Below are 288,358 nucleotides of genomic sequence, written 5' to 3'. Positions count from 1 at the left end.
ATGCTAATGGTCATTGTATTTTACATGGTTGGAAAGCCTGTTTATTTACCTTCACAATGATGTTCAACTTGTAAGGATCATGCATTTGTGGGATGAGCAGCACAGCTGATTATGTGGGTAGCGCCCAAGAAAAATTTGCCAAAATGCTCTGCCAATGGTAAACAGTGTATTCTCATAAGGCTGCCAAGAAGCCTGCAATGACTGCCCTTCACCGTCAGGCCCGTTTGCGCTGGTGTCGACAACACAGACAATGGAACCTGAACATGTGGGGGAATATCATGTTCAGTGATGAGTCCAGGTTCTGTCTGCGAAAGTTGGATGGCAGGGTCAAAGTATGGAGACGACGTGGAGAACGCTATGCTGATTGTTGCACCGATGGAGTAAGAGCTTTTGGTGGGGGCAGTGTCATGGTGTGGGGCGGCATCTCCCTCACTGGCAAAACAAGGCTTGTCATCATTGAAGGCCATCTCAATGCAGTGAAATATCGGGATGAGATTCTGCAGCCAGTGGCGATCCCATATCTCCACAATCTGGGACCTACCTTCATCCTCCAAGATGACAACGCTCGCCCCCACAGAGCCAGGGTTATCACAAACTACCTCCACAATGTGGGAGTAGAGAGAATGGAACGGCATGCCAAGAGTCCACACCTCAACCCAATTCAACACTTGTGGGATCAGCTTGGGCGTGCTGTACGTGTTAGAGTGACCAACACAACCACGCTGGCTGACCTGCAACGAATCCTGGTTGAGGAGTGGAACGTCATCCCACAGCAACGTGTGACCAGGTTGGTGACCAGCATGAGGAGGAGGTGCCAGGCTGTTGTGGCTGCGTATGGATCTTCTACCTCTACTGAGGTTCCTGACGGTGGATTAAATGAATAAAGTATAAAATTTTCAATATGTCTTGTTTGTTCCTTGTTACTGATAGAGAGTTCAATCATCCAATCCACCAAACAACTCAAAACAAGAATCAACACCAACAGGAGAATACACTGTTTACCATTGGCAGAGCATTTTGGCAAATTTTTCTTGGGCGCTACCCACATAATCAGCTGTGCTGCTCATCCCACAAATTCATGATCCTTACAAGTTGGACATTATTGTGAAGGTAAATAAACAGGCTTTCCAACGATGTAAAATACAATGACCATTAGCATTGGAACAACAGAGAAATAATCGACCAAACACAAGTTTCCGAACTTTGTTTTTCCAGTTTATGTGTTTGTCTTGCAGGATGAGAGCATCAGGCAGTTCTTGGAGGAGGGCACAGTCTAGTCTCACGATTAAAGACGACAGTGGCAGCTGCAGTGTGGACCAGACGAGAGGAGGAGCTGATGTATATGACTCCCATAATCTATTTGGTGTGTAAGAAAATAAGATATTATGTTGTGCGATACTGTATAAATTCTCCAAAACACTGTATTGATATTTAATTACCCTCTGACGGCCCGCCGTCGGGCCTATGTCATACTAGCTTGTCGGCGGAGGAGGCTACACAACACTCCAAAGTTGCCCTAAATTTTGGCGAAGAAAAACTGGCATGCCGATTTTCACAGGGGTCCCTTGGCCTCTCACCTCAAGATATGTGAATGAAAATGGGTTCTACAAGTACCCACGAGTCTCCCCTTTACAGACATGCCCACTTTATGCTAATCACATGCAGTTTGGGGCAGAAATTAGGCCGTTTTTTTGCATGCAGTATAAATGTGTTGTTTTTTACCTATTCTAAAATGGTTTCTTTCTGGTGTGTTCTTTATACTATAACAGTTTTCCTAAAATTGAATTAAAAAAAAATAATTGTATCGCCACATTCTTGCCAATACACAGCCCTATAATCTGTTGAATACAGAATAAAGGTGAAATGACCAAGGCCCAGCAGATGGAACTGGACCTTGAGGAGACAGCTGGTGACCGTGATGCAGCTCATCTGATGAAGACAGTACAGCTGCAGTAGCAACGCTGGTAAAACTATAGACATCCTGTTTTTTTCCCCACCTCATTTCGAGAAAAAAAATTACCTTGTTTACATCTACCCTGATAGTCTTATTTTTTTTTTTCATTCGCAGAGGAGGCCAAAGCTCTCTTGAGTTACATTTATTTCCCGTTCTAAAATATAAATATAAATATATAAAATAGAGAAAATATAAATAAGAAACATATATAACAGCAGTGCAAATAAAAATGCTGAAAAATAGGATCTATGCAAATGATATAACTGCAGGCATTTATAAAAATGCAAGAATAGTGTAAAATCAGAATATTAGTTTAAATGTTCTCTATAAATAAATGCAGTGTTAATGCCGGAGTAAACCAGATTATTGCACAGCTGAATGAATGCACACAATTATTGCACTGTTGAGTCAGTATTGCACAGTTGAAGATATAATTAATTATGCGGTTATAGCTCCTGATAGGGGTAAAAACTAAACAATATATGTTGTATGTATATATTTACTGTAGACTGGACAAGGGTATATTTGATCCTAAATGCAATCTATTTACTTTATGTCGGTGGCATCTGTATGACAATGAAGTAGAATAAATTAAATGTCAGTTTGAGTAGATTACAGGTAAATGTTTGTAGTCGCGCGGAACTGACATCGGATCGTGTTCCATAACGAACACAAAATGGTGTTGCACGGCGTCAGTGAGGGCGGCTGGTTGAGTCTGCATCGATGCCGGCTCGCTGTTGGAGGGTTTTATAACCCACATCCACTCCCCAGTGATTGGTTTGGAATGGCACTTAACATGGCGGACCCTCCACGCGAATGCACAAACGGAGTGGAAGTGGGTAGGGAGAGGGTGTATGGGGTGGTTTGGAATTGGGCCGTAGTCATAGTAAGCCACTGAGTGCACATGCACATACATTATGTGCAACACGCGAGTGCTGCAGTACAAAATGACTCAGAGTTCAGTCACCCAGTTTAGCACCAATTGCTAAACGGTTGCCACAACAGTGTCAGCGAGGCTCACGTTTGGTCTTTAGTGCACAGCAGTCAAGACATCTAAAACAGTCAGCTGGTCAGTTTGCAACTCTGTGGCGGCGTCATGGAGTAGTCCTGTGATGATGCACTTTGGTTGACCAGCCTCAAAAGTATGCAAGTAAATAAAGTAAAACAACTGAAGAACTGAGTAAACACCGAACAAAGTCAACTACTGTTCGGTCTGCAAGTCAATATTGGAGAGCAGTATCGGTAATCGATCGGTTACTTTGTGTGTTATTGTGTGACTTTGGTGTTTTAAAGGGTTAGTTCGGATTCCATAAGGTCTCACATACACACAAACACACACACACACACACACACACACACACACACACACACATATCCGGAACACTGCGGTGTAGAGACTTACTTTAACTTGCAGCTGCTTCGTCACCATCGTAGCTTTCTAATGAGGCATCGCACGGGTGCGATCGTATTCCTTTCAGACAGTTTGTAATCCAGCTTGGAACAATAGTGTTTTTTCCAAGAGACTTCATAAAAGTAATAATTCCAACAATGAAAGTCTTCTGTGAGTATTTATTCATTTATCTGTGTTAAAAGGAGTTGTGGTTGTTGTTAGCCGTTAGCTAAGATTTTAGCCCGTGATCCAGTAGGTCGGGTCTGCTGAGGAAACAGAGGCCGTGCTGCTGTGTGAGTAACAGCGTCAGAACTCAGAGGCAGTGCGCAGTGGAATAAAACGCCATTCACTTCATCCTAGTGTCAGTAGATCCATGCTGTTTTAGTAGCAACTGAAATAACCAGTGGAACATCGTGAGTGTAATAATAACTAGAATGGCACTCGGAGAGCGCAGACCTCCGCCAAGGCGCGTGACTTTAAAAACAGATCACAGCTCTCAGCTGGTGGTACCGTGAGGTGGTCGGCTAGTTATTAACCCGCTGCGTTTCCGTGTAACGTATCTGCGGATGCCTCTCATTCAGCAGCCTTGTTATGTCTGTATAATGTTACACTACGTTGTCTCTCATCCCGTCATCTACCGTTTTTTTGTTTGTCACTGTGGACGGACAGCAGCTCCCGCACCTCAATGTCTCACCACACATCCACACATGTATCTCTCTGCTTTCAGAAGGAGGAAGGAGGTGGGGTCACGCGTCATCAGTTACACTGCGCATGTGTTATACCCTGTGGTCTTAATGCTCAGGCTGATCGGAATCCGTAAAAAAAATTCCTGAATCTGGATCATGATCCAGATCGCCACCAAAATCGAATGGATTGTTCATTGTGCCACACCCCACCCCTCCAAAAAATGTCATTCAAATCCAACATGAACTTTTGGACTAATCCTGCTAACAGACAGACAGACAAACCAACGCCGGTGACCTCCTTTTATTACCTCCTTCCAAGGCCAAAGGCCAATGAATAATGCTCAAATAATGTCTAGATTATCATTTGTGCACTTGGATATGTAAGGCAAGGCAGGGCGCACTGTGCGATCCATGGATACATGACGTTTTTACACACTTATTTATCTGCTTGACATGCAAAGGAACAGGAAGAGCGAAGGAAAAAAGAAAAAAAAAAAGACCGCTGTGCAGTGGACGGCACAGGGAGAGACACTTTGGAGAGGTGACCGCTGCTGCTGCACGCACGGGAACAGCTGTTGATTTTGAGACTTTTTTTATTTTATTTTTGCTTCTTTAAAAACGGACATCAAGGCGTGGATACAGCACACAAGAAGCCCTGCACTTATTCTGGAAAGTGAAGACGTAGGAGAATCTGGAGAAGAAGAAGAAGAAGAAGAGGTGGCTTATCAAGAGGGAATTGATCCAGCCGATAATTTGGAAGCGGCTTCCATTTATGTTCAGTATATTTTAAATCAAAATCAAAATCTATACATGTATATTATATATATTTGTACATTTGGTCTTCATTTGGGCAGAGAGAGTGTTTTATGGTTTTATTCAAGGTATCGGATAATATTCTAAAACACTGTGGCTATCAAGCAATCTCATATGTCCTCATATACTGTGTGAGATGTGAACCACTCATTCCGACCAGTCTAGACATATTTGAGTAACTTGTCGGAAAATTGAGAAACGAGCTCTTTCTGAATCAATTAGTGTCCAGTCGTATCCGATGGTTTAAAGTTATATGTGAAGTGTCAAGGGATGAAAACATGTTAATCTCTTGGGCAACACAGCAGGAAGCTGGCAGATTGGACCTGTCGAGCACCGAGAGCGTTTCTAATAACTACTGAAATCCACATTGGATATTTGTGAATTGGTTGACATTAGGGATGCTCATTTTGAACATTTTTCTTAACTGATAACTGACCTTCGTTAACCGATTATTAACTAATAACTGACAAGATTTGTGCCTCGCATGCAGCGGTGTACCAGCTGGGACGGGAGTCCCCAGTTCACCGTCCGGGAGCGTTAACTTATCAGCTACGATGCTGCGTGTAGTGTCGCGGACATGCAGCCACTTTCCCAGTAAAAGTCTCCACCGCACATTTAGTTTAGTTTAGCAGGTTGTCAGCTGTGTGTCTGCCCGGCGTAACTTTAGCGAGTGTCCAACAAACAGTGTGTGCATTTGTGCTACGTTAGCAGCTCTAGCATTGCCGGAGGCTTCGTGCTCGCCGCCGCACACGTAGTCTGAGTAACTTTAGCGAGTTTCCATCAGACCGTGTGTGTGTGTTGGCGGTGAGTGTGAGGTTGTTGGTGGCTGTTAAAGTGGACCAGCTTTTCTCCTTAAAGAGACGTGCCGCTCCTCTGAGCCGCTCAGCTTCTGAATGAATTATTAACAATTCTTTTAACCGTTTTAACCGATAGCGGTAATCGGTTAAAATGCTTAATGTCGGTTGATGGGTTAAATTTGGACATCCCCAGTAGACATTACGAAACAGGGAGTGGGATTCCCAAACCTCCGAAGAGAAGCTTGACACTTATACTCAAGAGGTCTGTACATACTGTGTGTGTGTGTAAGTGTGTTTAAGTATGCATGGTACTGTATAAAGTCTAGGTGTATCACGCAGATGAAGCAGAACCCCAGAACTAAATGGATGTGTCTGCTTGAAGAGGGCTCACTTATTTACTGGGTGGATTTCAAGGTGTCAGCCTTCAGGCTAGCTGAGTAAGAGTCTTAGGGAGATCAGGCACTCAAACGCAAACACACACACACGCACACACACACACAGCCCCGTATTATAAGTGGTCTCTGCTGGCAGAGACACTGAGCTTCTGTTTGTAACACAGCAGAGCCCTTTGATGTGCAGTGCCATTTTGAATGCTGCTATTCTTTTCCCTGTTCTCTCTTTCTCTGCACACACACACGGAGAGCCAGTTGAGGGAGACGTCCAAGTTATCTAATGTGTTCAGTGCATGTTGGGCTGCCAGACGCCATCTGGACAGAGTCCGTTCCTAACCAAAGACCAGCCAGGATGCAACATCAAACGGCATGTAAAACCCTCTTACTGGATGCCCAGCTTAATTTGTGTGTGTGTGTGTGTGTGTGCGTGTGTGCGTGTGTGTAGAAAACATATGTGCTGAGATTTGCCAGTCACACTCGGTAGTTCATTCAGAATGACAGAAAAATGTGTTGGAAGTTAAAAAATAAGTCGACCTAGTGGCAGGTATACCTGGGTCGAGCCATGCAACACTTTTCACAGTAAAAGCAGGATTTCTGTCCATTTGTGATGTCACAAATATACAATATTTAGACCCTTTACGCAGTTTTAAACATAAACATTCTAAATGTGTCCCAGTTTATTCCTGGTTGCAGTGTATGTGAATGTCATCAGTTGACAGGAAGTACACATGGATCCAAGCTGTTGCCTAGCAACACAATCCTGTTGCAATTCCGTTAAAATGCACTAAAACGGAGCGTTTAAGACAGCGGGTAAATATAGGCATATTCAGGCCGACAGTATGACGCAAATAAAGGATTTTTTTTAACATTACAGCATGTAAACATGTTCTAGTAGAAACACAAAATACAAGTATGAACCTGAAAATGAGTACGATATGGGACCTTTAAAAAAAATTAAATACTATCAAACAATATTTACGCCACCACTGCAGACTTTATGTCCAGATTAAAATGTGCACTTGACAACACATACACATCAAGTCAATTTTTGCAAAGAGCTTTCATCAACCACCTATTCCAAAGCCCGTCATGTCCAAAAACACATCCAGCTACTCATAGTTCCATTCCCGGTTCCTGATGTGCATTTTTCCATTCTTTCCATGTTGAAGCTCTTACTTAGAGTGATTGAGGGTACTGTGCAATTTTTATTGGGCTCCAATGGCCCCCTCATGCCAAACAACCTGCATGGGAATGAGGAATGCACCAAAAGCTGCACCTGAGCATCCGGCAATTCTGGGGTGAGATAGAGCCACTTTTACAAGATGAAACAGGCGGAGGTTTCATAATGCACTATTTTTTTTTTCCCAGCCTCCTTTTCTCAGGAAGACTAATGTTCCCTTTCAAACGCATTAGCATTTTGATAAGCCCAGCTGAAGACCTCTCTCCCTCTCCCTTCTCCCTCTCCTGCCAGAGCGATAAGGAGGTGCAGTCCGGCTTTATGACAGCATGGAGTAATTGGAACGCAGCATGGGAGAAGTCAGCGTTTAGAGAGGAGGGAGGGAGGGAGGGAGGGAGGGAGGGAAAGAGAAAAAAGCTCTTTCAGGTGGATAAAGTTTGCTGATTCAGTAAGTAAGGAAATGAAGAGTGAATGAAAGAGTGACACAGACTATGTATGACACTGTGGCGAAAGAGTGGCAGAGTGAGAGAGAGGGATGTATATAAAAAGGGCAGCTGATTCAGTCACTTGCTGATATAAGGAGTTCACTGGCGGTGGCTGTCAAGCGCCTCAGGCTCAGTTCGCCTGCGGAGAGCTTTCTGCCCATTGAAGGTAGCTCTGCACTAATTATGTAAAGATGCGTGAAAGGCGAGCATCAGCGCTAGCTTTTTTTTCCTCTGGTGTCAGGTCTTGATGCGTATAATCCCGACAGCACGACCTATGTTACTTCCTTTTGCTAAGCTTTTCTGCATGCACTGCAAGTGGTCATGGGAGCACAGACTGACACCTGGCCCGGCAGCACAGGTCAGTAACCTTTGTACAACTGGAACGTCAGGACGTTCCCATCCATCGGATGGAAGTACTGATCATCATCATGTTGATTACTGTTTAATGAGTTATTCACCTCTGTTCCTAGTAAACTCACAAGCTATAGGTTGGCCAAAGGCCTAAGGTCAAAGGCCTAGCAAGGAGGTTATGTTTTCACCGGCATTGGTTTGTTTGTTTGTTTGTTTGTCCGTTAGCAGGATTACTTCAAAAGTTTGCGATAGATTTGAATGAAATTTTGGAGGGGTGGGGTGTGCCACAATAAACAATCCATTAGATTTTGGTGGCGATCCGGATCATGATCCGGATTCAGGAATTTTTTTAAGGATTCCGATCAGCCAGAACATTAAAGGTCCCATATCATGCTTATTTTCAGGTTCATACTTGTATTTTGTGTTTCTACTAGAACATGTTTACATGCTGTAATGTTAAAAAAAAACTTTATTTTTCTCATACTGTCTGCCTGAATACACCTGTATTTACCCTCTGTCTGAAACGCTCCATTTTAGTGCATTTCAACGGAATTGCATGGAATTGCGTTGCTAGGCAACAGTTTGGGTTCATGTTTACGTCCTGTCAGCTTATGTTATTTACATACACTGCAACAGGAAATAAACCAGGGCACATTTAGAATATTCACAATCCAAACGGCTGGTTTCAAACGCACAACTTCTGAATATGGGCTGTGTGTATTTCTCCATATATTGAGCGTTTTGATAGTTAAACAGTATTTATATAGCACTTAAGCCTGCTTTATAATATAAAAGACATGAATTTTTACAATATGGGACCTTTAAGACCTCTGGGTATAACACAGGCACAGTGTAACTGATGACGCGTTGATGACGCATGACCCCACCTCTTTCCTTCAGAGAGAGGGACAGAGAGAGAGCGGGGGTGGGGGGGGGGGTGAAATTACATTTGAGTTAGACCAAAGCACACTTGGTGATTATTGGAAAGAGTAACGACGACAGTTTAGGTGAGTTTTATTTTGTTTCAATCGTACTCGGGCACCTTGGCGGAGGTCTGCGCTCTCCGAGTGCCATTCTAGTTGGTTATTGTAATCATTCCTCCGCTTCGTGCGTCCCTTCCTAATGTGAATACGATGGACTGCATACATACTCTACCAATGCTTTCTAGCGTGTCCTGGTGGCGTGGAGGTTTAAGGCGTCAATCACAAAAACAAATCACATAATATTTATATATTTGCAGTATTATTATTATCATGTCATGGGTGTCTGTGGTGACATTCCTGGAAAATTACAGTTTTTCTCCACATTATACAAACTAAAAAAAATGTAATTATGCACACAATTCTGAAAACTTGAAGAGTACAGAACAAGATGTTTTTTAAAAACATTTAAGGAGAGAAATAGGCATTACAGTTACAGAATCTTGAGTAAGTTTTGATCAGCGCTGACTAGTTGACAGTTTGATCGGGGTTTGCGAGTTTCGCGAGCAGTTGAAAGCTGCTCAGAGACTCCATCAACACTCAACATAACGTCATCTAGGCATGAATACGGCAGCGACGTTGTTGTAAACGGATCAAAATTGTGCTGAAATAACTACATAATGATGCTGATTAGTAAAAAGTCGGAATTCGTGCTTTGTCCGCAAGACGACAAGCAAACAACTTTTAAAATGCTTGTTTTCTGAATGGAGTTCGGATCGATCAGTGCCAGGCTATGCTAACATCCTAGCTGCTCCATTAACACTCCATATAGGAATAAATACGGCAGCGGGAATATCTCAACGTTGATAAACTTTCGCGACGTATGTATATATTGAACACCACTTATATGATGAATGCTTTGATACACATGCTTTAATAAAAACCTGAAATACTTTTAACCTTGCATACTGTATGTCATGCTAATACCTTTTCACCTTGTATACAATGTATAATATACTGACTAGTAAATGATACCATTTACTATTAATGAATGTAGTTTGCTTCATTATAAGTTGTCTTTCAATCAAATATTAAGATATAAGTGGAAAAAACTGTTTACAAATCATAATAGACACGACCTCTGTCTATTTGTGTAACAATTTAGCCACAAATTCACATACTGACCATATACGGTCCAGCCTTATACTGAAATATGTCAGGGAGGAAGATCTCCTCAATGTTGAGACCAATCGAAGCTAGAAAACTGACTGCACGTGATAAAGCTTTATGTAAGTATACTTATTTGAGAGTTGTAAAAACTTTGTGTGCATGTGTGGAAAAATAAAAACACTACATCCTCACTACCTGTGAGATAATCTGAATTGTACATTTTTAGTTTTTTTGCAAAATATGGATTGAAAAAGCTTTGTAATGTCAAAACATGATAGCAGGCCTAATTGCTATTTTGTGTCTTAAATCCAGCTGAAAATGATACCAGCGGGATTCCTGACCCGCCTCCCTGAGCTGAGCCTGAAAGCCCTACAGCCACACACAGAAGAATGATGAAAAGTGTAATGCCATGCAGAGACCATTCATCCTCAAGTATTTGTGAGAAAATGTCTTGGATGAATTTGGAAAAATGTTATATTTTCTAATCATTACTCCCCTCAAACCCCACTTTTGATATTTATGAGGGGAGATCAGTGCTTCAGTTCAACATGGGGCCCTTTGATAAATACAACTGTGGGGTGCCGGTGATATATTGTGGTCAGGGGTCAGGCTCTTTTTTGTGTGCTACTAACTAGGGGTGGGCGATACATCGAATATAGTCGATGTATCGCGGCTTGTCCCACGCGCGTTGTATAAAATGACTATATCGCCAACATCGACTACAAATTGTCATGTGATGTATTTAAGCCATCCACGCCGGCATGAGACTCGCTTTGGCATTTCAAACTAGTTGGTTAAAGTGAATACTGTTGGATACTGTTTGGTTAAATTTAACTTGTGATTAAAATTGTTCCAACAGAAACCACTAATGAATATAAGCAAGAAAGTTTTAATGCAGACATTTACTGCAGGGACTACAAGAATCATCATATTGGTGTGATTGAATGCATCAAAAGGTGAAATCGAGCATTTATGAAATGCTTAGAGGATATTTGAAAATATTATATATTATTTTTTGGCCATATCGCCCAGCCCTACTAAGTCAGTAAGAAAGTACTGCTTCCCCAACTATTAAAAACCTATCTTGGTAGCAGGTAGATCCTTGCTTTTACTTTGAATTCCTCTGAAATATTTCCACTCTACCCATAAGCCAGGTGTATGCATCAAACCAGTCGCACAATAAACCGTTTAAAGCAATGCTAGCCAACTGAGACCTGCCAGCGATGGTGAACCGGTCGGCTGGCATTGGCTTTGGCTGGCTGGGTCGTTCGTTATCACTGGCGGGCCCCGGCTGGCTGACACCACCCGGCTCCAACCGGCCGAGCCACCCGCCACAACCCGGGCACCCGCCAGCTGACGTAGTCACCCAGAGCCATTCCGAATGACTCGGAGTGACCATGTTGGCCGGCCGGCTGGAGCTGGGCGGTGTTGGCTAGCTCGGACCCCACCGGTGATAGTGAATGACTATGTTAGCTAGCTAGCTAATTTATGTGCTAATTAAAGTTGGCTAACTTAATTGAGGTCTGTTCAACAAGACAGTGACAGCTTGTACTTTTCTTGTGGTCGTCAGGCAGCAGCATCCAAGAAACATGAGAAATCAGGCGTATTTATTATTATCGTTTATTATATATTTGTTTATTCAGTTAAGACACACTCACTGCCGTGTAAAATACACCATTATACGTTGTTTTGGAAAGAAAACAAACAAACGTTGCACCAAATAAAGTTAAAGATTGATTGCGTAATTTTTTTTAATGATATCGCGATAATATTATCATGATATTTTTTGCCATGATAATCGGATTGGGGAAAAATTTATATCGTGACAGCCCTAATCAGATGCTGATCTTCCCGGATGTCTGATGCTGCCTTTGAACCATTTCAAGATGTTCCTGATGGTTGATGAAACGTGTCTGCCATCTGAGGTTGAGGTTGATCAACTTCCAAGCGCACCATGTATCGTTGCGTGTGATATGAGTCTTATTTATTTTTTTAATGACATTTTTGAGTTTTTAAATTTGTCTGATCATTTTGGCTGTGTGGATGCATATGGCATACATTTTGGCACGAGTGTGAGGGTTTTTTAAATTTTTGTTTATATGTTTGCAACCTTCTACTGCCTGAACATCAGCTATCCAGCAGAACTGGGAGCAACTCTTGAGTTCTTGCACAGGTAAGACTTAAAGTGTAATTATTCTAAGTCATTCCATCTTCAAACAAAGAGTGGTGGTTTGGACAGACGTCCATTTCAATCTGCTCTGTCCACAGTCGTGCACTCCACACTGCAGAAGAGTTAGTTTAGCTCTGAGAATATCTAGTGAATGTACAGTGGACGTTTGTGCAGAAATAACTGCTGCAGCTCCTCCAGACCAACAGAGGTTTCCCATGTCTTGTGAAGTGACGAGGCTCCGCAGAGAGTAACGTTATCGTCTCCGACCAAAACTCCGGTGTCTCCACTGTTCCCTCCGGCCGCGGTCGGGAGGCTGAAGCAGGAAAACACAGTATTAGCATTGATTCATGGAGAGACCTTCGTCTGGTCAGCTAACATTACTGCCAAGCAGGTGAAATATAGAGTGATATTGTGGTTTTAGCTGACGTGTGTCGCCTCACTGTTTTGACCGATGCTCGTTCATGTTTATGTAGAGTGAGCAAAGCGCGAGCCCGACTCTGAATTTCGTTGACTTAACGGCCACAGGTGTTGCTGTTAACAAGCATCTCTGATTCTCAGTCCCTTTAACTACTTTTTTTTTACACTTTTTTTTTTACAGTGTATCTCATTCTTAGAATGTAGATCCCTTCACCTTACTGTGTAAGGGAGCTGACAAACCATAAGAAGTTTTATAAAACAAGTAATAACCTGCCAGTATAGTATAGTATACACCGGCAGTTCGCCAAGCATGCACTGACCCATTTGCAGTGAGTTAGCTGAATATTTCCCGTTTACATCTGAAGATGACACAACATGACTGATGTGACCTTTGGTCCGGGGCTGTGATGTGTCATCTCCCCAGCTCATGGCTTCATCACCGTGAGTGGATTAAGGTCAGCTCAGCTCTGCTGTCAGCTGAAGTTTGCCACAGTGTGAGGAGGGAGCATGCTCGTCACATGTTAACTCCCCTCACCAGATCAATTGTTCTGTCGAAACACCTTGACAGATTACCAGGATGTTACTCTGATAGACTTGCAAAGTCCATGAAGTGTGATTTTTCTCATTTAATGGGATATGCAGATTGAAAATGTGCCACCTCTGTGCTTCAGAGTAAAGCAAAGCTCCTTTGAGTTCACACACACAGGTTAACCAAGGCCTGGATGTGACCTTGCATAAGTCGATCCACAAACAGTTAAGACAGTGGTGGATCGCTCCAAGTGTATTAGTGCCATGAGAGCATGACGGCAGCATCCGGTCTCTGCCGGGGCCGGAGCGGTCAGGTTCCGTGTGAATGAGAGGGTGGAGCTTAGCATGCTGGCTAAATACCAGCACCTGGGTTTTTCTTCTACGGTGCTGAAGTGCTGCGAGAAACGTCTGAGTTAGATTTCTAAGGTGAGGTAACACACTTAAAGATTTCTCATGCAGCCAGAAGACAGGTAAGATTACCTGTATTTCCTTCAATTGTCAGGGGAATTTTAAGCAAACTTTTGAAATGTCGCAAAAAATAAATGCAAATTAGGCCTGTTTCCATCAACTTTTGTTGTTTGGAGTGAATAAACTAGGCTACGGTGTACTTAGGCTACGCATGGCTGTAATCTAAACAGTTGTTACATGTGTTTTTTGGGGTTGTTACGGCCGTATTTATGTGTATTTATGTTGTTAGTAAACTGTATAGGTTAAATGGTGCGGCTAAAGTAATGGAGAGTAAGAGCTCTCGGTTTTTCTGAGGATCTACGTTAATATTTGCTGTTTCCATTGGCTGGCCTTCGATGACGGCACCGCTGCAGATTGGCTGAGAACGGCAGGTTGGCCTATTTAGCTTCCGGGAAAACACAGCTGATTCGAGGTCGATGGTTGTCGGGTGTTTTTGCTTCGATCTTCCTCGTAAAACCAATCTTTTCATCAGCATTTGTAGCATGTACTTGTGAACTGTGTGTAGGAAGTAGTAGAGTGGTAACCACGTGTAGTGTTGTGTATTGTGCTGTAGCTCTCGTGCTAGCCATAGTCTTTTTCCTGTGTGGGCTTTGTGTAAACATTTGTAGCTTTGGTTTAAGTAGTATCTTTGTAAATAAATTTATATCGGACTTTAACATCTTGTTGTATTGACCTCGGCGTCTAACACAAGTTGTCTACATTATCTTTGTAAATATATCGGACTTTGATCTTGAAGCTGTAGGGGTGAACCGCCAGTTGATTTAATTTGTTTTCTCCTGTTTTAAGTTAAGGAGTTTAGGGTTAAGTCCATGTAATTTTGTTTGTCTCTTTTGTTACAGGGCTTAGTTAGAACTTGTTTGATAAGTGGTTTTGTTTGTTATTTTAGCCTTTGATTCACAGCGCTTCCTTTGCTTTGTATTTGTAAATAGATATTTAATTATGGTGTGCAACAATGAACATGAATTGTTGCAATTCATTCGCCGTTTCACCTTGTATTTAAGTTGCGCTTCCACACCCCTAGACTGGGGCTTAACAGGTGTGACGAGACAAGACGGGTTTCCACCAGCCAGTGTATTGGTTATCTGGTCTGTGTCTGACTTTTTTTACGAGAAAGTTTCCACATGTTGTGCCCTCTCAAAGCAAAACAGCTGTTCGCTCCGCATCGGCTCCCACCAAGACCCCAGGAAGAGTGCCAGGCTTTGAACTACATTTAACATAGTGGCCAAACGGCGGTACTACAACTTCCGTGTCCGTCACGTAATGCCATTGGGCCCAAAAAGTATTTTTCCCATAGACTTACATTGGGAAAGAAACGTCTGTAACTCAAACTTTTTTTTTTAGATAAACAAACTAAAAATAGTCCTTATTTAAATCATTAGTTCTTAAAAGTTGTAAAATGCACTAATAGCTGAATCCAGAGTTATATCCCTTCCTCCGTTCATTTGAATGAGACCCAAACCGAGGCTAGAGCGAGGGCTTGGAGGCGGAAACTCTACTGCGCCTGCTCTATGACACTCTAGGATGTCTTGCTGACACCTGCCACCTCAGTTTGTATAAGCACGTCACCACTGCAGTGAATCAAAACAAGACCGTCCAGGTAAGCATGGAACACTAATCACAGTTCATCATGTTCAAGATGAAAATGGCTGAGCCAATCAGATTTCAACAAAAACGGGGATCAGTGCGCTCTGTCCTGTCTGCGGCTGCGAGGACCAGGCTAGCCCATGCCGGGGTTGTACATTTAAACTTAATAAAGATCTTTATTAAAAAAAAGACTGGCCATCGGGAACCTTGGGAATTTTTCCAATGGGCCGGTCTTGTGAGGGCCACTCTTTTTTTTGTCTGCCCTGCTTTCTGTACTCAAACTCAACAAACTCTGACATCACCGGCACTCCTCTCTCCATATTCACTCACGTTTCCACCGTTGTCTTCTGGCGACACGTCACATGACACAATAACAAACAGGGCGACAGAATTTATCTACAGCTGCAAATTATACATATTTTTCCATTACATTGTGTGAACAATTACCTCATCGTTATATGGTAAGTTTCTTCTGCTTCTCCAAGGCCTCTAGTTTTGTGTTCTGCTAGTGTCCTTGTCACTACTTGTAGCATGAGGCGGTACCTGCAGCCCAATCAGGTTGCACAGGTAGTCCAGCTGTGTCTCCCAGCACAGTCTCAAGAGCACGGAGGAGATACCGGGAGACCGTCCGTTACACGAGGAGGGCTGGACGGGGCCGTAGAAGGGCTTCAACCCAGCAGCAGGACCGGTATCTGCTCCTTTGTTCGAGGAAGACTGCCAGAGCCCTACAAAATGACCTCCAGCAGGCTACTGGTTTGCATGTTTCTTGCCAGGTCTGCCAGGTTCTGAGGGCCCAACGTCCTCTAGTGGGACCTGCGCTCACAGTCAAGCACCGTGCAGCTCGACTGGCATTCGCCAGAGAACACCAGAATTGGCAGGTCCGCCATTCGCGCCCCGTTCACTTTACGGATAAGAGCTGGTTCACACTGAGCACATGTGACATATAAACTGGAAAAACAAATTTGGAAACTTGTGTTTGGTGGATTATTTCTCTGTTGTTACAATGCTAATGGTCATTGTATTTTACATCGTTGGAAAGCCTGTTTATTTACCTTCGCAATGATGTCCAACTTGTAAGGATCATGCATTTGTGGGATGAGCAGCACAGCTGATTATGTGGGTAGCGCCCAAGAAAAATTTGCCAAAATGCTCTAAACAGTGTATTCTCATAAGGCTACCAGGAAGCCTGCAATGACTACCCTTCACCGTCAGGCCCGTTTGCGCTGGTGTCGACAACACAGACAATGGAACCTGAACATGTGGGGGAATGTCATGTTCAGTGATGAGTCCAGGTTCTGTCTGCGGAAGTTGGACGGCAGGGTCAAAGTATGGAGACGACGTGGAGAACGCTATGCTGATTTTAGCACCAATGGAGTAACAGCTTTTGGTGGGGGCTGTGTCATGGTGTGGGGCGGCATCTTCCTCACTGGCAAAACAAGGCTTGTCATCATTGAAGGCCATCTCAATGCAGTGAGATATCAGGACGAGATTCTGCAGCCAGTGGCGATCCCATATCTCCACAATCTGGCACCTAACTTCATCCTCCAAGATGACAACGCTCGTCCCCACAGAGCCAGAGTTATCACAGACTACCTCCACAATGTGGGAGTAGAGAGAATGGAACGGCCTGCCAAGAGTCCAGACCTCAACCCAATTCAACACTTGTGGGATCAGGTTGGGTGTGCTGTACGTGTTAGAGTGACTAACACAACCTCGTTGGCTGACCTGCAACGAATCCTGGTTGAGGAATGGAACGCCATCCCACAGCAACGTGTGACCAGGTTGGTGACCAGCATGAGGAGGAGGTGCCAGGCTGTTGTGGCTGCGTATGGATCTTCCACCGCTACGGAGGCTCCTGACGGTGTATTAAATGAATAAAGTGTAAAATAGCCAATATGTCTTGTTTGTTCCTTGTTACTGATAGAGAGTTCAATCATCCAATCCACCAAACAACTCAAAACAAGAGTCAACAGGAGAATACACTGTTTACCATTGACGGAGCATTTTGGCAAATTTTTCTTGGGCGCTACCCACATAATCAGCTGTGCTGCTCATCCCACAAATGCATGATCCTTACAAGTTGGACATCATTGCGAAGGTAAATAAACAGGCTTTCCAATGATGTAAAATACAATGCCAATTAGCATCGTAACAACAGAGAAATAATCGAACAAACACAAGTTTCCAAACTTTGTTTTTCCAGTATAAATACTATGTATACATATATAAATAATGAATTAAAAAAAACAAAGCATTTGAATACTGATTTCTGAGCATTCGGGTCAGCACTATGGAATTGTTTCACCGTTTTCTGACATTTTACAATAAAAGTGTAAAATGTGCAGTCCTATAGTGCAGACTTTTCCCAATCATTCAATATACATTATACATTTATGTAGCTTCTTGATGTGGCTTGACAAGATTTATTGACTCTGCAGCTTTAACAACTACAGTGATGCATTCGTGCCTCGACAAGAACAAAAGTAAAATAACAACTGCCTCATGAATATTTACACGCGCTAAGAAAATGACCCCAAAATGACAGAAAATCACTGTCAGATGTGCAGATAGACTATGATGATGGCTGCTGTTAGATGCTGCTTTTTCAGCACCGTGAAGCCCATGACGATTAGTCTAATGCCTGTTTATCACTGCAAACCGTGTCTGGATTCAAAAGCTCAGATCTGAGAGCAAATCCATCATCGCATGAAAGGCTGCTCCACCTCTGCTGGAGATGCTGATACCAACACACAGCTCGCTCGCTCTCACTCTCACAAACACACACACATTCTTGTTAGCATTCTCTTCTGTATCCCACCTACTGACATTGCTATTGATTACAGTCGGGGACCTTAATGAACCTGCACAATAAGCAACCACCATAAATGCACAATTCTTCCCCAACCCCAGGGTAGAGACTGTCTGGCCCTGTGGGACAATGTCAGAGCCTTATCAGGCTGGAGAATGACATTATACAAGGTTTGGCACATTATACAAGTGTTGCATATGCCAACATAGGAACAATACAAGACCATCAGGTCTGTGCGGAAAGATAAATACAAAGACATACGCCCTGCAGCAAACATGGTAAAGGCTATTTGTCACAAAGTCTAAAACCAATTTATCCCATTGTTTCCCCCGCCCATGTCAATTAAGCCCTGCTCAGGTAAATTAAACCCTGCCCAGGCCGATTAAGACCCGTCCAGGCAGATTAAGACACGCCGGGGTAGATTAAGACCCGCCCAGGTAGATTAAGACCCGCCGGGGTAGATTAAGACCTGCCCATGTAGATTAAGACCGGCCCAGGTAGATTAAGACCTGCCCAGGTAGATTAAGACCCGCCCGGATAGATTAAGACCCACCCAGGTAGATTAAGACCTGCCCGGGTAGATTAACACCCGCCCAGGTAGATTAAGACCTGACCGGGTAGATTAAGACCCGCCCGGATAGATTAAGACCTGCCCGGGTAGATTAAGACCCGCCCAGGTAGATTAAGACCCGCCCATGTAGATTAAGACCGGCCCAAGTAGATTAAGACCCGCCCATGTAGATTAAGACCCGCCCAGGTAGATTAATACCCACCCAGGCTGATTAAGACCTGCCCAGTAAGATTAAGACCGGCCCAGGCCGATTAAGACCCGTCCAGGCAGATTAAGACACGCCGGGGTAGATTAAGACCCGCCCAGGTAGATTAAGACCCACCCGGATAGATTAAGACCCACCCGGATAGATTAAGACCCGCCCGGGTAGATTAAGACCCGCCCGGATAGATTAAGACCTGCCCGGGTAGATTAAGACCCGCCCAGGTAGATTAAGATCCTCCCGAGTAGATTAAGACCGGCCCAGGTAGATTAAGACCCGCCCAGGCAGATTAAGACCCGCCCGGATAGATTAAGACCCACCCGGATAGATTAAGACCCGCCCGGGTAGATTAAGACCCGCCCGGATAGATTAAGACCTGCCCGGGTAGATTAAGACCCGCCCAGGTAGATTAAGATCCTCCCGAGTAGATTAAGACCCGCCAAGGCAGATTAAGACCTGCCCAGGCAGATTAAGACATGCCCAGTTAGATTAAGACCGGCCCATGTAGATTAAGACCCGTCCATGTAGATTAAGACCGGCCTAGGTAGATTAAGACCCGCCTAGGTAGATTAAGACCTGCCCAGGCAGATTAAGACCCGCCCATGGAAGATTAAGACTGGCCCATGTAGATTAAGACCTACCCAGGTAGAGTAAGACCCGCCCAGGCAGAGTAAGACCCTCCCAGGTAGATTAAGATCCGCACAGGCAGATTAAGACCCTCCTGGTTAGATTAAGACCCGCCTAGGTAGATTAAGACCCGCCCAGGTAGATTAAGACCCATCCAGATGGATTAAAACCCTCCCGGTTAGATTAAGACCCACCTATATAGATTAAGACCCACCTAGGTAGATTAAGACCCTCCCAGGTAGATTAAGACCCTCCCGGGTAGTTTAAGACCCTCCCAGGTAGATTAAGACCCGCCCAGGTATATTAAGACCCGCCTAGGTAGATTAAGACCTGCCCAGTTAGATTAAGACCCTCCCAGGTAGATTAAGACCCACCCAGGTAGATTAAGACCCTCCCAGGTAGATTAAGACCTGCTCGGTTAGATTAAGACCCACCTGGGTAGATTAAGACCCGTCCAGGCAGATTAAGACCCGCCCGGGTAGATTAAGAACGGCCCAGGTAGATTAAGACCCACCCGGGTAGATTAAGACCAGCCCGGTTAGATTAGTGACCGTTTTATAAAAATAACTTTTTTTAATCATATTTGTTCCAATCTCGCCTTCTTCAGCTTTAAGACCCAGGTGAACCAGAATTCCCCTGCCCTACTTTGCAAGTAAAAAGTTAGTTAAATTAAGATAGGGGGGGTTGACTATTCTCCATATGCTTCAGTGGTCGTCAGTAGAAGATTTTGAGACAACTCACTGGTGTGCTTTGTAGAAAAGGGGAATGCCAGGTGTGGTGTCAGTACTACATGGTTACCTAGAGTTTGTTTTTTGTCTGCGTTCAGCTGAACAGCATGTAACAAAGGTCTTCATCTTCTGGGCTCAGCTGCTGATGTTTCTGCCCGTGTGTTCCTCTGTGGCAGCAGCAGGCACATTTTAATCACTTGCTGGCAGACAAAAAAAAAGGGGATTGGAAAATATCTGCAGCTTCCTGAGAGATGGAGGAAGGGGGAGAAGCCAAATTTGGGCTGAAAGGAGGGAGAGACTGTGTGTTCTTGTTGACTCTGCAGCAACAGATATTAATAATGAGAGATGAAACACATCATTCACCTTGTAGAGTGAGGAGTGGGCATTTAATTTATTGCCTCTGCCAAACACAATGGCATGTGAGAAAAGGCTTCCTGTAGAGGTAACACCTTTGACACAACATTGTAAGGGCTGGTGGAGATTAGAGTACAAACAACAGAATGGGACCAGATCTGGGTAGAATCAGACCATAATATATCCTAATGATAATAATAATGATCAGAATACATTCTCATTACTGACTTTTTTTTTTTTGGTAACTAGAATTGCCTTCACCAACCGGTCAAGTAGCAGTTTACATCCATGTCTTTCCAAAATGTCATCACTTCATCATTTTATCCTGTTAGAAATTGTCATAATTAGCATATGAAATAGGGGCGCTAATTTTGAAATTTTTTCTTAACCAATAATCGACCCTAACCGATTATTAACCGTTAACTGACAAGATTTTTGCGTACCAGCTGCAGTGTATGAGCACAACAGACAACTGAGTCTCCAGTTCACCCGTCCGAGTGCGTTAACTTAGCAGCCATGGTGCTGCGTTCACTGTCTCCAGTTCACCCGTCCGGGAGCGTTAACGTAGTAGCCACGGTGCTGCATTCACTGTCTCCAGTTCACCCGTCCGGGAGCGTTAATCAGTTAAAATGCTTACTGTCAGTTAACGGTTAAACAGTTAATTATTAACATCCCTAATATGAATTCTTGAGTTATGGTCAGAAATGTGCTTTGTGAGGTCCACAAAATCCACCAAAGACCACCAAATTCTAATCAGTTCATCCTTGAATCCAAGTGGATGTTTGTGCCAAATTTGAAGAAATTCCCTCCAGGCGTTCCTGAGATATTGTGTTCACGAGAATGGGACGGACCTGAGGTCACAGTGACCTTTGACCACCAATCCCTCTGTCCTTGAGTCTAAGTGGACATTTGTGCCAAATTTGAAGAAATTCCCTCCAGGCGTTCCTGAGATATCACGTTCAAATCTAGCACGCACAGCAATGTAAGCTTGTGTGGTCACTGAAATATGGCTAAAAGGGTGTTTTTGGTGGGATCATATTTAGGTGATTTTAAAATTCTTTCTCTGAATGCGGAGAAGACATTTGACTGCCTGGAGTGGCACTTGCTGTGTATTGCGCCGGAAATAATTTCTTAGCAATGGTTCAACTATTGCATACCGACTAGTGCTGACCGATAAAACGTATTTTCATCATCATCGCGATATGAACATGCACGATAAATACATCGCAAGCGACTGCCTGAGCTGCGATGAATAAGAAAAATCATTTTATTTAGCGATGAGTAAGGGATAATGTACAGCGAGCCGGTCATTCTTGTGAAAAAAATCCCCGGCAAGGCGATGCTGCAACGCAACGGAAGGGTCTCTCATCGCCTTGAAAGGGATTCTTTCACAACAATGACCCGCTAACTGTACATTATCCTGTTTATTACACGGCTACTTACTGAAGAAATCAATATTTTGACAGAAAAACGGCCCGCCAGAGTCTGACATCAGAGCTGCGCCCATAGCAACGGTCTGTTATACATAGCAACGGCCTGTTAAAGAGAAATTACAGACCGCAAAACACCGTGATTGACCAATCGGAATCGAGTATTCAACGCAGCCATCTAATGAAACCCGGTATTAAACGGGCCGCGGGGCTAAAAACTGTAGTATTTATTATCAGAAAGAAGCCTCTCCCTGCTCTGTGTCAAACCTGTGGAGGAGCTCTCAACACACACACACACACAAACACACACACATTCACGCAGCGAACAGCTGATCAGATTCAGTATGTTGTCATATGATTTATTTTATTAGCATTTCAGATTGTTTCCAGTGAGATATTAATGAGTTCATATGGTGACTTTGCTGTTGTAAACATTACTGTTGCTGCTCTAGAAAACAACTTTTAGCCCAGTTATATTTGAAATATTCAATTATAATCAGGTTCTGAATTTAAAGACAACCAGGCTGACATAAGTAAAGCTAATATGCACAATTGTTTACTTATCGCAAGTCATATCGTCATTGCAATATTGAATGATATCACACGTCACAGATTTGCCTCATATCGTGCAGGGCTAATACCAACCCAACAGCTACGGTGTTAACATTTGAACATTTTCAAACCTGTGGCCCAGGCCGTCCGGCAATCGGCCAATCATGACCCTATTATTGTGGGGGGGGGGGACAAACATAGACCAAAATGTGAAGGTGGACTGGGACACCCAAACTTCCAATGGTACTATTGCACATTCGTGCTGCATCCTCTTTCCAAAAGGTTGGATTCCACCTCCTCTGTATGCTGTCGCTCTATAGATTGTTCTCCGTCATAGACTACGAGACCTAATCTATTCCAACATTCCTCCTAAACATTCTAAAACTAAATTTGGCTCCATCATTACGGAATTTCTTTCTTTTTTTTTAAACTCACAAATGTATCTTGCAAAAATACACCCGAATGGTACTAGGGATGGGTTAAGATTTTCGAATATTCAAATAGTCGTTAATTAATAAATAATCTAAAAATGTATGCGACTATCGTCTATATTTAGGCCTATATATATTCCTTTGTTTTTTTGCCGGCACCGGTGAAACATGTGAGTGGCACATTCAGTTCTGCCTTCTCCCGCATGAGGGCAGTATAGCGCTGTGAGATGGGCTGGATGCATAAAAAAAAACAACAACAAAAAAAGCATAAAGACGTGGAAAATAAACAACATGCAGAGACTAATACAGCCGTCGAAAAATTCTGTGTGGAACTACTTCAACAAAATAAACAGAAATTAGGTACAGTGCAAACTCGACTATGCACAGTTATTTAAGAGCGAGGCGCCCGGCGGAAGGAGCGGACCCAGGCCCGTCGACAAATCAACAATCCATGGGTGGCTTTATCACCGAACGAAGCAAGTTCGATGCTAGCAGACGTGCAGAGCTAACAACGGCCCCTCATCTCAAAGATGATAGCTAAAGACATGCTTCCAAGCAGCTTTGTCGAAGGCGAGGGTTTTCGAGGTTTGTAATTACTTGGTGAATGCGCGTGGTTGATGGCATCACCGGGAGACTATCTTGAATGCTCTTTGTGGCTTCAACGTTACACTAACTGATGTAGAACAGTTTTACTGAGGTCTGTGCATCTGCCAATGTGCTGAAGAAGAGCTCAGCATTGGGGATGTCTTTCCCGTGGCTGAGGAGCCTGTCCGTAGTCCTTTTGAGGAGGCCTCCAATTCCATCTGGAGCACCCTTGCCGTGGCTCGCCTCAAATAAAAGTTCCAGGTGCAGTTTTGTAGTCTTGTAGTTTTTTTGAAAAATCTACATGAATTAAGCATTCATGATCTGTCATGCTCCTCCTTAGTTCCCTGTAGTAGGTGAATTGCCGTTTTATGTTAAAAAGGTGTCTTTTGAAGATATATTGTGATATATATATATGTTCAGATCAGTTAAGTTTTTTTTTTATTTATTGTTCACTGAGAGAACAAGAACGCCCTGATCACAGTCACACAGTTACACATTCACACCTGGAAGGCCACTGAGCATCTCCACTGGAGCGGTTGGGGTTAGGTGCCTTGCTCAAGGACACCTCAGTGTGGATAATGAAGGAGGGGCAAGCGCTGGTTTTCCCTTTCCCCACCCAGATTTTTCCTGCCGGTCCAGGGGATTGAACCGGAGACCTCCCGGTCTCAAGCTCGCTTCTCTAACCTGTAGGCCACCACTGCCAAATTAATCCCTTCTCATGCAAATCATTTTTTTAGGCAATTCCTATGTAATTACTAAGTAATTTGGCACTTGTTATGTAATTACTATGCCATTTCTGTGTAATAACAATAGTCCACGAATGGCTTTTTTTTTTTATCAACAACACTCAATATAAGCATAAACTATGACAATAAACTGCCAACATTGTCAACCGTGTTAACCCCTGTCAACTGTGTTACAGTTGATGGGTAACCCAGTTGACATTTCGGCCATTTTAGGGCCTTGTGCTAACTGCAGACTGTGGACCTGTCACCACATGACCTCGATCAACTCGTGTTTTTATACACTTTCTCTGCATATTTGTTAATATAACATCTAAAGCAAGTTCACAAGAACATGTTGATAACACAGTTGATGATCACTTAACCCACTCAATGTGCACATAATAATATTGATGAAATATTGAAGGAGGAGGAGTAGAAACTTACCACACTGTCTTCAAATCTCCCTCTCTGAAGGAAGCGACATCACGTGATGTTGGACATGTGACTTTTGGAGCAAACCATTGCTGATTTATAGGGGCTTTTTCAACGGGTAACACAGTTGACAGAGATTTCTCGGACACACACAAAGTGGATGATTTAATGTACATGAATGAGCCAAATAGTTTTTAAAACACCTTTCTCGTATTTTAATGATTATTTTGAACAAATAATTATGAAAATTATATTCAAAAACATGTATTTTAGTGTTAATCTGAAGAGCAAAACCTGACATTTAGCAAATCAGACAGCACACAAACAGCAAATCCCAGTGAAGAATATGCATTTTCTGCAAAATAAATGATGGGACCTGTTGACTTTTTTGTATTAAATGAAAGATAAAAATGTGCCCCAATATAAAATTGATCATTGCTTGAAATGAATATTTAGTACAATTGATAAATACAGCCCATGGACATGACATGTACCCCGAATTATAGAATGACTCAGCTGACAACCTCCTAAACTAAACTAAATTACTGGGAAAGTGGCTACATGTCCGCGACACTACACGCAGCACCGTGGCTGCTAAGTTAACGCTCCCGGACGGGTGAACTGGGGACGCAGTCGTCTGTTGTGCTCATACACTGCAGCTGGCGTACCGCTGCATGAAATTAGCATCCATGGTCACGATTCAATTTCATTTTCAATTGAAACATTTTTTTTTTTTTCAGCACCGACGGCTATGCCATTGTTAGTTATGGGGTGGCTGCGTGCACAAGAACGTGATGTTTCCGTACGAATACAAAGATTGTTACAGCCTACCTCCTACCTTAAAAAGACCGACATGTATATTTTAATTATTGTATATAATTAAAAGTAAATGTGACCCGCTCTTTCAAAATGAATCGGAAGTCGCGGTAGCACGTTCTTGGGAAAACACGTTTTTACATGAAAAAGTGGATTTTGGTCTGTTTTCGTTTTGTATTCGTTTCTAAATAAATAAACTCTCAGCTTTAATAAAATGTAAAAAAAATCAATGTAAAATTGAGATTATAAGTATACGGGACTCAGTTCTTTGTTGACAAGGAAGATAGCTAGCTTGCCAAAATGAATTCACAAGAGGAAAACCTCGCCAAACTTTTAAATTCAATTCCCATTAGAGTTTTTAAGTCTGACCCGACGGAGACACACACGTGTCTGATTATAGTCCATTTGAATGAGGACAGCGCTAAAGAGTTTGAGATCGCCCGAGAGTACAAGTGTAGCTGCAAACTTTACAAGAGCGCCGCTAGCAACTAAAGCTTTACACCGGAGGAGATGGTTAGAAGACGCGACCAAATCAATGAAATTACTAATGGTAAATTCTAATAGTTATTGTTTTTTTCTGTTTGTTTTAAAGACATTTAAAAATCACTAGTACAGGTTAAGATGCATTATTAGCAGCTAATAACGATTGTGTGTAGTCTAGCTAGGTGTCTCTGTCTGTCTCAGGTGTCTGTCTCCTAGAAATTATTATTATTTAAATAGCAAAACAAATAGCTGAACATATAGTTAAATTATAGGTTGTAAATTCATCTGATATCACATGATGAATAGGCTATGTTTCTGAATATAGGGCTGTATTGATGTGGAAATGATCAGACTTCGGTCAACAATGATTCGACATGATTTAGCCGGCCTAAAATCTTTGAGACAACTTGTTTTTTCACTTTATGCTTTATGTCCTTTTGTAGATGATCAGCTCCCCACATGACCGATGTCAAAAGATACAGTGAGCTCCAGGAGAAGCCAGCAAAAAGAGCCCAAGCACCAGAGGACGGCCTACTTCCTCGATGGACAGCAAATATGCCGGGAAACCTTCCAAGTTTTCTGCATGCGTGAGTTAACTAAAATATACTCTACAACAGGCCGATTCAAATGGCGGCTCCGCGAGCCACATGCGGTCCAGAGAAAAAAAGGAGAAAAACATATTTCACGAGCCTACAGAAAGTCCTACAGTAGTACAGATCGTGAATGCAACACAATGAAGAACTGCTGTTAAGTTGTTAAGTTGCTTCTTATGATCTATTTATATTCCATATGGATTATGTAGTTGTATTTATTATTGTAATGTATTTTTATTTACCTGACATTACACATTTTTCTATATTTTTCCCATGATATCTCAGGACATTCTTTGATTTTATTTTTCGCTGATATTTTCCTATGATATATATTGGTATATTTCTTGTTGACATTTTTCTATGATAGCTTATTTTTCCACATATCTATTTTTCTACGTATCTTTCTTGTTACCTTAACACATTTTTCTACTATATTTCCTATGATATCATTATACATTTTTTATGATTTTTATGAAGTATTTAAACTGGCATTACGTCTTGTTGGATCACGCTGATGACGGCTTATAGGTGAAATGCGTTCTTTTACGTTTGATTGCCCGGAATAAAACAAAAAAGACTCTTTTCAAAAAAGAATCTGTGAGTGCCGGTGATTTGTTTCTTCAGTATTCTACAATCTAACATGTCTTTCTCAACCCAGAAATGTAAAATTGACAATGAAAACTGTCTGTTTAACCTTGCCAAATTTTAACGCCAAACCGATGTGTTTAATTTGCAGCGAGTGCGTTGCAGTACAAAAAGATAACAATGTGCGGAGACACCACATTGAGACACACCAGACTTTCCGCACAAACTTTCCCGAAGGGATCTCAGGAGAGGGCTGCAAAAGTACAGAGTTTGATTGCATCTTACAACCGGAGCTGTGCTACTATGGTGCGGTCATACACAGCCCAAGAGAGAGAGCTACAGCAGCTTCCCTTCGTGTTTCCTGAATCTTGGCAAAGAAGAAAAGGCCATTTACAGACTCTGAAACCGTGGAAGACTGCATGCTGGACGTCGTGAATGAGGTTATAAATATCGACAAAATAAAAACGAGTGTGACCTCTGCTATTAAAAACGTACCAGTCTCAGACACTCAAACATTTGCAGGGTTGAAATTCTTGGTCCACATGTGTTTGAAACGCTGTTAGAAGACCAGAAGAAAGCTGATGTCATGTCTATAGTGCTAGATTAGTCTACAGATAAAACTGATACCACACAATTGTGCATATACAGTATATCCGTTTTTTGACGGCAAATGCTTCCGAGAGGAACTGCTCGTCTTGCTGCCGTTAGAACACACAACTGGCGAGATAGTCTTTGAAAAATGTCTGCTTTTTTCAAAGACAATGGTCTGGATATGAAGCGTGTGTGCATGCTTGTGACAGATGGGGTTCCATCAACGGCAGGAAAAGTGAGTGGTTTGGCAGCACGTTGGTCCGCTGTTGCACATCAGATACACTGCATGGTGCATCAGACGGTGTTGTGCACAAAACTAAGCGGAGAGCTCAAAACGACAATGGACTACAAATAATTTTATTCGCTCCACATCAAGCCTCCAATACCGCATGCTGCTGTCAGAAATGTCTGCTGAGCACCACGATCTGCTTTTGCCGATGACAATAACTTGTTTTTTATGCACTTTGAGTTGTGCCCAGGTCAGATATGACCAAAAATGTTTTGTTTTTTTTATTTCAAAAGTGCAATAAAGTATTGCTACTACCTCAGATTCTGTTAAGTTCAGTTAGCTTTTTTGATTTTTGATTTTTTAACACACTTTTTGATGTGCCTGTGTCAGATGTGAACAATTTTTTAAGGGAAACACTGATTAAACATTACTTGTTTTTCAATACATTCATTTGTGTCTGGCCCAGCTAAATTTCTTGGTTTGAAAATCTGGCCCAACTGAATTTGTAATAGAGTAGCCCTGCTCTACACTAGGGATGCACCGATACCAGTATCGGGTATCGGGTCCGATACTGTGCTCATGTACTCGTACTCACAAAACGGCTCCGATACAACGGCACCACCACCTGGCTGTTAACGAGGGTCTTTTGGCACAGAGAAGCACTCGTATCGGTACTCGGTATCGACGAGTACCCAAATGTAAGTACTTGTACTCGGTCTGAAAAAAGGGGCATCTCTACTCTACACTTAGCACTTTTTTAAAACTGTATGCATATGATATACTTAATCTAATTAGCATAATGTTTATTTGTTCCAGAATATCTCAAAACAAGTTCACAAACCTTCTAAAATTGTACAACATGGATTGGCACCAGGGGTGAAAAGGTCTGGTGGACGTGTTTTGAGCAGAAGGATGCTGACTGTTCAGGACCTCCCAACGAGTCAAGCAGTTCATCACAAACTTTGCTGATGTCCACGCCATGCCACTCCCTGGTGCGCATCCCTGGTTTCAAAAGGTCTCACATCCAGGTGCTCCCCACAACAGAGACCATGACATCAGTGTGGCGGAGATACAAAAGTCAGATGTGTGACCAAGGTATGTATTGTATTTCTTTCACATTAGAATATCTAATGTTTTTAATCAATTCAAGATGAAAAGTACTCTATTCTAGTATTCCTCTCCCACCTTAAACATTGGTGTAGGCCTACGTGCTGCTGGCAAAAGCTGTGAAGGCAGTTGACCCCTTAACATTGTCATTGGGAAACCCATGACAGACTTCTGCTGGGTCTACCAGAAAAATAACAACGCCATCTACCGCAGCTCCAACCTTCCGTACTGTGTGAAAGTCTGCAAAGTTAAGGAAGCAGGAACAACACCTTTACGTTGTCAGCATGGAGCGTCAGGCATACCAGGACATTAGGTTACCAGCTGCAAAGCAACAGCTGGTATGCTGGGTGTCAAGCTTGGGCCAAATCCAACCCGGCTAATGACACCAGAAGCAGAGGTGGACACCTATATGAGAGAAAATCCCCCCCTTGTTGGATACTAATCCTCTTGAATGGTGGAAAGGAAATCAGACGCGCTTTCCGAGGCTGGCGACTTTAGCGAAGCGCTATCTCTGCGTTCCCGGAACATCGTTAGCATCTGAGCGGGTATTCTCAGCCGCGGGTTACACAGTCAACAGACTGCGCTCCAGACTAACTCCACAGCATGTCGACACATTGCTCTTTCTGACTAAAAACCAGTAGAAAAGCTCTGCTGAGGACTGAGGTAGGCCTGGCCTGTTTGCACAGACTGAGTTTTTGTAAAAACCTGTCGGCTTATTATTATTTGGGCTATTTATTACTTAGCCTACTTATTGTGTCATTATATTTATTATTACTACTAGGCCTATTTGCTATTTTTTTTAATAAGTTTTACAATATTTCCTCACACGGGACCGGAGAATAAGGCGCTGTTCTGCGCAAAAGATTATATAACGGTCTCTGCGCTGGATGTGTGTTTTCGTTTTTGTTTTTGTCTGACTGGCTACCATTTGCTGTTTAGCCTACTTAAACATTTATTTAAGTTATATGTTTTGCGTGTAAGCCTGTTGTCGATTTTATTGAGTTCACAGCGCTGCAGGGTAGACATGCTCACATTCTATTGTTGTTGTTTATGCTGCTTTTGTACGTTAAAATAAACACTTTAAAAAAAAACAACATTTGTTTTATTGATATTTTTTAATGGGTCACAGACATTCATCGAATTGGCGGACATCTCCAGATCACCAGGGTCTCCGTGGATTGTTATCGGCTCCGAGAAGCGACGTAGAGAGAGGAAGCAGAAACGGGAGAATGTTCCAACACAAGCAACGGCGACGAGGGCTGTGACTTGGCTCGTCTCCAAGATATGAATCGGGAAGGACTCAGCCGGATATTTCTCCGTTCTTGGCTGAGATGGACGGCATAGCGCTGCAACACGTGTCTTTCATTCTACAGTAGTGTTGTTTGAATTGCTATTTATTATTGAATAAGAAGCATTTTCCAAAAGGTTTGGTGTGTTTTACGTGTGTTTGTAATCCTGGAAAGTAAAAAAAAAAAAAACAACAATGAATATCCGAAAACCGAATATTTACCCGACGAACAAATATCCGAATAGTGAAATATTCGGGTCCAACTCTACTGATTAGTAGAAATGGATCAAGCATACCAGTGTCAGCAGGCGCACATGTTTTGCCTCAGCTCATCCAATATTAACACAAACCTTGTAAACAGTTCCAGTAGCTTGTAAACCCTCTCCCCAGGACTCACTGTGTGCTGCTCAATTATAGCCTGCACAGTCTGTCAGCATGTGATAGTTCTTTCGACAGCAATAGAGTTTCATGAGGCAATCAATATATGGTCCCTGCCTAAATGACAGCCAGCTTGTTGCAAGCCAAACAGCAGATGCTTCTCTCCCTCGTTTTGCATATTCACCACATGAAAGGTCGCTGCGAGGCAAGAGAGCTTTCTCTCAACAAGGCTCAAGTACACTTACATTATTTTGATGCAATTTATTATGCCTCATATTTTTTGTCTCAATGAAATTCTGGAATATTTCCTCCACACGATCATAATAATAATAAACGTAAGCCCATGCGAATGAAACATGTCCAACACTTTGGTCCACTTTGGACTATATGAATCAAGGTCCCCAGAGGATGATTCCTCATTTAGGTGATTACCTGACCTTTTTGTGGAGCACCACAATCAGGCCAAAATTACCACACTGTACCTTCAAGAAATATCGAGCCAGAATGTAAAATGTGCATTCAGTTATATCTTGACATTTTCGTTACTGCATCTTGCACGGTTGTGAATAGGGATGCTCATTTGGGAAAATGTTCTTAACCGACAACCGACCTTACTTAAGCGATCATTAACCGTTAACCGAAAAGATTTGTGCGTCTCGCCAGCTACAGTGCAGGAGCACAACAGACAACTGAGTCCCCCGTTCACCCGTCCGGGAGCGTTAACATAGCAGCCACGATGCTGCGTGTAGTGTCACAGACATGCAGCCACTTTCCCAGTAAAAGTCTCCACCACCACAATTAGTTTAGTTTAGCAGGTTGTCAGCTGTGTGTCTGCCCGGCATAACTTTAGCGAGTGGCCAACAAACAGTGTGTATTTGTGCTACGTTAGCAGCTCTAGCATTGCCGGAGGCTTCGTGCTCGCCGCCGCACACGTAGTCTGCGTAACTTCAGTGAGTTTCCAACAGGCCGTGTGTGTGTGTTGGTGGGTAGTGTGAGGTTGTTGGTGGTGTTCTAACTGTGAATGTAGGTGTAGCAGTGTGTGTACAGTTTATTTATCGGTGAATAAATGCTACGAAACTACAACTCCTTCGCTCCGCTCAAGCGAGCCAGAGACCAGAGCCAACCTCCTGCAACTCCGGCTTCGCCTCTTAAGGTGGGCTGTTAAGGTGGACCAGCTTTTCTCCTTAAAGTGACGAGCCGCTCTTCTGAGCCGCTCAGCTTTTGAGTTAATTATTAAAAAATGTTTAACCGTTTTAACCGATAGCGTTAATCGGTTAAAATGCTTAATATCGGTTAACGGTTAAACGGTTAATTATGGACATCCCTAGTTTTGCCCTTTAGGAACTAATGGAGTTAGTCTATTGAGCACAATGTAGCTTATCAAGTCCAGGGTAGCACTGGACTTCTAACCCCCCAAAAGGCACAACTAGACCACACTGTGAACCATCATAGCAAATTTTAGGTTCCTAAGTTAAAGGTACTGTTTGTAACTTCTTACACGGATAAATCGGGTCGGTGTCCCATGCGAGCTTACGCGTGGCTACGCTGTTCCAACACAAACTACACGGAAGCACCAAAACCTAAAAGTTATATCTAGTGAAGCCCATCTTGCAAAGCAGTGTCAACTCTTCCTGCTTCGGCCCCCCTGACCACGGCCAGAAGACACAGGGGAGCTTTGGTCTCCAGGGCCGGAGGCGACGCTGCTCTGCTCCTCTGCTTACCTTCACTCACACACCGCGCTCGTTCTCACTCGCTCCACCTTTCGCGCACACTACACACTGCAGAAGACGGGAGTCTGAAGCAGGACAACACAGTATTAGCGTCGATTCATGGAGAGACCTTCGTCTGGTCAGCTAACATTACTGCCAAGCAGGTGAAATATAGAGTGATATTGTGGTTTTAGCTGACGTGTGTCGCCTCACTAGTTTTGAGCAATGCTCGTTCATGTCTATGTAGAGCGAGCACGAGCGTGAGCAACAGGATGCTGACTTTCATTGACTTGACGGCCACAGGTGTCGCTGTTAACAAGCAATTTCTGATTCTTACATAGAGTCCCTTTAACCAGTTTCCGAGTTCTGCTCCGGAAACGAGGAAGGACTGATACGCGGAGCGCTATATGTCCTGCTACAGTAGGTGTCTCCAGCACCACATTTTGTCATGATAACACACGAACAGACTGAAAAGGTGAAAACAATACCAGCCACATTCTGTCACTGTATTTTACATGAAAGCACCCTGTGCAACCGCTGAGTAATTATGAGCAGGTGTATTAATAGAAGAATAGTCCTATCTGAGCATGAGAATGTAGCTAAACTGGCAACATAGTTATAACAAAGTACAGGTTTGTGAATCTATTCATCCGTCACATAGAACTACAAGTTGGCCAAGGCAATACTTTACAAAAATCTCTAACCAACGCAAAGGCTGTGGGTGTAGTTCACGACATGAAACCACATCATCCTTTACGTTAATGTCACTAACAGAAACACGTCATTGAGAAATCCTCATTTATGCCAGAAGGCCTTAAAGGCTATTTGATGCTTTTTCAATGTCAACAAATCCCATGGAAAGACCAAACCCAACGATGTGTTAGTCCATCGATTAATACTTTGATTTCCCTACCCCTGTCTAAGCCCATTGGATCCTACAGAAGACATACAGACATGGACAAAATTGTTGGTACCCTTCCGTTAAAGAAAGAAAAACCAACAATGGTCACTGAAATAACTTGAAACTGAAAATTTACTGAAAATGAACTAATGAAAATCAGACATTGCTTTTGAATTGTGGTTCAACAGAATCATTTTAAAAAACAATCTAATGAAACTAGCCTGGACAAAAATGATGGTACCCTTAACTTAATATTTTGTTGCACAACCTTTTGAGGTACTCACTGCAATCAAGTGATTTCTGTAACTCTCAATGAGACTTCTGCACCTGTCGACAGGTATTTTGGCCCACTCCTTGTGAGCAAACTGCTCCAGCTGTCTCAGGTTTGAAGGGTGCCTTCTCCAGACAGTATGTTTCAGCTCCTTCCACAGATGTTCAATAGGATTTAGATCAGGGCTCATAGAAGGCCACTTCAGAATAGTCCAGTGTTTTGTTCTTAGCCATTCTTGGGTGTTTTTAGCTGTGTTTTGGGTCATTATCCTGTTTGAGGACCCATGACCTGCGACTGAGACCAAGCTTTCTGACATTGGGCAGCACATTTCGCTCCAGAATGCCTTGATAGTCTTCAGATTTCATTGCACCCTGCACAGATTCAAGACACCCTGTGCCAGATGCAGCAAAGCAGCCCCATAACATAACCGAGCCTCCTCCATGTTTCACTGTAGGTACAGTGTTCTTTTCTTTGTATGCTTCATTTTTGCGTCTGTGAACATAGAGCTGATGTGACTTGCCAAAAAGCTCCAGTTTTGTCTCATCTGTCCAAAGGACATTCTCCCAGAAGCTTTGTGGCTTGTCAATATGCATTTTGGCAAATTCCAGTCTTGTTTTTTTATGATTTGGTGTCCTCCTTGGTCGTCTTCCATTAAGTCCACTTTGGCTCAAACAGCGACGGATGGTGCGATCTGACACTGATGTACCTTGACCTTGGAGTTCACCTCTAATCTCTTTGGAAGTTGTTCTGGGCTCTTTGGTTACCATTCGTGTTATCCGTCTCTTCAATTTGTCATCAATTTTCCTCTTGCGGCCACGTCCAGGGAGGTTGGCTACAGTCCCGTGGACCTTAAACTTCTGAATAATATGTGCAACTGTAGTCACAGGAACATCAAGCTGCTTGGAGATGGTCTTATAGCCTTTACCTTTAACATGCTTGTCTATAATTTTCTTTCTAATCTCCTGAGAAAACTCCTCAGCTTTCTGTGGTCCATGTTCAGTGTGGTACACACCATGATACCAAACAGCACAGTGACTACTTTTCACCCTTTAAATAGGCAGACTGACTGATTCCAAGTTTGAAGATACCTGTGATGCTAATTACAGGACACACCTTAGTTTAATATGTCCCTATGGTCAAATTATTTTCAATCTTTTCTACGGGTACCATCATTTTTGTCCAGGACAGTTTCATATGTTTGTTTTTTAAAATGATTCTGTTGAACCACAATTCAAAAACAATAGCTGATTTTCATTAGTTAATTTTCAGTAAATTTGTATTTATTATTACTTTTGTCAGTTTCAAGTTATTTCAGTGACCATTGTTGGTTTTTCTTTCTTTAACGGAAGGGTACCAACAATTTTGTCCACGTCTGTACGTCTTTAAAAGCAGCTCACAAATATTTAATTCAATTTTTGTTTTTTGTAGTTTTTACCAAATGTAACTCTAACAGGAAATAGTGCATTTGATGGGGACTATTTTCAGCGGCGTATGAATCCACATCTGGTGCTCAGTGAGTATTTAAGGCAGTAGGACGGTTTTGAAATTAAAATGCATTGTGAGTGTTCATGGTGACGAAGGAACGTTCTCACTGATGATTTTTAAAGGTCCCATATTGTAAAAAGTGAGATTTTCATCTCTTTTATATTATAAAGCAGGTTTAAGTGATATATAAATACTGTTAAACTATCAAAACGCTCAATATACGGCGAAATAAACACAGCCCGTATTCAGAAATTCTGCGTTTGAAACAAGCCGTTTGGATTTCTGTCCATTTGTGATGTCACAAATATACAATATTTAGACCATTACACGGTTTTAAACATAAACATTCTAAATGTGTCCCAGTTCATTTCCTGTTGCAGTTTATATTAATAACATCAGCTGACAGGAAGTAAATATGGACCCAAGCTGTTGCCTTGCAACGCAATTCCGTTGCAATTCCGTTGAACTGCACTAAAACAGAGTGTTTCAGACAGAGGGTGAATACAGGTGTATTCAGGCAGAAACTATGAGGAAAATAAAGATTTTTTTTAACATTACAGCATGTTAACATGTTCTAGTAGAAACACAAAATACAAGTATGAACCTGAAAATGAGCATCATATGGGACCTTTAATAGTTTTTGGACAACAATGGAGCTCTATGGCACAGAGGAAGAAGATAAAACAAATATGAAAACTTGTGTTTGGTTGATTATTTCTCTGTTGTTAAAATACTAATTGGCATTGTATTTTACATGGTTGGAAAGCCTGTTTATTTACCTTCACAATGATGTCCAACTTGTAAGGATCATGCATTTGTGGGATGAGCAGCACAGCTGATTATGTAGGTAGTGCCCAAGAAAAACTTGCCAAAATGCTCTGCCAATGGTAAACAGTGTATTCTCATAAGGCTGCCAGGAAGCCTGCAATGACTGCCCTTCACCGTCAGGCCCGTTTGCGCTGGTGTCAACAACACAGACAATGGAACCTGAACATGTGAGGGAATGTCATGTTCAGTGATGAGTTCTGTCTGCGGAAGTTGGATGGCAGGGTCAAAGTATGGAGACCACGTGGAGAACGCTATGCTGATTGTTGCACCGATGGAGTAACAGATTTTGGTGGGGGCAGTGTCATGGTGTGGGGCGGCATCTCCCTCACTGGCAAAACAAGGCTTGTCATCATTGAAGGTCATCTTAATGCAGTGAGATATCGGGATGAGATTCTGCAGCCAGTGGCGATCCCATATCTCCACAATCTGGGACCTAACTTCATCCTCCAAGATGACAACGCTCGCCCCCACAGAGCCAGGGTTATCACAGACTACCTCCACAATGTGGGAGTAGAGAGAATGGAACGGCCTGCCAAGAGGCCAGACCTCAACCCAATTCAACACTTGTGGGATCAGCTTGGGCGTGCTGTACGTGTTAGAGTGACCAACACAACCTCGTTGGCTGACCTGCAACGAATCCTGGTTGAGGAATGGAACGCCATCCCACAGCAACATGTGACCAGGTTGGTGACCAGCATGAGGAGGAGGTGCCAGGCTGTTGTGGCTGCGTATGGATCTTCCACCGCTACTGAGGCTCCTGACGGTGTATTAAATGAATAAAGTATAAAATAGCCAATATGTCTTGTTTGTTCCTTGTTACTGATAGAGAGTTCAATCATCCAATCCACCAAACAACTCAAAACAAGAGTCAACAGGAGAATACACTGTTTACCATTGACGGAGCATTTTGGCAATTTTTTCTTGGACGCTACCCACATAATCAGCTGTGCTGCTCATCCCACAAATGCATGATCCTTACAAGTTGGACATCCTTGTGAAGGTAAATAAACAGGCTTTCCAACCATGTAAAATGCAATGCCAATTAGCATTGTAACAACAAAGAAATAATCCACCAAACACAAGTTTCCAAACTTTTTTTTCCCTGTTTATATCGGGTTTTGATGCAAACACAATGCTTCTTAATAGATATATTGAAAAGTCCAAAATCGACAATGAAATATACTTTACATTACCAAGATAATGGATCCAAACACAATCACACTGGTAACACAGTCGTGACCTTGTGATAACTGTTTTCATCTGAAGGAGACACATCAGAAGTCCACGAGCTCCACATTCAGAGTTAAAAGCAACCAAATCTATACTTAACAAGAAATGCACACATGTGGAGATTGGGTTGGATTAGGGGCCACCAGATACCAATCACTGTAAATATACTCCAGCACACTGACATCTGTCACATCTTCAGCACTTCAAAAAGAGGGAAATCTGTCTCCAGAGAGACGGACAGCCTAACAGATGTCTCCACACAGATATCATTTAGGTGGGTTATTAAGAAAACACTGGAGAGTTTAAGTCAGTTCCTCTCATGACAGGCTGTAGCGCAGGTTTCACCGGAACGTGATGCAATAAAAACTACTTCATTTCAAATCCAACTGCACGTGAAGCCCTGCTTGATCACCATCATCATCATCATCACCATCATCATCATCACCACCCAGCAGCCCTCCCTGAACCAGAACTCTCGTCAACTTCAGTTCAAACACACCGGATCAGTGAGGAGGTTGAGCAGAGCAGAGCAGTGGATGGACTGGATAGCAGCAGAACCAGAACCAGAACCAGAACCAGAACCAGAACCAGAACCAGAACCAGGAAACACCGCAGCTATTCTCCCCGGGCTTTTGACTCACCTGCCGGCTGGTGCTGCTGGACACTTGACGGTGAAGAGACACTGACAGCTGTTGAGACCCTCTCTCTCTCTCTCTCTCTCTCTCTCTGTCTCTCTCTCTCTCTGTCTGTGTGTGTCTCTCTCTCTATCTCTCTCTCTCTCTGTCCCTCTCTCTCTCTCTCTCTCTCTCTGTATCTCTCTCTCTCTGTCTCTCTCTCCCTCTCTCTCTCTCTCTCTCTCTCTCTCTCTCTCTCTCTCTCTGTCTCTATCGCTCTCTGTCTCTCTCTCCCTCTCTCTCTGTCTCTCTTTCCCTCTCTCTCTCTGTCTCTCTCGCTCTCTCTCTTTCTCTCTCTCGCTCTCTCTCTCAGCTGTGAAAGTAAAGCTCCAAGTTCCAAACACCGGAAATGGAGCGAAGCATTTTCAAAATAAAAGCGGGGTTTTGAAGATTAGTTTCTATAGGTCCCTAATAATTGCTTAGTGTAGACCAGGGGTCAGTAACCTTTACTATCAAAAGAGCCATTTTAGGCAACAAAAAAAGCCGCAAAACATTTGAGCATTGTGATGAAGGTAACACAGTTTATGGTCTAAGTATATAGTATATAAGTCTAATGCAGTGAGGGCCAGAGTGCAAATGTACGACGGAGTATTAGGACCATATTGAGGGGAAAAAAATCGGAGATTTACAGAATAAAGTCATAATATTGTGAGAAAAAGTAGTAATATTACGAGAATAAAATCATAACTTAACGAGAAAAAAAGTCGTTAATATTACAAGAATAAAGTCGTTATATTACGTGAATAAAGTCATAACTTAACGAGAAAAAAAAGTCGTAATATTACGAGAATAAAGTCATAACTTAACGAGAAAAAAAAGTCTCAACATTACGAGAATAAATTCATAACTAATACTCCATCATACCATAGACCTACAGCAAAGATAAATAAAAATGAAAATGTAAACAAAAAACGTCATTCATTTCCACTTTAAAAAATCCACAGGGAGCCACTGGAGAGGAGCTGCAGGTTGCTGATCGCTGGTTTAGGCTAATGTGTTGAACAATGCAGGGACTATTTTACTTTTCCGTTGTTTGCGCACCTGAGAGCATACTTACCAACCTTGAGACCTTAAAAATTAGTGGAGCGGATAGTGGAAAAATCATGCAAGTAGTGATACAAGCACCAAATTTGGCATGATGATTCCCGAGAGGACGCTTAGAAAATATGAACGATTGGCCACTTGATAATCTATTTGGTGGCCATTTTTCAAGATGGCGGCCAAATTGACTTGTCGATAATGGTTTCTCTCATAGAAATTCATCTACTTTGTCGAGTAGGGGATCATTAGTCCAAAGTTTCCTTCCCTGAAAGACCGGATGAGCAGGAATATGAGAAGCTCCATATCCAACACCAGGTGCTAGAACTGGAACTGTGGACTCTCAAGCCGCAAAAACCACAAAACAAAGACTCAGCGGACAGCCAGAAAGTAAGAAAAAACGTATTGTAGGATGTCAAGCAGCTTCCCGGCGTCGCCAAACAGATAGAGCCAGAGCAACACGACCTCCTCTCCACGCCTAAACAGATAGAGACAGAGCAACACAACCTCCTCTCCATACCAAATAGATAGAGCCATAGCAACACAACCTCCTCTCCATGCCAAACAGATAGAGCCAGATCAACACAACCTCCTCTCCATGCCAAACAGATAGAGCCAGAGCAACTTGACCTCCTCTCCATGCCAAATAGATAGAGCCAGAGCAACACAACCTCCTCTCCATGCCAAACAGATAGAGCCAGAGCAACACGACCTCCTCTCCATGCCAAATAGATAGAGCCAGAGCAACACAACCTCATCTCCATGCCTAACAAATAGAGCCAGAGCAACATAACCTCCTCTCCACGCCTAAACAGATAGAGCCAGAGCAACACAACCTCCTCTCCACGCCAAACAAATAGAGCCAGAGCACCATGACCTACTCTCCATGTCAAATAGATAGGGCCAGAGCAACAGCACCTCCACTCCACGCCAAACAAATAGAGCCAGAGCAACACAACCTCCTCTCCACGCCTAAACAGATAGAGCCAGAGTGTTTGTTGTTATTGGTAATCTTTTACTCCTCTTCCATTGTGGATCAATGAATTTGATTCCCATAATCTATAAGGGGTGTAAGAAAATATAGATATGTTGTGCGATACCGTATCGATTCCCCAAAACACTGTATCAATTTTTAATTAACCTCTAAAAAACCTGACGGTCCGCCGTCGGGCCTATGTCATACTAGCTTGTCGGAGGAGGAGGCTTCATAACACTCCAAAGTTGCGCTAAATTTTGGCGAGGAAAAACCAGCATGCCGATTTTCACAGGGGTCCCTTGACCTCTCACCTCAAGATATGTGAATGAAAATGGGTTCTACGGGTACCCACGAGTCTCCTCTTTACAGACATGCCCACTTTATGCTAATCACATGCAGTTTGGGGCAAAAATCAGGCAGCTTTTTTCCATGCAGTATAAATGTGTTGTTTTTTACCTATTCTAAAATGATTTCTTTCTGGTGTGTTCTTTATACTATAGCAGTTTTCCTCAAATTAAATTTAAAAAAAATCATAATATATTGAATCGTTACCCCTGTATCATAATGCGTATTGTATCGCCACATTCTTGCCAATACACAGCCCTATGATGTATTGAATACAGAATAAAGGTGAAATGACCCAGGCCTAGCAGATGGAACTGGACCTTGAGGAGACAGCTGGTGACCGTGATGCAGCTCATCTGATGAAGACAGTACAGCTGCAGTAGCAATGCTGGTAAAACTATATACAGACATCCTGTTTTTTTCCCACCTCATTTCCAGAAGAAAATTAACTTGTTTGCATCTACCCCGAAAGAGTCTTATTTTTTTATTTATTCGTTCGCAAAAGCATCCAAAGCTCAAGAAAGCATTCAAGATAACATATAAATCCATACATCACACATTCAAATTGACCAAGTACATGCATTTCCTTAAGAAAAACATTCTCCGCGAGTAAATTTGACAGCCATCTTGAAAAATGGCCGCCATATTGCAGTTAAACATTGTTAAAACTATCAAAATTAGATCCAGCATGCCAGGAAACATATAATTTGACACCAAGATCACTCAAATCGATCATGTGGATGAATTTCTATGAGGGAAATCATTATCCTTTATTAAACTGATCCTTCTGTTGTTCTTGTTCAGTCTGTTTATTTATAAGTTAGTCTAATTTACATCAGTAATCGTTTTGGGTCCTGTTTTATATATTTTTTTTATTTTTTAGCTTACATATATTGATGTTGTTATTTTTTCTGTACAAGCTGCTTCAAACTAATTGCCCCTAGAGGGATTATTAAGTTGTTTGAATTTAATTGAATTGAATCAGCAGGTCAATTTGGCGGCCATCTTGAAAAATGGCTGCTATCTTAGATTTTCAAGTGGCCAATCATTCATATTTGCTTAGTGACCCCTCGGCAATCATCACGCCAAATTTGGTGTTGTATCACTATTTGATTGAAAAATGGATGTTATTTCGCTCCACTAAATAGAGGATTAAAAAACTAAAAGGGCCTGGGGGTCCTCCCCTAGAAAAAATAGAGTTTCAGAGACTTTTTTTTCTGCATTCTGGTGACCATTAAAGAATGAAAATAATAAGTACACTGCAACAGCATTTTTTTGTTAAATAGGCGTACTTTTAATTTTACTTTTAATTCTGAGGAAAGAAAACTGAATGATTCGCCCCTCTGGCCCCGGTAAACCAGGCTAATATTCATCAGTCTTCATTCATCCATTCATTTTTTTTGGTATTTCTTTCTCTTGGCTCTCTCCATGTCTGTCTCTCACTCACTGTACACTGTAATACAAGAGCAATGCTGTTTCTTTATTTCCATGTCTTCTAGCATCAGCTGGTGTGGATGTTAACAGGCTCGCCAGCTACAGCTCATCTGTCGTCTTTTCAGCCAGCAAAATCGATAATTAGTGACTATAAATGAAAACCTGCTTTTGTCTACTACTGTCTGAAATCAAGGACCATGTGTTTGAAAAAAAAAAAAAATACTTTTAATTTCAAGTGGTGAATCTACCATTGAAAAACTGCGTACAGTATGTGCTGTGCAAGAAGGAAAAGCTTGACAACAGTAATTAAGGGGGCCGGGGGGCTTAGTGAACAGTCAATTACTTCCCATCCTGACAGTACTGAGCTTTGAGGGAGTAAAGAGAAGCTTAGAGTCCAAAAAAAGAGGAGTAAGCTGTCATAGTAGCCGTGTTGCTCCATACAACAGAACATGACTCTGCCACAAAGCTGATGGAGCTTTCCCCTTTCTATCCATTTTTCCACACAAAAAAGTAGCCGATACACGCCCAGCAAGTAGTCACCTCCAAAAGCTTTCAACACCACCTGTTTTGTGTAGTTTAGTTTAGTGTAGTCTAGTTTCCTGAGGATGTGGAATGCACTTGCATTTATATAGCTCCTTTCTAGTCTTCTGACCACTCAAAACTCTTTACACTACATGGCGGCATTCACCCATTCACACACACACATTCATACATTGATGGCAGAGGCTGTCATGGGAGGAGCCAACCTGCCCGTCGGGATCTAATCTAAATACTCATTCTCACACCGATGGCTCAGCCTTCAGGAGCAGTTCGGGGTTCAGTATCTTGCTCAAGGACAATTCGACATGTGGACTGGAGGAGCCGGGGATCGAACCACCGATCTTCCGATTGGTGGGTTATGCAAGTCCAATTTTGACCTGGTCACCAGGTCGGTTTGTCACAGTCAAGAAGCCATGTTTGACAAGCATGTTGATTTTACCTGGGCAGTAGGCAAGGGCGTAGGTTTTTATATGGACGGTAGGGACATATTAAGACAATATTTTGGGAGGAGAGAATCGTCCTTACCAATATTTGAGGAAACCCATTCGCATTATCTTTGGAGTGAACACACACACACACTGAGAGAAAGAGAGAGAGAGAGAGAGAGAGAGCGAGAGAGAGAGAGGAGCAGAATGTTTGTTGACCGGCATGGAGAAATGAGCTTCTAGTGTGAACAGCTGCATATTGTGACGCTTCCAATCCTGTCTGAACCTGGTCCCTTTCCTCTATTGCCTTCACTGCAGCACACCAGTCTGAAGAGGATACCATCATATCAGCAGAGCAATAATGTAATGCACAACAGACTATAGGGCATTCTTATTTCTTATAATATTGTTACGGACTGGATGACATGTGGTGTTAACTGTAATGTTGTTCTGTGACTGTTAAAGTTCCCATATTGTAAAAAGTGAGATTTTCATGTCTTTTATGTCATAAAGCAGGTTTAAGTGCTATATAAATACCGGTAAACTATCAAAACCCTCAATATACGGAGAAATACACACAGCTCATATTCAGAAATTGTGCGTTTGAAACAAGCCGTTAGGATTTCTGTCCATTTGTGATGTCACAAATATACAATATTTAGACCATTACACGGTTTTAAACGAAAACATTCTAAATGTGTCCCAGTTTATTTCCTGTTGCAGTCTATGTGTAGCGCTTTCTGCACCTTTTTATAAAGGTAGCGCCCTGTGTCGTAAAACTTAATTCCCAGGTTGGCTTTAGTTAAACCCTTATTCCTGTTGTTGCTTTATTTTAATAACCCATAATTATTTCCTCCCTATTTCTTATATGTGACTGCACTGTGGTTATGTTTATACCTAATAAAAATCACATAACAAATGTAGTGGCATTCCTTCTGAATCCCAAAAATAAGCCACAAACGAGCTGTAGGCACAGTAACTTCAGTCTGACGCGAATGACAGTAGATGTGATTAAAACGTTTACTGAAAAAAGTTAAATATTACATAGTGTCACACGGTAGAAAAACTATGTGCTCCCGTGCCTAACGCAGCTCTCTGCCTCCTAACTCTAACGCACACTCACTCTCTCACTATATTAAAGGGAGTCTAAATCATCAAATTTCAATATACATGCATTTGTCTCTTTAGACAGTCAGCTACAATAACTAGAAATTATGAATTTTAACTTATATTCACACATTGTGGCTCTTCCAACAAATATGTCTCCAACAATTTACTCAATGTATTAACTAAAAGGGAATGATATAAAAAATATGTAAAATAAAAAAGGTTCACAATACTCTAAATAATAGTATACCAAGAAAATAGTATTTTGACCTTTCACAGAGATAAACAAGTCAGTATTAACCCAAGTCAATCTTCTATGTTCCTTTAACCTTCTGGGGTCACTAGCATATATGTCACCCTTTAATGTACTTAGTCTAGCCCAAAATAGCATAAAGCAGTACCAAAGGATATGCAATGAACTCTTATGGTTTCTTTTACTTTCACCAAAAATAACCTGGTGGGCACACACACACACTCACACACACAAACACACAAAAGCCAGCAAACAGTAAAGGACTATTAATGAAAACAAACCCGTTGCAGGCCTGGTCGATGCTTGGGTGGTGGCCAAAAACAGTTGAGACCGTTTCGCTCTAACAGAGCCAAATAAAAGCTGAGTACTCACGTTAGCGTAGCAGAGTTAGTATCACAGAGTCCTAATGTTGCACCTCCAAGAGTAGTGCAAAAACCTAGAAAGGCTGATAGCTGACCGTGGCAGTCCGATGGGTGAAACCTTCTTTCTCCCGCGTTGCCAGAGGAGCTACCAGGCTTTTATCCAGGTCACCTGGAGGCTATCTGGGCAGTCCAGAGTGTCCTTCAGCGGTAGTTAGCTTGACTAGTTAGCTGGAAAGGCTAACGGCGCAATATCAGCTACTGCGTTGATAGCACTTAACTACTCGCAACGTATACATTCGGCGTTTCACTGGCTTGCAGTCCCAGGCTCTAGTTTTTACAGCACTATAACTTACAAACACACTTTAAACCATAAATCTCTAATTACTACATCTCTTTTCGTTTCTCTCCAACCTCTCTGTTGCACCGCTCCCTCACTTCTCTTGCTGGACCAACCGCTCCTAGCTAGTCCTGCCCAACAGCCAATCACAACCAGGTAAAGAGACATGACACATAAACAACCAATTACATGTAATACAATTAAACAACATAGGTTGTACTCAAAGTAAACCACATGCTCACCAAGTACACTGCAACCAACCTATTTAAGTGACAACATACTTTATGTGTATATTGAACTGAACATGTAAATATTAACCAAAACATATTTATTCTGAGCAGAACCACCAGGAAACTGGTAGTAGACCAGGAAACCAGCCACAATGGCCCTCAGGGGCAGAACAAATTGCCCTGGGGCTACATATGTAAATAACATCAGCTGACAGGAAATAAACATGGACCACACTGTTGCCTAGCAAGGCAATTCCATTGAAATGCACTAAAACAGAGCATTTCAGGCAGAGGTTAAATACAGGTATATTCAGGCAGACAGTATGAGGAAAATAAAAGTTTTTTTCAACATAACAGCGTATAAACACGTTCTAGTAGAAACACAAAATACAAGTATGAACTGGAAAATGAGCATGATATGGGACCTTCAAGACTGTGTTATGTGCAGCTAAAGTCAAAAGGTATGTTATTGCTGTTAGTGAGTTGTCCATGATGTCAGTGAAAGTAGCATTGCCTGTGAATTTGTGTGTTCTCAGAGGCTGTGCAGCCTGTCACTCATATCAGTTACCTATAACAGTGATTTGTGTGAGATAGCCACCTGTGATTGGCAGAGGCTTTAGGGATGAGGGTTGTTGTTGTTGTTCCTAGTAGTTCGCAAGGCCTATTGAGGGAGGCTGGGTCACGCGTCATCAACAAGTCATATCTTTGGGGTACAGCCAAGCCTCCAGGAAGTGCGCCGGTCGTCGATCCCGACTTTTGTAGTGGCCAAATGGCGGTACTGCAACTTCTGTTTCAGTCACGTGATGCATTGGGCCCAAAAACACTTTTTCCAATACACTGACATTGGGAAAGAGACGTCTATAACTCAGCGGATAATTTGTTTTGAGGTGAAACAACTCCCCAGTACGAACACTCTATTAGCCCTTATTTAAAAAATTTAGTTTTTAAAGTTGTAATACGCACTAATTGCCAAATCCAGAGTTATTTCCCTTCCTCCGTTCATGTGAGTGAGACCCAGACCGAGGCTGGAGCGCAAGCCGTGACGACGGCGTGACGTTGGGACCCCATGACCAAGTCATGCGACAGAGCGGACACTACTCCGCCCAATCATCTCGGAAGCTACTCTGCCAAGATCCAGGTACTTTTCCAGACGGAAGTCGAGCCATTTAGGCTTCTTGCGCCAATGAGCAACTCTCATAGGAATGACCGGGGCTCCGCCTCCAGCGCTGTATCCAGTTCTTTTAATACATCCATGGGTACAACACATGCGCAGTAAAATTTGGTCAGCACTCGCCGTAATTGAGCCAATGGCAACGCACAACCGCAGCTTAAGTTACACTGCGTTATACCTCATACCCCAAGACCAGTGTCCGCCCGTGACCCAGCCTCCTTTCCATGGGCCTTGGTAGTTTGCGGTTGTGTGTGTGTGTGTGTGTGTGTGTGTGTGTGTGTGAGACGAGGAGCAGGAGATGTGATAAGTGAGTTGCTAATGTAGATAGCACCTTGTAAAGTAGACAGGTTTGTTGTTTTGGTTTTGGCTACGGCTCACAGTAGCCTGAGGAATAAAGTACCAGCGAAATGGGTCCATGCCTCGTAGCTACGTTAATAAGGGACCCTACAATGTTATGACCTCTTAAAATATTATGACTTCATTCTTACGTTACGTTAGTCTTAAGTTACGACTTTATTCTAATGAAAATATTACTTTTTTTCTCAAAATAGTACGACTTCTCCAGGAACACAGATATGTGGGACATGTTTTGAATGTGCAGAAAGTTTTGAACATGAGCAGAAATCTTGCTAAAACACATGAGCGATTATTAAAGTTAGAAATGAATTCAAATGACTGAATGTATCATACAGGTGAATAGGTGCCACATACACATTTCAAGAGGTTACTTCCCCAAACAAAAGACACTTAAAGAGGAAGGAAGAGGAAATCACGCCTACATGTGTGTTGACTCAGCAGAGATGAGACAAGTTGATCTCCAGAGGAATACATATTTGAAAGAGACACAGAATGATTTAGAGCCTCACTGCATTATATTTCATTATACTTTCACATTGTCCCCTGCTGCCTGAATTTGGGGGTTTCCTTTACATAAATGAATACATTTCGACCATGAATTGATGCATAACTATTCATCAGAATGAAAAAAAAATTCCAGGGGTCCTCCCCCAGACCTCCCGCTCACTATGTGAGATATCATGATGTATACTATTCATCCACCATAATGGCAACAGAAGCCACGTATGGTACAGGTGCTTTGCGTCATCCATTTATGGCTGAATGTGGGCGTGTAGAGGGCGGGATATGAGGCTGATTCACGTGCGCACATTTCCAGGTGGACTGTGATTTATAAAGGGCACGCCATTTTCGGCTTTTGTGCATACGTACATTTTTAGTACGGATCCTACGCGCTGTTTTATAAACGACACCAAAGCTACCAAACGTGAATTGAGTCGAGCGAAGCCGTACCATGCAGTGGAAACACAGCTAAAGAGAGAGTGGATATTGAGTGGCTATTTTGTTTTTACATTAGCTTTTTTTTCATGTGGATATAATGTGAGCAATATCTAGTGATTGTGGACGAGTTGAGAATTCAGCACACAAATAGAGCATTGTGCATAATAAGGGTCAGTGGAGGCTGGTTTATTTTTGAGAGGCAAGAGGGAGATCGAAATATAAAAAAAGAGTAAAACTGGTTGAAATAAAGCATTACCAAATCTCAGTATCATTTATATACTGTATATATAAATAAATAAAAAATCTCTCTTCTTTGGAAAAAAATCCCCAAACCTTTTCTCACCCTATTTCAAAAGATGTTGTCTCTATTCCAGATGTCATGGCACATTGGAATCGGTTTGTAAATGATATATAGGCTATTGGAAGAAGGTCTTGATGCTTCCTCATAAATAAATAGTAAATAGTGAATAAGGTTAAGGATGCGTCCCTCAAAATTATTCATAAATATGACCTTGTCAATCACCACATGCAGAAATTAAAAAAGACATAAAGGCCTTTGCAGATTTTAGTTAAGTTTGAATGTTTTAAAAAGATATCTATTTATTTTTTTAATTTAGCTAAACATTCTTTTTTTATATAGTGCACTCAGGAGACTATCCATTAAAACTGGTGTTGGTTTGGCTTTTATTTGTTTTTGCAAATTAACTCTTTATATGCACAGTGATAGCATGCAGTCACAGTGGAATGTTTAGTTCTCGTATGTTTACGTTTTTTTTTTTTCTCACAGCAGACTTCCAGTAATTTGGGATATTATTCTAAAAAGGGAAAGAGTGGAAGAAACAGTCAGAGTTCCCCGTTGTCCACTGGAGGGCAGCACAGCTTCACTGTTCATTCAGTCTGTACTGTGTAACCAACCCAGAGAATGGAGATACTTACTGTATACACAGTAATATGCAGTCCTCATAATTAATATTTTCTAAGCAAATTTTTTTGTACGTTTTACAAATGTATGGGGAAAACTTGTAAATATTACCTAACACTTGCGAGGTAATATTTAGACCATACTGAAAACATTTTTTTGTTTTTCACTCTTTTTTAATTTGATCATCACTCACAATTGAATATTTGTTTCACTAGATCATTTTTTTCTTAATTTTAAATGTTAATTTACTATTTGTGGCATTTGGAGATTCATTATTTCTGATTTTTGAAATAGTAGTTAATATAATATCACTTAACCATTCATCATCCTAACAACATTCATCTTCCTTGTCTCCCAGTTTGGTTTGGTTGTCTACTTCAGATGCTGGTAGACAGTCAGGCGAATGATAAGGGGCCCCCTGCTGCTGGGAACTTTTCAGGTTAAACACCATGTCCAATTCCATTATCTCTGGGAGGGAAAAGTTGCATAATATACAGTAAATTTGACATTATTGTTCATTCGATGACATGTATGCTCAAAACGTTCCCAAAAGTAATCAGAACATTACAACTTTTGATGATACTGGAAAAAAAAAAATCATATAACCCACATGAACATTTGGCATATGTTTTTAGATTGATGCAAACATGAAATAAGTGGAAATTAAACAGGGAGTTGCATCTCATCTTCTCAGACAAGTTTCGATTAATAGAAATCCTAAACCTGAGTGCAGAATTGACTTACTTTCATTTGTTTTCTTTTTCAAAATCACTGCAAGTACTTCTTGATGCTGAGCTTGTGTGTGTGTTTGTGCAAGACAGATGTCAGTGTGAGGCACTACGAACACATCAACCAGCTACCCAAATATCCTGACTACACCATACCACAACAGTAAAGCTCAGTGAATGCATTCATCAAATCAATACATGTACAGTAGCAAAGTGAACAGTCCTGTGGTTGACCGTGTACCATTATCAGGGGCGGCTGGCCAATAAAGGGCACTAGGGCACCGCCCTCCCTGAGCCAGACAGCCACACACAAACTATTTTATGTAGTATTAAAGTGGCAGTAGGCAGTATATTTTTGGCATCATTGGGGACAAATTCCATAATTACCTTTCAGCATATTGTAATTCAAGTGTTCTGAGAGATAACTAGACTTTTGCACCTCCTCATGGCTCTGTTTTAAGGCTTTAGAAAATCTAGCCCGTGAAGGGAGACTTTGACCAATCACAGGTCATTTCATTGAGAGAGAGCGTTCCTATTGGCAGTGTTCCGGTCATGTGACCGGCACTTGGCGTTCCTTCACCAGATTTCACAATGGCGGCGGCGTCGTCACAAACTTTCTCATTTTACAGCTAGAGAAATAGGCATTAACGTAACATAATATTGATTCATATTTGATCAGCGCTGCCTCGTTTGACCATTTGGTCGGAGTTCGCGAGTGATTGACAGCCGGCTCTCATAGACAGCAGCTGGACAGCAGACCTCAGATCAGCTCTGACTGCTTGTTTTCCTCCAGTCTGTGAAATCCTGCAGATGCCGTTAGGAGCACCGGAGGACACAGAGGCACATGACTTTTTTCAGGTTACCCATTTCATGTACTACTGTCATGATATAGCGACCGTTGTATAAATATTACCTTTTCTACACCTCAGAGCACTAGAGTCCCATGTTTATGTACATTCAGGTGTCTGAATAGCTTCAGGATGTAACAGCAGTATTCCTAATTAGACTTCATGTTTACTTAACCTGATCTTTACCTCACTATTGGTTTCCCAAACAAAGCAAGGTTAACAGGGATGTAGTGGAGTACAAGTAGAAAGTAGCAGAACATGGAAATACTCATGTAAAGTACAAATACCTCAAAAGTACAATACTTGAGTAAATGTACTTAGTTACTTTCCAACACTGAGTATATGTTATACTGTTGTGTTTTTCTAAGCATTCTTTACTGCTCCTGTTGGAATAAAATAATTGTTTTATTATTTAACTGCAGAGTAGTAATGTGTTTTTGATACCTTCACTTTTTGGCTTTAAATCATACCGGGATGTTTGGTGAAATTGATTGGATGTGGCACAGCCCTACCTAGAAAGATTTCCACCAGCCGCCACTGGTTATTCGTTAGCTACATTACCTGTCAACTAACTACACTTACGAAGATAACTAGGTTTAGCTCATTGTTAGCTACATTACCTGTCAGCTAACTACACTTACGAAGATAATATATAAGATATACCCAGCACCCTTCCCCAGGAGGCAGCAGCAGCTTGCCCCCCCCCCCCCCCCCCCCATACCTACCCTCAGGATCACAGCCCCAGCATGTCCTTTACACCTGGAGACATCGCAACACCCACCCTGATCATCACAACCAGCCTGGTGAGGGCCAGACAACATCAACCCCAGGGTGCTCAAGGCGTGCGCTGGGGAGCTGGCAGCAGCATTCCAGCACCTCTTCAGCCTCTCCCTGAGGCTGAAGAAGGTTCCCCAGCTCTGGAAGACCTCCTGCATCGTCCCGGTGGCCAAGAAGGGACACCCCAGCACCCCCCAATGACTACAGGCCAGTTGCTCTGACGTCACACGTCATGAAGATCTTTGAGAGACTGGTTCTGCAGCACCTCAAGGCCCGGTGTGGATGATGCCATCATCTACATGCTCCACAGAGCCTACACACACCTGGAGAGGCCGAACAGCACCGTCAGAATCATGTTCTTCGACTTCTCCAGCGCCTTCAACACCATCCGGCCACTCCGGCTAGCTGAGAAGCTCTCAGCGATGCAGGTAGATCATGGCCTGGTGGCCTGGATTACGGACTACCTCACCAGCAGACCACAGTATGTCAGACTGCAGGGCAGCCTGTCAGATGTGCTGGTGAGCAACACCGGCGCCCCCAAAGGAACTGTGCTGTCACCCTTCCTGTTCACCACCTACACCTCCGACTTCTGCTTCAACTCGGGTACATGCCACCTACAGAAGTTCTCCGATGATTCCTCCATCGTCAGCTGCATCACGGATGACAACGAGGAGGAGTACAGAGCCCTGGTGGAGAACTTCATAGGGTGGTGTGATAACAATCACCTCCAGCTCAACATTGGAAAGACCAAGGAGCTGTTGGTGGACTTCCGGCGGAGCACGAGGCCCCCAACTCCCATCACCATCCGAGGGGAGGAGGTGGAGGTGGTGGACACCTACAAGTTCCTGGGAGTACATACAGTATGAACAGTAGACTGGATTCGACTGACAACACCGAGGCCCTCTACAGGAAGGGACGGAGCAAACTGTTAAGTTTGCAACATAACCTGTCAGCTAACTGCACTTACAAAGATAACTAGGTTTAGCTAATTGTTAGCAACATTACCTGTCAGCTAACTACACTTACGAAGATAACAAAGTCTACTCACTTGTTAGCAACATTACCTGTCAGCTAACTACACTTACTAGGAGTGTGTTCCAATCCACGTACTTCCACTGTGTGCACTCTGTACTTACTTGAGTAGTGCGTAAATTTCAACGGGGCAGGGTTGTCTCAAATCGAACACTCTGCGGCGCACTGGCCGGAAATGACGCCAAAATATCTTCTTCTTCTTTGGCGTTTTACGGCAGCTGGCATCTTTTGTGTTGCGTTGCTGCCTCCTTCAGGTTTTACCCGTCAACTACCCGCCAAAATATCTGCCTGCTTTGTTGAAGAAAAAAATTAAAGCAGAGTGGAAATTACGTTTCCGTCGTCGTCTACGATGTTTCCTCCTGTTGGCTGAAAATGCACCGGCATATTTACGTATTGTATTGTTTTATTCTGTTATCTACGTATGTTTGAATAGTGGTCGTGGTCCCGCCCCTTCCGCTACGTAGCCAAGATGGCGACAATTGAGTGTGGAAAGTGTCCAGCGTTGCACACTCAACGATTTGACCGTTTTGAGTACAACATCCAGGTACTTTGAGTGCACTGCATTTTGCTGTACTTCCCAGTGTGAACGCACTTATGCACTCAAAATAGTGAGTGTAAGTACAGAAGTACGCGGATTGGAACACACTCTAAGATAACTAGGTTTAGTTAGTTGTTAGCTACATTAGCTACATTAGCTAACAACTGCTATACTGACATTGAACCTATAATATACTGTGTACCAGGGGTGCACACACTTTTTCAGCATGCGAGCTACTTATAAAATGACCAAGTCAAAATGATCTACCTACTATAAAAATACAAAACATATATTTATTTATAAATATATTGAGTATTCTTTATATGTACAATATATGTTGGTGTACCTTGCATAACTGCATGAACCCATATTGTACAATATAACTCTGTACATTTTTTGTCATTACCTTACTCTGATGACTTGCACTGAATGGAATCAGCCAGGGATGCATAGTCCGGACAGTAGCTGCTGATAGCCAGCCTCAAGCACACTTCCAAATGATCATCAGTCAAGGTGGAACGGTATTTGGACTTAATAATCTTCATGTGGGAAAAGGCTGGCTCGCATAAATAAGTGGAGCCGAATAATGCAGTCAAGGAGGTAGCACATTTCCTCATGTTGGGGTACTTTTCCTCTGTGAGTAAGTTCTAGAACTGTCCATGAGCCCTGGACTTAAGCTGAATGTCAGCTTGTAGTGTCAAAATCTCATCCTCCACTCCAGATGAGTTCAGGTGAAACAGTGTTGCAATTTTTGATGCGAGTGAATCAGCCTCAGCATCTTCCCGAAAAGGGTAGCACATGAATGTAGCGACTGGCTCCAGTAAAACAAAGTCTTGAAAGCGTCTGTCAAACTCTGACAGACAGTTCTCAATCTGCTCTGATAGGCTGACGTCTATTTTTTTTTTTTTTTTTTTTTTTAATGCCGTGCGATCTACCCACACTACCTTTGCGATCGACCGGTAGATCGCGATCGACGTATTGGGCACCCCTGCTGTATACTAATTGAAACCCAATTGCAATGCCAAAATATGAGTTCTGTAGAAAGTTCAAGGAAAAGATTCCAAAAGATATAGTTAATTGAATTAACAATTACGAAATACTGTTTACTATTCAAAAATAGTTGTCCCTGACATAATTACTTTTTGAATGAGATATAAACATTTAAACTTTATACTGCATGATCATCTTCTCAGTCAGGCTAGTCATTATCTGTGAGACTGTGTCTTTAGTCAATCTGACACTTGATAGTGTGACACGTAAATAAAAATACATTTTTGTTAAACTATAGTATTAATGATAAGCTTCCACTAATTCTGAAATACTGACATGTGAAATTCAATCAACACGTCTTTAAGAAATAAGTAACTAGTAACTTAAACTTGTGATGAGTAGAGAATTTGGGATTATATTTCCAAATCCAGGTTGCTGGAAATGATTCATGTCTTCTCTCTTTTTGTAAAAATAAAAAAAGATGAACATTTACACATTATTTTTCATGGAAACATGAAATACTGGAAGAAACATACAAATATTACTAATAAGATAATAATATAATACATTTCAAAGTGTAGGTTCTTGTTGTACCAATTGAGCAAGAAAGATGTGTCATTTCTGGCTAACATCTATGTTTAGATTATGAAATTATTTTTTTTTTTTATCGTGCAACAGAAAGAATATAATTCTGGAAAAAAAAAAAATATATATAACAGCACATTCAACCAACTTGATTTATTGACATGATTTAAACATACAAATTAGATAACATTTGACCAAAACTCATTTTAATTCAACCTGTTCAAGCCAAAAGAGATTCTCATAAACACACTATGTTAAAAAGCTGATCTGTGTGAGCTACACACACGCGCCCTCATAGATAAACTCAAAGGTCAAAGATTTCCTGTAAATGGAGAGGGGAGGAGCCACACTGGCCAAGTGATGCAAGTACATGAGAACAGGAAGGGAACACTAAAAGTGAAACTGTTCAGTTAGTCCAATGACTCCATTTTGAGTGAACAGAGCAGAAAGATGAAGACGGAAGGCTGAAGCAGGGTGAGTGTTAATGCAACATTTTATTACTTTACTGTCAAAGTGTCTGAGTCAGTTTTCTCCCTGTGGACTGTAGAGGAGAGAAATGTTAGAATGAACTCAACAGTTTGATTCTTCTGTGAACACAAAGTCATGACTGGCTGAATAATCCTCATTAAACCTGCTGTAACCCAAGAAAACAAGCAGATATTTAAAGAGCATTGACCAGGTGAATGCTGGATGGTTTTATTATACTGTATACTCTGCGTGTGTGTGTGTGTGTGTGTGTGTGTGTGTGTGTGTGTGTGTGCGTGTGTGTGCGTGTGTTTGTGTGTGTGTGTGTGTGTGTGTGTTACTTCCTGTTCTCTCAGTCCTGTGACTCTTGCACAAACTTGTTTCCGTTAAATGTTCTGAGCTCACAGTCAGTGTTCCTGTTTCACCTCTCAGACTGACTTCAGATCAGAAGATGAGTGATTGTGTGGAGGAAGAGGCGGACAGAGCAGAGACTCTAGACTCTGGCTGTCTGTCTATGAAGAGTCATCAATCTAAAGATTTTATTCTGAACTTCAGTAATGAACCTGGACTCTCAGACACAAAGTAAGTGAACTGCTGCTAACTCATTTATAGGACTCCTTTTTAGTTACCTCTCACAATACCATGTTTTCTGTTGATTTTGTGTTTGTATATATTCAAATTTCTACACAAGTGTATTTGCCAACTAAAATTTAACAGACTTCATCAAATATACTCTTCCTCTTGGTATCTGTGACAGCTGTCAGTCACCTAGAAAAGATGTAATCTAATCTAAGAAAACGGCTACAAACTTTTAACCCTCCTTATTGTCGACAGTAGCAGTAGTTTGTGTGTTTAGAGCTACCTTAATGACCTAAAAAAGAGAATTCATCAAGGATTCAAGCAATATGAATAAAATCATCTTGGTGTTTGCAGAGTTCAGTACAGACGGAGAGCAGAGTCTCCAGCACCCAGCTGTCTGTCTATGAAGAGTGGCCGGTCCATAGGTAGACCTCCAGACTTCAGTAATGAACCTGGACCCTCAGACACAAAGTAAGAGACTGTTTTTACTGTAAGCTGACCTGAGGCCTGTACTACGAAGCCAGTTCAACATGTCCAGGGTATCTTCTTGTTATCTGGCTTCACTAACCCTAGCAAACGAAATCTGTGGTCCTACGAAGGTGGTTATCAACTCAGTAAATCAACCCAGAGTTTCTCCATCTGGCTGTGTGCGCGTTCACATGAACGTGGCGGTGTTTGCAGTTTATGACCAATCACAGACATGGAAAGGTCCACAGGCTTGCAGACAGACAGGAAGAGCGGCACATTTTACAAAGGAAGAGTAAACTATATTAGACACATACGAAGAACACATAATCCAGACTAAATGTAACACAGTTGAATCTGCCAAATGCAGGAAGGACAGCTGGCAAAAGAAAAAGACTCCCGATGTGTGAATGCGTAAATTAAAGGGACTGTTTGTAAGAATCAGAAATTGCTTGTTAACAGCGACACCTGTGGCCGTTAAGTCAACGAAAGTCAGCGTCTGGCTCGCGCTTGTGCTCGCTCTAAATGGACATGAACGAGCATCGCTCAAAACAGTGAGACGACACACGTCAGCTGAAACCACAATATCACTCTATATTTCACCTGCTTGGCAGTAATGTTAGCTGACCAGACGAAGGTCTCTCCATCAATCAATGCTGATCCTAGTGCTGGCTGTTCCTGCCTCAGCCTCCCGACCGCGGTCGGAGGGAGACACCGGCACCCGGTCGGAGACGATAATGTTTCTCTCTGCGGAGCCCCGTCACTTCACAAGACACGGAAAACCTCTGTTGGTCTGGAGGAACTGCAGCAGTTATTTGTGCACAAACGTCCACTTTACATTCCCTAGATATTCTCAGAACTACGAAGTCTTCTGCAGTGTGTAGTGTGCGCGCATGCACTTGAGGTGGAGCGAGCTGAATGAAGGCAGGCAGAGGAGCAGAGGAGCAGAGTACAGCAGAGACTCCGGCCCTGGAAACCAAAGCTACGGTCTCCCCCGCGTACTACGACCGTGGCCAACACTGTTTTGCAAGACGGGCTTCACTAGATAGAACTTTGCGGTTTTGATGCGTCCCTGCGACCCATATTATGCGAGCGTGCATATGCGAGCACGCATGGGACACCGACCCGGTGATTTATACGTGTAAGAAGTTACAAACAGTCCCTATAAGTGTACACTATATCTAGAATATTTTCTCTGCTTTACCATACCATCAGACAGCCCTTTCTGTGGGGAATTTAAGCCGTTTTATCACTGTCTTCAAAGTCACCAGACTCCATTCACAAAAACAGTAATTTTACCTCTCAGAACACAGGAGTAGCTGGTCTACCGTTGCATCGATCGGTTAGTTTGTTTGTGTTATTGTGTGACTTTCTGATCTGAACTAATGTGGCATCCACAGCAGTACATCGCTTAGCTTCCTGCCGGTATTCCTGTCTGCTTCTCATAACTGAGAGCACACCGGTTGCTGAAAGATGCCACTCGTTGGCTTCTTGCTTATCCACTTGATATTTTGTTTGTACGCCTCCTGGCGTTTCGGAGCATACTGCAACGAACAACACGCTGATCATAAACAATCTCTGTGTATACTTGTAGTGTGAGCGCCATCTACGGAGGCCTGCGCCACGGTGTCTCGCGCGAGTATAAACAAAGCTTAATGCAGTGAGCAACCAAATGAGACGCAGGACACTGAAGAAATGTCTAAGGAGATTTGGCTGGAAGCTCCTGCTGGCTTTTCAGCAAATGCAATGTGCTTTTTTTTAAATGTCTTTCAGTTACTTTTTTTTGTTGTTTGCTAATTTCTCGCCACAGATCAAGCACACCGGTAAGCCAGCAGCGTTGGCGGTGAAAGCAAATATTAATGTGACATTAATACACTGACTATAAGGATGTATTCAATCAGGAGAGAGTCCATATCGAATGAACAATAATGTATTACATGGTGCATGATAAGTTGAAGAGTGAAAAGTCATGGTGATTAGACTCCATCATGACGTAGTATATCAGAGGAGGTAGTGATGCTGTGTCATACCCAAAACTGCATGTGATTATCATAAAGCGGGCATTTCTGTAAAGGCGAGACTCGTGGGTTAACAACACTTTAACTGTTCCCTGTGACCATCTGAGCTTTGAGACAGTGTCGGCCAATCAACAAATCATTTTAGTTACAAAGACATGTCTTCACAGGAAGAGGAGTGGTGTTTCTGTGGAGGAGCTGCTGTCCTGCTGTGCTTTGTGTCAGGACGTCCTGAAGGATCCAGTCTCTACCAGCTGTACCAGCTGTGGACACAGTTTCTGCAGACAGTGCATCACCTCATACTGGGACCAGTCTGCTTCATCAGGAGACTCCTCCTGTCCCCATTGTGGAAAAAGATCCAGAACAAGAGCTGGACTGCAGACAGCCAGTCAGACCAGCTCTGTACAAAGTGAGTATCTGTCTGATGACGTCTCCATGTCTGAAAACACTATTTGTTGTTTTAATACAGTGACGTGTGTTGTGTCATACAGCACGACCATTAATCATTATAAATATCATTACATTTTATTTCTACCTGAAATTGAACTGCATGTTTTTTTCTGCTCCAGCATTCATATGTGCTCTGTATCACCTGTCCTGTGCTCTCCTTTGAGAGAAAATCTGAACCCTTTGGTTTTATGATAGCACCCCTTGTCTTGGCATTAAAGCTGCAGTAGGCGAGATTGGACCAAATATGAATAAAAAAAGTTATTTTTATAAAACGGTTGCTATATCGTGACAGTAGTACATGAAATAGGTAACCTGAAAAAAATCATGCTCCTCTGGCATCTGCATGATTTGACAGACCGGAAGAAAACAAGCAGTAAGAGCTGATCTGAGGTCTGCTGTCCAGCTGCTGTCTATGAGAGCCAGCTGTCAATCACTCGGGAACTCCGACCAAACGGTCAAACTAGGCAGCGCTGATCAAATATGAATCAATATTATGTTACGTTAATGCCTATTTCTCTCCTCAGATGTTCTCAGAATCATCTTGTAGTGCACTGTTAAGCTGTAAAATGAGAAAGTTTGTGACGCTGCCGCCATTGTGAAATCTGATGAAGGAACGGCAAATTCTGGTCACATGACCGGAGCACAGCCAATAGGAACGCTCTCTCAATGAAATTACCTGTGATTGGTCATAGTCTCCCATCACAGGCTAAATTTTCTGAAGCCTGAAAACAGAATCATGAGGAGGAGCAGAAGTCTAGTTACCTCTCGGATCTCTTGAATTACAATATGCTGAAAGGCTATTATGGAATTTTTTCCCAATGATGCCAAAAATATACTGCCCACTGCCACTTTAACCCAGGGTTCAGTAACCTTAGCTATCAAAAGAGACATTTTTGGCGCAAAAAAAAAAATCTCTCTGGAGCCGCAAAACCTGGCCAAGCAGCTTCGCCTATGCAGACATCTCCACAGCTGTTTATTGAGAGACCACAGGGACAGTCACATGTCATTAAATATTTGGGAAGAAATAGGCAACACACTGGGCAATGACGCGTTTTTGCCGCAGGCTGTGAAAGAATATGAGAGATTGTTTTGTTAAAGCTAAAAAAAGGTCTCATGGAAAGAGACGACCCGAGGGGAAGTACCGAGACAGAAAGTAATTTTGACTTGGAGGTAAACGACAGTAATAATTACAGTACACAAATTCAATGTTTGGGGGTACGTACGTTGGTGTTTACTACTGTTGGCAGGCAACCTACTTTCCTTTCCGGTGCCACTCGTTGGCTTCTTGCTTATCCACTTGATATTTTGTTTGTACGCCTCCCGGCGTTTCGGAGCATACTGCAACGAACAACACGCTGATCATAAACAATTTCTGTGTATACTTGTACTGTGAGCGCCATCTATGGAGGCCCATGCCACGGTGCCTCGCGCGAGTATAAATAAAGCTTAATGCAGTGAGCAACCAAATGAGACGCATGATGCTGAAGAAATGTCTAAGGAGATTTGGCTGGAAGCTCCTGCTGGCTTTTTTTGTTGTTTGCTAATTTCTCGCCGCAGAACAAGCACACCGGTAAGCCAGCAGCGTTGGCGGTGAAAGCAAACAAATCTGTCTACGCACTATTAAAGGGGACCTATTATGCTTTTGTGCTTTTTCTCTTTCCTTCAGTGTGTTATATAGTTTTTGTGCATGTAAACGGCAAAGTTACAAAGCCCAAAGTCCACACCAAAAGGAGTTACTCTCCCCGACAGAAACACTGCTCCTGAAACACCTTGCTTAAAGTCCTTGAAGCATTTTCTTCCTTAATGTGGTGATGTCACCAAGTAACACATTTGCATAACGGCAGGCCCTCAAACTAAGCTAGTTAGAGTGGAGCTGGAGCGTAGTTCAAAGAGTTTAGTTCAGTTGACCAAACACAACAGTGGACCGCCTGACCAAAAATAAGCATAACAGGTCCTCTAAATTCTCTTTTTGGGATTTTGAAATCCATAGCTAGCTTAGCTAGGGAAACTCAAGACTAGCCACCACTATTGAGGTTGGCAAAATTAGAGGATAAGGCGTCGGGCCGTAGACGTACGTAGGCTATGACGCATACTTTAGTTGACTTAAGTGTTATTCTTTTTTTTTATTCAGGTTGCGGACCCCTTCATTAACCAATCAGCATGCTGTTTGCTCTCAATCTGCATAGATGGAGACAGAGAACTATTAAACTGTGTAAAGCAGTAACATCACTGTTCTATCATAGACAGACAGTCACATTAGCCCCTATCACACAGCCTGTTCAAGGCAGGACTATTGCACCATTATTCCCCTTCCTTGTTCTGTATGAAAGGTATGGAGACGGAATGGGGAGACAGAGTTGCTCCGCCGCTACGCCGGCAGCGGAGGTAGTGTTTGTGTTTGTGACCCGACCGCCATGTTGAGATCAGTTGAGGAAATACCAAGCACCGCCCACCAGCCGGAGCAATCATCTCATTTGACAGCTAAACATTACACTACAAGATGTTTCTGAATACATCTGAGGAGAGAAATAGGCATTACAGTAACAGAATATTAATTCATATTTGATCAGCGCTGCCTAGTTTGATCGGAGTTCACGAGTGATTGATAGTTGCCTCCGTTGAATGAACAGCCAATAGGAACGCTCTCTCTCTGAAATGACCTGTGATTGCTCAAAGTCTCACGTCACGGTCTAGATTTTCTAAAGCCCGAAAACAGAGCCACGAGGAGGTGCAGAAGTCTAGTTATCTCTCAGATCTCTTGAATTACAATATGTTGAAAAGTTATATATACTGGGAAAAGAAAGTTCGGAAACTTGTGTTTGGTGGATTATTTCTCTGTTGTTACAATGCTAATGGTCATTGTATTTTACATGGTTGGAAAGCCTGTTTATTTACCTTCACAATGATGTCCAACTTGTAAGGATCATGCATTTGTGGGATGAGCTGCACAGCTGATTATGGGGGTAGCGCCCAATTTTTTTTTTGCCAAAATGCCCTGCCAATGGTAAACAGTGTATTCTCATAAGGCTACCAGGAAGCCTGTAATGACTGCCCTTCACCATCAGGCCCGTTTGCACTGGTGTCGACAACATAGACGATGCAACCTGAACATGTGGGGGAATGTCATGTTCAGTGACGAGTCCGGGTTCTGTCTGCGAAAGTTGAATGGCAGGGTCAAAGTATCGAGACGACGCAGAGAACGCTATGCTGATTATTGCACCAATGGAGTAACAGCTTTTGGTGGGGGCAGTGTCATGGTGTGGGGCGGCATCTCCCTCACTGGCAAATCAAGGCTTGTCATCATTGAAGGCCATCTCAATGCAGGGAGATATCGGGATGAGATTCTGCAGCCAGTGGCGATCCCATATCTCCACAATCTGGGATCTAACTTCATCCTCCAAGATAACAACGCTCGCCCCCATAGAGCCAGGGTTATCACAGACTACCTCCACAATGTGGGAGTAGAGAGAATGGAACGGCCACGAATGCCAATTAGCATTGTAACAACAGAGAAATAATCCACCAAACACAAGTTTCCGAACTTTTTTTTCCAGTTTATATATACTGCCTGCTGCAGGTTTAAAGGTCCAGTGTGTAGGATCTGGTGGTATCTAGCGTTGAGGTGAGGAAATTGCAACCAACTGAAGCCTCTCCCCTGTTAGGGTTAGGGTACTTCTGTAGCTTCTAACTGAATCTCTGTGGTTTGGAGTTTACTTTCCCTCCTGTGCTCCTTTTTGTATTTTCCGCTTTATTAGGGCGAGCGGTAACGTTAGGAGAGGGAGATAGCACGGCGGTGCTGTGAATGAGTGAAAGAAAAGTTATTTTCTGATTGTTTCACAGCGGTTACAATGTAAAGCACAAATAAATAACCATCAAACATTCAACAGATGATCTACTGTGGAGACGGACACTCTTAGTTTCAGTCTCCTCGTCTGCATTTCATTCACCGTTGCTGTTTGGTCAAACATACTGCTTCAACTGTATCGCTTCATTAGGACCATTTCAGAATGAGGGGAGGTCATTTCGGCTCTACTGTCGGCCTCTCGACTCATTTTAAACAAGACTCAAAAACGAGTATATGTCTGGACCGTGTATGTGAATTTGTGGCTAAATTGTTCTACAAATAGTCAGGGGTCATGTCTATAATGTTAAATCCAGTGGTACATGTCCACCAGGTCCTGCAAGGACACTAGGGGACGTGCAGTTCCACTCAACTGGCCATTCAAGCCATAGATATACAGTATATACATACGCCAAAGTTGACGTACGATCCAGAGGTCAATGCGGCGTCTATGTATATATGACATGTCTATTGGTTAAGTGGTGATGTGGAATGCACCTGATTGGTTCCTGGTTTTCTACTTGCCGTTTTAAACAGGAAACAAGATGGCAGCCTCATAAACTTTTTGTTATTCCGTCTAAACAATCCACCAAAATCTACTTCTGAAAACATTTTAAGCGAGGTATAGGCTATGCCTCTGCTGAATCTCATTTTATTTTAGAACTAGATCACCTAGTTTGACAGCTTGACAGTTTTGTGAGCCGACGCGTCACGCTGGACGCTTCCATGTGCATAAAGGACTGTTCCCGCCTTTTCCTTATGAAAGAACAACGGCCAATGAGGAAACTCCGACACTCGGCCGACCAATCGTGTAACTTCATCACTCACTCAATGACAGACTTTTGCGGTTATTGGTGCTGTTTAATAAAAACAGGTCTGCAAAACGAGATATGAACATATTCTGCATTATTATTATTATACCCCCACGACAATATAGTCGGGGGTATATATCGCTCTGCGTGTCTGTCCGACCCTCATTCCGTCCGTTCGCGTGTCACACTTTCGTTCCCAGAGCAGAACTCGGAAACCATTTAACTTAGGAACTTCAAATTTGGTGTGATGGTTGACAATGTGGTGTAATTGTGCCTTTTGGGGGTTAGAAGTCCAGGGTGCCTAAAACAATTTCAACTTACACTGCACATTGGGCATTGGACTACTCATATATAACTTTATATTGATCACTTTCATATTGGCAATGAAAATAATAAGGAGATTGTCAAATTTTCTTTATTTTGTCTCAAACTTTTTTCCTTCTCTTTCAGCAGACAGGGTTCTGCAGGAGGTTTTAGATGAACATAAGATCAGTCTGAGGAAGAGATGTGAATGTGTGACTGAAGGAATTGATGAAACAGGAAGTGGAACCCTCCTCAACAGGATCTACACTGAGCTCTACATCACAGAGGGTCAGAGTGAAGAGGTTAATACCCAACATGAGGTGATGCAGCTTGAGACAGCTTCCAAGATAAAGACCCTCCATGACACCCCAATCAAGTGCCACGACATCTTTAAAGCCTTACCTGACCAACGGGGACACATCAGAGTCGTTCTGACGAACGGCGTCTCTGGCGTTGGAAAAACCTTCTCAGTGCAGAAGTTCACTCTGGACTGGGCAGAGGGCTTGGAAAACCAAGATGTCAGTCTGGTGGTTCTGTTTTCGTTCAGGGAGCTGAACTTGATCAGAGATGAGCAGTACAGTCTTCTCATGCTGCTCCATGTTTTCCATCCAACATTACAGAAGGTCAAAGCAGAGAAGCTCGCTGTCTGTAAAGTTCTGTTCATCTTGGACGGCCTGGATCAAAGCAGACTTTCACTGGATTTCAAGAACAAGAAGGTTGTGTCTGATGTCACCCAGAAGTCATCAGTCAACGTGCTGTTGACAAACCTCATCAAGGGGAATCTGCTTCCCTCAGCTCTCGTCTGGATAACTTTCCGACCTGCAGCAGCCAATCAAATCCCTCCTGCATGTGTTGACAGGGTAACAGAACTACGAGGCTTCACTGACGCCCAGAAGGAGGAGTACTTCAGGAGGAGATTCAGTGATGAAAAGCTGTCCAGCAGAATCATCTCACACATCAAGACATCCAGGAGCCTCCACATCATGTGTCTAATCCCAGTCTTCTGCTGGATCACTGCTAAAGTTCTGGGCCACATGTTGACTACAGACCAGAGAGGAGAGCTGCCCAAGACCCTAACTGACCTGTACTCACACTTCCTGGTGGTTCAGACAAAGAGGAAGAAGCAGAAGTATGGTGAAGGACATGAGACGAGTCCACAGGAGCTGACGGACACTGAAAGGGAAGTTCTTCTGAAGCTGGGGAGGCTGGCGTTTGAACATCTGGAGAAAGGAAACATCATATTCTACCAAGAAGACCTGGAGCGGTGTGGTCTGGATGTCACAGAGGCCTCGGTGTACTCAGGAGTTTGTACAGAGATTTTCAAAAGAGAGTGTGTGATCTTCCAGAAAACAGTCTACTGCTTTGTTCACCCGAGCATTCAGGAGTTTCTGGCTGCAGTCTACATGTTCTACTGTTCCACAAACAGTAACACAGAGGTACTGGAGGCCTTCCTGGGAAAAACATATCTTCAATCACTCCTGGAGAGAGCCATGGAGAAATCCCTTGAAAGTAAAAATGGCCACCTGGACCTGTTTGTTCGCTTCCTTCATGGCCTCTCTCTGAAGTCCAACAACAAACTCTTAGGAGGCCTGCTGGGTCAGACAGACAACAGTCCAGAAATCATCCAGAGAATCATCAACAACCTGAAGGCGATGAACAGAAATTATGTCTCTCCTGACAGAAGTATCAACATCTTCCACTGTCTGACGGAGATGAACGACCAGTCGGTACATCAGGAGATCCAAGAGTTCCTGAAGTCAGAGAACAGATCAGAGAGGAAACTCTCTGAGATCCACTGCTCAGCTCTGGCCTATATGCTGCTGATGTCAGAGCAGGTTCTGGATGAGTTGGACCTGAAGAAGTACAACACAACAGACGCGGGACGACGGAGACTGATTCCAGCTGTGAGGAACTGCAGAAAAGCTCTGTAAGTCCAGATGTGATTAACTTTATAGATCAGTGTAGATTAGTAGTTTAGTTCCTCAAATATACACACTATAAAATTATTCTTAAAATATAATATTCTTATAAGTGTTCCACGTGTTTATTACATAAATATGTCAGTTGTAATTTGTCAGAGAGGTTCTTGAGCTGTTTCAAATGTTGAGTGCAAAAAATGTTTCAGTAGGTTGTGTTTCTAGCTGTCAAGTTAATGAACACATTTATTCTATATAAACTGGAAAAACAAAGTTCGGAAACTTGTGTTTGGTGGATTATTTCTCTGTTGTTACAATGCTAATGGTCATTGTATTTTACATCGTTGGAAAGCCTGTTTATTTACCTTCGCAATGATGTCCAACTTGTAAGGATCATGCATTTGTGGGATGAGCAGCACAGCTGATTATGTGGGTAGCGCCCAAGAAAAATTTGCCAAAATGCTCTAAACAGTATATTCTCATAAGGCTACCAGGAAGCCTGCAATGACTGCCCTTCACCATCAGGCCCGTTTGCGCTGGTGTCGACAACACAGACAATGGAACCTGAACATGTGGGGGAATGTCATGTTCAGTGATGAGTCCAGGTTCTGTCTGCCAAAGTTGGACGGCAGGTCAAAGTATGGAGACGACGCGGAGAACGCTGTGCTGATTGTTGCACTGATGGAGTAACAGCTTTTGGTGGAGGCTGTGTCATGGTGTGGGGCGGCATCTCCCTCACTGGCAAAACAAGGCTTGTCATCATTGAAGGCAATCTCAATGCAGTGAGATATCGGGATGAGATTCTGCAGCCAGTGGCGATCCCATATCTCCACAATCTGGCACCTAACTTCATCCTCCAAGATGACAACGCCTGCCCCACAGAGCCAAGGTTATCACAGACTACCTCCACAATGTAGGAGTAGAGAGAATGGAACGGCCTGCCAAGAGTCCACACCTCAAACCAATTCAACATGTGGGATCAGGTTGGGCGTGCTGTACGTGTTAGAGTGACCAACACAACCTCGTTGGCTGACCTGCAACGAATCCTGGTTGAGGAATGGAACGCCATCCCACAGCAACGTGTGACCAGCATGAGGAGGAGGTGCCAGGCTGTTGTGGCTGCGTATGGATCTTCCACCGCTACTGAGACTCCTGACGGTGTATTAAATTAATAAAGTGTAAAATAGCCAATATGTCATGTTTGTTCCCTGTTACTGATAGAGAGTTCAATCATCCAATCTACCAAACAACTCAAAACAAGTCAACACCAACAGGAGAATACACTGTTTACCATTGACGGAGCATTTTGGCAAATTTTTCTTGGGCGCTACCCACATAATCAGCTGTGCTGCTCATCCCACAAATGCATGATCCTTACAAGTGGGACATCATTGCGAAGGTAAATAAACAGGCTTTCCAACGATGTAAAATACAATGCCAATTAGCATTGTAACAACAGAGAAATAATCCACCAAACACTTTGTTTTTCCAGTATATTTACACAGGTCACAGCTTACTCACGATCACACCAGTGAAATACAATAGAAGAGTTTGGTTGTAAAGTGAACTGCAGTCAATGAGCCGCGGTCCGAATTTTACCACTAGGTGTCACACTTGACTCAGCAGCCAGATAGAGCCCATGAATGAGAGTGGAGCGACTCCAGTCTACTTGGTGTCAGTAATGCACCTCTAAGCTAGTTTGCCAACTTCCAATAAACACTAAAGAAGAAGAAGCGGCACCACATTACACGTTACCTCCTGTGTTTTTGGGCTTATCTCTTTCGTTGGCTTCAAATCCAAAATGTTACCATATTGCCGCAGTTTTAGTTTTCTTTGAGACGAGCTCTACCATGTCTCGTCTCGTCACCCCCAAAAAAACACATGAACATCCTAGTCAACAAACGTCTTCCCCCTCCCTCCTCTACTAAAGTTTGATCTCCTTCTGTTGCTGGCCTCGGCTCACGGCCTGTCGGACACTAGTGGCTCCGTTAGTCTGTTTATGAACTAACATAGTATCATAATATTACGTTAATCACGTTGTCATATTGCTTATTAGTAATGCAATACAGCCTGGATTTAGCACTGGCATAGGTTGTTGTTGTAATCTACTTTTTAATTTTCCAGAACGTGTCATAATGACAAATTTTAATTTAAGCTTGTACACCGGACCAGACCGGCAAAACCGAAAAATCGACCCATCTCTAGCATTAGCCATCGTAAACTACTGGTTATACGAGACAAAGATTGCCGTTGTAAAACTCCTGAGTGTGTTGAATCGAGCAATGGTGCATTTTATTGCTAATGAATTCAAGTTGTGTTCCATAATCTTGATTTTAAGTCTTTCCTCTTATTCTGTTACTAACAGAAAGAAACTCAGGTGTTTCTCTCTCTTGTTGGTGTAGAGAAGAGTAGTAGCAGGAACTACACAGCTTCCACTAATAACAGCGGTCTGATGAATATATAACAGCAGAATGCTAGAATTCTGACTATTTAAGAGATCTTATACACACCAAAGATCAATGTTATGTTTTTAATGCTGATACACTGATAACATCTTTCTGATGACATTATGTTGAAAATAATGCAACCTTATTGGTTCGTTAATTGTGTTTGTGAGCTGAATACGTTTGATGGTCAGCAATGAGTGTTAATGACAAAACGCCATGCAGTCATCAAAATATCTAGTTATATGAATGTTTAATTATGAACAGGTTTAATATTATTACGTGTATTTGTTTAATTTCTCTACTGTTAAGCAGCAGTCACTGAATTTTCCCATTTATGGACGTGAAACTGACAGCAGCAGGTAGCTAGCAAAGAGAGGTTAACTTCCTCAACTGTATTATTATTACATATTCACTGAGTTTTGAAAATGCTTTTCTAATCAAGAAGGCCTCATGCTAACTTTGTGGAGACAGACCTGGGATCAGATCACACTTACAGATTGGACATTAGGGAAGCCTCAATGTAACTACATTTTCTCTCTCTCTATCTGCAAGATTAAAGAAAAACAAATATTAAAAGTCTGCAGGTTAGAGAGACAGTGATGAGAATTATTGTTTCATGTCAAACAGTGAGATAAGATTAAATGAACCACTGATGTGAGGAGCAAATGTTAATCAAAGAAGTATATATCAAACTGTTTAGTCATCAAATGCATTAAGTAAATATAAACTGTCCTCTTTCATCATAACATATTTTGCAATTTGTGTGTCATGACAGACTTTCTGAATGTGAACTCTCAGATACTCACTGTGAAGTTGTGGCCTCAGCTCTGAAGTCCAACCCCTCCCATCTGAGAGAGCTGGACCTGAGTCACAACCACAACATGCAGGATTCAGGAGTGAAGCTGCTGTTTGCTGGACTAAAGAGTCCAAACTGTAGACTGGAGAGACTGAGGTCAGTTCACTGACTGTAACTTATGTAGTTTGTACACACACTCTCTCTGCACTGGCTCTGCTCCAGATGGCTCTAGAGAGGGAATTCTTGTTTTTGCGTCAGCCATCGTAGCTCTCCAACACGCTTGGCACACGGGAGAGGCTTCAGTTGGTTGCAATCTCCTTACGTCACCGCTAGATACCGCCAGATCCTACACACTAGACTTTTAACCACAGACCTTATTTCAGGCATCTAACTAAAAACCCATTCAAAAAACCCACTGACTTCCAGACGAGGGAACAGGAAGTGCTAAAATGCTGACTCATTTCTGGGTTTTAGGACTATTCCCGTAGCACTCTATTTGAACATGTCTAAAGGTGCAACACTGTTCAACAAACACGTATTGCACCAACTTAAAGGGACTATTTGTAAATTTCAGAAATGCTTGTTAACAGCGACACCTGTGGCCGTTAAGACAACGAAAGTCAGCGTCGGGCTTGCTCTTGCTTGCTCTAAATAGACATGAACGAGCATCGCTCAAAACAGTGAGGCAACACACGTCAGCTAAAACCACAATATCACTCTATATTTCACCCGCTTGGCAGTAATGTTAGCTGACCAGACGAAGGTCTCTCCATGAATCAATGCTGATCCTAGTGTTGGCTTTTCGAAAGAAGAAACGTTAAGGAAGAGAAACGTTACCGTCTCCGACCGGGTGCCGGTGATAACGTTTCTCGCTGCTGAGCCCCATCACTTCACAAGACACGGGAAACCGCTGGTGGTCTGGAGGAGCTGCAGCAGTTATTTCCGCACAAACGTCCACTGTACATTCACTAGATATTCTCAGAGCTAAACTAACTCTTCTGCAGTGTGTAGTGTGCGCGCATGAACGTGAGGTGGAGCGAGAACGCGCGCGTTGTGTTAGTGCAGGCAGGCAGAGGAGCAGTCTGAACAGCGTAGCCACACGCGAGCGCGCATATGCGCATGGGATCCCGACCCGGTAGATTTATACCTGTAAGAAGTTACAAACAGTCCCTTTAAAGGCACATAAAGGATGATTATGAACGACACCATCAAATTAGAGGTTTCTCTGGTTCTAAGTTATTCCCACATTATTTTTGACAGTAGATCTAACTGTGCTCTGTTTTCATGTCAGTATTGTCTAATTATTTGAAGCCGCAGACATTTAGATTGCAACAACCAAATAAATATTCTGCATCAGACACCTCTTTGCAGGTTCATATTTTTTTTCAAGTCTATTTGAAGACGATACTCACATGTTCATATGTACATTCAAAGAGTTATTGATGTATGTCATCATTCCTTCTGTCTGTGAAGCAATCCCCATATAACCTGTGTGTTACGAGATGAGGACAAAATCCACAGTCTTTTTCGGTGTAAAATGACCTGGAAAGTTGATCTTAAACTAATCAGAGGCTTTAGCAGTCTGAGTTAGATGTATTAGGGCAGGGTGACTTGGACAAAGTCAAATATCACAATATTGTTTACCAAATACTTCGATATCGATATTGTAGGATTGACCATTGGTGCTTTCACAAAATATTTACACAAGGAGATTTTTGATAAATAATCATCAGTATGGTGGATCTCATGACAAAGTGTAAATGACAAATAATAGAACAGCTAGAACAGTCTGGTAAGTTCAGAATATTACATCACTTTACTGTAATTTAGCCTTTAAAGCCAGGAAAAGACAACACTTATGCCATATCACGATATTACGATATCAAAAATCTAAGATGATATCTCGTCTCATATCACAATATCAACATAATATAGATATATTGCCCAGCCTTAGTATGTATCCATTAAGTATGTTGTGTTTGACAGTTTCCTTGTTGAGCTGCAGGAGGAATAGTAACACAAAGAGGGAATTTGGTACTAAACAGTCTGTAACTTTGTTACAGTTACATAGTGTTTTACTTGTTAAACACTAAGGGTGGGAAAAAAAATTGATTCACCTATGTATTGCAATATTTTTTTAAGATTTTTAATTAGATTTTTTAATACCAGAATGGATATATTTACTCCATTTGAGTCTATGCGGAGGTAGAACGAAGTTACCGCTTTTATTGTTGTAGTATGAGTGACGTGACGTTATATCCGTTCTGACCAAAACAAACAAGCCGGCAGCCGCAAGCTGAAACGAGAAAGTAGGAAACGGCAGAGGGTCTGCGTGGATACGACCTGCACCCTCACATTTTAAATCCAAAGTGGTAAACACTACACATCCAGTAAAGTATGGAAACACTTTGGGTTCCACACATTGCAGGAAAAGCAGAGCTAGACATCACGGCTAAAGCTGCATGCTAACTCTGTCATGGACAGGAAACGTTATCGTATTGCGGTAACATGCGGTCGAGCCGGCCGTCACTCTCATCTCCGTGGTCAAATGGGCCGACGCTACAACTGTAGAGCACCCATATACTGACATTTATGTTAAATGCATTCAAACGGCCCCGGTAGAGCTGACCATGGATGTATAAAGAGAACGGAGCTGACGGGAGAGCTAGATACCACCTTGGAGAAGTTAGAGGAAGTAAACATGTGTGACTACGTCCAGGTTTTCAAAATACAACAAACAGAATTGTATATACAAAATACATATATGGAAATAAGATTGATTGATTAGATTCACCAGAAGTATAAAACATTACATGTAAAAAGAAAATACCACTAATTTGTGAGGGAAATATCTTTATTCTTTGATTTTTGGGTTGCTGAAAAAACATGAATAGGTGTATGAATGTTGTGGTGACATTTGGATGATGTCTGTAGAAGGCTGACATTATGATGATCCACAATAACACAATGACAAATTCACTATACTCATTTTAGGGAAAAGATCATTGATTAGGACATAGTAATGTTGAGCTACACATTTAAAAGCTGAACACATCTGATTGAATTATGAAATGATTTTTATTTTCATCATTTATTCTTTATTCAGATTGAGGAGCTGCAGTTTGTCAGAGATCAGCTGTGCCTCTCTGGTCTCAACTCTGAAGTCCAACCCCTCCCATCTGAGAGTCCTGGATCTGAGTGTAAATGAGCTGCAGGATTCAGGACTGAAGCTACTGTCTCGTTTTCTGGAGAGTCCACACTGTAGACTGGGCGCTCTGGGGTCAGACACCATTTTTTTACTTCTGTACTGAGATTAATATGATGTGAAAGTTGTGGTGACACTAAACTGCAGACATAAGGCTGATATTATAATGATCCACACTGAGTATCCTAATGCTAAAGTACATTTTCTTCTTTAGTGGTTTAGTTCATTGACTGTGGCAGAACAATGTTGAGCTACACATTTAAAACCTTAATATATCACAACACCTGACTTTCATCATGTTTTTATAAAGAAATCATATATACTGGAAAAACAAAGTTTGGAAACTTGTGTTTGGTCGATTATTTCTCTGTTGTTACAATGCTAATTGGCATTGTATTTTACATCGTTGGAAAGCCTGTTTATTTACCTTCGCAATGATGTCCAACTTGTAAGGATCATGCATTTGTGGGATGAACAGCACAGCTGATTATGTGGGTAGCGCCCAAGAAAAATTTGCCAAAATGCTCTGCCAATGGTAAACAGTGTATTCTCATAAGGCTACCAGGAAGCCTGCAATGACTGCCCTTCACCGTCTGGCCCGTTTGCGCTGGTGTCGACAACACAGACAATGGAACCTGAACATGTGGGGGATTGTCATGTTCAGTGATGAGTCCAGGTTCTGTCTGCGAAAGTTGGATGGCAGGGTCAAAGTATGGAGACGACGCGGAGAACGCTATGCTGATTGTTGCACCGATGGAGTAACAGCTTTTGGTGGGGGCAGTGTCATGGTGTGGGGCGGCATCTCCCTCACTGGCAAAACAAGGCTTGTCATCATTGAAGGCCATCTCAATGCAGGGAGATATCGGGATGAGAGTCTGCAGCCAGTGGCGATCATATCTCCACAATCTGGGACCTAACTTCATCCTCCAAGATGACAACGCTCGCCCCCACAGAGCCAGGGTTATCACAGACTACCTCCACAATGTGGGAGTAGAGAGAATGGAACGGCCTGCCAAGAGTCCAGACCTCAACCCAATTCAACACTTGTGGGATCAGCTTGTACGTGTTAGAGTGACCAACACAACCTCGTTGGCTGACCTGAAATGAATCTTGGTTGAGGAATGGAACGCCATCCCACAGCAACGTGTGACCAGGTTGGTGACCAGCATGAGGAGGAGGTGCCAGGCTGTTGTGGCTGCGTATGGATCTTCCACCGCTACGGAGGCTCCTGACGGTGGATTCAATGAATAAAGTGTAAAATCGCCAATATGTCTTGTTTGTTCCTTGTTACTGATAGAGAGTTCAATCATCCACCAAACAACTCAAAACAAGAGTCAATACCAACAGGAGAATACACTGTTTTCCATTGGCGCAGCATTTTGGCAAATTTTTCTTGGACGCTACCCACATAATCAGCTGTGCTGCTCATCCCACAAATGCTAGATCCTTACAAGTTGGACATCATTGCAAAGGTAAATAAACAGGCTTTCCAACAATGTAAAATACAGAGAAATAATCCACCAAACACAAGTTTCCAAACTTTGTTTTTCCAGTTTATATAAAAAAATACATAAATATAAAGAATGAATAAATAATTTCTTTTCAGTTATCAGACAATAATAAATATGTTCAGTATACTGACTGAAAAGGTTAAACTGAAGATGCTTTGATTTTATGACTCCACAATTCCTAAAATATATATTGTAGATGTCTTATCTTATATATCTTTTGTTCACATTTCCTCCAAAATCCTTCCTGACATATTTGACACATTTGGAAACCTTGAGATCTTGAGTCGAGTCTTGAATCAATTTCTGTGGTTTTTTATTCGTGTTTGGCTGCACAACATGAGTTTGTATAGATGGATCAACTGGTGGAGCTGTCAGAGTTTAAGAGGTGAAGTCACTACGTCTTTATTGAAGTAGCAGCACGTTGTCATTCATATTAATGAGAGCTCTGTTTCATTTTTTGTATTTTACAGTTTTTAACCTGCATCCTGCTGGCTTCAGGTGTTTGGAGTTTACATTTTCTAAACTTCTACGTTCTAAACCTTCTTCCACTCTGAACAGATTATTAAACATTGAATGATTCCAAGCAGGAACGTTGTCTTCTAAACTTACATCATTTATTCTTTATTCAGATTGTGGGACTGCAGGTTGTCAGAGATCAGCTGTGCTTCTCTGGTCTCAGCTCTGAAGTCCAACCCCTCCCATCTGAGAGAGCTGCACCTGGGTGGTAACAACCTGCAGGATTCAGGAGTGGAGCTCCTGTGTGGTTTTCTGGAGAGTCCACACTGTAGACTGGAGACTCTGGGGTCAGTTCACTGACTCTCTGTTACTATTATAGAGCTTATAGGTTTAATTAACAAGTGAATAATTTATGTACTAACATAACTCACATCCATAAAGTTGTTAATGTCCTTTTCTTCATATTTTCATCTTTCTTGAACTAAATTTTGTCTGCATCCACAAAAGACTTTCTTAAAGAAACTGTAGAAAATGTCCACTGTTAGTTGTTAAAGTAAATTAATGTTTATCATTTTAGTAAATGATCACATCTGGATACAGAAGATCATCTGAACTAATATTGGTTTTATATTGATCAAGTTTACTTCATGAAGTAGAAATATTTCTCAGATTTCTGTTAAGTTCAATGTGTTTTGTCAAATAATTGATCATTCTGAACACACACATACACACACACACACACACGCAAACACACACACACACACACACACACACACACACACACACACACACACCAAATGCAGCTGTTTAAAGGATCACTATAGTATTGATCCTCTAATTCCAGACTTGACTGAGATCAGCAGCATATTATTGATGTGTGTTGACATGAATAGGTGTATGAATGTTGTGGTGACATTTGGATGATGTCTGTAGAAAGCTGACATTATGATGAACCACAATAACACAGTAACAAAGTCACTCTACTCATTTTGGGGAAAAGCTGATTGATTAGGACATAGTAATGTTGAGCTACACATTTAAAACCTGAACACATCTGATTGGATTATAAAGTGATTTTTATCTTCATCATTTATTCTTTATAAAGATTGTGGAGCTGCAGGTTGTCAGAGATCAGCTGTGCTGCTCTGGTCTCAGCTCTGAAGTCCAACCCCTCCCATCTGAGAGAACTGGAGCTGAGTGGAAATGACCTGCAGGATTCAGGACTGAAGCTCCTGTGTGGTTTTCTGGAGAGTCCACACTGTAGACTGGAGGCGCTGGGGTCAGACACCATTTTTTACTTCTGTACTGAGATTAATATGATGTGAAAGTTGTGGTGACACTAAACTGCAGACATAAGGCTGATATTATACTGATCCACACTGAGTATCTTAATGCTAAAGTACATCTCTTCTTCAGTGGTTTAGTCCATTGACTGTGGCAGAGCAATGTTGAGCTACACATTTAAAACCTTCATATATCACAACACCTGAATTTCATCATGTTTTTTTAAGGACATTATTTATTTAAAAAAATACATAAATATAAAGAATAAATAAATAATCTCTATTTCAGTTTTTAGACAATAACAAATATATTCAGTATTGTTTTTATGTAAATTGCATGAAGCTATATGATGATTATGACTGAATAGTTTAAACTGAAGATGCTTTGATTTTATGACTCCACTATTCCTAAAATATATATTGTAGATGTCTTATCTTATATATCATTTGTTCACATTTCCCCCAAAATCCATCCTGACATATTTGACACATTTGGAAACTTTGAGATCTTGAGTTGAATCTTGAATCAGTTCCTGTGGGTTTTTATTTGTGTTTGGCTGCACAACATGAGTTTGTATAGATGGATCCACTGGTGGAGCTGTCAGAGTTTAAGAGGTGAAGTCACTACGTCTTTATTGAAGTAGCAGCACGTTGTCATTAATATTAATAAGAGCACTGTTTCACTTTTTGTATTTTACAGTGTTTAACCTGCATCCTGTTGGCTTCAGGTGTTTGGAGTTTACATTTTCTAAACTTCTACATTCTAAACCTTTTTCCACTCTGAACAGATTATTAAACATTGAATGATTTCAATCAGGAACATTGTCTTCTAAACTTATATCATTTATTCTTTATTCAGATTGAGGAGCTGCAGTTTTTCAGAGATCAGCTGCGCTTCTCTGGCCTCAGCTCTGAAGTCCAACCCCTCCCATCTGAGAGTGCTGCATCTGAGTGGAAACGACCTGCAGGATTCAGATGTGAAGCTCCTGTGTGGTTTTCTGGAGAGTCCACACTGTAGACTGGAGACTCTGAGGTCAGTAGAGGGTCGGAGTCGGTCCATGCTGGTTTCGGCAGTATTGTTGTAATGTGTTTCCTCAGTTAAGCTGTGAGAGGAGAACGGTGACACACAGAGAGAGAGAACAGTCAGCCAATCAGATCAGCCAGAAGCTTGTTGTAATCATGTGTTAGAGTTGATGTGAAGAAGATGTTGTTGTTGTGTTCATGTCTCCAGGAAATAAAGCTGGATTACAGCTGACAGCATCACAACATGTATAGAGACAGTGGTCCTCATCCATCAAACTGTCGTACCATCAGATCTGATCAGAAAGTGTTTGTTCTCTCAATGATCAGTTCATCTTTGTCACAGCTCTGAGATCAGTCTGACTGAAGCCTCAAATCACTGGCTCTTATTTCATAGAACCATCGTTACATTCAGTAACCATGACGTGGTCTTTATACAGACCAGAACCTCTGCTGAAGTCCAGTAATCATTTGTAATTCAAATGTCACTGAGACCCTGTTTTCTAATACCTTTGAACCCTAACAGCAGTAAATCCATCATTAAAGTGAGCAGTGAATATCTCTCTGATTCTGCAGTAATGGTGCATTCAGGACTCTCAGCAGTTTATTTCCTCTGTGTACTTCAGTGAAATCTACAGACTTGATGCCCAAAGTCTCTGCAGGTCTGTGAGTGCTGAGCTCTCTGAGTGTGTTCACTCCAATGCGTTAACATGAGAGCTAAAAGGAAGCTGGCTACGCTACACAGACTGAAGTCCCTGCTGCTCTTTATATCTATTTTTATTTTACCTTTATTTAACTAGATAAATCAATTTAGAACCAATTCTCATTTACAATGACGACCTGGTTCAGGAGGCAGCGACAGAAGGCAAGGCCATACAAGATATTAAATCATAGAACATAAGTACGATAAATGCAATAAAACATTAGACAAAATTAAAACATCACAATATATACAGTATATACAACAATAGATATAGATATATATATGTGCTGTGTTCCAGAGAGGTAAATTCAGAAGCAGGTGCAGTGATCAGAAACTATCTCTTGTAATGAGTTATTAAAGGAGGGTAACTGGATGAGGGTGTGGAGTTTTAGTGTCTTTTGTAACTCGTTCCAGTCACTAGGAGCAGCAAACTGGAATGAGTGAGGACCAAAGGAGGTGCAGACATTAGGAACGACCATACTAATGAATTTGCTAGAGCATAAATTGCAGTTACTGTTGGAGATATTGAGTAGTGAGCGGAGATATGGAGGTTGGTTCTGCCAATGATAGGTTTATAAATGAACTGTGTGCTGCATCACTGACTGACAGCTGATGAACGGAGTCTCTGTAAACACTGATTCATGACTTCTGTTCTCTTCTTCTCTCATCAGCTGGAAGGAGTGATCTCTGTCAGAGAGAGTGATCAGATAAGTGGATGTGTTGAGAGGATCAGCTGTGTCCTGATGATCCACAGAGGCTCACCACTTGGACCTGTATCTTATTTTGTCATTCATATATTCTGAACCCCAAAAGCCTCTGCAGAATAGTTCACTTTATGACAACATAACTGTAGATTAACACATTTAAATAGATCTTTCTGCTTTGCTTTGTGTTGCAGCTCCACTCTGTGGAACGATGTAGTTTTGCTGTTTATTTCCACATATTTCTAAATAACAGTGGAAGTTAATAAAGTTACCCTATTAAAACCAAGCCCTCAGGAAGAGCGCCGAGCCTTGATGCCCATTTTCGTAGTGGCCAAACGGCGGTACTACAACTTCTGTGACCGTCACGTGGGCCAAAAAATACTTCAGTATGAACACTTGAATAGCCCTTATTTAAATCATTAGGTCCTAAAAGTTGTAAAATGCACTAATAGCTGAATCCAGAGTTATTTCCTTCCTCTGTTCATGTGAATGAGACCCGGATCCGGGTACTTTATCACTCGGCAGTTGAGCCGGCTGAGCAACTCTCATAGGAATGAACGGGAGCCTCCGACGCTGTATCCAGTTCTCTTTATACATCCATGATTAAAACCAATACCAGCCATTTCTCATATTATAGAAGATAAATATTTGCTTGTAACAAACAGAAAGAATGAGCTAAAATCTGAATTCAGTCGAGGCTTCACTTAAGTTTCTCAACTGACTACAAACAGATTAAGTCTGGATTGTGTTGGAAAGTCGGCACCTTCATATTTTATATAATGTTTGATGTCAAATAAACAAACAGAACTGATTAACATGCATACTCTAGATTTTATATTCACTAATCATGTACGTACAGGAAAATTCCAGTTGTATGTGTGACTCTGCTAGTTTTCACGTAACATGACTGAACACAGACACATAAAGTCTCCCGTGGAGCTTCTTCCCCTCAGAAATCAGTGTTGAAGCGGTCGATATCACCACCGTTCATGTTCTGTTGTTCCTGCACAAGCAAAACGTTCAAACCTTTTGTATGGTATTTGAATTGTATATTGAAAGAAACATCAATGTAAACAAATGTAACTCATATGACAATATAATACATTTTAAAATTGTGCTTCACATTGTACAAATTGAGCAATAAAATGTGTCATTTCTGGCTACCATCTATGTTTGGATTATGAAAAAGAGTTGCGCAGCTGCAACGCAGGAAAATGGCTTGAATTATTTTGTATTGTGCAACAGGCAGAATCATTTTTCATCCAGATATTCAGAAGAATTTTATTTGTATAACTCTGTAAAAGAAAACAGAACAGAAAAAAATACTTACATTTTATACTAAATAGATTTACTGTATTAACTATTAATTATTGTGCATTTATAAGTTTTTAGTCTGCAAAAGAAAACAGAACAGAAAAAAATAGTTCAGTTTTATACTAAATAGATTTATTAACATGATTGAAACATAAAGCTGAGATCTCTCCATTCCTGCACCACCATGTTCTTGTTTGGTTGGCTTCGGCTATGTTACTAGATTAGGTTTTACACCCTTCATTCACCACACAACCACTCATCCATCTGCTGACAAACTGATAACACTGACTCACACATCTCATCACCTCACTGTGGTTTTTTGGTTATTGTATGTTTAGTAATAAATCTGTACACCTTTCAGTTTAAATCTGTGTCTCTGCCGTCTCTTGTCATGGCTCATGAGCCGGGTCATGACACTCATAAACACATCAAGTTAAAAAGCTGATCTGTGTGTGTAATTTCTTTACACATTAAACTGTATTGTATGTTGTATGTTAATTGTAACTTCCTTTTTCATTTACAGTATCTAAACTCAGTCCAACTGAAATTTGAATTCTTTCTCTTTGTGAGAAAATAAAAATTCTACCATATAAACCAGGGGTTCTCAGCCTTTTGTAACTTGAGGCCCACGTCCGATTGTTAAAATAATTCCGAGGACCACTTTCCCAAATAAATGACAAAGTTGGCTATAAATATGTGTTATGCCACCGTCAGGTGTAATGACCCACATAAATATTCAGTTTACCCTAACCCATCACTGCCTGCCATTATGAATCCAAACTATTCAGGGTCATATTTCCTCATCACACGCTTTGGAGCTTTTACTGGTGCAGGGTTGTCTCCAACATCACTTTGCGTTTTAAAAAATGTTCCATTTTGTGACACTGCATCCGAGACATATACGTCTGTGAAGGGGAGGCTCGTGGGTACCTATAGAACCCATTTTCATTCACATATCTTGAGGTCAGAGGTCAAGGGAGCTCTTTGAAAATCACCATGACAGTTTTTCCTTGCCAAAATTTAGTGTAACTTTGAAGTGTTATTTAGCCTCCTTCCCGAAAAGCTAGCATGACATGGGTTGGACCAATGGATTCCTTAAGGTTTTTAGTTTCATATCATTCCAGTATCCTTCCTCTAGCTTTAAAACCCGCCCTCTACAACCTCTGAAAAACAGAATAGAGGCCGTCGGATTTTGAAGAGGTTAATCAGTACCTCCGCGGCCCACTAGGTGGTGCTCTGAGGCCCACCAGTGGGCTCCGGCCCAGTGGTTGAGAATACCTGGTTTAATCTATTCCTAACCATATTTCTCTGTTTTTGGTTTTAGTAAGGTGATTTAAAAAATACACCACACCACTTTCCCATCATGACCTGCCGCAGATGCTTGGCTCACATGATCGTAACGTGATAGGCCAGAGGTCGGATCAGTTCCACTGAGGGTCCGTCTTTGGTATCCCGGACTTCAGGTGTGAATCTGAATCTGACCAAGCCAGTTTGAGCAACCAGATTTATTTGTTTTACTTGACTTGAATTTTTAGATCTGAATTAAACTGATTGAATTTAATAAATTTGATTATAGTTTTTGAATATATATAATACCAGGAACACTGACCATAAATAGTTCCAAATATATATTCACCAAAACTGATAGCGTACTTTTGAGAGTAAACTCTGTGTTAACTGTCACAGCCCCTGTGAGCTGTATATCAGGCTTCTGCTAATGCAGGACACACAGAGACCTCTAGTGTCTGTTTCATGTTGTTACACCCAAATGAGCCAGGAACATTATTATTCCCAGATATATACACACACACACGCACAAACATACGCACACACACACACACACACACACATATATATATATATAGGAGGACAAAGAGTCTCCCACTAATTTCACTTTCCTTCTCTTCACAAACATGTCCTGTTATTAAAACTGTTCTTAAACATGTTAACTCAGCATAACATATCAATTAAAGTAGAAATTAATTTGCATTAAAAATCAGTTTTCTTAAGTTTATTCACAATTAGGTTTTATGCCTCACATCATATTTAATTGGCGTCGCATTAAAATGCTGGCTCCGAGGCAAAGGATTTCTCATTTGTTAAACGCCTGTTGCCTCGACTCCTTCTCTCCTCACATCTCTTCCTCGATTCCTCCGCTCGCATCTCCCGCGGGCAGGACTAAGACGCGAGGAGAGGAGCCGAGGAAAGGAATCAAGGATGTACAAACTGCGAAATGAGAAAGGCTTTCTAACTTTGTCTACTTTATAACATTACTCATCCAATTTGTTAGCTTCGCTCGCCATCACACGAGAACATCTCCTCTCCGTCACTCCATACACCCGATCACACAGGAGTATCATGATCTTTCAATCAAGTTCAGCTAGAGGCGGGACTTGACCCCCCTGATCCCTCTTTACTTGGTAAAATAGAGCGCTGAAGGGAGGACATATTTTTAGAGGGCCAACCCAGAAGTTAGCATCGCCCAGGTTAAGCTTGTGTTAACCACAAACCTAATTTCATTAATCTAACCTTTGAGACGAGGAAACCGGAAGCGCTCAAATGCTCATCTCCAGGTTTTAGGACTCATTCCTACAGCACTCTATAAGGACTGTAACATTATATCTACCTCCGCCAAGGCCGAAGGCATAGGAAGGAGGTTATGTTTTCACCGGCGTTTGTTTGTTGGTTTGTTTGTTGGTTTGTTTGTTGGTTTGTCCGTTAGCAGGATTACTCCAAAAGTCCGCAATGGATTTGAATTACATTTTTTGGAGGGGTGGGCTGTGGCACAATGAACAATCCATTACATTTTATCATGATTTTGATCATGATCCGGCTTCGGGAATTTTTTTTTAATAACTCCGCTCAGCCTGTGCATTAAAACCACAGGGTATAACACATGCGCAGTGTAACTGATGACGCATTCATGACGCATCACCCAACCTCTTTCCTTCTGCCAGCAGAGAGGGGGACAACTGTAGATTGGCCGTTTTTTCACATTAAACTCTCTGAAATTACAGTTGAGTTGGACCAAAGCACGCTTGGTGATTGTTGGAAAGAGTAACGACGACGGTTTAGGTGAGTTTTATTTTGTTTCTGTCCAGTTTGAATGAAGTGTTTTACGATGCTCCGCTACGTACAGCTGATCTCAACATAAACAAAAATACACGTGGATGATGGTGCAAGCTGAACGGAGAGGGGGGGTGGAGGTCTGCGCTCTCCGAGTGCCATTCTAGTATTGATACCTATTTTAACCCTTTATTGTCACAGGAACAATGACATGGTAACCATTACTATTGGTTGAGTTCACCTCTTCACACAGTCAGCACAACAGCGGATCACTTTTCAATGCTTTGACACCAAATACATTCAATGACCACATCTTTCAAAGTTCTTGAAATTATTTTTAATTCACTTACTTCAAGACTTTGACCAGTATTACACCACAGTCTTACATTAGAATTGATGATGTGCTATTTTCAGTAGAACCAGTGGTAGCAACACATTTTAACAAACAAGTCTGAATACAATAATTAGTAAATGAATTTGACGATTGTCCAGCGATCAATCAAGAATGTATCGTCATGTGATTCCAGCAGCAGATTCGTCTCTCACATCCTGGAGGTGAATTCCACTCTCCTGACCAGCGACCTGCTCACCTCAGATACAGAACGACAACCTGCACACACACGCACGCACGCACGCACGCACGCACGCACTCACACACACACACACACACACACACACACACACACACACACGCACACACACGCACACACACACACACACAGAATGGAGAAAAATAGTTGATAGGTGGGAAATACATGCCCTGTGTGTGTGTGTGTGTGTGTGTGTGTGTGTGTGTGCGTGTGTTACCTGACAGGGCCATAGCCAGCCGCAGCTCCTCTTTCAGAAGTTCCAGGATCTCTTTGACTCCCTGTTCCCCCTGGACACACACACACACACACACACACACACACACACATAACAAGTTGTGTGTCACATTATAGAGTGTAGTTTTGTAAATTGCATTTAAATAGTCTGAGGTTTTTAATAATTAGTCCAAAAACACACATATTCACCGGTCAGCCATAACATCAGGACAGCATGGGCACCCTGACCGGTCTGCGGCTACGCAGCCCCATACACAACAAACTGCTCCTCACTGTGTGTTCTGACACCTTTCTATCAGTACCAGCATTAACTTTTTCAGCAGTTTGAGCTCCAGTAGCTCTTCTATTGGATCGGACAACACGGGCCAGCCTTCGCTCCCCACGTGCATCAATGAGCCTCGGGTCTGACCCTGTCGCTGGTTCACTGGTTTTCCTTCCTTGGACCTCTTTTGGCAGGTCCTGACCACTGCAGACCGGGAACATCCCACAAGAGCTGCAGTTCTGGAGATGCTCTGACCCAGTCGTCTAGCCAGCACTATTTGGCCCTTGTCAAAGTCACTCACATCCTTACGCTGGCCCATTTGTTCTGCTTCCAACACAAAGTTCAAAGTTCAAAATGTTCACTTTCTGTCTAATATATTCCCCCCCTCACTGCCAGGTGCCATTGTAACGATATAGTCAATGTTATTCACTTCACCTGTCAGTGGTCTTAATGTCATGGCTGATTGGTGTGTATTCAGTGTGTAGGTGAATTTCAAAAAAGCAAATGTAAATTCAATTTACATTTTCAAAAATCGGAAGCGTTCAGTTTAAGTTCTGCACACACAAACAATTCAAATAGTTTGGGATTATGGTAGCCAGGCGGCAACCTGAAAAGTGAAGCCAATGCTGAAGTGCCTTAAACCTGCATTCTCTCTAACAGCCAGCAGGGGGCGACTCCTCTGGTTGCTAAAATAAGGCAGATGTGTAGAAGTCTGTGAGAAAGTGAGCCTACTTCTCTCTTGATTTATTACCTCAGTAAACATTGTAAACATGAGTTTATGGTCTGAATCACTAGTTTCAAGTCTTCTTCAACACAGCATGATGTTCATTTAGTAAATTATGGTCCCATTTAGAGTCAAACAGACCATAAAGCAGGGGATAGATTGGTCCAGGAATGACTTATTTTTGTAGGCCAACCAGGAAGTTAGCATCGCCCTGGTTCCCTCGACAAAAAGCCAATGGGATTGTTCCATCGGATTTTAGATTATTACAGAAAACAAACGTTTATGGTACGTTTTGTTCCATAAAATTATCTTTACAAATGAACACCACTAGTGTTAAAAAGCTAACGTTAGGCTATAAACGAACTACAACACGGTAGCATGAGCGCAAATATACACAACGAGTCGGCGTAATGATGTTCAGTAGCCTCATTTAGCCACTTGTTAGCAACCGCCTTTTTTAAGACACGTAAAAGCTTCAAAATTCACGAGTGGGATATCTACTGATGTATTTTATGTCGTAGAACAAAACATTAAAATCTCTTCAGCTTGTGTTAACCACAGACCTTATTTCAGGCATGTAACTAAAAAAGATTAAAAAAGAACTCCTTCTAGACGAGGGAACCGCAAGTGCTAAAATGCTAACTCATTTTCAGGTTTAGGACTCAGTCCTGCACCAATCTATACTTTAGGGCGTGGCTACGTTGTGATTGACAGGTCGCTACCATGGCGTTGTAGTAGATTGTAGCATTTCTCTACAGATATGGCATCAGAATGATTGGAGTTGGGACTCTCAGCCCCCCCCCTGCCTCCTGATTAAACGCCCAATGAGACTGTAGATGAGAGTGGTGCTTCACCTGACAGGCGAGGCCCCACAGCACTGGTCGGCCGACGAAGACGGCCTTTGCTCCCAGAGCTAAGGCCTTTAGGACGTCCGTCCCTCGCCGCACTCCTCCGTCCATGTAGACATCACAGCGACCCTGCACTGCCCTCACCACCTCCTCCAACACATCGAGCTACACACACAAACACACACACACTTACTTTACTTCATATTTATACCGTCACATCAAGTACATTTAAAGGGTGTCTGGTGATATTCTATGTTGATCTTATAATCAACAAACCCCATGAAAAAAAAAAAAACACTAACAAGTAGGGTCTTATATATCATATTCCTCTGTGACATAGAGCTCTTGCCTCAGACATCAGACATATCAGAGAAGGATGACACTGTCTAGTACCTGGTATTTCATACAAGTGTGTGTGTGTGTGTGTGTGTGTGTGTGTGTGTGTGTGTGTGTACCATTAAGTACTCCTTTCACAATCACAGGTAGGTGTGTGTGTTTTTTTAGCCACGTGATGTCGTCTCAACAGAGAGTGGGGTCTATTGCTTTTGCAACATAAACAGCCAAACCACTATCATTGCCATAGTTCCCCTCAGAGAAAGCCAGCGAGGCTGATGAGAAGTTAGACATGCTGGACACACACACACACACACACACACACACGGAGAGAGAGAGAGAGTGAAGAGTTAGAGTCGGATACACACTGAAAATGTGGGAAGTGATTACATGTTCCTCTGCTGTTGCTGTTTGGTTCCTACCTCAGGTGTTGGGGCAGTTTAAACTTCATTCAGTTCATTCCTTTCTATGTTATACTATACTCTTGTTCCTTTCTATGTTATACTACACTCTCAAGTTCAATTCTGTGTGATACACAGAAGGCACTGCCTACCCTAGTCTATTAGCAAAAATTAAATTATTCAGTTAATGTTAAGTTTATTTTTCGATTTTAAATACCTTACTATTTTTGAAGGTGTAAAGGTTTGAATGTGGCAGCATTTGGTGCTTTTCATAGCCTAATAATAATGACTCAACAACATCACCATCTTCTGGCCAGGCAGAGGCTGCACAAGCTATTCAGCCTTGCGTTGTATGCTAGCCCTGCAGTAATGTAGCCGTAGCCCTGCTGTGCCTTTCCCTGCCTGTCATATTATCGTAAGAGTGTGGTTTGCTCATGCGCAGTCAGTTCCCATATAGTTTGATATGTACGTAAAAAGGCAGATCGCTATGCTGCCTTTGAATGCAACTGTACTATGCCAGTGCTGTACTTCTACGTTCATGATGCTTTTGTGAATTGACACACACCCTCCCGGCCGCTTCTTCTTACGTACAGCAAGTTAAAGCGCGGGCTCACCGACATCGACAAGATGACACAGCTATCGCAGCTAAAGCAGTTTTCACGGCTTTCTTTTGAAGAAAAGCGTCAACTTTTAAGTGTCGGGAGACCAACGCCTGACCTAGTGGATCTTACCAAAGGAAGGGACAGAAAATTGTTCGCACTTTTCAAATTGAATGGTACAAAAGGAAGGATTGGATCTGTGGGTGTGCTACACTGAACAGGCTGTTCTGTTTTCCATGTTTGCTGTTTGGCGGTACCACCGACAATGTCTGGACCAATGCAGGATTTTGTGACTTGAACAACTTCCCCTGTGCGATAGCCAAGCACGAAAAGTCGGTGGTCCACATTCAGAGCCAGATTGCGCTGAAAACATTTGGACTCAACAGAATCGACCATGCTTTGGATGAACAACGGCGGCTGAGCGTTAACATCCACAATGAGAAGTTAACAAAAACTAGAGAAATCCTAACAACTCTCATAGATGCTGTTTCCTTGGTAAACAGGAACTAGCTTTCTGTGGGAACAATGAGAGTGCAAGTTCCTCAAACCGGGGGAATTCCATTGAACTGTTGCACCTGGTAGCCAGCAAGGATGCTAATTTAGTCTCCCAGTTGGCATCATCAACAGTGTTTTCCAGCATGTCAAACAGAATCCATCCACCTCACGGCGATTACCTCATTAACGTTATGGTTCCCTTATAGCATTGGGATTAAACGTGAAATATTGCCAAATAGGTGCGTTTGCTTTTCGCTTCGACAATAAATCCTCTGCCTCCTGCTCCTACTACTCTGAGCTGATGGACCAGATGCGTTCACGGTCAGTATGTAGCGTCCGTCGTCTGACTAGCGATTGATAACATGCCGCTGATACGCCAAAATGAACAAAATGGGTCAATTCATTTTATTTATTACTTTAAGGCTACATGCCTCTGTTTTTTGTAATGTTCAAATGTTTTTAATAAAAGAGTACGTGTTGAATTACAGTACAGGGGATTTATTGTTTTTGTTTTGTTTGTTTTTTACCGTGGTATCGAATTGGTATAGAGATTTCTGGTATCATGACATCCCTACTAGTGAGTATTTAAGGCAGTAGGATGGTGTGTGTGGGATCGAGTCAACATAAACTACATTGTGAGTGTTCACGGTGATGAAGGAACGTTCTCACTAATGTGTTTTAGTAGATTTGGACCACAATAGAGCTCAATGGCACAGAGGAAGAAGATATATCAGGCTTTGATACACACACAATGCTTCTTAATAGAATGAAAACTATAAAATATTACAAAATGTATACTTTACATTTCCAAGATAATGGATCCAAACACAATCACTCTGGTAACACAGCCGTGAGCTTGTGACAACTGTTTTCATCTGAAGGAGACACATCAGAAGTCCACGAGCTCCACATTCAGAGTTAAAAGCAACCAAATCTATACTTAACAAGAAATGCACACATGTGGAGATTGGGTTGGATTAGGGGCCACCAGATACCAATCACTGTAAATATACTCCAGCACACTGACATCTGTCACATCTTCAGCACTTCAAAAAGAGGGAAATCTGTCTCCAGAGAGACGGACAGCCTAACAGATGTCTCCACACAGATATCATCTATGTGGGTTATTAAGAAAACACTGGAGAGTTGAAGTCAGTTCCTCTCATGACGGGCTGTAGCGCAGGCTTCACCGGAACGTGATGCAATAAAAACTACTTCATCTCAAATCCAACTGCACGTGAAGCCCTGCTTGATCATCATCATTATCACCATCATCACCATCATCATCATCACCACCCAGCAGCCCTCCCTGAACCAGAACTCTGTCAACTTCAGTTCAAACACACCGGATCAGTGAGGAAGGTGACACAGTTTATGGTCTAAGTATATAGTATATAAGTCTAATGCAGTGAGGGCCAGAGTGCAAATGTACGACGGAGTATTTGGACCATATTGAGGGAAAAAAAATCAGAGACTTACAGAATAAAGTCATAATATTGTGAGAAAAAGTAGTAATATTACAAGAATAAAATCATAACTTAACGAGAAAGAAACGTCGTTAATATTACGAGAATAAAGTCGTTATATTACGTGAATAAAGTCATAACTTAACGAGAAAAAAACGTTAATATTACGAGAATAGAGTCATAACTTAACGAGAAAAAAAAGTCATATTACGAGAATAAAGTCATAACTTAACGGGAAAAAAAGTCATAATATTACGAGAATAAAGTCATAACTTAACTTTTTTTTCTCGTAAACTTATGACTTTATTCTCGTAATATTATGACTTCATTCTCGAAATCTTAGATTTATTTTTTATCCTCAATGTGGCCCTAATACTCCGTCATACCATAGACCTACAGCAAAGATAAATGAAAATGTAAACAAAAAACGTCATTCATTTCCATTTTCAAAAATCCACAGGGAGCCACTGGAGAGGAGCTAAAGAGCCGCATGTGGCTCCGGAGCCGCAGGTTGCTGATCCCTGGTGTAGGCTAATGTATTGAACAATGCGAGGGACTATTTTACTTTTCCGTTGTTTGCGCACCTGAGAGCATACTTACCAACCTTGAGACCTTAGAAATTAGTGGAGCGGATAGTGGAAAAATCATGCAAGTAGTGATACAAGCACCAAATTTGGCATGATGATTCCCGAGAGGACGCTTAGAAAATATGAACAATTGGCCACTTGATAATCTGTTTGGTGGCCATTTTTCAAAGATGGCGGCCAAATTGACTTGTCGATAATGGTTTCTCTCATAGAAATTCATCTACTTGGTCGAGTAGTGGATCAGTAGTCCAAAGTTTCCTTCCCTGAAAGACCGGATGAGCAGGAATATGAGAAGCTCCATATCCAACACCAGGTTCTAGAACTGGAACTGTGGACTCTCGAGCCGCAAAAACCACAAAGCAAAGACTCAGCGGACAGCCAGAAAGTAAGAAAAAACTTATTGTAAGATGTCAAGCAGCTTCCCGGCGTCGCCAAACAGATAGAGCCAGAGCAACACGACCTCCTCTCCACGCCTAAACAGATAGAGACAGAGCAACACAACCTCCTCTCCATGCCAAATAGATGGAGCCAGAGCAACACAACTTCCTCTCCATGCCAAACAGATAGAGCCAGAGCAACACAACCTCCTGTCCACGCCTAAACAGATAGAGACAGAGCAGCACAACCTCCTCTCCATGCCAAATAGATAGAGCCATAGCAACACAACCTCCTCTCCATGCCGAATAGATAGTCAGAGCAACACAACCTCCTCTCCATAGCAAATAGATAGAGCCATAGCAACACAACCTCCTCTCCATGCCAAATAGATAGAGCCAGAGCAACACAACCTCCTCTCCATGCCAAACAGATAGAGCCAGAGCAACACAAACTCCTGTCCATGCCTAAACAGATAGAGACAGAGCAACACAACCTCCTCTCCATGCCAAATAGATAGAGCCATAGAAACACAACCTCCTCTCCATGCCAAATAGATAGAGCCATAGAAACACAACCTCCTCTCCATGCCAAACAGATAGAGCCAGAGCAACACGACCTCCTCTCCATGCCAAATAGATAGAGCCAGAGCAACACGACCTCATCTCCACGCCTAACAAATAGAGCCAGAGCAACATAACCTCCTCTCCACGCCTAAACAGATAGAGACAGAGCAACACAACCTCCTCTCCACACCAAACAAATAGAGCCAGAGCAACACGACCTCATCTCCATGCCAAAAATATAGAGCCAGAGCAACACGACCTCCTCTCTATGCCAAATAGATAGAGCCAGAGCAACACCACCTCCTCTCCACACCTAAACAGATAGAGCCAGAGCACCATGACCTACTCTCTATGTCAAATAGATAGGGCCAGAGTAACACCACCTCCTCTCCATGCCAAACAAATAGAGCCAGAGCAACACAACCTCCTCTCCACGCCTAAACAGATAGAGCCAGAGCAACACGACAGCTGGTGACCGTGATGCAGCTCATCTGATGAAGACAGTACAGCTGCAGTAGCAACGCTGGTAAAACTATATACAGACATCCTGTTTTTTCACCCACCTCATTTCCAGAAGAAAATGAACTTGTTTGCATCTCCCCCGAAAGAGTCTTATTTTTTTATTTTTTCGTTCGCAAAAGCATCCAAAGCTCAAGAAAGCATTCAAGATAACATATAAATCCATACATCACACATTCAAATTGACCAAGTACATGCATTTCCTTAAGAAAAACATTCCCCGCTGGTAAATTTGACAGCCATCTTGAAAAATGGCCGCCATATTGCAGTTAAACATTGTTAAAACTATCAAAATTAGATCCAGCATGCCAGAAAACATATAATTTGACACCAAGATCACTCAAATCGATCAAGTGGATGAATTTCTATGAGGGAAATCATTATCCTTTATTAGACTGATCCTTCTGTTGTTCTTGTTCAGTCTGTTTATTTATAAGTTAGTCTAATTTACATCAGTAATCGTTTTGGGTCCTGTTTTATATATTTTTTTTATTTTTTAGCTTACATATATTGATGTTGTTTTTTATGTACAAGCTGCTCCAAACCAATTGCCCCTAGAGGGATTAATAAAGTTGTTTGAATTGAATTGAATCAGCAGGTCAATTTGGCGGCCATCTTGAAAAATGGCTGCTATCTTGGATCAAGTGGCCAATCATTCATATTTGCTTAGTGACCCCTCAGCAATCATCATGCCAAATTTGGTGTTGTATCACTATTTGATTGAAAAATGGATGTTATTTCGCTCCACTAAATAGAGGATTAAAAAACTAAAGGGGTCTGGGGGTCCTCCCCTAGAAAAAATAGAGTTTCAGAGACTTTGTTTTCTGCATTCTGGTGACCATTAAAGAATGAAAATAATAAGTACACTGCAACAGCATTTCTTTGTTAAATAGGCGTACTTTTAATTTTACTTTTAATTCTGAGGAAAGAAAACTGAATAATTCGCCCCTCTGGCCCCGGTAAACCAGGCTAATATTCATCAGTTTTCATTCATCCATTCATTTTATTTGGGGTATTTATTTCTCTTGGCTCTCTCCATGTCTGTCTCTCACTCACTGTACACTGTAATACAAGAGCAATGCTGTTTCTTTATTTCCATGTCTTCTAGCATCAGCTGGTGTGGATGTTAACAGGCTCGCCAGCTACAGCTCATCTGTCGTCTTTTCAGCCAGCAAAATCGATAATGAGTGACTATAAATGAAAACCTGCTTTTGTCTACTACTGTCTGAAATCAAGGACCATGTGTTTGAAAAAAAAAAAAATACTTTTAATTTCAAGTGGTGAATCTACCATTGAAAAACTGCGTACAGTATGTGCTGTGCAAGAAGGAAAAGCTTGACAACAGTAATTAAGGGGGCCGGGGGGCTTAGTGAACAGTCAATTACTTCCCATCCTGACAGTACTGAGCTTTGAGGGAGTAAAGAGAAGCTTAGAGTCCAAAAAAAGAGGAGTAAGCTGTCATAGTAGCCGTGTTGCTCCATACAACAGAACATGACTCTGCCACAAAGCTGATGGAGCTTTCCCCTTTCTATCCATTTTTCCACAAAACAAAGTAGCCGATACACGCCCAGCAAGTAGTCACCTCCAAAAGCTTTCAACACCACCTGTTTTGTGTAGTTTAGTTTAGTGTAGTCTAGTTTCCTGAGGATGTGGAATGCACTTGCATTTATATAGCTCCTTTCTAGTCTTCTGACCACTCAAAACTCTTTACACTACACGGCGGCATTCACCCGTTCACACACACACACATTCATACACTGATGGCAGAGGCTGTCATGCGAGGAGCCAACCTGCCTGTCGGGATCTAATGTAAATACTCATTCTCACACCGATGGCTCAGCCTTCAGGAGCAGTTCGGGGTTCAGTATCTTGCTCAAGGACACTTCGACATGTGGACTGGAGGAGCCGGGAATCAAACCACCGATCTTCCGATTGGTGGGTTATGCAAGTCCAATTTTGACCTGGTCACCAGGTCGGTTTGTCACAGTCAAGAAGCCATGTTTGACAAGCATGTTGATTTTACCTGACGAAGGTTTTTATATGGACGGTAGGGACATATTAAGACAATATTTTGGGAGGAGAGAATCGTCCTTACCAATATTTGAGGAAACCCATTCGCATGATCTTTGGAGGGAACACACACACAGAGACAGAGAGAGAGAGAGAGAGAGAGAGAGAGAGAGAGAGAGAGTGGATGACATGTGGTGTTAACTGTAATGTTGTTCTCCATCCATCCATCCATCTGCAACCGCTTATCCCGTTAGGGGTCGCGGGGGGGCTGGAGCCGATCCCAGCCGACATTGGGCGAAGGCAGGGTACACCCTGGACAGGTCGCCAGTCCATCGCAGGGCTGACACATATAGACAGACAACCATTCACGCTCACATTCACACCTACGGGCAATTTAGAGTCCACAATTAACCTAACCTGCATGTCTTTGGACTGTGGGAGGAAACCGGAGTACCCGGAGAAAACCCACGCTAACACGGGGAGAACATGCAAACTCCACACAGAAGGGTCCCAAGCCGGATTCGAACCTGCAACCCGCTAGCTGTGAGGCGCCAGTGCTAACCACTGCACCACCGTGCAGCCCCTTGTAATGTTGTTCTGTGACTGTTAAAGGTCCCATATTGTAAAAAGTGAGATTTTTATGTCATAAAGCAGGTTTAAGTGCTATATAAATACCGGTAAACTATCAAAACGCTCAATATACGGAGAAATACACACAGCTCATATTCAGAAATTGTGCGTTTGAAACAAGCCGTTAGGATTTCTGTCCATTTGTGATGTCACAAATATACAATATTTAGACCATTACACGGTTTTAAACGAAAACATTCTAAATGTGTCCCAGTTTATTTCCTGTTGCAGTCTATGTGTAGCGCTTTCTGCACCTTTTTATAAAGGTAGCGCCCTGTGTTCGTAAAACTTAATTCCCAGGTTGGCTTTAGTTAAACCCTTATTCCTGTTGTTGCTTTATTTTAATAACCCATAATTATTTCCTCCCTATTTCTTATATGTGACTGCACTGTGGTTATGTTTATACCTAATAAAAATCACATAACAAATATGTCCCCAACAATTTACTCAATTTATTAACTAAAAGGGAATGATATTAAAAATATGTAAAATAAAAAAGATTCACAATACTCTCAATAATAGTATACCAAGAAAATAGTACTTTGACCTTTCACAGAGATAAACAAGTCAGTATTAACCCAAGTCAATCTTCTATGTTCCTTTAACCTTCTGGCGTCACTAGCATATATGTCACATTTTAATGTACTTGGTGTAGCCCAAAATGACATAAAGCAGTACCAAAGGATATGCAATGAACTCTTATGATTTCTTTTACTTTCACCAAAAATAACCTGGTGGGCACACACACACACTCACACACACAAACACACAAAAGCCAGCAAACAGTAAAGGACTATTAATGAAAACAAACCCGTTGCAGGCCTGGTCGATGCTTGGGTGGTGGCCAAAAACAGTTGAGACCGTTTCGCTCTAACAGAGCCAAATAAAAGCTGAGTACTCACGTTAGCGTAGCAGAGTTAGTATCACAGAGTCCTAATGTTGCACCTCCAAGAGTAGTGCAAAAACCTAGAAAGGCTGATAGCTGACCGTGGCAGTCCGATGGGTGAAACCTTCTTTCTCCCGCCTTGCCAGAGGAGCTACCAGGCTTTTATCCAGGTCACCTGGAGGCTATCTGGGCAGTCCAGAGTGTCCTTCAGCGCTAGTTAGCTTGGCTAGTTAGCTGTAAAGGCTAATGGCGCAATATCAGCTACTGCGTTGATAGCACTTAACTACTGGCAAGCATACATTCGGCGTTTCACTAGCTTGCAGTCCTAGGCTCTAGTTTCTACAGCACTATAACTTACAAACATACTTTAAACCATAAATCTCTAATTACTACATCTCTTTTCGTTCCACTAGTTTCTCTCCAACCTCTCTGTTGCACCGCTCCCTCACTTCTCTTGTTCGACCAACCGCTCCTAGCTAGTCCTGCCCCACAGCCAATCACAACCAGGTAAAGAGACATGACACATAAACAACCAATTACATGTAATAAAATTAAACACATAGGTTGTACTCAAAGTAAACCACATGCTCACCAAGTACACTGCAACCAACCTATTTAAGTGACAACATACTTTATGTGTATATTGAACTGAACATGTAAATATTAACCAAAACATATTTATTCTGAGCAGAACCACCAGGAAACTGGTAGTAGACCAGGAAACCAGCCACAATGGCCCTCAGGGGCAGAACAAATTGCCCTGGGGCTACATATGTAAATAACATCAGCTGACAGGAAATAAACATGGACCACACTGTTGCCTAGCAAGGCAATTCCGTTGAAATGCACTGAAACAGAGCATTTCAGGCAGAGGTTAATTACAGGTATATTCAGGCAGACAGTTTGAGGAAAATAAAAGTTTTTTTCAACATAACAGCGTATAAACACGTTCTAGTAGAAACACAAAATACAAGTATGAACTGGAAAATGAGCATGATATGGGACCTTTAAGACTGTGTTATGTGCAGCTAAAGTCAAAAGGTATGTTATTGCTGTTAGTGAGTTGTCCATGATGTCAGTGAAAGTAGCATTGCCTGTGAATTTGTGTGTTCTCAGAGGCTGTGCAGCCTGTCACTCATATCAGTTACCTATGACAGTGATTTGTGTGAGATAGCCACCTGTGATTGGCAGAGGCTTTAGGAGGGAGAGTTGTTGTTGTTGTTCCTAGTAGTTCGCAAGGCCTATTGAGGGAGGCTGGGTCACGCGTCATCAACAAGTCATATCTTTGGGGTACAACCAAGCCTCAAGGAAGTGCGCCGGTCGTCGATCCCGACTTTTGTAGTGGCCAAACGGCGGTACTGCAACTTCTGTTTCAGTCACGTGATGCATTGGGCCCAAAAACACTTTTTCCCATACACTGACATTGGGAAAGAGACGTCTATAACTCAGCGGATAATTTGTTTTGAGGTGAAACAACTCCCCAGTACGAACACTCTATTAGCCCTTATTTAAAAAATGTAGTTTTTAAAGTTGTAATACGCACTAATTGCCGAATCCAGAGTTATTTCCCTTCCTCCGGTCATGTGAGTGAGACCCAGACCGAGGCTGGAGCGCAAGCCGTGACGACGGCGTGACGTTGGGACCCCGTGACCAAGTCATGCGACAGAGCGGACACTACTCTGCCCAATCATCTCGGAAGCTACTCCGCCAAGATCCGGGTACTTTTCCAGACGGAAGTCGAGCCATTTAGGCTTCTTGCGCCAATGAGCAACTCTCATAGGAATGACCGGGCTCCGCCTCCAACGCTGTATCCAGTTCTTTTAATACATCCATGGGTACAACACATGCGCAGTAAAATTTGGTCAGCACTCGACGTAATTGAGCCAATGGCAACGCACAACTGCAGCTTGAGTTACACTGCGTTATACCCCATACCCCAAGACCAGTGTCCGCCCGTGACCCAGCCTCCTTTCCATGGGCCTTGGTAGTTTGCGGTTGTGTGTGTGTGTGTGTGTGTGTGTGTGTGTGTGTGTGTGTGTGTGTGTGTGTGTGTGTGAGACGAGGAGCAGGAGATGTGATAAGTGAGTTGCTAATGTAGATAGCACCCCGTAAAGTAAACGAGTTTGTTGTTTTGGTTTTGGCTACGGCTCACAGTAGCCTGAGGAATAAAGTAACAGCGAAATGAGTTCATGACTCGTAGCTACGTTAATAAGGGACCCTACAATGTTATGACCTCTTAAAATATTATGACTTCATTCTCACTAAGTTACGACTTTATTCTAATGAAAATATTACTTTTTTTCTCAAAATAGTACGACTTCTCCAGGAACACAGATATGTGGGACATGTTTTGAATGTGCAGTATGTTTTGAACATGAGCAGAAATCTTGCTGAAACACATGAGCGATTATTAAAGTTAGAAATGAATTCTAATGACGGAATGTATAATACAGGTGAATAGGTGCCACATACACATTTAAAGAGGTTACTTCCCCAAACAAAAGACACTTAAAGAGGAAGGAAGAGGAAATCACGCCTACATGTGTGTTGACTCAGCAGAGATGAGACAAGTTGATCTCCAGGAGAATACATATTTGAAAGTGACACAGAATGATTTAGAGCCTCACTGCATTATATTTCATTATATTTTCACATTGTCCCCTGCTGCCTGAATTTGGGGGTTTCCTTTACATAAATGAATACGTTTCGACCATGAATTGATGCATAACTATTCATCAGAATGAAAAAAAATTCCAGGGGTCCTCCCCCAGACCTCCCGCTCACTATGTGAGGTATCATGATGTATACTATTCATCCACCATAATGGTAACAAAAGCCACGTGTGGTACAGGTGCTTTGCATCATCCATTTATGGCTGAATGTGGGCTTGTAGAGGGCGGGATATGAGGCTGATCCACGAGCGCACATTTCCAGGTGGACTGTGATTTATAAAGGGCACGCCATTTTCGGCTTTTGTGCATACGTTCATTTTTAGTACGGATCCTACACGCTGTTTTATAAACGAGACCCCAGCTACCAAAAGTGAGTCGAGTCGAGCGGAGCCGTACCATGCAGTGGAAAAACAGCTAAAGAGATTGGTTCAGACAGAGTGAGAGATACAGAGGAATCAGACTACCGAAATCACTTGACAACAATGAGAATACTGCAGTAAATTAAAGCTTCAGTAGGCAGTATATTTTTGGCATCATTGGGCAAAAATTCCATAATAACCTTTCAGCATATTGTAATTCAAGTGTTCTGAGAGATAACTAGACTTCTGCTCCTCCTCATGGCTCTGTTTTCAGGCTTTAGAAAATCTAGCCCGTGACGGAAGACTTTGACCAACCACAGGTCATTTCATTGAGAGAGAGCGTTCCTATTGGCTGTGCTCCGGTCATGTGACCAGAACTTATCGTTCCTTCACCAGATTTCACAATGGCGGCCCCGTCACAAACTTTCTCATTTTACAGCTAAACAGTACACTACAAGATGATTCTGAGAACATCTGAGGAGAGAAATAGACATTAACGTAACATAATATTGATTCATATTTGATCAGCGCTGCCTAGTTTGACCGTTTGGTCAGAGTTTGCGAGTGATTCACAGCCGGCTGTCATAGACAGCAGCTGGACAGCAGACCTCAGATCAGCTCTTACTGCTTGTTTTCCTCCGGTCTGTGAAATCTTGCAGATGACGTTAGGAGCACCGAAGGACACAGAGGAACATGATTTTTTTTCAGGTTAACCGTTTCATGTACTACTGTCACGATATAGCGACCGTTTTATAAAAATAACTTTTTTTAATCATATTCGCTCCAATCTCGTCTACTTCAGCTTTAAAAGATGCATGTCAGGTGCACTTTACCATTCAGCTGCATCAAACCACAATACAAGCCAGAAGACAAGCAGTGTGCAATAACGAAGCTATAAAATAAAGATATTGTTGCATAATGAGCTTCTTATAAAACAAGAGTAAACATGGTTGAAATAAACAATTACCAAATCTCAGTATCATATATATATATATATATATATATATATATATATATATATATAACCTTTTCTCACCCTATTTCAAAAGATGTTGTCTCTACTCCAGATGTCATGGCACATTGGAATCGGTTTGTAAATGATATATAGGCTATTGGAAGAAGGTCTGGATGCTTCCTCATAAATAAATAGTAAATAGTGAATAAGGTTAAGGATGCGTCCCTCAAAATTATTCATAAATATTACCTTGTCAATCACCACATGCAGAAATTAAAAAAGACATAAAGGCCTTTGCAGATTTGTTATTGATCATATCTTTAAAGACATTATTATGGGAAAATGTGGTGTTTGGTTCCCTCTTCTTCTTAAAAAAGACAATATTCTTATCATAAATTTGATATGTTGGCAAAGTCTTTTTTCTCATAAATATAAATTTAACAATACCATATTATGTTATTTTCTTCGAGACACTTAATATCTGTATGTTTTAAAATAGTTTTGTCTAGTTTGATATACCCCTGGCTCTTTTGTTATTGTTCTATTTGGCTATCACCCCCTGTATACTGAATCTGAATTATGTTCTTTTATTCAATAAAGAAAGAAAGTAGAGATAAGTAACCAACTAGTGTAAAATAACATGACGCCGTGGGTTGCTTTTCCTCCTGTCCTCCCCAGTTTTTTGAGTCACCAGCCGCCACTGATAAGGGTTCATCTTTTATTTATTTTTTAAATTTTTCAGTCATTTTTGTCTAACTGCTGTTTGAATGTTTTAATAAGATATCTATTTTTTTTTTTTTTAATTTAGCTAAATATTCTTTTTTTTTTTAAATGCACTCAGGAGACTATCCATCAAACTGGTGTTGGTTTGGCTTTTATCTGTTCTCTTTATATGCACAGTGATAGAATGCAGTCACAGTGGAATGTTAAGTTCTCGTATGCTTACGTTTTTTTTTTTTTCTCACAGCAGACTTCCAGTAATTTGGGATATTATTCTAAAAAAGGGAAAGAGTGAAAGAAACAGTCAGAGTTCCCTGTTGTCCACTGGAGGGCAGCACAGCTTCACTGTTCATTCAGTCTGTACTGTGTAACCAACCCAGAGAATGGAGATACTTACTGTATACACAGTAATATGCAGTCCTCATAATTAGTATTATCTAAGCAAATATTTATATATTTATGGGGGAAACATGTAAATATTACATAACACTTGCGAGGTAATATTATACAATATAATATAATACTAAAACATTTTTTTATTTTTCACTCTTTTTTAATTTGACCATCACTCACAATTGAATATTTGTTTTACTGGATCATTTTTTTCTTAATTTTTAAATGTTAATTTATTATTTGTGGCATTTGGAGATTCATTATTATTGATCTTGGAAATAGTAGTTAATATAATATCACCTAATCATTCATCATCCTATCAACATTCATCTTCCTTGTCTCCCAGTTTGCTTTGATTTTCTTGCTCAGATGCTGATAGACAGTCAGGCCATCAGTCAGACAGACAATGGAATGACAAGGGGGCAACAGCTCCAGCAGGGGACCCCAAACTTCCCTTTCCCGTTCCACATTAACCAGCTCTGACTGGGGGCACCCAAGGCGTTCCCAGGCCAGTGTGGAGATATAATTTCTCTACCTAGTCTTGGGTCTTCCCCGTGGCCTCCTCCCAGCTGGTCGTACCTGGAACACCTCCGCTTGTACCCGCGAGCTAGTTCTTCTTCTCTACGGGCGCCATTTTAACTATTCCAATGGTGAGCGCGATAACTACAACAAGACCAAACCCTAACTCGGTAAAATCTCTCCTCCTGGAGCTGTTTGAGAGAAGAACTTTGGCGGATAAACTAGAGGTGAAGGAGCTGGGCCCAGATCAACCCGACCTTGTGATTAAACAGCAGGCTGGTGAAAAAAGGAAGAAGTATATACGAGGCTTCTGTCACAGCTGGTACACCAGAAAGACCTGGCTAGCTGGATGCGGTCATGCTAATGCCTTATTTTGCTTTCTGTGCTTGCTCTTTAAAACGACGGGGACGGATCCAGCATGGACAACGACGGGAGTGAGGGACATGAAGCACCTGACGGAAACAGTAAGGAAACAAAAGAACACCAACAGTGTGTTCCAATCCGCGTACTTCCGTACTTACACTTACTATTTTGAGTGCATAAGTGCGTTCACACTGACAAGTATGGCAAAATGCAGTGCATTCGAAGTAACCGGATGTTGTACTCAAAACGGTCAAATCGTTGAGTGTGGAACGCTGGACACTTTTCACACTCAATTGTCGCCATCTTGGCTACGTAGCGGAAGGGGCGGGACCACGACCACTATTCAAACATGTGAAAATGGCGGCAGACGATGCAGGGGTTTTTGCGGTGCTGAACAACGTACCTTATAGATGTCTATGGGTTACATAGATAACAGAATAAAACAAAACAGTACGTAAACATAACAGTGCATTTTCAGCCAACAGGAGGACACATCGTAGGCGTAGGCATCAACGTTGGAAACCTAATTTCCACTTTGATTTCGTTTTCTGTTTATTCTTGATCAACAAAGCAGGCAGATATTTGGGCGGGTAGTTGATGGGTAAAACCTGAAGGAGGCAGCAGTGCAACACAAAGGATGTGAGCTGCCATAAAACCCCGAAGAAGAAGAAGACATTTTGGCGGGTAGCAAGCCGCGGTGAAATGTTGCGAACGTCATTTCTGGTAAGTGCGGCGCAGAGTATTCGATTTGAGTACTCAAGTAAGTACAGAGTGCACACAGTGCACTACATTGAAATGTACTTCCAGAAGTACGAGGATTGGAACACACTGCAGGACACACATGGAAAACTCTGTCAAGCTAGCCATGCTAGGCCAAGTGAACACCGCTACGCAGCTGGATGACGACCACAGGATTGCGGTCAAGAAACACAATGAGGAGGTGGATAAAAACCGGCACATTTTATCCCAAATAATCGATTGTGTGAAGTTTTGTGGTGCTTTTGAGTTGGCCTCGCGTGGGCATGACGAGACCGATTCCTCGGTCAACCCTGGCGCTTTCAGGCGACACTGTGATGGAGGAGCACCAGCGAGCCCAGCGTTAAGAGCCATGTCTATGAAGATGCGCACTACGACCACTGATATGCGCATCAGCTGAACCTCATCATGCAGCAGGCAACATCACACATCCCCCGGATCGTCACTTTTATTTGGACCTTGGTGGATTTTCTGCCTTCTCCTCCAGGTCAATGAAGTGAACCACCGTGCTGGACCAAGTGGTTGCGCATAAACTCTCCAGAGCCTCAACAACACGATGGAACTTCCACAGTCACGCTGTGAACACTGTGTACGAGCACAAGGATAACCTCCTAAAGTGTTTCCAGACCATCAGAGACTCGGGGAACTTTGATCCTGCAACTGTCAGAGAGGCTGGGGTTCTTTGTGAGGATGCTTGAAGACAAGGCCTTCTGTTTTTTCCTGACATTGTTCCATAAGATCATGCCACACGTGGACATGCTTTTCAACCGGCTGCAGAAGAGGAACACCGACCCTGTCTTCATCAGACCACTGGTCCAGAGGTTCACAGACAGCATGCTAACCATCAGGTAAATAACTTCCAGATATTTACTATTTGCTGATAAAGCTGTTGTTAGAAAGATGAGTTGCTCACTTCCAACAGTCTGTAAAAGCCTAAATGTGGCTTGTCATCAAAGTGAATGAATATCATAGAGCACATCACAATTATATCTGTTTAGAATTGTAAAAAGGAAAGAGAAGAGACAATCAGATTTGGATTGTTGAGGGTCCTGAAATGTAATCTTCTCCCTCTGAGGTTTGCCACTCAGAAGGATGGAAGAGCAAAATTCTTCTACAAATAGGCTGTCAAAAACATGCAGGCTTTCTCACCACATTGACTTTTCTTGTACATAGTTGTCCTCGGTCTCATTTGCTTAAATTGGTCATGGAGGCATCACAATTTAATTGAGACCGGTAAATTTGTTGTATTGTTCTTGTTAACTGTATTTTATGTAGTATTAATATCTGTGGATGTGTTGTGGTTGTGCCTTTTGAATAAGGTGAGAGTTTTGAAGCAGACGTTGTGCTGGAGTTTACTATCTCTACACCTCAGAGCACTTGAGTCCCATGTTTCTGTACATTCAGGTGTCTGATATAGCTTCAGGATCTTTACTTCCCCTGATCTTTACCTCACTATTGGTTTCCCAAACAAAGCAAGGTCAACAGGGGCATCACATTATGTAAACATTTCTATTACATGTTATATTGTTATATTACATAAGTATTGTATTACATGTTTATTATTATATTATAGTACATGCAGTGGTGGAAGAAGTACTCAGATATTTTACTTCAGTAAAAGTAGCAATACTACCATGTAGAAATACTCTGTTACAAGTAAGGGTCTTGCATTCAAAATCCTACTTCAGTAAAAATGCAAAAATATTAGCATATGAATATACTTAAAGTACCAAACATAAGAGTACACATTATGCAGAATAATGTATGTTATTGGATTATATTGTACTTATTGATGCATTAATGTGTTCATCACTTTGATGTTGCAGCTGGTAAAGGTGGAGCTCATTTTAATGACTTTATATACTGCTGGGTAGTTTCATCTATAATAATACATCATCATTAATTCGTTGATTATATTTTGTATTAATAATCTGAATCTGTAAAGTAACTAAAGTTATTAAATCAATGTAATGGAGTAAAAAGTACAATATTTCCTTCTAAGAGAAAGTAGCAGAACATGGAAATATTCAAGTAAAGTACAAGTACCTCAAAATTGTTACCTCAAAATTGTACTTAAGTACAGTACTTGAGTAAATGTACTTAGTTACTTTCCACCACTAAGTACATGTTATAGCCTACTGTTGTGTTTTTCTAAGCATTCTTTACTGCTCCAGTTGGAATAAAATAATTGTTGATTATTTAACTGCAAAGTAGTAATGTGTTTTTGATACCTTCACTTTTTTTTTGCATTAAATCATACCGGGATGTTTGCTGAAATTGATTGGATGTGGCACAGCCCTACCAAGAAAGATTTCCACCAGCCGCCACTGGTTAGTCGTTAGCTACATTACATGTCAACTAACTACACTTACGAAGATAACTAGGTTTAGCTAATTGTTAGCTACATTACCTGTCGGCTAACTACACTTACTAAGATAACTAGGTTTAGCTAATTGTAATATTACCTGTCAGCTAACTACACTTACTAGGAGTGTGTTCCAATCCAAGTACTTCCACTTCTTGCATTTTGTACTTACTTGAGTAGTGCGTAAATGTCAATGGGGTAGGGTTGTCTCAAATCGAACACTCTGCGGCGCACTGGCCGGAAATGACGATCGCAACATTTCACCGCGGCTCGCTACCCACCAAAATATCGTCTTCTTCTTCGGCGTTTTACGGCAGCTGGCATCCTTCGTGTTGCGTTGCTGCCTCCTTCAGGTTTTACCCGTCAACTACCCGCCAAAATATCTGCCTGCTTTGTTGAAGAACAAAATGAAAGCAGAGTGGAATTTACGTTTCCGTCATCGTCTACGATGTTTCCTCCTGTTGGCTGAAAAATGCATGTTTACGTATTGTATTGTTTTATTCTGTTATCTACGTATGTTTGAATAGTGGTCGTGGCCCCGCCCCTTCCACTACGTAGCCAAGATGGCGACAATTGAGTGTGGAAAGTGTCCAGCGTTCCACACTCAACGATCTGACCGTTTTGAGTACAACATCCAGGTACTTTGAGTGCACTGCATTTTGCCGTGCTTCCCAGTGTGAACGCACTTATGCACTCAAAATAGTGAGTGTAAGTACAGAAGTACGCGGATTGGAACACATTCTAAGATAACTAGGTTTAGTTAGTTGTTAGCTACATTAGCTAACAACTGCTATACTGACATTGAACCTATAATATATACTAATTGAAACCCAATTGCAATGCCAAAATATGAGTTCTGTAGAAAGTTCAAGGAAAAGATTCCAAAAAATATAGTTAATTGAATTAACAATTACGAAATACTGTTTACTATTTAAAAATAGTTGTCCCTGACATAATTACTTTTTGAATGAGATATAAACATTTAAACTTTATACTGCATGATCATCTTCTCAGTCAGGCCAGTCATTATCTGTTGAGACTGTGTCTTTAGTCAATCTGACACTTGATAGTGTGACACGTAAATAAAAATACATTTTTGTTAAACTATAGTATTAATGGTAAGCTTCCACTAATTCTAACACATACTAACACATTATTTTTCATGGAAACATGAAATACTGGAAGAAACATACAAATATTACTAATAAGATAATAATATAATACATTTCAAAGTGTAGGTTCTTCTTGTACCAATTGAGCAAGAAAGATGTGTCATTTCTGGCTAACATCTATGTTTAGATTATGAAGTTTTTGTTTTTTTATCGTGCAACAGAAAGAATAATTTTTCTTTCAGATGTTCAGAAAAATCTTAGTCATATAATTCTGGAAAAAAAACAAAACTAGAAAAGCACATTAGTATTCAACCAACCTGATTTATTGACATGATTTAAACAAACAAATTAGATAACATTTGACCAAAACTCATTTTAATTCAACCTGTTCAAGCCAAAAGAGATTCTCATAAACACATGTTAAAAAGCTGATTTGTGTGAGCTATACACACGCGCCCTCATAGATAAACTCAAAGGTCAAAGATTTCCTGTAAATGGAGAGGGGAGGAGCCACACTGGCCATGTGATGCAAGTACATGAGAACAGGAAGGGAACACTAAAAGTAAAACTGTTCAGTTAGTCCAAGGACTCCATTTTGAGTGAACAGAGCAGAACAATGAAGATGGAAGTCTGAAGCAGGGTGAGTGTTAATCCAACATTTTATTACTTTACTGTCAATGTCTCTGAGTCAGTTTCCTCCCTGTGGACTGTAGAGGAGAGAAATGTTAGAATGAACTCAACAGTTTGATTCTTCTGTGAACACAAAGTTATGACTGGCTGAATAATCCTCATTAAACCTGCTGTAACCCAAGAAAACAAGCAGAGATTTAAAGAGCATTGACCAGGTGAATGCTGGATGGTTTTATTATACTGTATGCTGTGTGTGTGTGTGTGTGTGTGTGTGTGTGTGTGTGCATGTGCGTGTGTGTGTGTGTGTGTGTGTGTGTGTGTGTGTGTGTGTGTTACTTCCTGTTCTCTCAGTCTTGCCTGTGACTCTTGCACAAAGTCAGTGTTCCCGTTTCACCTCTCAGACTGACTTCAGATCAGAAGATGAGTGATGGTGTGGAGGAAGAGGAGGACAGAACAGAGTCTCTAGTCTCTGGCTGTCTGTCTATGAAGAGTGACCGGTCCAAAGATCAACCTCCAAACGTCAGTAATGAACCTGGACCCTCAGACACAAAGTAAGAGAACTGCTGCTAACTCATTTATAGGACTCTTTTTAGTTACCTCTCACAATACCATGTTTTCTGTTGATTTTGTGTTTGTATATTCAAATTTCTACATAAATGCATTTGCCAACTAAAATTTAACAAACTTCATCGAATAAACTCTTGTAATCTAATCTAACAGAATGACTACAAACTTTTAACCCTCGTTATCCACAGTAGCAGCAGTTTGTGTGTTTAGAGCTACCTTAATGACTTTGTCATCAGATAACGTATCAAGGATTCATGTGATAAGAATAAAATCATCTCGGTGTTTGCAGAGTTCAGTACAGACAGAGAGCAGAGTCTCCAGTACCCAGCTGTCTGTCTATGAAGAGTGACTGGTCCAAAGGTAAACCTCCAGACTTCAGTAATGAACCTGGACCCTCAGACACAAAGTAAGAGAGCTGCTATATTCGACTTTCTACACAAATGTATTTGCCAATTAAAATTTAACAGACTTCGTCAAATAAACTCTTCCTGTTAGTTTCTGTGACAGCTGTCAGTCACCTAGAAAAGATGTAATCTGATCTAATAATAGTGTCTAATAGTCTAATAGTCTGGTGGCTTTGAAGAGAGCGATATAACGGCTTCAGTTCCCCGTCAGAAAGGGCTGTCTGACAGCGAGGTAAAGCAGCTGTGGACGGGAGCAGCAGAAAAATGTATTTTAGCCACCTAAAAATATATATATATAAATATATATATATTTGTTTAAGTGTACGCTATATTTAGAGTATTTTCTCTGCTTTACCTCGCCATCAGACAGCCCTTTCTGTGGGGAACTTAGGCCATTTTATCACTGTCTTCAAAGCCACCAGACTCCATTCACATAAACAGTAATTTGACCTCTCAGAACACAGGAGTTGCTGGTCTACCGCTGCATCCATCGGTTAGTTTGTTTGTGTTATTGTGTGACTTTCTGATCTGAACTAACGTGGCGTCCACAGCAGTACATCGCTTAGCTTCCTGCCGGGACTCCTGTCTGCTTCTCCAAACTGGGAGCACGCCAACCGCCATCTAAGTTACTGTGTGTAGCGTTAATACACTGACTATAAGGATGTATATATACTGTACATGTGGCAGCGTCATCACGCAGAAACCTACGTCAGGTCACGATATGGGAAAACGTTTTTAGAAGAGCTTGAAGGGAAAACAGCATTTTGACGCTAAAACATACGTACGTAGTGTTCAGATTTGAATACATAAGGAACACTGCTGGGAAGATACAGAATGATATAAAAACAAAATGATGCCATGCCAATGCACTGATTTTGTTGATTGTGTGTTTGTATATTACATTTCTACTAAAATGTATTTACTAACTGAAGTTTAACACACTTTTTGTGACAGAGAGAGAATTAATTCGTGCATTCTTCCTCTTCGTATCTGTGACAGCTGTCAGTCACCCACAAAAGCTGTAATCTAAGAGGACTAATACAAACTTTTAAACCAGATTATTGACAGTAGCAGTAGTTTGTGTATGCAAAGCTACTGAAATGACTTTGTCATCAGAGAATTTATCAAGGATTCATGTAATAAAAATAAAATCATGTTGGTGTTTGCAGAGTTCAGTACAGACAGAGAGCAGAGTCTCCAGTATCCAGCTGTCTGTCTATGAAGAGTGACTGGTCCAAAGGTAAACGTCCAGACTTCAGTAATGAACCTGGACCCTCAGACACAAAGTAAGAGAGCTGCTACTAACTCATTTACATGACTCATTTTTCAGCTATCTTCGCCAATGTTTTCTGTTGATTTAGTTTTTATGTTGAAGTTTTTACTGAAGTATATTTGCAAACAAAAATGTACACTTTTTGTAAGACAGACAAAGCTAAATCATTTGTTCCATCTTCCTCTTAGTATCTGTGACAGCTGTCAGTCACCTAGAAAAGATGTAATCTAATCTAACAGAATGGCTACAACCTTTTAACCCTCCTTATTGTCGGCAGTAGCAGTAGTTTGTGTGTTTAGAGCTACCTTAATGACCTAAAAAAGAGAATTTATCAAGGATTCAAACAATATGAATAAAATCCTCTTGGTGTTTGCAGAGTTCAGTACAGACAGAGAGCAGAGTCTCCAGCACCCAGCTGTCATTTTTTTCATTCAGATCCACTGCAACAGGAAATAAACTGGGACACATCTGGAATGTTTACGTTAACAACTGTGAAATGGTCTAAAGATCTGCAACTAATCAAAATCTGGAAGAATGTGCTTCAAATGTGTAATTCATTTTCTCAAGTTTGTCCTCAAAATATTTAGTTGGTTTGACTTCTCCTAAAATCAGCTGTTAGGACCTACTGGGTGTCATCTTGAATCAGTGCACATCATAATTGTGCAACATGTGGTGAACAAGCATCTGTAGAAAATATTTGCTCACCTTGATTATATGTGTTGATGGTTTGAGTTTGTTCTTTCACTACATATGTAAAATATGGTGAAGGAAAACTCTGCTCAAAGGTCCACTTACTAATGATTCAGAGCTTTCAGTTGAAAGCTTTGGATCATTATTATGTGGACCTTTGAGCTTAGATTCTCTGCACCACATCTTGTTTCTGAAGGTGAAAAACAAACATCTCTGGTGTAAAAGTATCTGCTGACAAAAAATGGCATGAAATGGTCAAATGTAGATTTGTACCACTTCTGTTTTTTAGAATATTTGAATTCATGCCTTCATTTGATAGTTGACAGTAGACAGTGGCAGAAAACATATTGACATTAAAAAAAGGAACACCAATGACACCAGTGTTACATGCTGTGTGTCTCAGACCGCTGGTCTACCTCAATATTTAGACCACTTCTAACCTCAGTTCAATCACCTCATTGGTGATATGAATGGAGTACAGAATTTATATATAAATAAACATGCTGTTACTTTCTGAATCTATTTCATGTGTTAACAATAAACACTTATAAAACAGGGAAACTGTGTCAGACCTTTCTGACTTCTTTCATCTTCCAGTAGTTATAGTTTATGCGTTATATAAGTTCTGTCCACTGAAACGGAGAAATCAATGACAGGATTTCAGCGCACGTTGTGAAGGTCATCCTGCGGCTAGCGACCATGCTAGCAACATAGCATATTGGTAGCTATAACTAGTTAGATAGTAAAATAATGTTAGCTATAGATGGAAATAATCCGAGATACCTTACTGGTGTGATGTTCATCACCGTGGAAACTACAAGCTAGCTGCTGCCCAAATCCTGTCATGGATTTCTCTGATCCAGTGGACAGAACTTACATAAACTATAACTACTGGAAAACTAAAGACGTCAGAAAAGTAAGAGACAGTTTCCCTTTTTTTCTTAGTGTTTATTGTAAACACATAGAATAGATTCAAAAAGTGACAGCATGTTTATTTATATTGCAAATGTTGAAATTCTATACTCCATTCATATCACCACTGGCAGGCAGTTAATGTTTACCGTGATGACGCTGCCACTTTGTGGTTTCCCGGGACGCCCTCGCAATATGTTCGTACCTGCAGCAGCCAATCAGAGTTTATCTGACTGTGTGTGTGTGTGTGTGTGTGTGTGTGTGTGTGTGCGTGTTACTTCCTGTTCTCTCAGTCTTGCCTGTGACTCTTGCACAAACTTGTTTCCGGTAAATGTTCTGTTCTCAAAGTCAGTGTTCCTCTTTCATCTCTCAGACTGACTTCAGATCAGAAGATGAGTGATGGTGTGGAGGAAGAGGAGGACAGAGCAGAGTCTCTAGTCTCTGGCTGTCTGTCTATGAAGAATGATCAGTCTAAAGATGATTTTCTGAACTTCAGTAATGAACCTGGACTCTCAGACAAAAAGTAAGAGAACTGCTGCTAACTCATTTATATGACTCCTTTTTAGTTACCTCTGACAATACCATGTTTTCTGTTGATTTTGTGTTTGTATATTCAAATTTCTACATAAATGCATTTGCCAACTAAAATTTAACAAACTTCATTGAATAAACTCTTCCTCTTAGTATCAGTGACAGCTGTCAGTCACCTAGAATAGTTTTAATTAGTTTGACCTCTCAGAACACAGGAGTAGCTGGTCTACCGCTGCATCGATCGGTTAGTTTGTTTGTGTTATTGTGTGACTCTCTGATCTGAACTAACGTGGCGTCCACAGCAGTACATTGCTCAGCTTCCTGCTGGTATTCCTGTCTGCTTCTCCAAACTGGGAGCACGCCGACCGCCACCTAAGTTACTGTAACGTTAATACACTGACTATAAGGATGTATGTAATTCGATCAGGAGAGACTCCATATTGAATGAACAATAATGTATTACATGGTGCATGATAAGTTGAATAGTGCAAAGTCTTTGGTGATTAGACTCCATCGTGACGTAGTATATCAGAGGAGGTAGTGATGCTGTGTCATACCCAAAACGGCATGTGATTATCATAAAGTGGGCATCTCTGTAAAGGGGAGACTCGTGGGCACCAATAGAACCCATTTTCATTCACATATCTTCAGGTCAGAGCGTTCTTCCAGACAAGCTAGCATGACATGGTTGATAACAATGGATTCTTTAGGTTTTTTCTAGTTTCATATGTTACCAGTATCTTGGAAACTGAGCCTGCTACAGCCTCTGAAATACAGAATAGTGGCCGTCAGATTGTTAAGAGGTTAATAAGACAGCCAGATAGGAAATTCAGCTAATTAGTGTTTATGAAAGAACTTTAACTGTTCCCTGTGACCATCTGAGCTTTGAGACAGTGTCGGCCAATCAACAAATCATTTTAGTTATAAAGACATGTCTTCACAGGAAGAGGAAGAGGAGTGATGTTTCTGTGGAGGAGCAGCTGTCCTGCTGTGCTTTGTGTCAGGGCGTCCTGAAGAATCCAGTCTCTACCAGCTGTACCAGCTGTGGACACAGTTTCTGCAGACAGTGCATCACCTCATACTGGGACCAGTCTGCTTCATCAGGAGACTCCTCCTGTCCCCAGTGTGGAAAAAGATCCAGAACAAGAGCTGGACTGCAGACAGCCAGTCAGACCAGCTCTGTACAAAGTAAGTATCTGTCTGATGACGTCTCCATGTCTGAAAACACTATTTGATGTTTTAATACACTGACATGTGTTGTGTCATACAGCATGACCATTAATCATTATAAATATCATTACATTTTATTTCTACCTGAAATTTAACTGCATGTTTTTTTCTGCTCCAGCATTCATATGTGCTCTGTATCACCTGTCCTGTGCTCTCCTTTGAGAGAAAATCTGAACCCTTCGTTTTTGGTTTCTCAATCAAAAAACAAAAAACAAATCAAACCCGGGCGTGTTTTGGTTTTTGCTAATTCCTTTTATCATTATTCATTTTTGATTGAAGAACGGGAGTCACGTGTTTTTTTGGTTTTTGGTTTTAAACCAAAAACGAAAAACTAAATCACGTGGTGTTTACAATAATTTGGTAACATGAAGTGGGGACCTCTGCTGGAAAGAACCACAAAGGTGATTTCCACATATAATTAATTAGGCTTTCAATTCACGCTGCAAAACTAAATAGTACATCACAAAAAATAATTAAAAAAATACAATACATTATCTTAATCAGAATTTACCATTGCCCATGCCTGGAGAAATACAAAAAGGATTGTGTACCTTTGTGTCTTTTGAGAGCTAGATCATAGAGCATTGTGAACATATTCACTGCTTAATAACTGTGAAATAATCTTATTCAAATAAGCTACAGTAGCCTTCTATCATCCTTTCTATGCATCTGGCTCGAAGTTGTCTGAATCTGAATCTGAATCTAAATCTGAATCTGAATCTGGACTCCTGTTTGGAGCGTGGGAGCATGAAATAGGCTACTGATCCTATGGTACACTCTACTGGGTGAAAACAGAACTACAACTACCAGGCTACAGCCTACCTAGAGCAGTGCAAGTGATCAGGTGGAAGTGTCAGGTGTGTTGAAAGGAGTAGCCAGATAGTGCTTCGTACCTGCCGACATAAAGAAACAGCCCATAGTGAGGGTGTGAGAGAGAAAAGTGTCAATCAAGTGAGAGTTCTGTAAAACATCTGCAGAGACCCTCCTTGTAATTTATCACACACTTTTTGGATAAAAGATATTCATTTGTTAATGAAAAAAACAAAACAAAAAAAGATCTATTTATGTAGCTATGTATGTATTTATTTAGCCTATTTATCTTCTACCATTATCCCGATCCTGTGCTTAAATAATGTTACACTTTTATAGAGTGACCCGGTGACCTAAAACCAAAAAAACACGTGACTTCTGACTTTGGTTCGTTCTTCAATCAAAAATGAATAATGATATAAGGAATTAGCAAAAAACAAAAACGGACCATTTTTTATTTGTTTTTCGTTTTTTGATTCAGAAATCAAAAACCAAAAACAAATGGTTGAAGTTGTAGTGTACTGTTTAGCTGTAAAATTAGAAAGTTTGTGACCCGGCTGCCATGTTGAGATTAGTTGAGGAAATACCAAGCACCGCCCACCAGCCGGAGCAAACTTTCTCATTTTACAGCTAAACAGTACATACAAGATGTTTGTGAAAACATTTGAGGAGAGAAATAGACATTACAGTAACAGAATATTAATTCATATTTGATCAGAGCTGCCTAATTTCACCGGAGTTCACAAGTGATTGATAGTTACCTCCGTTGAATGAACAGCCAATAGGAACGCTCTCTCTCTCAAATGACCTGTGATTGGCCAAAGTTTCACGTAACGGGCAAAGAAAATTTAAAGCCTGAAAACAGAATCATGAGGAGGAGCAGAAGTCTAGTTATCTCTCAGAACACTTGAATTACAATATGCTGAAAGGTCATTATGGAATTATTGCCCAATGATGACAAAACATTCTGCCTACTGCAGGTTTAAAGGTCCAGTGTGTAGGATCTGGTGGTATCTAGCGTTGAGGTGAGGAGATTGCAACCAACTGAAGCCTCTCCCCTGTTAGGGTTAGGGCACTTTTGTAGCTTCTAACTGAATCTCTGTGGTTTGGAATTTACTTTCCCTCCTGGTGCTCCTTTTTGGATATTTTACTGTTTACTGCTTTATTCATATCAGAGCTGTGTTAACTTACTGATGATGTAAACAAACATTTCCTGTTGTTGCTGCTTCACATAACAGTTTACCACCGGCAAACCTGTGGGATGCTTTTATTGGGAAGCAGCTATAGGAAATGCAGTGTATTTGTCAGCGAGATTTGCAGTTCTTTAGCCACGTTTCGACCGCAGGAACTTCCCCCAGAACTAAGAACCTTTTAACAGGCTCCATGTCCAGGTCCTGCGAGGACACTAGGGGATGTGCTGCTTCACTCAACTGGCTGTTTAAGCCATAGACATACATTATATACTATATGTCACAAAAGTGTGAGGTTCTTATTTAGATACAAGCAATGAAAGGTGTTTCCACTGTTAAGAAGGACACAAAGCAACATAAACAGTTTAAAGATTTATTTAAACTGCTAAAACTATCACAATAAAACAGATAAATAAGATCAGATAAAACAGTAGCAAGAGATAAAACTACAATAAATGTCCTTAAAATGGGGGTGTTAAAGTCCAATGGCACAGCGGGTAATAGACAGTTCAAAGAAAGGGGAGTGTTTAAGTCTCTGGGGCAAGCGGTGACGTGGAATGCACCTGACTGGTTCCTGGTTTTCTGCTTGCCGTTTCAAACAGGAAACAAGATGGCGGCCTGCTCATAAACTTTCTGTTATTCTGTCTAAACAATCCACCAAGATCTACTTCTGACAACATTTTAAGAGAGGTATAGGGACTCTGCAGGCTGCAGAGTGTGTTTGCCGCTGCAACCACCAACAACCCTCGTCACGTCATGTTGCTTTTTCATACGTCAGCAGACTAATTTGCTGAATCTTCACAGGTCTTTAGACAGTAGCGGAAACACAGACAACAGTGGGCTGAAGGAACCTTTTAGTTCCTTAAACGTAGTAGGACTAAAAAGTTCCAGGAAATTTTGGTGGAAACTCGGCTTTTGTTATTAAAACAGGTCTACAAAACGAGACATGAACATATTCTGCATTAATATTATTATACCCTCGTGACAACGTAGTCGGGGGTATATAGCGCTCCGCCTGTCCGTCCGGCCCTCCTTCCGTCCGTTTGTGCAGAAATAACTGCTGCAGCTCCTCCAGACCAACAGAGGTTTCCCGTGTCTTGTGAAGTGACGGAGCTTCGCAGAGAGAAACGTTATCGTCTCTGACCGGGTGCCTGTGTCTTCCCTGTTCCCTCTGGCCGCGGTCGGGAGGCTGAAGCAGGAAAAGCCAACACTAGTATCAGCATTGATTCATGGAGAGACCTTCGTCTGGTCAGCTAACATTACTGCCAAGCAGCTGAAATATAGAGTGATATTGTGGTTTTAGCTGACGTGTGTCGCCTCACTGTTTTGAGCGATGCTCGTTCATGTCCATTTAGAGCGAGCACAAGCGCAAGCCCGACGCTGACTTTCGTTGACTTAACGGCCACAGGCTGTTAACAAGCATTTCTGATTCTTACAAACAGTCCCTTTAACTTAGGAACTTCAAATTCAGTATGATGGTTGACAGTGTGGTCTAGTTGTGCCTTTTGGGGGTTAGAAGTCCAGGTGCCCAAAATTTATGAAATTTTGTCCAAAAATTTTGTTTTTTTTCGACTTACAGCTGCACATTGAGCATTTGACTAATCAAAATGCTTTATATATAACTTTATATTGATCACTTTCATATTGGCAATGAAAATAATAAGCAGATTGTCAAATTTTCTTTATTTTGTCTCAAAGTTTTTTCCTTCTCTTTCAGTAGATAGGGTTCTGCAGGAGGTTTTAGATGAACATAAGATCAGTCTGATGAAGAGATGTGAATGTGTGACTGAAGGAACTGATGAAACAGGAAGTGGAACCCTCCTCAACAGCATCTACACTGAGCTCTACATCACAGAGGGACAGAGTGAAGAGGTTAATACCCAACATGAGGTGATGCAGCTTGAGACAGCTTCCAAGATGAAGACCCTCCATGACACTCCAATCAAGTGCTACAACATCTTTAAAGCCTTACCTGACCAACGGGGACACATCAGAGTCGTTCTGACGAACGGCGTCTCTGGCGTTGGAAAAACCTTCTCAGTGCAGAAGTTCACTCTGGACTGGGCAGAGGGCTGGGAAAACCAAGATGTCAGTCTGGTGGTTCTGCTTTCGTTCAGGGAGCTGAACTTGATCAGAGATGAGCAGTACAGTCTTCTAATGCTGCTCCATGTTTTCCATCCAACATTACAGAAGGTCACAGCAGAGAAGCTCGCTGTCTGTAAAGTTCTGTTCATCTTTGACGGCCTGGATGAAAGCAGACTTTCACTGGATTTCCACAACAATGAGGTTGTGTCTGATGTCACCAAGAAATCATCAGTCAACGTGCTGTTGACAAACCTCATCCAGGGGAATCTGCTTCCCTCAGCTCTCGTCTGGATAACTTCCCGACCTGCAGCAGCCAATCAGATCCCTCCTGCATGTGTTGACAGGGTAACAGAAGTACGAGGCTTCACTGACGCCCAGAAGGAGGAGTACTTCAGGAGGAGATTCAGTGATGAACAGCTGTCCAGCAGAATCATCTCACACATCAAGACATCCAGGAGCCTCCACATCATGTGTCTAATCCCAGTCTTCTGCTGGATCACTGCTACAGTTCTGGGCCACATGTTGACTACAGACCAGAGAGGAGAGCTGCCCAAGACCCTGACTGACATGTACTCACACTTCCTGGTGGTTCAGACAAAGAGGAAGAAGCAGAAGTATGGTGAGGGACATGAGACGAGTCCACAGGAGCTGACGGAGGCTGACAGGGAAGTTCTTCTGAAGCTGGGGAGGCTGGCGTTTGAACATCTGATGAAAGGAAACGTCATGTTCTACCAAGAAGACCTGGAGCGGTGTGGTCTGGATGTCACAGAGGCCTTGGTGTACTCAGGAGTTTGTACAGAGATCTTCAAAAGAGAGTGTGTGATCTTCCAGAAAACAGTCTACTGCTTTGTTCACCTGAGCATTCAGGAGTTTCTGGCTGCAGTCTACAAGTTCCACTGTTCCACAAACAGGCAACACAGAGGTACTGGAAGGCCTTCCTGGGAGAAAACATATCTTCAATTCACTCCTGAAGAGAGCCATGGAGAAATCCCTTGAAAGTAAAAATGGCCACCTGGACCTGTTTGTTCGCTTCCTTCATGGCCTCTCTCTGAAGTCCAACCAGAGGCTCTTAGGAGGTCTGCTGGGTCAGACAGAAAACAGTCCAGAAACCATCCAGAGAATCATCAACAACCTGAAGGCGATGAACAGAGATAATGTCTCTCCTGACAGAAGTATCAACATCTTCCACTGTCTGACGGAGATGAACGACCAGTCGGTACATCAGGAGATCCAAGAGTTCCTGAAGTCAGAGAACAGATCAGAGAGGAAACTCTCTGAGATCCACTGCTCAGCTCTGGCCTACATGCTGCAGATGTCAGAGGAGGTTCTGGGTGAGTTGGACCTGAAGAAGTACAACACAACAGACGCGGGACGACAGAGACTGATTCCAGCTGTGAGGAACTGCAGAAAAGCTCAGTAAGTCCAGATGTGATTAACTTTATAGATCAGTGTAGATTAGTAGTTTAGTTCTTCAAATATACACACTATAAAATTATTCTTAAAATATAATATTCTTATAAGTGTTCCACGTGTTTATTACATAAATATGTCAGTTGTAATTTGTCAGAGATGTTCTTGAGCTGTTTCAAATGTTGAGTGAAAAAAATGTTTCAGTAGGTTGTGATTCTAGCTGTCAAGTTAATGAACATTTATTCTATTTCTAATACTTGTTACATTTTACATTTTTTTCTTATTTATCTTTTTGGGTGATTGAGGCGACATGTGAACCTGGTAAAACAAATTTTAAAAAACAAAAGATCAGCTGGCTGATGGAGCGCTGGGTCTAACTCTGTGTAACGGCAGCAACAGAACGTTTGCTGGTCCGGAGGGGAGTTGGGGCGGTCCTGGGATCAGAGCCCTGGTGCTGGGGTTTGCACTGGCTGAATTTGAGCTAACTGCTAACTGGGGGTACGTCTTCTGGAGCTGCAGTACACTCTACTCCCGGCGGCATGGAGGACAAGGCAGGGAGGACGAGGCGGGGGTGCGAGTCAATTTCTCGTTTCTGCTTCTTCTAATTCAATCCAGACAGTGCAGTGTCCGTTCAGAGCATGTCTGTTCAGAACGGGCCGAATGCTTGGCTTGTGGTGTTGCTGCTTGCAGCTTTCTTGAGGACCGCCCGTACAAATAACTTAACACTCGACATTGTGCTACCAGCAATACACCCACCAAGTGTGAAGTCGACTGGATGAGCGGTTCTCAAGATATGCGAAGGACAAACAGACAGACAGCTTTATAGTTAGATAAACAAAAACTATCAAAACACACACAGACCCTGGATGTATTATTCTGCAAAAGTGATTTGGTAGCACAAGTGGAGATATCAAGTCAGTGAACTGATTCAGTAACGTCAGTTGCACAACAACATCAATCTAAAGTTTTAACATTAGCATTAGCTTGGGTTGAGCCAGGGTCAAATATTTCAAACCGGTTTGATATTAAGCCAACTTGAATTTCCCTTGGGATCAATAAGGTTACTATCTATCTATCTATCTATCTATCTATCTATCTATCTGTCTATCTATCTATCTATCTATCTATCTATCTATCTAAACACCGGACCAGACTGGTGTACAGAATTTTACCACTAGGTGTCACACTTGACTCAGCAGCCGGAGAGAGCCCATGAATGAGAGTGGAGCGACTCCAGTCTACATGATGACAGTAATGCACCTCTAAGCTGGTTTGCCAACCGCCAATAAACACTACAGAAGAAGAGGTGGCACAACATTACACGTTACCTACTGTGTTTTTGGGCTCATCTCTTTCGTTGGCTTCAAATCCAAAATGTTGCCATATTGTCGCAGTTTTAGTTTTCTTTGAGACCAGCTCTGCCATGTCTCGTCTCGTCCCCCCAAAAAAGCACATGAACTTCCTAGTCAACAAACCTCTTCCCCCTCCCTCCTCTACTAAAGTTTGATCTCCTTCATGTTGCCGGCCTCGGCTCACGGCCTGTCGGACACTAGTGGCTCCGTTAGTCTGTTTATGAACTAACATAGAATCATAATATTACTTTAATCATGTCGTCATATTGCTTATTAGTAATGCAATACAGCCTGGATTTAGCACTGGCATAGGTTGTTGATGTAATCTACTTTTTAATTTGCCAGAACATGTCATAATGACAAATTTTAATTTAAGCTTGTACACCGGACCAGACCGGCAAAACCGAAAATCTACCCAACTCTTTCATCAGCCACCGTAAACTACTGGTTATACGAGACAAAGATTGCCGTTGTAAAACTCCTGAGTGTGTTGAATCGGGCAATGGTGCATTTTATTGCTAATGAATTCAAGTTGTGTTCCATCATCTTGATTTTAAGTCTTTCCTTTTATTCTGTTACTCACAGAAAGAAACTCAGGTGTTTCTCTCTCTTGTTGGTGTAGAGAAGAGTAGTAGCAGGAAATACACAGCTTCCACCAATAACAGCGGTCTGATGAATATATAACAGCAGAATGCTAGAATTCAGACTATTTAAGAGATCTTATACACATCAAAGATCAATGTTATGTTTTTAATGCTGATACACTGATAACATCTTTCTGATGACATTATGTTGAAAATAATGAAACCTTATTGGTTCGTTAATTGTGTTTGTGAGCTGAATACGTTTGATGCTCAGAAATGAGTGTAAATGACAAAACGCCATGCAGTCATCAAAATATCTAGTTATATGAATGTTTAATTATGAACAGGTCTAATATTATTACGTGATTTGTTTAATCTCTCTACTGTTTAGCAGCAGTCACTGAATTTTCCCATTTATGGACGTGAACCTGAAAGCAGCAGGTAGCTAGCAAAGAGAGGTCAACTTCCTCAACTGTATTATTATTACATATTCACTGAGTTTTGAAAATGCTTTTTGTCAAACAGTGAGATAAGATTAAATGAACCACTGATGTGAGGAGCAAATGTTAATCAAAGAAGTATATATCAAACTGTTTAGTCATCAAATGCATGAAGTAAATATAAACTGTCCTCTTTCATAATAACATATTTTTTAATTTGTGTGTCATGACAGACTTTCTAAATGTGAACTCTCAGATACTCACTGTGAAGTTGTGGCCTCAGCTCTGAAGTCCAACCCCTCCCATCTGAGATATCTGGACCTGAGTTACAACCCCAACATGCAGGATTCAGGAGTGAAGCTGCTTTCTGCTGGACTTGAGAGTCCAAACTGTAGACTGGAGAATCTGAGGTCAGTTCACTGACTGTAACTTATGTAGTTTGTACACACACTCTCTCTGCACTGGCTCTGCTCCAGATGGCGCTAGAGAGGGACATTCTTGTCTTTGTGTCAGCGACTGTAGCTCTCCAACACGCTTGGCACACAGGAGAGGCTTCAGTTGGTTGCAATCTCCTTACGTCATCGCTAGATACCTGCCAGATCCTACACACTGGACCTTTAACCACAGACCTTATTTCAGGCATCTAACTAAAGACCCATTCAAAAAACCCACTGACTTCCAGACGAGGGAACAGGAAGTGCTTAAATGCTGACTCATTTCTGGGTTTTAGGACAAATTCCTGTAGCACTCTATTTGAACATGTCTAAAGGTGCAGCACTCTTCAACAAACACGTATTGCACCAACTTAAAGGGACTATTTGTAACTTTCATAAATGCTTGTTAACAGTGACACCTATGGCCGTTAAGACAACGAAAGTCAGCGTCGGGCTCGCGCTTGCTCGCTCTAAATAGACATGAACGAGCATCGTTCAAAACAGTGAGGCGACACACGTCAGCTACAACCACAATATCACTCTATATTTCAGCTGCTTGGCAGTAATGTTAGCTGACCAGACGAAGGTCTCTCCATGAATCAATGCTGATCCTGGTGTTGGCTTTTCCTGCTTCAGCCTCCAGTGTCTCCCTCTCCGGAAGAGACACTGGAGACCAACGTTATCGTCTCCCGACTCCGCCCGCAAGGAGACACCGGCACCTGGTCGGAGACGATAGCGTTTCTCTCTGCGGCGCCCCGTCACTTCACAAGACGCAGAAACCGCTGGTGGTCTGGAGGAGCTGCAGCAGTTATTTCTGCACAAACATCCACTGTACATTCACTAGATATTCTCAGAGCTAAACTAACTCTTCTGCAGTGTGTAGTGTGCACGCATGAACGTGAGGTGGAGCAAGAACCGAGCGTTGTGTTAGTGCAGGCAGGCAGAGGAGCAGTCTGAACAGCGTAGCCACACGCGAGCGCGCATATGCGCATGGGATCCCGACCCGGTAGATTTATACCTGTAAGAAGTTACAAACAGTCCCTTTAAAGGCACATAAAGGATGATTATGAACGACACCATCAAATCAGATGTTTCTCTGGTTCTAAGTTATTCCCACATTCTTTTTGACAGCAGATCTAACTGTGCTCTGTTTTCATGTCAGCATTGTCTAATTATTTGAAGCCGCAGACATTTAGATTGCAACAACAACCAAATAAATATTCTGCATCAGACACCTCTTTGCAGGTTCATATTTTTTCAAGTCTATCTGAATACAATACTCACATGTTCATATGTACATTCAAAGAGTTATTGATGTATGTCATCATTCCTTCTGTCTGTGAAGCAATCCAGGAAAAGACAACACTTATGCCATATCACGATATTACGATATCAAAAATCTAAGATGATATCTTGTCTCATATCACAATATCAACATAATATAGATATATTGCCCAGCCTTAGTATGTATCCATTAAGTATGTTGTGTTTGAAAATGTCCTTGTTGAGCTGCAGGAGGAATAGTAACACAAAGAGGGAATTTGGTACTAAACAGTCTGTAACTTTGGGCAACATTGATTTTTTAATGCCAGAATGGATATATTTACTCCATTTGAGTCTATTCGGAGGTAGAAGGAAGTTACCGCTTTTATTGTTGTAGTCTGAGTGACGTGACGTCATATCCGTTCCAACCAAAACAAACAAGCCGGCCACCGAGAGCTGAGACGAGAAAGTAGGAAACGGCGGAGGGTCCACAATAACACAATGACAAAGTCACTCTACTCATTTTACAGAAAAGCTCATTGATTAGGACATAGTAATATTGAGCTACGCATTTAAAACCTGAACACATCTGATTGGATTATGAAATGATTTGTATTTACTTTTTTCATCTTATTCAGATTTGTGGGACTGCAGGTTGTCAGAGATCAGCTGTGCTTCTCTGGTCTCAGCTCTGAAGTCCAACCGCTCCCATCTGAGAGAGCTGGGTCTGAGTGAAAACGAGCTGCAGGATTCAGGAGTGAAGCTCCTGTGTGGTTTTCTGGAGAGTCCACTCTGTAGACTGAAGACTCTGGGGTCAGACACCATTCTTTACTTCTGTACTGAGATTAATATGATGTGAAAGTTGTGGTGACACTAATCTGCAGACATAAGGCTGATATTATACTGATCCACACTGAGTATCTTAATGCTAAAGTCCATTTTCTTCTTCAGTGGTTTAGTCCATTGACCGGCAGAGCAATGTTAAGCTACACAATTAAAACCTTAATATATCACAACACCTGACTCTCATCATGTTTTTATAAAGAAATCATATATATAAAAAAATACATAAATATAAAGAATGAATAAATAATCTCTATTTCAGTTATCAGACAATAACAAATATACTCAGTATTGTTTTTTATGTAAATTGTATGAAGCTATATGATGCTTATACTGACTGAAAAGGTTAAACTGAAGATGCTTTGATTTTATGACTCCACTATTCCTAAAATATATATTGTTGATGTCTTATTTTATATATTTTTTGTTCACATTTCCCCCAAAATCCTTCCAGACATATTTGACATATTTGGAAACTTTGAGATCTTGAGTTGAATCTTGAATCAGTTCCTGTGGGTTTTTATTTGTGTTTGGCTGCACAACATGAGTTAGTATAGATGGATCCACTGGTGGAGCTGTCAGAGTTTAAGAGGTGAAGTCACTACGTCTTTATTGAAGTAGCAGCACGTTGTCATTCATATTAATGAGAGCTCTGTTTCACTTTTTGTATTTTACAGTTTTTAACCTGCATCCTGTTGGCTTCAGGTGTTTTGAGTTTACATTTTCTAAACTTCTATATTCTAAACCTTCTTCAGCTCTGAACAGATTATTAAACATTGAATGATTTCAAGCAGGAACGTTGTCTTCTAAACTTATATCATTTATTCTTTATTCAGATTGAGTCTCTGCAGGTTGTCAGAGATCAGCTGTGCTTCTCTGGCCTCAGCTCTGAAGTCCAACCGCTCCCATCTGAGAGAGCTGGATCTGAGTAAAAACGAGCTGCAGGATTCAGGAGTGAAGCTTCTGTGTGGTTTTCTGGAGAATCCACACTGTAGACTGAAGACTCTGGGGTCAGACACCATTCTTTACTTCTGTACTGAGATTAATATGATGTGAAAGTTGTGGTGACACTAATCTGCAGACATAAGGCTGATATTATACTGATCCACACTGAGTATCTTAATGCTAAAGTCCATTTTCTTCTTCAGTGGTTTAGTCCATTGACCGGCAGAGCAATGTTAAGCTACACAATTAAAACCTTAATATATCACAACACCTGACTCTCATCATGTTTTTATAAAGAAATCATATATATAAAAAAATACATAAATATAAAGAATGAATAAATAATCTCTATTTCAGTTATCAGACAATAACAAATATACTCAGTATTGTTTTTTATGTAAATTGTATGAAGCCATATGATGCTTATACTGACTGAAAAGGTTAAACTGAAGATGCTTTGATTTTATGACTCCACTATTCCTAAAATATATATTGTTGATGTCTTATTTTATATATTTTTTGTTCACATTTCCCTAAAATCCTTCCAGACATATTTGACATATTTGGAAACTTTGAGATCTTGAGTTGAATCTTGAATCAGTTCCTGTGGGTTTTTATTTGTGTTTGGCTGCACAACATGAGTTAGTATAGATGGATCCACTGGTGGAGCTGTCAGAGTTTAAGAGGTGAAGTCACTACGTCTTTATTGAAGTAGCAGCACGTTGTCATTCATATTAATGAGAGCTCTGTTTCACTTTTTGTATTTTACAGTTTTTAACCTGCATCCTGTTGGCTTCAGGTGTTTGGAGTTTACATTTTCTAAACTTCTATATTCTAAACCTTCTTCAGCTCTGAACAGATTATTAAACATTGAATGATTTCAAGCAGGAACGTTGTCTTCTAAACTTATATCATTTATTCTTTATTCAGATTGAGTCTCTGCAGGTTGTCAGAGATCAGCTGTGCTTCTCTGGTCTCAGCTCTGAAGTCCAACCCCTCCCATCTGAGACACCTGTACCTGAGTGAAAACAAGCTGCAGGATTCAGGAGTGAAGTTTCTGTGTGGTTTTCTGGAGAATCCAAACTGTAGACTGAAGGCTCTGGGGTCAGTTCACTGACTCTCTGTTACTATTATAGATCTGATAGATTTAATTAACAATTGAACCTAATTTATGTACAAACATAACTTACATCCATAAAGTTGTTAATGTCTTTTTCTTCATATTTTCATGTTTCTTGAACTAAATTTAGTCTGCAGTCACAAAAGACTTGTGTTTCTTAAAGAAACTGTAGAAAATGTCCACTGTTAGTTGTTAAAGTAAATTAATGTTTATCATTTTTGGTAAATGGTCACATCTGGATACAGAAGATCATCTGAACTAATATTGGTTTTACATTCATCAAGTTTACTTCATGAAGTGATTTTTGGTTTCTGTTAATTTCAACATATTCCACAAATAATGTCTGATCATTGATATTTTTCCTTCTGAACACACACATAGATGAACAGAGATCAGCAGCATGTTATTGATGTGTGTTGACATGAATAGGTGTATGAATGTTGTGGTGACATTTGGATGATGTCTGTAGAAGGCTGACATTATGATGATCCACAATAACACAATGACAAAGTCACTCTACTCATTTTAGGGAAAAGATCATTGATTAGGACATAGTACTGTTGAGCTACACATTTAAAACCTGAACACATCTGATTGGATTATAAAGTGATTTTTATTTTCATCATTTATTCTTTATTCAGATTGAGGGGCTGCAGGTTGTCAGAGATCAGCTGTGCTTCTCTGGCCTCAGCTCTGAAGTCCAACCCCTCCCATCTGAGATACCTGAATCTGGATGACAACAAGCTGCAGGATTCAGGAGTGAAACTGCTCTCTGATCTTGTGAAGAGTCCAAACTGTAGACTGAAGACTCTGAGGTCAGTAGAGGGTCGGAGTTGGTCCATGCTGGTTTCAGCAGTATTGTTGTGATGTGTTTCCTCAGTTAAGCTGTGAGAGGAGAACAGTGACACAGAGAGAGAAAGAACAGTCAGCCAATCAGATCAGCCAGAAGCTTGTTGTGATCATGTGTTAGAGTTGATGTGAAGAAGATGTTGTTGTTGTGTTCATGTCTCCAAGAAATAAAACTGGATTACAGCTGACAGCATCACAACATGTATAGAGACAGTGGTTCCCATCCATCAAACTGTCATACCATCAAATCTGATCAGAAAGTGTTTGTTCTCTCAATGATCAGTTCATCTTTGTCACAGCTCTGAGATCAGTCTGACTGAAGCCTCAAATCTCTGGCTCTTATTTCATAGAACCATCGTTACATTTAGTAACCATGACGTGGTCTTTATACAGACCAGAACCTCTGCTGAAGTCCAGTATTCATTTGTAATTCAAATGTCACTGAGACCTTGTTTTCTAACACCTTTGAACCCTAACAGCAGTAAATCCATCATTAAGGTGAGCAGTGAATATCTCTCTGATTCTGCAGTAATGATGCGTTCAGGACTCTCAGCAGTTTATTTCCACTGTGTACTTCAGTGAAATCTACAGACTTGATGCCCAAAGTCTCTGCAGGTCTGTGAGTGCTGAGCTCAGTGTGTTCACTCCAATACGTTAACATGAGAGCTGAAAGGAAGCCGGCTACGCTACACAGACTGAAGTCCCTGCTGCTCTTTATACTGGATGATTTATTTCTATTTTTATTTTATCTTTATTTAACTAGATAACTCAATTTAGAACCAATTCTCATTTACAATGACGACCTGGTTCAAGAGGCAGCGACAGAAGGCAAGGCCATACAAGATATTAGATCATAAAACATAAGCACGATTAGTGCTATAAAACATTAGACAAAATTAAAACATCACAATATATACAGTATATACAACAATAGATATATATATATGTGTGATGTGCTGTGTTCCAGAGAGGCAAATTCAGAAGCAGGTGCAGTGATCAGAAACTATCTCTTGTAATGAGTTATTAAAGGAGGGTAACAGGATGAGGGTGTGGAGTTTTAGTGTCTTTTGTAACTCGTTCCAGTCACTAGGAGCAGCAAACTGGAATGAGTGACGACCAAAGGAGGTGCAGACTTTAGGAACGACCATACTGATGAATTTGCTAGAGCATGAATTGCAGTTACTGTCGGAGATACTGAGTAGTGAGCGGAGATATGGAGGTTGGTTCTGCCAATGATAGTTTTATAAATGAACTGTGTGCTGCATCACTGACTGACAGCTGATGAAGGGATTCTCTGTAAACACTGATTCATGACTTCTGTTCTCTTCTTCTCTCATCAGCCAGAAGGAGTGGCCTGTGTGAATGCGTTGAGAGGATCAGCCGTGTCCTGATGATCCACAGAGGTTCACCACCTGGACCTGGATCTTATTAACTCTTTTTTATTCATTCATATATTCTGAACCCAAAATGCCTCTGCAGAATAGTTCAGTTTATGACAACATAACTGTAGATTAACATATTTAAATAGATCTTTCTGCTTTGCGTTGTGTTGCAGCTCCACTCTGTGGAACGATGGAGTTTTGCTGTTTATTTCCACATATTTCTAAATAACAGTGGAAGTTAATAAAGTTACCCTATTAAAACCAAGCCCCTCAGGAAGAGCGCCGGGCCTTGATGCCCATTTTCGTAGCGGCCAAACGGCGGTACTACAACTTCTGTGACCGTCACGTGATGCCATTGGGCCAAAAAAGACTTTTTCCCATAGACTTACATTGGGAAAGAGACGTCTGTAACTCAGCGGATAGTTTATTTTTGAGGAGAATCAACTTCCCAGTATGAACACTTGAATAGCCCTTATTTAAATCATTAGGTCCTAAAAGTTGTAAAATGCACTAATAGATGAATCCAGAGTTATTTCCTTCCTCCGTTCATGTGAATGAGACACAGATACAGGTACTTTATCACTCGGCAGTCGAGCCGGCTGAGCAACTCTCAGAGGAATGAACGGGAGCCTCCGACGCTGTATCCAGTTCTCTTTATACATCCATGATTAAAACCAATACCAGCCATTTCTCATATTATAGAAGATAAATATTTGCTTGTAACAAACAGAAAGAATGAGATGAAATCTGAATTCAGTCGAGGCTTCACTTTAGTTTCTCAACTGACTACAAACAGATTAAGTCTGGATTGTGTTGGAAAGTCGGCACCTTCATATTTTATATAATGTTTGATGTCAAATAAACAAACAGAACTGATTAACATGCATACTCTAGATGTTATATTCACTAATCATGTACGTACAGGAAAATTCCAGTTCTATGAGATACTCTGCTAGTTTTCACGTAACATGACTGAACACAGACACATAAAGTCGCCCGTGGAGCTTCTTCCACTCAGAAATCAGTGTTGAAGCGGTCGATATCACCACCGTTCATGTTCTGTTGTTCCTGCACAAGCAAAACGTTCACACCTTTTGTATGATATTGGAATTGTATATTGAAAGAAACATCAACAACAAATGTAACTCATATGATAATATAATACATTTAAAAATAGTGCTTCACGGCGCCTGGGTTAGCTCAGTTGGTAGAGCGGGCGTCCATGTATTAAGGCTTGGTCCTGACTGCGGCGGCCCGGGTTCAAATCCGGCCTGTGGCCCTTTCCGCATCCACTCTCTCTCTCCCCCCTTTCAAGACTCTATCCACTGTCCTGTCAATAAAAATGGAAAATGCCCCCAAAAAAATAATAAAAAAAAAAAAAATTGTGCTTCACATTGAGCAATAAAATGTGTCATTTCTGGCTACCATCTGTGTTTGGATTATGAAAAAGAGTTGCACAGTTGCAACGCAGGAAAATGGCTTGAATTATTTTGTATTATGCAACAGACAGAATAATTTTTCATCAAGATAATCAGAAGAGTTGTGCATTTGTATAAGTCTGCAAAAGAAAACAACAGAACAAAATGTTAAGTTTAATACTAAATAGATTTATTAACATGATTTAAACATAAAGCTGAGATCTCTCCATTCCTACACCACCATGTTCTTGTTTGGTTGGCTTCGGCTATGTTACTAGATTAGGTTTAACACCCTTCATTCACCACACAACCACTCATCCATCTGCTGACAAACTGATAACACTGACTCACACACTTCATCACCTCACTGTGTTTTTTTGGTTATTGTATGTTTAGTAATAAACTTCAACACCTTTCAGTTTAAATCCGTGTCTCTGCCGTCTCTTGTCATGACTCATGACACTCATAAACACATCAAGTTAAAAAGCTGATCTGTGTGTGTAATTTCTTTACACATTAAACTGTATTGTATGTTGTATGTTAATTGTAACTTCCTTTTTCATTTACAGTATCTAAACTCAGTCAAACTGAAATTTGAATTATTTCTCTTCTTTGTGAGAAAATACAAATTCGACCATATAAACCAGGGGTTCTCAGCCTTTTGTAACTCGAGGCCCATGTCTGATTGGTAAAATAATTCCGAGGACCACTTTCCCAAATAAATGACAAACCTGGCTATAAATATGTGTTATGCCACCGTCATAAATATTCAGCTTACCCTCACCCATCACTGCCTGCCATTATGAATCCAAACTATTCAGGGTCATATTTCCACACCACACGCTTTGGAGCTTTTACTGGTGCAGGATTGTCTCCAACATCACTTTGCGTTTCAAAAAATGCTCCATTTAGTGTCACTGCATCCCAGACATATATGTCTGTAAAGGGGAGGCTCGTGGGTCCCCATAGAACCCATTTACATTCACATATCTTGCGGTCAGAGGTCAAGGGATCTCTTTGAAAATCAACATGACAGTTTTTCCTTGCCAAAATTTAGCGTAACTTTGAAGTGTTATTTAGCCTCCTTCCCGAAAACTAGCATGGCATAGTTGGGACCAACGCATTCCTTAGGGTTTTTAGTTTCAGTTTTTTAGTGTCCTTTAGCTATAAACCCGCCCGCTACAACCTCTGACAAACAGAATAGCGTCCGTCGGATTTTGAAGAGGTTAATCAGTACCTCCGCGGCCCACTAGGTGGTGCTCTGAGGCCCACCAGTGGGCCCCGACCAAGTGGTTGAGAATACCTGGTTTAATCTATTCCTTACTATATTTATCTGTTTTTGGTTTTAGTAAGGTGATTAAAAAAAACACATCACACCACTTTCCCATCATGACCTGCCGCAGATGCTTGGCTCACATGATCGTAACGTGATAGGCCAGAGGTCGGATCAGTTCCACTGAGGCTCCGTCTTTGGCATCCCGGACTTCAGGTGTGAATCTGAATCTGACCAAGCCAGTTTGAGCAACCAGATTTTTTTTTTTTACTTGACTTGAATTTTTAGATCTGAATTGAACTGATTGAATTTAAGGAATTCAATTATAGTTTTTGAATATATATATTCACAAAAACTCACAGTGTACTTTTGAGAGTAAACTCTCTGTTAACTGTCAAAGCCCCTGTGATCTGTATATCAGGCTTCTGCTAATGCAGGACATATAGAGACCTCTAGTGTCTGTTTCATGTTGTTACACCCAAATGAGCCAGGAACATTATTATTTCCAGATATCCACACACACACACACACATATATATATATATATATATATATATATATACATACATATATAGGAGGACAAAGAGTCTCCCACTAATTTCACTTTCCTTCTTGTCACAAACATGTCCTGTTATTAAAACATGTTAACTCAACATAACATATCAATTAAAGTAGACATTAATTTGCATTAAAAATCAGTTTTCTTAAGTTTATTCACAATTAGGTTTTTTCTATTGTGTCTGAGTCTGCATCTCAGGAACGTGGATAGTTGTAAAATAGGGAGGATGGGTTCATAAACCCTTATCTTATCAATCTGTATCTTAATTTTGTTTTCTCCAGTTTCTGCTTGCCAGTTTCAAAATGTACAAAGAAACTTCAGTTCCTTTTATGGTTAGTTAAATATTGGATATTAATTAATGTACATTTTAATGGCAGAATTAGTTTCATTCTGATTCTCGTCATCAGTTCATAGTGTCTTACTGGTTGGACTGTTGTCACCATTCAATAAACTGAGTTTATCCAGGCCAGTGATAAATTGTGAGTCTCACCACTTAGTGACTTGCGGTCACTAACAGTTTCTGGAAGAAGTTTTAAGAATTTAGAAAATAAAGTCATCATCATTTTCACGTTTCCATATTTTTTATCATCGGGTCGTCAGGCTACACAACGGACAGCTGATGCAGTTGTGCCTCACATCATATTTAATTGGCGTCGCATTAAAATGCTGGCTCCGAGGCAAAGGATGTCTCATTTGTTAAACGCCTGTTGCCTTGACTCCTTCTCTCCTCACATCTCTTCCTCGATTCCTCGGCTCGCATCTCCCGCGGGCGGGACTAAGATACGAGGAGAAGAGCCGAGGAAAGGAATCGAGGATGTACAAACTGGGAAATGAGAAAGGCTTTTTAACTTTGTCTATCTTATAACATTACTCATCCAATTTATTTGCTTCGGTCGCCATCACACGAGCACGTCTCCTCTCCGTCACTACATACACCCGATCACACAGGTGTATCATGATCTGTCGATCAAGTTCAGCTAGAGGCGGGACTTGACCCCTCTGATCCCTCTTTACTTGGTAAAATAGAGCGCTGAAGGGGTGACATATTTTTAGAGGGCCAACCTAGAAGTTAGCATTGCCCAGGTTAAGCTTGTGTTAACCACAGACCTAATTTCATTAATCTAACCTTTGAGACGAGGGAAACGGAAGCGCTAAAATGCTCATCCCCAGGTTTTAGGACTCATTCCTACAGCACTCTATAAGGACAGTAACATTATATTTACCTCCGCCAAGGCTGAAGGCCTAGGAAGGAGGTTATCATTTCACCGGCGTTGGTTTGTTGGTTTGTTGGTTGTTTTTCCGTTAGCAGGATTACTCCAAAAGTCCGCGATGGATTTGATTGACATTTTTTGGAGGGGTGGGGTGTGGCACAATGAACAATCCAGTACATTTTGTCATCGATCCGTATCATGATCCTGCTTCGGGATTTGTTTTTATAACTCTGCTCAGCCTGTGCATTTACACCACAGGGTATAACACATGCGCAGTGTAACTGATGATGCGTTCATGACGCGTCACCCAGCCTCTTTCATGACGCGTCACCCAGCCTCTTTCCTTCTGCCAGCATAGAGAGGGACAGAGAGAGAGCGGGGGGTGGAGTTGAGTTGGACCAAAGCACACTTGGTGATTGTTGGAAAGAGTAACGACGACGGTTTAGGTGAGTTTTATTTTGTTTCTGTCCAGTTTGAATGAAGTGTTTTACGATGCTCCGCTACGTACAGCTGATCTCAACGTAAAGAAAAATACACGTGGATGATGGTGCAAGCTGAACGGAGAGGGGGGGGGGGGGTGGAGGTCTGCGCTCTCCGAGTGCCATTCTAGTATTGATACCTATTTTAACCCTTTATTGTCACAGGAACAATGGCATGGTAACCATTACCATTGGTTGAGTTCACCTCTTCACACAGTCAGCACAGCAGTGGATCACTTTTCAATACTTTGACACCAAATACATTCAATGACCACATCTTTCAAAATTCTTGAAATTAATTTTAATTCACTTACTTCAAGACATTGAGCAGTATTACACCACAGTCTTACATTAGATTTGATGATATGCTATTTTCAGTAGAACCAGTGGTAGCAACACATTTTAACAAACAAGTCTGAATACAATAATTAGTAAATGAATTTGACGAATGTCCAGTGATCAATCAAGAATGTATCGTCGTGTGATTCCAGCAGCAGATTCTTCTCTCACATCCTGGAGGTGAACTCCACTCTCCTGACCAGCGACCTGCTCACCTCAGATACAGAACGACAACCTGCACACACACACACACACACAGAATGGAGAAAAATAGTTGATAGATGGGAAATACATGCCCTGTGTGTGTATGTGTGTGTGTGTGTGTGTGTATGTGTGTGTGTGTGCGCGTGAGTTACCTGACAGGGCCATAGCCAGCCGCAGCTCCTCTTTCAGAAGTTCCAGGATCTCTGTGACTCCCTGTTCCCCCTGGACACACACACACACACGCACACACACGCACACACACACACACACATAACAAGTTGTGTGTCACATTATAGAGTGTAGTTTTGTAAATTGCATTTCAATAGTCTGAGGTTTTTAATAATAACCATATATATTTTTTTTTACATGTTAATGAGTCCAAAAACACACATACACACCGGTATACCATAACATCAGGACAGCATAGGCAGCCTGACCGGTCTGCGGCTATGCAGCCCCATACACAACAAACTGCTCCTCACTGTGTGTTCTGACACCTTTCTATCAGAACCAGCATTAACTTTTTCAGCAGTTTGAGCTCCAGTAGCTCTTCTATTGGATCGGACAACACGGGCCAGCCTTCGCTCCCCACGTGCATCAATGAGCCTCGGGTCTGACCCTGTCGCTGGTTCACTGGTTTTCCTTCCTTGGACCACTGCAGACCGGGAACATCCCACAAGAGCTGCAGTTCTGGAGATGCTCTGACCCAGTCGTCTAGCCAGCACTATTTGGCCCTTGTCAAAGTCACTCACATCCTTACGCTGGTCCATTTGTTCTGCTTCTAACACAAAGTTCAAAGTTCAAAATGTTCACTTTCTGTCTAATATATCCCCCACTGTCAGGTGCCATTGTAACGATATAGTCAATGTTATTCACTTCACCTGTCAGTGGTCTTAATGTTATGGCTGATTGGTGTGTATTCAGTGTGTAGGTGAATTTCAAAAAAAGCAAATGTAAATTAAATTTTTCAAAAATCGGAAGCGTTCAGTTTCAGTTCTGCACACACAAACAATTCAAATAGTTTGGGCTTGTGGTAGCCAGGCGGCAACCTGAAAAGTGAAGCCAATGCTGAAGTGCCTTAAACCTAACAGCCAGCAGGAGGCGACTCCTCTGGTTGCTAAAATAAGGCAGATGTGTAGAAGTCTATGAGAAAATGAGCCTACTTCTCTCTTGATTTATTACCACAGACCTTATTTCAGGCATGTAACTAAAAAAGATTAAAAAATAACTCATTGACTTCCAGACGAGGGAACCGGAAGTGCTAAAATGCTAACTCATTTTCGGGTTTAGGACTCAGTCCTGCACCACTCTATACTTTAGGGCGTGGCTACGTTGTGATTGACAGGTCGCTACCATGGCGTTGTAGCAGATTGTAGCATTTCTCTACAGATATGGCATCAGAATGATTGGAGTTAGGACTCTCAGCCCCCCCTCCTGATTAAACGCCCAATGAGACTGTAGATGAGAGTGGTGCTTCACCTGACAGGCGAGGCCCCACAGCACTGGTCGGCCGACAAAGACGGCCTTTGCTCCCAGAGCTAAGGCCTTTAGGACGTCCGTCCCTCGCCGCACTCCTCCGTCCATGTAGACATCACAGCGACCCTGCACTGCCCTCACCACCTCCTCCAACACATCGAGCTACACACACAAACACACACACACACACACTTACTTTACTTCATATTTATACCGTCACATCAAATACATTTAAAGGGTGTCTGGTGATATTCTATGTTGATCTTATAATCAACAAACCCCATGAAAAAAATTAAACCACTAACAAGTAGGGTCTCATATATCATATTCCTCTGTGCCATAGAGCTCTTGCCTCAGACATCAGACATATCAGAGAAGGATGACACTGTCTAGTACCTGGTATTTCATACAAGAACAACCCCCTGTCCCCCCCACACACACACACACAGACCGTGGCAGGAACCCCATCCAGTTGTCGAGCTCCATGATTGGACACCAGGATGCCATCAACACCATAGTTCACAGCCTGGGCAGCATCCTCACCTGACCACACACACACACACAATCACTGCTGAACAAGTTCATCTTGATCCAGACAAACAAACATATATATATATATATATATATAATCAAAAGGTGTGTGTGTGTGTGTGTGTGTGTGTGTGTGTGTGTGTGTACCATTAAGTACTCCTTTCACAATCACAGGTAGGTGTGTGTGTTTTTTTAGCCACGTGATGTCGTCCCAACAGAGAGTGGGGTCTATTGCTTTTGCAACATAAACAGCCAAACCACTGTCATTGCCATAGTTCCCCTCAGAGAAAGCCAGGGAGGCTGATGAGAAGTTAGACATGCTGGACACACACACCCACACATACACACACACACACACAGAGAGAGAGGAGAGTGAAGAGTTAGAGTCGGATACACACTGAAAATGTGGGAAGTGATTACATGTTCCTCTGCTCTTGCTGTTTGGTTCCTACCTCAGGTGTTGGGGCAGTTTAAAGCGGTTGCGCATGTCATCCAATCTCCTTCCCAGGTATGGCGTATCCACGGTAACAAAGATTGCCTTGTATCCCGCCTCTTCTGCCCGGCGAACCAACGATAGCGTGAGCTCTCGGTCTTTATAGATGTAAAGCTGCAGCCACATGACGCCGCCTAGTGAGGCTGTCATCGCTGACATCACTTCCTCTATAGTGGCAGTTGCCCAGGAGCTCAGCATCATCCCTGTCCCCACTGCTCGGCATGCTGGGTAGACACATAACATTACTGGTGTCAATGGTTTAAAAGAGGGCTAACGATAAGTTATGATCAGATTCTAGCCAGAACCTTCAAATCTTGAACATGGACTCCTCCATTGATCTAGATAACTCCAGTGATGAGCCTCAGACCTATACATCCAAGCCTGATCCGTTACCTTAGAAAAGGAATAATTTTTTTTCTTTTCTTTTTGTCATCGTCAAGTCAAACCCTTCACTTCGGTATGCAAATATTCCTGTAATTGATGTGATCCAAAAATGACCGCATGGGCCTTTAAAAAGACCATTGTATGTATTCGGTATAAGATATATAAACTGGGAAAAAAAAGTTCGGAAACTTAATTAGTTATTAGTTTAATGGTTTATTTCTCTGTTGTTACAATGCTAATGGTCATTGTACTTTACATCGTTGGAAAGCCTGTTTATTTACCTTCACAATGATGTCCAACTTGTAAGGATCATGCATTTGTGGGATGAGCAGCACAGCTGATTATGTGGGTAGCGCCCAAGAAAAATTCGCCAAAACGCTCTCTCTATCATGTTCATGATATGAAGAGAAGCACAATGTTGCTGACATCAAACAAGGATAAGTATGGATTGTAGGAAGGCGACATTCAAGTTATCTTCTATATTCTCTTCCAGTCACAGACTAGTTTACAGCCCATCCCAGGATGGAGCCTCTTTTCATTCCCCACTATTCTACATTCCTCAACCCCACAGAGGAATTCTTCTCCTCATGGAGATGGAAAGCTTCTGACCACCAGCCACATGATCAGATGTCCCTCTCGGACTAAATGAATGCTGGATGTCTGGACATATCAAAGATTGCCAGAGATGGTTCAGGCATCAAAACAATTATTTCCCAGGTGTATTACAAGAGTTTCTATGTTATACTATACTCTCATTCCTTTCTATGTTATACTATACTCTCAAGGTCCATTCTATATTATTCTAACTCTCAAGTTCCATTCTATGTTATACTATTCTCTCAAGTTCCATTCTGTTATACTATACTCTCAAGTTCCATTCTATATTATTCTAAATCTCAAGTTCCATTCTGTTATACTATACTCTCAAGTTCCATTCTATATTATTCTATACTCTCAAGTTCCTTTCTATGTTATACTAAACTCTCAAGTTCCTTTCTATGTTATACTATACTCTCAAGTTCCACTATGTTATACCATACTCTTAAGTTCCATTCTATGTTATACTATACTCTCAAGTTCCTTTTTATGTTATACTCTACTTTCAATTTCCATTCTGTTATACTATACTCTCAGGTTCCATTCTATATTATTCTAACTCTCAAGTTCCTTTCTATGTTATACTATACTCTCAAGTTCCATTTTATGCCAGACTATACTCTCAAGTTCCATTCTATGTCATACTATACTCTGAAATTTCATTCTGTTATACTCTCCAGTTTCATTCTATGTTATACTATACTCTCAAGTTCCATTCTATAGTATACTATACTCTCAAGTTCCATTTTATGTTATACTTTACTCTCAAGTTCCATTCTATAGTATACTATACTCTCAAGTTCCATTTTATGTTATACTATACTCTCAAGTTCCATTCTGTTATACTATACTCTCAAGTTCCATTCTATATTATTCTATACTCTCAAGTTCCATTTTATGTTATACTGTACTCTCAAATTCCATTCTGTATTCCGAGTGTGTGTGTGTGTGTGTGTGTGTGTGTGTGTGTGTGTGTCTACCTCTTGCTGTAGCTGTCTCTCCGTCAGGATGAGCCATCCTCTGCATTGCTGTGGCTGCAACACAGACAGGCATGCTAAGCTTCTGGCCCAGCACAGAGACGGAGAGATCCACTCTGGACACATCTCTCAACACCCGAGGGACAAGATGCCACCTGCCCATACACACAAACACACACACACACACATACACACACACACACACACACAGAGAATGAAGGTCATGTACAGCTATTTACAATAGTTAACACACATTTGTCTTTTACAAACCTCTTCAGTCAGCACAACAGAAATCAATGTGGACTAAACTGTGGATCACATTTCATTGCTTTGACACTAAATGCATTCAATGACCATGTTTCAAAATTCATGGACTGTTTTCTCACTCTGCGTGTTTACACTCCATTTTACATACTATTTTAAAAACTGTTACAAATATGCTCAAAACCTTAAATATCTAAAAAGAAATAAAAAAATGAAAATACATAAACTCCTAAATGGGACATAAGACATTGAGCACATATTAAAACATTTTTTTAATGACCTCTTAAAAGACTTGTGCCAGGTGAGGAAAGGCAGAAGTGAGGCAGAATGGTTTTGTAATTGTATGGGGACGATGTTCCTCACGGAGGTGGAAGGTTTATGACCACCATCTGGACGTGTCTGCAGAAGATTGCCAGGGATCGACCAGGCATCAAAAAGAGAACTATTACAAGAGAGGATATGAGGTGTGATGTGGATGAGAACTTGCACTGTTGTATTTCTATGTCTGTAGCTATCCTATACTAGTATCTATAATATGTATAGTTTTGTATTGCATTACAGGAATGACTTTTGTTTTTGTACAAAAAAGCCATATACTGTAAGGTAGCACTATCCATGCAATAAAGAAGTACCGTTCTTTGTGTTGTAGCGGAATATAATGATATGTTGTAATGCTATATGTTAGTGCTGTTTCAGGTCATTGTGTACTAATGAGTAACAAAGTGTTACTATGTTGGCAGCTAAATTTTGTCAGACTTCTGGAACAAGAGCTGAGATGTGTGTCAAGTGTGTTGGTTGCATTAGTTCGTTCTGGATGTGACATTAACTGTTGTACTGAGCTGCATCTTAGTAAAGAGAACTGTCTGCAAACATTTAAAAAAAGGGAATTTAGTATAGAGAAATGTGAGTTACCAAAAAACTGTAAGTTCATATCAATTGTAAATCAAAGTGTAAATGTAAATTAAAACTACTTATCAAGGTGCCTTCTCAAGTTCCTTTCTATGTTATACCATACTCTCAAGTTCCATTCTATGGTATACCACACTCTCAAGTTCCATTCTATGTTATACCACACTCTCAAGTTCCTTTCTATGTTATACCACACTCTCAAGTTCCATTCTATGTCATACCACACTCTCAAGTTCCATTCTATGTCATACCACACTCTCAAGTTCCATTCTATGTCATACCATACTCTCAAGTTCCATTCTATGTTATACCATACTCTCAAGTTCCATTCTATGTTATACCATACTCTCAAGTTCCATTCTATGTTATACCACACTCTCAAGTTCCATTCTATGTTATACCATAGTCTCAAGTTCCATTCTATATTATTCTAACTCTCAAGTTCCATTCTATGTTATACCATAGTCTCAAGTTCCATTCTATGTTATACCATAGTCTCAAGTTCCATTCTATGTCATACCACACTCTCAAGTTCCATTCTATGTCATACCATACTCTCAAGTTCCATTCTATGTTATACCATACTCTCAAGTTCCATTCTATGTCATACCATACTCTCAAGTTCCATTCTATGTTATACCATACTCTCAAGTTCCATTCTATGTCATACCACACTCTCAAGTTCCATTCTATGTTATACCATACTCTCAAGTTCCATTCTATGTTATACCACACTCTCAAGTTCCATTCTATGTTATACCATAGTCTCAAGTTCCATTCTATATTATTCTAACTCTCAAGTTCCATTCTATGTTATACCATAGTCTCAAGTTCCATTCTATGTTATACCATACTCTCAAGTTCCATTCTATGTTATACCACACTCTCAAGTTCCATTCTATGTTATACCATAGTCTCAAGTTCCATTCTATATTATTCTAACTCTCAAGTTCCATTCTATGTTATACCATAGTCTCAAGTTCCATTCTATGTTATACCACACTCTCAAGTTCCATTCTATGTTACACCACACTCTCAAGTTCCATTCTATGTTATACCATAGTCTCAAGTTCCATTCTATGTTATACCATACTCTCAAGTTCCATTCTATGTTATACCACACTCTCAAGTTCCATTCTATGTTATACCATACTCTCAAGTTCCATTCTATGTTATACCATACTCTCAAGTTCCATTCTATGTTATACCACACTCTCAAGTTCCATTCTATGTTATACCATACTCTCAAGTTCCATTCTATGTTATACCATACTCTCAAATTCCATTTTATGTTATACCATACTCTCAAGTGCCATTCTATGTTATACCATACTCGCAAGTTCCATTCTATGTTACACCACACTCTCAAGTTCCATTCTATGTTATACCACACTCTCAAGTTCCATTCTATGTTATACCATACTCTCAAGTTCCATACTATGTTATACCATACTCTCAAGTTCCATTCTATGTTATACTTTACTCTCAGGTTCCATTCTATGTTATACCATACTCTCAAGTTCCATTCTGTGTTATACCATACTCTCAAGTTCCATTCTATGTTATACCATACTCTCAAGTTCCATTCTATGTCATACCACACTCTCAAGTTCCATTCTATGTTATACCATACTCTCAAGTTCCATTCTATGTTATACCACACTCTCAAGTTCCATTCTATGTTATACCATAGTCTCAAGTTCCATTCTATATTATTCTAACTCTCAAGTTCCATTCTATGTTATACCATAGTCTCAAGTTCCATTCTATGTTATACCATACTCTCAAGTTCCATTCTATGTTATACCACACTCTCAAGTTCCATTCTATGTTATACCATAGTCTCAAGTTCCATTCTATATTATTCTAACTCTCAAGTTCCATTCTATGTTATACCATAGTCTCAAGTTCCATTCTATGTTATACCACACTCTCAAGTTCCATTCTATGTTACACCACACTCTCAAGTTCCATTCTATGTTATACCATAGTCTCAAGTTCCATTCTATGTTATACCATACTCTCAAGTTCCATTCTATGTTATACCACACTCTCAAGTTCCATTCTATGTTATACCATACTCTCAAGTTCCATTCTATGTTATACCACACTCTCAAGTTCCTTTCTATGTTATACCATACTCTCAAGTTCCATTTTATGTTATACCATACTCTCAAGTTCCATTCTATGTTATACCATACTCGCAAGTTCCATTCTATGTTACACCACACTCTCAAGTTCCATTCTATGTTATACCACACTCTCAAGTTCCATTCTATGTTATACCATACTCTCAAGTTCCATACTATGTTATACCATACTCTCAAGTTCCATTCTATGTTATACTTTACTCTCAGGTTCCATTCTATGTTATACCATACTCTCAAGTTCCATTCTATGTTATACCATACTCTCAAGTTCCATTCTATGTTATACCACACTCTCAAGTTCCATTCTATGTTATACCATACTCTCAAGTTCCATTCTATGTCATACCACAGTCTCAAGTTCCATTCTATGTTATACTTTACTCTCAAGTTCCATTCTGTTATACTGATTTTCGCACCCTCTGAGACCCAACGAACAATAGTCTTTAAGAGGCAGTAGTGCAGTGGTGTAGTGGAGGGTAAATGCAGGTATACGGGGTACACCCACCTATCAGCCAAAAAGCCATTGGATAGTATAGGATAGTATACCCACTTCCTCCCCAGTAACTTACTACCCATCTACTTAGTAGTATACCCACCTTATCACCGACCACTGCGCCACTGCTGTAGCGGGCTCAGTCTTAAAGACTGTGAAGTGAAGAAACTGGTGTCATATGAAACTAAAAAAACTTAAAGAATCCATTGGTACCAACCATGTCAGGAATGTAAATGGGTTCTATGGGTACCCACGAGTCTCCCCTTTACTGACATGCCCACTTTATGATAATCACATGCAGTTTTTTGCATGCAATATGTTATTTTTTCCTATTCTAAAATGGTGTATTTGAATATTTCTGCATACTGGGGTCCCTAAACTGCCTTGGAATTACATTAACTGGGTATCACTGTCAAGCTGAGACTCGTGTGGATCCAATGAGCCCAACTGTATTCATGTGTGATGATGTTAGTCCCCATAGTAGCCATTTCATTGTAGTCCATATTTTGAAACGTGACCTCACTGTATAAAATGACCTGTGGTGACCTCTAGGATAATCACAGCCTCATGAAACTTTACAGTCTTAAACTAGAGACCTAGAGCATTCAAAGGATGGATGTCTTTCCTAGGTAGATTGACAATAAGAGGGTTTCTGAGCAGTTTCCACAACAGAAGTGCTCGCCATCCAATCACCAAAAAGATGCAATTCTTGCAGAAATCTGCAAATGTCTTTGTGTCTTATTTTTGTAGGGATATTTTAAATCATTTTTATCAATTCTCCAGTGGTGGTTAAATGGTTAAATTTAGCACCAAATCTGTGTAACAAATGGTATCAACCCAAAAAATTGCTGCAACAACTTATGAGACATAATAGAGCATGGGGATGATCATATACTTCTATCATAATGTTCTAAACCCTTATACACTTTCACAATTAATTCTAATTCATGAGTTATTATTTGTTTCTGATTTATGACTAGAACAACTTGACATCTCAAAGTTCTGAGATGCATATCAAATTAATCTTCAGGTTCCCAGCTTTCAGATGATGTACACCACTTCTATGTGACATCTACTGTTGACCTGCTATCTACCCCTAAAGCCCCCCTGTACCCCACTAAAAAAGACAAAACTGGGTCTATATTGGCCTCTTAGGGTTAAATAAATGTCTGTTAAGTCACTATCTATTGCACAATGGTGACTGAGCCTATGGCCCACTGATGTAAGCCCCTGCATTTGCAGTATTACCAACTGCGACATTCCTGGGAATAATCTGGAAATGCTATCCAAAAACACATCTGCATTTACCGTTTATCGCCATCGGTGCCCTGCGGAGAACGAAACGGAGATCTTTGAAATTGTGACCAACTTCTCACATGAGACATTGTCATTTGGATCAACGCTGATATGTTTGCTAAACCAGTGGGAAAGGGATGATAAAACAGTCAGAGCGCACGCACGCACGCACGCACGCACGCACGCACGCACGCACGCACGCACACACACACACACACACACACACACACACACACACTGTTGTTTGGCAAGAGGTGACACCAGGTTACTGTAACTGTTAATCAAGGTTTAATCAAACATTTCATCTCACTGTGTCCTCACACTAAATACAGTTTAAATAGAGTTTGATGATTGTACAATACTGAGCAGAGCCGCTGTAATCATTAACCTGCTGGAGGCTCTTCTTCATGACCTCTGAGGCGGGGTCCTGCTCCGCTCTGCTCAGTTTACACAAGATAAAGACGCGTTAATGAAGGCCACAACAAACCCAAAGGATTATGGGTATCGTGGTCATGCCCCTTCATACCTGGTTATTTCCACATATACTAACATATCCATATAAATTTATACATAGTATTGAGTGAAGAATGTTATTTAAGAGGGTCTGCACGGTGGTGCAGTGGTCAGCACTGTCGCCTCACAGCGGATCAGAAGGTTCCCGGATCGAATCCGGCTTGGGGGTCCTTCTGTGTGGAGTTTGCATGTTCTCCCTGTGTTAGTGTGGGTTTTCTCCAGGTTCTCCGGTTTCCTCCCAAAGACATGCAGGTGAATTGTTGACTCTAAATTGCCCGTACGCGTGAATGGTTGTCTGTCTCTGTGTGTCAGCCCTGTGATAGTCTGGAGACCTATCCAGATTGTACGCCGCCTTCGCCCAATGTCAGCTGAGATCGGCTCCAGCACCCCCCCCCCCCACGAGCCTGAATAGGATAAGCGGTTACAGATAATGGATGGATGGATGTTATTTAAGGCTGTTATGGCAAAATGGACCAAACTCCTGCCAAAGCAAGCCCTCTTCCAGTATGATGTGTCTTGGTAGCATGAGAGCTGCAGGAGAAGATACATGCCAACATTGTTTTAAAACAAAAAAAACTCTCCTAGAATACCTTATTCAATATGCTATTTTATGCATTTTGTATTGAAATCTAGGCAACTGCATAAAGTTACGCACATATTGTATGAACACAAGAATAAGTACAGAGAAGTACATGCATGAGTGGGACCGCTGCCACATTAGTCAAAAGAGAACGGTGACTGACTAGTCACATTTAGAAACTAGAATGGCACTCGGAGAGCACAGACCTCCGCCAAGCTGCCCGAGTACGATTGCCCCCCCCCCCCCCCTTCTCCATTCAGCTTGCACCATCATCCACGTGTAATTTTGTTTATGTTGAGATCAGCTGTACGTAGCGGAGCATCGTAAAACACTTCATTCAAACTGGACAGAAAAAACAAAATAAACTCACCTAACCCGTCGTTTTACTCTTTCCAGCAATCACCAACTGTGCTTTGGTTGAACTCAACTGTAATTTCACCGAGTTTAATGTGAAAAAACGCCGAATCTACAGTTGCCCCCCCCTCCCTCCACCTCCCGCTCTCTCTCTGTCCCTCTGTAGGCAGAAGAAAAGATGCAGGGTGGCGCGTTATCAGTTACACTGCACATGTCCTAAAGCCTGTGGTGTTAATAAACAGGCTGGCCGGAGTTATTAAAAAAAAAATCCCGAAGCTGGATTATTATCCGGATCGCCACCAAAATCTAACGGATTGTTCATTGTGCCACACTCCACCCCTCCAAAGAATTTCATTCAAATCCATCGCAGACTTTTGGAGTAATCCTGCAAACGGACAAACAAACAAACCAACAAACAAACGCCGGTGAAAACATAACCTCCTTCCTAGGCCTTCGGCTTTGGCGGAGGTAACAAAGCCGAATACAGCAACATGATCACAGACAGACCTGCGTGTTCACGCATGTAAAAGCTGAATGACAAGAAAATAGAAGACCTGTTTGGAAATACAGGTGTTGCACGATATTCTGGATGAATTCCACAACTGTCTGTTTTCTTTGTCATGCTCCGGTATCAGGGTGCTCAAAGCTGCAGATGACCCACGATAAAGAAGTTACAGTCCTGCTCTGTGTCTGCTGTTTCTTTAGAGTCTGAGGCACAATGCTGTTTGTAGCTTTGTTGGAACTTCATGCGACAGAGCTTCTCAATGTGTGTGTGTGTGTGTGTTGTACCTGTTAAAGGCAGCGACATTGTCAGCCAGTGTGCTTTGCTCATCAGCTCCTGAGCGGTAGTAGTCGTACACAGCTTTAGGAAGAACTTTCTTGGCTTCCACCTCAAAGTCCGACACGCACACGCACTGCCCCGACATCACTGTTCACACAGGCACCGACACACTGAGGCGGCTTGCTGTCTGTCCCCCTTGGAGACGCGGCACAGGGCTGTGGTCAGCAGAGCTGCTGTAATCATTAACCTGCTGGATGCTTCATCAGCCCCTTCCTAATCAGGACTTCTGGGGAGGGTGGGGGTGAGGGTGGGGGTGAGGGTGGGGGTGGGGGGTTCTGCTCCGCCCTGCTCGTGTTATGAAGGCCAGAACAAACATAGAGGACAGTGGGCATCGTGGTGATGACTCGGAGCCACCTGGACCTTTATATAATGTGTGTGTTTGGTTACTAGATTAGGAGATAGAGCTGGCTGCCGCTGAACTTTGACTCCTCTGTGTGTGCTGCTACAATTGCTCTCGTATTCATTCATGATAACTGGAAAGAGACCATATCAGTCATGCTTTTATTCAGCACCTTTCTATGAATATATAAATATATATATATATATATATATATTAATGTTTTAAAAATGATTATTATTGGGTCATTAGTGGCCTTAAAACTAATTTGTGTTGATGCGTTATTATCGCAGCCCCACATCATATATTTTAAAATGGACTTTTTCTGCAGATCTTTAAGTAATCTTTGACTCTCTTTCTGAATGGGACCACTCAGAGTCAGCTGTGGGTGCAGCTGGCCCGTGAGATGGGCCACAACCTCGGCATGAGCCGCGACAGCACAGGCTGCTGCCAGACGGAAGGCCGAAGACGGCGGTTGCATCGTGGCTGCCTCTGCTGGGTTACGATAAACATATTTACCTACGACCAAATAAATTACAGTTATTAAACTAATAAGGAGGAAAGAAGACATCTGATTTCATGAAAAATGGTGTGAACCAAGTCTCACACTATACTTGTGCTTCTTCAAGTCAAGTCAGGTCAATTTTATTTGTATAGCCCAGAATCACAAATCACAAATTTGCCTCGGGGGGCTTTACAACCTGTACAGGATACAACACCTTCTGTCCTTTACAATACGACCCTCTCATTGGATAAGAAAAAACGTAACCAAAAAAAAACCTTTTAACAGGGAAAATAATGTTAGAAACCTCAGGAAGGGATCTCCCTTCCAGGATGGACAGATGTGCAATAGATGTCGTGTGTACAGAGTAACAACATGATGAAAATACAACATAGATAATCCATATGACAAAAAATAATACATATAATGTGAACATGTGTGAGAAGGTGGATCCAGGAGGATGTCAAGCAGCTTCTCGGCGTCGCCAACCAGATAGAGCCAGAGCAACACAACCTCCTCTCCACGCCAAATAGATAGAGCCAGAGCAACACAACCTCCTCTCCACGCCAACCAGATAGAGCCCGAGCAACACAACCTCCTCTCCACGCCAACCAGATAGAGCCCGAGCAACACAACCTCCTCTCCACGCCAACCAGATAGAGCCCGAGCAACACAACCTCCTCTCCACGCCAACCAGATAGAGCCCGAGCAACACAACCTCCTCTCCACGCCAAATAGATAGATAGAGCCAGAGCAACACAACCTCCTCTCCACGCCAGATAGGTAGAGCCAGAGCAACACGACCACCTCTCCAAGCCAGATAGATAGAGCCAGAGCAACATGACCACCTCTCCAAGCCAAATAGATAGAGCCAGAGCAACACAACCTCCTCTCCATGCCAGATAGATAGATAGAGCCAAAGCAACACGACCTCCTCTCCACGCCAGATAGGTAGAGCCAGAGCAACACGACCACCTCTCCAAGCCAGATAGATAGAGCCAGAGCAACACGACCACCTTTCCAAGCCAAATAGATAGAGCCAGAGCAACACGACCACCTTTCCAAGCCAAATAGATAGAGCCAGAGCAACACGACCTCCTCTCCACCATGGAGAGGAATAGATTTTTGTTTTTAATTCACAGTTGCTCAGTAATGTAAATGTGTTACCCATGCCAATAAGCCCCCTTGGACTGAAGTAATTTGTTAGAGAGGTTAAATCTCCTGGAGGACGGAGGTCCAGGTCTGTCATGTGGAATGAGGCATCACCAGAGAGGAGAGGCGGAGAGACATCACAGAACGGCTGATGGTCCAGCACAGAGAGGCCTGAGTAAAAGGAGAGAGAGGACAGAGAGAGAGAGAGCAAGGCACACAGCAGTGCTTGTGGGACATAAACAACAGAGGGTTACTGAGAGGCATCGGCTTAAAATTAATAATGTTCTCGTCGGCACGACTACTAGGCTGAAATTATACATTGAGACTGAGACCGACTCATCAGCTAACTAATTGAAAGTTAAGGCAAAAAGATGGGTTTTGAGTTTGGATTTAAAAACCTCCACAGAATCAGACTGTCTGATATCTATAGGGAGGTTATTCCAGAGGAAAGGGGCTCGATAAGAAAAGGCCCTTTGGCATGCTGACTTCTTTTTCACTCTGGGGACAGACAGGAGCTCTGTCTTCTGAGAGCGGAGAGTCCTGATTGGAGTATAAGGTTCAAGTAGATCAGACAAGTAGGAAGGAGCGTGCCCATTTACAATTCTTTACAGGTCTTCCTCATCACAAACCAGGCATCCATTTCCACGCGTGTTCAATGATTGCAACCTGAAGGAGCTGAAGAGCTGTTTGCGCTCTGGAGGTAGGAAATGTCTCTTCAACTTACCGAACACCAGATTCATGTATGGAGGGCAGCGCTGCAGGTAACGGCTACCTGGAGGACGGAGAAGAGTGTGACTGTGGAGAAGAAGAGGTGTGTCGTGTCTCTTGAATGTTGCAGTATATATTTTTATATGCTTAAAGAAGTCTGATTGTATAGAAGTCGATGAGAAAATGAGCCTACTTCTCTCTTGATTTATTACCTCAGTAAACATTGTAAACATGACTTTATGGTCTCAATCACTAGTTTCAAGTCTTCTTCAATACAGCATGATGTTCATTTAGTAAATTATTGTCCCATTTAGAGTCAGATAGACCATAAAGCAGGGGATGCTTTAGGGCGGGGGTAGCTTGTGATTGACGGGTCGCTACCTCGGCGTTGTCCGGTCTGGGAGTTGTGTCCGTGTTTTTGTCGTAGAACTTTAACCCTTTCACAGTGTGTTTTCACTTCATGATAGTTAATTATAACCTTTTTGGTCGCCTGAAAACGTCTTAATCAGTGCTCCGTTGTTCTTAGCTCCACCCTCGTCTTCACTTCTGGTTGCAAAAAAACAACAACATGGTGACGGCCACAAACCAAGATGGTGACGACCAAAATGCCAAAAACTCGAGGCTTCAAAACCGTAGTACAGAAACTGAAGGGTGACGTCACAGTGACTACCTTCACTTCTTATAAACATGGCCGGTACCCCGATATGCAGCCCTAATCAAGAAGCTTGAGTTACTGCAGATTTATGCTTGTACATGGGTTTTCTGGTGTGCATGCAGTTTATGCCGTGAAGTTGATCCAAAGATTCTTATTGTTAAAAACACAAAAAAAACACACTCAACGCTTCTCAGTTCCATGTTTATTTGGCATCCAACAAAATCCAATAAAAGCTTTAAGAATTAACATTTTGCACCATCACCAAAAACAGAATTTTCTCCCACTAAAAATGTAAAAGTAGAAGGTCAAGATTAATAAAATGCAAGCATTAGGGCTGGGGAGTGAATATATGTATGAGGCAAGCAACAGCTTCTGAGAGGCAAGTCAAAAAAGGCAGAAATCTACTCCTACGGTTCCGTCTAAAGAAGGACTGAACATAGTCACAAAGCTCAACACAGACTAAAGATGCACACTGAAGAAAAAGAATCAGTCCCTCGTCTAAGTGACTTCACCTTTGCGTGTCCATTCCTAAGCTCACGAGTGAGCCACCCAAAACTATTTCACATGACAGGACGTTTTATCCACAAAGAAACCTTCCTCAGAAAAACAATTCCACTTAACAATCTTTTATTCTGAGACGTGTAAAAAGTCTTTACTGTTCATCGATCAAAGTACAGTTTTGATTATTGTTTTTCCGCCTTCCGTCTCTTTTCATTTTCAGGTTTCAGGTGGGTGTCCGTGTAGCCTTAAGAAATCCCGTTGAACCTTTCGTTCCCATCATTCCCCGCCCGACCGTGTAACCCCACCGGCCAATCAGAATCACAACGCCATTGAGGAAAAAGATTAGAGAAAAACAAGTGTGGCCACGGAAACGGCCCGTCCGTCTGAGCTTTGGCCCCGGTGAGGTCCCATCCACAGCGTGTCAGCTGTGTGCTTCAGAGGGGAAAACCGGCGCACTTCCTGCTTCATCCTGCCCTCAGCTGGAGTTTGATTGGCTCAACAGGATGCAGAGATGTTTATGGGTACAACTTGACAGTGAGCTATGCAGGTGAGGGAGGGGGAAGGGATTTCTAAGTCGAGGGTGAGGAGGGCACTTTGCCCTCCTTCCCCCCCTCCCCCATCCGGCGCTGCTTGGCCTGGTCAAACCCCAGAAAGGAAGGCGGGGCCGCGGAGGCCCACTAAGCGTTGTGTTAGCCCGATCGCCGGTGTTGTGGGGGAGTGTGGTTGCAGCGGTGCTACGAGGTCGCTGCCCCAGTTTGGGTTGCCCAGGAGTTTGGGAGGGCCCGACTAAGCATCCGCTCCCCATTTCCTCCCCCCAGTGTGGCCCTGGTGCTGCTGTTCCGACACCCCAGACCCGCTGGACTCTGGTGGATCTCCAAGCCTTCGCTGGACCAAAGACATGAAGTAGCGTAGCGTTCACACCCAGGCGGTCCAGCCCTCGTACAGCTGGGCCAGGTTATCCATGCTGGTGGCTTCTTTGATGACGACGTCCACCTGCAACGAGACAGCAGGACAGCAGCTCAGGAAAAACACGTCTTACGACCAGCGTCTTATTTCCAGCTCCTTCGCAGGTCCACGTCGAGGTCAAAGGTCATCGTTCTCATTATGACAACATTTAATTTTACCACTTCATCACAGCTTTACACAACAGGACAACAGCTGCTCTCGTTTACCTCAGCCAGCCTCTACAGCGCACCGGCCCGCTGGATGTGTGAGGGAAGGTTAGTTGAGTATTTGGGTGCACTGACTGAGTTCAGACTCTGAGGTTGGCAAATTACGTGCATCTGCTGAACTATGACCTATTTGGATCAAATAGCTCCTGAAAAATAAGGTTTGTTGGGACGGTTCACCTATCTCCCGATTCGATACTATCCCGATACCTGGGTGCCGATTCAATATGTTTTGTGATTTTTAAGAATTGAGATTTTTGAAAACTTTTTTTTAACACTAGACCATGTGGGAAAAGTTAAATCGTACACTTCTAGGGACTTTTACTTTGGAAAATATCTAAATTAATAGAGTAAGAATGTTTGATTTTCAGCGTGTATGTAGTCAGAGATGTCCTGAAGTCAAATATATCAGGATCATTGTCAGGAAGTATTTATTACAGTTTTTCCAGCAACCCAAAATTATAAAGAATAAAAGACATTTCCCTCACAATTAACTTAATTTATAAGGGACGTGTAATGTTTTATACTTCTGGTGAATATAATATAATAATAATATCAGTCAATCTTATTTCCATATATGGATTTTGTATAAACAGTTTCCCTTTGTTAACACTTTATTTTGAAAACCGGACGTAGTCACACGTGTCTACTTCCTCTAACTTTTCCAAGTCCGTCTCTAGCTCTCCCATCAGCTCCGTTCTCTTTATCCATCCATGGTCAGCTCCATCGGGGCCTTTTGAATGCATTCAACATAAATGTCAGTATATGGGTGCTCTACAGTTGTAGCGTCGGCCAGTTTGACCACGGAGATGAGAGCGACGACAGTCTCGACCGCACGTTACCGCGATACGATAACGTTTCCTGTCCATGACAGAGTTAGCATGCTAGTTAGTATCGTGATGTCTAGCTCTGCTTTTCCTGCAACGTGTGAAACCCAAAGTGTTTCCATCCTTTACTGGATGTGTAGTGTTTACCACGCTGGATTTAAAATGGGAGGTTGCAGGTCGTATCCATGCTGACCCTCCAACGCTTTATACTTTTTCTTAAATGGGGTCTCTGGGGAATATAAGTAGGCCGATTGGGTTGGATTCAGTGTCAGCAGATACACGATATTAAAGGACTCGGATCGAGATTGGGGCCAAGAAAACTTGAATGGGGTGTGTTGATTTTTTTTAAATTTTCAAATAGAGAAATGTAAATGTGTGTGTGTGTGTGAGACAGTCGACGGTTGTATTCAAACATCAACACCGATGAGGCTTAAATACGCCACAAGCTCTCGGTGTGTCTTACCTGCTCTGTGACGCTCATCCTCCTGTTGGGGTCGATGTCTCTGCCCTCCAGCTTGGCTTTCACTCTCTTCCACACACTGACTGCGTACGAGTTCCTCTCCTGGACGGCTGCAACACAGCAAGCGGGGATTTCAACACAATCAATATTCATTCACGCTGCTCTTCATTTACTCGTGAGGCTGAAAAATCCTGGTTCAAATAGAACCCGCCCGAGTTACAGGTAAAGCCAATCCCCGACCATCTCTAACCTTACCTTTCTGAGTTCGGGCTACGCCACGGAGAAACGACGGATCCATTTGGGAATAATTTAAAAGGTCCCATATTGCAAAAAGTGAGATTTACGTGTCATTTTTTTATTATAAAGCAGGTCTAGGTGGCTATATAAAGTTACAAAGCGCTCAATTCACAGAGAAATGCACACAGTGCCTTTAAACAAGCCGTCAGGACTTCCGTAAGGTTGTGATGTCACAGCTAGGGATGTTAATGATTAACCGTTTAACCGTTAACCGACATTAAGCATTTTAACCGATTAACGCTATCGGTTAAAACGGTTAAAAGAAATGTTAATAACTGATTAAAAAGCTGAGAAAAAAACTCATCAGTTGAAGGAGAAAAGCTGGTCCACCTTAAGAGACCTTCTTGTCGGTCAACGGTTAATAATCGGTTAACGAGGGTCAGTTATCGGTTAAGAACATTTTTCAAAATTAGCATCCCTTGTCACAGCTATACAGTCAGCTGTTAAACTCTGACCAATCAGAGCACACGGGGCTTTTTCAGGAGGGGGGTCTTAAAGAGACAGGCGCTAAAACGGAGCGCTTCAGACGGAGGGTGAATACAGGTGTACTCAGACAGACAGGATGAGAGAAATAACGTGAAATTTGAAAATGAAAGCATCTTAACAAGTTCTAGTAGAAACCTGAAAATGAACATGATATGTCCCCTTTAAATGATGAGCTGTGTTAGCCTGTTCATTAGCATAGAATGTCTGAAAATCCAAGTGCCGCATCACTGTTATAATATACACTGATCAGCCATAACATTAAGACCACCGACAGGTGAAGTGACTAACATTAACATCTCGTTACAATGGCACCCGGCAGTGGGGGGGATATATTAGACAGCAAGTGAACATTTTGAACTTTGAACTTTGTGTTGGAAGCAGAAAAAATGGGCCAGCGTGAGGATGTGAGCGACTTTGACAAGGGCCGAATTGTGATGGCTAGACGACTGGGTCAGAGCATCTGTGTCAGAACACACAGTGCATCTCAGTTTGTTGCGTACGGGGCTGCGTAGCTGCAGACTGGTCAGGGTGCCCATGCTGACCCGTGTCCACCTGCCAAAAGCGCCTACAACGGGCACGTGCAACGGGCCAGATCTCAATCCGATCGAGCATCTGTGGGATGTGCTGGACAAACAAGTCCGATCCACGGAGGCCCCACCTCGCAACTTATACAGGACTTAAAGGATCTGCTACTGACGGCTTGGTGCCAGATACCACAGCAGACCTTCAGAGGTCTAGTGGAGTCCATGCCTCGACGGGTCAGGGCTGTTTTGGCGGCAAAAGGGGAACCTACTCAATATTAGGCAGGTGGTCATAATGTTATGGCTGATCAGTGTATATGTTTATAATGTTACTGTACAGGTCGGGTTTTTTAAATCTAAATTTAAGGTCATGTGATGCTTTAGTCACACTCGGGTACATCATGAGGGTGATACACATGTTAACATGTTTGCTACTTTAGATGTATTGCGTTGCATTCATTTAGCAGGAGGAGAGGAGAATAACCAGCCACAGACCAGCAGAAGAAGAGTTACCTCGTCCTGTTTTGGGGTCTCGTACAGCCCTCTTGGGGCTGGGGTTGAGGCCTTTGCTGTTCATCATCAGAGTGCTGGGTGGGGTGTCGGTGGGGGTTCCCAGGTTACGCGGCAGTGCCGCCTTGCGTGCATTCTGGGACATCGAGTCCGGCTGGGTCTTCACCCCACTGCATTTAACAGCTGAAGTCAAACACATATGACATGTTGGAAGAAAAACCAGTTAACACACACACTTTGATTGGTATTAGATAAGCTATCTATAATGTATGTATGTCCCTGAACACTTGAAGGGTGGCCGTAAAAAGTTTGCACTTCCCTCCATGGTAGAGAACAGCAGCTGTGGTCAGTTTGAATTCAGGGAGTGAAGCCCCCTTTTCGAAATAAATAGCTCCAACTATGGAGCCACAAGAGCTAACCTAAGAACTGATGTTATGCTTGGGGGGGGGGGGGGGGGGGGGGGGGGGGGGGGAGTATATAAAACATTTCTACAGTGGTTTCTATGGATGTTTTGATTTCATGCTGTGAAAACGGCTCACCACTGGAATCCTCGGTAACTGAACACAGCTGCTGTTTTAAGCCGAGAAGGAAGCTGCAGCGTCTTACCTGCTGCGAAGCTCGTCTGTGTGGCAGAAACGGGACTGGCACACTCGATGTCTCGGTCTGTCACCAGCGGGGAGGCAAAGCTCACCAGGCCATTATACACACTGTAGTGAAGCACACACACACACACAATATTAATACAGGGGAATTAAAAGGTACTGTTTGTAAGTCAACACACGGTCTGTTGGTCACTCGCTAAAGTTACGCCGGGCAGACACACAGCTGACAACCTGCTAAACTAAACTAAATGTGCGGTGGAGACTTTTACTGGGAAAGTGGCTGCATGTCTGCGAGACACCACGTAGCATCATAGCTGCTAAGTTAACGCTCCCGGACGGTGAACTGGAGACTCCCGTCAACCAATATCTGTTGTGCTCCTGCAGCTGGTACACCGCTGCATGCGAGGCACAAATCTTGTCGGTTAACGAGGGTCGGTTATCGGTTAAGAAAATTCTTCAAAATGCGCATCCCGAGTCCTAACGCTTGTAAATCATTGCGGGTCGGTGTCCCATGTGCGCTCACGTGTGGCTACGCTGTTCCAACACAAACTACATGGAAGCACCTAAACCCCAAAGTTATATCTAGTGAAGCCCGTCTGTTAAACAGTGTTGACTCTTCCTGTTTCGGCCCCCCGACCACGGACAGAAGACACAGGGCAGACCGTAGCTTTGGTCTCCAGGGCCGGAGTCTCTGCTCCTCTGCCTGCCTGCCCTGCTCTCACGGGGCTACGGAGCGAGTAACGTTATCGTCTCCGACCAAAACTCCGGTGTCTCCCCTTTTCCTTCCGACCACGGTCGGGAGGCTGAAGCAGGAAAACACAGTATCAGCACTGATTCATGGAGAGACCTTCGTCTGGTCAGCTAACATTACTGCCAAGCAGCTGAAATATAGAGGGATATTGTGCTTTTAGCTGACGTGTGTCGCCTCACTGTTTTGAGCGATGCTCGTTCATGTCTATGTAGAGCGAGCACAAGCGCGAGCCTGGCGCTGACTTTCGTTGACTTGACGGCCACAGGTGTCGCTGTTAACAAGACATTTTTTGATTCTTACATAGTCCCTTTAAATGTGTGTATGACAGTATACATGTTTGTGAGTACCTCTGGCTCTGGGAGTGCAGTTCCTTCAGGGTAGCAGGAATCTCCTCCAGCAGTTCCAGCTGCTCCTGGCTGCGAGGCTGCCCGCTGGCCTGGACCACAGTGAATAAGACCAGCTGGATGTTGTCCTGCCAGGCTTTGTACTCCAACAGGAAGTGACGCACGCTGCCCTCATATGCCACCTCTTCACCATCCGCCAACGCCGCCTCCTCATCCTGCATGAAAAGGATGAACGCAGAGGATGAATACTGCTGAAACAGACTCATGGGTCCGGATGGATGTACTCCCAAACACACGGCTGTCTGAGACGGAGTCAGAACCACACTTTACTGCATTCAAGATTTAGTTTTAAATGGATTAAATGTACCTTGCACCGATAGAGAAAATATTGATATTTTTTGCAAATTTATTAAAAATTCATGTGCGTGTGTTCTGAGCGTACCTTAGACATGGCTCTTAGCAGGTGCTTGACGTCGGCCAGCTGACGGTTGTGGCTGGACAGAGTAGTCTTAATGGAGTCGACCAGGAGCTGCAGGGTCTCTCCACAGGACTCCAGCTGCTGCTCCCGCTCCTCCTGAGTCCTCCGCTCGACACTCAGCTCCTCCTCCAGCTGCCTCTGGGCACAGCTCAGCCAATCAGGACTGCCGATGGGCAGGTCCAGCACTGGACTCTGTAGTGATCAACAAAAGAGCTTAAAGGTACCGGGAGGAGTTTTTGACCTATAAGCAGCAGTTTTTGTTTTTTTTTAAGGAGCGGGCCCTCGTTTTGTTTTTCTCTTGCACATGCACGAGTATGCATGTTTATTACATCTCAAGGTTACACAGTGTGGTGAGAGACACAATGTAAACATGATTTGTCTCCACAGGGCCCCTTTAAAAACACAGACTTGGTGTAATCTGCTGATGCTTTCTGGAGGACTCCGAGCTTTCTATGCATAAACAGGATTTTAAGAGTTTCTTTTTTTAACACCATTTGATGCCACTGATATAAAGATAATACAATAGCATAATAATGTAAGTACACCCTTTCAAAAAATTAAAGAAAAACACAAGCCTACACCTTCTGAATTCAGGTTTCTCTCTTACACCAAACTAAGGACAGGCTCGATTGCCTTGTTAACTCATCGTAAAACACGCTTCGTTCAAACTGGACAGACACAAAATAAAACTCACCAAACACGTCTTGCTTAGCCTTTCCACTGTTCCAACTATCACCAACTCTGGTTTGGTCAAAATAAACCCTTAAATCCCTGAGTTCGATGTGAAAATACGCTGGCTCTCTCTGCAGTTGCTACTGGGTTAGCTCGCTGAACAACAGTCTACCTTTAATTTTGATGTTAATACAATATACCAGAATTCACGAATATGTAGGATATTACTACAGACATTCATGTAATATTATGTCAGAATGTCTGCTGTATTAGCCGTGTGTTTACTGCGTGTTTATTTGCATATAGAGCGGGGAAGTGAGATCGGATCACAAGTGGTCACTGAAGACGCATGTGGAGACGCATTCTAATACCAGGTGTGAACAGACGTACTTAAAGCTGTCCACTTGTGAGCCGATCACCGAGGACGCATGTTAATACCAGGTCTGAACAGGGCAATAGACTGTGTTGAGGTCAGAGGTCAAACCCACCAGTCTGTGCAGTAGTTGGAGCTCCAGTGGAGACACGGTGCTGCTAAACTGGGAAGCGTAGGAACAGGTTTGCTGGCAGCGCTTCAGCAGCTCAAACAGCGCCGCATCCATGTTGAGGGCCTCGGGGGATCGGGTCCGAAGGCCTTCGAAGTTCAGGATGGTAGAGCACAAGAAGGTGACCTGGAACAACACGGCATTTTCTTTTAACATGGGTCATCTATCAAGTGCTGGGGGGGCTGGTAACAAAAGAGTCCAGTCGCTTCAGTTTCACCAAGCGATCACGAATGTGGTGCAGTGGTGTTTACCTGGCTGGTGCGCTGGTTCTCTCGGGCCACCATGGCGCGTCTCTCCCTGATGGTCATCTCAAAGTCCTGCAGGACGGGAGCCAGGGCCGGGTTGGCTCCGCCGGCCCACTTCAGGCGCTGCTCGATGCTAGCCTCCAGGGACGCCAGCTTCTCCTGAGGACACCGACGGTAAAACAACACACGATGTTGGTTTCAAATTGGATTTTTCAGTCACAACAACACTGACAATATAATTGATTCTATTTTCCCACATCTGAAGTGTGGCGATGGCGTCAGACCACATGGAGACCTTCATGTTGTGAAATTAAGTTAATAACAAATATAATTGTACGGCAACTAAATAAATAAGATGTGAAAAAATGGTAACGCATCATTTTACAGGTCCGCACATTTCATGGTAATGAGGTGATAATTATCAAGTAACATATTTGAAATTTCTTGGGAATTACTGCTAAACTACCCCAATATTGACCTCAAAATTGATCAAAAATTACTTTATTATAAACATTCTTTTATAATTATATTCCACTATTTCCCAATAGCTGGTAATTTATAAAATACATTTCCAAGAAAAGAATACAAAGTTAATTGATATGATTTACTTCCATGTCTGCTGGTAAATAGATGATAATTAGCAAATAACTTCTTTGAAATTTCTTTAAAAAAAAGAAATTTCTCCCTGAATCATGATATTAGTTACCAGGATACATCTGTGTGGACATTAAGTCACACAATAGTGAGATTTGTGCCTGCTCAGAAGTGTCTTCTATTAGTTTTGGTTTTCTATCTCAGCCGCTTCTCAAGCCTAAGGGCCCTATTTTAACCATTGTATGCTATTTTAGCATATAATTATTAAATCATGTTTATAATAAAGTCATTTTCGATACATTTTGAGGTAAATATTGGGGTGATTTGTCAGTAATTCCAAAGAAATTTCAAATGGGTTACTTGCTAATTATCATCTAATTACCATGAAGTTTGTGGACCTGTAAAATGAAGCGTTACCTGAAAAAAAAATCGAAATAATTAATACAATGAAGATACTTCCGAGGGGTACGTTGGTGGAACTTTTGTGACCTCGGTATTTTTTTAAATCCTGCCTTTGACCCCTGGTCCCGAAAACTCCACTTTAAGCCACTGACATAATAATAGATTAGAATAATAATGCAATTACACCCTTTCAAAGAGCAATGATCCCTCTTAAGAATATTCAGACATCGGAATGTAAAAAAAAAAATATATATTCTAAATGAATAAAAAATAATAAAATAAAACCACAACCAAAACAATAAATAAAATAGACCGTCAGGCTCTGTTAACAAGTGTTCTAATGGTCGGTGAAAACCCTGCTGTGTATTCTGGCATCGGGTCGGTGACATTCTTACGTAAACAAACACACATTTAAACACAACGGGCAATATCGAGGTCAGCACAAATGATGGAGGTCATGTCCATATATGGTATGATAAGTAACTGTTTCATTTGTTACAATTACAAAATGCCCTAATGTTTCTGGAACTGTTCAAATAGTCCAGTATGGTACCATCTCTGGGTGAGGACATAATGATTGTTGGTTAGTTACCGTGGACTACATGCAGGGCGGTGTCCGGGGGGGTGTGGTACTGACCTGAATGGCAACAATGGATCCCTCATCCTGACTCAGCTTGTACAGCTTCTTCTTCATGTTGCTGAGGATGACGGAGCGAGGAGGAATGCTGACACTCAGAGGCTGATTATTGGGGCCCAGAACATCTTCATGCTGCCACTGGAAGGGGAGACGCACAAAAACACATTGTGTTGTACCTGAGCCCCGTTTCAGAAAACACCATTACTGAGCTAGTTAAACCTGAGATGAGGGGAACTCTGGATTTTCACTTCCAGGAAGAGAGGTAAGTCAAGCTCTGGGTCAGTTTACCATGGCAACTGATTCTGTGAACCTAACCTGCTCTCTGGCAGGTTTTCCCTCCGTCTCCTCCCTCTTACAGAGCCAGACGCCCCGCTTTATTTCCTCATTCATTCAGTCAAAGGTCGACTGTGTGTCAGATATTAGTTTGTTACTCAGGCCTGGACTTCTTTGAGGATACCACTTGAATCCCAGGTTTCGTATACGATTGCCGGAAGCATCTACACACACACTTCGGTCTGTACCTGAAACATGGCGATGTGCAGCTGGCTCCTCTGCAGGCTGGCCTTGGCGGCCTCCAGGTTGGCGTCCAGCCTCCTCAGCAGGTCCACTTTCTTCCAGGCCGTGTCGTAGGAGGAGGCCAGCACCGTGGCTCTGTTCAGCAGCAGCTGGGAGACCCGGCCTGACGCTAGGCCCTGCTCCACTGCCTTCTTACAAAGCTCATCCAGAGACACCTTCAGAGCCAGGACAGACGGTGCTTTAGGTCAAGATAAGGTACCAGGGCAGATAGGTGGGGGTTCTGTTTCTACACATTTTTGAAAACGGAAACAATAAAAAGGATCTAAGGGGCACTTTCACAAGCCAACATTTAGTTCACTTTAATCAAACTTTGGTGCAGTTCGTTGGGGCGGTTGTGAACACAGTAATCGTACAACAATCGGTCTGAGACCGCTATGACAGGTGGTCTCGGACCGTTTCCGGGAGATGCACACAGGTAAACGACAGGCTAACATGAGTGTGAGAGGACTGACTGATGTTTTTCTTGACATCTGGGCCAAAGAGAATGTGATAACAGAACAGAATATGATGAATAAAGTCCACAAACATAGTGACGTTTATAAAGTCACTGGAGATAAACTGGAGTAGGAATTCACAGTCGATCTGTGACGAGTCCAAGTGAAAACACTTCAACAGCATCAAAGTCTGCGATTCTCTGCATAGAAGCGGCAGCTCTCGACATGAAAAAGATAAGTCCGCTCCTTCGTACACGCCTCTCAGCTAATTATTATTATTTTTTTTAAATTTTTGATTTCTGCTTTGATTTGTGAACTGTGAAACCAAACCAGACTAAATAGAACCAAAAAAGCCTCAGTTTCACTCCGACCGGGACCATCCAAATGGACTGTGGCTGGTGAAAGTGTCCTAAGTGTACTATCCAGAATGACCGGTCCCATCTAACAGTTATTCATACAGGCTAGTTTATCATATTTGCAGTATAGCAGTGATAATGCGATGACCCAGGTACAGGAGCAGGGCTCTACAGCGTGCCATTGTGAAAATATTATTTGTGCACATCGGTGCAAAATGAGTTCCTTGGGATGCCCCCTCAAAACCTGGTTCAAAAATGCATTTTATAAAAAAAAAAAAAGAGGATTTAAAAAATGAAAACAGTCGTACCTTGCTCTCTGCACCAAAGTCTTTGGCCTCCACCTGGGCGACGACGTCCAGGCCCAGGGCAGACAGGGTGCTGCAGAGGGCCAGACCGAGTGCTTGGCTGGGCAGACCCATCAGCATCTGTCGAACGAACTCGGCCGTGAAGGCTTTGATGGGGCGGGTCATCTGCTCCTCACTGACCACTGCCACACCGGAGCCTGTCGCACTGGGCCGTCGGTACAGAGGCTTCCCCAGACCGACCGGTCCGTTTGTAGGCAACAGGTCCTCAGCTGGGGGACAGGTACCTGAACACATAAACAGTTGTCACACGCTCGTCAGACAGCAGGCTGAAAAGCTGACCAGTGAAGTTCCAACAACTGATGGTTATGGACCAGAAATTTTACTGGAATTTCAATTCTTATAGCGTTTTCACATTAGGTACCATTGAGCCGTACCGTGCCCGAGTACGAAAGCCTGCCCTTTCACAGCTACTCGCTGACTGCTAACGTTACTCGCGTTTAATAGAAGTCTACTTCCGTTTTGGTACGGTTGTCTTTCACACCTGATGCGAACTGTACCCGAGTACACATGATCCGTACTCCAGACCACCTTTTCAAGTGGACTACGGCACGGATTGACGAAGGTAAGGAACTGAGCGTTCACACTAATCAATCGAACTGGACATTGCTGACAGGTGTACTCAGATCCGGGCCCGGGTCCCCGATGTGAAAGCAACCTTAAAAGGGACTGTTTGTAACTTCTTACACGTATAAATCATTGAGGGTTGGTGTCCCATGCGTGCTCGACTCCAACACAAACTACACGGAAGCACCAAAACCGCAAAGTTCTATCTAGTGAAGCCCGTCTTGTAAACAGTGTTGGCCGCGGTCGGAGGACGCGGGGGAGACCGTAGCTTTGGTCTCCAGGGCCATAGTCTCTGCTGTATTCTGCCTGCTTGGCTTCACTCACACACCGCGCTCGCTCTCACTCGCTCACTCAGCTCGCTCCACCTCATGTGCATGCGCGCACACTCCACACTGCAGAAGAGTTAGTTTAGCTCTGAGAATATCTAGTGAATGTAAAGTGGACATTTGTGCAGAAATAAATGCTGCAGCTCCTCCAGACCAACAGAGGTTTCCCGTGTCTTGTGAAGTGACGAGGCTCCGCAGAGAGAAACGTTACCGTCTCCGACGCGGTCGGGAGGCTGAGGCAGGAAAAGCCAACACTAGGATCAGCATTGATTCATGGAGAGACCTTGGTCTGGTCAGCTAACATTACTGCCAAGCAGCTGAAATATAGAGTGACATTGTGGTTTTAGCTGACGTGTGTCGCCTCACTGTTTTGAGCGATGCTCGTTCATGTCAATGTAGAGTGAGCACAAGCGCGAGCGCAAGCAACAGGACGCTGACTTTCGTTGACTTCACGGCCACAGGTGTCGCTGTTAAACAATTTCTGATTCCTAAAAATAGTCCCTTTAATTGACCAAGCTTCATTTTCTCTGCCTGGGAAACACTCCTGTACAACTTGCCTTGGTCTAAAAGAGCAGATAAATATAGAGTATAGTTACATTTTACAGCATAAGAAGGATAACAAACAATGTTTTATGTCCTCCACAGCTCTTGTTTAAAGTTCAGCATTCAACAGGTGACTGGTCAGACAATCACTGAGTCCTTAGCTACTATGTAGCAGTGAAGAACGCTTACCAGACAGAGTCTGAGCAAAGGAGGCACACAGCCTGAAGAAATCCCTGATGGTTTGCAGTCTCTTGAGGAAGAATACCTCTTCCATGAGCTGCCGCTGATTCAGGCTGTCGAAGAAGTTGAGCTGCGTGGGCCGAGCCTCCCTCAGAACATCCACCTTCCTCCAGGCCGACGGCACCTCCAGAGAACTCATCTGAGGAGAAGAGGATGTTTTTAATATCGGTAACCATAAAAAAAAATGTTATTCAACCAGGAAATGATGCTGACTGATGGCTCAAGGAAAAGGAGAATGTAATTTCACAATCATTTGAGTCTGAAATCCCCTAGTATAAATATACGATCATGCGTGACAAAGAAATTGTCTTTAAGCTACCAACAGCTTTCAAATGGCACTTTGATGCATGTGTGTGATATGCTGCGAGTGTCTCTGCAGGCCAACAGGCTTCATGCAGATCTCTAGCTTGTGGTTTCTACATTAGGATGAAGGCTTACATACAAATCTAGACTGAATGCACTGGGATGGAAAATCTCAATTTTAAAAAGGCACCAGAAATCCTCAAATACATATATTATATACAGTATAAGAAAGGACCTGACACAGGGAAGATCATACTGTAGGTCATTGACAGCAAAGGGGTGTTCGATATGACGATATTAGATCGTTAACGAATAAAATGTCTCTACTATCTGCCCTTAGAGCGAGACCCTAAAACCGTGCTACAGTGTACATTCTACCAGTTGCCGTTGCTGGTAGTTACAAGCTGGCGGCGAGCGTCAGTGCAGCGGCTCTTCGCTTCCTAGTTTGGTGCTTATTTGTGTGAATGCTGGATTTGCTTGTCAAGTTTTGTCAGGCAAAGTGTGTTTATAGTCGTCAAGACTTAATCACGAATTGGAGCTACAGAAGGCGGCTAACAAGTCCGCCAGGGTCTGCAGCGTGATGTTAATAACGGAGACCTGGCTTCTGCCGCCGATACCCGACGCTGCTGTGCTGCGGTACAGTAAGAGCAACGGGGGACGGACTCTGTATTCATGTGCATACTGGCTGTTGTACAAACAGCCGAATCACTGACAGCCACTGTTCCCCTGATTTAGAGGCTCTGTCAGTGATGTGTCGACCCTTCTATCTGCCGAGAGAGCTGACAGTCGTAATTATTACGGCTGTCTATATTCCACCTGCGGATCTGTGTCTAATAAGCTACCTGATTTACAATTCAGTTCCTTTAATGTTATGTAGCCAGAGTGCACTTTACTTGAGTGTTGTTGTTTACCTTTTGAAACCAATGTTCATTTTGGGATGGTATTTATGCAAAAGTCTAAACCATGTCAAAGGTCTTGTTGTATCTTCATACTTTGCAGAATTGTACACTTGATTAAAATCTGTTAGGCCTTAAATGATCTGTTATTTTTTTTCCTTATGTTTTATTAGCTTATAGGGGTGTATTTTATTTAAATGGGGATATTAGTTTGGTTGTAATGTTCAGTAACTTGCAAAATTGTCTTTAAAACCAGCATGAAAAAAAAAAATCATGAAAGATCGTGGATCGTGGTCCTGCCTGAAAAAATCGTGATATGATATTTTTGCCATATCGCCCACCCCTGTTACAGCCTATTATTACATTTGTTACATCTGAAGGAAAACTTGAGTCCCTTTCCAACTGGACAAAAACCCACTGACACCCACTAACATCTGGCTTTTGTCTTCAGTGGGAAGGTCACAATCATCTCTGCAGTAGTCGCAGGTATTTATTGGCTCCACCTCTGATCAGCGGTGACGGACAAATAGCGATGCTACGTGACGTGCGTTGAAGTGAATATATAATAAATAAAATCAACAGGAATTAGGACAATTATTATAATTTAATGTACCTCCCTGATCATTGAAACACACTTCGTTCAAACTGGACAGAAACAAAATAAAGCTTGTCTTTGTTAGTCGTTCCACTGTTCCAACAATCACCAACTCTGGTGACAGTTTGACAGTTTGAAAGCCAGACTGAATTAAAAAAAGATAGAAAAAAGTAGTAACTACCGCAGCGTTCTCACTGTTTACTAACCCTGTTGTCTGGCAAATGTGACACACCAGAAAAAAAAACAGACAGGCGTACATGTCTGCTGGCAGCAGTCTATGGAAGAGGGGGTATTAGGTGCTACCTTTTCTGTGAGCTGTCCGAAGGCAGTCTCTAGCTGGGTGAACATGCCGTCGAAGGCCACCAACAACATTTGACCCGCAGACATCTTCGGTGTGTCCTGGCCCGGTCCGTCCATGCTGCGAGGCTGGATCAGCTCAGAGTACTGAGCACGCAGCATCCTGAGCACAAAAAAGCCACGGTTTGTATGCATCACACATGCTTTGGATTTTAAGCATCTGCAGGTTTTCAATCAGCCAGGTCAACGCTGTGTCCAATCGACTACGTGTACACTTCGACCATAGCGACTGCTTACCTGGTGATGTTGAGGCAGTGGTTGTGCCCGTCGTGGTCCAGGCCTGTGGTGGACTGCAGACTGTCAACCAAACCCTGCAGGCCGAGCCCGTCGGAGCTCTGCTCCACCAGCTGCTCCAGCTCTGCCAACATGGACTCCAGGGTGGGCTCTCCTTTTACCATACAGCGCAGAGCCTCCGGAAAGATGATCTGACGGAAGTTGGTGTTCAGTTCCTAGGAGGAGACACAGCAGTGTCATGAAAACAAAAACAACAAGCTGCTGATTTCCATAAAAAACAATTAGGGATGCACCGATAGCGCTTTTTTCAGACCGAGTACAAGTAAAAGTACCTACATTTGGTTACTCGCCGATACAGAGTACCGATATGAGTACCGATACAAGTACTTCTCTGTGCCAAAAGACCCTCGTTAACAGCCAGCTGGAGGGTGTGAGCGACGACAGGCTCTTGGTCAGATTGGGAAGGCTCGGGGCGAAGATGGCTCGCGGTCGCAGCTTTACAGCGCTCCCCGCCCGGACCTCACTGCACCGTGGACAAAGGGCTTGCTGCGCCCTCTCTCCTCGCCGGGGAGGGACGGGACCCCCTGCTCCCGGTGCGACTGTCAACTGGGGCGGACTGTCCTCAGTGCACCCCAACCGCGTCGTGCCCCCAGGGCAGGGCTTGGCCCACGTAAAAGGCGCCTGGGGTCTGCGGTGATGTATGCAACCCACGTGACCCGTCTTGAAACACGGACCAAGGAGTCTAACGCACGCGCGAGTCAGAGGGTGCAAGCAAAACCCCGTGGCGCAATGAAAGTCAGGGCCGGTGTGCGCAGGCTGAGGTGGGATCCCGGCCCCGCGGGGTCGGGCGCACCACCGGCCCGTCTCGCCCACACCGTCGGGGAGGTAGAGCATGAGGACCCGGAAGATGGCGACGAGAGGTTAACGCCACGCTGCCGTTGTATCAGAGCCGTTTTGCGAGTACAAGTATATGAGCACAGTATCGGACCCGATACCGGTATCGGTGCATCCCTAAAAACAATGGGATGCTTGTAGTTCTAACTGGTTGATTTCACTGTGTTGAGGATGCACCTACCTGCAAGCAGGTGTACACAGCGTTGGCCAGGTACACAGCCTGGGTGGTAGCTGAGGGGGCAGGCAGATCCAGGTCATGGGGCAGGAGTGGGCAGCGTTGCAGCAGAGTAGCCAGAGCGCTGACATTTCCTATCATACTGCAGAGCTCCTCCAGGAACCACGTCCCGTCCCGAGATATCAGGTCTACCAGTTGCTCTGCAGCACTGGCTGCCGCTCCCTCCATCACCAGGTTTCTCCTGAAAAAAAAAAAAACACTCAGTAACTTCCTTCTGTTCACCTGCAACTATTATCTTTCAGTTCCACGTTCCAGAAGCACCGCCTTTCTAAAAGAATGAGTTGGATTTGATGTGTTATTTTAAGGTTTCAGAAACACAGCTGATTTAGCCCATTATGGGTATCGTACCACCAACTCCATTCTCCATTAGTTTGAGTGGAGAAACGGCACATTGAAAGATTTGAATGACGTGTTAAACCTGCAGAGCGTGCAGAGGGCGGAGGTGATGATTCCAGCCAGGCTGAGGGAGCCCGGCTCCCCGTTCTCCCGGAGGAACACCGTGATGCAGTGCTCGATCTCCTGCAGCTGCTCCTCGCAGGCTGCGGCGGTCGTGCCCTCGGCCTTCAGTCGCTCCGCTTGGTGCATCACGCGCTCATTGGTGTCAGCCACTTGGTGCTGCAAAGTCAACTCCACACTGGACAGGAACTGGCAGGAGGCAGCAGGAGGCTGGGGGGCAAACAGCACCTCATATCTGTAAAGGGAGGGGGCAAACAAAGCTCAAATGTGGGTATGATCAATTACAGGAGAGAGCAACAACATCACCTTACTGATGAAAATGTTTTATTCTGGTCTGTGGATTATCCTGAGTAGTCGCTGCTTGCTGGAGCCTCGCAGGTAAGCAATAATACCTAATGTTACCCAGTTTGTTTATTCAGTGGCGGCTGCATCGCCCGGCGACGGCTGCGTGATTCAGGCGTCGGGTGTTCACACCAGCTGCGTTTCTGCTGCTGCAGCTGTCCGCCCTTTCTTTCTACATAGAGTTTGCCTTTCATAATGGCCATTTCATTTCATTTCATTATAAATTCATTTATATTTATTTTAGACAGAAAGGTTGAGAAACGTATGGAAATTTGTAAATAATAGTAATAATCCACAATTAAAACCCCGTACTATATTCATTCATGGAGCTCTACAAGTCACTGCATGTTCTAGAACACTGTCCTGCACATATTTCAGAATAAAAGCCTCATGTTAACAAATGAAGGAATTCTGTCCACATAAAAAACACTTGAGGGCTTTTATTTTGAAATGAAAGCAGGAAGTGTTGATTTAAAAATGAGTCTTTACTTTTTTTCATCTCCGTAACATATTCTACAGATAGACATTGAAACTGTAGTAATGTTGCTGGTATGATGTCAACATACGGTCAATAGATCACCTTCACAGTCTGTTGTTGCTATGAACCGCGCGGCTCACATCAAAAATAGGCGAGACCTCAAATTTCTAGAAGCTGAGACGTGCGTGAGACGCAGTGTGGCTGCTCTAACCTGTTAACACGGATGCGGAAATAAAAAAACAACAGGTAACGCAGCCGCCACACGCTCCTGACGTTCCTGGTGTGGATGAGGCCTGAAGCCTGCTGCAGTTCCTTACTGTCTGTAGATGTGCTGGCAGCGCTCCCCTGTCATGTCTCTCAGCAGTTCCTCCAACCAGGCCTTCCACTGGTGGGCCCGATGGAGCAGCAGGGTAGCCCGTGGGTACAGCAAGGCCACCGTAGCGTAGCTGTGCAGCTGCTCCAGACAGCCGCGAAGGGCCCCGCGGCGCTGCTGCAGCAGGGAGCTCACCTCCGCCTCCAGGCTCTCGCACTGGCTGATCAGGTGGGCCTGGCCCGCATTCTGCAGGAAGGCTGTAGCTGGCACATAGCTAGGAGGACCTGGAAGAAGTTGGAGAACCAAGAACACAACGTAAAATGGCAATCTAACAAACACGCTCATTTTACAGACATTAAATAGGCCTGAAATACTAGCAGCCTTTACATCACATCTGAATGACTGTTTTCTGTCAGAAAGCAGGACTCTAGGATACACAGGAAGAGGGCAGAGTTGTTAATTCACATCTTTTTCACAGTCCTCTTTATAATTACAATACACTCAACCCCAAATAAACACCCAATGGCAACTAGCTAATTAAATACATCATATCCAGAAACGTGGCCTAAAGACTGACCGACGGTGTTTCAGTGGGACTAACCAAGATCTATGGGGCTACTGATGTCCTGCAGCAGGCTGGCCAGCTGGGTGGCCTCCAGGTTGGAGAAAGCTGCCTGGTACTGGGAGATCCACTGGTCCAGGTCAGCCAGCTTGCTCTGAATGGCCTCCTGAACAGTCCGCTGCCGCGACTGCAGCTGGGTGTGCTCAGAGTACCTGTGTGGAAGAGGGCTGGATAAATAAGCTTTTCAGTCTATAGGAGCCATCTGCCTGGCCGACAATCTGGAACTCAGAAACTGTGGAACAAAAAGTTTATTACCCTAAAAATGATTCCTACAATCGGAACGGAAAATGACTTACGAGTGTGAAAGATTCATTTTTAACACGGATTTGGAATAACTTGAGTATTGTGCCGTCTCAGACCTTTGCTCCAGGGTGAGGATAAGGTGCTCTGGGTGGTTCTCTGCCCCCTCCAGGAAGGCCATCTCCTCTTGAAGTTTGGCTTGTAGCTTCTCCCCCTGGCAGAGCAGCTCCTGCAGGACCAAGTACTCCTCCACAGCCTCTTCCACTTGTGGAAGCACTGCCAGCATCTCGTCACGATTCTTAAACCAGTTCACCTGCACATAGTTCACAGAGCCCACCAAGCACACTCAGCGATTTGACTTTTTTTTTTTTAATTGAGCGCAAATAACTCTGCTGGTTTGAATGTTTATAATAAAGTGGATCTATAAGTATAAAGTGAAATTTTAAATGTGTGAGGCACATCATTATACGTATAATGAATCCTCTCGCATTTCATTTCTATAATCTGTAAGCTGCTGCTGCAGCTTCTCTCCATCCGCCGGCACACGCGGTGGAACTTCCCACCGAAGTCAATGTACAGGTCGCCCTAGACCACGTGAAAGATCCTCCCGACGACGACGATCACCATCTTGTCTTTGGCCGGTCCCATTTGGATCAGCGGGTACCGGCGGTGCAGTGAGGCGAAGCTCTGCTCCTGCCGGAGGAGGAGCCCCCACTGCCGGTTGCGGAGCCACCCACCGCCCACGGGAGCTCCAACCGCAGGTCGAAGGTGGAAGCCGGATCTGTGTCTGTACGCGGCGGGGCCGGTTGCTGCCGGAGGCTTCCGTTGGGACTCCGAGCTGAAAGAGTCTCTGGTGAACCTGCGTGCCGTAAATGGTGTCGTCTGATGACGTGGGGAATCTGACCCGATGAGGATCATTAACAATAGCTATATAGTAACAGCCGATCTTCTCGCCGATGGTGTCGTTTATGTGCGTAGGTCATATAGAGGCATCAGTATTACATTGGGTCTGTTTCATAACCAGTTAAAAGTTCCTTGTAGTAACTTTAATGAGATGAAATGTTCAAGAAATAAACAAGATAAGATGTTAATGTCCATCACAGCAGAGTTGTACAACACTGGTTCATATTCTGCATTGAATAACAGACAGATGGGCCCATCGAGCCCGTGTCCTCACCTTAATCTCCGCCACCCTGGAGGAGAAGAGGGAGCGTGTGATGTCTCTCTCCATCTCCCTCTTGCTCTGCTTGCTGTCAGCCTGTTGGCCTCCTCCTCCGTACACCGCACCAGCGAAGCCGACCTCCCCCCCAGCGGTCCAGTCCACCAGGGGATCATAGACGAAGGCCTCCAGCAGGGTCAGTAGGGTCTCCCTGCCCCGACGCATCATCTGAACAACCTGAAATGACACATCCGACTTCAGCACTTATTCAGCAGAGCAGCAAGACGTGGCTTTATTGGAGATCAGGACTAGGTCCTGCACGCTATTCCCCTTAACAGGTGTACAAATGTTTTTTATAATCAGGTCCTGAATTGTAAATATATACACACACACACAATTCAGTGTGAATGAGATGGGAGAGTGTGATATGAGAGTAACCTGTTCACAGGACAGCCTGAAGATCCCCTCCACCCCAGTGACTCCCAGAGCAGTCTCAATGTTGTGGGTCATCCTGAATGGGACCTTCTCTGGCACCCGCAGGCTCTTCCCTTAGAGACACACAGAAAACAATAGATATATTTAACACACCGCTCTCCGTCTTATTCAAGCAGCTACCTCCGGGGTCTGAGAAGTGAAGCCGATGCTGAAGTGCCTCAAACCTGCATTCTAGCTAATATCCAGCAGGGGGGCGACTCCTCTGGTTGCCAAAAGAAGTCTGATTGTATAGAAGTCTGTGAGAAAATGAGCCTACTTCTCTCTTGATTTATTACCTCAGTAAACATTGTAAACATCAGTTTATGGTCTCAATCGCTAGCTTCAAGTCTTCTTCAATACAGCGTGATGTTCATTTAGTAAATTATGGTCCCATGGGCTTGTCGAGAGAGAATCACAGCTGTCAATCATGACGTCTCACCCCCCCTTTTATAGCATCAAATAACTAATAAAAAACAAACTGATCAGAAAAATTAACACTTGAACATACATCAGAATGATAAGAACTACCTAAAATGACAGAAACCATTCTTGGGGAAAAATGTATTTGACGTGTACTTTGACTTTTTTAGTTTTGGCTCATGTCCCATCCGCTAACATGGACACTCTGTTTGCTAAAGACAATTTTTCTGATGTGCTGCGCGAATCATTTTTAAATCAACAGTGGAAATTAGACACATCGATATAATCAATGAGACAGTCGTTCGTAACACGAGGCGGAGTCTACGCGTTTGACGTTCTCATTAAACTGACTCGACACAGTCGAGCAAACCGGTGGAAACTGACCTTTTTCGAAGCATACGTTGTAGTCGATGTGCACCACTTCTCCGGTGGTCATGTCGATCAACACGTTGTCGAGGTGACGGTCTCCGAGGCCGATGATGTATCCCACCATTGACATGACGGCAGTGGATCTGGCGTAGGACTGCAAGCACAAAAGCAAAAGGTATTGCAACCAAACAGAACACTTGACAGTCCCTCTCGATCATCACTAGCAGTGTGTGCTGGTGTCTGCATCTACAGAGACCCTGCAGCCCCTCTTCCTGGATTTGATCTATTCTTCTTGTTTTGCTGTGTTCGGTGCGTTTCTCCGGCGTCTGCAAACGGCCGCAAATGTTCAGGTTGTCGAATACCGGCGTTTTGTCAAGCCCTTAAACGTCCGATACCGAAGCACAAGTCCCCCTTTACTACTGTCAGATACACGGATGAGAACGAGTTTGTTACATTGCTGCAAGTTTCCCGTTCTCCTCTCTCTCTCTCCTCTGCTGTGTGCTGCTACCGATGTGTCTGACCAAGTCACACACACTGAGCAGAGAGAACAGTCTGCCCTTCGGCTGCATTCGTTTAAAATCCGGCAACTCGGCACCTTCCCGCAAGGTTGTGCGGAGGTGTTCGGGACTTAGTTGTGTGTTTATTTGTGCTTTAGAACGTAACCGCCATGAAACTATTAGAATCTCAGATTCGCTGCTTTGTTCTCACCAACGCTGCTCCCTCTCTTCACTCACTCTATAGCTCGCTCCACCATCGCCGCTCCCTCTCGCCCTCCCTCCCTGTTTGTTTTGATTACCTGAGTGACCCTCCACCACTCGCTGGGAGTGGTGCAGGAACACCACAGCTCCTTGGCCAGCAGGTTGGAGGGCGTAGCCTCCATTAACTCTTTCAGCACCTCCTTCATGACGCTGAGAGGCCAGTCTCGTCGGGTCACATCTAGACTGAGCCCCACTGCCTTCAGAGCTGGCCCGATGCGGCTGTAGTAGAGCTCACTGGGGCGGGGTACTGGAGGCACTGGCTGCTGTTGGAACGAGTCCTGGGCCTGGTCAGGACAAAAAAAACATCAATTTAGCTCTTATGAAAAACATTTAAACTGCAATAGGATTGATGTGGGGTTGCAAACAGGAAAGGTGGTGAGAAAACGGCCTGGTGCAGTTTTGATGAACAAATTCTTGCTGTTCACCCGATTGAGGGAGACGTTTCCTCACTAGTTAACAGCGCAGCATAGTACAGTGGGGACCGTTACCTTCTGAGCCTGCAGCACAGCCTCCCTCTGCTGCCAGCGCTTGTAGAGGCCAAAGAGCGGCGTGGCTCCGTCCACCCACTGGATGAGTCCTGATCGGGTTCCGAGGGGGGTGACGGAGTAGTGGCGAGCGTGGAAGCGCGGCTGCTCCTGCTGGTTGATCTTGGTGAACATGGTGTTGACAATGGACAGGAACTGCATGATGCGCTCGTCCAAGTGCAAATCCTCCAGACCTGAGGGAGACGCAATTTTGATGACTACTGCCTGTGCTGTTGTGGCATCTTGTCCCGGGCACGAGCAAGATTCACGGCGGGCTATATTGCATGTCATTTCCAGTAAATATCACAATATAAAAAGTGTGTTTTCTGTTAAAAAAAGCAGGCTACAAACATAGATAACAAGTACTACTAACCCATCTTTTAAATGGTCACGTCCTGTTACGTCTCCGGTCCGATGTGGAGCACACAGCTGATATGTACGTGGTTTGTTTACATGACGTAGAACAGAAGTGCATAGCTTAACGTATTAACGCCCGCGTCCAGTTAGGACACGGTGTAACTGTCAATGCTCAGGACTGAATGCTATTCTGTAACCAGCTGAGATAACTGCTATTCTTGGAAGAACCCTTTCCTTTTTATGAGAATATACATCAGACAGGTACATACAGGCACTTCGCGAAACTTCAAGGCCGCGCCCCCTTTTGGGGGATAGAAAACATCTGATAGATCATAAATGTTGATGCAGTTTGACATGTTTGGATTGTTATTTTGACAGGTTTGCATGCATTCATCTCTCGTTAAACAAACATCTGTTTTATAGACATGTCTAATAATTATTTTGTGACCTCTGCCTGAACTGAACTGAGAGTTCAACATCATTTAGCGATTTAACACTCTGACAGTGAATATTTACAATCTTAAGTGCCTCAAATGTCAGTGCGAAAGCCTCGGTTAACCCCGTTTCTGACAGTGAGACGGAACTGATGTATTTACACCTTTAGTCACTGCTTGTGAGCTGGTGTCCTACCTTTAAAAAGGTACGGGTAGTTGCGTCCGTCTGAGCCCAGGAAGAAGAGCTTCTTGGGCTTGGTCTTGGTGGGCAGGATAGTGATGGTGTTGCCTACGCTCTGTATGGTGACGGCGTCCGATGCCGACACCTCGCCTGGCAGGGCCATCTCTGTCGTGGTCATGGACAACAGGCGAGGACTGATCTCGTCCAGATGAAGCAGGTAGCTGGTTCGCTTCTGAGCACGCTGCTGCAGGCTCATCATGATCTGACCAACACACAAAAAGACCAGCCGGGTCAAGCTTGCGAAAGGCTTTGCGCCCAATGATGTTCAATGATTGTATTAATGAGGTATAGAAAGAATAGATACGTAGAACTCCTTAGTAAGAAATCCTTAGTATACATATACAATACAGGTGTAAACACACACACACACACACACACCTGTTTGAAGGGAAGCCAGCTGCTGGCGGGGTTGGCGGGGTTGGTGGGGTTTCTCAAGCGCTCCAGGGCAGAGGTGATGGGATCACCGTAGGTCTGCTGGAACCATGTCTCATGTGGGGTCTCTGCTGGAGCTGCTGTGATGCTGCACACGTGATCCAGGGCGAAAACCACGGGCCGCATCAGAGCCGAGTGCTTCTCACGCATAATGGCGATCTTCTCATCCCTGCAGCACAACAAAGACTGTAAGTAGACTCGCAAGCAAGTCTAAAGCTCCTCGATGCAATTTGGACCCGCCGCAGGCTCACTGTGAGAAGCCAAGAGCATCACCGGATACAGCTGTTAACAGGTGGTCTACCAGGCTTGTATGCCGTGCACTTTACTTTAGTGCACGTGTCCACTCTTATTCATCAGCATCTGAAGTAAACGATTTTCCCCAAGCTGGAATGGAACCACCAGACATCTCTACCAACTGAGCTACAGGTCACTGATAAAGACACACAGGGAAGTGACTAAAGCTGCATTTCCACCAAGAAGTTCCTGGTTATTTTAGTCCCTGGAACTACTTTTCAAGGAACTAAATGGTTCCCTCAACCCACTGTTGTCTGCGTTTCCACCCCGGTCTAAAGACCTGCGAAGATGAGGCACACTGTGCAGCCTGCAGTCCAGTGTGTCCACCTGCTTCATCTAAAAAAACAGCCGGCTCTCATAGACGGCAGTTGGACAGCAGACCTCAGATCAGCTCTTACTGCTTGTTTTCCTCCGGTCTGTGAAATCTTGCAGGTGCCGTTACGATGTTGCTCATGCAAGGCTTCCCATTGGATATTGGCCCAACAAAGCATCTGAACAGTGTCGGCAGAAGCTTCTGCTAATTTGGAAAGTTTGGTAAAGTTGGAAAAGATATTCACAGATTCAAGCTTCCCGGATAAATAACTCATAAGCGAAACGTTGTTAAAACACAAACGAGGGCTCTTTCTAACTGTAGTAAGGTAGACAATGAGCTACAACCTCATTTTAATCAAAACGAGCCTTTAGTCCTCCGAGCTGGACACATAACATCGGTCTCTATGTGCAGCCGGCTGTGAGACGAGCGGTTGGGGATCGCTGTGGATCAGATAGTTAGAAAACGTCATGAAATAGAAAAGAGTTCGTCGTCAAGGAATCTGAATGAAGGAATCCAGAGAGTTGTGGTAGAAATTTACAGCGTGTTGTAGATTTATTGTCTCCAGACACACTTTATAAACCCATACGGCTGCAGTGCAGCGCCATAGTATGTTTGAATAGCTTCCGCCTCCAACTTACCGTAGCTGCTGACGTAATTACAGATATCTGCAACGTCATTTTGCCTGGTCAAAACTCGAATTCAAGATATCCGTAATTACATTTTAACTATCCGTAACTCCAGTTAGAGATATCTACAACGTCATTTTGACTATGACAAACCCCATACACATGAATGGCAACAGTAGTCTGAATCGTACTAGTCAAAATGTATTACAGATATCTAAAATTTGAGTTTTGCCTAGTCAAAATAGAACTATGGATATCTTGAATTAAGAGTTTTGACTAGGCAAAATGACGTTGCAGATATCTCTAATGAATATCCTGTCTAGGTATTAAATGTTAAAACGGCTTGCCATACAGTCCTGGAAGGAGCTCAGTGGATGGGCCTCACCTGCGCAGCGTGTTGTTGTTCTGCACTCTCTTGACCTCGTCCTCCAGCTGTTGGATCCTCCGTAGGACGTGCATGTGCTGCTGTTGTAACACACCCAGCCACAGCTCATCCCATAGTAGGGTCACTCTGCGCAGCTCACCCACCAGCTGCTGGACCTGATCAACACACACAGGAATAGTTAGCGACTTCCTAAGACTACAGCATCATTATTATTATTGTGAGGTCATTTCTTTAAATTCTTCACATCTCTAAAATCTGCGCAGCCTAAACTAAAAGGTTATGTCAGTCAGTTAATTATAATAACTGATAAAAGTATTGAAATTGTGTCATAAATTTTAAAAAAATAAATCTTTGTTTCTTCATCAAATTTGACTCAACAAACACACAAAAGAGCCAAAAGATTTCTGATGTACAAACATGAACAAAACACTTCTCAACGCAACTACTAGCAGAGCAGAGTGCAAAGGCGTCGATAGTTTCATTACGTTCTGCACATAACTTAACGTGATGACGCCATCGTGAGAGCGTAACGGTATGACGCCTCAGCTTTCCGCTGAGACTGATTTGAACAGGATCATGCAAACAACGATCGGTTTTTAAAGGGTTAAAAAGGCCCTACATGGTCCCACATGGTTTTCTTATTTATCCTGATTAGACCTCTTCTCAGGACGGTGTGGGCGTGTGCACACTGTGCTCGATAAGACAGCTCCAGGACAACTTGTGCCTCTATGTCTAGTAGGGGTGTAACGATTCATCCACTACATCGACGTATCGATTTATATTCCTACGATCCAACTACATGGATAGGTACTCTGCAAGTTGTCCTTCACGGGAGACGTATATCGATATGAAATCGATTTGAAACACAAAAATCGATTGTATCAATACTAAGGATTTGCACCTTGTATTTAAGGACGACAAACGTTATATGAAAGTGTTTTTTAGCACTTTTATTAGTTAAAGAAATGTTAAACGTTACTCCGGTTCACTCTCCAGACATGCGCCAGCTCTGCCCTCTGCAGCGCGAGCATGCATCCATGGCGTGCATGCAGACGAACGGCGCACTGGACTCCTGGCTCTCTCACTCGGTAACGGCGTGGAGGGAGACGGGTGGCGGTCTGCGTGAGCTGCTGGCGCTGCGGTGCACAGGAGCCGGTCGCCGGAGATTCATTTTGGGGGCATTACGTGAGCAGGCGCTCACTAGAGAGGTAGCGGCGTGGAGGGAGATGGACACCGGTCTGCGTGAGCTGCTGGCGCTGCAGTGCACTCGGCAGAGTTTCAGGCGCTATCAATCCACTTGACGAGGGCGGCTTCACCCACAGGAGCTTTCCCCGTGCGCTGTTGTTTTTTTCATTCAGAGAGAATGACTTTCCTTTCCCCGTCATATCTATGTGCATCACGCAGCATCAGCCTCACGTATCCAGCCGGAGAGCAGACGGTCCGTGAGGCGAATTATCAGGGGAGTAAAGTAAAAAAAACAAAACAGAAATAGTTAAAAACATAGTTTTAAAATGTTTTTCCGTATGTTGTCTTGTATGAAAAGAGCCCAAATGAACACTGTAGGTGGACTACTTGATTACTATCAGCAGATTATTTGAACAGCGTTTGTGTGGGAATGATTCTGTCCCAAGTTGTTTGATCACTATCAGCGGTTGATCTCTGTATTATTGCTCTATTGTTTATATTGAAAATGAGGACAGAAGCAGCAGGTTAAACCACTGTTCATTTAACTTGAATAGAAGTTGGTTTATTATATTTTTTGTTAGTATTGCACTGCCTTGTATCTTGAGAACTGAATCAGCGGGTCCTGCAGTTGCACTTTTTATTATTTTCAAATAAAAGCTGTATGTATTTGCCATTAATCGTTGTTAACTTGTTTATATCCATAATTAATGTATCCCTGATGACAACTTTGAGGAATCCTGACTTGCTCTGTCCAGTATCAGATATTTATTTCACAGTCACACTTACGGAATGTTTGGAAAAAAAGTTACGTATAGATTTCAAATCATTGAATCGCATCGCTCTAGATGAGCCAAATATCGTCCTTGAGTCGTATCAAAACCATGGAAATCGTATCGTTGTAAAAACGTATTGTTACACCCCTAATGTCTAAGTAACATGAACACATAATGTAATGCTGTTACTCTGCTTCGTCTGATATTGCATGCCATATCTGACGGGTAAGACAAAGTATAGAAGAGCAAGAATGTTTCCAGCATGAGACGCTGGGTAGAAATGGTGTGTGCAGCCTCCTACCTGAAGAACCATGGTAGGGTTGGCTAAGGACAGCTTCTCCACGATCTTGCTGTAACAGTCCTGCATCATGGCTTTGTCCTGACTGGAGCAGAAGGTTGCCAGCTCTTCTGGGGCTCCTCCTGGCCCGCTGCTCTCCGGCTGCTCCTCCTCCTCCTCGTCCTCCTCCTCTTCTTCTCCCATGTCCTCTGCCTGCATGCTGCCCAGGAAGGTGGGCAGAGCTGACGGCAATTTACTCCCTGTCAACACATGTCACATTTTTACTGGCATCACTGGTAATTCTTATCGCCATCAAGGCTACTTAAGTGGTGGTTATCTGCTCCGCTGTTAACCCCCTGAGACCCGCGGGATTGCGAGAATGACTTGACTGTCTTACTGTCTAGTAGGTTCACTGTTAGGGATAGAGTGAAGACACAGATATCATGTGAAACTAGAAAAATCTAAGGAATCCATTTTTACGGAAAGGAAGCTAAATAACGCTCCAAAGTTGGGCTAAATCTTAGCGAGGAAAATCTGGCATCACCATTTTCAAAAGGGGTCCCTTGAACTCCGACCTCAAGATATGTGGATGGAAATGGGTTCTATGGGTACCCACGAGTCTCCCCTTTACAGACACGCCCACTTTATGATAATCACATGCAGTTTTTTTCATGTAGTACAAAGGTGTTATTTTCACCTATACTAAAATGGTGTATTTGAATATTTCTGCATACTGGGGTCCCTAAACAGTCTTAGAATTATATAAATTGTGTATCACTGTAAAGCTGAGACTCTTGTGGATCCAATGAGCCCAGCTGTATTCATGTGTGATGATGTTAGTCCCCATTGGAGCCATTTCATTGTAGTGAGACCATTTTTCTTTTTTTTAAACTTGACCTCGCTGCATAAAATGACCTGTGGTGACCTCTAGGATAATCACAGCCTCATGAAAGACACAAACTAGAGACCTTCAGAGGAGCATTCAGAGGATGGATGGCTTTCCTAGCTACATTGAAAATAAGGGGGTTTCTGAGCAGAAGTGCTCACCATCTAATCGCCGAAAAAGGCAATTCTTGCAGAAATCTCCAAATGTCAAAAGTTTATGACCCCAAATCACAGCATGTCTTTTTCTATGGTGTTCCTCAAAGTCTTGGTGTCTTAATGTGGTAATTTGGAGAGATTATTGATCATTTTTATCAATTTGTGAGTGGTAAAAAATGGTTAAACTTGGCACCAAATTTGTGTAACAAATGGTATCAACCCCAAAATTGCTGCAACAACTTATGAGACAGAGCATGGTAATGGCCATCATATACTGCTATCATAATGTTCTTAACCCTTATACACTGTTACAATTCATTTTAAATAATTAATTAATTCATGTTTATTTCTGATTTATGACTAGAAGAACTTGACACAAAGTGCTGAGCTGCATCTCAAATTAATCTTCATGTTCCAGCTTTCAGATGGTGTCCACCACTTCTATGTGACATCTACTGTTGACCTGCTATCTCCCCCTAAAGACCCCCTGTGCCCGCCTCTAAAAAAAGACAAAAACGGGTCTACTGTGGGTCTCAGAGGACTAACAGAAACCAAACTTGACATCGTGTTTTTTGAGTGTCTAGTTGCAGATGATGAGAATAAATCACTTGTAATTAAATGAGTGAGAACTGTTAAAGACTTTTAAGAGTCATACCTGCGTTCTGAGCCTCCCCTCCCAAGGAGAGTGAACCCACTATGGCAGGGTAGAGGACCAGGTGTGGAGAGTCTTGGGCCACTCGACAGAGCAGGCTGCATATGCTCTGTCGGATGTAGGCTTCTGGATGGTTGAGACGGGAGAAGAGCTGGGGGATGATACCTGAGGAGGACACACAGTGTACACTTTTAGAAAAGCTGTATATCATCCCCACTATGACCAACATGTTACGTTCCCCCACGAGAAAACATGTGCAACATATCTATAACCACACACACCTAATGTCATTTACATCAAAACGTCCACACTATGTGATGCACTGAGCAGGGCTTTTTAATAGCCGGCTGATCCGTTATGAGAGCCGATTTGCAACGCCCGACCCCGCAAAAATATGTGTTAATCAACCACCTTAACTCGACCGCTGTCAGGAAGACTGAGGCAGAGGGACAGAGCGCCGTGACATATGTGAGAGAGGGGAAGAGAAGGTGGACTGTTGCACGCAATGTTTCTGTAAGTAATTAATAACCTACTCGGAACGCTGCTTTGTCAGTTTTTGACCTGCGCTATCATAATCCTGTCCTACGGACGGCAACGGTAGGCAACAACCAACTACTGGATTATGGTAGGCTTTAGGGAAACTCTGGATTCAGCTATTAGTGCATTTTACAACCTAACGATTTAAATAAGGACTATTCAAATGTTCAAAATTATCCAGCTCCCAGCTGGGCATTTTCAGCTTGGAAAAACACACTTTCGTGGACATAGACGCTCAAAGTAGTTACATAGAATGTAATGTTTCAAATACGTCGATTTAATTGTAACAGCCCGCCACAAAATCGTCATCCACCGCCACGTACTGATTTTCTAGTTTTTCTACTATTTGAAATGGGTAAAATCTTGTTTCATTGTAGAGCTGCATGCAGCGCATTGCTCTGCTCAGCTTCTCCTCGCCCTGCTCTCTCTCTCACAAACACAGTGACAACGGAACCGTCTGTGAAATGCCCCTCCTCTGCGTGACCGCACTTTGTATCAAATCATGATCAAGCGCGGGAGGAAGGATTGTTGTTGGCGTTTTCCCACGAAGAGAAAATGGCTGGTCAGAATCACGAATGTTTAGTCTCATGAACACGTGTCCTAAACTGATGCGTTCAAGTTAACTCTGATAAATTAGTCTATCTATGTTCTTAACACAACGCTGTCAATCTCAGAGACCCAACTCTTCAAAGAAGTTATAAGCAGCATGTAAGGAGCCTAGCTAGTAAGGCCAGCTATAAGCTAACGTTATAATACAGCTTGGTTGTAGAGGTTAGGACGCTGTACGGAGCTGCTTTAGAAAGCGTGGGTGTGCCTCCTTTCGCGCGCTCGCATCCACCCCCCTTTATTTTGCAGTATGACATACCCCTCCAGGGTGCAGTAGGGGTGGAGGCTAAACCCAGCTCAAGTCCCTCCCTCAGTTCACCAGCGTGCTTCACCAGCAGACGGAGGAGACGCAGGGTTGCCATGACGATCACATCGTCATTGCTCTGTTTGCTGTTGTGACAGGACAGCAGGAGTTTGGGGTCCTCCTCATCTACAGGGACCTAAAAACACAAACAACAGACACAGGATGAAGGCTGCGCTCACTCCCCGGTCCTGCTGTTCTTCAACAGCAACACAGTGAGAAGGCCTTTCACAGTGGAACCCCTCTCACCTGTCCAGCATTGAGCTTGAGGAAGGTAAAATAAGCCTGGCAGGAGACCCGGTAGAGGCCGAAGATGCGGTCCACCACCCGCCTCCACACCTGGATCAGACCATCTGTGACCGGCTGACCCGCCTCCCCCAGCCAGGGGCACGAGCCGGTGAGCTGCCGCCAGATTACGTCTACCATGTCGTCCTCGTCGTCTTCCTGCTGTAGAGCCATGTCCTCATCCTGGCAGAACGGGGCAGAACAGTAGGATCAGAACAATGTGCACTGGCCGATACCCAAAGCATCGGATCGGTACATCCCTAAAGAATATACTGACACTAAGAGATCAGTTAGAGAAACTGAAATTCACTCTGAGATCTATTGAGAAGTTTCATAAGGCCTGGCAGCCAATCATCACTCGTGTCAGAAATTGCAAGTTGAATAACACATTTTGACGATGAAATTGTCTGGATGTGAATTTTGCTGACACAAGCAGCGAAACAATATATCTGTCACAAGCAGTAATCCATGTTAAAGATGTGATGTGAGTCATCACTAGGTTTTTTCCCCTCGACCTTTTTCAAAAAAGTATAATATGCAGGAATTTTCTAAACAACAATGTATAGATAGATACTAAAATAATCTTCTCAATCATCACTGTGACCCTTTAGCAGTGGGGTGGTGTCTGTATCTACAGAGACCCTGCAGCCCTCAGCCGGGATTTTCTCTTTTCTTCTTATGTTGCTGTTCGGGACTCTGCACGCGTCTGCAAACAGCCTTTGGGCCCCACGTGGGGGTGTAACCCACAGCCAATAACAGCACGCAGGGTGTACAGCCCATTCAGGTGGTCAAATACTGCCAATTTGTCATGCCCCTCGGCTTCTGATACGGAGTCCCCCTTTAGCTCTGTCAGATACAAAGCGACCGAATTTGACGGATGAGAACGGGTTGTGTGTGTGCTTATGATCATGTGCTCCAGACAGTGACAGTAGCTAATTAATAAGGTTATGAATAATGTGAACGCTAGCGCTAGCTGAGTCAATGTGAGCTGAGCCAAGTTATAACTATTGAAGTGGGATTGTATGTATACCCCCGTGTTCTGAGCGGTAAAATTACTGTTTTGTGAATGGAGTCTGGTCTGGTCTTGAAGACCGCGATATAACAGTTTCAGTTACTGTCTGACGGCGAGGTAAAGCGGCTGTGGACGGGAGCAGCAAAAAACGTATTTAAGCCACCTAAAACAAATCCATATCAGTTTAAGTGTACGCTATATTTAGAATATTTTCACTGCTTCACCTCGCCATCAGACAGCACTTTCTGACTGAGAACTGAAGCCGTTATATCGTGGTCTTCAAGACCAGACCAGACTCCATTCACAAAAACAGTCATTTTACCTCTCAAAGCAGGGAGTTGCTGGTCTACCGCTGCATCAGTTAGTTTGTTTGTGTTATTGTGTGACTTTCTGATCTGAACTAACGTGGCTTCCACAGCAGTATGTTGCTTAGCTTCTTGCCGCTACTCCTGTCTGCTTCTCCAAACTGGGAGCATGCCGACCGCCATCTAAGTTACTGTGTGTAGCGTTAATACACTGACTATAAGGATGTATATATAAAGCACATGTCGCAGCGTCATATTGCAGAAACCTACGTCAGGTCATGTGGAAAAAAGGTTTTAGAAGGACTTGAAGGAAAAATTGCATTTTTATGCTAAAACATACATACTTTGACCAAAATTTTAATGTTTGGGTTTGAATACATAAGAACACGGGGAAGCTACAGAATGATATCAACACCTCAAAAAACATAATAATGGACCCACCCTTTAAGATAAAAATCTGAAGTAAAGTGTCCAAAAGGCAGACTCTACCTGTATGCCAGTGGGTCGACACATGGCCTGTCCCAGAATGCTGAAGATGGTGTCCTTGTCTTCTTGGCTGGTGGTGGCTGGCAGCAGCTCCTCTATGTCTTTCTTTTCTCCAGGAAGAAGAGGCAACCCCTCCCCTTGGCTGAGGAAAAAAAAAACATTAAATCAGGAGAAGTATTCCTTCAGCATGCTCTCAGTTTTGACTGAGTTAAAATCAACGCCTCTCTGACAACAACCAAGACAACATTATCAACTCTACAATGGTAGAATTGATTGCATTAGAATCATACAGGTGAAGCTCCTAGCTGGTAACTATACATGTATTCCAGTCGGTCCACTAACCTGGCATTATCCACAACCTTCCTGCCCCAGCGGTAAGCCCAGCTGGCCAGGGCTGCCCAGGACTTGGCCATCTCTGGAGCCAGGCTGGTGGAGAGCTGGTAGAGTTGGCCCAACACGAAGTCGGGCTCCCCAACGCCCACACTCACTGCACAGGAGAACCAAAAAAACACTGCTACACTTTTTGATTGAAAAAAGTCTTAAATGTCTTAGCAATGGTACAAGACTGGAAGTTTAGTTAATGAATGCTTATGGATGTATCCGGTATGAGGACTTTTACAGTACATCTAGATCATTGAGACACATTTATGGTGAGGTTTCCACACTGAGCACGCGTTAATGTTACCGGAGGTCTCGGCGATGATGTGGGGAATACCCTGGTCCTCGAGGGGAAGCTCCAGCAGAGCGGCAATATTCCGGCTCAGTGGCGACAAGCTGCCCACAGCATTGGATGAGTTTACTGCTCCGGACCTCTTCACCACCTAAAAGCAAAACATCAGCAAATTATTTTGTTAATTCTTTCCGAAATAATACCACCACCCAGTGCACACTTGGTGTAAAAGGTAGTCTAACTGTTTAGGTTAGTTTGCATGTACAGTATCTTGCTTGTAAACGTATCTGCTGGCAGAGACAAAACAGCCCGCCCCCCTCCTTCACATCAGCAGAGGACAGGAGGAAGGACTGATACTGACTGATGTCTGTGTTCTTCAGAGCTTCACTCAGTATTTTCATGTCATGTATATGATTTATTTTATTAACATTTTAGATTTGTTTCAAGGGAGATTTCTAAATGGTGACTTTGCTGTTGTAAACATTACTGCTGCTGCTCTAGAAACAACATTTAGCCTAGTTATATTCAAAATATATGTACAGCCAATATGCACAATATGCGTATTTATCGCAAGTCCTATCGTCATCTATTGAACAATATTATCGCACATCGCAGATTTTTCTCATACCGTGAGGGCCTAGCTTACATTTTAAATCACTGAAATCCAGAGCAAAGTCAGGTTAAAGTAGAGCTGTACTGAAAGGTGAGCGTGCCTGTTTAAGCTGAGGAGTCATGTCCTTCCAGTCGGCCAACAGCCATTTGCAGAGTGTCAGCAGTGAGCGGCAGGCGGCGCCTTCATTCTTCCCCACATGGCAGTAGGACAGGGCAGCCTTGCTCAGCATCTCCATGGCTGCCATGGACTGGCCTGTTGAGATACACACGGCGGCTTAGAGGAGCAACATCATCATCATCAACAACAACAACACCAACACCACCACCACCACCACACTCAGAAATACAAGAGATGTGTCCGCTGGGATCGCCTTTACGTCTTTGTCAGCTGACATACTGTGAGCTGTGTTTTCTTCTCACTGTTCTGCATCAGTGCGTTGTGTGTGTGTGTGTGTGTGTGTGTGTGCGTGCGTGCGTGAGTGTGTGCTGAATCATGCAGGCTACGTCCACCACCATAACAATGAGTTGTGCTGTTGTTCTTGTGGCTGTATGTTAAAGCTGCTCTGGACAGACGTAACGGAAATTGACCGTGTCAAAATCACCATTCTCAAATTCAGATTCTATTTCTGTAATAGTAGTGTAATGCAGCTTTTCAGTGTCTCCCGTTTGTCACCTGCAGTTCTCAGGACTTTGGCTTTTTCGATCTGTAGCTCCGGTCCCCATTTCTCTCCCAGGGTGCCCTCCAGGGTGAGACGCCTGAAGGCCTGGCTCAGCTCGTCCTGCTGCTCCTCTTCTTGGGTCCCGTCGCTGCATTGGCTGAGCAGGCGGGACGCCAGGGCAATGTTGCCTTTTTTCCGGGCAAATTTGACAGCGGTCAGACAAAGCTCCAGTAGGTGGCCATCGACGGAGGAAGAGTAACCTGGACAACAATGGAGAGGGGACAAATCTCAGAGCCTCATGGAGACAAATACAGGTTGTTTTTTTTCCATAGGCCCGGGTCAGTCCACTTTAGATATCAGCCTTATTTTACCGTTTACTGACGTCTTTCAGCCGTATCAGAGCTGTGTTGAGTTACTGTTGAGGCAAACCCAACATTTCCTGTTGCCTCTGCGTCACACTTTTATCGTGAAGAGGTTATAAGACATGTAATGTGTTTATCACACGGCATGCAATTCTTCAATGAAGTCAAGTGTACATGCAAAACATATTTGGTTAGCTGACCTGTTCTAAATATTGCAGGGAGGAATAGTAGGAGCAGAAAGAGCCACAGGCCCTGTTCAGACCTGGTATTAACATGCATCCTCAGGGATCCCATCACAAGTGGACAGCTCTAAGTACAGGTGTGAACACACTCAGGACGCATTGAGATCGGATCTTTCAGACCACATTCAGAGGTGGTCTGGGCCACATATGACCACATTCTTTTAGCAGTGTGTAGTGAATGTATCCTGGGCCACATTAAGGACCGCCTACTCATCTGATGTCCAGCTGGGATCCGCGGGATCACCGCGCCCCTCAGGTGAATAAACAAACAGGCAGACACGGGCGCTTGTCAGCATGGAAACGGCCTCTGTGCTCTACTGTATCCTGTCAGTACAACTGTATTTTATTAAAATATATCTTGTTTATAGGCTACATATCTACAGACTATCAGACTAGGCACGCAAAGTGCATTATTATCATACTGATGTGTCGGTGTTTTTGTTCCACTGCCTTGCGCGGAGCTGACACCCGCCTCCCTGTTCTCTATCTTCCCCGGCTCTCTGGAGCGCTACACCGCTGGTACAATAACCTTTTATTTTTATGTTAATACAATGTACCAGAATTCACGAATATGTGGGATATCACTACTGACATTCCTGTAATATTACGTCACAACGGCTGCTGTATCAGCCGTGTGTTTACTACGTGTTTATTTGCATATAGAGCGGGGAAGTGAGATCGGATCACAAGTGGCCACTAAAGACGCATGTGGAGACGCATTCTAATGCCAGGTGTGAACAGACGTACTTAAAGCTGTCCACTTGTGAGCCGATCACTGAGGACGCATGTTAATACCAGGTCTGAGCAAGGCCACAGTGAGCTGCAGACTACAGATTCTACTGCTTGTCTTGCACCTCCAACATGTCATCAACCTGTACTACTTATTTCAACCTGGCCATGCTAGAGAGGGGGAAAACATTTGCATTGTGCCAGCTTGGCTCAATTGACCCTTCGCTGAGCCCCCCCCTGCCCACCGCTGCTACTCCGTCAAACTGTCAGAGCTGCCACGGAGCCCTCACTTTCACTAACTGCACTCCCTGAACAAATATCTCATTTTTGAAAAAAACCCCAAAAAAACAATTTCAGACAGAAGGGTCTATATCAGATATCATATATCAGAATGTCAAACTAATTCAGCTGCGAAAACTAGAGCCCAGCCGATACGGGATTTTTAGGGACGATTTTGATATTATATACAGTATATGAAGTGCATTCAGAAAGTATTCAGACCCCTTCACTTTTGTCACGTTGTGTTATGTTGCAGCCTTATGCTCAAATCGATAAAATTATTTTTTTCCCTCATCAATCTACACTCAATACACCATAATGACAAAGCGGAAACAGAATGGTGGAGGTGGCAGCATCATGCTTTGAAGGTGTTTTTCAGCGGCAGGGACTGGGCGACTGGTCAGGGTTGAGGGGAAAGCTGAACAGAGCAAAGTACAGAGATAACCTTAATGAAAACCTGGTCCAGAGCGCTCAGGACCTCAGACTGGGCCGAAGGTTCACCTTCCAACAGGACAATGACCCTAAGCACACAGCCAAAGACAACGCAGGAGTGGCTTAGGGACAACTCTGTGAATGTCCTTGAGTGGCCCAGCCAGAGCCCTGACTTGAACCCAATCAAACATCTCTTGAGAGACCTGACAATGGCTGTTCCACCGACAGTCCCCATCCAACCTGACAGAGCTTGAGAGGATCTGGAGAGCAGAATGGCAGAAACTCCCCAAATCCAGGTGTGCAAAGCTTGTCACGTCATACCCAAGAAGACTCTATGCTGTAATTGCTGCCAAAGGTGCTTCAACTAAGTACTGAGTAAAGGGTCTGAATACTTATGTCAAATTTCTAAAATTCTGTTTCCGCTTTGTCATTATGGTGTATCGAGTGTAGATTGATGAGGGGAAAAAAATAATTTTACCGACTTTATCATAAGGCTGCAACATAACAAAATGTGACAAAAGTGAAGGGGTCTGAACACTGTATATATGATTGACCTCCTGCTGTATTTCTTATTTGTCCTCCTCCTCTTTCTCTTTTATTCTTCCGCGATCTTCTTCCTCAACATGGCCGGCCCTGATTCACAGCCATAATTACCTTTGAGTTTGTGGAGGAGTTGCCTCTGGAACATGGTGTATCGGAGGGCCTGAAGGAAAGGCTGGACATCCTGTTGCTTACAAGAGGTCAGAGCCTCGCTGCACAGAGGAATCATACAGTCCTGCAAAGAACGCAAACAACACACTTTGGTCAGAAGTTAGAACAAGAGTGAAGTTTACTTGGGGTTAACACTGTACAAGACAACCAGAGGACTGCACTACGAAGCGAGTTCAACATACCCGGGGTATCTTCTCGTTATCTGGCTTCAATAACCCTAACAAACGAAATCCCCACTAAACGGTCCTACGACGGTAGTAATCAGTTCGGTAAATCAACCCCAGGGTTTCTCTATCTGGCTCTGAGCGCACACACATGTAAAGAGGCGGTGTTGGCAGCAGATGACCAATCACAGACATGGATAAGTCGACCGTCAGCAGAGCGGCACATTTTACAAACCGAGAGCAAAATATAATATTAGACAAATGCGAAGAAGTGAAACAGACTGAAATAAATACAGCTGCAGAAAGGATAGCTGGTTAAAAGATAAAATTAATGATGTGCGAATGCGTAAATTAACAGATTTATAATATCACTGATCCATCTAGAGAGACTAGATCTGATCTAGATAGTAGATCTGACTGCAGTTAGGCCTACACGTGTGTATTCCGTTCATTTAATGTGTTGCTTAGATGTATATAGAATAGAAGATAGACGATTAATTCCCTTGGGGAAGTTATGGCGTGTGTGACAATTCTAGCCTCATTTATTTCAGCTGCTACCCTGGCAGTGTGAAACAGACTGGGAGTCAGCAGGCTTTACTTTCATCTCATAATCACCCACATAAAAGTACTGGTAGCGAAGTAACCAAGGCTACGCATACAGTCTGCAGGACTGTGAGTGCAGTGTCTCACTGGCAACATAATATGCTATTAGACTACATCTACGCAGCACATTAATTCAACGGAATACACACATGTGACTATAGTCAGATCTATAGTGCTTTAGATGGGCAGTGATATTTTAAGCCTAAGCCTATACGCATTCACACATCCAGCTGTCCTCTCTGCATTTTGGCTCATTAAACTGTGTAGTTTAGGGCCTGGATTATGACTTTAACTTCGTATTTGTGTAATATCATACAATCCGCACACTGACCTCTGATTGGTCAATAGTGGGCTTGTCGCGGTAGTCTGTATCACACGGTGGTCGGCTAGACGCCAATTACATTACGTGCGCCCTCATCGGGACGAGAGAGAGTTGACAGACAAGATGACGCGAAAGCGAAAAGCAAAAGTGCCCGTCCGTTTGGCTATATTTCAGATTTAAACCCAACGCTATAAGGGAACCATAAAGTTAACAAGGTAATGTGCGCGGAGGACGGAGCGGTCACAGCCGGTGTGCGCTGCGGAGCAATGCAGGGTGGAAACCTGCGGCCCCCCCCTGCAGCGAAAGCTGGACCGGAGAAGCGAGACATACGGCCACCCGACGGTAAAGATCAAAGTAAGCGCGCTGCACATATCAACCGTCATCTCCGGTGTAATCGGTCACGAGTTTATTAACCGGTGGGGGAGTCAGTAGGCGGTGCTTTCATACGAGCTCGTCCGTTATCTACAGAGCAGGTTATGTTTGCAGCGGTAAGAAGCGAACCACCGTCGTAGAAAGACCCTGGAGGGTTAAACCTGAAGTTACCCCGTTAACCCCAAATGCTGCTCGTATTACAGGCCTCAGGGCTTAGGAAGCAACGCACTACATTCATCTGACAGCAGTGTCATTATGTCGTGTTTAGAAAAGCATGGGGGATCTTTGGTCCTGCTCTTTTTTTCTCTCTTCATAATTCACATCCTCTGGTGTCCAAACCAGTCAACACTTTAGGAGAACATTTGTACCAACATTCCTGGTGTAATTGCATTCCATTTATATCACATATAGTCACATGTAAAAACTGTGGGTGTACACACTTCTTGTCCAGCCAGTGTGTTCTCCAGGGTGGCGGTGCAGTGGAGCTGCAGGGTGGGCAGGGTGGGCAGGGCATCAGACAGCGTGAGAGTGGACAGGCGAAGAGGACCCAAGCAGATCCGTCCGGTCTGTTTCAGGCAGCGCACCAACGTGCTGTAACATCACATCATATCACATCATTCATTAAGACACTGCACAACTCTGGCGTGTCAAACAACAGCTCACACCAGTATTTACAGAGCAAGTCCAACAAAGAGAAAAGCTCTCTTCTTGGTTTCAGTGGGGGGAAGGCTTCTAGACCTTGACAGACCTTGAACCACAGGGACCCCGAAAGCCAAAACAGTGAACAGTTTTTAGACTGTTTGTTACAGAACTATGCTATTTTTCATGTTTCCAATCAAGTGCAACACTACGATGGCCTTCTAGAAGATACTATACAACCAACCGCGGCGTGGTCGGACAGCACGCCATACCAACTAGTTCTGTTCAATCATAATGGATCCCTGAGCCCTTCAGGACCCGATTCTGGTTTCTCAAGAACTATGATGGGACCTCAAACACACAAGTATCCGTTTGAATACTCACTCTGGATTGGCTGTGGGCCTCTGTTCCTGCTGTTGAGTTGCTTTGGTCATGGCGCTAACGGCGCTGCGAAGGAGCTGCACCTCGATGGCTCTCTGCAGCTCAGTTGGATCTGGACTCATGGAGGGCAGAAGCCTCTTCAGATCTGACAAACAAACACACCATAAACATGTTTTTGAGGTTAAATGGTAATGTTTGAAGAAAACTTCTGAAAATGATTTCACTGCACTATTTACACTTACTGTTCGAAGCTTACAATGTATGATACATTGATTTTGATTTTATCATTATTATTGTGTCATGCATGACTAATATGCCCAGCCCAGACGGGCTTACAAGACACCATCATTTAGACAATAAAGAAAAGACAAAGGCAGAAACCAGAGTAGCGGTAGATAATTACAAATAATACTAGACCAGGGGTCAGCAACCTTTACTAGCAAATGAGCCATTTTAAAAAATCTGTCTGGAGCCGCAAAATGTATTTGAGCCTCATAATGAAGGTAACACCACCTATTAAAAGTCTAATGCAGTGAGGACTAAAGTACAAACGAGAGGCAGGACACTGAAGAATCGTTTTGAGGAGATTTGGCTGGAAGCTCTTTTCAGCAGGAGCTTCCAGTGTATGTTCGTTCTGGAAATGTCTTTCAATTACTTTTTTTAGTTGTTTGCTAATTTTTCGCTGCAGAAAGCAAACAAATCTGTCCATGCACTATTAACCTCTCCATTTTCCTCCAAGAATTCTCTTTTTTTGGGATTTGGAAACCTACTGTAGCTAGGGGAAACTCTAGACTAGCCAACGCTGTTGAGGATCGGCAAAATTAGAGAATAAGTGCCAGGGCGTAGAAGTACGTAGGCTATGACACACAATGTTAATTATTCAGTGTAAATGCTAGGGATGCGCCGATCCCACTTTCTCAGTCCCGATAGCGATACCTGGGCTTTGGGTATCGGTGTATCCCTAATATAGGCTACACATTTTTGCAATTTGAGAATGTAAGAATCACTTTAGGCCTACAACAATGATTAATTAAAGTTAAAATGTTAAAATGATTAATTTCTATATCATTTTTTGTCAAAACCACAGGGCGCCACTGGAGAGGCTAAAGAGGCGCAGGTTGCTGACCCCTGTACTAGACAAATAAACCATCCTGACGTTTTTTTCCAAGTTTGAGAAACAAAAGTAGCCGACTTATAAGCATTCAAATTAAGTAGCCGTTCCATTTTGTCATCATCCGAGCACCAAAACATTTTGAACAGACAGATTTTGAAATAGATGTTCATAATTCATCATAGTATGGACAATACAAAAGAAAATGTGATTCATTTTCAACTTCTCCTAACTCGCATACTTCGCACAACCTGTGTGATGCTTTTAAATCTACTGACTTCAAGGGCCAGAGGAAGGATTCCTGTTCTTAACTGTGCAACTAAAGACCTTTGAGTCCTCCATAAGTTTGCTAGAACATCAGATTCAGCGCCATAATTGTGCTCGATTTGAATACACACCAATCAACCCTAACATTAGGACAGCATGGGCACCCTGACCGGTCTGCGGCTACGCAGCCCCATATGCAACAAACTGCTCCTCACTGTGTGTTCTGACACCTTTCTATCAGAACCAACATTGACTTTTTCAGCAGTTTGAGCTCCAGCAGCTCTTCTATTGGATCGGACAACACGGGCCAGCCTTCGCTCCCCACGTGCATCAATGAACCTCGGGTCTGACCCTGTCTCCGGTTCACCGGTTTTCCTTCCTTGGACCACTTTTGGTAGATCCTGACCACTGCAGACCGGGAACATCCCACAAGAGCTGCAGTTCTGGAGATGCTCTGACCCAGTCGTCTAGCCAGCACTATTTGGCCCTTGTCAAAGTCGCTCACATCCTTACGCTGGCCCATTTGTTCTGCTTCCAACACAAAGTTCAGAATGTTCACTTGCTGCCTAATATATCCCGTCCACTGCCATTGTAACAAGATAATCAATGTTATTCACTTCACCTGTCAGTGATCTTAATGTTATGGCTGATCGGTGTATGCTCAGAATTTTGGTTTCAACAATATATCTTTCAATATATTGTAATTCAGCTTCCTCAAAAATAGCATGAAGTGCTGTAGCCCATGGAGCATTATGTGATCTACTCCAAAGAAAAACCTTCTTATTCATCCTGTATTCTGACACGTTAAGCAAACGATTCCACAGCGATAAAATATGGTGAGTCTGTCTTGGTAGAAAAAACACACTTTTAACACAACGACACTTCATGGTTTTCATTACTGAAATAAAAAGTTGGATCGGCTGAAGGCCCGGGGGGGGGCACCGATCGATACAGACTTCGCAGACCCAGATTTAATGCCTCCCCTCCTACAATTCCAGACATTTTTAGATCTTGAATATCAAAATCTATAATTTATGGGCGGCTGGTTAGCTCAGTCGGTAGAGCGAGCGCCCATGTAATGCCAAGGCTGAGTCCTAGCAGCGGTGGACCGGGGTTCGAATCCGGCCTGTGGTCCTTTCCGCATGTCATTTCTCTCTCTCTCCCCCTTTCCAACACTCTATCCACTGTCCTATCAATAAAAATGCTTAAAAATCACCCCAAAAAAAAATAAAAAAAATAATCTAATTTATGACGCTTTAAGACTTTTTCAGGATCCGTGGGGAGTCACTCACCCAGCTTGTCCTTGGTACTGGAGAGCGAGCTGCAGTCCTCTCCGGGCAGCAGCTCCAGCTGAGCTCCGCACTCCGCCAGATCTCCCTCCTCGAAGCGGCTCAGAGCCTGGACGTAGTTGAAATCCGTCCTCAGGTTGATGCTGACGGGATTGGTGGAGTTCTGCTTGAGGGCGTTGACGGCGGCCTGCCACTCCTTAACAGAGGCCCAATCGCAGAGCGCCACGTAACACTGGCACGCTTTGTTGGCCAGGAAGTTGATCACCTCGGGGGAGCACTCGCCGGACTTCAGCAGCACCGTCTTCCTGCTGTCACCTGTTCAGAAGAAACACCCCCGCCCCATAAAAACACTTTGAGCAGCAGTCCTATGATCTTTAAATTATAAGACAAATAATCATCAAGAACATTCTTTAGCCATGTCAACCCATGTCTGACTATCGATTCCTCTTATTGATGCTTTCCCACAGTTACACGCATGCACAATGACGCACGCTGTATCATGTTTCAGTTTATTTAGTACCGGAGACACGGTGAAGAGAAAAGGCGCTCAACAGCGTGGCGCTACTAAACCTGAGAGGATGCATCCTATTTTTCCCTGATTGAGCGACACTGTGAACAACAAATCTGTGTTGAAATCAGCAAGAGGAGAGTTAGTAACGTTAGCTGTTAGCAGCCGGTTGGCAGCACAGTCCTGACTGGATAAATACCGGAGATACGAACGTTAACGGAGGTGCCATTGAGTTATTATTATGAGGCGTTCAAAGTTGGCTCAGGAAAAATGACTTATTGGGCGAAGGTAAATTACAACGTTATCATGATGTGTTCAAATGTAATCTCGTAAAATCTAGTTTTTGGTGAGAAACTTGAATAAATCCAGTTGTTTGAAGGAGATGTTTGCACATCAATATAAAATAGATAATAGAGATAATTATGACCTGTTTAACTTCCTAACACTAGCTCTAAGCAGCTTGCCAAGATTTTTTTAATCAAAACAAATATTTAAATAATCATGATCATTTGAATTGTGTGTTTTTATGCAAACAACCACTATAGATGACAATAACAAAGTACAGTACAGTACTGTGTACAGTAGGCTACCCTTCCTGCCCTGAAAAATAGGGCTTTTTGGCCCTGCAGTGTATGTTTTTATAGTTTGGCATGCTGGGGGATTCTCTGTTTTCTTAAGTGTTGTTAATGGAAACATTACTACCTAAAACAGTCAGTCCTGTACGGTTCAAAAACTCTTGCATATAGTGTAATTTTCTTAATAATATGCTGTTTGGAGTGATTTTCAGTATATTAATGCTGAAAAATAAGCGTGCAGTATGTTTTCTATAAATTAATGAATTGCTGGTGGCTTCGTGCTCACCGTTGTCTCACACATACTGTCTGTCAGCACGGCGTAAGGTTAGCGAGTGTCCGACAGACCGTGTGTGTGTGTGTGTGTGTGGCGGCGGTGAGTATGGGCTTGTCGGTAGCGTTCTAGCTGTGAACGTAGCAGTGTGTGTACAGTTTATTTGACGATGAATAAATGCAACAGCTCCTCGAGCCGACTTCCTGTATCTGCAACGCCGGCTCAGACTCTCTTAAGGTGGGCTGTTAAGGTGGACCAGCTTTTCTCCAAGCCGCTCCTCTGAGATTTGCTCAGCTTTTTAATTCATTTTTTATATATATATCTTTTAACCGTTTTAACCGATAGCGTTAATCGGTTAAAATTCTTAATGTGGGTTAACAGTTGAACGGTTAATTATCAACATCCCTATTACCTGGTATACTTGACTCCTGCAGTACCCATTCAGATTCCCCCAACAAAGTCATTGAGAATCGGAATAGTGCCTTGCTCAAAACACTTGACTCTGTCGCTCCTCGGATGAAATCAGCACCCCGGTTTTCAGACACTCATGCACTCAAACAGACGTGTGGAAAAGCTTGAGCGCGGGTGGCATTTGACAAAACAAGAGATTGCTCGCCTTGCCTGGGTCGAGAGTTTTAGGAAGTAAAACGTACAACTGACGTGAACTTCTAGCTGCTAGAACAGCATATTTCTCTCATCTGATTTAACATTAATAATAAAAAATAATCCACGGTTTCTGTTTGATACGGTCGCTAAACTAACACGGAATATCTGTAATCTTCAACTTCATCTTTGTATTCAATTGAAATTTAAGGGTGAAAATGCAGGTGAGAGCAAACACACGTTATCATATAGCAGTTGGACTGCATTTAATGTGGATATCTGCTGGTTTACCGTTGCTGGTGTGTTTGGGGCTGCTCGTGTTGCTGGAGAGTTTGAGCAGACAGCATTCAGAGCTCTTGATGCTGCAGTCCATCCCTGTGACTGCAGACAGCTGATCTTGATACTCCAGAGCTGCCTTCTCAAACCTGCACACAAACACTATTTAGTAGAGAACAACCAAATAAATGGAGCAAAGTCGGATGAGTTAGTTGAGTATTTGGCTGAGCTGTGAACATGTGTGGTTTAAAGGGCGGCGTTGCTTACCGTCCCTCAGCCTGCAGGGCGACCGACGACAGCCAGCCCAGACCCCTACCGGTGGCGATGAGGCTCCAGGCTGCCAGGCCCTGGATGGCCTCAGGACAACGCAGCTCACACAGAGCCTCCACCAGCAATGTCAGAGGGACCTCCAGCTCTGGACCCTGATGTGCAAACAAAAACATGCTATTCATCTAACCAGCCAATACTATCAAATAGACACATGCCTGTATCCTTCCAAACATAAACACAACACAACATTTGATCGTAGAGCGCATGTTGCTCACCTGAAAGGTTCACATAATAACTAGGGCTGTCAATCGATTCAAATGTTTAAATCACGATTAATCGCAAATATATTTTTCATCTGTTCAAAATGTACATTAAAAGGGAGATTTGTATATTATATTATACTCTTATCAACACGGGAGTGGACAAATATGCTGCTTTATGCAAATGTGTGTATGTATTGATTATTGGAAATCAATTAACAACACAAAACGATGACAAATATTGTCCAGAAACCCTCACAGGTACTGCATTTAGCATATAAATATGTGCAAACTGCAGCCCAACAGGCAACAACAGCTGTCAGTGTGCTGACTTGACTATGACTTGCCCCAAACTGCATGTGATTATCATAAAGTGGGCATGTCTGTAAAGGGGAGACTCGTGGGTACCCATAGAAACCATTTACATTCACCTATCCTGAGGTCAGAGGTCAAGGGACAAGCATGACATGGTTGGTAACAATGGATTCTTAAAGTTTTCTAGTTTCATATGATGTCAGTATCTTCACTTCACTTTGCTTTAAAACTGAGCCCGCTACGACCTCCGACAGATCGATTGCATTAATGCGTTAAATAAATTAGTGGCGTTAAAACAAATTTGTTGTTATCGCGTTAACTTTGACAGCCCTAATGATACCCCTTTCACACCGAGGACTCAACCAGGGTTGATTGGGTGTCTGAAAGGGTTAACCCGCGTTGATCGACTCCCGCTTTGCGACCCAGGTCGAGAGGTGGGTCGGACCAGAGTCGATTTCGATGTGAAAGGCACGCACCAGGGTCGCTAACAACCGGGGCGGGTTACAAATGGGGACGCAAGGTCGTGACGCAACTGTCACAGGTCGCCGTGGCTCAAACCAACGGTGCGACGGCAGCGGGAATGTTTTCAGATACAATTATATTATCGAGCAATTAGCAAACTAAATTAAATATAAACTGATTTTATTACATTTGGACAAGCTCTTACATTAGTCAACAGTTGCCACATGCCCAGCTGAACAACTCTAGTAGCCCTACTATAGGTAAATATACACTTCAGTCTTCAATAGTTTCTGTAGCGTATATTATCATATTAGATAGCACAATGTAGTCTAATATATGATAAATGTACTGTGATGTAAGTGCTGATGCTATGCACAGTATGACATCATTAAACATTTTACAAGGGTGAAAATGCTGTACGTACTATATTTACACCATATTATCCCCAGAGCATGCATCATTCTGTGATATTTGACGTGTTTGCACACATTGATGATGCCACTATCATCCCCTCTCTAACTGGTATGCATTGCTCCCGGGTTGTGAGCCAGGTTGTATCTGAACTGTCATGACCAGGGATTAACCAGCTTGGTTTGAACTGACAAAAGAAGGGTTGAACACGGGTCAGATAACCCTGGTCCGACACTGGTCAATGGTTACGAGAGGGATAACTGACCTGGGAGTTGCTGTTTTTAATCTCCGTCAGCAGGTCGAAGCCGTGGCGGATGGTTACCGCCGGTTGGCCGGACAGAAGGCCGACTCTCATGAGCGCCAGGCGGATCCTCGTCAGCCAGTCTTGGCATGTCTGACGGTTGGTGTAGAAGAATGTCCTGATGCCCTGAAACACAGAGGGAGGGACTCATCACATTATTTATGGACTATTACTGAGGGTAAGTGGTTGTCATCCTGAACATTTGAATGACTGCTTTTCAAATGGTGCTCCCTGTTCTCAGCACTCCTTTACTGACAGTAGGACATTTTAAACACTTCAATCTTTAAGCAGCGGTGGAGTGTGGAGCTTTAAGTTGCACACCTTTGGTGGGGCAGTGAGAGCGTTGGCGCAGCCCTCGTAGGCGTTGTACATAAGCTTCTCCAGGTTCTCCACGTACTGGAGCAGCAGAGCGAGGCGGAGCTGATTGGAGTGGTGGCCGTCCCCGTCGCCTCCGGCACCGGCCCACGCTCCAACATCCTGCTCTGGGTTCAGACTGTGGGCTGCCAGGCTCCGGATCATACCTGAAACACAGAGATACAGGAGACAAATAAAGGAAGGCTGCGGTGCACCGGGGGCCCCGATGTTAAGGCGGCGCTTTGCTTCATGTTCAGCAGGTGGGGGAACTTTGTTGATCTCTGGTCATTTCTCAATTCTCTATCTAACATATTCAAAATCATGATCAGCTTTTTAAGTTAAAATTTTTACTTTTTTTAGATTTGATTTGATTTAACTACAATGGCACTTGGAGAGGGCAGACCTACAGTCGTAGATTCGGCGTGAAAACCAAACTAAGTTCCAGTCGCTGTGAAGACGAACTGGATTTTTTACCTTCGATGGTCTGGAAGGTGTCCTGAGCTCGGCCCAGCGGTGTTCGGAGTTTGGACAGTACGGTGAACTGTGCGGCCTCCCACACCGCCCACTGCCACAGCACTGCTTCGGTTTTCAACAGCACCCGCGGAACCACACCTGGCTTGCTGCCGTCTGCACCTGCCCGGCCGTCCCGTTTCTCCAGCCGCTGGCAGCTGTAGTACAGACGCTCAAGCCAGGGATCCTTGCTGTGGATTAGAGAAACGTGAAGCTCAGCATGAATAACAGGCTTGTTGGAATCCGTGACCCTGACTGAGTTATTCAGAAACATGTAGAACATAAGCTGGCATTTGCATCCTGCCATAATTACAAATATCTTGTTTTGGTTGTGGTTAAAACTATAACATATTCGGGAACTGTATGCTGCCATACAGAGGCGGTCTGACCCTTGCTGTATCTATCTCTGTCCCCGGGACTGTAAGAGAGAAGAGTAATTTGTGATCGCTCTGTCGATGTGACATGTACCCTCCCCGGTGCAGGACTCCATATAAGATGAAGCTGATGAGGTCGCTGAAATCCTGGGGGTGGAAGGTGCTGCTCGGTGCTCGGCTCATGTGGTGGCGGACGGCCAGTGAGATCTCCCGCATCTCAGGGTGGCTGTGGTTACTGTGGACGGACAAAAAAAAGAAAACACACACGCATGATTAATAAAGTATATACCCAACTCACTCACTCATCTTCAACCACTTATCCGGGGTCGGGTCGTGGGGGCAACAGCTCCAGCAGGGGACCCCAAACTTCCCTTTCCCGGGCCACATTAACCAGCTCTGACTGGGGGATCTCTGGTCACTGGTTTACATTTACATTACAGACATTTCTGTTATTTATTTATCTTTTATTATTGACAATATGCCAGTATTTGAGTGCCTTAACTGTTAAAGAATTATGGCCAATGAGCAACTGTAGAATGTGAAAAAAAATCGTACAGAACCCTGACCCCAAATACCAAGGTACACACCGTACCGTTACACCCCTAATAAATACAAGATGTCAAACAGATTTGGTGTGTGGAGAACAGATCCATTTTACTGTAGAGGCCCTCCAGTGCTGCAGTTAAGTCTTACCTTAAAGCCACATCCAGGGGGATTGTCCTGAGCAGCTTGCCATAGGCCTGCCTCACCCTCACTGCTGAGTGGACCAACTGGACTCTGGACACATCCACACACCTAACGGAAAGCGCAGAGCGGTAAGAAAACATCTGCCTACTTTACAGATCAAATGTTTGAAGCACTGCCTGAAAGCACTCTCACCTCTGCAGCAGCTCGGTGGACAGAGATGAAGAGAGGACCTGTAAACTGAGGCAGGTCTGAAGGCAGATACTTTGATCTTCATTAAGACCTGTCCACAGAAAAACAAAAGAAGGAAAAACAAATGACTAAGACATGTCCTGTCAGCCTGTGGAAACACACATGGTGAAAAAAAATCCTGGACATATTGGGGCTCACCGTTAGCCAGCAGGCCCCTGCAGAACTTGTTGAAGGAGGGCAGGGAGAAGAGAGGGCTGTAGGTGTCCGACCTCTTCATAAGCACAGAGATTTCCTGAGCCCAGGTCAGCAGCAGCCTCCTGACGAAACCAACACAAAGGTATCATAGCAATTGTATCCGGGGGCGATGCATGGGTCAGGGTTTTTATTGCTTTTTATTATTTATTATATGCGTTAATCATCCAGCTGAATTTGCGTGTCGCGGTGTGTGTGTGTGTGTGTGTGTGTGTGTGTGTGTGTGCGCGCAACATGATCTCACAGAAATACGTGAAATAACCACGACCTCTTGACAGCGCATTAGGTAGTGGTGATGACACGGAACGTGTTCAAATTTTGTGCCGCCACTATGGCTGGTGTGTGTGGGTGTGTTTGTGTGAGAGAGAGAGAGAGAGAGAGAGAGAGAGAGAGAGACAGAGAGAGAGAGAGACAGAGAGAGAAACAGAGAGACATAGACAGAGAGAGAAAGAGAAGGTGATTACTAATTGGACGCTTCAGCCCGTTGCAGCAATACTAGGGATGCTCATTTTGAAAAATTGTCTTAACCGATAACTGACCCTCGTTAACCGATTATTAACCGTTAACCGACAAGATTTGTGCCTTGCGTCCTGTGTGTCTGCCCGACGTAACGACGCTCTGTCTGCCCAGATTGACAATAGCGATTGCCTGATAAACAGTGTGTGTATTTGTTCTACGTTAGCAGCTCTAGCATTGCCTGTGGTATTCCAATTCTAAGTTCATGATTGAGATTTTGTCGTGGTGTAAATTGGCATGATGAAGAACCTGGCCTCGGGGTAGAGGTGCTCCTTCGCCAGCAGACCTCCCAGAAGACTCAGCAGCGTGCTGAAATGTTTCTTCGTCGCTGTAGTCACGGTGCTGATGACGGCGCCATCGAACAGGGAGGGAGAAGATGACAGGCTGGAGGAGATGAAATGATCGTGTCTGGAAAAAAACAAACAGAAAAGACACAAGGCCGGTAAAGAAGAGTAACCAACGGAGCAGCAAGAACAGCTTCAACACGTTACTAATATTCGGTGCTTTTACTTAAAGGAACAGTCTGGAGCATTTTGGGATCTATTAGTAGAATAGGAATATAATATTCATAACCACGTTTTCATTAGTGTATAACTGACACTAAGAATGGTTGTGTTTTTGTTAGCTTAGAATGAGCCGTTTATATCTACATAGATAGGGAGTGGGTCCTCTTCATGGAGTCTTGGAAAGGGAGGAGTGACCAGCGGGATATTCAACCACACCACTAGACACTGCCTAATCCTGCCACTGACAGCCTCCATGGATTTTTTACTAAACAGCACTATGAGGATGGGTTGCACTAAAAGGATTCATTTGAACGCTGCAATAATGTTAAACATGAAGTTCGGTTTAGTCGTCATACAACGTGTCTGAATATGCACCCTGGTCACTTTTTACGTGAAAGTCACGATGGCAATCTTTACCAGGCCAGAACTGTGACATTTCCATTACTCTTAATAATGCATTTATCACACCAGTACAAGATGTCTCTCTCTCTGAAATTAACCTTATTGGGGCCGACGTCATGATTACGTCACGGTGTTAGCTGGAGGCACAACAAAGGAAAGACTGCAGGCAACACACAAATCACCTCAGAGTAGTGGGCTAAAGTTACACATCGAAAATGTCATCTTACTGTGTTGTTGGGTGCCACAATCAAAAGAATATTGCTCTGACTCGAAATTCAATGTTTGACATGAAAAACTGTGATTCGAGGTTCCAGCGAGCTACAAGATCAGCGATTTGCTGCGATCGCCTGTCTGATCAGCTGTTCGCTGACTTCGCCGTGTGTGTTAATGTGTGTGGAGAGCTCCGACACAGGGCAGAGGGAGAGGATGCAGCTTTAGCCCCGCGGCCCATTTAATAACCGGTTTCATTAACCATCCCTAAATATAAGGATTTTTCTTATTCATCGCATTTCAGACAGTCTTTTGGGATGTGTTCATCGCGCATGCTCATATTGCGATGACAATACGATTTATCGGTCCGCCCTATACTCAACGGCGGACAAGCTAGCAGCTGGTGGAAGTCTCCAGTGACACGCAAATGAGTGCACGGGCAGAGCAGGCAGGTAGGTAGACGGGTAGCTCGTCCAGTCATTACACTCGGGCCAAATGAAATGATTGGATGGGTTTATTACAGTCCTGTGACAGCCACAGATACCGGATCTTTTTCCTTTTTTTTTTGTCAGAGCATTCGATTTATTGATTGCTGATCGTGATGTAATGAGACTTTGAACAAAAAATATTTCTAAAATATTTACCAACCCTGCCTTTAATGTTAACTTTGTCAAGTTACGCTTGCGGTCCCAGAGAGTGAGTGACTGTACATATTGAGAGAAACTGAGAGGCTCAGTCCTGACCGCAGCAGCCCGGGGTTCGAATCCGACTTGTGGCCCTTTGCTGCATGTCATCACCTCTCTCTCTCTCTCCCCCTTTCAATACCATCTCTGTCACTATAAATAAAAAGCATAAAAGCTCAAAAAGCTTAAAGTGTTCAGAGAATTAATCTGCCTCCACTTAACGCTCCGCCCACAAAATACATCATAATGTTTACTGACAGAAAACTCTATAAAACTCTATAGCAGGTATGGGCAAACTACGGCCCGCAGGCCGTGTACACATTAGGCTTTTTAATCCAGCCCGTCGAATATTGGTACAAAATTGTCCAAATTATAGTAAAGACCGCATTCATTTTGCCTTTTTCCTGCAATACCCGGCGTTTCAGTTGATCCCACTCCCCAGTATGAACACTCTAATAGCACTTATTTAAAAAATTAAGATCTATTTCGACCTCACTCTGACCGTCACCACGGTCTTCACCTTGAATGAAGCCATTCTTCTTCCTGCCGGCGGGACCACTGTGTGTTATAGCTCACCCGGTAGAGCAGGCGCTCTTACCGCGGTAGGCCGGGGTTCGAATCTACCTTTCAACACTTTTTATTTAGCCAAGGTTTTTGCCTTGTGTTCCCCCTCATGTTTAAAAGGGCGTTTTCATTTTCTTTTTTCATAAATTACTGTTTTTCCCTTAAACCTCTGTGCGCAGTAGGTGGGATTGGTTTAGAATTGCCACAACCAAACTGACACCAAACTTTGATGCACTGGCAAAAAAGGGTGACCAACAACACTGTTCCCACTCAAATTAAATGTAAGTTTTCTTTACTTTTTAGTTAATGGCTTTTACTTGTAATTTATATTAGCTCACACAAACACTCTCCATCCATCTGATACTGGCCCGGCCCGTCTGTCAAATTTTAAAACTCATTGTGGCCCCTGAGCCAAAAAGTTTGCCCACCCCTGGTCTATAGCAATGTCCCTGCAGAAATATACAGCCACGTTTGGCACAACAATGCACTGCAGTCTGTTTTTTCCCCTGCTCTGTATTTATTTAAAAATTAAAGGTGCTTCGATGTTGAAAAAAATTGAAGATATGTCTGTGTAGAGGGATGGCAAAATATATATTAAAATCAATTTTAAATGAAATCTGTAACGATACAAAAGCAAAGAAATGCCGTCATGGTCTGAAGACTTTTAAAAGTAACTATTCTTCTAGCCATTGTTTTCTACAAGGTTTTGAATGAGTGACAGTTCAACTCAATATGCAAGAAAAGTGCAAATGGATAAATAAAAACTAATTGAGGCCACTTGGTTTAACAATAGGGGTGTAAAATTCAGAATGCTGTACTGGAGGGCACAGTACAGGTGTGTGTGTGTGAGTATTACCTGGTGCAGTGGGAGTACAGGGTGTAGAGTACAGCGTACTGGATGGCGGGGTAGTAGACCGCTAACTCGGAGTGGACCAGCATCAGATTTTGACTGAGCAGAGCGAAGACCGTAGGAGACAACGCCCACATCTAAAACAGATGAAAAACATTTCAACATGAACACGCATGGCCACATAAAACAGCAGTTCATCTTCTCCTGGTTGCTGCTTCACAATTAACAGCGTTGCATCAGGACAATGACGTGACAATGTGCCTTTGTGTTAAGGTGAAAGGTCCAACAAGAATTCAAATTTCATCTGGTGATTATTTGATGTACTTCAGTGTACCAGTGAAGCATACGAACTAGCGCTGCAACGATTAATCAATTAGTTGTCAACTATTAAATTAATTGCCGACTATTTTAATAATCGATTTATTGGTTTGAGTCATTATTTTAAGAGCAAAAATAAAGTCTAAATTCTCTGAATTCTCTTCAATGTGAATATTTTCTGGTTTCTTTCCTCCTCTTAACTGAATATCTTTGAGTTGTAGACTAAAAAAAAAAGACATCTGAGGACGTCATCTTGGGCTTTGGGAAACATATTTCATCATTTTCTGACATTTTCTAGACCAAACAACTAATTGATTAACCGAGAAAATAATCTGCAGATTAAATCGACAGCAGGATGCAGATATGGAGATACAGCTCGAGAGCGGAGACCATGATGGACAATGTACGATAACCATTTTAGAGTATTTCGGTTTAGTATCCGTCTGCGTCTATTCGTTAACCTAAAAGAAGTGAAATCAACCGAGCTCAGTGCAGGGCAGAGGTCGCGTTAACCGAATATTTTCCATCCATTGATTGAATTTTTAACCCTCTGACACCCACGATCCCGACCGACATTACCGTCTTTAAGAAGCAGTAGCAGGCTCAGTCTTAAAGCTAGAGTGAAGGTACTGGTATGCCCACTTTAAGATTATCAAACATGCAGTTTTGGGGAGATTTCAACTGTGCTCTGGAGTCCAGTATAGACCGATCTGAAGGGTCAGACTCGTCTCACACCCAAACAAAACAAGACCCTTAATCAACTGATCCAAGATTTGAATTTGTCTTCGGTTTGGAGGTCATTTAAACAGGTCTCCAGAGAATGTTCTTGTTATTCTGCAACTCACCAAAGCCCCTCAATGTATTGACTATTTCTTGGTTCTTACCCATGATTCCCCAGAATTGCAAGCAGAACTTTTGGTCCTACGGACACAATATAGTGAATCATCGAGTGACTAGACAGCCGCTAGCTTCCTCAGATTAAAACAAAGTTACTGTGATCAGGGAGAAAATGCAGGTCAGATATTGGCTCGACGTATCAAAAAAAATTATTAAATCAATTAAAAGGTAAAATAACAAATGAGCCCTCAAAAATAAATAATGCTTTTAGAATGTTTTATAAAAAAAAACATTATACATCCGAACTAGGGCTGTCAAAGTTAACACCATAATAACGCAATTAACGCAAATTCATTTTAACGCCACTAATTTATTTAACATATTAACGCAACTTGCGATTTTTACCTCATAGCGGGCTTAATTTTAAGGCTCGAGTGAAAATACTAGAAAACCTAAGGAATCCATTGGTACCAACCATGTCATACTAGCTCATCTCAAAGGAGATTAAACAACGCTCCAAACTTGCGCTAAATATTGACGAGAAAAAACTATTAAACCTTACTTTTCACACTTTTCACACTTAACACCCAGATAACAAGACGGAAAATCCCTTGTGGGCTTAAGTCGTGTAACCTGGGTATTCATCCAAGTGATTTCATCACTAAGAAGAGTGACTGTGCATTGACAGATCGTGTCTCTTTCAAGTATTTGAAAATATCTGGGGGAGCTTCATGGAGTTTTTAACACAAAATGTTTGGGTGGGGGCGGGACAAGTGGAATAAGATTAAGATTTCTGTACATTGTAGTTACTGGAACATCTGTATATTCACCTTTGACATACGGACAACCCAAAAACATAATACCTCTGGCCATGGCTGTCGTGATGGGTAATAATACATTATGACAAACGAGAAATTCTAACGCAACCACAGGTGCACACACGGTTGCTCAAATGAGAGGAGAACTGGCGCCGGACTGTCCTTTTCTTGAGAGGCAACCAAGGTATTCCCATATGTTGTGGCCTGTTAGTAGCTGGTATAGCCAGAGGGCACGGCTGTATTTAAATCCCCTACACCTAAAACAAATCATTTTACTAGTACTACCTGTGCCGTGACACCGGCTGATTGCTCAGAGTAACGGTAAAGAAAAGCACAGTGGCTCACCCCAATGAGAGAGTTCTTGGTGTTGCCGATGGTGGTGAGGGTGCTCAGGTTGAAGATGAGGGTGAACTGGGCCTTCTCCAGGGGTAGGGTCAAGGAGGCGAAGACGGGGTGCTGGATGCTGGGGCAGGGGTCTCCGGCTGCTGCTGCTGGGGCAGGGGCGGGGGCCCCACCGTCGGGTTCCAGGGATACCGTCAGGCTGGACAGGGCACATGCCATCTCACCCAATACCATTTTATAAGCCGCCTCCAGTGTTGGAATGTTTTTCAGGCCTAGCAGCGCCTGGTACACACCATGAACAGCTGACATCACCTGTGGAGTCCATGCGCACACACAAACACAAATATTATATATGATTTAGCAAATGTTTTAGGACATTAAATCGTTTTATTTTCATTATCATCCAACCCAACCGCAAGCACAACTAATAGCAGTTGTAGTTTTTTAGCATTTATTCACGGACAAATAAACTGTACACACACTGCTACACCTACGTTCACAGCTAGAACACCACCAACAACCTCACACTCACCACCAACACACACACACACACACACAGTCTGTTAGAAACTCGCTAAAGTTACGCAGACTACGTGTGTGGCGGCGGTGAGCACGAAGTCTCCGGCAATGCTAGAGCTGCTAACGTAGCACAAATACACACACTGTTTGTTGGACACTCGCTAAAGTTACGCCGGGCAGACACACAGCTGACAACCTGCTAAACTAAACTAAATGTGCGGTGGAGACTTTTACTGGGAAAGTGGCTGCATGTCCGCGACACTACACGCAGCATCGTAGCTGCTAAGTTAACGCTCCCGGACGGTGAACTGGAGACTCCCATCAACCAATATCTGTTGTGCTCCTGCAGCTGGTACACCGCTGCATGCGAGGCACAAATCTTGTCGGTTAATGGTTAATAATCGGTTAACAAGGGTCGGTTATCGGTTAAGAACATTTTTCAAAATGAGCATCCCTAACTTACGCACCTCTTTCTCTCGATGGAAGCGCAGCTTCAGCAGCTGGGAGTCGGGTGCCAACAATTTCTCAACAAAGGACGCAGGAAGCTTTGTGTTGATCTGGTCCACAATCTGAAAGCAAATGCAGGGTCAAAATGACTTCAAGGTGACTCGACTTGTTGGAGAAAAAAAAAGTTTACTGGTATTCTCTATCTGGAAAGCCTCTCTGAAAATTGTATGGCTTTGCAGGAATTGTCAGGGAGGACAAGGATATCCTCTTAGAAATAAAAGATGAGTAAGGTGCATTCACACCAACATGTCTGAAAGTTACAGGCATACACTTGCAAAATTAAGACTGAAAATCTGGCCTCACTTCTCTGATAAAATGGTGTTACAGTTTGGTAGGAGGAGGAATAATGTTCAAATCGCAAAGGTAAAAAGCCCCACGATGTTTAAAAAGGTGTATAATTATAAGCATAACTAAATAAAGACGGGGCACACTACACTGAAAGTTCCAGTTTACAATCCATTGAACCTGGTCCACCTGGCTTAGAGTGTGTAACTAAAGTGTAACCGGATTTGTTTGCCGGATGACTAAGATGAGCACCGTGGTGGTTTAGATCAAAGCGAAACAAACTGAAGGTGTGATCAAACTCTGAAAAAGACGCGTTACCATAGTGACGAGGCTGAGCACTGCCAGATTGTAGTCCGGGCCGCAAGCCCGGCAGCAGTCGAGCTGGTCCAGGCCGTAGGTTAGGACAGCCTCCATCAGCTGACCACTGGGCTCCACGCTGGCCAGCAACACGCCCACGCACTCGTTCCCTGCAGTGAGAACCGGCTCAGAGAACTGAACCTGCTTCGCCGTAGTCACGCAGGCCAGAACCCGGTTCAGAACCTGAGGAAACAGAACAGAGAGAAAAAAAAGTGCTAGTTTTTATTAGTTTTTTTAACCAGGCAATATGGTTTCAGTTTAGCTCTAGTTTTTCTTAAAGGATAACGTTAGTTTCAGTTTACTAACAATACTTTCCACAGCTTGTTTTGGTTTTAGTTGACTCCCAATAACCCTGGCCCCTCAGTTAGGTGACTTACATCGGTGACGTAGGCCTCAGTGATGGGTGCTCCTCTGATGGGGCTGAATCGCTCTCCGATGCTGCGGACCACTGTACTGAAAACCCTCAGCAGGGCTGCAAGCTTGGGCAGTGACACCGAAGGTGGGGGGATGTCTTCATCCACGACCTCGCCTGACATCACGTGGTTCAGGTCCTAAAAAGAGCACAGACTCAGTCAGGTCTTTGACAAAATCTCTCATCACTAAAATAGTTTGGACAAGATTTCTTGAAGATCTTCCAGTATTTACAGTGGCAATAGTGAAAACATTATCTTGCTTCTTCTCAATTCAAATTAGTAGAAAAAATACTAGGGGTGTCACGATTTGATTTCAACACGCCATTGTTAGATTATGGAGTCTTGATTCGTAAAGATCAACAGATCATTGGTTTTATGCCCCGACAACTTTTACACTTTCAAATTCTTCTTTAAAAAGGAGAACTGAACTCTTTAAACTGAACTTTTTATTTAGAAAGTGTTTTGAAAATAAGATTACGACAGTCTACAATAGTTTATAAAAAACATATGCAGTACATACTGCGTTCCTCAGCAGTATGCAGTACGCAACGGTTAAAGTGATTTATTTTGCAGCATGCTAGACCAGGCTTTAGCCTTTAAACCAGCTCTTAAAGCACTGGACAAAAGAAACAAACTTTACCACTATTGTAATATTGTCAAAAAATACCAACTTCGATTTAGTCGATTTATGTCCTGTTTGTTTACTTTATAAGATACTGCAGGTTTAAACTATTTATTCTAACAGCTCATGGTGAAGTGAGACAAACAGGATCATCAACGAGGGGAGACGGGAAATATAAAATATTGATCCACAATTTACTCAAACTGCTTTTTCAGTTACAGAAACAAAACAGTGGACTGATCTCCCTCCAGATATTACAGTAATATATTAAAAAGGGTCATGTTTTCTCAGCAGGTTAGGGACCCCGGCAGGTGCTAGCTAGCTGTCATGGCAGTTTGTGGAGCTTCTTAACTCCGACAACGGTGGAGCAAATGTTCGATTCGTCATCTAATATTGCAATACTGTCAATATTCAAAATCTACACTGTTGATTTCTCGCCTCAAAAATGTTCAGAAGTGAATTTAGTGATGATATAGCTACGAAAAATGTAAAAAGAAATAGCCTGGCTGCTACTGCAAGTAGTGCTACAAGTGTGCTGTAATCTACAAAAATATGGATTTGTTGTCATCTACTCTAACGCTCGTTTCTCCTTCTATCAGCTGCTCTGATTCAAACGTGCATGTAGACTGAAATTCAACCGTGGTGTTGTTCTGTCGGGAGATGCGGCGACTTAACGTTAAACCAAGTAAGACTAGAAGAGCTATGAGTCAGGAAACGTAAGTAGCTAACTCAGACTCTGGCCTAACTTCACCTCTGCATATGCCTCCATATCCTCCAAGAACTGTCCCAGCAGGGTGGTGGAGAAGGTCAGGTCTGCCACCCAGAACTGCTCCAGACTCTGTAACCAGCCTGAACAAGACAAAGGGAGAACAGAGTGGCAGTTAGAAAAAAGCACTGGACATTCAAATATTCCTTCTAAAAAAGAAGCACATATGTCTGAAGCTGATGAACAAAATAAGGTGACGGCTGGCTGGAGGGAGATCGCCTAAAAGTTGTTGCTGTTGGCTATGTTGTAAAGTTATTTCCAGTAAATATCACGATATAAAACAGCAAGTAGTACTCCCCCATCTTTTAAGTTACATCTCCAGTCTGATCTGAAGCTCACAGCTGATGGGTACGTGGTTTGTTTACATGAGGTAACGTAACGCTTGCTGTAAGCACACGGTGTCTCTCTCTCTCTCTCTATTTGGCCGAGTTCTCTCCATCATTACGGTTGTTGTTGAATTATTCCTTGTTCAGCTTGATCCAATGTTTACATTTCATTATAAATCAATAAAAGTGATGTTGTGTGACTCCCTTCGTGCGGTGCATTCAGTGCAGAAGCTCAGGCCACGCAAGAACGTATTGAATATTAATTATCAGATTTGAATGTCTGTTTTTTTAATTTAGAATTCAAATATATATTCTAATCGCTACGCTGCCTGTGTAGATAGCTGTACTGATTGATATCGAAGCGTATCTGAACCGTCAGATGAGACGGACGACTGAAAATCACCTCCTATGTACACAAGCCATTAAATGCAAATGTTCAATTAATTCAATCAATTAATCAATCCACAGATGGGCAGACAGGAATAAACAGGTTTACAGCAGGGAAGATGTATGTGGTAAACAACACAAATGTCAACCCAACTTTATTACCAGCAGACGGTGCTGAAAAAGTTTGCGATCTTAACCCCAGGCACAACTTTCAAAATCTTTGAGTGCCAATAAGAAATCCAGCTGACCTGAAACTTGCTGAGTGAGTGCCTGCTTCTGTGTGTGGTCAATGTGCCACCCCACCAAGATGTCCACTGTGTCCTGTGGAAACACACCAAACACCATTAGTTGACCCTGTGAGCCTCACACACACATATGCAACAACACTCATTAAACAATAATCCCTGCTGAAACACTCACCCTGAAGTTGGTGCTGAAGACGTGCGGGTAGCAGCGAGCTACCTGAAGGATACACTTCACACTTTGACACAGCAGCTCTGGTGTATCCACGTTCTCCAGGATGGACTGCAGGTTGCTCATCACCAGCTGAAAACACACCAGAGTCCAGTCCAGTCCACAATTCAGTCCAGAAAATCATCCACCTACCAGGCCCCTTACCCGGCACCGGCCAGTCTACACTTACCACGTTCTGTACTAGCGTGATGCAGACCTTTAATAACGTGCTGGCCTAGCCCAGAGCTACCTTCTGTGTGTGGTTACCTGCATGACGTGAGAGAAGGCCTTCCTCTCTCCTGCAGCCTCCAGAGCACGCTGCGCTGCCACCATGTACAACAGCTTCACCTCGTCGCGACCGCTCGAAGTGAGCTTGAGAAAGAGCCACTTGAAGATGCGCTCGGCCTCGTAGCTGAGCACCGTGCAGAGGAGACCCAGGCAGGCTGCCGCGTCCTGACGCAACTCCCATAGCAGCTTACTGCTGCACACGCCAACAACACCGGGAAGGAGACAACATGTTAGAGACCGCGCGGCATATGGAACTAGCAGAGTGCAATCATGGTTGCGATAACAGGGGGTGCATTAATGATGGGGTGGAGGTAGGGCTGGGCGATATGACCTAAAATGTATATCACGGTATTTTTTTTTTTTGCACTGACAGTATTATATTACGGTATTACAAAATTAAAAGGGATACTCCACTAAAAACAATTCCACCTCTTTTCTTTTTATTGGCAATGTAAGGGGACATATCTTAAGAAAGACAACAAATATTGTGTTTATTATGTGTTTACTGGCTCCAAATTAGATTGAAAATGAGGTCGACCTATAGGCCTACAGGTGTTTTGGGAGGAGTAGCCTGCCTGTCTCCCATAATGTAAATGTAATGTGATTCAGATTTAATAATAACAGCCATGCTGTTGTTTTGAGTTGTGTGCGAACTGTAGCCGACTGCTGAGTTACATGTTATTTCTCGTAGGGGTGGGCGATATATCGAATATAGCCTCTGTTAAATTTCACCCGGCCTCCAGCTCTCGACAAAACTCTGACGGGCGTCTTCACGGAAAACACTATTTTCTAACAAGCATTGCACTTGATGGATTATTGTCATTTGTAACTACATTAGCGGCATTACGCCGTTGTGTTGGCGCTGTAACAAACAGCAAAGTGAACCAGAGAAGACGCTGAGAGGAAGAAACAAGCAGAGTTTGCAGAGCGGGAGCAGCAGTGTAAACAAAACACTAAAGTAAACACAACTCCTTTTCCCTCCCGTTCGATGTTTTAATATAGTTTTATATCGGCAGTTGGCGTTTATAAATGCCGATGCAAGCGGGGTGGTGGGGGGGAGCGGCTTGTGGCTCGGCAGGGTTGTTGAGGGCTCGCTGTTCCTTCTCTTCGCTGCGGGGAGGGGCGGTCCCCTGCTCCGTACTATAGTACAGTACTTGAGTAGCCTACAGTCCACCACTGCTAGAGCACGACATTAAAATTGTTCCAAAAGAAATAACAAATGAATATAATCAAGAATGTTTTAATGCAGACATACAGTGTGCTGCAGGGACTACAAGAATCATCATATTGGTGTGATTGTGTGCATCAAAGGGTTAAATTGAGCATTTATGAAGTGCTTAGAGGATATTTGAAAATATCGTGATATACAGTATATCGTGTATCGCGATATAGCCTAAAAATATTGCGATATTATTTTTAGGCCATATAGCCCAGCCCTTATTTCACGTAGGCATATTTACTCGTTTTATTATTTCAAAGTTTTTTATACCTCTTTTCACCACAGCCAAACTGGGAATGACATTACATTTAAAAGAATTTACATCTTTGAAGAAACAGAAAGCTGACATAACCTTTTACATCTTAACCCACATGAAAAAAAGAGTTTGACAACATACAGCGGAGACGCTGTTGGACCGGTACTGTACAGAAGACACGTGGACCGTGAGCAGCGCGGCTCTGCTGCGAGCGGCTCATTTAGAGATTTGCCGCGTGACGCCTATTTTTTTCCGCGTGATGCGAGCAGTTCTCAGCAAAAATGGAAAGTGAGAACGATCTATTGAGGGCTGGCAGTAGCAGCAGCAATGTGTGGACGCAACACGCGTACGAGCGGCAGCAGTTGGCTGCAGCGCCGTGCTGCTCACCTGCTTCCGTGACGAAACGGCAGTAGCCTGTATGTAACTATAGACAACCTGTGTAAGTGTGACGTAGTTTATCGGGTGTTGTATCTCCGGCGTGTGTGTGTGCTTAAACCAAAACATGTGTGGAGTGTGTGTGTGTGTGTGTGTGTGTGTGTGTGTGCGTGCTAAAACCAAAACGTATGTTTGTTTATAACGGTAATGACGGTATTGCAAAATCCATGTCGTGGCCGAACGCGACACCAGTGACGGTGCTGACACCGGCATACCGCCCACGCCTATAGTCAGGACTACTCTAAGGGTGCTTTAACATCAGGGACCCGGGCCCGGATCCAACTACACTTGTCCCCAAAGTCCAGTTCTATTGATTATTGTGAACGCTCCGTACCGTACTCGGGCACGGTTCATCGATCCGTACTCTAGTCCACTTGAAAAGGTGGTCTGGAGTATGGTTCATGTGTACTCGGACAACACCTCCCTCTAATATGTCCAGAATGCAGCACAAGTCCTCAACCCAACAAACCTAGAGCACGTACGCAGCTTCCTCTTACCTCTCATTCAGAATGTCATTCAGGGTGCTGAGGATGGTGTCCAACTGTTTGACCAGGGTCTGTGTGGGAGACAGGACAGTGATGCTCTGTCAGTACTTTGATTCTATTTCAACACATTTCATTTCAAAGGAAACGACTAGGAGGTTGACTTTCAGCTGCTTAAGATTTAAAAAGGTGTTCATATGCCTATTGAGTGAACATTGGAGGACATTTTGATACACTGTCCCCCAATTTCAGGACAGTGGAACAGGACAATTATCTTTGAAGCCTCTGGAACAGTAAAAATGCTACGGGTGTAACGGTACATGTATTCGTATTGACCTGTTCGGAACAGAAATTCTGCCTTCCTCTCATGCTCCTAATGGAAGTTTCTACCGCGCCCAGACGAAAGCAACCAATCAGAGCCGAGCTGGAGCCGACCCGTCTCTGGCGGCTGTCAATCACTTGTGAACTCCGGTCAAACGGTCAGACTGGGCAGCTCTGATCAAATATGAATCAAGATTCTCTCGCATAAAATGTTTTCAGAAACGTGTTTCATTGTTTAGCTGTGAAATGAGAAAGTTTGTGACCTGGCCGCAATCTGGGCGTCTGCAAACAGCCTTTGACCCTACGTGGGGGTGTAACCTCCAGCCAATAACAGCGAGCAGGGCATGCTGCTCGTTCAGGTGATCAAATACCACCACTTTGTCACAAACCTGCCCATCGGCTGTATTCAGAAAATAACGTCTTATTTCTCCGATTCGTTGCTTTGTTCCCACTAACGCCGCTCCCTCTCTTCATTCAATCTGTAGCTTGCTCCACCATCGCTGCTCTCTCTCTCTCTCGCTCGGTCATTAAGCTTAGATGGAGGAGGAGCCAACTTTGAATGCCGTGTGTTGACAAACAGCAACCAACAACTGTTACATATTATACCTTTAAGGTAAACATTTAGCAGAACAAATATGTCTGTTTTCACTGACTGATTATGAACAACACGCTTGTCACAATTTGCAATTGACAGATATTTGTAACCGTGACACGGGATTAGTGTCGTCAATAAATAAATACCAATGCTGAATATTTGAAACGGTTTCCATACTCATTTTCCGCATTATCGATATATGGGTACAAGCTGTCCAATTTTTTTCCAGTGGTCACTCGTGGTATTGCAGCAAAAAAATCCCCCTTTTCTGATCCATGGAGGCTTTATATATATATTTGTAAAACTTTCCTGGAGCCGAGAAAAGCGAAGCGTGGGCGGGGCCAGCGAGAGAGAAACACTAATGCACATATTCAGTGGGCCGCATACCTGGAAGTAAACCCAGAAGATAGAAATCTTTTTGGTGTATGCGCCAGACGAAAAATTCTGATTGGACTAAATAGGCGCTATCTAGGGGTCTGGTATCCAGTTCTTATCATACATCTATGGGTTAGCTCCGAAGTTAGCGACAACTATGGCCCAGGTTCACTTAAGGTTGGCTGACCTTTAAGGTGGACCAGCTATTCTCATTTTAGTGACAAGCCGCTCCTCTGAGTTTTGGTTGAGAGGCTTCTGAGTCAAGTGTGACACCTAGTGGGAAAATTGGGTACACTGGTCCGGTCCAGTGTAGTGGATTAATATTAAACCGGTTTGAAAATGTTTGCACAACCCTACTGTTGTTTATACAGAAGAATATATATTCCCATCTCATAATTTCATCACTATGGATGAATGGTATTGTTTGTGAGATCACTGGCATGCTTCTTAATGAGTGCTGATTAAATGCAGAGACAATGTAGATAAATATCCAGAATATAAAGCCAAACATTTACTAGACCAAACGATTACTATGATGGCCAGACAAGTTTGTTTAATACAGTCTGAGGCAGCTGGTCAGTCACTGTTTACTGACTCCCCTGAACACTTCAAAATATCTAAAATGAGGAGCCTAGGAGAAGAGGGGATAACAATTTTAACATATTCTCTGGGTCTTATTTCTATAATGAAGTGGGTTTGCAGGAAACAGGAAGATAATCTCTACACAATTTGACTGACCACTTTGCTCTCGCCGTGGCTGATGAATTCCTTCAGCTGTTTGAGGGTGGCCAGCCTGCGGTCGCGATCATCCTCCCTGGAGACTCGGCGCAGGAGGTTGGCCAGCCGAGACTCCTCTGAGTGAGCCATCCCTCTGTCTGCAACAATAAGAGCGCAAGTCAGTAACAACACACAGGAACTCTCACTCCACCAGTTCTCTGTACCATCACATGCTTTTTACGTATGTTCACATTATATGTATTATTTTTTTGTCATATGGATTGTCTATGTTGTATTTTCATCATGTTGTTACTCTGTACACACAACATCTATTGCACGTCTGTCCATCCTGGAAGGGGGATCCCTCCTCTGTTGCTCTTCCTGAGGTTTCTTACATTTTTCTTTTGGTTAAGTTTTTCCTTATCTGATAAGAGGGTCGTACTGTAAAGGACAGAGGGTGTCGTATCCTGTACAGATTGTAAAGCCCCCCGAGGCAAATTTGTGATTTGTGATTTTGGGGTATATAAATAAAATTGACTTGACATGCTGCCATCCATGTGCAGCTTCAAAATGTTCATCGTTAGTGTTTAGCTTCACATATACCCAGGGTCTGAAATTAGCATCCGCCACCCGCCAAATGCGGGTAAATTGTTGGCAGTGGCGGGTGAAATCATCAGGACCGCCGCCACTTTGGCAGGCAGGGAAAACGCTAGTGATGGGAATAGAGAATCGTAGTTTGTCCGCTTTTTGGCATCTCATGCCTCCGTGACCATCGATTCCTCTTATTGATGCTTTCCCGCAGTTACGCTGCACAATGACGCATATGCACACTGTATCATGTTTCAGTTTGTTTTGGACCGGAGTCAAGGCGTAGAGAAAAAAAGAGTGCTCAAAAAGCATGGCGCTACTAAACCTGAGGGGACGCACCCTATTTCTCCCTGATACTGCGTCATTTTGAACAACAAAACTGTGCTGAAATCAGCAGGAGGAGAGTTAGTAACGTTAGCTGTTAGCAGCCGGTGGGCAGCACAGTCCTGCTTGGATAAATAACGGAGCTACTGACGTTAACGGAGGTGCCATTGAGTTATTATTATTATGAGACGTTCACGGTCTGCTCAGACCATTCACCATTGGGTGAAGGTAAATTACAACGTCAACATGATGTGTTCAAATGTAATCTCGTAAAATTTAGTTTTCGGCAAGAAACTTGAATAAATCCAGGTGTTTGAAGGACATGTTTTAACATTAATATAAAATAGATATTAAAGAGGGAATTATGACCTGTTTAACTTCCTAACAACTTAACAAGATTTTTTTTAATCAAAGCAAATATTTAAATAATCCTAATCATTTAAATTGTGTGTTTTTATGCAAATAAACACTATAGATGACAATTACAAAGTACAGTACTGTGTAGCCCCGTCACTTCACAAGACACGGGAAACCTCTGTTGGTCTGGAGGAGCTGCAGCAGTTATTTCTGCACAAACGACAAACGTGTAGTGTGCGCCATGAACGTGTGGAGGTGGAGCAAGAACAAGCGTAGTGTGTGAGTGAAAGCAAGCAGGCAGAGGAGCAGAGTACAGCAGAGACTCCGGCCCTGGAGACCAAAGCTACGGTCTCCCCCGCGTACTACGACCGCCGCCAACACTGTTTAACAGACGGGCTTCACTAGATATGACTTTGAGGTTTTGGTGCTTCCGTGTAATTTGTGTTGGAGTCTGAGTCTGAACAGCGTAGCCACACGCGAGGGTGCATATGCGAGCGCGCATGGGACACTGACCCGGTAGATTTATACGTGTAAAAAGTTACAAACAGTCCCTTTAAGGAAATGTGTTTAGCTAAGAACTAAAAATCAACCACTTATGAACTACAGTCGATACTGCTCATTTCTCATAAGTAGCTATTTGTGCCGACTATGAAAATAAATTGCTGAAAATGGCGTGTTTGCTGCCTGGATTGACCATTGGAGATAGCCAGGCATTACAAAAAAAAAAAATCTCATTCCATGCCATGGACAGGTGTCAGCTTGTATTTACAGTCCATTATGTCAGACTGTCACACACACGTGTAACCTTGATGGAGAGCTGCAGTTAAAATGGCAACAAATGACTGTAGTCTGTCAGTAAGAACAGCCTGGATATGTGAGAGTAGTTTAATATTTTCCAACTCAAATCCTACGAACATATCTTATGCCATCTGCAGCCATTGCTGTTGTCACTAAATCATATCTTGGAATACTTGACGTTTGTCAGAGAGCAGCTTACCCTGCGATTTCCTCATGTCCTTTGAAGCTAAAGCACGGTTTCCATGCTGAAAAGGAGTCAAATCCGTAGTCACGTCATTGGGCCTCAACTCTTGCCCCACCGACTTCCAACCAAATGTAGTATCACAGACACCTTGACCAGCTTCATATCCATCTAAGGGAAACAAACCATATTGGATTAAATCAATATCAACATACTGTACATAATAGAGTATAGTAGTAGTAGTAGAGTATTAGAGAGGCGCCAAAAGTTTGGCTTAACCACACTTTGTAATCCAAGCAGACAGATACATGCTAATTTCGAGTTCCTATTTATGACTTTTCAAGACCTGCGGATACACTGTGATAATACTTGATCTTGATATCAGAGCAAACCGAACCTGTTTAGTAAGAAATTCAGTTTGGGGGCCTCACCCTCTTCCAGGTGTGTATCTGCAGGAGTGTAGGCATCGCTGGGCACCGCTGGCTGATCGGGGCAGCTAGAGGGCAACACGTCATACAACGCTGCTGAACCAAGCTCTCTGGACTTCACTCCGTCCTGGCTTGATGACACACTGTCAACTCTGAATACATAGACAGACATACATACATGAAAAAGACAAATCCCAGAACTGAAGAAACTGCATGGTTTCACATTGCATTTTGGCTTTTAGCTCATCATCTTATCCATTAGAATAATACTTTACTCCACCACTGAAAGGGGTGGGAATCTTTGAGAATCTCAGTTAAATGTCGACTTTTGATTAGTGTTGTCAAAAAAAACATGAAAGTATTGATACTGAATATTTGTAACCGTTTCAATACTCATTTCTTGCAGTATCGATATACGGGTACCAGTTGTGCTCTCTGATCTATCTTCCCTCCAACAGCGAGTTGACACACACACACACTGCTATGTATCTTTTAACAAAAATCTAAAATTGTATGTCAATGTCAATTTTCCCCGGGGTATCGAAAATCGATATTTTTCAAGATATATCGAAGTTAGAAATTCCAGTATCGTGACAACAATAGCAATATGAGAGGGGAATGGTCTTTATGTCTGACCGAGTAAATAAAGCAAAGAAAGATGTGGAGGAGTGTGCTTCAGAGGGTAAAGCAGGTTGTCCACCAATCGGAAGGTCGGTGGTTCGATCCCCGGCTGCTTCGGGTCACATGTCGATGTGTCCTTGAGCAAGACACTTAACCCCAAATTGCTCCCGAAGGCATAGCCATCGGCGTGTGAATGAGTCTTTAGATTAGATCCTGATGGGCAAAGTTGGCACCTTAGCAGCCTCTGCCATCAGTGTGTGAATGGGTGAATACTGACATGTAGTGTAAAGCCCTTGAGTGGTCGGAAGACTAGAAAAGCGCTATATAATAAATGCAAGTCCATTTACCATTTTAATGATGCAACTGCAATAAATTTGCAAGCATGTCACAGCCTTCCTGTATGAGAATAATCAAATGAAAAGTTTGAGTCTGCTAGGAATGAGGATTACACTGTCTTTTATCTTGTGTCTAAGTAAGTGTTCACAGTACTGAATGTAAACTCAATGCATGTGGCCTACAGCAGCAGCTGTCAAAATGGAAAAAAAAAGGTCGACATCGGCTCAACATGATGCCTGAGTACTTTAATTCTTTTTGTTGTGATTTTTTGTGTAAAAGCTAGCATCTCACTGTAGGCTCTGCCACTGCCTTTCACTGTGGCCATGTAAGGTTAGGGCCCTTGTTTAATGATTGTGTCTACAGATGCATGGTGCAGGTGCATACGACTCAGCAACAATTCATATTGTGCAATAGTGGTGCATGTTGCCAAAGAAAATGTGCAATTAATTGTATTTTGACAAACTACTTGTCACAAAGGGAAACCTGGGACCTTTATGGCCATTGGGAGGACTGTTGCCACTAAAAAAAAAGGAGTATTTTAAACTGTCAACGTTCCACCTGCTGTTCCAAATATCGTGATGTGCGTGAACACATGTGATGCTAAAATCAGGAGGTCTCACGCTTCGACCACCGCTGGGTCGACTTTTTTTGGCGGTCGTTTATCATCAGCTCAACAAGTTACAGAAGACCAACAACCTGTCGTACAATTTTAAAACATTTCATACACATATCCCGGAAGTTCTTTAGGAAGTCGAGAACGTTGAATTAGGGTGGCGTCTTCCTCGGCTAACTGGCTATCGTTATAGCCACACGGCCTGTAGAAGGAGGCTGGGTCACGAGAGGGTATAACGCATGCGCAGTGGAGCCGAAGCTGTGTGTCGTGCGTTGCGATTGGCTCAATTTCGGCCGTTGTGCGGGGCCAGATTCTACTGCGCATGCGTCCTATCCCCCCCCTTGAGATATGACGCGTGACCCAGCCTCCTTTCCATAGGCCTTGCTGTTAGCCAGCGCGAACAGTGTCGTGGTGATGCTAACTAGCTGTAAACTAGTAATGACAATGTGTATCACCTGGTGGTGGTTAATTCATTCAATAACACTTGTTCCATCATTGCAGCTCATGGCACGTCATTGTGTCTAGTAACGCTCAGCAGGCTGGCAACGTTAAGCTAAGCAATGCTCTCTCAACTAAATGCGCTAGCTAGAGCTAGCTAACGTTAGCGCCGGGCTCAACAGCGCTCCGGCTTCACGTTAGTGTGTATTGCGTTGGCAAAGCTGTGACAAGTTTACGGCAATTGTGAGAATGTAATATGATAGTCAAGAGACACACAGTGTTTCCCTCCATAACTTCATAGAGCAACACAGCACAGGGCCCCAAAAGAGTCCCCGATGTGTTTGAAGCAGCTGCATCCGGAGCAGAGAGCACCAACCTGGGCTGCCAGTGGTTCCAGTGTGGCTGCAGTCTGTGGGCGCCGCTGAGCCGAGAGCCCGACGCTTTACGGCTCATTACCTTTCAGAGAGCTGCATGACCTGCTGGCCGCGGTGATAACCGTGCTCCGCTCCTCAGGGGGGTTACTTTTCACTATTGGGTTTTTGTCATAAGTCTCCACAAATCGGGTTAGCAACTCGTCGTTGTGGTTAGCTTGTGGTAATGTTGCTTCTTCTTCTTCTTCTTCTTCTTCTTCGTTGGGGTTCTACGGCAGTTGGCATCCTTGACGTCGCGTTACTGCCATCTTCTGGAGTTATAACGCTGATGGTTAACCTTCCACCGCCAGTGTTGCCAGATCTCGCGAGAGAAACAAGCAAGCAACTGGTGTTGCTAGATCTCGCGAGAGAAGGTCTATAGAAATAAAAAGCCCAAAACAAGCAACTTTACCTACCTACCACAATATAAGAGAGAGGGATATATGTATGAATTCATATTTATAATATTACATGCATTTCATTTTTGCATTGCAATTTTGCATCTATTTTCAGCTTGTAACTTAAAGGGACTGTTTGTACCTTTCTAAGCGTATAAATGTAGCGGGTCGGCACACATGCGCGCGCTCGCATATGCGCGCTCGCGTGTGGCCGCTGTCTCGTCTCCTCTGCCACAAGCACGAGCCCGACGCTGACTTTCGTTGATTTCACGGCCACAGGTGTCGCTGTTAAGAAGCATTTCTTAAAGTTACAAATAGTCCCTTTAACATTTTTTGTTAATTAAACTTAAAAAAAAAAAGTTGACCATTTTATTTCATTTTTGTATTTCACTTTTAGCTTATAACTTTATATTGCTTTGTTTACGAAACTTAAAGGGACTGTTTGTAACTTTCAGAAATGCTTGTTAACAGTGACACCTGTGGCCGTTAAGTCAACGAAAGACGGCGTCGGGCTCGCGCTTGCTCGCTCTACATAGACATAAACGAGCATCGCTCAAAACAGTGAGGCGACACACGTCAGCTAAAACCACAATATCACTCTATATTTCAGCTGCTTGGCAGTAATGTTAGCTGACCAGACGAAGGTCTCTCCATGAATCAATGCTGATACTAGTGTAGTGGGACTAATAAAGGAATATCTTATCTTTCCTGTTTCAGCCTCCCGACCGCAGCCGGAGGGAGACACCGGCACCCAGTCGGAGACAATAACATTTCTCGCTGCGGAGCCCCGTCACTTCACAAGACACGGAAAACCTCTGTTGGTCTGGAGGAGCTGCAGCAGTTATTTCTGCGCAAACGTCCACTGTAAATTCACTAGATATTCTCAAAGCTAAACTAACTCTTCTGCAGTGTGTAGTGTGCGCGTATGCACGTGAGGTGGAGCGAGAACGAGCGCGTTGTGTGATTGAAGGCAGGCAGAGGAGCAGAGGAGCAGAGTACAGCAAAGACTTCGGCCCTGGAGACCAAAGCTATGGTCTCCCCCGCGTACTACGACCGTGGCCAACACTGTTTTGCAAGACGGGTTTCACTAGATACAACTTTGTGGTTTTGGTGCTTCTGTGTAGTTTGTGTTGGAGTCTGAGTCTGAACAGCGTAGCCTTGCGCGCTCGCGTATGCGCGCTTGCATGGGAAACCGACCCAGTAGATTTATACGTGTAAGAAGTTACAAACAGTCCCTTTAAAGAATTTGAACATTTAATTTCATTTTTGCATTTCACCAGATCGGCGTGATGTGCTAGTACGTATATCACACTTTCAAAAACGGCAAACTGCATTCAAATCGTTCCCCACTTGAGGGCGAATCCAATCTTTAAGCCCGCTCTCTTTTTCCCAGTCTTTGTTGTACTTTTTGCCATATTTCGCCCACTTTGTACCCAGCATGTTAGCTAACCTCCATCAACCCCGCGAAGATTTCTCTGACAACAACACTGAGTGGCGGCGGTGCCGGTGAGCGACCGTCAAACTAGACCAGTACAGAGGAGAGAGACAGGAGCAAGCCCAAATGAGCATCTACACTTTAGAAACAAGCCCAAAAAAAACGCAACCCGCAACTACCAATATTTGTAAGCAACTTTTTAGGAAAACAAGCCCAAAATCGCTTATAACAAGCTGACATGGCAACTCTGCAAGCAATCAGGGGTCCCTCTTTATGAGGGACTGCACAGCATTTTTAACATATTGAGACGATGTCCCACATTTTCACTGGCTCTAGTTTTCAAAAGTGAAACAACTGCAGGACAGACGCTTTTCTAAAATCTGGCTTTTATGCACTGGCTGTGAAGAAAGCAGGGAAGGCTGTCATCACGGGCTGTGTTTGCATGTCAAACTGTGAACACGTGGGTCAAGTGCAGGTTGACCTGTCACCGTCTTTGCTACACTATGCCCAACGGGGAAAATTACGAGTCACCACAAAATCACAAGCAATGCAGATTTAGGCAGAATATGATGGAAACTACCACAAAGAAAAGGAAGAGCAGCGACAACAAAGACTGGGCAACTACTTATACAGTAAGTGGGTGGGGGAAGCCTGTGGAAGGCGATTCACAGAGTTTTTTCGACAGTTATTTTTCAATTTCACACAGGGGGGGATACGACATGAAGCAACACAGTTCATGTGAGTCTCATAAGAAACACGTGGCTCACAAAGAAATGTGCCGATCTATGGAAGCATAGAGATGTTACGAGGTAAGGGGCAGATTAGAAAGTCTTGCTTTTTTAACTGATGCTTCTTGCACTATCCCCTTTGCTGCTGTAACACTGTAAATGTCCCCGCCGTGGGACTAAGAAAAGGATTATACTAATCTTAAACTTGGTGAAAGATATTACTGCATTACTTTAATGTAAGCCAGGAAGGTTTGCTATATTCCATTAGTTTTGCTTGGGACGTTATTTACCCTGACGATCATCTTTTCAAAAGCAGCAGTCCCTGTCATGAATTTAAGTCGTTCAGTAAACTCTGGTGTATGTGGGCTCCTCCAGTTGCACAGAATAAGCCTGGCCGCTACGACAAAACCTGTTACTGTCAGTCCAAACTCTGCTTTAGTAAGGCCCGGTGGCGCAAGAGACTTGTCCCCTAGCAAGCACAGTTGTTGCAATTCTAGTAAATGGTAAATGGACTTCTTCTACTCATTCACACACCGATGGCTAAGCCTTCGGGTGCAATTTGGGGTTGCTCAAGGACAGTTTGACATGTGACCCGGAGCAGCCGGGGATCAAACCACCGACCTTCCGATTGGTGGACGACCTGCTCTACCCTCTGAGCCCCCGTAGTAAAGTTTTTTTGAGACACCCGTCAAGGTTTTTCAGTGCCACCTTCCAAAAAGGCAGTCTCATAGAGCATGGAAAATGTGCCCACTTTTTTGTTACATTTCCAACATGTATTGTCCAGAGTTAAGCCCATTTTAAACAGTTTCAGGGATAAATAAAATAACATCTATGCACAATTTTTAAATGGATAAACTTGCTTCTCGCATCCCTTGTAGCCCAACCTACATGAGATCATATCCTGCTATAACTCCTCCCTAATCTCACTGGGCCATATCAGTCTCAGGCCTTCACACATTCTAGTTCGTATACTGCTCCCAGTAGACCCCGTACACACCAGAAACTGACGATAACCGTACACCAATTATCTATCAATACTACGCAGGTGCAACTTCAATTCATAGTGTGCGATACCATCAGGTGCAATTTCATTCCAATCCCTGTGCAATATCAAATTTCCACTTGTGCAATTATATTAACAGTCTGTTTATTGTCAGTACTGTATATATTGTTCCAATTTTTAATATTCCCCTTGTTTATATTGTTCCTATTTTATATTTCCTTCTATTTAAAGGGGACATATCGTGCTCATTTTCAGGTTCATGCTTGTATTTGGGTTTCTACTAGAACATGTTTACATGCTTTAATGTTCAAACAACACATTATTTCTCTCATACTGTCTGTCTGAATATACCTGTATTCACCCTCTGCCTGAAACACTTTGTTTTAGCGCATTTCAATGGAATGGCAACGGAATTGCGTTGCTAGGAAACAGCTTGGGCCCATGTTTACTTCCTGTCAGCTGACGTCATTCACATACACTGCAACAGGAAATAAACTGGGACACATTTAGAATGTTTACGTTGATTCTTTATTCGGATCCCCGTAAGCTGTTTAAAACTGTGAAACTGTCTAAATATCGTAGATCTGTGACATCACAAATGGACAGAAATCCTAACGGCTTCTTTCAAACGCACAATTTCTGAATACGGATTGTGTGTATTTATCTGTTTGATACTTTCACAGTATTTATATATCACTTAAACCTGCTTTATAATATAAAATACATGGAAATCTCACTGTTTACAATATGGGACCTTTAAATTGTTCATATTTTATATGTCTGTCTCTTTTGTTTTGCTTTTTGCACTGTGTTGTATCTTGATTTTTGTTTTTTACTGCTGCTTCTTGTTTCTGCACTATCCCCTTTGCTGATGTACACTGCAAATCCTCCCACTGTGGGACTAATAAAGGATAATCTTAACTTATCTTATCTTATATTTGACATTTTTCTATAAAATGTCGAGGCAGAGTATAGAAGAATTTAGAAACTTTTGAACCTTATTCTCTTCTTCCTCTTCCCTTTTCAGTCCAAATATATAGCCTACGCTGCTCCTCTGCTGTAAATAACTCCAGAGTTCAACTTTATCGGTGACATAAGTAAGATAAGACGTATAATTGACATATACGAGCGATCTTTGTAGAGATTGTTGACAACACATATTCCTTTTGAAAACCACATATCCCATAAAAATATTTTTTTTATCTATAGAGCTTGAGGGGTTGTTCCATATTGAGGAATAATTTGGTCTGTGTTGTGAGATCCCAAAAGTCTTGATGATTCCTTCTTCTGTCTGTTTTGCTGTATTTTCCTGTGATAACAGTTCCACAACACTAGATGGAGCCGCAAGCGCCCCCTCCATCGATACCCACCCAGGATTAGACTCATAATTTGCCCAATGTCTCGTTATTTCATTCATTTCAAATGCCATGTTATATAATTCCAGGTTTGGTGGCAACCACAATCTTAATAACATTAATTTCCCTCCATAAAGTGAGATTTATCCATTTCCATTTGTCCAAATTTGCCTTCATTTTTGGAATTAGAGGAGCCATATTGAAGGAGATTATATTTTCTAGATCTGAACAATTCTATTTATTTTTACATAGCGTAAAATCACAACAGAAGTTATCTCGAGATGCTTCCACACAACACACAACCTAATACCTATGGGACCAACTTCAAATGGAATGTTGAGGTTGTTGATTGTCTCGATACATTCAGATTTTTACCAATTTATCTTATGGCCTGATAATTTTTTTAAAAAGATTCAATTGTAAACAGAACACTAGGGATTAACTAAATAGGGTCCTTGATAAGTAATAACATATTGTCCGCGTAAAGGAAACTTGTTGTGTTCCTCTTCCCCTTGTAAAACCCCTTTTATACCAATTTCTGCCCTGATTGCGGTGGCCAGGGCTTCCACAAATAACGTAAAGAGAAGAGGACTGAGAGGATCTCCTTGTTTGGTCCCACTTGTGAGAGTAAAAGAAAGGCGATATACTGCCGTCCTTGGGTCTGAATTACATTTATCCATTTGATAAAACCTTCCCCACGCCCAAATGTTCTAATAGCGTACCGCAAAAAGACCCACTCAACCCTATCATATACCTTTTGGTCATCCAGAGAAAAGGCAGCTGTTGGAGTGCTTTCATTACGCTGCATAAGGTGTAACAGGTGTCTGATATTATCTGAGGATCTTCCCTTAAAGCTGCAGTAGGCGAGATTGGAGGGAATATGATTAAAAAAAGTTATTTTTATATAACGGTCGCTATATCCTGACAGTAGTACATGAAACAGGTAACCTGAAAACAAATCATGTTCCTCTGTGTCCTTTGGTACTCCTAACAGCATCTGAAAGATTTCACAGACTGGAGGAAAACAAGCACTAAGAGCTGATCTGAGGTCTGCTGTCCAGCTGCCGTCTATGAGAGCCGGTTGTCAATCACTCGCGAACTCCGACCAAACGGTCAAACTAGACAGCGCTGATCAAATATGAATCAATATTATGTTACGTTAATGCCTATAACTCTCTCTTCAGATGTTCTCAGAATCATCTTGTAGTGCGCGGTTTAGCTGTAAAATGAGAAAGTTTGTGACGCTGCCATTGTGAAATCTGGTGAAGGAACGCCAGGTTCCGGTCACATGACCGGAGCTTAGCCAATAGGAATGCTCTCTCAATGAAATGACCTGTGATTGGTCAAAGTCTCCCTTCGCAGGCTCAATTTTTTAAACCCTGAAAACAGAGCCATGAGGAGGAGCAGAAGTCTAGTTATCTCTCAGAACACTTGAATTACAATATGCTGAAAGGTTATTATGGAATTTTTGCCCATTGATGCCAAAAATATACTGCCTACTGAAGCTTTAATGCTGTGATATCATAGACTCAGGTAGACATAACTGTGTGTACATGGTCGCAGCTATTTCAAATTTGCATTCGTTCATTTTGTAAAACTAACATTTTGTAACATTTATGCAGTTTGCATAGAATAGGGCAGTCCAAAAATAGTCCTCGAGAATGTTTTTATCTATTAAACCAGTAGAGGGACATTTGCTTAACTTCGCAGCTGAACGTATCTCAAAATATTGTTTGGCCCCAGGTGGTAGTCAGTTCCCATCTCCTTGAAAGATAAATACACCTCATTTTTGTGCAAATTTACCAGAGTAAACCATGAACCATGCCTCCCAGGAAAAAAAGGCTCTTCCTGTTAGCTACTTTCCCCCACAGACTAAGCTTTAACATCTTCCAGATCATGTCTTCACTGTTGATGCCCTGCCACAGCAGAGGTAAAAGGATCTAGGATGCATCTCAGCCTGCCACCACCAGAGGGAATCCAACTTCAGCTGTCAATTCAGGGCCCTTTGTCGACATTTTGTGCCCTAAACAAGGCTTCCACTGGCTCCCTTGAGGGCATCAATGTTTCATTGTAGTATTTTATGACAATTATTATATATTTTGTAACGCTTTTATTATTTTAAATGTAACTTCATTCAACTTCTGTTCTGTGTCATATCATCAACACCATCTGTTGTTAGGGTTGTTGAGGAATCAGCTACTGCCATCCCATATTTTGTGGGTTCATTGACTTCAGCGTAATATATAGAGGGTGTATCATTATGGAAATTATTGAAGTTTATCTTCTCCTTGATGTAAAGATATAGAGGAGTAATGTCTACCTGAGTCTATGATATCACAGCATTAATATATCATCAACAACTATTGTCTATGTAAAGCTATAGAGGAGTAATGTCCACCTGAGCAGAGAATGAAGTCTCTCTCCCTCTGTGTGTGTTGTAATCAGAGCCTCTCTGTGCTTTGTTGACATTGCCGGCTGGCCGCTTGTTCTTTTAGTGCATGTGAGCGTGCCCCACTGGCTAACTCACACTCTGCACTGCTCTCATACGGAGGTTACTGCTGGTAACGCCGTCAGCGTTTGTGGAAGCGTAGCCCCCACCCTTGATTTTTCCCCCAGGTTAAGACTGTTAGCTCTGTCAGTACTGTTGCCATTGTTTTCCTACGGGGAGAGCGGTGCCACCCAACTAGGCGGAAGCGATAACCTTGGCGTTGCGCATGGCTCGAAAATGATGATCAGAAGTGATGAGATTACAGATTCCAGTGTTAGTGCCAGCGCTTTACTTATTATATTTATTTATAATATGGGACGGATGTTGGAACGCTGATTTGAGTCTTTTTTTGCTTTAAAATGTGTTTAATAATGGCACCATTCAAATGGAAATCTATGGTGAAACTGTAGTATATTTCAACTCTTTCTATGGAACTCTTTTGAAACTCTGATGGATATCCGTCAGGTCCAGGAGACTTATTATAAGACATAAGGAATAAAGACAGGATTAGAAAGATACTAATTAACCTCAGCGTTAACAAAATATGGCGGCACTGTAGACGTGTGGCTCTGCTGCAAAACATAAATGAAATAGATGCAAAATGATGCTCTGCTCGCGACGTTCACTGCTGCTAGCTGTCATAGAAATAACTGAAACTGACAGCTGTTTTTATTTATTTTGTGGCTCAGCGGCTCATTCAGTCACAACGTTGTGTTTTAATGTGCACAGAGGGACAATTCTGACAGTTGTCAGGAAGATACTTACAGGTAGATTCAAGATATTATTATAATTATTTCAGAGACGCTGCCGTAAATATTTGAACATGTAAATATGTAAATAATCTTGTAAACATAAATATGTAAATAATTAACTGTGTAAACATTGTAAATGTATTTTTAGTAACTTAACTCAAATATATGAATTAACTTCCATGGCTTGACGGAGTAGCAGCCGGGGGGCAGGGCTCAGCAACAGGTCAATTCTCACCACTCGCTACTTTCACTTTGTCACATTGTTTTCACATTGTCATGTGAAACATTATTATGAAACTATTGATAATAGCCGATTTAAGGTCAATGTGCTGATCACTGTTAATCATTATTTATAGACTACCTTTTGTGAAACCCACTGACTCACTGACTGGTACATGACTGAAGTTGTTCATGCACATACAGTGTCCCAGTTATGAATTATTCCGTTGTGTATCATATTGTAATACTTACATGGAACATAAGTAACCTGGTTACATTCTTACACAGCGTGGGTCACAAAGCAGGTTAATGATACAGCAGTGTCAGCTTTTACCACCAGCATCAGCTCTTTCTGGATGTGGCTCAGATTTGAAAACACAGGTCTCATCATGTGTGAACATGTGGGAACTTCTCCAAAAAGCTGCCGTATGACACTGTTATACTCCACATATGGCCCAGAGTTTCAGTGAAGCCAACCACACATCACACATGCTGTCACTGACATATCTTTCTTTTCCTGCTGTCACGTGACTGCAGCATTATATACTGCATGAGCAGTAGGCTGGTACTCTAATGTGTGCAGGCCAACACTTGAGTGTTGTGCATGAGGATTGGCAATGAGACAATGTAAAAAGAATGTAATCTCATTTAATATCTGAAAACAGATAGGGCTGATACTAAATATATAAATACATAACTAATTATTTAATACTTAAGTGTGACCATAAGTAAATAAATCATAAATGAGACATGTATGTATGACAATATGTATATATGTATATATATATACATATATACATATATACATATATATAAATGCATGAATAAATAAATACATACACAAATACATTTAAAATTAATATATTCCATGTGTCACTTAATTTGTGGTTTATTTATGATGACAATTACGCATTAAAGGTAATAGTAAAAATGAACATGCATTAATTGCTTTGTTTTGCCATTGTGTGAAAAGATTGCAATGTAACTTAAAAACTGAGATATTCCCCGATTTTCTCGGGTGTCTATAACAGCCTGTGGACTGATTTCTAAAGGACTCGGGACGGTTTTGCTTTGTCATTTTAGCTGATGAAGTCATTTGCAAATGGCAAGCTAGTCAGTATCATGGAGATTGGACAGTACAGATAGTAATGGTGATATATGATTGTAATGTAATATCACGTCACTGTTTTTTTGCCGATGCCCAGGATGATCGCTTGCACCCACGGAGTGCGAGCACGAGCAACAAGATGCTGACTGCAGTTCACTTAGCGGCCACCGGTGTCATTAGTAACAAGGAATTTCTAAAAGTTACATATAGTACCTTTAAATGACCAAATTATTTATGCAATAATTTATTTAAGTATTTAATTATATAATTAGTTATATATTTAGTTTCGGTCCTTAGAACCCTCCATAGGGTGGAACAAGGGATGGAAGCTCCAGCTTGACGCCCTGTTTACATGTCATCTGTTGCATTTTTGTCATAAAATGTTAACCCGAATAACCAAACTAACAAATGAATAAACTACCTGCATCCTCTGCACCGGAGTCCTATCTAAAGTAAGCACTTATTATCCTGTGACTCTCAGAGAGCAAACAGTGACAGCATGTTATTCTGCTGTTCACACAAAACTCCCCCCCCCCCCCCCCCCCCCCCACCAGAACCCCCTCCATCTCCATCCCTCCCCTCGCCTCCCATTCTCTCCGTGTATCTCTCTCCCTCTGCTGGCTAATAATACCTCTGTTCAAGCCTGAGCATACAGGCCTTTGATGGAGCCGGCCACTCCAGGCTGCCGTGCGTCAGCCATGACGTCAATGCATCCAAACACACAGGGCTCTGTGTGGAGGAGAAGCCTGCTGTGGGTGGGTTAGCTGGGCCTGTTAGCTGCTGCCTCCCTGCCTGTAGCTTTGCTTGGGTAGCATAGCACAGTGAATGGCACAGAAAACAACAACAACAACGCATTGAATGCTGGGCAGGAGAGTGGTGGTGGTGACGGGGGTTGGGGGGGACAGCAGGAGGGACAAAGAGGACGGAGCATGAGGGAGAGGGAGGGTTGGTTTAAATTGTCTGCCATTTTCATATTGCACAAATCAGTTTTCTGTTCTTCTCATATTCAACTGCTGCTGTTTGAAATTTAATTTGATTTAAAGTCGATGACTCAGTTTCAGTTCTTCCTTAAAGGTCTAGTGGGATCTGGCGGCATCTAGTGGTGAGGTTGTAGACTGCAGTCAACAGAAGCTTCTCCCGTGTGCCAAGCGTATAGGAGAGCTACGGTGGCTGACGCGGAAACGCAAATGGCCCTCTCTAGAGCTGTTGTTGTAGGAGTAGCGTAGGTCTTTTGGAGCGGAGCCGGTGTGTACAGCGTGTGTGTGTGTGGGAAGTGAATGGTGAAGCGAGAGAGAGAGAGAGCGGCAGCGAGTAACGTCATTGATTCCGGCCCAAGCAGGAAAAGTTAACAGAGTTTGTAGATATGAACGGCTCATTCTAAGGTAACGAAAACTGAACGATTCTTAATTTCAGGTGATTATACACTTATTAAAACATATTCATTAATATAATATTCCATTTCTGCCAATAGATCCCCCTAATTGTTACACACTGGTCCTTTTAGTGTTTGGTTATTAATCACCAATGCTAAATATTTTTATATAGATGCCTCTAGGAAAAGAAGAATGGTTACCCACGTGACACCCATTTTATGATTCATTCCCCTTTTGGTCATTTGTCTTACATGATATCACAGCAGTAAGATCAAATTTGAAACATAATAGCTTGAGCATTTATTCTTTTTGCGGCAGAAAGCCAGTGGTGGATGAAGTACCTGAAAGCCACACTTTAGTAAAAGTATCTAACCATTAAATGACTTTAGTAGAAGTTAAAGTCACCTATTAGAATATAACTTGACTAAAAAAAAAGTCTTAGATATTTACTGTACTCAAGTATCAAAAGTAGGACGATCAATCGATTAAAATAGTTAATCGCAAATTAATCACAAATTTTTTATCTGTTCAAAATGTATCTTAAAAGGAGATTTGTCAAGTAAAAATACTCTTAAAAACATGGGACCGAAGCTACGGTCTCCCCTGTGTCTTCTGGCTGCAGTCGGGGGGCTGGAGCAGGAAGAGTTAACACTGTTTAACAGACTCACTAGATAGAACTTTGCAGTTTTGGTGCTTCCGTGTAGTTTGTGTTGGAGTCTGAGTCTGAACAGCGTAGCCACATGAGAGCGCGCATGGGACACCGACCCACAATGATTTCTACATGTAATAAGATACAAACAGTACCTTTAACTATTGCTTGCTCGGTGACTATAATGACATTGATGCTATTGATGATGATGATGATGATATTGATGATGATGTTGATGTTGATTAGGATATTCATATTGATGATGATATTGATGATGATGTTGATGTTGATTAGGATATTCATATTGATGATGATATTGATGACGTTGTCGATGTTGTTAATGATGATGATGATGACAAAAAAAAAAAAAAAATCTGCTTCTATCCACCCTGTGCATTGCCTCTGTGCGCTGGCTGTCAGCACCGATCGGACTTGAGGCCGTTGTCGGCACTTACTCACGTTGTTCCCTCCTATCTAGATCCTTGCTTGTTGTTGTACGAACTCTCAGATGTACGTCGCTTTGGACAAAAGCGTCCGCTAAATGAAATTGTAGAATTGTTGTGTAGAATGAGAGCCCCTCTCTCAACCCTTTTCTGAAGAAAGGGTTCTTCAAGGATTGTTGAAAGCATGGGTGTTAAAAGATCCTCCCAGCCACAACCCTCCAAAATAGTGATTGTGAACCATGATTGTTGTGGGTTGCGCCGCACCGGGGTCAAACCATTACACAATGGAAGGGTTCTCTGTAGAACCCCCCATGAATTTACACAAACAAAACAATAAACCAGATTCATCTGAGAAAAGCAAGGAGCACTTTGGTGAATTCCTTTAGTGCTGCTGACCCCTGCTGTAACATGATGATGATGACATGATGGTACAGTGGATGTAAATGAAAGCCGCTGGCGCTTACTCTGTGTTGTGTTGGATGACAGTGTGTCCGTCAAAAAATAACTGGTGAATCAGGAGAAGTGGCTCTGACAGGTTGAACACAGGTTTGTGTCTTTGCTCTCAAAGGTTTTCCATGAATTCCCTCTCTCTCCAGAGTCCTATCTTCCTATTGTTCATAATATATAATAAATAAACAACCAATAAAGTCATGCAAAGTGCATTTGAAATATTATCTGTTCATAATTGCTCTAATTTTACTATTCACACAATGAACTAACCAGTTACATCAATTGCTGAGTGTCGTAATACACATGCACGCACGCACGCACGCACGCACGCACGCACGCACGCACAAACACACACACACACACGCACACACCTACACTCAGGTCCCTGCCTCAGCAACCGCACAGTTACTAAGAGACTGATTGCAAAGAGGCAGTGTTTCCATGGCAACGCTAGTGGCTGAGTCATCTTCACTGCAGTGCGTGCTCTCATATGAGCACACATGTGTTTGTCTGTTTGTGTGTTTGGTGTTCATTCATTCATCTTCACGTAGTTTTGAATATGATCTTTAGAATTCTTAAAATCCAAACAATGGCATATTTTCAAAAATGTCTGTGGAACATTACAGTCAGGTGATAACAGCCTCAGTTTATCGTAGTGGGTATACTGTGATGACCCCCCCCCCACCACAACCTTGCACACACCCGTCTCAGAGCAACACCCCATAAGCGCCAGCACACTCACTAATGCATACAGTACGCATTCACACATAACTGAGGACATTCCAAAAGAACAGGTAGCCTACGTGTTATCAGGATGAAACCTCCTGAAACTATTCAACATCTCTTTAACAGCCGAGGATATTTACAGCCGGGGAGATTCAAATGCTCTATAGGATTATGAGCTAATATTGTATTGAGTTATGATTGAGTTATTTTTAAAATATCGCTCATGTCATGTATACAAACAATGTGATCACGTGCTTCCTGCGCTGGGATGGATGAAGTTCTTGTGATCTTGAGACTGAGATATTGTAACTCATACAACACAAATTCAATCATTCCTGCAATATAAATAAAAAATAAAATCATTGTACAGTGAACTGTTGACATATAATCTTAACATAATATAAACATATAAGGTATGAAAAAATTGTTTGTTGATAGGTCAGGTCACGGTCAAACTCAAAGCCCCTCCTGTATGGGAAGCCACCACGCACCGTGCTTCATAAGACGGCTATAGGCAACACAGTGCACAGGGTGAATTTTATGAATGGGAGTGAATGGAGGAGATGCCTTCTTAGGGGCTGATCACACCGAGACGTGACACTACAGGCGCAGCCACTTCAAAAGCGCGTCGGCTAAAACAGCGGTGCTGTAGCCTACATGAAACTATCCTGACATGAGATATGAATTCCCCCTTCCCTCTCATATACTCCACAGCTCTCTCACAGTCCAACAGCTTGCTAGCTAACTAGCCCCACTACATCTACCGATGGATGTATTAAGAGAACTGGATACAGCGTTGGAGGCGGGGCCCCGTTCATTCCTATGAGAGTTGCTCAGTGGTGCATGATGCCAAAATGGCTCGACTTCCGAGTGGAAAAGTACCCGGATCATCCGGCGATCTTCCGTATCCATTGGGCCCATGAAGCAGGCGCAGTAGCGTCCGCTCGGTCACGGGGTCACAACGTCACGCTGTCGTCATGGCTTGTTAACTCAGTCTCCCTCTCATTCACATGAACGGAGGAAGGAAAATAACTCTGGATTCAGCTATTAGTGCGTTTTACAACTTTTAAGACCTAATGATTTAAATAAGGATTATTAGTGTTTGTACTGGGAAGTTGATTCACCTAAAAAAAAAATGATCCGCTGAGTTACAGACGTCTCTTTCCCAATGTAAGTCTGTGGGAAAAATACTAATAGGTGACCGACACGGAAGTTGTAGTACCGCCGTTTGGCCACTATGAAAATTGGCATCAACGACCGGCGCTCTTCCTGGGGGCTTGCATCTACTGGCATCAAAACAGGAGGGAAGTGGTCAAGTATTAAAGCCCGCCTCTTGCTTGATTTGATTGGCTGCCTGGGTCATGTCTCGGTGTGATCAGCCCCTTTACCTTGCAAAACGTGTTTTATTGCAGTTATATGAAAAAAGCGAGCGGCCGACCTGGCTATGTCAACAAAGCACAGAGAAGCTCTGATTCCAACACACACAGAGGGAGAGAGACTTCATTCTCTACTCAGGTAGACATTACTCCTCTATATCTTTACACAGACAATAGTTGCTGCTATATGAATACTCTAAATCCCATATAGAGCATGAAAAATAACAAAATAACTTTTCGTGAGATATCATACAAATTGTTGTATGAGGATACGTTCATTAATGCCAGGTGTAAACAGGGCCTTAGAGTTTATGTGTGGTGGATGTGTCTGAGAGTGGTAGGCTAAATGGATGAGGGACAGATTGTTATTATTACTACACACGCACGCACACACACACACACACACACACACACACACAGGGCATAAAGAATAATAAAGAAAAGGATGGGTTAATTGTCATGCTACATTGTAGAAGCTGCAAAGGAGTGGAAGCCCCCTCCCCCTCTATCCATTACAGGGAGTGTTCCTCTTTCTCCACTAGGAATCCCTGCATTATTAATGCTATAGTATGTGCACTATGGTGGGTGTTTCTGGGTTTTTATTAGGCTTTGCTTTGCACTTGACATTTTTACGCCTGCATTTGTTCACGTGTGCATACTGTGTTTCTGTTTTCACAAGGTAAATGCATGAATTCACTTTAAATTTCAGTATGTGTGTGAGTGTGTGTGTGTGCTTCGTACATTATATTGCAATGCCCTGCGTGTTGTGCTTGCGTGCATGCTGTCCGCGGATGCTTTGTGTGTGTCTGTGGGTGTATCTCTTTGTGCCGAAGGGGGTGGGAGGCTGAACAGGCGGGTAGGATTCTATAAATAGAAAGCTCTCCAGCTCCCTGCTTCTTTGGACTCAGAGAGAGAGAGAGAGACACACACACACACACAAAGAAAGAAATGGGGGGAGAGAGAGAGTCAGAGGCGGCTGCGCTATGCTCGCCTGGAAGATATAGAACAAACAGAGGAGGAGAGGCAGTCAGCCATACCGTCACTTCCTTATCGAGGTGATGCCCATAAGAGGGCAGACCCCCGGAAGGAGGTTTACGGCAGTGATTCCCAGACTACCCTTTAAAATGAATCAACGTCTACTTGTGACCTCATATCACAGGTTATGGCCTTAGAGTGGGCATGCGTTGTGAGCAGTTCAATGAAGAAAAATATTGAGCTAATTGATGGGCAGATCAATACAAAAAATCACTTTTTTTGGCCTGGGAATGAACAGGCCCTGGCCAAAAAGTGTAAGTGTGTTTGTAGTCAATGTACTGTAGTGTAGTTGTAGTCAATGTACTGTAGTGTGGTTGTAGTCAATGTACTTTAGTGTGGTTGTAGTCAATGTACTGTAGTGTGGTTGTAGTCAATGTACTGTAGTGTGGTTGTAGTCAATGTACTGTAGTGTGGTTGTAGTCAATGTACTGTATTGTGGTTGTAGTCAATGTACTGTAGTGTGGTTGTAGTCAATGTACTGTAGTGTAGCTGAAGTCAATGTACTGTAGTGTAGTTGAAGTCAATGTACTGTAGTGTAGTTGAAGTCAATGTACTGTAGCGTAGTTGAAGTCAATGCACTGTAGTGTAGTTGAAGACATTGTACTGTAGTGTGGTTGGAGTCAATGTACTATAGTATGGTTGAAGTCAATTTACTGTAGTATGGTTGAAGTCAACATACTGTAGTATGGTTGAAGTCAATGTACTGTAGTGTAGTTGAAGTCAATGTACTGTAGTGTAGTTGAAGTCAATGTACTGTAGTGTGGTTAAAGTCAATGTACTGTAGTGTAGTTGAAATCAATGTACTGCAGTGTGGTTGTAATCAATGTACTGTTAGTGTGGTTGTAGTCAAAGTACTGTAGTATGGTTGAAGTCAATTTACTGTAGTATGGTTGAAGTCAATGTACTATAGTATGGTTGAAGTCAACATACTGTAGTATGGTTGAAGTCAATGTACTGTAGTGTAGTTGAAGTCAATGTACTGTAGTGTAGTTGAAGTCAATGTACTGTAGTGTGGTTAAAGTCAATGTACTGTAGTGTAGTTGAAGTCAATGTACTGCAGTGTGGTTGTAATCAATGTACTGTAGTGTGGTTGTAGTCAAAGTACTGTAGTGTGGTTGTAATCAATGTACTGTAGTGTGGTTGAAGTCAATGTACTGTAGTGTGGTTGTAGTCAATGTACTGTAGTATGGTTGTAGTCAATGTACGGTGTCGTTTTGTGAAGTTTTTGTCTGGGATCCGGGGAGAGGCCCATAGAGAATCCATATGTACAGGGTCCAGAATTTTGTACTACACCACTGCATTTAGCCATATATTTTCAACAATAAGCCACAAAAATAAACTAAACATTTTTATTTTCAACCAAGATTCATCCCTACTGTGGAGCAGATCAATTAGAGGGCTGGAACACTGGTAATCAACATCATCAACATTTGACCCCTTCTTCTTTTTAATGGTAAATTGCAACCGGACGGAGCGTTACCGCCAACATTTGACTGCAATTGTTGCCCGACAAAATATCTGCCGGCTTGTTTGCTCACTTGACAATTGTATCAAAACTGAAAAATTATGAACATGATTTTACTTTTACTTCTTTACTACCTTCCCTTCCAGTGTTGTGCACTCAACTTTTTGACCGTCATGAGTACATCATCCGGGTACTCATAGTACAATGCATTTTTCCATACTTGTACATTTGTGAAGATTGTTAAATGCAAATGGTCCAAGAAAAAAAAAAGATATTTCGACCAATATTCATGATCATAATGACGATTGACAAAAAACGTGGTTTTAAAAAGTTGAATGACTGAAAGCTAAATGCTAAGCTAACAATTTTCAATGCCCAATTTTAAGTTTACATTTTAGTAACACTTTCTTTGATGCCCATGTCTATAACACATTATAATGATACCTATGTTTTATAAACTGCTTATAGCACTGCATAATCATAGTTACAAGCACTCATAAATATTTATATTGTTTTAAAACAATAATCATAACACATTATAAAGTATTTTATAATGATTTTTAAGGTAAAGTATCATATTCCTTCATAATTGCTGGTCTCTCACTGACATTTTTTTTTTGCCAGCACATGTCTATAACGCATTATAATGTAAATGTAAATACAGTTTTATTGTCAAACATTGTACACAGCACAGCACAGCACAGCACAGCACAGCACAGCACAGCACACAGTGAAATTTAGCTACTGCATTTAACCCATGTTAGCAGTGGGCAGCTAAAATACAGCGCTCGGGGTGGGGAGCAGTTTTAGGGGGTCGGTGCCTTGCTCCAGGGCACCTCGGCAGTGCCCAGGAGGCAAACTGGCACCACGACTGCTATGCTAATGCATAGCCTACTTATATTATGTCATATTATTTTATTACACAGCTTTGTTGTATACTCAATTCTTATTGGTCAATTACAGCATTCTTTGGTTGTGAGCAGATTTTATTTTTTGGGGTGGAATAAAATAATTTTTAAAAACCTTTTTTAAATCAATATTTTGTGTCAAATTATTAATTTCTTTATTAAGTAGCTCTTTAATAAGCGGGATAATGTACCGTCGGGGTTCATGGGTAATGTGCAATATGTTTGTGGTTTACATTGTTATGTGTTTTTCTGTTTACATTTGGATTGTTGTTTGTTTTTAATGTTTCTAATTATTGATACTGCTCTGGAAGCAGCTGATGGTGTGCAGTCCAAGACAAATGTCCCCAAGGGAACAATAAAGTGTATTGTATCGTATCGTATTGTATCGTACCGTACCGTACCGTACCGTACCGTATCGTATCATATCGCATTGTACCGTATCGCATCGCATCGTATCGTATTGTACCGTACCGTACCGTACCGTACCGTATCGTACCGTACCGCATCGTACCATATCGTATCGTATCGTACCGTATCGTATCGTATTGTACCGTATCGCATCGTATTGTACCGTATCGTATCGTATCGTATCGTATCGTATCGTATCGTACCGTATCGTATCGTATCGTATCGTAACCTGTACATAATGCATATAGTGTATATGAGTGTAACGCATTATAAAAATATTATAATGTATTACAATATGGAAATTATAATACATTGTGATCCTTGCATAAAATAAAAACAGTCAATGCAGCAATTATCTCAGTGTTCAGAAGAGTGGCCCTATACATTTAACCCCTAATAAGAGCATCCCCCCCACCCCTCCATCACACAGTTGCACAGACAAACACACGCACACACACATGCACGCAGGTACAGCAGGTAGTTGTGTGTGTGTGTGTGTGTGTGTGTGTGTGTGTGTGTGTGTGCTGGGCTGCAGACAATCAGGAGCTGCTGCTGCTCAGGTTACATAAGAAGCAGACAGAGCGGCTCTGTGCACAGTGCTGCTCCAGCTGCCCCATCCTCTCTCCTCTCCTCTCCTCTCTCCTATCTCCTCTCTCCTCTCTCCTCTCCTCTCCTATCTCTTTAAATGAGACAGAGCTGCTCCGCTCCGCTCCGTTCTGCGCGCGCGCGCGCGTGTACGTGTGTGTGTGTGTGTAGGAGAAATCCGGAGACAGAGAGGGCCACTCTGTTGTGGAGGAGGACTAGGCGATCGGAAACACAACAGAGAGGATATTCCGCTTCGATTCGCTTGTCTTCGCAGAGGAGGCTGAGCATCGGTCCTCCCTGCTCTCTGCGGTCGGTCGGTCGGTCGGTCGGTTGACTGCTGCTGGTTGTAGACCCCGGGGTGCTCTTCTTCTTCTTCAGTCTCTATGGGCTCGGTAGGCGCATCTTCCGCCTCCCGATAGGAACATCACGGGCACGGCTGCTGCCTTCTCCATCACTATTTATTTATTTCACCTCTCTCTCTCTGCGCCGCAACGTTGGGAAGATAAACGGGATCGAGAGGCAGCGACAACAACAGCGCGCACGATCATGGATTAATGCCCCAAGTGAATTATCATCAGAGAGGTAAGGGATGCTGCGAGGAAAGAAAAGGGCCGGACGAGGAGGATGCGTGCATGGGTGCAGGGAATGTGTGTGTGTGTGTAGCAGGTCTGTGTGCTTGTGATGGATGATGGAGGCTGTTGGGTGATGGCAGCAGCAGCAGCAGCAGCATCCGCAGTCTCCTCCGCTCCACTCGAGGCCGGAGGAGACTGCGGAGGGATCGGGGCTGACGGTGTGAGCTGGATGGAGCTGGAGGAGCCAGCTCTTTGTGTGCACGGTGGTGGTGGTGATGGAGATGGTGGTGATGGTGGTGTAGCGGGGCCTTTGGGAGACTAGAAGCTGATCAGCCGCATCGAGCTGCGTATTATTAACAAACACAATGACGTCAGCGTCTCTCAGTGACGCAACCCTCGTTCGTTCTCATTTGTGCAGTGATGTGATTTCTTTTCTTTTTCAAGTCTTTTTTTCTTCTTCTCCTTTCCTACCAGGTGTCTCTTGTGTGTTTTGCTGCTTGTCGTGGTGGTTCCACCCCTGCTGCTCTGTCAGCTGTTCTTCAGTCTCTGTGTGTGTGTGTGCTCCATGGCACGTGAAAGAGTACAGGCCTATAGTTAATCATGTTTTATTCACCAATCAACATATTATAATCATCCCTCCCTCCCCCTTTTCCTTAAGCAACGTTAAAGCTGGACACATTTGTATTTTGAGTTTATTTTGTGATTTAGTGTAGATCTGAACAGTGTGTGGCTGGAAGTTTGTTATGACTGACCCATGACTGGTGGTGGTGGTGGTGTGTGCATGTGTGTGTGTGTGTGTTACACTTCCCATAATGCAATTGGATAATGTTTATCGTCAGATCCATGGTCTCCTCTCTCCAAGCCCAAGCCGAGATAACCAGGATGGCACCAATATGACATCATCAGGGTTCTTTTCTCCTCCAAGATGACGGCCGACCGGTGCGGTTGATACAGTGAGCTCCAGAACAAAAAAAGTTGTTCCACGTTGTCGACTGGAGTTGTGCACCGCAGGTGGTGTGCTCTGTGATAATGCAGTTTGACCATGCAGAGCTGCGGTTGGAAAAGTCATTTTTTTGCTTATAGGACGGTTCCTAACGGAGTGAAACGACCCGGATGTATCCGACACCCCCTTTCACACCCAGGATTCAACCAGGAATGAACCAGGGTCGACTGTGTGTCTGAAAGGGTTAACCCTTAATTTTATGTTTTTGCACACATTGATGATGCCACTATCATCTCCTCTCTCACCCGGGTTGACTGGCCTGGGTTGAATTGATAAAAGGAGGGTTGGACCAGGGTAGGTTAACAGTGGTCCAACCCTGGTCATTGGTGTGAAAGGGGTATAAGTAGCAGCCATAATAAGAGCTGTTTGAATTCTCTCTAGATGCTAAGGAAAGGTGCTACACTGCTTCCTTTATTATCTCCTTTAGCATAGGATACACTGGACCATCCTTTACCAAAGGAAAGGAGATAACGCCGCCCCACAATTCCTTGCGGCCGCAACTTTTAAAGCGACGCACCATTCGGCCGTTCATGAAAACGAACGATGTGCTTATCTTGCATAATATTTTCAAACAGTCATATACTAATTGGGATTCATGTTGATGAATATGAGCGGACAGTGAAAACCATTTCGTTTCACTTTATTTCTAGTTATTTATTTCTGAAAAGTAACAAATAAAACAATAACAAATAAAAAGAACAGTAAACATAAGGCAAACAAATAATCAACATAAATAAATATTACGTCCGAAAAGGAGTAGGATGAAATATACATTGAATGGTTCAACTCCTTCACAATAAATCAAAAGATAACCCAATATTTATCATATAAACTTGTTGTGGTAGCCTGTAGGTTATTCCTTTGCATATTTCAATTCCAACCTTGGTAATGAAGTGATATTTTTCACCGGTTGTCCACATTAAGTCAGGTAATCCTTTATTTAGGGATGTAAATGATTAACCGTTTAACCGACATTAAGCATTTTAACCGATTAACACTATCGGTTAAAACGGTTAAAAGAAAGGTCTCGTCAGTTTCAGGAGAATAGCTGGTCCACCCTTAAGAGCCCGTCTTTAGCGGCGTTACAGATACAGGAAGTCGGCTGGGAAAGTGGCTGCCTGCTAAGTTAACGCTCCCAGACGGTGAATTAGAGACAGTGAACGCAGCATACGCTCCCGTACGGTGAAATGGAGACAGTGAACGCAGCATATGCTCCCATACCGTGAGCTGGGGACTCAGTTGTCTGTTGTGCTCATACACTGTAGCTGGCGCACCGCTGCATGCGAGGCACTGATCTTGTCGGTTAACGGTTAATAATCGGTTAAAGAGGGTCGGTTATCGGTTGACATTTTTCAAAATTAGCATCCCTACCTTTATTATCTGTTGATGTAAAGTGTTCCAGCAGCAGGAGGACCTGTGGTATCTCTCTTTCAGACACCGCGGGTGAAGCAGCCTGTCACTGAAGGAGCTATTTAACAACCCATGGGGGGAAATAGCGCCCTTTGTAGTCCGTCTTCGGAACATTGTAGTTTCACCACGGCAGACTCACGTCACTAACATCCGCCGTTGTCGCATCATAATTGCGGAGCCTATAGTGAAAGTGCAGTCTGATTCTCTCAACACCACAGTTGTCTTTTCCTAAGTCCTTATGAATTCTTCTTCTCAGCTTTCCTTGACCTCATGACGTTTTCCATCGAGGTCGAGGAAAAGTGGTTAGGAAAAGATCATTTTTTTGACTTTTCGACCGCAGCCAGTGGTGGGAAAGTCAGGGTTAGACTGGGAACAAAATTCAGCCCTGGCAACAGCACACATAGGCCTGCACACAATCACCGCCAACAGCACAGGAACTAAGACATACACTCAGCTGCATCTCAGCAGGAGTTTCAGTCCAGGAATACTCAACAGTATAATTACTAGAAATAAAGTCACCCAAGGCTTTATACTGGGGGGACGGATGGACACACATCCCCTCAAAATTCAAATATGGTCAAAATGTCCCGCCCAATATATATAAATATATATAAATATAAATACCTTTTTTTAAAATAATAACACCATTGTTTAGGTTTTAATGTCCTGATCTGAAGTTGGACAAGGTCTGGACCCATGTCAGATGTGGGTAATGGTGTGGTCATCATGTGCCCTTGCCCATGTGTAAATCCAAGCTCCAAATATTGCTTGGGAAGAGGTCTGGAATATTGGGATGCTTTTTATTAAGGCACAGGAATTTTCAAGTAGTACTGGGCTGTAAGACTCATTAGAGTTAGGTATCTTTTCATCATTTAAAAATGAATATTACAACACACACAGACTTAAACTGTTTATTAGTTGTTTTATCCTGATCAAGAAGCATGTGAGTAGTAGGCCTTGTAATGTTTGTGAAGGTTCTCAGTCATCCAGGTCATGGTATCCAAGTAAGGGTTAAATCAGCAGCCAGAACTGAAGAAGCTTCTTGGATGAGAAGTGAAACGTCTTCAAGAATCTAAACCAAGTCCAGTTGCTGCTGATTAAACCCTTACTTCGGCCTTGTAATGCTAAACATAACAGTTGAACCTTTCGTGTAACACTACTCAAATTATCTCGGATTTTTGTTTCATAATGCTTTAAAATGGGGGAGTTTAAGGGGGAGACTCCCGCTGATCCATTCCAGGCCGAACCGGCCGGTGATCATAGAGTTGTTATTTTTCAGCATCTGATGTCAGAAGTTACTGTATGGTCCTCGGCTATGGGGTGGGCCAGCCTGGTCCTTAGAGCAGGGAGCGGAGTGCTGCCTGTCAGACTGGGCAAGTCTAATATTGTGGGGGGGGGGGTACGAGCGGGCCCTCCCAATTTAGACTGATCCCAGTTTTTGTTGAAATCTGATTGACTCAGTCATCGTGAACGTGATGAACTGTGACTCATGCTCGCCTTGCCGGTCTTGTTTTGTGGTACAGCATTAGCAGTGCTTCTGCTAATTATCACTGCTGCAGCTAGCAGCTTTTTGCGTGGCACTGGCATCATCGATGGTAACAGCGTTATTGGTATTATAATAAATGTGTCATCTTTAAACATTTTGCAGCATCAGCCTCAATATTTTTTTATTTTTCTCTATAATCTTTTCTGCTCCACCGTTTCACTTTATTATACCTCGTCACCAGCGACAGCCGTGGCCAGAGGCATGTTTTTAGGTTGTCCGTGCGTCCGTCTGTCCGTACGGACCATACTTGTGAATGCGATACCTCAGGAACGCCTGGAGGGGATTTCATCAAATTTGGCACAAACATCCGCTTGAACACATCGATGAACTGATTCGATTTTAGTGGTCAAAGGTCAAAAGACAAGGTCAAAGTCACTGTGACCTCACGTCCCTCCCATTCTCATGAACGTGATATCTCATGATCCCCTGCAGGGAGACTCTTCAAATTTGCCACAAACGTCCACTTGGACTCAAGGATGAACTGATTTGATTTTGGTGGTTAAAGGTTAAAGATCTCACAAAGATCTCACAAAACATGTTTTTGGCCATAACTCAAGAATTCTTATGCTAATTATGACGATTTCACACAAATGTCTAACAGGATAAAATGATGACGTGATGACATTTTGGACAGACATGGATGTAAACTGCAACTTGAGTGGTTAGCGGAGGCATACAACCACGAGGCGGTAATTACAGTTTTTTCCCACATTGCAGGTGGTGGCCTTGCAGCCCACGAGGTGGGCCGGCCCATCTGCCATTTTCTAGAATTGCCAGATTAGCAGTCCGAGCCTGGGTAGAAGCAGCCAGAAAGCAGAGAAAGCATGCCGGTTTTAGTAGACCAGACACATTGACGGGAAGAATATAACAAACAGCTTCAGCCTAGTTACAAATAAAGTTCAAGCGCTACTGTGCTACTAAGACCTGGTTAAGAGAGGAACTGGAAATAACTTGGGTTGTCTTTAAATCCCTCGTGAGAGGAATCTTAAATGTTAGCTTAAACAACCCTGCCCCAAATAAGAGCACAGGAAATTTTCCTGGAAGAATGTCCACTGGATTGTCCACAAGATTTGTCACCTCAAAAACAGTCTTCCTTAATGCAACCAAGTAATCCAACGAAAAAAGGTTCAATGCCCTCCCACACATATAAACCTGGAAAAAGCATTGCATTGCATTGCAAAAAAATCTCCAAAAAGGAATCAAACTCACCGAATGTCGGGTTGGGAAAAAAAAGAGAATCTGGCCTTGGCTTGGTTTGTTGCTCAATCTTTATGGTCCTCAGTACACATTGGTTTCCCTGCTGTCTACGGTGGGTCCCTGCTGATACCACCCCTTTCCATTCTGACCTCTTTTTTTAGAGGGGTAGGGGACAGGGGATGTTCAAGGGGTGGATAGTCAGCAGTAGATGTCACATAGAAGAGGTGTACATCATCTGAAAGCTGGGAACCTGAAGATTAATTTGAGATGCAGCTCAGCACTGTGTGTCAAGTTGTTCTAGTCATAAATTATAAATAAATAAATAAATAAATAAATAAATAAATAAATAAATAAATAAATAAATAAATAAATAAATAAATAAATAAATAGTGAAAGTATACAAGGGCTTAGAACATTATGATAGAAGTATGTGATGGTCATCTCCATGCTCTATTATGTCTCATAAGTTGTTGCAGCAATTTTTGGGTTGATACCATTTGTTACACAGATTTGGTGCTAAATTTACAATTTTTTTACCATTTGAGAATTGATAAAAATGATCAATAATCCCTCCAAAATACCACATTAATACACCAAGACCTTGAGGAACACCATAGAAACAGCCATGGTGTGATTTGGTATCAAACAACTTTTGACATTTGCAGATTTCTGCAAGAATCGCATTTTTCGGCGATTGAATGGCGAGCACATCTGTTCTGGAAACTGCTCAGAAACCCCCTTATTGTCATTCTAGCCATCCATCCTCTGAATGCTCTAGGTATGTAGTTTGGGTCTGTAAAGTTTCATGAGGCTGTGATTATCCTAGAGGTCACCACAGGTCATTTTATACAGGGAGGTCAAGTTTAAAAAAAATGCTCTCACTACATTGAAATGGCTCCTATGGGGACTAACATCATCACACATGAATACAGTTGGGCTCATTGGATCCACAAGAGTCTCAGCTTTACAGTGATACCCAGTTAATGTAATTCTAAGACTGTTTAGGGACGTCAGCGAGTTAGGAGTTAGCGTCTCTCCTCACAAACAAAACAAAAATAGAGAAACTGTCTCCAAGGTTTAACAAAAGGTACTCTGACTTGACCCACAGAGGTGTTGACCAACAGTTAAAATTTCAGGTTCAGTTCTGGGATACATTTTAAATGGAAGGCTACCTGTAGTTTAGGTTAACTGATGAATGTGCTTTTCATAGTCTCTGCTATTTTAGATAGCAATTTATTTTTAGTTTTGCTTTATTTTCCTTTGATTTTATCACTCAATTTAAGTTTGATGCATTCAATTTATGGAGTCTTATACACAGTATGTATGGAGTCTTGAGATTTCAATGGAGGGATGCTATATTATCTTGATCTTAAAGGTCCCATATTGTAAAAAGACATGGAAATATTTTCACGTCTTTTATATTATAAAGCAGGTTTAAGTGCTTTATGAATACTGTTAAACTATCAAAACACTCAATATATGGAGAAATACACACAGCCCGTATTCAGAAATTGTTCGTTTGAAACAAGCCGTTAGGATTTCTGTCCATTTGTGATGTCACAAATATACAATATTTAGACCATTACACGGTTTTAAACGTAAACATTCTAAATGTGTCCCAGTTTATTTCCTGTGGCAGTGTATGTAAATAGTATCAGCTGACAGGAAGTAAGCATGGACCCAAGCTGTTGCCTAGCAACGCAATTCCATTGCAATTCCGTTCCGTTCCGATGCACTAAAACGGACTGTTTCAGACAGAGGTATATTCAAGCAGACAGTATGAGGAAAATAAAGTTTTTGTTTTAACATTACAGCATGTAAACATGTTCTAGTAGAAACACAAAATACAAGTATGAACCTGAAAATGAGCACGATATGGGACCTTTAAAGGGGAACTATGTCAAAATTCATACACTATGGTCTAAGACAGTCCAAAAAAAATATTAGTAAACATGAACAACTCTCTCCCAAATCCCTAAACTAGAGCGCTAAAACTCAAACTTGTGATGTCGTAGGGTATAAGTGTGGAGCTGCTCCATAGACAGCGTACAGGGAGAGATGTTCTAGACGACACAGAGAGCACCCAGGGGAATGTTCTGCGCATATGGGAACATTTTCTGTTTCACATTTGGGTATAAAAAAAGGCAAACAAAATCAGTCTCCCATTCATTGTCTGTGGAGCAGCTGCAGACTTTATACCATACGACATCACAAGTTTGAGACCTACTTCTCTGGTTTCTGGCTTTGAGAGAGAGAGAGTAGCTCATGTTCACAAATGTTATTGAACTCTCCTAGGCCATAGAAATAACATATTGGAATTCTTAATTTAGGTGGTGTTCCCCTTAAAATCGCTTCTCTCTGCAAATATAAAACCTCTAAGGATCAAAAACAAGAGTCATAATCCACATTGTTTGCAGTTGGAGGTTTCCTGTCAACAGTTTTACAGACGTCTCTTTTATAATGGTGGTCTAGGTGGAAAATGCTTTTTGGGCCACAGGGGGATTTTTTGCTGCAATACCGCGAGTGGCCACTGGAAAGAATTGGAAGCAAGGCTGAGTGGCGGCACCCTATCCACATTTTATTTTATATCCATGTCCTTAACACAGACCCGGAAACGCTGACCTATCAGAGCTGTATGGGGTCAGATCAGTCTCAATATTCACAAATGCACACAGAAGGATTCACAAATGTATTTTGTGATTTATATATAAATGACTCTCTCCACAAAAAAAGTTATCGTTGTATATAAATGTAAAAAAAAACAAAATCCACATAAAAAAACAAGGTTCACAAATATATTTCTGATGCACACACAAATATTTCTCGTTCCAAATACATGTAATAGAAATCCACACATATATGTATTTAAAAGTATTTGCAAGTTTCATCAAAAACACATTTGGATATTGTTACATTTATATACAAACTGTTGAACTTGCATTTACAAACTGCGTATCATGTATGAACTTCACTGCATTTGTGTGTGGGTTTTATGAGACTCCCCTGACGTGCACCGATCCACGAACAGGGAATTATCTGTAGCCAATCAGATGCCTCCCTCCTTTTCAGCCAATCACATGAGTGTGTCCCCACGAGGGTATGATTTACATCATGCACGGGTTTGAACGCAAACATGGAAAGTAGTCGGACAGCTGGCTTTGGTGAAGTGGTCCAAACGTTAAGCTAAGTGTTTAAACAATCTAACGTGGGCAGATACGTCTGTAGAGATCCCCGAAATAATCCAAACGAAGGGATACAGCAACTGGATTGAAGGTTTCATCCACCATGTTGAAGAAGAGACCACCGCCACCTGCCGTGTTGCTATTTGACAGCTGGCTAATGTTAACGCTAGCTAATGTTGGCTAATGCCACCATAGAGCTGACCTTTTCGGGAGGGGGGGCTTAAAGTAATGTAATGTAAACATGTTGTAGTAGAAAATTAAAATACATGCATGGACCTGAAAATGAGCATATGTGACCTTTAAATGTATTGATTGTAATATTTATGGACAGATGGAACTGTGATAGTGGGCTTTTGAGTTCTGAAATTACTGAAGCCATACATTTGATGAAAATAAGGAAATCCTTAGGAAGTGATGGACTAACAGTAGAATTGTATCTTTGTCAAGATGTCAATAATATATATTTAAAAGATTAGGTTGTCTAAAGTTTCTAATGGAGCGTTTCTCTCAAAGTTGTAGAGCCGGATCAAAGCCGGATCATGATCCAGATCGCCACCAAAATCTAATGGATTGTTCATTGTGCCACACCCCACCCCTCCAAAAAATGTCATTCAAATCCATCGCGGACTTTTGGAGCTATCCTGCTAACAGACAGACAAACAAACCAACAAACTAACGCCGGTGGAAACATAACCTCCTACGTAGGCCCTCGGCTTTGGTGGAGGTAATAAATTCATTTCAAAGTGTTGCATAATGATTTCACTTATGATTTCACTACTGTAAGTCAGAATAAGTACTTTTTGATGAGATATACAGACATTTATTTTTAATAAAACTAGGAATTTTGTTACAGTTGAGGTGAAAGACATTATAATTAATAGTTAGTAGTAGTAGTAGTAGAGGGTCTGAATACGATACACATATTTCAACATGATACGTAATACTCCTTTCTTCAAGAAATCCAATTTCATGCTTTTTACATCCTCACCCACACAAACATATACTATACATACTTATCACTATTACTGGACAACCATCTCAATGTGGATTTACTCAAACCTAAGTCTATAAGGATACCTCGTCTCAGAGTCTTGCAGTTGTATCCACTTATAGTCCTATATCTATAAGTCCACGCAACAGGTAGTGAGTGGATATGGGAAACACTCCTCATTCATCCCAGTGGGAATGAGGGAATCAAGGATGTGCAGTAGGCGAGATTGGAGCAAATATGATTCAAAAAAGTTATTTTTATAAAGCGGTCGCTATATCCTGACAGTAGTACATGAAACAGGTAACCTGAAAAAAAACTCATGTGCCTCTGTGTCTTCCGGTGTCCTCCAGTGTCCTCCGGTGCTCCTAACGGCATCTTCAAGATTTCACATACCGGAGGAAAACAAACAGTAAGAGCTGATCTGAGGTCTGCTATCCAGCTGCTGTATATGAGAGCCGACTGTCAATCACTCGCAAACTCTGATCAAACTGTCAAACTAGGCAGCGCAGATCAAATATGAATCAATATTATGTTACGGAAATGCCTATTTCTCTCCTCAAATGTTTTCAGAATCATCTTGTAGTGCACGGTTTAGCTGTAAAATGAGAAAGTTTGTGACGCCGCCGCCATTGTGAAATCTGGTGAAGGAACGCCAAGTTCTGGTCACACGACTGGAGCACAGCCAATTGGAACGCTCTCTCAATGAAATGACCTGTGATTGGTCAAAGTCTCCCGTCACAGGCTAGATTTTCTATAGCCTGAAAACAGAGTGATCTCAGATCACTTGAATTACAATATGCTGAAAGGTTATTATGGAATTTTTGCCCAATGATGTCAAAAATATACTGCCTACTGAAGCTTTAATGTGGCCCAGGACGCATTCACTACACACTGCTAAAAGAATGTGGCCACATGTGGCCCAGACCACCTCTGAATGTGGTCCGAAAGATCTGATGTCAATGCGTCCTCATTGCGTCTTGAGTGCGTTCACACCTGTACTTAGAGTTGTCCACTTGTGATCGGATCACTGAGGACGCATGTTAATACCAGGTCTGAACAGGGCCATAGAGACAGACAACCATTATGCCCACATTCACACCTACAGGCAAATCAGAGTCAACAATTAACCTGCATGTCTTTGGACTGTGGGAGGAAACCGGAGAACCCTAACACAGGGAGAACATGCAAACTACACACAGAAGGCCCCAAAGCCGGGTTTGAACCTGCGACCCTCATGCCGTGAGACGACAGGATAATCAATTCACCAATCCGAAGTCTGGTGTTGACATCAAGGTCAGGGGCAGAATCACATGTAACACTGAGTTTGTGGTCTACCTGGTAAAATGCCCATGTCATTTGTATTATGTTGGGAAAATCTGTGAACACAAGTATCGGATACACTTCCTTGATTCCCTCACTCACACATTTGTTTTTTCTTGTTTTCTCCTATCTATTCTATATAGAATTTACATCATGTGACTGTGAATGGTTGTGGCTGTCGGGATGTATTTGTTGTGCTGGTTGCGGCCATCTATAATTAACCCCACCTGTGTATATTGATTTTGAAATTGCCAGAACATATGCTGAAGAAGGGCGTCTTGCCTGAAAAGGTCTGTGTGGCAATATGAAAAAGTCAAATTGGGAGTGCTCTCCTAGTTCCTTTTTTAAAAACATAATGAGGAGGCTTTATGTTTTCGGGTCTCAGGAACACGTTCAAATTTGGCACAAACGTCCACTTGGACTCAAGGATGAACTGATTCGATCTTGGTGGTCGAAAGGCCAAAGGTCAATGGTCACTGTGACCTCACAAAACACGTTTTTGGCCATAACTTAAGAATTCATCTGCTAATTATGACAATTTCACACAAATGTCTAACAGGATAAAATGACGACGTGATGACATTTTGGACAGACGTAGATGTAAACTGACACTTGACTGGTTGGTGGAGGTGTGCAACCACGAGGAGGTAATACTAGTTCTATTATTTACATTAAGGATCCAGCACCCTGTCTTCTTTAATCGTGAGTTGAGTGAGGGGCGGCTGTGGTTTCAGCGGGTCGTCCACTAAGCGGAAGATCCCGGTTCAATTCCTGGCTCCTCCAGTCCGCATGTCGAAGTGTCCTTGGGCAAGATACTGAACCCCAAATTGCTCCTGAAGGCTGTGTGAATGAGTATTTAGTTTAGATCCTGATGGGCAGGTTGGCACCTCGCATGGCAGCCTCTGCCATCAGTGTATGAATGTGTGTGTGACTGCTGATATGCTGGTACGTCTTCCACCACACTATGTGAAGTACTTTCATAGAGTATTATCATAGATTATTAAATTTTTTTCTGTTTTTATCATTAACAAATACATGTCTGAACTCTTTAATGGTGTAGTTTGTTGTCAGTGTGGAGCCAATTTTTGATATTTTGCATACTATTGGGTAGATTAGTATAGGGGTGGAACGGTTCACAAAATTCACGATTCGGTTGGGGGTCACAGTTTTCGGTTCGGTTCGGTACATTTATGTTACAGCGAGGAGGTCATGTTCTGATTTCAACATGCTTTTCACTTATTTGGCAAAAATAAGTTAACAAATGTTTGCCTTAACAAAAGTATGGCTTACATAAGGAACATAAACACTTCTTCATTGTCAAATCTTAATCGAAAGAATACTGTAGGTCTTCTACAGTAATTAGTGCAAACAAAAAATGCAGCTTTGTTATATTCATATAAATATGATGTAATTATAGACTAAAGCCATCAACATAAATTGAAGCATAAGCTCAACCAGAACTATACTAAAAAAAAAACAAAAACAGTATAACATATGTCGCAATTCCCTGATTATCAGCTCTGAATTGAAAGATTAGTTTTTCCACTCACAAAGTGCAGTATTTGGAGGAATACGTTAATCATATGCTAAAGTCCAGCGTCCTCCACGACTGCATCAGGCTGCATATCTTTCACTATAAACCTCCCCGATGCTTTAATTATGTTTTTAACCCTGTCTGAATCTGCATGTAGAGGTTGTTTAAATGCTGCGGGGAGGAGTTGCTCTTTCCTACCTGAAGTGTTGCTGCTAGCATAAACCAGACGTGTTGCACAGTGCTCACACAGTCGCCGTTTTATCCACCACTTTTTTACGTCATTTTTATGGTAACACTAAATCCGTAATGCTCCCATACAGCAGAGCCAAACGATGCTGGTGGATCCTCTAACTGGACTTTAACGTGTCTACTCGCCATTCCCTAAACTGACCGACAGCCACAATCTGCACTTCATCCACGCCAACTGAGAAGGAGGCTGGGTCACGGGTCATATCTTTGAGGTACAACACCTGCGCAGTAAAATCTGGTCAGCACTCGCCGAAATTGAGCCAATAGCAACGCACGACCGCAGCTTCAGTTATAGTTATAGTCAGTATTAGACCTTGTACCTCAAGACCCATGTCCACCCGCCTGTGTCCCAGCCTCCTTCCATAGGCCTTGATTTCTAGTGTGACAATAAACGGGGAGCCTAACTCTACATGAAAAAAATACACAATCGGCCTCATAACTTAATTCAAATGAACCGAACAATTCATACACGTAACTCATAATTTGGGAAACTCTTGCGAGATGCTTAAGGTCAGGCATTAACCTTGAATAGTTAAAGGGATAGTTTGGGGTGTTTTGAAGTGGGGTTGTATGAGGTACTTATTCCTAGTAGGTGTGTTACTTAGAGTAGATGACGGTCGGTGTGCTCCCAGTTTGGAGAAACAGACAGGAGTAAAGACACCAGAGCAAAGCAATACAGTGCTGTGGACGGTGACGGCAGAAAAACGTATTTAGCCACCTAAAAGAAAGGCTCACCTAAAAAAAAATCAATATTTGTGTAAGTGTACGCTATATTTACAATATTTTCACCGTTTTATCCTGCCGTCAGACAGCCCTTTCCTTCTCCTTTCCGACAGGGAACTGAACTGAAAGTGAAACTTATCTACGCTCTCTCCAAAGCCAGCAGGCTCAGATGACAAAAACAGTATAGATACTGTATGTTCCACTTTCAGTTCAGTTCACCGTCGAAAAATATTCTAAATATAGTGTACTCTTAAATGGATACCGTTTTAAAGGGAGGCTTTGTTTTAGGTGGCTAAAATACATGTTGCTGCCGTCTCCGTCCACAGCAGCACATTGCTTTGCTCCGGTGTCGGTACTCCTGTCTGTTTCTCGATGCTGGAGGCACGCCGACCGTCATCTACTGTAAGTAATACACCCACTATGGATAAGTACCTCACACAACCCCACTTAAAAACACCACAACTATCCCTTTAAGGTTAAGTATTGACCTTGAATGGTTAATGTTAGGATAGGTCGTTGCCAGACTAACTTTAGGAAGCTAGCGTTAGGTGGCTAACAGTGAAAATAAACCTATCAAGATCTGAAACAATTTAAAAAAGACTGAACTTGCCTGGCATTTGTACTGCTGTCCTTCATGAGACCACCAGTAAAATTCCTTTCATTGACCTTTATACTTGACCTGCACTGCTTTTTTGAATAAGAAAAGAGATAATTCATCCTAAAACAATAAATGACTGCCGTAAAAATGTCATAGAACACAGATAGAACCTTATAATTCCAATGTGGCCATATACGTATCTAGCTGTATGTCATTTCTGTATGTTTATTGCAGTAATAAAGAAAAGACAAATCTCCTCCAGGGCCACAGAAGACATTATACAACTGATTTACTGACTGGTAAAGTGACTTGTTAAAGTGGTGTACTGCGCCTTTAACTTTTCCTTCAGGTATTTTTAAAGTTGAACGAACATTTTCTCCCACACTTTATGACACTCCATTGAGAATCTGTTGCTTGCAGAGTAAAATAACTCAATATTGCTCATAATTTTGAGCATTTTATATGTTTTTATTTGCACGATTCCATTGAAAACAACCACAAATGTATCCCCCAGGGAATCAGATGTAGGGTTTATTTTTACTCAAACCTACTGAAAATGTTGCCATTGGATGAAGTTTGGCAGAATTGTCTAATATCAACCTCCTTTTTCTGGCCATATGGTCGGATTATCCAGAGTAAAACGGGAAATTAGTTGATTTTTTTTGAGTAATTTGGCTGAACTGACTCTTGAAGCATAATCTTTGTTTAGTGATTGTATTTTATAATTATAATGTCAATGTGTGAGCACAGTAAATCACCAAAAAGAAAAAAACAAAAAAACCCCACCGGTGGGTCAATGTGGATGGTGTCTGCCAGTGAAACAAACAAGGAAGGAGTGGCAGCAGAGGTCTACATCTGCTTCCACCTCTTATCCTTTCTGGTCAATAAACAACCTCGCTGACATGATCCAAGCCTACGCAAAGTACCGGTCTGGGTTTCATGAAGCATCAGTGTTGTGTTCTTGCTGAATCTTGATTGAATTCCTCAGCACTGACCTGTCTGTGAGATTGATTGATTGATTGATTGATTGATTCTGGTGATCAATGTTTAGTTTAGTTGTTGGTATAAAGCTTATTAGTTAACACAACCAATTGCTTACTCAGATCACAATTTTGAAACCACATTATGATCTGAGTTAGCACACTCTGATCATTTGGTCTTGTGAAAGATAAAGCTTGTTTGGATTGTGCTGTGTGGGAGGAGTTTCATCCTGATTCAATAGATAAAATAACGACAGTAATTACTGGTACAATACATCTCTTCTCCTTGTGTGAGATTAATATATTTTTGTACAAGGTCCCTGACAAATAAAGGTAACAAGATGTACAAAACTAAGAAGTACTTAGATGATCCAAAACACAGGAAAAAAGAAGGGGGACATTGAAAAAGACAAGCACACACTCACACTCACATACACATTAAAATATGGTATGATAATGATAATGATCAATCATTTGAGCGGTTAATTGGTAATTGGCTAATTGGTAATCCATTGGTAATTGGCCAATTGGTAATCCATTGGTAATTGGCCAATTGGTAATTGGCTCGTTTAATTTGTCTGCTAGTATGGATGTTAAAGGTCCCATATCATGCTCATTTTCAGGTTCATACTTGTATTTTGTGTTTCTACTAGAACATGTTTAGATGCTGTAATGTTAAAAAAAAACTTTATTTTCCTCATACTGTCTGCCTGAATATACCTGTATTTACTCTCTGTCTGAAACGCTCCGTTTTAGTGCATTTCAACGGAATTGCAATGGAATTGCGTTGCTAGGCAACAGCTTGGGTCCATGTTTACTTCCTGTCAGGAAACAGGAAATAAACTGGGACACATTTAGAATGTTTACATTTAAAACCGTGTAATGGCCAAAAATTGTATATTTGTGACATCACAAATGGACAGAAATCCTAACGGCTTGTTTCAAACGCACAATTTCTGAAATTTCTGTGTGTATTTCTGTGTATTTGATAGTTTAACAGTATTTATATAGCACTTAAACCTGCTTTATAATATAAAAGACATGAAAATCTCACTTTTTACAATTTGGGACCTTTAATAATTAACCGTTTAGCCGTTAGCCGACAATAAGAATTTTGAGCGGTTAATGCTAGTTAGACGGTTAAAAGAAATATAAAAAAAAGAAAAGAAAAGAAAAAGCTGAGAGTAGCTCGTGACTTAAAGGATAATAGCCATTCCACCTTAAAGGTCATTCCACCTTAAGTGAGCCTGGGGCGAAGTTATCGCTAACTTCGGGGCTAGCCGCCTTCACTTTAATCAGCAGGTGGCGAGCGAGACACAAGAAAGTGGCGAGCGAGACACAAGAATGTGGCGAGCGAGAAACAAGAATGTAGCTCGGGTCTGAGGAGTTGTAGCATTCATTTATTCACTGACGAACTGACCACACACTGCACTCACAGTCGTCACACACACGCTCTCTCTCTCCCTCTCTCTCTCTCTCCCTCTCTCTCTCCCTCTTTCTCTCCCTCTCTCTCTCCCTCTCTTTCTCTCTCTGACACTCGTTAACTAGTTGACAACCTCGCAGCTAAACCCAATGATGTGGTGGAGAGTAAAGTGGCTGCATGTGTCCACGACAATGTACGCAACATGGTGGCTGCTACAGTGGTCTGTTTTGCTCATACCCTGCAGCTGGTGATAAATGACGGATTTAACCTGTCTGTGCATCAGGTTATCGTTGCACCTGGGCGGCTTATTAGGTGCTTCAACCACAGCACCCCTGAATGCAAGGCACTAAACTTGTTGGTTAACAGTTAATGGGTTGGTGAACGAGGATCGGCTATCAGTCAGAAAATAAATTCTAAATCAGCATCCCTATCTGCTAGTTCCCTTGATGGATACGATTGGGATAAAGGTCGTCTTGCTGACTATATATACTGTAGGAGTATGCCTTATATTGTGTGCCTTCTTTGTAAATATAGAATGAGTGAGTGTTAGGTGCTTGTGTAACTTGACTAGCTAGTCTGTATGCCAACATGTGGCTTAGCAAACAGTTCCACTAGGAGTTTGATTGATCTGGAACTTGAAACATATTAGTTGTCATTGTTACGTGCCATTAAAATACAGCCAATTTGCAGTCTTATTCTGTATGTTTTTAAGCAATTCAAAATTCAATCCATTTTTCACTCTACTCCCATCTGGTCACAGATACAGGACAGTTCGATTTTAACAGTTTTGTATCCGTCCGTCTATCTATCTATCTATCTATCTATCTCTCTATCTATCTATCTATATATCTATATATCTATCTATCTGTCTTTCTATCTGAGGGCAGAAATATGTGTCACTAGAAACTGAATTTGAATCATTAATATTTGAATTTGAATTGCTCAATTTGAATAATTGTATTTAAAAAACTGAATCTAAATAGCATCTTTTGAAATTGAATTTAGTAGTTTGGAACTGAATTCTAATAAACTTTAAACTGAATGTAATATTCGTGAAATTGAATTCAGTTGCATTGAAACTGTATTTGATCCTCACTGAAAAAATTCAACTCTCTACATACTTCCACATTCAGTTCTCCAAATTCAAAGTCAGTTCTTGTACCTCAACATCAGTTCACTGAGACACACATCCGGTCGTCGAGGAAGAGCAATCGAGTGCAGATTGACAGAACTCTGGCCTACGTTTTGATCGTTTCTTTATCGATTAAATCCTGAATTCAAAGTGGCAGAAAGGAAGGTCGGTCTCTGAGAAATATGACAGCTACAGTGACTTGGAAAATATAATAATATGAGACACTGAATTTACTTTGTATCAGACCACAAATGAAGAGTGTGAGAACGGAATGTGGAAGTACAGACAGTTCAAATTTCAGTGAAGATCAACTGCAGTTTCAGAGCAACTGAATTTAATTTCATATTATTACATTCATTTCCAAGTTTATTGGAATTCAGTTCCAAACTAATAAATGATGCTATTTAGATCTCTCTGTCCGTCCGTCTATCTATAGCCCTCTAGTGAATTAAAAGAAACCTTTGAAGTGTCTCCTAGTGTATTCTAACCGTTACACCACAGTGATTCAAGTTGTGACATTTATTACTGTATTACTATTAAGAGATTTTAAACATAATCACAAATGGTCCTTTGAGCTGGATCAGTGTAGTTGCTGTGCAAGATGTTTCCAGACAAGTTCATCACAGAGGATATGGATCAACGTGCTCCATGACCTAAACACACTATAAAGTATAGATCTCCCTAGCCATCACCCCAGGCCAGTATGTATGGAATATGCTGAGTAGCAGACGAAGGATAAGAGAAATCACTATGAGAATATGGACCAGTGGGCAACTCCGGGTCTGAGAAGTGAAGGGGGGGGGGCTACCTTGTGATTGACAGGTCGCTACTTGTCCGGTCTGGAAATTGTCTGTCTTGTCGTTGTAGAACTTTAACCCTTTCACAGTGTGTTTTTAGTTCATCAAAGTGAATTTGAACCTTTTGGTCGCCTGAAAAGGTCTTATTCGGCGTTCGGTTGTGCTTAGCTCCGCCCTCTAGCGTTACTTCTGGTTGCAAATAACCAAGATGGTGACGGCCAAAGTGCTGAACTTGAAGCTTCAAAACGGCAGTCCACGAACCAATGAGTGACGTCACGGTGACTACGTTCAGCCTACAGTGTTTGTAGTGGAGTGTCAATGATGAATCGTTTGTGTGGGTGAGCTTGTGTTAGTAGCACACCTACTCCTTTACATAAGAGACCTCCTGGATACACAACACCTGAAGTTATGGAGCTGATGAGACATCTGAGAGAGCAGAACAGGAGATTACAGAATACTGTACATGATGGTCAGTGTGAGATGTTGAGATGTCAGAGTTGGGTGGATTTCGGGTTTTGCCCATCCGGTCCGTTGATTTTATGCAAAATGGTTGAACTGGCATGGCATGTTCTGGCACATTAAAAAGTAGCCTACATCAGCAACCTGTGCCGACGGCGTCACGGCACTAAATCCAGCTTGTATTGCATTAGTGATAGGTAATATGACAACGTGATTAACATAACATTAAATTGGTTCATAAACAGACTAACGGAGCCACTAGTGTCTGACAGGCCGTGAGCTGAGGCCGGCTACTTGAAGGAGATCAACTTTCAGTAGAGGAAGGAGGTCTTTGTTTAGTAGAAAGTTCATGTGTTTTTTTGGTGTGACGAGACGAGATGCGGCTGGGCTCATGACAGTTCACACCATTGTCCTATTTCCATTCTCAAAGAAAAGTAAAACTGTGCCAATATGGTAACATTTTGGATTTGAAACTGATGAAAGAGGTGAGCCGAAAAAACATAGAAGAGGCAACGTGTAAACACTGCAGCAGTTTCTCCACTCTCATTCATGGGCTCTCTCATGTTTGGACCGTATACTGGATACATGAGCAGCATTGCTGTGTCTCTCACGCGAGTGGTGTCCACACAGACAGCGTTGCTGCCGCGGCGCTGCTTCTGCCAGCTCTCTCTTCCTACATAGTTTGCCTTTCATAACGGCCATTTCACTTCTTTATAAATGTCATTTATATATTTATTTTAGACTGAAAAGGTTAAGAAGTGTGTGCTCATTTAAATAATAATAATCTACAATTAAAAGCCGGTACTCTATTCATTTTTGGAGCCTTGCAAGTTGCTGCATTTTCCACAACACTGTCCTGCAAATATTACAGAATAAAATGAAATATAATGTTAACAAATGAAGGGATTCTGCACACAGAAAAAAAGAAAAGCTAGAATGCTTTTATTGTGAAATGAAAAGTTGAAAATATTTTCATGTTTGTGATATATTCTACAGATAAAGACATTGAAACTGTTTCTGGTATGATGTCAACATACCGTCCAAAAAATATTTTCACTGTCTATATTTACAGTGAACCGCGTGGCACATGGGAAAAATAGGCTCTATCTGTTAACATGGGCACTGAAATACAGTATAAAGCAAGAGGTTGCAAGCTGCTCGCGTCGTGCTGTCGCGTTGCGCTGCTGCTCGCTCGCATGTCCTGTATGGCCCGGTTTTCTGTGAACACGGAAGTTTATTTTGAAAAGACACTTTGCATGTATAGAGCGGAAACAGACACACTGTCCCTGACACGTCCAAAACTGACGCTAGAGGGGTACGTAGAGTGTCATAGTTTGAAGCGTAGGGCCACTGACCAAGCGGCGGTATTTGACGAGTTGAGAGTGATAAAGCGTTGCCTAAATCTTTCTGAACGTGTGCAGTAGATCACCATTTTAACACCGTGTCCTGTGTTTATTTCCGTGTGACAATTCCATGTGAGAAAATGACAGCCTTGTGCATTCACGTGGTGGTGGTGTGTGGGTGTGTGTGGGAGTGTGTGGGGGGGGGTCCGTTCCTCATCTCCTTTCATTACCACGCATAGTCCATTTTTACACATTTTATATTTACATCTTACAAACATGTAGCTTTGTGGCGTGTTATCGAAGGCCGAGTTAACACTCTCTACACTGACACGGATGAAGGCCAGACAGCCACAGCTGCAGAGTAACACTGTTATCTCACCATCTCATTATTAATGCAGAGATACAAAGCAGGATCACACATCACAATGACTGAGCTCCAGTGGAAGAACTGCATTAAGTGTTAAGAAGGATTCTCGTCGGTCATTCAGTCGTGAAGGGTCAAGTAGAATAGGTTTGACTTGTTTTTTTCACATGATCATCATTGTTATTTTTCTCAGAAATGAACCAGTACTAACAAGTTTAACCCTTTAGTTCTGTTCTATGTAACGGAAGGCACATATCTTTACCTCATCATTATACATCATGAACACTGAGTTGTTTCAGCGGTCGCCAGCACTGCCCTGTGGCCCCAAACTATCAGGGGTCCCCAAAGGCCCCAGGTTAACTGCTTATCAGTTACGTTGTGGTTTTGTTTGATACATTGTACATAGGTTTGGTATACAAACTGAACCGTTTTAAAAACTTGTTTGTGCCCACTTCGATCAAAATTGTAGAATTTTAAATAATGTTTCTTGAGGCTGTAGGGTTGTGCAATAACATCATGGTGTTCTTATTCTTATTTTTTTTTATCTCTTATTCATCCTGTTTTATATACATCTTGTGCAATATGGGTAATGTGCAATATTGCAATATACTGTATGTTGTTTGTGGTTTACATTGTCATGTGTTTCTCTGTTTACATGTGGATTGTTGTTTGTTTTTAAGGTTTTTAATGTTTCTATATATTGATGCTGCTGTGGAGGCAGCTGATGGTGTGCTGCACTGAGTCCAAGACAGATTTCCCCAAGGGGACAATGAAGTGTATCGCATCGTATCGTATCGTATCGTATCGTATTGTATTGTATCGCATCGCATCGCATCTCATCGCATCGTATTGTAATATGCACCACTAAAGCACAATCTGAATTTAAGCACCTTTCCTGCATTATTACCTAATACTGAGGCCATGTGTTGAAGAGGTGCACTGTCTACTTTTAATTGATTTGCATTAAATCAAATTCCCTATAACAAACTAATGTAGGGTGGGGGGGTCTGTTCAGGGGCCCACAGCTGACATTTACCCTGGGCCCCATAAGATTACATCTAAAGTGCATCGTATAGTTAAGTTGTTCTAATACTGTTTCATACCTGCCAATCTTGAGACCTTAAAACTAGGGAGGATTTCAAACATAAAGTGGGGGGTGTGGGGGTTCTCCCTTTTTTCCTGCTTTCGGATGACTTTAAAAGACTGAAAATAACAAAATAATAAGTACACTGCAACATCATTTTCATGTTAAACTTTTAATTTTACCTTTAAAGGGACTGTTTGTAACTTCTTACACGTATTGCGATAACAAAAGGGAAAGAAAAGTGTGAAATAAATCGGGAGAACTACGGGAGAATTGTGACCGCGGGAGGAAACCGGGAAAATGGGGAGGGTTGGCAAGTATGCACTGTTTTTGTGTGAAAATAACTTGTGTCTACGTAGTGTTTCCAGGTGGTGTTACTAGAACCAGCACAACACGAAAACAGCTAAATCTCTTCTTCTTCACTCTCACAACAAAACTGCATCACAGCTAACATCTGGTACGGAGCGAGAAACAGCCTGCCGACCAAATCATTATTTCATGGTCACAACGTCGTCTGACAAAATTTAGAGTCAACAATGAACCTGCATGTCTTTGGACTGTGGGAGGAACACAGGGACAACATTCAAACTCCACACAGAAGGACCCCAATCGACCCTCTTGCTGTGAGGCGACAGTGCTAACCACTGCACCACCGTGCAGCCCTCAGCACTGTTGTTCAGGTCATGAATCAGAAATAAACATGAATGATTTATTAATTGTGAGTGAGATCGGATCACAAGTGTCCACTCAGGACGCATGTGGAGACGCATTCTAATGCCAGGTGTGAACAGACGTACTTAAAGCTGTCCACTTGTGTTCGGATCACTCAGGACGCAAGTCAATGCCAGGTCTGAACAGGGACTCATTTGAGACACACGCCAGAAGACACATTAAAGCCTGCATCATAACTGTCTTTACGTTACAAAACAGAAGGAAATAAATCAAGTTAGTTGGCGTAAACTTGCTAGAGTAAGGAGAGGTTGATGTTTTCACCGGCGTTGGTTTGTTTGTTTGTCTGTTAGCAGGATTACTCCAAAAGTTTGCGATGGATTTGAATGAAATGTTTTGGAGGGGTGGAGTGTGGCACAATGAACAATCTATTAGATTTTGGTGGCGATCCGGTTCATGATCCGGATTCAGGAATTTCTTTAAGAATCCAGATCAGCCTGATCATTAAGACCATAGGGTATAACACATGCGCAGTGTAGCTGATGACGCATTGATGACGCGTGACCCCGCCTTCTTCACCCTTCTGAGAGCAGAGAGATACGTGTGTGGATGTGTGTGCGGGAGCTGCTGGCCGTCCGCGGTGAGAAAGAACAAAGCGGTAGATGACGTGATGAGAGACAACGTAGTGTAACGTTATAAAGACACAACAAGGCTGCCGAATGAGAGAGGCATCCGGTGGATACGTTACACGGAAACACACCGTGTTAATAACAAGCTGACCACCTCACGGTACCGCCAGCTGTGAGCTGTGATCTGTTTTTAAAGTCACGCACCTTGGCGGAGGTCTGCGCTCTACGAGTGCAATTCTAATTATAGTAGCATCTTTTCAGCTAAATCAAATTCAACATTAATGTGAAAAATGTTATGTTTGTTTTACAATGGAGTCAGGCTAGATTTGTGGGCGATAAGGGTTTTATTGTGAAGAGCCAGATGTCGTGTTATTGTTGCTTGTGGTGGATCACAGGCAGCGGAGTATTCCTACCTCCCTGCCTGACACCACTGCCACATGACATAACAGACGGAGGAATGGTAAATATAGATTTTTTTGCTGTAGCTGTGTAATTAATCAGTATATTTTGTGACATCTGAGTGAATATTTTCTTCATCTGTTTCCCTGAGGGGTAGCCCGACGTTGCTCTGAAAGATGTCTGTTTTTTTTTTTTAAACGTTTCACAGTGCTTGCTGTAGCCAGTCTGGTTGACAACATTGTTGTATTATGTAATGGATGAACCTCGGCGATGCTACAGCGGAGGCAGAGCCAGTCTCCATCTGCTAAGGGGCCGACAACAAATACTCGAAAGTGATAAAACGTAAAATGCTACCAGATGCGGCCGTATTGAAAAAGTGCTCTCGATAACGTATAGACAGTATGCACATACGTTATTATGTTGATGCATGTGTGGATGTAGCAGGTGTTGATAGTGCAGCTGGTCGTATCAGGAGAGTGGGACAAAGAGATGCTGTTTTGTGTGAAGCCCTGTAGTCAGCATGTTACATAACCGAGCGGTTTGAGCCTGTGAGCTGTCCTCCTGCTGCTGATACAGTGAGATCACAGAGAACAGACTCGATGAGGCCACGGGCCACAGCATTCATTTACACTATAATGTGTTTTTCACTCGGATACAACGTCCAGCTCTGTTGAATGCAAGCAACAAAAGAGAAGCCACCTATTCAAACGGCATGCTGATGATAGTTGCAACATTTTGACTCGGCTGACTGCAAACTGGTTTCCAGTCATACAGCAAATACTTCCATGAAAAAAAATGCTTTTCTTTTTTTTATATTATTATAATACTTTTTTCAATCAATGTTCAGACAAAATAGATGAAATAGTGGAGGGGCTATACAGGTAGATCCTTATGTAGTCTTGATATAGTACATTTTCTGGAAAATTAAGACACACACACACAAGAGTGAAAAATTCACTGTTAAAGTGGCAGTAGGCAGTATATTTTTGGCATCACTTGGCAAAAATGTCATAATAAACTTTCAGCATATTGTAATTCAAGTGTTCTGAGAGAAAACTAGACTTCTGCCCCTCCTCATAGCTCTGTTTTCAGGCTTTAGAAAATCTAGCCTGTGACGGATGATTCTGAAAACATCTGAGGAGAGAAATAGGCATTAACGTAACATAATGTTGATTTATATTTGATCAGCGCTGCCTAGTTTGGCCGTTTGGTCAGAGTTTGCGAGTGATTGACATCCGGCTCTCATAGACAGCAGCTGGACAGCAGACCTCAGATCAGCTCTTACAGCTTGTTTTCCTCCGGTCTGTGAAATCTTGCAGATGCCGTTAGGAGCACCGGAGGACACAGAGGCACATGATTTTTTTTCAGGTTACCTGTTCCATGTACTACTGTCACGATATAGCAACCGTTTTATAAAAATAACTTTTTTTAATCGTATTTGCTCCAATCTCTCCTACTACTACCTACCTTGGAATAATTAGTTACAGTAATAGTTAGTAGTAATAATCTCAACTCACGGTCCACTTACAATGTTTTTTATGGGCCTTTCAGCTTCATCTTGCAGCCTACATCATTGGATGGAGTTTGCTCAATTGTCATGGAGCTGGTATAATTGTCATCATGTGACCTAAGTATGAAACGTCAGTGATGTAATAACGGGTGGCAGCAGTATATGGGGGAAGATGGCAATCCTTGCCTCTGACAACTGAGCAAACTCAATGAAATGTGATCAAAAGTCCTGGATAGAGAGGACGTTGAGTTCAAATGATTTAATCAAATTGGTAGACAGTTTATAGAGAAGTAATTGGTGAATTAAAAATCGGACACAACAAGATACTTCGTCACAAATGCCCCCTTTACATCCTTCCATCCATCCATTATCTGTAACAGCTTATCCTGTTCAGGGTTGTGGAGGGGGGGGAGGAACCTGAGAACCCGGAGAAAACCCACACTAACACTGTGAGAACATGCAAACTCCACACAGAAGGAGCCCAAGCAACCCTCTTGCTGTGAGGCGACAGTGTTAACCACTGCACCACCGTGCAGCCGTTTACACCAGCCCTTTACACTTGTATTAAAATACGTTTTTGGTGATCATATTGGAATCGGATAAGAAAGTAGGCTACAGGTGTAAATGCACCCAAAATGCATCGAGGATCGATTGTGATCCGATAGGACAATCCAAACGCAAGTGGAAATGCATTCGTATTTTTAATCCATATGCAACAACTACGTGGGCGGAAATACGTAATCGCGCAAATGAGAACAGGATGTGACGTTCGCTTGTTTGAGCTGGACAGAGCGATCAAATCTTAATTGGATCTCAAAGTGGACACTGGAGACAAATATTAATACCAGGTGTAAATGTATTAAAGGGGACATATCGTGCTCATTTTCAGGTTCATACTTGTATTTTGGGTTTCCACTAGAACATGTTTACATGCTGTAATGTTCAAAAAAACATTTCAACGGAATGGTAACGGAATTGCGTTGCTAGGAAACAGCTTGGGTCCATGTTTACTTCCTGTCAGCTGATGTCATTCACATCCACTGCAACAGGAAATAAACTGGGACACATTTAGAGTGTTTACGTTTAAAACTGTGAAATGGTCTAAATATTCTAGATTTGTAACATCACAAATGGACAGAAATCCTAACGGCTTGTTTCAAACGCTCAGTTTCTGAATACGGGCTTTGTGTATTTCTCCATGGATTGAGTGTTTTGATACTTTCAAAGTATTTGTATATCACTTTAACCTGCTTTATGATATAAAAGACATGAAAATCTCACTTTTTACAATATGGGACCTTTAAGGTTAAATCATGCGGCTGTGGCTCAGAAAGTAGAGCAGGTTGCCCACCACTCGGAAGGTCGGCGGTTTGATCCCCGGCTCCTGCAGTCCACATGTCGAAGTGTCCTTGAGCAAGATACTGAACCCCAAATTGTTTCCGAAGGCTGAGCCATCGGTGTGTGAGTGAGTATTCAGATTAGATCCTGATGGGCAGGTTGGCACCTCGCATGGCAGCCTCTGCCATCAGTGTATGAATGTGTGTGTGAATGGGTGAATGCTGACATGCAGCGTAAAGTGCTTTGAGTGGTCGGAAGACTAGAAAGGTATAAGATAAAGCTATACTGCTTAAATGCAGTCCATTTACCATCATATCTAGATACAATCAGGATACGAGACGTATTTCAATCCCAGGTGTAAAGGGAGTCAATGATGCTAAATGCATTGAATTTATGACACTATTTGATTCACAGTATGATAAAATAGTGCCATAAAATAGTGCTCCTTTAAGTTGGACAGCAGTTTTAGTAAACATGAATCCACATGAATAAATTATAAATAAAATAAATAGATAAAAAAAGAAAGATTAAAAATAAATTAGAAACCATCTTGCGATGGGATCACACCAGCTGCCACGGAGCCAAATTGGGTGGAGGCAGTAGTCAGTGGCCCCTTCCCCACTTCCTACCCCACTACTTTGGCCCCCCACGCTCAGACCACAGAACTCAGCGTTTCATTTTGAAATCAACTACACACAAAGTTTCGTGACTGCATCTTGCACAGTTGTGACGCTGTCGCCGTGACAGACAGACAAACACCTGGCAAAGTGCTCAATAACTCTTGGTCCCGATACAGTAGGTGTCTCCTGCACCACATTTTGCCATGATGACACACAACACACAGCCTCACGAAGTGAAATCAATACCAGCCACAAGCTGTCACGGCCGGTAAAACATTTGAATCATCCATAGAAACTTCTCAAACCAGTCCTCCAGAATAACTGTTGTTCTATCTGTATGTTCAGTATGTCGGCTCAGTCCGAAGTCTGACATTCACCGGCTGGACTTGAATTCAACATCAGCAGCTCCATAAAGATAGCATCAATTCCTGTTCCACTAATTTAATCAGTTCTACCACAGTACTGTTGATATCCTGATATGTGGTGTGAGCTGGGACACACATGCAGATAAGGGGCGGGGGGGCGGGTTGTTCCAGTTCTGCTAATCAATTTTTTGGGAAAGCCTGGAATTCAAAAACATGCTGTTTGGCCCGGCATGGGTACAACCCAAAAAACTCTTTAGAAATCCTAGTAGAAATCCCAAAAACTCCATAGGTATGCTATCGTTCTGAAGTTTGGGGGAAATGTGCATGAAATGATCCTCAATTGTCTTGGCCACCGACTCCAAAAACTAAGGCGCAGTGTGTTAGAGTGTCTATTAGCACACTGTGTTTGTCTTTAACTTCACTAAAACCAGCTATTGTCAACCACTGGGCCGGGGACCACTGGTGGGCCTCAGAGCGCCAATCTTTTGGACTGCGGAGGTACTGCAAATGGTTAAATTAACCTTTCAAAAATCTGACAGCCGCTATTCTGTCTTTCAGAGGTTGTATTTGGCTCAGTACTAAAGCTAGAGGGAAGATACTGGTATCATATGAAACTAAAAATCCTAAGGAATCCATTGGCCCTAACCATGTCATGCTAGCTTGTTGTGAAGAGCGCCAGACAACGCTCAAATGTTACGCTAAATTTTGGCAAGGAAAAACTGGCATGGCCATTTTCAAAGGGGTCCCTTGAAAAGGGCTTCTATGGGTGCCCAAGAGTCTCCCATTTGACAGAAAGTGGAGCAGTTTCTGAAATGAAAAAGTGATGTTTGAGACAACTCTGCAGCAGTAAAAGCTCAAAGCATGTGGTGAGGAAATATGACCCTGAATAGTTTGGATTCATAATGGCAGGCTGTGATGGGTGAGGGTAAGCTGAATATTTATTTGTGTCGTTACAGCTGACAGTAGCATAACACATTTTCATAGCCAAGTTTGTCATTTATTTGGGAAGGTGGTCCTCGGAAATGTTTTAACAATCAAAAGTGGGCCTCAAGTTACAAAAGGTTGAGAACCCCTGACTAAAACCATACTGAGCAAACAATAAAATGACAGAACTCTACACAGTACAGCCGTACTGTCATTTGACTTACTACTTACACATACTTCAGGTGATATTTCATCGGATTTCAATGAAACATGGAGGGATTGTATACTCGTTGTTCAACTACACCATTGTTTGGAAGCTAAATGTCTTCTTGTATATTATTAGTCTTACAGTTCCAAAGTGTTTAACAGCACACTGTTGCACTCTTTTCTCTTTCACCAGGTTCCCAATGTTGAACATGTCCACCCCCAGCGAGCTGAAGTCTCCCTGCGTGACTCGCAACGGTATGGTGAAGTTGCCCCCCAGCCAGCCCAACGGTCTGGGCAGTGCAAGTATCACCAAGGGGACACCTGCTGCCAAGAACCGTCTGTGCCAGTCCTCTTCGGTACCCTCCATCCTGCCTCCTCCAGTGTCCTCCCTTCCCTACCACCACCACCACCACCTGGACGGCTCTGGAATGCCCAACTCAGCAGCCTCTCTCTTGGGCTCTGACATGGAGCCCGGAAAGCCTCTGGTGGGCTTGAAGCCGTCCCTTCGTCAGCTTCCCCCTCTCACTCTACCCAAACCCCTGCTGCTGGAGCGCCAGCTCGTCCTGGATGAAAAGCTGCTCAACCGATTGCTCTGGTACTTCACCACAACTGAAAAGTGTGTTCTGGCGCAAGTATGCAAGACATGGCGCAAGGTGCTGTACCAGCCCAAGTTCTGGGAGGGCGTAACGCCCATCTTGCATGCCAAGGAGCTATATACCCTACTGCCCAATGGGGAGAAGGAGTTTGTAAGTCTGCAGGCCTTCGCCCTGCGTGGCTTCCAGTCTTTCTGCCTAGTGGGCGTCTCAGACCTGGACATTTGTGAGTTCATCGACAACTACCCACTGTCCAAGAAAGGTGTTCGCTCAGTCAGCCTCAAGAGGTCCACCATCACAGATGCTGGCTTGGAGGTGAGTGAGGATGTGTGTGGAAAAGACAGATATTTTCGCTGATCTTAGAGATGATTTTAAGTTTTACATGCCAGGTAGTTCAGACTGCCTGGGAGATTAAAGCATTCCAGCTCTCAACCTGCAGTCTCAGCAGCAATTGAGGCAACAAAGTAGTGGCACTGGTCAACAGCAGATGTGAGCAGCCAATAATAGGTTATGGTTATTGGTGGAAAGAGACATCCTTCCTGCGTTCCCTTGAAAATGTTATAATTTCCATTTCCACGGCACACTTCTATCAGTACAACGTCTTCATGTCATACTCACAACTCTGCTGCTCTGAGTTTCTCTTATTAATACAAATACTGTTTTTATTTATTCATTATTTCCATTCTCTTTCCAACTCATTCTCACTCTCCACTCATCAAATACTGCCACCCCAGCGTCTGATTCCAATGCACTGAGGCTTTCAACTTACACCAATGTAAACCCATCCACATCATTATTCCATGCTCAGGGCAACTGGCGTAATATAAAGAGCAAGAAAGTCTGCAGTCGGGAGGCAGTGGAGGCCAGATGGGTAAAAAAAACACAGGACTTTCACCAAAGAGGCCGCTGTTTTGTCCCATGTGAAACCAAGTCAACTTATTTTACCTTAGTTTTGTTACATAACTTCCATACTTAACTAAGGCCAATTACGTAACAAACATAGTTACTTTACAAAAGAAATGTACTTATTTGAACCCAAACCACAATCTTTTCCTAAACCTAACCAAGTAGACCTGAAAACTAAGAAAACCTGTGTAGGAAGTTTATTTTGAAAAGAGACTGTATGCATGGAGTCGAGCAGAAACTGTACATTTCCCTTGAACACGGAAGTATATTTTGAAAAGACACTATTCATGTAGCGAGCAGAAACTGACACGCCATCCCTGACACGTCCTCTTTCTTCTTTGGCTTTTAATTTGAAATGTGTGCATGAAATGTCGAGTTTCATTAAAGGGACTATTTGTAACTTTGTACGCGCATAAATGTAGCGGGTCGTCACACATGCGCGCTCGCATATGCGCGTTCGCGTGTAGCCGCTGTACCCTCCTCCTCTGCCTGCTGGCCTTCACTCAGACAGCTCAGCTCACTCCACCTCTAGACGTGAATGCGCGCTCACTCCACACTGCAGAAGAGTTAGTTTAGCTCTGAGAATATCTAGTGAATGTACAGGGGACGTTTGTGCAGAAATAACTGCTGCAGCTCCTCCAGACCAACAGAGGTTTCCCGTGTCTTGGGAAGTAACGTAGCTCTACAGAGATTTACGTTGTCTTCTCATTACCGACCGGGTGCCGGTGTCTCCTCTGCTCTCTCCGGCTGCGGGCGGAGAGAGCAGGGAGACACGCTGCAGAGCCCCCGCTGCCTCAGCCTGCACTTAGGCAGGAAAAGCCAACACTAGGATCAGATCTAAATCATGTTCATGGAGAGACCTTCGTCTGGTCAGCTAACATTACTGCCAAGCAGCTGAAATATAGAGTGATATTGTGGTTTTAGCTGACTTGTGTCGCCTCACTGTTTTGAGTGATGCTCGTTCAGGTATATTTAGAGCGAGCAAGCGCGAGCCCGACGCTGACTTTCGTTGATTTCACGGCCACAGGTGTCGCTGTTAAGAAGCATTTCTGAAAGTTACAAATAGTCCCTTTAACACTAGCTAGAAATTGATAACAAAAAATGTAATGGCAATATCACCCCCCCTCAATGTTTATGCTACTCCAGTCCAGTGCCATCATGAGTGGGATGAAAGCTGAAGGCATTTCCCAGAGAACACAAGAGGGTTAAACCAGCTATACCTTTTAGTCTTGGTTTTGGTTTGCAGACTGTATATACAGTAAATCAATATGTAGCCAGCATACGTACCTATTGTTTGTGTTATGGTAACAGAGCATGTTAGACAGCAGTGGCAAAACACCATGATTTTTCCTTTACTCCTATTTAATCTCTGCTTTTATGCTGTCATATTTCATTGCTAGGAGCTAAAGAGGCATAATAATGTTTCTCAGATGGGTCTTCATACCTGCTAGGCTAGGCTGCTATTCTGGGATGAGTGGATGGTTGCCATGGAGAAAGCTGAAATTGTTGGCTGCATGATCTATATATGGACTTTCCTGTTGCAGGGTTCTGAATTGTGCATTACCATTTTGTTGCACCTTAAACGGGAGAATTTTATTTGAAAAAAAGGAAAGAAAGTAAAGTAAGAATCAAATGCAAAGAAAATGTAGGTTTTTGTTTGACAGCACAATATTGTAGAATAATTGTCCATGCTCTGAGAGTATGGAGACCCAAAGTGTGTAATGTAAAAGGTATTGTGGACTAATTCAAACTCAGCTCTGTATTATTAAGTGTTATTTCATCCAGCTTCTTTTCACAAAAACAGTTTATTGGAGCTGTGGATTGATTTTTATTTGCACTTCCAGCAGTTTTTATTTCAAAATGTTCTTTTTGCAAATGCCATAATGCCACTTTTCTTCACAGAGTCATTTGTTTGTCATTTGAGACAAACAGGTCCAAGCCAGCAAAGTAATTGACTGTTTCTTTGGTGTGAATGAGTGGAATGTGGCGACATGATAAATGACAGAATAAAAAACATAGATTATAAAAATAGAAGGAATTACAGCCCGCAAGCAGCAGTCACAATTTCAAGCCTTTTTTCACTCAACAGCAGGAAGCAGCTGAATTGCCAAAATCAAAGCTGCGAGCAGCAGTGAGAAAGAAATAGTGAGACCAATCACACACTTGTTTCATCATTACAATGTATGCAGCCTTTCAGTAATTGCACACTCAAAGTCATGCCACTCATATTTCTTGGCATTTTGGGGACATGTTTCAACAGCTTAATTAAAAATATCCATCAAGTTTGGTGACGTTTGGATAAAATGTCATTGATTTATGGCCAAATTTGCGCCATGCCCATGCACATGTTTGGAACTGGTGGCGTTATAAAGCATGTCTTGGGACCAACAATTTCTGATGTATAGTCTGATTTGTAGTGCCCCTAGTGGTTCACTTAAATAAAAGTTCCAGGGTATGTTTCAGGTACTCTTGTGGACATACCCTGCAGATTTTGTGATAATTGGCCCACGTCCTTTTGAAATGCATTGGTCAATTTTGTCAAAACACAATGATATATCAACAAGCTTTTGATATCTTTTGATGATCTTGATCCAATAATGATCCACAGAAAATTTGTTAGCGATTTGACCTACGGTTTAGGAAGAGATGTTAAAAATGTGTTTTTCAAAAAATTGAAAATGGTGAAAAATCTAGTCAGGTGGACTTCAGTGGTTCTTGAGGCTTTTGTTAGAGCACATGCAGCTGGATATGTGTGTCAAACTTCAAGCCAAGTGAAAGAGATAGGTGCTAAAACAGAGGATGAATACAGGTTTATTCAGACAGGATGAGAAAAATAATGTGCTTTTTAAGCATTAAAACATGTAAAATGTTCTAGTAGAAACCCCAAATACAAGTATCAACCTGGAAATGAGCATGATATGATATATCTATATGATATATCTATAAGAATAAAAACAATATATATATGATATTAAAAATAATATATTTTATAAAATAATAACAATAATAAAAAATATGATACAATATAATAATAATATGATATTATAATATAATATACTATAAAACATAATTTAAAATTAAAATTAAAAATATATCTATAAAAAATATAGATTTTTTCAAGTGTGATTACTGGCTTTGGGTTTTATCTGTGTTGTTAAGACACACAGATATGCTGACTCATTACATGCTGATTAGAACACTGTACAACTGTAGACACTAACTTTAACTGGGGTTCTTGTATTTGATCAAATATCATTATAAAAGACTGTAGTTTAAGAATAATGCTGCGCAAGTGCAACCTTTGTATTACGTTGATTTGGGTGGTCCTCTCATGTTTTGTGATTAGTCGGGTATTGTCTATCTACTCGTTATCTGTCTGTAACCACACCTCAACAGCTACATAAGTGAGTCAAACTGGGGGCCTTTATGTTGCAGGTCATGTTGGAGCAAATGCAAGGCCTGATGCACCTCGAACTGTCAGGCTGCAACGACTTCACAGAGGCCGGCCTATGGTCCAGTCTGAACGCCCGGCTAACTTCCCTCAGTGTCAGTGACTGCATCAACGTGGCGGATGACGCCATCGCTGCTATCTCACAGCTCCTGCCCAACCTATCGGAGTTGAGCCTGCAGGCCTACCACGTCACCGACACAGCCATGGCCTACTTCACAGCCAAGCAGGTAGCGTGTTCACAAGAGAAACCAGCTTGATACTTTACTGTTCACATTCACACACGTTCATTTTCACTGTGTATCTCAAGTATACTGTTTTTCAGTTGACACACAATATATTTTCCTTTCCATAAAGTTGGTATCCATTAATAAGCATCCATCCATTAGCTATACCCACTTATCCTTTAGAGGGTTCCAGAGGCCTGGTGCCGATCCCAGCTGACGTTGAGCGATGTACTGGTTTGGTTGAAAACAAAACAAACTAACTTGTAGACTATTTTCTTATTAATTAAAGCTGCCCTAGTCAATATCTTTATATTAACAACATGATAAGGGACAGTCATAGTATCAATCTCACAGAGAATTTTCATCAGTTCCCCTCAGCTCTACAGAATTTTTAGTTTTAGTTTAGAAAAAAAATTTGAATAAAAAAAAAAAAACTTTTATAGAATTACTTCCATAAACAATTAACTCCATTAAAGGTCCCATATTGTAAAAAGTGAGATTTTCAGGTCTTTTACATTATAAAGCAGGTTTAAGTGCGATATAAATACTGTTCAACTATCAAAACGCTCAATATACGGAGAAATACACACAGCCCGTATTCAGAAATTGCGCATTTGAAACAAGCCGTTAGGATTTCTGTCCATTTGTGATGTCACAAATATAAATATTTAGACCATTACACGGTTTTAAACGTAAACATTCTAAATGTGTTCCAGTTTATTTCCTGTTGCAGAGTATGTAAATAACATCAGCTTACAGGAAGTAAACATGAACCCAAACTGTTGCCTAGCAACGCAGTTCTGTTGCAATTCCATTGAAATGCACTAAAACGGAGCGTTTCAGACATAGGGTGAATACAGGTATGTTCAGGCAGACAGTACGAGGAAAATAAAGTGTTTTTTGAACATTACAGCATGTAAACATGTTCTCGTAGAAACACAAAATACAAGTATGAACCTGAAAATGAGCATAATATGGGACCTTTAAATATTTAATATAGGCCTAATATGTGTTACAATCTTAGTGATAATGTGAGGAAGACCATCTGGTGATGTTCAGTTTGATTCAAGAGAGAAATTAAATTAAACTTGTCAGGGGCCAAGTTAAATTAAAATGCATATGGTGGAAGGTTTCTGATCTTGGTATCCAGGAAAAGTTTTGAACTGATTTATTTTGAAAAACTGGTGGCTGTTTTTTAAAAATGGATGGTGCCACAAGTGCAGCAGATTCAAAGTTAGGAGTCGATATTGTTACTCGCTCCCTTCGCCGCCGCCTCTCTCTCTCTCTCTCTTGCTTCACCACTCACTTCTCACATACACTCACACTCTACGCACTGACTCTGCTCAAAATGACCTACGCTACTCTATGAGGGCCATTCACCTTTTTCGCACCGTAGTTCTTTCTACACGCTTGGCACACGGGAGAGGCTTCAGTTGGTTGCAATCTGCAACCTCACCGCGAGATACCGTCAGATCCTACACGCTGGTCCTTTAAAAAGGCCTTCACTTACATAATCAAATAAACTAAAATTGCCTTCCACCCACAGGGCTACACCACCCACACTCTGCGGCTTCACTCCTGCTGGGAGATCACCAATCACGGTGTGGTCAACATGGTGCACAGCCTTCCCAACCTGACGGCCCTCAGCCTCTCCGGCTGCTCCAAGATCACCGACGATGGCGTGGAGCTTGTTGCCGAGAACCTGCGTAAGCTCCGCAGCCTCGACTTGTCTTGGTGCCCTCGGATCACTGACATGGCCCTGGAGTACATTGCCTGTGACCTGCACAAACTGGAAGAACTGGTGTTGGACAGGTCAGTGTGTTTGTGGTCCTGTGTTTTCATCCCCTGTGAAAATCAGATAGAGCCTGATATGTGCAGAGGTGGGTAGAGGAACCAAAAACTGTACTCAAGTCAACAATTACTGTGACATATTTACACATATATACACATTATATTTGCACATTTTAGTGTAACATAAGTTGAATAAGCAGAGGGAATGTATGCCCTAGTTCAGGGGTCAGCAACCTTTACTATCAAAAGAGCCATTTTAGGCAAAAAAAGAAATCTGTCTGGAGCCGCAAAACATTTGAGCATTGTGATGAATGTAACACAGCTTATAGTCTAAGAATATAGTATATAAGTCTAATGCATCAGGGCCACATTGAGGGACAAAAAATCTGAGATTTCCAGAATAAAGTCATAACTTTACGAGAAAAAAAAGTTGTAATATTATGAGAATAAAGTCATAACTTTACAAGAAAAAAAGAAAATAACACGTAAATTACTACTTTATAATATTCTGACTTTTTTTTCTCGTAAATTTATGACTTTATTCTCAAAATCTCATATTTATTTTTTTTCCTCAATGTGGCCCTAATACTCCGTCGTACCGTCGTACCATAGACCTACAACAATGATTAATAAAAATGAAAATGTAAACAAAAACAGTTATTCATTTCCATTTTTAAAAATCCACAGGGAGCCACTGGAGAGGGTTTAAAGAGACGCATGTGGCTGACCCCTGCACTAGTTTGAGATAGACTTTCCGGTTAAGGAAAAACCCGTACAGCCTAATATAACTCAATACAACTCCTCTGCCATTACGTCGACTTTTACGATGCCTATGATGTTCATTTGTTGTTGACAGTGTCATAGACAGCAGCGTAATATAATTGTGATCGGCCCTGGTGCAACTTTTGTTTTCTTGGGCCCTCGCCCCAAACACAAACGCACGCTCGTGTACACACACACACACACACACGTACTGTACATAGACAACCACGCCAGACAATTGCAAAGCAGACAGTTGCTATGCCACCATGGAGAGGCTCACCATGCAACTCCCATACTGCAAACCAGCCTTAGATCAGCACCACGGACAGCAGCCGGAGCGCCAAATTTAGCAACGTTATTTAACAGCCTGCCCTGTACTCAGTCGCCCAATGTCCTCACAGACACAGACTACAGTAGGTGCGCATTTTCCAACATATGAGATGTAACAATGACAGTGCTATAGATTTAAATCCCTGATCCCACTCCATCATAACAAAAAGAAACCAGCACTCCCCTTGAAATGGCCTCAATGGACCAGGAGCGGCTGATTGGTGAAGTTCAAATGAAACAATAGCTCCTCATTTCTCAACACAGACCTAAAGAAGGTGTCAGCTGGCTGGAGGGAGATCACCAGGGAGCTGAGAGTTTCCTACTTGCTGTCAGCTATATTGTGTGTCATTTCCAGTAAATATCACACTATTGAACGTGTGTTTTATGTTTAAAAAGAACAATGGAAGGAAGATGTTACGTCTCCAGACTGATCTGGCGCGCACAGCTGATAGGTAGCCTACAGCACCTGGTTTGTTTACATGACGTAACTGAAGTGCATCTAACGGATTCAGCGTGGACGCGGTGATGGTGTTTTTTGGGCCCCTGACAGCTTCTGTGCGCTGCACCGGTTGCACCATTGATATTTATGCCACTGGTCATAGAAGTGTTATTTACCTCCGCCAAGGCCGAAGGCCTAGGAAGGAGGTTATGTTTTCACTGGCGTTGGTTTGTTGGTTTGTTGGTTTGTTGGTTTGTTGGTTTGTTGGTTTGTTGGTTTGGCAGCGACATACATGAAACCTGCCTTGGCGGAGGTCTGCGCTCTCCGAGTGCTCTTCTAGTTAAATGATGTGTTTTAGCATTGAGGTCAGTTAGCGATGGTGTTGGACTGGATTCTGCCCCCAATGGAAGGGACAAACAATTAGGTTTAGACAACAAAAGTACTTGGTTAGGCTTTAGGAAGAGATTTTGGTTTGGGTTAAAAAGTAAGTTTGTTACGTAACTGGTGTGTGACTTGGTTATACACGAGACACGTTTGTTTGACCCATCCAACCACCTGTCCCACCCGCCCTACGCGCAGACTTTATCGGTCTTTATACTACGTCAGTTGCTCTGACGTCTAATAATGATGCGGATGGGTTTACATCGGAGTGAGTTGAAAGCCCGGTGCGTCTCATACAGACGCTAAAAGGTGCCTCGGTGCGTCTGCATCAGACGCCAAGGGGCGCTGACCAAGCATCGGTTTGACGAGTTGGGAGTGAGAACGGTGTATGTGGCCACTGAGTGTATATAAGAGTTCTATATATAGAATACAGTGTGTATGTATGTGTTTGAAAGTAGAGTGTATACACTGGTATGTGTGAGAAATGCAATGACTAATGGCTTGCACGACCTTGATTTACCGTAGTGACTAACTCATGCTTAAAATGTACATTAGATACACAGAGGACAACACTATACTAGCAGAGTCCATACAGAGACTTGTAATGATAGCACACATTGTGGTGCTGCAGATGGGAAGTGGTTGGAAATAAATCACAGTGCGAGGTGTGTTCCGAGGTAGCGGAGCTCCGTAATGGTGAAGATGGCACTTCTGCTGAGCTCAGTTTAAAACAGTGGACTTGCTCATCAATTCTAGTTGCAAATGTTGCCTTCTTTAGCAACCAGGCTGCAGGGTGGAAATGCAGGGACAAATTGAACTGAAGAAGTTATATCCAAATGCTGTTGACACGTGTTTTTTTTTAAATATCCTTTCTTTCCAAAAGCAGTATGTTTATTTGTGTTAGTACAAACAGCAGCAAATATTTATTGAAATATCATTGCAGCATTTTGACGTAGTGGAGACACAGATGGTAATAATGACATCAGCATTGATGTACATCATAAGAGTCCCACAATATATCAATAGGCTGATACATGCTGATCTTGGCTTATCATACAATGGCCACTTTATTAGGTACGCCTCTCTAGTTCTCGGTAGGACCCCCCCATTTTCCCCCAGAAGTGCTGGAATTACAAACAGTGATGCTCTGAATCTCCTGTTCCATCTCATCCCAAAGGTGCAATTAACATTACAATATATTTTCCACATCAGTCGATATCAATATACGTTATGATATAAATTAATACAAGTCAGTTTTTCTGTTGCTTATCAGGGCTTAAAATTCTGTAGTTGTAGATTCAGAACCTGAACATTGACCGACAAGTGTTTGGGATGCAAACGGATCATTTGTTTAGATAATATACAGCATAAAAATAAAAAAATCTTGGATCCTCATGAATCTTGCGATGTAAAAAAAAAAGGTCCAAAAAGCAAGAAAATATACGGAGCGTCTGCATCCACCCACGCCACGCACAGGCGATATAGCACCCTCCTAATTAGGCTATTCTATGATCACATAGATCCCTTGAATCACTTAGTGTCATTTAAACCACCCCTTGTCAAGTCAAGTCAATTTTGTTTATATATATATTAAAAATCACTTTCATCCATTGGGTTGCTGCTATGTGAGAAGGTGTACAGGCATACAGTAGATAATAAAATTGGCCACTGAGTGTACATTATATTGATATTGGCATATACAGTATATTAGCAACTATGCAAATGGCAGTCTATTAATAGTGAGAGAGTGTTCATGCTTTGTTTACGCCAGTGTTTGTCGTTGCATCAGTCAACTAGAAAAGTGCACTCGGTGGAGTGCAGATCTCCACCAGGTGTGTCTGCGACGACCACTGCTGTGATGTTTGGTTAAATGAATACAAACCACAGTTGTCCCCCCGTCTGGACCGTAAGCGTATCATCATCACATTTTTCACTCTCACACAACAGATACGCTCTCATTTTAATCTATGCAGCTGTCTGTGCAGCTCAAAAATGCAGTTCACAGTGTAACGCTTCATGTCGACTGTTTCACGCTTCCGCTGAACAGAAACTGTCAGTCCTGCTGTGTATTTAGTTACGTTAGCTGTTGGCCAAACACACCATTGGACTCTGCTGTCCGCTGGCTGCTAACAGCTAACTTGCTCTCCTCCTACCTAGCTCTGTTGTAGTCAGTTGTTGATCACTTGCGGCCCCTACCGCTCAGTTAAGAGTAATGAGGAGTCAGCAGTCGATGACGGTATAAAACGGGCATGGAAATATGTTTTTCAAAAAGTGTGAATCACCGCAACTACGAGAGGTCCTTGAGCAAACAGTCATAAATGAGCACAAAAAAAAAAAATTAGGCTGATGGGTCCAGCGGTGTGAGAGATTTGCTGTGGACAGACAGACACAGAGATGCACACACATGCACACACAACCGAATACATAATATCCTGGCGGTCATGGCTTATTCAGGTGTATTGTTGTGTCTTGTGTCTACTTTTAGGTGTGTGCGGATCACAGACACTGGGTTGGGCTACTTGTCCACCATGTCATCATTAAGGAGCCTCTATCTGCGCTGGTGCTGTCAGGTAACACAACACACACACACACACACACACACACACACACACACACACACACACACACACACGAAGAAGTAAGAAAGCATGAGAAGAGTTTGTAACCATTTGTAAAAATCCCATGTTCCACTATTTATCATTTAGCAACCACGATTCCAGGCTGTGAAAAACAACTTTACCAGTGTACATGAAGAGTATCTGACAAATTACTAGGAAGTACAAATATCCAACGAGCACATTGCCATGGATTGTGCTGAGTATATTCATGCTACTGACAGGATGAACCTTGTTGAGTTTCATGACCTCATGACCTTTCCTGTAGCACATCCTTCATCACAGACTTTATATTTGTACTCCAACTTGTAGTAAGGCTCTAAGAATAGGAACATAATCAGTATTGTGGCTGGTTCCATCCAACTCTCATATTCTGGATTACAATAAACACTGCAGTCTCTGGAGGGTTGTTAGTGAGGATTCTGCATTTAAAAAAAATAAATAAAAAAACGCTTTACACCAGGTACATTTTATTTTTCATAACAATCTTATTATCTTAATCTTACAATCTTATAAAAATGTAAATGTAAATGAATATTTGGTTTTAACTTGTGTTATCTTCTCTCTATTTATGAGCTTTTTTTTAGTCTTAAATATTAAAATTCAAAACAAATAAAAACATTTAGCAAATTCCACGATTCCTATTAGAATTATTTTCGATACCATGGTAAAAAAAAGTTAAGTAAAACAATAAATCCCATTAGTACTTCAACATCCCGTCCTTTATTACCGTTTGCATTCTGGTTAAATGGATCATAATCCCCCTCATTATTTCTCGCCAAAACTTCTTATTAAACGTATTATTATTTTTTAATATTACATTTGAACACATCATGATAACGTTAGACTTTACCTATACTAATTTTTACTGAATAGAGCCTGAACGCATGGCACATCCTATGTTGAAATCAGCAGGACGAGAGCTTGTTGATGTTAGCTAACATTAGCTACTGCATTTACTGCATCCCAAACACATTTTCTATTGTCTCCGGGACGACGGGGCGATATTACTCGCGAGCCCCGATCCCTGCGGTACCTGTAGAAAAACAAGTACTGTCATGTTTTCAGAATTTTGGCGTCGACTTGGTACCGAAGTATCGGTTCTTGTGACATCCCTAAATATAGCTACACAATTTACAACAGACATACAATACATACAGTATACATACAATATAATGCAATACATACATATACACACATACTGTATATATATATATATATACATATATAATTGTAATACAACAACAAATCATTTCTACATCCGTTCAATTTAAACAGAAGGAAAATAAAATAAAAAGTCAGATAATATTATTTCATGATGTCATAGAATAATCATAACTCGGAATCCCGGGTTTGTGATATTGTCAGGATATGCCATTTATTCAAATTTGAGCTTTTTGCGCTACCTTTCATAATTATCTTTTTCCTACTAATGACAATGTTTGAGAAATAAATAAATAAAATGGAATGAAGGCATTTCGAAATCGGATATTTAAACTTTGCAAACAACACAACAATTTGTGTTCAATAATGTATGTAAAATGTATTTTGATCATCTTGAAAACCCCTAATAATATTCATAGGGGATAAAGGTAAAAAGGATTGCTTGTTCAGTTGACCAATCTGCCACCTGCTGCCAAAAGGATGCAACATCTGGGCAATACCAAAATAAAATGCAAATTCTGAAATGGCTTAAAGAGGACCATGCCAGTGTGTTAGGACTAGGGTTAAATGTCATGTCTTTAAATGCAAATCATGTAGTCTTAACATCTCTGCTGACCATTATTACATGTAGGCTATGTAGTTTACACAATTATGTAATTATTAAAGACAAAAATTATTTAAGTTCAGGCAGCCATTTATTTGTATTTTTTTCTCTATGGTATGAAAATCCAGTCTCATAATCCATCACAGTTTAACATCCAGGATCATTTTACAACATGCCGGCATATACTATATAATACTATACATACTAAGGATGATAACTGCCAGAAAATAGCCTCAACTTTAACGCATTAGTGATTTATTGATATAAAAGCGATATAAACAATTGCCCTTTCATTTGTCACAATGATTATGGTTTCTCATGTGTGTGTGTGTGTGTGTGTGTGTGTGTTTATGCGTGTTTGCGTGCAGGTGCAAGATTTCGGTCTGCAGCATTTGTTTGGAATGAGGAGTCTTCGCTTGCTGTCTCTTGCAGGTATAATTTATCACTTCCTATACCATTAAAGTGCGACCTGACGTGTTTTAAACATAATAACATTCATCTTTAAAATATTGAAACCTTTGTTGTTCTTGCATGCATTAGATAATGAATAAATAAGCAAGATGGTAACGGCAATCTAAACATATATAGTGTGCATTATTATGCACATTTTATTTTGTGGCTTTTTTTGTTTGTTTGTTTGTTCATACAAATCTTGCAACATTGTGGCCGGTCAATAAATGTGCTCTTTATACAATTCAACATGGGTGAATCATTCTCTCTAGGAGGATAACCCTACACTGTGCTAAGTTCTGGAGCCTTATTGTGCCATCTAGTGCCACTAATATAGAAATACAAGGCCTAGATGAGCACATCTGGTCACGACAAAAGCATGACCTAAAAATTGTGTCAACTTTGCACAGAAGATATCTCACCATCTAATGATGGAATTTGATAAATCGGTTCATTTACCAGATGGCCTTTCCTCCACCGATCACGCCACCAATAGGAAATGCAATTATTTTATCTTTGCTCATAGAAAGCAAATACACGGTGGATTGATTAATTAGCAAATCAACAACAGTATAATCTATATAAAAGTCAATGAATTGATAAATGGTAAGGTTTTTCTACTGAATGTTTTTAGGTTTTGTTGGTGTGGCAAAACACCACATTTGATGATGTCATGTGATGTGATGGGACATTTTATAGACCTGGTCAATTTTGAGATTTTGGGCTATCTCTTCTTTCAGACTAGAGGAAAGAAAACATCCAATATACATACAGTATTTAGGGGTTTATTTCACTATTTTGTCTATTTGCGTCTGTAAACTCCTCTTAAATTCACCAAACGTTAGCGTTAGATAATGCCTCAGTTGCATATTTAAACATAACATATTAGACAACTTGTAATACAAACAGAATAATTGTCTTAATGTCAGTAATCAGCTGGGGAAGTTTCATAGTAATTAAATGTTTTACCTCGTTCACCTGTAGTCTGTTCAAAATGGAGTGAATTTTACAATCCATAAAGCCCATTTATTTTCAGACTCTGAGCCAGAAATCTCCGCTTCAGCAGCACTTACATACACCAAACATTCCAGTTTCATTCCTATCGATATTCTGAAGGTTTCTGCTGAGGGGTTTGATAATAATATCATTCATAGCCTGATTTATATAACATATTATTCCTAAAAACTAGGGGTGTAAATCACATGCTTTATCACGATACAATATCAAATTGATTTTTTGGACAACGATACGATGTTTGCTGATATCACAAAGTCGGCCACAATACGATCTTGATTTGATTCAATTCAGGAGCCTGCGATCGATATGAGACGATATCAGTTATATTTATATAAACTCGCAAAAAGCAACTAAAATAGGATTTAACTATTTCATTACTGGGCTCTTCCAGATATTTAAATGAAAAACAATCTATTTACTTTAATAAAAAAAGAAGAAATATAATGTGGGATTCAAAATAGAAGCGTATCGTAAACAGGATGATATGTATCGATAGTTTAACTTTGCATCGATGATATTGAATTGTTGCTCACTGAGCAACGATCATAGCAACATGGCGAAGATTGACTTTTTTATGGCTGTTGACAATATTTTCGGATTTATCCAAAACCCCCTCTGTAAAAACCTTTGACTCTAATATGTCAACAAAATAAAACAAGAATTTTGAACCTGGTTTTATCCAGTGTTCAGGTTTCTGTTCTGGAATATTTATTCATTTAATACACCGTCAGGAGCCTCAGTAGCGGTGGAAGATCCATACGCAGCCACAACAGCCTGGCACCTCCTCCTCATGCTGGTCACCAACCTGGTCACACGTTGCTGTGGGATGGCGTTCCATTCCTCAACCAAGATTCATTTCAGGTCAGCCAACGAGGTTGTGTTGGTCACTCTAACACGTACAAGCTGATCCCACAAGTGTTGAATTGGGTTGAGGTCTGGACTCTTGGCAGGCCGTTCCATTCTCTCTACTCCCACATTGTGGAGGTAGTCTGTGATAACCCTGGCTCTGTGGGGGCGAGCGTTGTCATCTTGGAGGATGAAGTTAGGTCGAATGTGGAAATATGGGATCGCCACTGGCTGCAGAATCTCATCCCGATATCTCACTGCATTTCCAAACTTTTTGTTCTGAGTTTATATCGTCTCATATCGATCGCAGGCTCCTGAATTGAATCAAATCAAGATCGTATTGTGCCAGACTTTGTGATATCAGCAAATATCGTATCGTTGTCCAAAGAATCAACTTAATATTGTATCATGCAACCAACATTTTTTTCATTATCACTTTGTATGCTAATTACTTCTGCCATTATTTTATTCAATAAAGGTGAGACACTGCAGGACAATACTGTAACAATCTTAACTGATAGCTATCACCATAAAACTTCCCCAGATGATTACTCATATTAGATTTTTGTATTACACATTTTCAGAAATGTATGTTGGTATGTTTGTAGCCTTTTGGCTGTATACCCAGCCCACAGCTGAATGTTGTCAACTCCTGCTGTGCCCCCCCCCCCAGGTTGCCCCCTGCTGACCACCACCGGTCTGTCAGGCCTCATCCAGCTGCAGGAGCTGGAGGAGCTGGAGCTGACCAATTGCCCCGGAGCCACCGCCGAGCTCTTCAAATATTACTCCCAGCACCTGCCCCACTGCATGGTCATCGAGTAAGACCGCTGACCCACCCCACTGAACCGACCGACCGACCGCCATACTTCTACCTTCCTCCTCCTTACTCTTCCTCACTCTTTTCTCAAATGCTATAGCCAGGAGACTGAACTGCTCCTACCGTACCACACCGTTTCCTCATCCCCCGTCCCCCCGTACCCCGTCCCCATCCCCGTCCGTCTTCCTCCAACACCCCATTGAGTAGACTGACCCACCGGCGGACAGAGAGGCAGGCAGGAAGGCAGATGATGGTACATGCCAGACCCAGAGGATGACGGCGTGGCGTTTGAGCTTCATTTAAGAAGATTGCTGGAGTGAAGAGCTTGGTGTGACGTCTTGTCCGACAGCAAGTTTCTTTTTCAGAATCGACAAAAAAGTTTTTTGTTTACGGGAGGAGAGCTTCTCTAAAGACTTTGATTTTTTTCCTTTTTTTTTTAGCTGAATGGATACTGAAGGGAGTGACATGCGCATATCCGGATGCAGCGTGAGGAATTAGGAAAAGGGAACTTTTGTGTTTGAGCTGATATGATGGAACTCACACATGCGCTCATACACTGTAAACACACTCACGCATACTGTATATGGTAAGTGAAACAAATGTTAAGTCCTCAAGACCACGAGTACTGACATTTCTATTTCCATCACTCTGTGTAATATATCTGCTGTTGTTATTTTATTTCTTTTTCTTAGAAGGTATCAAAAGGTTTCTCTTGTTTAGAGAGAGACACCATAATGCCAGCTGGAGAAACAGGAATCAGAGAGAACTAAAGATGCAGTTCAGGAAGTGAATGACAGGGATGGAACTTCTCTCTCTCTCTCTTTCTTTTTCTCCCTTCCTCTGTGTGTGAAGTGTGCATCATGGACTCACAGGTTCCTGTCTTTTTGGGATACCACCACCTTTTTTTCCATTTCTGTGTCTTATCAGAAATACAAAAAAAAAAAAAAGGAGAAAAATTTGAAAAACAACAGTTTACATTTTTTGTGTTGGACTTGATTGGCTCATTGTTTCACTTTTTCCCCCCCTCTCTTTAATTTTTTGTACACATATTAGTTGATTTACAGATCTGGAGGATAAGCTGTCGTAAACTGTGAATGTTGTGTTTTTAAAAGGGGAAAAGTGTCGCCGAGGCATCGCAACACGAACAAGCGGTCATTCGAATGGAAAAGCTTGAGAATTTCTGCTGACGATATAATAATTATTTTCTCTCAAATGATGAATAGAAAATGAGGCGACTTCGGGGCTGAGATGGCTTGATATTACTAGACTCACAAACTAATAAATAACTTCAGTTGGCAGAGGGGAGTATTGCAAGCAACCTTTCTGTTGGAGAGATAGTTTTATCCAAATTCGGGGGGGAGATTCTTCTTCTTTCCATTTTTTTATTTAAAATGCTGATAGAAAACCATGATGTTTAGTGTTGGTTCTGAAGCTGCTAACACATTGTGTGACCCCCTTGGCTAAGGTCAGGTTACTTCAAAGGTAAAAAGGGAGGCTCTTGGATTTCAGTGTTTAATATTAGAGCCGTTCTACAGTGTCCACTACAGGCCAGGGACAGAAATGAACAGGAGCTAAGGGCCCCTTGTAATGTGGCAGTTTTTAAAAGATCATTTAGCTTGTTGGAATTTTACAAATTTTACCTACGAACCCAGAGTCAAAGAAACTTATGAATGGCCTTTTTTATGTTTATGTTTTGAAATCATGTTTAGCCTAGCTGAGATCAATTAGTCGGTGTCAGTGGGAACGATCAATGGCTGGTCTACCTACACTAAATGTTTGAACCGTAATTGACATTTTACAAATGTCATTTATAATGTTCCTAATATCACATTCAAATTGAGAAGTGAGTTTACATGAAACTTAAAACTGCAAATTGCCTTTTAAAGGCAAACCAGCCCTTTGGAAGTAAGTGTGAGCAAAAACACAAAATACTTTAAAAAATAAGCTTCCATTGTTCACGAGTATTTCAACCTGTTCACATTTTATTTGTTGACTGGCCAGATGGGATATATTTGATGTAACAACATTTGTCTTGTTGAATTTCTCTCTTTAGTATACAGCGTTTTGCAGTAGCCTTTAAAGGTCCCATATTGTAAAAAAAATGATTTTAATTTCTTTTATATTATAAAGCAGGTTTAAATGCTTTATAAATACTGTTAAACTATCAAAACGCTCAATATACGGCGAAACACACACGGCCCGTATTCAGATATTGTGCGTTTGAAACAAGCCGTTAGGATTTCTGTCCATTTGTGATGTCACAACTATAGAATATTTAGACCATTTCATGGTTTTAAAGGTAAACATTCTAAATGTGTCCCAGTTTATTTCCTGTTGCAGTATATGTAAATAACATCAGCTGACAGGAAGTAAACATGGACCCAAACTGTTGCCTAGCAACGCAATTCCGTTGAAATTCCCTTGAAATGCACTAAAACGGAGCGTTTGAGACAGAGGGTAAATACAGGTATATTCAGACAGACAGTACGAGGAAAATAAAGTGTTTTTTGAACATTACAGCACAAGTATGAACCTAAAAATGAGCACGATATGGGACCTTTAAGATGTGTTTAATCCCCTTCTGTTGGGTGAGTCGGGAGGAAACCAGACCATCCAGAGTTAATAGCAACCCAGTCGTCAGAATATATGTCGGCATGGTACGCTTCTGCAAACCAAAAATATGTTTCATGAATACGTTTAATATCAGCTTTGTATCAAGCTTGCAGAAAAGCACAATGCCACGTGGTTAACGTTGTGAAATGATTGGTTAGGTTTAGGCAACAGAACTACTTGGTTAAGGTTAGAAAAAAAATCATGGTTTCTGTCAAAATAAACTCATTGTCTTAGGGTGTTTTCACATATGGTCCTTTTTAAATGACCCAAACTCAGTCATCTTAAAGTGGACCAGAAACGGGAACGTTAACTAGCGCTCCTCCCGCTGATTTTGACACAGATTTGTTGTTCACAGTGTAGCATTATCAGGGATCGGCGACTAGAAACCATTAATGCCGATCGTGTGTTTTTACTAAATATTGGCCAATAGCGATCGGTGGCTCACCAAACAGGCCATCCGTAACGGCAAGCCTATAGAGGGCCAAAATACAATGGCAAAGGGCAAAGGGCAAAGGGCAAAGCGAACCTGGAGCGCTTTGTGTTCACAATGCACAGATTAAAGCTGAAGTAGGCGAGATTGGAGCAAATATTATTAAAAAAAGTTATTTTTATAAAACGGTCACTATATCGTGACAGTAGTACATGAAACAGGTAACCTGAAAACAAAATCATGTTCCTCTTTGTCCTCCGGTGTCCTTCGGTGTCCTTCGGTGCTCCTAACGGCATCTGCAAGATTTCACAGACCGGAAGAAAAGAAGCAGTCAGAACTGATCTGAGGTCTGCTGTCCATCTGCTGTCTATGAGACTAGGCAGCGCTGATCAAATATGAATCAATATTCTGTTACGTTAATGCCTATATCTCTCCTCAAATGTTTTCAGAATCATCTTGTAGTGCACGATTTAGCTGTAAAATGAGAAAGTTTGTGACGCCACCATTGTAAAATACAATGAAGGAACTCCAAGTTCCGGTCACATGACCGAAGCACAGCCAATAGGAACGCTCTGTCTCTGAAATGACCTGTGATTGGTCAAAGTCTCCCGTCACGGGCTCGATTTTTCTAAAGCCTGAAAACAGAGCCGTGAGGAGGAGCAGAAGTCTAGTTATCTCTCAGAACACTTGAATTACAATATGCTGAAAGGTTATTATTTAATTTTTGCCCAATGATGCCAAACATATACTGCCTACTGCCACTTTAAGCGAACCGCGATGCGAACTTGAAGCAAACCATACTCAGACCACCTGCCAAGGAGGTCTGAGTTTGGTTCGTTTCAGAGGGGTCTGAGTAATTTTGGAGTGTTCACATATGCGCAAAAAAATGCTGACTCATCGCTCTAAGTTCGTTTGGAGGGCTGAAAGGGACGAAGTGTGAAAACACCCTTAAAGGATAATTCAGGTTTATTTCAACGTGGGTCTTATTTCTGCAGCTCCAGCCTTTGGTTTCTAATGATGACACAATAACCACAAAGCTACAACAAAATTCAAAGAGACATTAGTAGTCAGGTGATCACACAGATTGTAAACAAACCAACAGTTGAAGGTGAATGCAAGTCATAATAAATCATATTCCTTTCTTAGACCTTAGAGTCCATATCCATAAACTGAGCTAAGCTAGGCTAAGCTTTGCATTCAACATGCCTTTGTACCGCTAAACTGATACAAAAGGCGTCTGACTCTGGGTAAGAAGGCAAAAATAGTGAAGTTTCCCATAAACCAAAGTATTTATTTAACATGGAAATAAGTTATTGATGTTACAAAAGAAAAAAACAAATAACTTTAAAGCCAGTAGTTGTGTTTCTTTCTCACGATCATCTGATATTAAAATGAAATGAATGAGCCCAACAGTGAGCCACTGTGCTGCTTTTTGCCTCTTTGTGTGTCCTCAGATGTGCTGACTGCCAACTGAAGGGGGATTGGATCAGTGTCAGCCAGTATTAGGTTGTGCCAAATGCATCTGCAGCAGCGCATAAAATGTGGCTGCTCGCCTCTAGCTGATCGCTGACTGCACTGAAACGGACTGACTGTGTACTGTACGGACATGGCAGACCATGCATGTTTTTAGTTGGTCTGCATTGTGTTTCAAGAAGGCTCATTTTAGAGGTTGTTCTTAATCTCTTCATTGTACATAAGTATATTTATTTATTTATCTATTTATTTAAATTCATTTGTGTTACTTATTTACGTGATTTATTTATTTATTGAAGAGACATTCTTCAAAAGGATTTTTGTTTTATGGAACTTGCTTCAAATTTGGGCCTGAATTAGCTGATGCATTAATTGTTGTTTTTGTTTTTATTATTATTTTCTGACATTTCAGACCCCTAAGTGAAATAATCTACTTATTACACATTTAACATTAACACTCTTTTAGACACCGGTGACCATTAACATCATTAACATTGACTTAAAAAGTTTTTAAATCGTCATAATGCGCAAGAGTATATTTTCCTCTGTGCAAGTGTGTCAACTTTGTATTACTGTTGGGTCCGTCATTAAGAATAAGGGGCAAACAGTTGTGACAAGTTATGTTTACTGTCATTGTCCTGAATGTGGAAATACAGAGTATGATATACATAAAAGCATTTGAAGTCTGAGAATGACCTCTGTCATTGCTAAGCGATGTTTACACTGTCTACTGAGATGACAAAGGGGCGAGATCTCGGAAAAGATGAGGAACCTATGGAAGCTCATTTCTGACAACACTGACGAAAAAAAAAACAAGCAAATTTAAACAAGTTTTGAGCATGATCCAGCGAGCTAGCTTTAGCACTAGCTCTGCGCTCACCAGCTATGGTGTGGGAGACTTTATTGGAATTTTATGGTGGCGCAACACATTTCCACTCCCAGCTTGTCAAATACCGTCGCTTGGTCAGTGGCCCTACGCTTCAAACTCTCTAGGTACCCCCTTGCGTCATTTGGATGTCAGGGACAGCGTGCCAGTTTCTATGTCTTTTCAAAATAATAAAATTCACAGGATACGTACAGTTTCCACTCGTACGATGCATACAGTGTCTTTTGAAATAAACTTCCAACGTAGCTTTACTTACGTTTACTTACGCAACAAAACTACGTGGTTAGGTTTAGGAAGAGATCATGGCTTGGGTTAAAATAAGTATGTTACATTTCCGTAAGTTACGTAAAATAACTACGTTTGTTACGTAACTGCGTTAGTAAAGTACGGATGTTGCATAAGAAAAACTAGAATGGCACTCGGAGAGCGCAAACCTCCGCCAAGGTCATCAACGCGTCATCATTTGACGAGTTGGGAGTGACATACAAGATGGCAAGCGTGCTGATATACCGATTTTGTTATTACTGTAACAAACCAGCCAAGTGGATACTCCTCTTAATTATCATGAATTGGCTGTAACTGGTACAATTCTAGTAAAGTTTTGATTTGGAAGACTTAAGACTAAAGGGCCTAATTAGAAAGAAAAATGACAATTGTTCATTTTAATTTATTATTTTGTTTTTAATAATTGAGCACAATTGTTTTTATTAAGCAAATTTAACAGTCGTTTATCATGGTTTAATTTACGGTGTCAGATCAGCATGCAAAAATGTTATTTCTTTTGTTATGTTGTTATTTTAAATATCAATATTACAGAGTTGTCAGTATAAATTGATAAATTGGTCCCAGCCCTCCTCTATCACCCTAAAAACAGACGTGTTCCTGCACAAACTGCTCTGTTCCTGCACTCTCAAACCATGACTCACTATTTGATGACTTGATCTCTTTCAGGTTTTTTTTTTTTGCTTTTAATGAGCTTCCAAAGGATTCTAATGTAAGTTTACATATCACGAACTCTGACATGCACGGCCATGCATTTCTCAGCTACCAACAACTAACAACAACAAACCTTTCTAAGGTCCATTTTCTAAGGTAAATAATCCCGCTCACTTCTTCTATTACTGTCTACAGTCTTTGGTCTACATCTGTCACCATTTTGTTACAACCCCTTGTACAGCACAACTTTAAGTAAGCAGTAAAATAAATACTGACAGTTTACTGATAATGTTGAAATTGGCAGAATTTGTGGTCTCTTTCAGTTTCAGTGTGTGTAGCCAACCTGTGCCTGTACTGATCTTACTTTGACATATTCATAACATTTGCAATAAAAGCAACACATTCAGCACAGATTTATATGTTATGAAAAGACATAGATATCGGGGGGCGTTGCAAATTTGGCCTCCAAAAAATGGCTCTTTGTTTCCAAGGTGTGTTCAAGCTGATTAGATCAGATGTCAGAAGACCACAAACATGTTTTTTTTTTCTCTTTAATTTTTATTGGTGATTTTAAAAGCCTTTAAAGGGACTGTTTGTAACTTTTTAAGCGTATAAATGTACCAGGTCGGGACACATGCGCGCTCGCATATGCGCGAGCGCGCATGTGTCCCGACCCGGTACATTTATACGCTCACTCCACACTGCAGAGGAGATAGTCTAGCTCTGAGAATATCTAGTGAATGTACAGTGGACGTTTGTGCAGAAATAACTGCTGCAGCTTCACCAGACCAACAGAGGTTTCCCGTGTCTTGTGAAGTGACGGGGCTCCTCAACGAGACACGTTATCGCCTCGTTACCGACCGTGTGCCGGTGTCTCCCTGCGGGCGCAGTCGGGAGGTGACATCGTGTCTCGCTGTGGAGCTCCGTCACCGACCCACTTTTCCTGCTCAGGAAAAGCCAGCAGTGATTCATGGAGAGACCTTGGTCTGGTCAGCTAACATTACTTCCAAGCAGGTAAAATATAGAGTGATATTGTGGTTTTAGCTGACGTGTGTCTCCTCACTGTTTTGAGCGATGCTCGTTCATGTCTATGTAGAGCGAGCAAGCACGAGCCCGACGCTGACTTTCGTTGATTACACGGCCACATGTGTCGCTGTTAAGAAGCATTTCTGAAAGTTACAAATAGTCCCTTTAAAGTTGGTGTAATGCAAAAATAAATATGCATTCTTGGTTGATTAAAAAAATCACCAGGTATATAAAATTAGCTTTCAAAATCATGGAAAAATAAGCAGTATTCTCTGCTCTTAGACGCTGGGGGCATGTCGCTGAAGGTGCTGAAACCTGAAACCAGGTTAAAGGCTTTTAAAAGCATCCTTAAAATATAAAGAGGGGAAAAACATGTTTGTGGTCTTCTGACATCTGATCTAATCAGTTTCATCAGATGCCGCCACGGCCATCAGGGGGCCAAATTTGCAGCACCCCGATATCTATATCTTTTCATAATATATAGACCTATATCTGTGCCAAATGTGTTGCTTTTATTGCAAAATGCACAATTGTTATGCTTAACTGCCTCGCTACTTTGACTGAAGACCATCTTTGCACTAATGACCAGTGGCTTTTTGTGCTTTGGTCCCTCTATGTTCTAGACACACACACACACACACAAAACATTGACTCATATCAACATCACACCGTCATGTCTGTTGACAACAAGTGCCAGAGCCAGATGTAGACAACACGTGGTTTGGATTTCTGTGTAATGCTGTGCTTTTCACACATGCATATGTCGGTATTTTCATTGGCAATGAAGTGTTGCAAAAAAGGATGGATTCGGTCACAATATGTATTATTAGTTTTCCTGCAGCTCATAAGCAAATCAATTTGAATGATGTAAAGTACGGGGTGGACTAGATAACAAACAAATTAGTTACACATCTACGGACATTAGGTAGCTTTTGAAAAAATACTTTTAACTTACTGTACAAGCTTTTTCTGAAGCTCTCAACCATATCAATTTACTCAGTTATCATCAAATCACCAAGGTATTGAACTAAAATCTGGTTGGCAGTGAAGAGGAAGAGGATGGTTAGCTGTATTTCTAGACACATCCCAGACACAGCTGACAGAAGCATAACAAACAGTGTACAGGATCAAATCAATACCTCAATTTGAACTTTAACCACCACTTAATATAATATAAAGATCAGTGGTGAGGACCCTAAAGCAAATTTTAAGCAAACTTTTGAAATGTTGCAAAGCTCTGATGTCCTGGGGGCAGGGCAGACGGGCTGTATGGAGGACCACAAGAGACACAGAAATAGTAATAAAGTATTTAATTCATTAATAACTAATTGTACGATAAAAATAGTCTATTAATACATGTGTTTACAAATTAATGTATTACACTATGAATAAATGGACTGAATTAAAAAAGTAGAATGGCACTAGGAGAGCGCAGACCTCCGCCAAGGTGCGTGACTTTAAAAAAACAAATCACAGCTCACAGCTGGCGGTACCGTGAGGTGGTCGGCTTATTATTACAGTATTATTATTATTACACACGTATCTCTCTGCTCTCAGAAGGAGCAAGGAGGTGGGGACATGCGTCATCAACGCGTCATCAGTCACACTGCCCATGTGTTATACCCTGTGATCTTAATGCTCAGGCTGATCGGAATTCTTAAAAGAATTCCTGAATCCGGATCATGATCCGGATCGCCACCAAAGTCTAATGGATTGTTCATTGTGCCACACCCCACCCCTCCAACATATTGTATTCAAATCCATCTCAAACTTTTGGAGTAATCCTGCTAACAGACAAACAGACAGACGAACAAACAAACAAACAAACCCGGGGGGTCCTGCTCTTTGGCTGTCCGGCCTCCAAGCCGTCCTCCAGAGAGGTTCTGCACTTAGGAGACCACAAGAGTCACGGAAAAAGTAATAAAGCATTTGATTGATTAATAACTAATTGTACAATAAAAATAGTCGTTAATAC

At 42.3% G+C, this 288,358-nt stretch overlaps 6 protein-coding genes and 1 long non-coding RNA gene across 10 annotated transcripts; 4 read left to right on the top strand and 3 right to left on the bottom strand.

The window, feature by feature from the left end:
• Positions 1 to 12,660: 12,660 nt before the first annotated feature.
• Positions 12,661 to 32,879, top strand: LOC119501054. Its single transcript, XR_005209747.1, has 2 exons — positions 12,661 to 12,830; positions 32,831 to 32,879. It is a non-coding gene; the product is annotated as an uncharacterized LOC119501054 (long non-coding RNA).
• Positions 32,880 to 54,648: 21,769 nt separating this feature from the next.
• Positions 54,649 to 76,801, top strand: LOC119501249 (NLR family CARD domain-containing protein 3-like). Its single transcript, XM_037791490.1, has 10 exons — positions 54,649 to 54,897; positions 57,545 to 57,776; positions 58,517 to 58,529; positions 62,928 to 64,707; positions 67,919 to 68,090; positions 71,050 to 71,219; positions 73,285 to 73,458; positions 74,217 to 74,390; positions 75,254 to 75,424; positions 76,789 to 76,801. The coding sequence occupies exons 1-10, from the start codon at positions 54,767 to 54,769 to the stop codon at positions 76,799 to 76,801; spliced, it is 3,030 nt and encodes a 1,009-aa protein (XP_037647418.1). The 5' UTR covers positions 54,649 to 54,766.
• A 4,749-nt stretch (positions 76,802 to 81,550) lies between these two features.
• On the bottom strand, positions 81,551 to 84,244 carry LOC119502262 (hydroxyacid oxidase 1-like). The gene is made up of 3 exons (XM_037793134.1): positions 83,866 to 84,244; positions 82,009 to 82,078; positions 81,551 to 81,811 (listed from the first exon to the last, which is right to left on the bottom strand). The coding sequence occupies exons 1-3, from the start codon at positions 83,968 to 83,970 to the stop codon at positions 81,744 to 81,746; spliced, it is 243 nt and encodes an 80-aa protein (XP_037649062.1). The 5' UTR covers positions 83,971 to 84,244; the 3' UTR covers positions 81,551 to 81,743.
• A 19,733-nt stretch (positions 84,245 to 103,977) lies between these two features.
• Positions 103,978 to 124,320, top strand: LOC119502228 (NACHT, LRR and PYD domains-containing protein 12-like). Its single transcript, XM_037793069.1, is given in 11 exon segments — positions 103,978 to 104,121; positions 104,445 to 104,543; positions 108,891 to 109,135; positions 112,895 to 114,174; positions 114,176 to 114,678; positions 117,282 to 117,459; positions 119,386 to 119,558; positions 120,425 to 120,598; positions 121,464 to 121,637; positions 122,295 to 122,468; positions 123,843 to 124,320. Coding segments are annotated over 11 exon segments (3,153 nt in total). The 5' UTR covers positions 103,978 to 103,990; the 3' UTR covers positions 123,865 to 124,320.
• A 4,786-nt stretch (positions 124,321 to 129,106) lies between these two features.
• Positions 129,107 to 141,375, bottom strand: hao1 (hydroxyacid oxidase (glycolate oxidase) 1). Of its 3 annotated transcripts, none has more exons than XM_037793095.1 (8): positions 141,174 to 141,375; positions 133,829 to 133,980; positions 131,827 to 132,091; positions 131,522 to 131,694; positions 131,295 to 131,386; positions 130,847 to 131,005; positions 129,520 to 129,589; positions 129,107 to 129,398 (listed from the first exon to the last, which is right to left on the bottom strand). In XM_037793095.1, exons 1-8 carry the CDS (start codon positions 141,308 to 141,310, stop codon positions 129,331 to 129,333), a joined length of 1,116 nt encoding a protein of 371 aa, XP_037649023.1. In that variant the 5' UTR covers positions 141,311 to 141,375; the 3' UTR covers positions 129,107 to 129,330. The 3 variants fall into 3 exon arrangements, with proteins under 3 accessions (XP_037649023.1, XP_037649025.1, XP_037649024.1); XM_037793097.1 differs by having other exon boundaries at positions 133,829 to 133,882; positions 141,174 to 141,302; XM_037793096.1 differs by lacking the exon at positions 141,174 to 141,375 and adding an exon at positions 138,950 to 139,041.
• Positions 141,376 to 144,766: 3,391 nt separating this feature from the next.
• smg1 (SMG1 nonsense mediated mRNA decay associated PI3K related kinase) lies at positions 144,767 to 215,419 on the bottom strand. Of its 2 annotated transcripts, none has more exons than XM_037793052.1 (64): positions 215,124 to 215,419; positions 212,743 to 212,891; positions 212,330 to 212,482; positions 210,085 to 210,221; positions 208,071 to 208,129; positions 205,643 to 205,856; positions 205,343 to 205,468; positions 205,171 to 205,243; positions 204,195 to 204,292; positions 202,786 to 202,959; positions 202,370 to 202,591; positions 201,727 to 201,828; positions 200,744 to 201,052; positions 198,432 to 198,562; positions 195,460 to 195,618; positions 194,641 to 194,759; positions 194,446 to 194,533; positions 194,260 to 194,361; positions 193,661 to 193,801; positions 193,157 to 193,383; positions 192,650 to 192,849; positions 192,293 to 192,454; positions 190,577 to 190,731; positions 190,325 to 190,458; positions 188,080 to 188,391; positions 185,413 to 185,554; positions 184,830 to 184,980; positions 182,872 to 182,992; positions 180,188 to 180,433; positions 179,616 to 179,767; positions 178,918 to 179,053; positions 178,575 to 178,719; positions 178,236 to 178,374; positions 176,394 to 176,612; positions 176,103 to 176,283; positions 174,704 to 174,865; positions 173,032 to 173,267; positions 170,773 to 170,927; positions 169,101 to 169,323; positions 168,678 to 168,924; positions 167,655 to 167,884; positions 167,205 to 167,450; positions 166,424 to 166,562; positions 165,584 to 165,693; positions 165,164 to 165,382; positions 164,106 to 164,299; positions 163,726 to 163,898; positions 163,129 to 163,408; positions 161,954 to 162,226; positions 161,482 to 161,716; positions 160,410 to 160,621; positions 160,119 to 160,275; positions 157,971 to 158,160; positions 156,292 to 156,572; positions 155,139 to 155,348; positions 154,618 to 154,755; positions 152,991 to 153,143; positions 152,686 to 152,865; positions 151,490 to 151,717; positions 151,051 to 151,262; positions 149,957 to 150,057; positions 149,354 to 149,533; positions 147,540 to 147,646; positions 144,767 to 146,073 (listed from the first exon to the last, which is right to left on the bottom strand). In XM_037793052.1, the coding sequence occupies exons 1-64, from the start codon at positions 215,198 to 215,200 to the stop codon at positions 145,996 to 145,998; spliced, it is 11,004 nt and encodes a 3,667-aa protein (XP_037648980.1). In that variant the 5' UTR covers positions 215,201 to 215,419; the 3' UTR covers positions 144,767 to 145,995. The 2 variants fall into 2 exon arrangements, with proteins under 2 accessions (XP_037648980.1, XP_037648981.1); XM_037793053.1 differs by having other exon boundaries at positions 215,204 to 215,419.
• Positions 215,420 to 234,231: 18,812 nt separating this feature from the next.
• fbxl16 (F-box and leucine-rich repeat protein 16) lies at positions 234,232 to 281,357 on the top strand. Its single transcript, XM_037793085.1, has 7 exons — positions 234,232 to 234,643; positions 262,823 to 263,537; positions 267,564 to 267,806; positions 269,350 to 269,615; positions 273,992 to 274,076; positions 276,258 to 276,321; positions 278,876 to 281,357. Exons 2-7 carry the CDS (start codon positions 262,830 to 262,832, stop codon positions 279,022 to 279,024), a joined length of 1,515 nt encoding a protein of 504 aa, XP_037649013.1. The 5' UTR covers positions 234,232 to 234,643; positions 262,823 to 262,829; the 3' UTR covers positions 279,025 to 281,357.
• The last annotated feature ends 7,001 nt before the right edge of the window (positions 281,358 to 288,358 follow it).

Source organism: Sebastes umbrosus, chromosome 14 (assembly GCF_015220745.1).
Source record: "Sebastes umbrosus isolate fSebUmb1 chromosome 14, fSebUmb1.pri, whole genome shotgun sequence".
In the NCBI taxonomy this organism is placed as follows: Eukaryota; Metazoa; Chordata; class Actinopteri; order Perciformes; family Sebastidae; genus Sebastes; species Sebastes umbrosus.
This window is presented reverse-complemented; position numbering and strand designations above follow the sequence as displayed.

What these genes read in the sequence shown, in the direction of transcription:
- hao1 (XM_037793095.1), bottom strand. Translation starts at nt 141,310, where the DNA reads ATGTCGGGGCAGTGCGTGTGCGTGTCGGACTTTGAGGTGGAAGCCAAG. An exon ending in AATGTCGCTGCCTTTAACAG is followed by an intron (nt 133,981 to 141,173) that starts GTACAACACACA and finishes GTGTATGGGCAG; the next exon opens with GTGGCATCTTGTCCCTCGGG. An exon ending in GCTGGCTATGGCCCTGTCAG is followed by an intron (nt 129,399 to 129,519) that starts GTAACTCACGCG and finishes GTGTGTGTGCAG; the next exon opens with GTTGTCGTTCTGTATCTGAG.
- LOC119501249 (XM_037791490.1), top strand. Translation starts at nt 54,767, where the DNA reads ATGAGTGATTGTGTGGAGGAAGAGGCGGACAGAGCAGAGACTCTAGAC. An exon ending in CAAACTGTAGACTGGAGAGA is followed by an intron (nt 68,091 to 71,049) that starts CTGAGGTCAGTT and finishes TTATTCAGATTG; the next exon opens with AGGAGCTGCAGTTTGTCAGA. An exon ending in TGTAGACTGGAGGCGCTGGG is followed by an intron (nt 74,391 to 75,253) that starts GTCAGACACCAT and finishes TTCTTTATTCAG; the next exon opens with ATTGAGGAGCTGCAGTTTTT.
- LOC119502262 (XM_037793134.1), bottom strand. Translation starts at nt 83,970, where the DNA reads ATGGACGGAGGAGTGCGGCGAGGGACGGACGTCCTAAAGGCCTTAGCT. An exon ending in TGTGGGGCCTCGCCTGTCAG is followed by an intron (nt 82,079 to 83,865) that starts GTGAAGCACCAC and finishes GTGTGTGTCCAG; the next exon opens with GGGGAACAGGGAGTCAAAGA. An exon ending in GCTGGCTATGGCCCTGTCAG is followed by an intron (nt 81,812 to 82,008) that starts GTAACACACGCA and finishes GTGTGTGTGCAG; the next exon opens with GTTGTCGTTCTGTATCTGAG.
- fbxl16 (XM_037793085.1), top strand. Translation starts at nt 262,830, where the DNA reads ATGTTGAACATGTCCACCCCCAGCGAGCTGAAGTCTCCCTGCGTGACT. An exon ending in CCTACTTCACAGCCAAGCAG is followed by an intron (nt 267,807 to 269,349) that starts GTAGCGTGTTCA and finishes TTCCACCCACAG; the next exon opens with GGCTACACCACCCACACTCT. An exon ending in ATCTGCGCTGGTGCTGTCAG is followed by an intron (nt 274,077 to 276,257) that starts GTAACACAACAC and finishes GTTTGCGTGCAG; the next exon opens with GTGCAAGATTTCGGTCTGCA.
- smg1 (XM_037793052.1), bottom strand. Translation starts at nt 215,200, where the DNA reads ATGAGCCGTAAAGCGTCGGGCTCTCGGCTCAGCGGCGCCCACAGACTG. An exon ending in TCTTCAGCACCAACTTCAGG is followed by an intron (nt 205,244 to 205,342) that starts GTGAGTGTTTCA and finishes GTGTTTCCACAG; the next exon opens with GACACAGTGGACATCTTGGT. An exon ending in TCAGGCTGTCCTGTGAACAG is followed by an intron (nt 165,383 to 165,583) that starts GTTACTCTCATA and finishes GTGTCATTTCAG; the next exon opens with GTTGTTCAGATGATGCGTCG.